This window comes from Saccopteryx leptura, chromosome 1 (assembly GCF_036850995.1).
Source record: "Saccopteryx leptura isolate mSacLep1 chromosome 1, mSacLep1_pri_phased_curated, whole genome shotgun sequence".
Taxonomy (NCBI): Eukaryota; Metazoa; Chordata; class Mammalia; order Chiroptera; family Emballonuridae; genus Saccopteryx; species Saccopteryx leptura.
In genome coordinates, this window is record NC_089503.1 from 383,739,715 (window position 1) to 383,984,232 (window position 244,518).

At 47.9% G+C, this 244,518-nt stretch overlaps 3 protein-coding genes, 1 long non-coding RNA gene and 1 pseudogene across 7 annotated transcripts; 2 read left to right on the forward strand and 3 right to left on the reverse strand.

Annotated features, from left to right (window-relative positions):
* The first annotated feature begins 33,938 nt into the window (after positions 1-33,938).
* LOC136387651 (uncharacterized) lies at positions 33,939-34,941 on the forward strand. Its single transcript, XR_010748136.1, has 2 exons — positions 33,939-33,970; positions 34,161-34,941. It is a non-coding gene; the product is annotated as an uncharacterized lncRNA (long non-coding RNA).
* Positions 34,942-34,969: 28 nt separating this feature from the next.
* Positions 34,970-46,003, reverse strand: MAPK13 (mitogen-activated protein kinase 13). Its single transcript, XM_066359542.1, has 12 exons — positions 45,770-46,003; positions 44,803-44,932; positions 43,525-43,583; positions 37,815-37,923; positions 37,631-37,660; positions 37,186-37,233; positions 36,948-37,062; positions 36,740-36,811; positions 36,133-36,212; positions 35,821-35,899; positions 35,558-35,731; positions 34,970-35,303 (listed from the first exon to the last, which is right to left on the reverse strand). The coding sequence occupies exons 1-12, from the start codon at positions 45,886-45,888 to the stop codon at positions 35,224-35,226; spliced, it is 1,095 nt and encodes a 364-aa protein (XP_066215639.1). The 5' UTR covers positions 45,889-46,003; the 3' UTR covers positions 34,970-35,223.
* A 19,010-nt stretch (positions 46,004-65,013) lies between these two features.
* MAPK14 (mitogen-activated protein kinase 14) lies at positions 65,014-143,984 on the reverse strand. Of its 4 annotated transcripts, none has more exons than XM_066359545.1 (12): positions 143,911-143,984; positions 115,445-115,574; positions 108,332-108,390; positions 98,344-98,455; positions 97,553-97,582; positions 97,201-97,248; positions 94,983-95,097; positions 93,994-94,065; positions 79,481-79,560; positions 72,224-72,302; positions 68,058-68,231; positions 65,014-67,252 (listed from the first exon to the last, which is right to left on the reverse strand). In XM_066359545.1, exons 1-12 carry the CDS (start codon positions 143,967-143,969, stop codon positions 67,185-67,187), a joined length of 1,026 nt encoding a protein of 341 aa, XP_066215642.1. In that variant the 5' UTR covers positions 143,970-143,984; the 3' UTR covers positions 65,014-67,184. The 4 variants fall into 4 exon arrangements, with proteins under 4 accessions (XP_066215642.1, XP_066215641.1, XP_066215640.1 ...); XM_066359544.1 differs by lacking the exons at positions 79,481-79,560; positions 143,911-143,984 and adding exons at positions 75,183-75,262; positions 142,954-143,517; XM_066359543.1 differs by lacking the exon at positions 143,911-143,984 and adding an exon at positions 142,954-143,513.
* A 2,045-nt stretch (positions 143,985-146,029) lies between these two features.
* Positions 146,030-221,594, forward strand: SLC26A8 (solute carrier family 26 member 8). The gene is made up of 20 exons (XM_066361438.1): positions 146,030-146,157; positions 151,260-151,446; positions 159,126-159,265; positions 165,769-165,885; positions 167,971-168,152; positions 179,609-179,773; positions 180,448-180,597; positions 185,445-185,527; positions 197,552-197,699; positions 198,543-198,656; positions 202,305-202,382; positions 207,030-207,125; positions 208,374-208,480; positions 208,561-208,630; positions 209,213-209,305; positions 209,833-209,961; positions 214,614-214,973; positions 216,767-216,821; positions 216,964-217,148; positions 220,801-221,594. Exons 2-20 carry the CDS (start codon positions 151,262-151,264, stop codon positions 221,236-221,238), a joined length of 2,895 nt encoding a protein of 964 aa, XP_066217535.1. The 5' UTR covers positions 146,030-146,157; positions 151,260-151,261; the 3' UTR covers positions 221,239-221,594.
* Positions 168,387-168,746, reverse strand: LOC136388072 (large ribosomal subunit protein eL34-like; annotated as a pseudogene).
* Positions 221,595-244,518: the final 22,924 nt, after the last annotated feature.

Genomic DNA, 244,518 nt, shown 5'->3' on the forward strand with positions numbered 1-244,518 from the left:
GGAGAGAGAGACAGACAGACAGGAAGGGAGAGAGATGAGAAACATCAGTTCTTTATTGTGGCTCCTTAGTTGTTCATTGATTGCTTTCTCATATGTGCCTTGACTAGGGGCTACAGCAGAGCGAGGGACCCCTTGCTCAAGCCAGCAACCTTGGGCTCAAGACAGCAACCTTTGGGCTCAAGCCAGCAACCATGGGGTCATGTCTATGATCCCACGCTCAAGCTGGATGAGCCCGCACTGAAGCCGGTGACCTCGGGGTTTCGAACCTGGGTCCTCTGCATCCCAGTCGGATGCTCTATCCACTGCGCCACCGCCTGGTCAGGCCATCCCCACCCTTTAGTCATTGTCTGTGCAGTCATCTTTTAATTGGCTAAAGTTCATCAGTTAGATGTTTTCTCAGGGAAAGCTCATGGGACAATATTCTCTGAGTTTGTGTTGTGTCTGTCGTCTTTCAGCCTGAAAGACAGCTTGGCTGGGTGGTAAACCCTTGGCTTACCCTTTCTTTTCTTGAGTGTCTCTCAGGTACTTTTGCCCCTACCTTCTCCTGGAATCGAGTATGTCTGTTAAGAAATCTGAAGGCAGTGTGACTTTCTTTTTTCTTTCATAAATAACTTTATTTTGGGGGTGAAATACCAGGTGGCCCAACCAATTCTTTATTTTTATGATCCAACAATGTTACTATGATGTGTTTGAATTGGCTTTCCCTGGCTCACGCTACATCCTTTGACTTGCAAAGAAGATTTAAGTCTTCTTTTATTTATGGAAAGATTTTAAAATTTATCTCTTGAACTATATGCCGAACTACTTCATATGTACTTACGTGTTCCGTTGGTCAGGTTTTCTGCTCCAGGGATTTCTATTATGAGTGGGGTCTGATCTCCTCTGCCAATTCCAGGCACCTAGCACTGCCCTCTGATCCTGTGCTGTCCAGTACGGTAGCCCTCGCTGCATGTGGCCATTTAATTCATTAAAATTCAAACTGAGAGCGAAGTTCCTTAGTGGCACCAGGCACAGTTATGTGCTCAGCAGCCAGCCACACAGGGGAGAACATACATATTTATATATCATTTCCATCAGAGTGGAAAATCCTACTGCACAACTCCAGTTATGTGAACCTTTTGTATTTCCATTTCATTTTGTTTGCTTTTGTCATATCTGTCCTTCATGTTTCTTACTGTGACATTCAGAGGTGGTTCACTCTTCCTCTGTCGTTTCTCTCCCAGGCTGGGCCTCCTCGTGTTCCATCAGTCTTGCCCTCTCTTGTGTGATTGCTTGCAGTTCTGCTGCGTAGCCTTTCTTCACTGAGGCAGGTGCTTGTTTTATTTCGCTTATACAGGTAGTTCATTTTTGGTGAGAATTTTAATCTCTTCCTTGTCTGGTTCCTCATCTCTTAACTTTTACTATTCCTTCACACTTCTTTTCTTTTATTCTTTCTTCTTTTCGGTAAGAGAGAGGAGATAGAGGGACAGACTCCCGCACACACCCCTGACCAGGATCCATCCAGTAACCACCATCTGGGGCTAATGCTCTGTCCATCTGGGGCCATGCTTGCAACTGAGCTATTTTTAGCACCTGAGGTCGAGGCTCCATAGAGCCATCCTCAGCACCTGGGACAGATGCGCTTGAACCAGTTGAGCCATGACTGCGGAAGGGAAAGGAAGAGAGAGAGAGAGAAAGAGAGAAAGAAGGGGGAAGGGGAGGGGAGGAGAAGCAGATAGTTGCTTCTCCTGTGTGCCCTGACTGGGAATCAAACCTGGGACATCCACGTGCCGGGCTGACACTCTACCACTGAGCCGCCAACCGCCCAGGGCTCACACTTCTTTTTTTATAGTACAGGGTGTGGCAAAAATAGGTTTACAGTTGTGAACACGTGAAACAGTTTATTCTTGTATTATTATTATTTTTAAATTTTAGTTTTTGGTTTTAGAGAGAGGGGAGAGAGAGAAAAAGATAGGAGCATTGATCTGTTTGTTCCTGTATGTGTCCTGACCAGGAATCAACTGGCAACCTCTGTGTTCCGGCTGACGCTGGAACCAACTGAGCTCTCTGGCCTGGGCTATATTATTATTTCTTAAATATTGTATTTGCATGTGGACAGCTGTAAACCTACATTAGCCCCATGCTGTGTCTTTGTAATGCCAGTCCGTTTTTCTTACTCTTTATTGCAATGAGTTGGGTTTTCCTGACTCATCTCTTTGTTGGAAGTTCCTTCAACGAGTGTGTTCTGTGGGCATTTTCTGAGATCGGCCACTCCTGGCTCGTTTTTCTAGCCTCCCTCCCTTCTGTACTGAACCTCCGCCCACACAGCTCTGGCCGGTCGCCTTCGCCTGGTGCTCCTCCCCCCACCTCGGCTCCGTGGGGTGCTGTGTAGAGGATGTAGGCTGCCCGCTTCAGGGTGAGCCCCTTACCCACAGGAAGTGTAGTTTTACTAACATTTTCTGAGAGCTGCCAGCGCTGGCCTCCTTCTGTTTACTTAACCCCCTGTGGTGTCTACTGTACCCGATGCCCCAGGCAGTTCCTGGGACATTTTCCGCAGCACTTACGCATTTTTTACTCAAATGCATCATTTGAGTAAAATACAGATTACATCTGTCATTCATTCCAAAATGGGGTTGACTTGTTTTTGTCCCCTGTATATCTTTTTTTTTTTTTTTTTTTTTTTTTTTTTGTATTTTTCTGAAGCTGGAAACGAGGAGAGACAGACAGACTCCCGCATGCGCCCAACTGGGATCCACCCGGCACGCCCACCAGGGGGCGATGCTCTGCCCCTCCGGGGCGTCGCTCTGCCGCAACCAGAGCCACTCTAGCACCTGGGGCAGAGGCCAAGGAGCCATCCCCAGCGCCCAGGCCATCTTTGCTCCAATGGAGCCTTGGCTGCTGGAGGGGAAGAGAGAGACAGAGAGGAAGGAGGGGGGGTGGGGGTGGAGAAGCAAATGGGCGCTTCTCCTATGTGCCCTGCCCGGGAATCGAACCCTGGTCCCCCGCACGCCAGGCCAACGCTCTACCGCTGAGCCAACCGGCCAGGGCCTGTCCCCTGTATATCTTGCAGTTTTTGCAAGACCTCTTCACGAAGAGAACAATCACTCTTAGTAATCCCTTTTTTACCACAAGCCTTGACCTTTTATTAACCTATATAGTATACATTTTCATTACTATCATTTTATAAAATGTTAGTTCGCACCTGCTTATATGTTTGCAACTCCTTTTCCTCCTTGCATCTCAGACCTCTTCCCGAGGTCATTTTCCCTCTTCCTGAATGACAACCTTCAGAAATTTCTTCAGAGAAGGCTTGTTGTTGTTTTTTTGTTTATCTGAAAATATCCTTAGTTCATAATTTTTCCTCGAAAGGTCATTTTCTGGCCTATCACTTTAGGTTGATAGCTCTTTCCTGTCTGCGCTTTGGGCATCATTTCAGCGGTCTAGAATGTAGTGTTGCCGTGGAGAGGTCTGCTATGAGTCAGCTTGTTGTTCCTGTCGGGCGGTCTGCCTTTTTTCTTTATCTGCTTTTAAAGCCTTCTCTTTGTCTTTGATGTTCTGGGTTTTACTCTATGGCGTTTATTTTCTTTAAGTGTTTATTTTATTGATTTCAGAGATAGAGGAAGGAGAGAGAGAGAAAGAGAGAGACAGGAGCATCAACCCGTTCCTGTCTGAGCCCGGGGATTGAACCAGCCATCTCTGCGCTTTCCGGACGATGCTCCAACCATCTGACTTATCTGGCCGGGGCAACTATATGGTGTTTTGATATGGTTCTTTTAAAATTTATCTTGCTTTGTATACGTTCTGCATCTTGGATCTGAGGATTCGTGTCTTTTCTTCTGGTCTGGAAAGTTCTCAGTAGCTGCTTTCCCAAACGGTGTTCCTCTCCAGTCTCTTTACTCCCTTCTCCTGTGACTAACTAGATTATGTTAGACCTTTGCATTCTCTCCTCCTTCATCTCTCTCTGAGAGTTTTTCAACTTATTTCTCTGTGCTCCTTTTTAGGTCTCTTGTTCAATCACAGTGTAATTCCTGTTTTTTGTTTTTGTTTTTTTTTTAAGTGAGGGAGAGAGACAGACAGACAGAAATGGAGAGAGGTGAGAAGAATCAATTCATAGTTGTGGTACTTTTAGTCATTGATTGATTGCTTCTCATACAGGCCAGGACCAGGGGGCTCTAGCAGAGCCAGTGACCCCTTGCTCAAGCCAGCGGACCTTGGGATCATGTCAATGATCCCACACTCAAGCTGGTGACCCCATGCTCAAGCTGGATAAGCCCACACTCAAGTTGGCAACCTCAGGGTTTCAAATCTGGGACCTCAGTGTCCCAGGCTAATGCTCTATCCACTGTACCACCGCTGGTCAGGCTGTAATTGCATATTTTTTTTTTTTTTTTTTTTTTTTTATGAAGCTGGAAATGGGGAGAGACAGTCAGACAGACTCCCGCATGCGCCCGACCGGGATCCACCCGGACGCCCACCATGGGGCGACGCTCTGCCCACCAGGGGGCGATGCTCTGCCCATCCTGGGCGTCGCCATATTGCGACCAGAGCCACTCTAGCGCCTGAGGCAGAGGCCACAGAGCCATCCCCAGCGCCCGGGCCATCTTTGCTCCAATGGAGCCTTGGCTGCGGGAGGGGAAGAGAGAGACAGAGAGGAAAGTGCGGCGGAGGGGTGGAGAAGCAAATGGGCGCTTCTCCTGTGTGCCCTGGCCGGGAATCGAACCCGGGTCCTCCGCACGCTAGGCCGACGCTCTTGTAATTGCATATTTTATTTTTAAAGCATTTCATATATTTAAAAATAGTCTATGCCAAGTGAAAGATGACAGACATGAAGGTGTACACAATGTACAAGTCCATAGATGTGACATTCTGTAACAGGCAGAAGTACAGTAGAGCAGTGGTCCCCAACCCCTGGGCTGCGGACCGGTACCGGTCCGTGGGCCATTTGGTACTGGTCCTCAGAGAAAGAATAAATAACTTACATTATTTCCGTTTTATTTATATTTAAGTCTGAACAATGTTTTATTTTTTAAAAATGACCAGATTCCCTCTGTTACATCCGTCTAAGACTCACTCTTGACGCTTGTCTTGGTCACGTGATACATTTATCCGTCCCACCCTAAAGGCCGGTCTGTGAAAACATTTTCTGACATTAAACTGGTCCATGGCCCCAAAAAGGTTGGGGACCACTGCAGTAGAGGGTCAAAATTCAGACCTGTGGCTGCCAAGGACTGGGAGGTGGGAAGAAAATTGACCTCGTAGGGGCATGAAGGAATGTGGGAGGCAAGGGAAATACTTGCTATCTTGACTGTGGTTCCATGATGGTTCATTTGTCAACATTCTACCTAAAGAGGTGTCTACCTAAAAGAGAGTGAAGCTTTACTGTACTAAATTATACCTGATATATATATCGGGTTTATTGTATAGTGAATCACTATTCACATTTCATATATAAAAATAGAAATGAGGAGGAGGAAGAAAAAATTTGTTAGAATGTATGACTGTATACACAACCAAGAAAGCTATGTGGGTAGAGGTGACAGTCTTTATTCTCTAAGTGCTTCTGTGATGAGGCAGCCGGTCTGTATGAACTCCCCCTCTGTACATTGTGTCCTGTCCCCTTTGCTGTCACATAGGCACTCAGTGAGTTGGGGTTTCTTTTTTTTTTTTTTTAAGTTTATTCATTTTAGAGAGAGAGACAGAGAGAGAGAAGGGGGGAGGAGCTGGAAGCATCAACTCCCATATGTGCCTTGACCAGGCAAGCCCAGGGTTTTGAACCGGCAACCTCAGCATTTCCAGGTCGACGCTTTATCCACTGCGCCACCACGGGTCAGGCAAAGTTGGGGTTTCTTACCCAACTTACCGTCACAGGGATCTGCGCCCTGGATCATTCTGTCCTTATACTAGGAGTGCGGTGGTCTTCTCTTAACCCTTTCCACTGGGTGTGGTAGTGTGGGACCTGCTCCAGGACAGCAGGTGCGTTAAAGTTCCTCCGTGCCCACCCGGGAGCTGTACCATCTCCCTCCTGGGTCGTCAAGACTACTGAGAATCAGTCACCCCGGTTAACACCATGCCCCCCTCTTTGCCTAATCATTTGTGGTATAAAAGCCCCAAGCTACCAGCATTGGAAACACTGTTTGGCCTGACCTGTGGGGTTTTTATTTCCCCCTTGTCGAAGCAATTATCTCTTATTTCCCCCAAGTCCCAAGTCAGCAGAGCGAATGACTTATTTACCAAGTCATGTGACTTAATCATGACAGGCACTCCACTTCCGCCTCATAGTTCCCAGGCCGAAGGGGGGCAGTGGGTATGAGAAGAAACACATACGGATACATTGGTTCGTGATTCCAAACACGCCCTACATCCCGCGGGCCAGCAGCCACCCGCAGGAGGTGTTGTCCTAGCTGGACAATCATCTGGATCTTCAGTAGGTCTCTGCCATTCTGTGGGGCAGGCTGCTGGTCCAGGCATGGAGAGACTAGGAGTAACACATTCAGACCACTGACTGTGTCTTTAGAAACGGCTGGAAGCCAGTCCTGTGTGTCATGCCTCTCCCACCGAGTGATAAAGTGCCGTTTGGAATGCCCTCCTTTATAGCTAAGTGTCTCAGAGGACTCACAGTGGGCAGCTTCCGTAAGTCCAGCGGCCTTTGGGCTCCCCAAAAACCGAGGAGCAAGGCGAGAGCAGCTTCTCTAAATGAAAATAACCACTTGTCTGAGAGGCCACAGCTTTGCTCAGACTCCTGCTGAGACCAGCCACAGACTGCCGGTGGCACTCGTGCCCACCCATCCATGGCAGGCTGCTGGACCCACTGGGTCTCAGAGGCCGAGGAAAAGAATCCCCTGCCTCTTCGCGGGGGGTTTATCTGTTATATACATCAAGTCGGTCTTGAGTATATCGCTGACCTTCCTTCATCCCAGGGACTTACCAGGATGCTTTTGACGACAAGAAGAACCCTAACTCAAACTACCTTAAACGATCAGTCTTGCAGAGATTGGAAGTCTAGCAGTAGGGTGAGCTGTGATTGATCACAGGTTGTAATTTATTCGGGTTCACTGTGATCAACACTCAGTAATGTCATTACAGAGATCCTTCCTGTTGCTCTACTGCCATCCCTCTGGGTGGCGGCCTTGCTCAGAGCTGGCTCCCCTCAGAGTCACAAAGTGGCTTCCGCGATTCTGTGTGTCAACACATCCAGACATAAAGTCCACGGGAAGAAGAGAGGTTCCCTCCCTGCCCTTCCCAGTAGGGGTGCAGATGTCTTGCTTCAGAATGGAGGAGATAGTTTCTAGAAGCTTTCAGGAGAACTCCCTTCCCATCTCTTGGGCCAGAATGGATGACGTGTTCAGTCCTGGACCAATCACTGGCGAAGGGAATCAGAGTACCGTACTTGACATAGAGACTAATCATGTGGGCTAGAAAGGATGTTGGATAATAAAACACTGGGATGAACACAGACTCAGACTAACTCCCTCTGAGGTCTCCAGCGCCTGCCTTGGTAACCACGCCCGCTTTGCAGCTGGTAGTGAAGTGTCGCTCCATGGGTCTGCCAGCCTGGGAGACCCCAGCCCATTACACTGAGGCGTTTCATCTCGTCTTCACGTTCCGGCAACATCAGTGGCCTCCAAAGAACAGACATGAAAATGCTTTTCAAAGATGCTGGCCTCCCTTTCCCAAGCCTTTGGTGAAGGGACCATCTTCTGAGCTCGCCCAGGGCCCATGACTGTATGAACACACAGTGCTGTTGGTGGTGTTCACATAGGACAGTTGTTCTAACTTATCTGTCTTCCTAAGTCTTGAAGTTTCTTTTACTGTATTATTATTTCAAAAAATTTCTGTCTCCTCAACTTGCTGTGACCCATTGTCAAACAAAGACCAGAGTGGACCTGGGTTTCGGGTAACCAACTGAGCAGATTGTCAGCACTGCTTTCTGGGCTAGCGCAGCGGGTCCAAAATCTGGAGTGAGGACACCCCCGTCAGTGAGGGTCATTCCAACCTAAAATTACATGCCTCCTAACTTGGTGGGTAGATACAGAATACAGTCCTGCTATAAATTAGCAAAATCCCTATAATTATATACATATATTTGTGTGTATGTGTGTGAGCTTGCTTCTCCAAGGTTTGATTTGAACTTCTCCCTCCCAGAACATGCCCAGATCTGACTCTAGTTACAGAGGGGGTTGCCTTTCTCCTGCAAGAGGAGGGATAGATGAATTTTTCAAGCGAGGAGGGAAGAGCATCATCAGATCGGGAGGAGAGAGTGTGTTAATGGGCAATAAAAGTGGAAGTACACATTGAAGTTAAAAGCAGGAGGGTAACTGCCAATCCCTTTCACTCGGGTCCTACCACAAAGCAGAGGGTAATTCTCTAAAAAGAACCGAACACAAAGTCCAGAGGGATGTAGGACAGCTCGGCTCTGGCACCCCAAGTAAAGGCTTCCTCATTCTGGAATTTGAGAACGTCACTGCCAAAGGGGACCCCTGCACCTTACCCACAGCAACACAGGCCTCCTGTATACCTGGCCCTCATTGAATGCCCTCTTTTCCACTTTTATGATATGAACCGCAAGCCAAAGATCACCCGACACTGAGAAAGCCCTGTAGTCTGCAAGTAGGAAACCGAGATTTAAAAAAAGCAAAAAAAGAAAAAACAATGACAACAGAGACAATTGAAGAAATAGAATAGAAACAATAACCACAAATAATTAATATTCTCAAATATAGCTTTTTAAACAAAAACAACAAGTTCATAATACTATAAAGAAAGTAGCAAAGAGCCCTGGCCGGTTGGCTAAGTGGTAGAGTGTCGGCCCAGTGTGTGGAAGTCCCAGGTTCGATTCCCAGCCAAGGCACACAGGAGAAGCGCCCATCTGCTTCTCCACTCTTCCCCCTCTCCTTCCTCTCTGTCTCTCTCTTCCCCTCCCGCAGCCAAGGCTCCATTGGAGCAAAGTTGGCTCGGGTGCTGAGGATGGCTCTGTGGCCTCTGCCTCAGGCACTACAATGGCTCCAATTGCAGCAGAGTAACGCCCCCTGGTGGACATGCTGGGTCGATCCCAGTGGGCGCATTCAGGAGTTTGTCTGCCTCCCCACTTCAAACTTCGGAAAAAAAAAAAAAAAGTATACAATTCAATGATTTTTAGAATATTCGCAGAGTTGCGCGACCATCACCACTATCTAGTATTAGAATATTTTCATTACCCTCCCGCCCACCCAAAGAGCCTCGTATCCATTAGCAGTCACTTCCCGGGATTGGCGGACTTCCCTATAGAGCGGGATACCTGCACTCTCCTCTCCATTCTAGGCAACTACTGGCCTGCTCTCTGTCTCTAGGTCTGCCCATTCCGGACACCTTGTTTAAACTGAATCGTGCAATATGTGGTGTTTCGGGACCGGCTTCTTTTCGTTATCATGTTTTTAAGGTCCAGCATGTATCAACACTTCAGTCCCCTTTAAAATTTTTTTTCAGTTCTGCAATGATTATGGATTCACAGGAAGTCGCATTGATAGTACAGAGAGGAAGACCTGGTGTGCTCTTCCCTGTTTCTCCAAGTAGTTCCTTCTTACCGAACTCAGTACAGTATCAAAACCAGAACTTGACATCGGTACACAGCGTGTGCACCGTTCTGTCACCTACGCAGTCACCTAACTGTCACAACGCCCCAGATACCACAAAGACCTCTCTTGTTCCTCCTTCCATCGTCCCTAACCGGTGGCAACCACCTCATTTCCATCTCTAGAATTTTGTCATTTCAAGAATGTCCTATAAATGGAATTACAGATTATGTGGCCTCTTGAGAGTATCATAATGAATTTCCCCTCATGTTAAAAGAAGAAACATACCCAAGTATAACTAGATAGATAGTGAAACCAAAATCTCACGGACGGTACTTACAACAAAACTGGGTGACAAACCCCAAAGTAACAGAAAGCGGGACTAACACAACAGCCCCCCACCTGCACAGGATCTGCATATGCGTGAGAGGAAGCAGAGAAAAGACTGATGTGTCTGGGGGACCTGAGGAAAGTAGAACCCCAAAATAACCTCCCCCCCAAAAAATGATCACTGAAAAGTGAAGGGGGCACTCAGAGAACCCCAGCAGAGATCGGGAGGGAGTCTGCTCACTCCGGTGGCCGGTCAGTGCAAGGCCACCCCTGAGGAAGGACAAGTACTGTTTATTTATGGGGCTGACTTCCTAGGACCTCCACACTGAGACGCTGGGCAGTGGAATCAAAATTGAGCAAAACAGGGCCAATATAAGGGGCAAAGGAAACAGAAGGGCAACATAAAACTGAGAGGTGGGAGATGGAGCCAGAAACATCCCAGAGAGTACAATGCCAGTGATATGAACACTACACAAAAAGCAGAAAAGAGAACTCTGTGACATTAGAAAAAGCTCTTCTGTACAACATAATCAACAGTTCAAACAGCTATAGAAACATTCACCTGAAACCTCTGTCCTCTTAGGGATCAATGTCACCCTGTGAAATGTATTTTTCTAAGTAAAATATTTTTAAAAAGAAAAGAAAAGTTCTTCTGATCACATGTCTTTCTAAAAGTTTGAAGAAACTTAGTTTCATATAAAAAATGAGCAACAGAGCCTGACTGGGGGGGGGAGGGTGGCACAGTGGCTAGAGCTTCGGACTGGGACACAGAGGAGGACCCAGGTTTGAAACCCCGAGGTCGCTGACTTGAGCTTGGACTCACCAGCTTGAGCGTGGGGTCACTGGTTTGAGCGTGGGATCATAGACATGACCCCATGGTTGCTGGCTTGAGCCCAAGGTCTCTGGCCTGAGCTCAAGATCGCTGGCTTTAGCAAAGGGTCACTGACATGGCTGGAGCCCAGGATCCAATCCCTGGTCAAGACACGCATGAGAAGCAATCAATGCACAACTAAGTGGAACAATGAGTTTATGCTTCTCATCTCTCTCTCTCTCTCCCTCCCTCTCTTTATCCCTTCCTGTCTTTCTCTCCCTTCCTCTCTCTCTCAAAAATGTTGTGTAATAAATATGAAAGTCCCCATGATGGTGAAGGGAAAAGTATACATAGACCAAAAGAATATTTTTAAAAATGTATTTGGCTTTGCTGTTTCATCAAAGGCCTCCACCCTCTGTGCTGGGGCCTCTACTCGCCGATGTTTACAGAGGGGCTGGTCAGGTAAGCCAGAGATAGCATGGATGACCCTCTCTTCCTGTTAGTCAGGGACAGTCCATATTTTAAATGGCTGAAAGACTCTCGTGTCTCATGTCCTCTTATCTTGAGTGTTTTTGTTCTATGCCCTTTAACAAAGAGGGAGCTGTATATTGACATTGGCAGTCAGCTAAGTCTTAACCAGGCAATAGGGCAGGCAGGTCCATTCTGTGGTTGTTTCCATGAGAAATGCCAGCTGGGGCACACACAGGAGTCTGGGGAACCTGGGCAGACTTATTTGTATTCTAGGCTGGAGGGCTTACATTTATTTGGCAAGAATTCGTGTTTATTGCCTCTGGGGGTGGGGGAACGATGGACGCTCAGCAAGGTGGAAATCAGTTAAAAGAATAAAAATAAAGTTATATTTCTTTGTACCGCTGAGTCATGGCCATAAATTCCAAACGTGCTCCGGTAAGATGATATTTACTTTTGTCTCGTATTCTTCCTGCTCATGCACAATAATTCACTTCTCACTAAAGCAGTTTCTTAAGAGAATAGCCGCTTCGGGCCGAGAGCTATTTTCTCATTATCAGTAATGGCTGAGAGTCCACCACCCTCCCACTTCATTTCCCCTCGTCTCCGCTCTATTACAGTTCATTGGCTAATGTTCTCAACAGTTTGATCGCTTCCTGACACCTTCCTGCACTAGGTTCCGTCTTGCTTGGCACTTCATCTAATGTCATCTCTAAATTCGCTTAACTTTGCACTCATTTTTCAAGATTAAAAAAGATAATAATAACATCTGATCGCATCTGCATTAATTCCTAAGAAACCACAATGAAACTTCTCCATCTGAAGGGATATCCGTTTGCCCCTGCCCACTCTCTGCCTACGTTTGCTCTCCCACATTATGAGTCAGCATACCTCTCAGATTCGACTCTTAACAGATTGGTATTGATTGCCTCCTAAAGTGAAACGGAGTATTACCACATGACCTAACAAATTCTAACAAATTCTCCTCTGGACCGTACACCCAAAAGAATTGAAAACAGGCACTCAAACAAATCTTTGTACACCAAGGTTCGTAGCAGCACACTGTTCACAGTGATCAAAAGGTGGAAATAACCCGAATGTCCACCCATGCATAAATAAGCAAATTATGATATATGCATATAATGAAATAATATTTGGTCATAAAAAAATGAGGTACTGATACATGCTACAACATGGATAGAACCTTAAAATCATTATGGGAAGTAAATGAAGCCAGATGCCAAAGGTCATATATTGTATGATTCTATTTGTATGAAATGTCCAGAACAGGTAAGTCCACAGAAAGCCTGGGGCTGCCAAGGGCTAGAGGTGGGGAGGGGGGATGAGGAGGAGCTGGTCAATAGCTGTGGGTTTATTTGGGGTGATGAAAACATTCTGGATGTAGATAGATGTGGTAGTCACACAACACGGTGAATACTAAATGCCGCTGAGTTGTTTGCTTTGAAGTGGCTTGTCTTATGTTATGTGAATTTCCCCATAAAAACATTCTCTGCACAGTTCAATGGTGTCTCAAGGATGTTCTTTACAACTCTAACAAAGACTATTCATTGTCAAGGTAATCATGAGGGCAAGTCCAAAACAGAAAGGCTATTCAGCACTTCAGGGAGAGTGATGACCAAGACTTTCACGAGAACGTGGATTACATTTCTCATGGAATGATTCTCCCACCGCACCTGTCAAATAACAACAGTGGGAGAACTAAGGAATAGGAGTAATTGGAAAGGAGAAGGGAAAATTGTCATTTGTAAGTGATACAACTACTCAACTAGAAAACCGAAGGGGAATGATTTAAAAACTACTCTGTATAACAAGTCTTTAGTCAGCTGACTGAATATAAAATAAATGTCTAGGAATCAGTAGATGAATGGAAGAAGTTTCATTTAAAATAGTAACTAAAGCCTTACCAGGTAGTGGTGCAGTGGATAGAGCATTGGCCTGGGACACTGAGGACCTAGGTTCGAAACCCTGAGGCCGCCGGCTTGAGTGTGGGGTTGCCAACTTGAACCTGGGGTCATAGACATGACCCCAAGGTTGCTGGCTGGAGCACCCCCCCCCCAGTCAAGGCACATATGAGAAAGCAATCAATGAACAACTAAGGTACTGCAACTATGAGTTGATGCTTCTCATCTCTCTCCCTTCCTATTTGTCTGTCTCTCTCTCTCTCAAAAAAGTAAATATAAATAAATAAAAATAAAAAAACAAAATAGCAACTAAAAAGATATTTCTAAGAATAAGTTTAGGTCCTGGCCAGTTGGCTCAGCGGTAGAGCATTGGCCCAGAGTGTGGAGGTCCCGGGTTCAATTCCCAGTCAGGGCACACAGGAGAAGAGCCCATTTGCTTCTCCACCCTCCCCCCTCTCCTTCTTCTCTATCTCTCTCTTCCCCTCCCTCAGCCAAGGCTCCATAGGAGCAAAGTTGGCTTGGGTGCTGAGGACGGCTCCATGGCCTCTGCCTCAGGCACTAGAATGGCTCCAATTGCAACGGAGCAACACCCTGGATGGACAGAGCATCGCCCCCTGGTGGGTGTGCTGGGTGGATCCCGGTCAGGTGCATGCGGGAGTCTGTTTGACTGCCTCCCTGCTTCTCATTTCAGAAAAATAAAGAAAAAAAAAAGGAATAAGTTTAACAAGAAATGTGTTGAGTAATAGCAAAAAAACAACTTGAACAAATGGAAAAGCATACCTATCGTGTCTCCTAAATTTGATTTTTTTAAAAATTCAATATATAGGTGAGGATTTGAAGGAAAAGACACTTGGCAAAGCATTCTAAAATGTGATTTGATATGCATGTTTCTAAATTCAGATTAGCATTATGTGTCAGTGGGTAAACTATACATTTTGTGTAACAAAGAGAATTAGAATATGTAATACTTTTATGGGGGGGCACTAAGGAGCTTAGAAAATCTTCATAGTATAATGGTAGGTAAGGAGTGGAGAAACAAAACCCTACTAGAACTAAAGCTCTGTCAAGTCAAGAGATTTTTTAAAAAACTTTTTATTGATTTGAGAGAGAAACAGAGAGAAAGAAAGAGAGAGACAGGAAGGGAGAGAGATAAGAGGCATCAGCTCCTAGTTGTGGCACCTTAGTTGTTCATTGATTGTTTCTCATATGTACCTTGATGGGGGGGAGTAGGGGGAGTGAGGGAGGACTCCAGCAGGGCCAGTGACCAGTGACCCCTTGCTCAAGCCAGCTACCCCACCAGCGACCTTGGGGTTTTGAACCAGGGACCTCAGCATTTGGGTAGATGCTCTACCCATTGTGCCACCCTTGGTCAGGCCAAGAGATATTTTGTTGACATCGTAATTACTCACTAGCTTTGATATTTCAAACCACCCACTGTAATCTCCAACAATGTAAGAGTGTTGAGACGCCACAAGACCAGCAGATTTCAGCGTGGGCTTGTCAGTCACACTCAGAAGGCGCCGCACTCTGGTGCTCTGCGCGGGCCCAGGATTCCCAGCTGCGACAGGACACAGAACAGAGAAGGCAGCTCTGTGCGCAGCGAGGGGTTCACAGACGCCGCCGGGAGCAGGCTCCGACAGGGCAACTGCTGCACAGCACGTGTTCCGGGGAGGACTGACGGGAGCTGGTGCGCGGAGGAGCCGTGGGGACGAGGGTCCCTCTGCCTGCACCCCCGCCCCCCGCCCCCGGCGCCCAGCACCTGGAGAGGTGCGCAAGGTTCCCGTTCTTCAGTGCAGCGCAGCTGCCCCCCTCACATGCCAGTGAGATACCAAGCGACCCCCAGAGCAGGGACAGCGTGCCGGGGCACTCACGGATAGTAGTCAGCACAAAGCGACTTACCCCCACACAAAAATCCGCACACAGATTTATAGCAGTTTTATTCATAATTGCCCAAAACAGGAAGCAACCAAGATGTCCTTCACTGGGTGAATGGATAAACAAACTGGCGCCTCCAGACGATGGAATATTATTCAGTGTGAAAAAGAAATGCTCTATCAAGCCACACACACACACACACACACACACACACACACACACACACACACACACACGGTGGAACTTGGAATACATACTGCTAAACGGGAAAACTGGTGTGGAAAGGCTACCTACCGTTTCAGGTCCCCTCTGGGAACCGCAAGGCTGCAGAGACGGTAAGATCAGTGACCACCAGGTGCAGTGGGGGGAGGGGAGCAGGGAGAGATGGAGCACAGAGAGCAGGGAAAGTATTCTGTACACTGCACTGTGGACACATGGCATTGTGTGCCTATCAAAATGCATGGACACGTGCAACACAAAGCGTGAGCCCTAATGTCAACTATGGGCTTTATGGTAAGAGTTCTCGCCTGACCGGTGGTGGTGCAGTGGATGAAGCATCGACCTAGCATGTCGTCCTGGAACGCATGTCGTCCTGGAACGCTGACGTTGTGGGTTCGAAATCCTGGGCTTGCCTGTTCAAAGCACATATGGGAGTTGATGTTTCCTGCTCCTTCTCATTCTCTCTCTCCCTCCTCTCTCTCTAAAAATGAATAAATAAAATATTTTTTAAAAGAATTATCAGGCCCTGGCCGGTTGGCTCAGCGGTAGAGCATCGGCCTGGCGTGCGGGGGACCCGGGTTCGATTCCTGGCCAGGGCACATAGGAGAAGCTCCCATTTGCTTCACCACCCCCCCCTTCCTCTTTATCTCTCTCTTCCCCTCCCGCAGCCAAGGCTCCATTGGAGCAAAGATGGCCCGGGCGCTGGGGATGGCTCCTTGGCCTCTGCCCCAGGCGCTAGAGTGGCTCTGGTCGCGGCAGAGCATCGCCCCCTGGTGGGCAGAGCATCGCCCTGGTGGGCGTGCCAGGTGGATCCCGGTCGGGCGCATGTGGGAGTCTGTCTGACTGTCTCTCCCCGTTTCCAGCTTCAGAAAAAAAAAAAAAAAGAATTATCAGCCTGACCTGTGGTGGCGCAGTGGATAAAGCGTCAACCTGGAAATGCTGAGGTTGCTGGTTCAAAACCTTGGGCTTGCCTGGTCAAGGCACATATGGGAGTTGATGCTTCCTGCTCCTCCCCCTTCTCTCTCTCTCTCTCTCTCTCTCGCTCCTTTCTCTCTAAAAATCAATAAATAAAATATTTTTTTAAAAAACTTTAAAAAAAGGAATTATCAATGTTGGCTCAATAATTATAACGCAGCACCACAAGGTGTGAATAATGGGGGAAACTTTGTGGGGAGGAAGAGAGGGAGTGATGGGAACCCTGTATTGAATATCTACTCAATTTTTCTGTGAACCTAAAACTGCTCTTAAAAAGGTATATTTATAAAAAAATCACCACCATCCATAGCATATTCTCTGACACAATGGGATTGAATTAGAAGTGAATAACAAAAAGGCACCTTTAAATCTCATGTTTTAATTGTAAAAAGTGGTTATAAATACAGCTGGCTCTAGGACAACATGAATTTGAAATCTGTGGGTCCACTTATATGCTGATTTTTTTACAATAAATATATTAGGAAAATATTATAGATATGCAACAATTTGAAAAAATTTGCAGATAAACTGCATAGCCTTTACATATATATATGTAAAGAGAAAAAGTTAGGTATGTCATAAATACATAAAATATATGTGGATATTAGTTTATTTTATCATTTACTACCATAAAGCATACACAAATCTATTACAAAAATTTAAAATTTATAAAAACTTATGCACACATAGACTATACATGGTGCCATTTGCAGTTAAGATAAATGTAAATAAATGTAAAGGTGCAGTGCTAAGCCTGACCAGATGATGGTCTAGTGCAGTGGTCCCCAACCTTTTTTGGGCCATGGACCGGTTTAATGTCAGAAAATATTTTCACGGACCGGCCTTTAGGGTGGGACGGATAAATGTATCATGTGACCGAGACAAGCGTCAAGAGTGAGTCTTAGACGGATGTAGCAGAGGGAATCTGGTCATTTTTTAAAAATAAAACATCATTCAGACTTAAATATAAATAAAACAGAAATAATGGAAGTTATTTATTCTTTCTCTGCGGACCGGTACCAAATGGCCCACGGATCGGTACCGGTCCGCGGCCCCGGGGGTTGGGGATCACTGGTCTAGTGGATAGAGTGCTGGCCTGGGACATTAAGGGCCCAGGTTTGACACTGGAGGTTGCTGGCTTCACATGGGCTCATCAGGCTTGAGCATGGGGTAGCCAGATAGGGGGTGGGATCACAGACATGACCCCATGGTTGCTGGCTTGAAGCCCAAGGTCTCTAGCTTGAACCGAAAGTCATTGGCTTGAGCAAGAGATCACTGGGTCTGCTGTAGCCCCCGTCAAGGCACATATAAGAAAGCAATCAATGAACAACTAAGGTGCTGCAAAGAAGACTTGATGCTTGTCATCTCTCTCCCTTCCTGTTTGTTCCTCCCTCCCTTCCTCCCTCTTCCCTCTCTCCCTCCCTCCCCCTCTCGCTCTAAAAGGAAAACAAAAGCTCTGTTAAATGATAACAGCGGAAAGGTAACAGTAGTACATACTGATTACAGTGCTAATTTTGTGGCCGCCTCCAGCTGCGATTGCTCTGAGCTCCAGTGTTGTATCCCCCCTCAAAACGCCCTGTGAGGCTAATCGTCTCCATGTGAGCCGTTCATCGTTCCTGTAAACTGCACGTGGCAGTAAAAGGTGAGCTCTTGCGTTTATCATATTTAGTGCAATACCGTAAGCCTTGCATAACACCAGGGGACCCGTACAAGGTGCCATTAGTGATGCTGGAAGGGCTCCCAAGAAGCAGAGAAACGTCGTGACTTTGCGAGAAGTTGAATGGCCTGATCCTACGGGAGCTTGAGGAGGGCCGGCAGCTGTGGCTGACCTCCGTTTCCAGAGAGATCAATCCGGCGTGAGGGCCGCTGTCAGAAAAAGAAGAGGAAATTCATGAAGTCGCCGCCGCAGCTATGACAGCAGGTGTGAAGAGCTTGCACTTTTTGAGGAACAACTTTATCTCCCGTTGAAAGGGCAGCTTTGATGTGGGTGCAGGATCGCTACAAAAGGCACACCCAGGGACGCTATCCTGATTCAAGAGAAAAGCAAAGGGAACGGGAAGGCTCCAAAGCTGGAAAGTTTAATGTCAGCAAAGAAAGCTTTGATCATTTCAGAAGGAGATTTGGCTTAAAAAAAAAAGTCAAGATGACAGGAGAAGCAGCTTCCGCCAGCCAAGAGGCAGCAGAGGGGTTGCAGACGCCAGTAAGACAACCTGGACTGGTTCCACCAGGGCTGTGTCCCTGACATCAGCAGGCACCTTGCCCGTAAGGGACTGCCTTTTACAGCTCTTCTACTACTGGATGATGCCCCTGGCCACCCAGAACCCCAGGAGTTCAGCGCCAGAGATGTCGAAGTGGTCTACTTGCTTCCAAACATGACGTCTCTAAGTCAGCCTCTAGATCAGCGGGATTATAAGGAACCTTTAAAGTTCACTACACGGCCCTGGCCGGTTGGCTCAGCGGTAGAGCATCGGCCTGGCGTGCGGGGGACCCGGGTTCGATTCCCGGCCAGGGCACATAGGAGAGGCGCCCGTTTGCTTCTCCACCCCGCCCCCCTGAGCATCGCCCCCTGGTGGGCAGAGCGTCCGCCCCTGGTGGGCGTGCCGGGTGGATCCCGGTCGGGCACATGCGGGAGTCTGTCTGACTGTCTCTTCCCGTTTCCAGCTTCGGGGGAAAAAAAAAAAAAAGGCTTAAAGTTCACTACACACAGTACTCTATGGGAAAGACTGTCGACCCGATGGAAGCAGAAGCCTAGTAAAGAGAGTATCATGAAAGTCTGGAAGGATCACCCCCATTGAAGAAGCCATCGCTATTATAGAGAAAACCATAAAGTAGAGAAAACCATAAAAGCCATCAAGCTCAAACCAATACAAACAGTGTCTAAATGCTGTGCACGCCTTCACAAGATTGACAAGAGAACCAATCAAGGGAGCCATGAAAGAAATTGTGGATGTGGCAAAAAAGAAAAAAAGAAAGAAAAGAAAGGTGTGTGTGTGTGGGGGGGGGGGGGTGAGTGAAGGGTTTCAACATCTGGATCTCGGAGAAATTCAAGAGCTAATAGACACCGTCCCTGAGGAATTAACAGAGACCACTTGATGGGGTGAGTCCTCCCGACCCAGTGCCAGGCGATGAGCAGGAAGACGTAGAGGACACGGAGCCAGAGAGCAAATGGGCACCAGACGTGTAAGGCAGTTAGGACTGCTTTCGACTGCTTTTACAATGTGGCTCCTTCCACAATGGAGACGCTGACACTGAAGCAGACGGTGGAATGGTTGCTACTGTGTAGAAACATTGCTAGAGGAATGAAAGAGAAAAGGACGTCAGACAAAAATTACGATGTAATTTCCATACAGTTACATTGGAGCACGGGTGTCTCTCCTGCCTTCCCCTCCCCCTCCCCGCTGCTGCCTCTGCACCCCTGAGACGGCAAGGCCAACCCCCCTCCTCCTCCTCCTCCTCCTTCTCCTCCTCCTCAGCCTACTCTATGTGAAGACAGTGAGGATGAACATCTGTAAAATGACCCACTTCCCCTAGCGTGCGGAGGACCCAGGTTCGATTCCGGCCAGGGCACACAGGAGAAGCGCCCATTTGCTTCTCCACCCCTCCGCCGCGCCTTCCTCTCTGTCTCTCTCTTCCCCTCCCGCAGCCAAGGCTCCATTGGAGCAAAGATGGCCCGGGCACTGGGGTTGCCTCTGTGGCCTCTGCCTCAGGCGCTAGAGTGGCTCTGGTCGCAACATGGCGACGCCCAGGATGGGCCGAGCATCGCCCCCTGGTGGGCAGAGCGTTGCCCCATGGTGGGCGTGCCGGGTGGATCCCGGTCGGGCGCATGCGGGAGTCTGTCTGACTGTCTCTCCCTGTTTCCAACTTCAGAAAAATGCAAAAAAAAAAAGACCCACTTCCGCTTAATGAATAATAAATAATCATCATGCTGTACAGTCAATAAACTGATTAACTGTATGTGTGAACGTCTCCGTGTGAAAATCTAATGACCGTACTGCGAATTGTACGCGACGTCTTCGTGTCATCGGCATTGCTGAAATAGTCACCGTGTCGAACGAACATCGTCTGAAGGCTTGTACGGGAGGGGACAGCCCGTTCTCACACAGGCATCAGGTGAGAGACATTTCACATAAAATGAATGTGTTAGTTTTCTTACTGTTTTATAACTTTGCTTTCAAAGAATTATGTTACCTACCAGATACCTCTCACGTAATTGGAGAAACTGCATATCAAGTCTATCATCACAGGAAATGTTTATTTTTTTTTAATGTGATAATGTTTCCAATACTGTATTCTGAATATGACTGTGATACTGCTGTACGCCATAAAGATTTTACAATTCAGCCATGAATGTATGGGCTAGGCTACCATAAAGCAATCAGATTGCTGCTGCTTCTTTCCCAATGCATGAAGTGTTACACATGTAAATATACATATAAGTCTTTTTTAACATCTTTTCTTTTTTTGATATCTAGTATTGGAATATATATAACATCCACAGTGTTTTGTACCATGTAAGACACCACTGATATAGACACTGACAGACAAATCTTGTAAACAGGTGATGTAAACTTATGGTATCAATAATACGGTACAGGACTGTTCATGTATTTTCTCTTCCTTATGATTTCCTTAATAACATTTTCTCTCTTTCTTTTTTTTCTTTTCCAAATGAAAGGAGGGGAGATAGAAAGACAGAATCCTGCATATGCCCCAACCAGGATCAACCTGGCGACTCCCACCTAGGGCCAATGCTCTGCCCATCTGGGACCATGATCCCAACTGAGCTATTTTTAGCACCTGAGGTGGAAGCTCCATGGAGCCATCCTCAGTGCCCAGGGCCAAGGCATTTGAACCAATCAAGCCAGGCTGCAAAATTAATTTTATGGAAAAAAAAAGGAGTATTTGTGTTTTGTGTGTATGTGTGTTATGACCCAGGGCCAACGCTGGAACCAAATGAGTCACTGGCTGCAGGAGGGGAAGAGGGAGAGCAGGGGAGAGGGGGAGGGGGAGAGGAGCAGGTAGTCACTTCTCCTGTGTGTCCTGATTGGGAATCAAACCCGGGATGTCTGCTCTCCGAGCTGACACCCACTGAGCAAACTGGCCAGAGCTCAGGTTGATGTACACTATAAAAAATTTTAATTGAAGTTCACTTTTCTTTTCTATCTAATGTTCTATTCAGACTATATAGTTAATTTTTCCTGAAGATATTGTTTAATTCTAGAATTGCCATTTGGTTCTTTTGTATAGTGTCTAGGTCTCTGCTGAATTCGCCCATCTGTTCATTCATTATGGGTGTATTTATTTGAAGTCCGCAAACATGTTTATCATAGGCCCTTTGAAATCTTCATCTATGAATTAAATCTAAGTTATTTCAGAATTGGTTTCTATCAACTGCCTTTCTTTTTGTTATGGGTCACATTTCCCTATCGAGTGAGGTTTTTTCTTTGTAATATTTTAATACTGGGCATTGTAGATGATAAACTGTAGACAATCTAGATTGTTTTATTTTCCTCTAAAGAGTATTTATTTTGAGCAGGCAGGCATAAAACTCCAAATTCTGTGATGGGCACACAATGCAATCACCTATGTTCTTTTATTGATCAATGTCACCCCACTAGATTTAATTTTTTTAAGAAAATTCCAAATTGTGTGTCACTCAGATTGGGAACAGCTAACATTCCCGCTTGGTTCTTCCAGCTCCCAGTGGTGTTTCTCCCGTCTGTTTGGTGCTGGGGTCCTCGGAGCACCGCCTGCATGTGTACTGATCAGGACTCAGCCAGGGGTTTGCTCAAATTTTATATGTACTTTTAAAAAGCCTCTGTGGTTTCTTCCTTTCTTGGATGTCCTTTCTCAACCCCATTCTCTGACTTGTCAAACCAGTCAGGTTAGCAGCTTTCTGCCTGAAATCTGGCCATCCTCTGCCAGATGTACTGGGTAGTGCCTTCGGCAAAATGCTCACGATCGCTGATCTTCCCCGCCGCGCCTCTCTCTGCCAGTGGCTGCCTGCCTTTAGCTTTCTGCCCACTTGTGTTCACTCCGGTCCCTGTAAGCAGTGGTGCTTTTAACATTTTGTCCACAGTCCATACCTAGTAGAATACAATACAGGCTCCTTGACCACTACAGGGAGGAGAGCCTCTAATGTGGTTTAAAACCATTCAGGTGAGGATGTTGACTTGTCTGAATTGTAGCAGAAAAAAGTCCAAGGTGGAGATAAACATTTGGCATTCCTTGGCACAGAGGAGACATTTTAAGCCAGGAGAGCAGACGTGGTCATTAGAAGTGAGCGTGAGTAGGAGAGAGAACTTTATGGAGGTAACAGTAATGACAGGTGCCACGTATTGAACTCCATGGGGAAGACTCTCCGTGCATCTCATTGAACTCATCCAGCAGCGTGGCCAGAGCAGACACTGAGGCTGTTTCCGTCTATGTAAAACAGGAATAATAATCACCTTGTCATTAGTGTGAGGATTAGAAATAATGTAAAGTACCCAAGACAGCGCACCAAGAAAACGTGCAATAAAAGGGTAGCTCTTGCGTTAGGGAATGTTATTTATTGGATTTAGCTGTATTATTTCACGCAAATAGAACGAAGGTCCCCGAGTTCCATACCAAGGGTGGGTGGGCGTAGGGATGGGAAAGGCCGAGAGGGTCGACAAGGAAGAGGGCAGACAATAGGGAGGGGCCTTCAGGATGCCCACCCCAAGGAGGCTTTGGGATTGACCAGCCTCCAAATGGGGGAAGTGCAAAGTATTTCCCCCCAACCCCGAGAGTCCCGTGTGTCACCATGATTGATGAGCAGGCTCTTCTGTCCGGAAACTGCATCTCCGGGTCCCTGCAGGGACACGGGCTCAATTCACACAAAAGGAAGAAAGCCTACACATCAAGTCGAAAGGTAAAGCTTTTGTTAGTGATCATTTATTATTTCTATTTTGTTATTTATTCGAGGATAACCCAGAGCATGAAATAACTATCCAAGATCCCATTCTGATAGAAATTGCTGAATAAATCTCCCATACAGAAGAACTTCCAATACTTTATTGTAGATTCTCTGTCCTCAAGGAGTGGAACTGCCCCTCCTTAAGTATGGGCGGTGCTTACTCACCGGTTTCCAAAAAGTCTAGCATGAGAAGGGGGGAGAAATCAACTCCAGAGGGGAGCAATCCGGCCGAGCCTACTGCACCTAGGTGATAGATCATACTGATAGTGTTTACTCTTGATATAATGTGAGGAGAATGACCTTTACCCCCGTGGTCTTCACCCCCAGAGCACATTAGCCCCCTCTAATCGTGAAAAAAACACCAGACAAGTCCCAACTGAGAGACATTTTACAAAATACCTGACCAGGACCCTTGAAAACTGTTTAAGGCACCAGAAGAATAGGGAAAAGTCTGAGAAACTGTCACGGCCTGAAGAGACATGTGCATCCTGGATGGGAGCCCAGACAGCAAAGAACACTCAGTAAACAGGAAGGACATCTGAATGAAGTGCGCGTGTGGGTTTGTAATAATCAGTCCGTACTGGTTTGCTGCTTGTGACGGATGCACTGGGCAGGGGAGGCCGTGGATCACGGGGAAGCTGGGTGAGGGGAAACTGGACTCTCTTTGCAGCTTTTCTATAAATCTAAAACTCTTCTAAGATAAAAAGTTTATTTAAAAATATATATGCATGTATATAAAAAGATACATCTGGTGGCACAGTGGATAGAGTGTCATCCCACAGCTCCAAGGTCATGGGCTCGATCCAGAGTTCAGCTCAATTCCAAGGTCGCCCGCTTGATCCTGAGGTCGCCGGTTCAAGCCCTGGTCAGGGTATGTATGAGAAGCAATCAGTGGGTGCACCATTAAGTGGAAAAATGAATTGATGCTTCTCTTTCTCTTTCCCTTTCCCTTCCCCCCTCCTTTTCTCTCTCTCTCCCTCTCTCTCTCAAATCAGTGGGAAAAAATAAAGGTACAGCTTGATGCTGGATTCAGAGAAGGTTTTTTGGAATCATTTTATCCCCAATTCTGAAAGAGGTGGCTGAAACGATTTCCCTGTAAAAAAGGACAGGAAACAGGAGGGACAGAAAGGCGAGTAGACTCCTGGACAGATAGAGAAGGGTGCCGATGAATTGGAACAATGAATGGGAAGTTCTCAGAGGGAGGCAGAGAGACTCTGATCTTATTCCACCTGCTTTTTAAAAACTCATGCCTAGGCTGGTTGCATTAGAAAAAATAGTCACACAGTGGGCAGCACTGGCTGAAGGAAGGAAGGAAGGAAGGAAGGAAGGAAGGAAGGAAGGAAGGAAGGAAGGAAGGAAGGAAGGAGGGAGGGAGGGAGAAGGACAAAGAGGGGGGAGTGTGGGGCTGTGTTAGGCTTGCTCGCAGGGTTACCAGCTGCGAGCACTTTGCCTGATTAGCGCAAGAGCACTTGGCAGAGGCATGTTGTGCAGAGCCTCTAAGCCTTAGAGCAGGGGTCCCCAAACTACGGCCCACGGGACGCATGCGGCCCCCTGAGGCCATTTATCCGGCCCCCGCCACACTTCCAGAAGGGGCACCTCTTTCATTGGTGGTCAGCGAGAGGAGCATAGTTCCCATTGAAATACGGGTCAGTTTGTTGATTTAAATTTACTTGTTCTTTATTTTAAATATTGTATTTGTTCCCGTTTTGTATTTTTACTTTAAAATAAGATATGTGCAGTGTGCATAGGGATTTGTTCATAGTTTTTTTTATAGTCTGGCCCTCCAACGGTCTGAGGGACAGTGAACTGGCCCCCTGTGTAAAAAGTTTAGGGACCCCTGCCTTAGAGTCTAAGGCTATGGGTAGAGGCAGATTAAAGTCAGTTGAGGCCTCTTAAAAAAAAGACAGGGAAAATAAAAACACATGTTAACCATATTTTTAAGTAAATAAAGAAAAATATTATGTACGACGACTGTTAAAACTGTACATATGAAAACAAACTTGGTGTCCTTAGAAAAAAGTGTAAAGTTGGGGTTTGTGGGGCCCTTCAGAAGTCGGGGCCCAGGGCGCTTGCCTGGTGCGCCGGCCGTTGAACCACCTCTGGCTGTGGGTGCTTGTGCTGGAGAGAGGAGATGGGGGCTTGCAGATGGCGGTTGCCTGCCCGCCACCGTGAGAGGTGGTTTCCCCTGCCTGTGGGCTTATCGCCCTTGTGAGACTTTATTAAATGGAACAGCCCAACGCTTTCCGCTCTGCAATTCCTCTACCGTCTGCTCGGATCCAATGCGGACCTGCCTGGCCCTGGCCAGCGGTGTCACAGGGAGAGAGAGAAAGAAAGAATTTCCCTTTTGAAAGATTACTCCTACTTAAAACAAGGTTCCAGAATGTTAGTGTTTCACCATGCAGACATTTCAGTCTGGCAGCTTGATTGATTTTCCGATTTCCAAGAAAACGGGGAGTTGTCATCTGGTTCCGACTTGCTGTTTACCATCATGAGCATGCAGTTCACACAAAACGTGAAGTGGCTGCTGGAGAAAGGGAAAGAAATTCTTTCCACACCCCGCGCCCTCTCTAAGGTGAATGTGGGGGAGCAGCTGTGTTCGGGTTGCTCGCTGTTGTACCGGCTGCGAGCACTCTGCCTGCCTGGGCGTGAGCACGTGGCTGCCCCACGTGTGTATGCCCCGTCTAAGGCGATGGGCACCTGGGCGCAGAGGGATTGCGGATGGTGGATTGCCTGCCTGCCCACCACTGTGAGGGGCCGTTCTTGCTGTGTGTTTGCCTGAGAGGCGGTTTCCCTGCCTGTGGGCTCGTTGGCCATTGGGAGACTTTATTAAGCAGAATGCCCAACCCCTTCCCGCTCCGCAGTTCCTCTACGGTCTGCCAGGATCCGATGTGGACCTGCCTGGCCCCGGTCACCGGCCTCTCAGTGAGGAAACCCAGTGGAGGGCCTTTTCTCCTCTCCCCGTGAGGAAGGCGGTGAAGAGTTCCTAATGACTTTTCTCTGGGGGTTTCCACGGGACCTGACGGCTCGGGGCCAGTCTGTTGGGGCCAGACGGGAATAAGGACAGGACCCCTCCACGGCGCTGTGCGCCACCCACACACCTCGGCCAGATGTGCGGGCGCAGCGGCAGCGGCGCGGCGTGTGTTCCCTGGCGCTTCCTGGTGTTCCTGCGAGTGGTCATTGCCCGCACGTTGTTTTGAGCACCTCCTGGTACAGCCACGGCGACAGCACCAACAGGTAACATTTACTGCGCGCTCTATGCATTTAGCCCTCATCAGTCCTACGAGTCCTCTTTGATTCCATTGTAGGTGAAAAAAATAATAAGTGAGCCCCAGAGGGTGAAAATGCCCTGCCCTTCAATGCATGGTGAGAAAGCTCATTTTATGTGTCGGCGTGGCTAGGCTCCGTTCCCAGTTGTTCGGTTAAACACCGGTTCTAGATGAGGCGGTGAAGAATTTGTAGATGGAATTAACACTGACGATCACCTGACTTGCAGTCAAGCAGGTTGCCCTCCGTGATGTGGGTGGGCCTTACCCAAGGCCCTAGGAGCGAAGGCTGAAGTTTCCCAGGGAAGAAGGAGCTCTTCCTCAAACCGTGACACAAATCCTGCAGACATTTCTGGCCTGCCAGCGTGCCCTACACATTTCAGACTTACCCCACCTCCCACCCCGTGCCCCGGTCACATAAGTCGGGTCCCCAACTCCCTCTTCCTCTTAACCCCGGGTCCTTTTTGTAGGCAAAGCGCACGTTGTCCGCTCTCTGCTGCCTCCCAGACGCTGCATCGAGGTTGCACAAACCAGAGTCGTCACAGACACCTAGCGCGACTGGAACCAGACCCTGTGAAGACCCCTGAGAGAGGGTTTATAACAAGAAGGAGGCGGCCCTGGCCGGTTGGCTCAGCGGTAGAGCGTCGGCCTGGTGTGTGGGGGACCCGGGTTCGATTCCTGGCCAGGGCACATAGGAGAGGCGCCCATTTGCTTCTCCACCCCCTCCTCCTTCCTCTCTCTTCCCCTCCTGCAGCCAAGGCTCCATTGGAGCAAAGATGGCCCGGGCGCTGGGGATGGCTCCTTGGCCTCTGCCCCAGGCGCTAGAGTGGCTCTGGTTGCGGCAGAGCGACGCCCCGGAGGGGCAGAGCATCGCCCCCTGGTGGGCAGAGTGTCGCCCCTGGTGGGCATGCCGGGTGGATCCCGGTTGGGCACATGCGGGAGTCTGACTGACTGTCTCTCCCCGTTTCCAGCTTCAGAAAAATACAAAAAAAAAAAAAAAAGAAGAAGGAGGCCGGGTGAGCAGAGAGAGCCTCTGCTGCGGGAGGAAGTGAAGGAGTCAGGAAGCAGTGTAATCGCGGAGGGAAGCGGGTGTAGCAGAGAGAAGGATGGAGTTCCCGCTCAGCGAGGGCTTCCTCCGGGCCGGGCGCTGCTGAGTGCATTCCTTATACTACCTTTTTGGGTATGATTATCCTCATTTTTTTTTTTTTTTTTTTTTTCATTTTTCTGAAGCTGGAAATGGGGAGAGACAGTCAGACAGACTCCCGCATGCGCCCGACCGGGATCCACCCGGCACGCCCACCATGGGGCGACGCTCTGCCCATCAGGGGGCGATGCTCTGCCCATCCTGGGCGTCGCCATATTGCGACCAGAGCCACTCTAGCGCCTGGGGCAGAGGCCACAGAGCCATCCCCAGCGCCCGGGCCATCTTTGCTCCAATGGAGCCTTGGCTGCGGGAGGGGAAGAGAGAGACAGAGAGGAAAGTGCGGCGGAGGGGTGGAGAAGCAAATGGGCGCTTCTCCTGTGTGCCCTGGCCGGGAATCGAACCCGGGTCCTCCGCTGATTGTCCTCATTTTACAGATGGAGAGACTGAGGCCCAAGGTCACACGTCCGGTTAAGGGCGGAGCAGCCGGCAGTGTGCCTCAAGAGCCCAGCACTTGAACTTCTGAGTCCGGCACAGAGGGAGGAACGGGCTCAGCTAGGGGAGTTCCTCTCTGGTGGAGGGGAACGAGGAGAACCAGGACCGAGCCCGAGTTTCTGAAGCCAAGGCCCTATCCGGCTGGGCGGCAGGCACTCCCAGCTCCTGCCCTCCTTGGGTCTCCTCCTTGGGATTCCACACAGTTCTAGGGTGTTATGGACCTCACAACACGAGCAAAGGCCCTCTGGTCATCAGCCCATACTTAAAATCACTGAGAGGTGGGGTCAGTTAAGAATGTATGGACTTCACGTAGGAGAAACCCTGTGTGATAGTGGCTTCACCTGCAAAGGCTTTTAGCTATTTCACATAAGAAGCCTGGAGGCAGGCAGTCCCAGAAATGGTTTTAAAGCTTCCCGATGTCTCCAAGGATTCCGCCTATGTCCATCCTTATTTCTATCATCTTCAATGTGTGGGGTTTTTTTATCCTTACACTTGTTGCCTCATGGCCCCTGAGTGGCTGCCAGAGCTCCAGAGCTCATGAAACCTTCTCGGGGCAGGTTTCAGATGCAGACCACCTGGGTCTCCTTCCCAGACAACTCCTAGGTCCTTGTGGTCAGAACTGAGCCCTAAACTGATGACTAGCAAAGGAAACATTAGGTTTAGAACAATCATGGGTCCCCACCTAAGGCTGGGAGAGAGGTCAGCATCTTGCATAACTTGCGGCCTGAATAAAACTTGGGTTTTTTAAGGGAGAAGATGGGTAGGAAGCCAAGTGTCTGTCACAGAAAACCTCTGTCCCCATCCACAGGGCTCTTTTGGGCCCAGGGTCCTGCTGCCTCAGGCCACCCCTGGGACACAGGATTTCAGCCAAGACGAGGAGCCCTGTGCTTGGGGTCTAGCCCCCCTGTGGGTACCCAGCAGCCCCTCCTGAGTTTTGCCCACAGTGTTGACAGGGAGCTGGGCACAGCCCCTAGAGAATGTGGACACTAACAGTCCTCTGTCCCTTTCTGGTCAGGAGGAATGTCCTCATTAAGCCATATGGCTTCTCACATGAACCCCCGCTCCCAACTTTTCCACATCCAGAGTCTTAGTACAATATTCTCAGGGTGAGACCTTTGGGCAGAGAGAGAGAGAGAGAGAAACACGTATATTTCTAGTGGCTCCTTCTGTTGGTCACTCAGTTACTAACACGGATCTGTCACCAGGCCTGGCTCTCTTCATGGTTTGGGGGGCAGGGGACCAGGGACAGTAATGCAGGGAGAGAAAACCGCACCTTTATCTCAGTAAGGGATGGGGCCGTGTGGCAACGGAGAGGACAGTGCAGCCAGTGGTGAGCAGCTCCTCTCTGGGCCCCAACACCCTCCTCAGCAGGATTGTTACCGGGCATGCTCTGCCGCGGGCCGGGAGAATCCTACCCAAATAGAATTTGAATTTGCAAAGTAGACCTAGAGGCTGGCATATTCCCTACGGAGTTCCCCCGTGAGACCCATTCCCACCCGGATAGCGAGGCTGAGCGACCCTGGGTTCTAGGTGACACCTGGCTGCAAGAGCAAACAAGGTGGGGTGGCGGAGGACACCGAGGGTCACATTTCCGTTTCTAGAGCCAGGGTTCTTCACTGGGGTCCATAGACCATAGACCGCGCATTAACTCGGAGCCCCGTGAGCTTGCCTTGGGACGCGTGACGGCTTTGCTTCCGCTCACCCGCCCTCGCGTCCAGGCGGCCAGCTGCGGCGGAGCGGCTGGAGGGCGGCAGGAGACACCGGCCCTCCCTCTGTTCCCTTCCGGTGGGGACGCATCACCGCCTCACGTTTATAGAGGATCATTAGGCTCACCCCTAGGACTTGTTAAATGTGCTAATAGAGATGCCCGAGTCTAGAGCATCACACATATAAACGAGAATTGTCACAACTGTATTCCAACAGAAGCAGCTTGCTTTGCAAGCCTGTGTATCTTATTGTCTGCATATGAAAGTATTTTAAGAAGGGATCCGTGCCCCCCCCCCAAAATGGTGAAGAGCTGGCAGCCCAGAGGTGCTGAGGGAGGGCAGTGGCTGAGCCAGCAGAGGCCCGAGATCTTCAGTCTATGGCCCCGGACCTCGGCCGCCCATTGCGAATGAGATCAGCGGCCGTTCGCTGAGCTCGCAGGGGCTTTCGGGAGAATGAGGGTAGAGCCCCAGTTCACTGGGATAAAGGGAGGAAGCACCCCAGCATGAGTTCTTAGGGGACTGTTTCAACTGAAGCTGCCAAGAGTGGGGAGTGCAGGGGTCCCCCTCCTCAGCTGTGACTGTAGCACTGCTGGGGGGTGTGTGTGTGTGAAAGGTCCCCCCAGTCCAGTGGGCCAGGTGAACACCCAGGCTTCTGCACACCTGGCTCTCCGCTGGGGGGCAGGGCCTCCCTCTCTGCCTCTCCACGTGGGGTCCCTCACTGGGAGCAGTGCCACCCAAGCACCCACTGGGCGAGCCCTGCCCTGGGTGGCACAGATGGGCAGGCCCCAGGGCATTGAGAGAGTACACCCTTCATTTCACTAAGGTGGGGGTCTGAAGCCACCACTGCTGTTGCCCTACTGTCCCTGAAGCTGGCTTTTTTTTTTTTTTTTGTATTTTTCTGAAGCTGGCAACGGGGAGGCAGTCAGACTCCCGCATGCGCCCGACCGGGATCCACCTGGCACGCCCACCAGGGGGCGATGCTCTGCCCACCAGGGCGTGGCTTCTGTTGCAACCAGAGCCACTCTAGCGCCTGAGGCAGAGGCCACGGAGCCATCCCCAGCGTCCGGGCCATCCTTGCTCCAATGGAGCCTTGGCTGCGGGAGGGAAGAGAGAGAGAGGAAGGAGAGGGGAGGGGTGGAGAAGCAGATGGGCGCTTCTCCTCTGTGCCCTGGCCGGGAATCGAACCCAGGACTTCTGCACGCCCGGCTGACGCTCTACCACTGAGCCAACCGGCCAGGGCCGAAGCTGGCTTTCTTAATCTCAGTGAAGACCTTTCAAGCTCCCCCACTGGGCCAAGCCAGACCTTGTCCATCCAGGACTGGAGGCATAAGACCTGCCCAGGTCCAGCAGGCCAACTGTGAGCTTACCCATACCCAGAGCGCCCCGGCCCAGCCCTCTGCCCCCACCCAGCCCGAGCATGGACTCGCTTCCTGTCACTCTGGCCATGTGCCCGTTGGGTGGCCTTTCCACAGACCCTCCTGCTGCTCAGCGCCCTCATCTCCCTTTGGAGAAACGTCCCAGGGTTGAGGTAATTATAGGGGAGGGGCTGAAGTAACATGTAGAGAGGGTCCTGGCAGCCCGAGAGCCCGGGGAGTCTCAGGGGAGCGACCCTACAGGCGGGCCAGGCTGCCGCTTCTGCGTCCGGCTAGGTTCTCAGCAGCTGTGGGTCCCACGCTGCGCTGGTCGGGGCAGAGAGATGACCGACAGGACCGGACACTTACAGATATGTGTTCCCAGTAGGGGCCCCCCGGCTAGCCAGGGGTTGAGGACACAGGACAGTGTGCCCTGTAGAGGCCCGCACAGAGGGCCTGGGCTGGAGGGAGGAGGCTGAATCTGGGACAATAGGGAGGGTTTTCCGCAGAGAGAAGGATGAAGGGCCTGAGAGACAGACACCGGGGTGCGGGGCTGTGTGCGGGGCTGCCCGGGGGCAACGAGGGCTCTGTGTGTGATGGCCGTCAGGAGAAAGCGGGCCCGTTGTGAAATCCACGTAGGAAGCTCTGGATTAAACAACGTCGAACAGGTATTGGTGGACTCGTCAGAGCATTTAACCGGTCAGTGGGCAGGGTGAGCCCCACAGTGTGTCCCAGGACCCGTGTTCCGTGGCTGGCTTCGCCGGCATAAAGAACACAGGAGGCAGGAGGACCAGATAGGTCAGAGGGGCCCTGACTGCCCCGTCAGGAAGGCTAGACTTTTCCCCGGGGGACCAGTGAGGCATCTCAGAAGGCAGTGAACTCGGGGATTTTTTTTTTTCTTTCTGTATTTTTCTGAAGCCGGAAACGGGGAGAGACAGTCAGACAGACTCCCGCATGCGCCCGACCGGGATCCACCTGGCATGCCCCACCAGGGGGCGACGCTCTGCCCACCAGGGGGTGATGCTCTGCCCCTCCGGGGCGTCGCTCTGTTGCAACCAGAGCCACTCTAGCGCCTGAGGCAGAGGCCGAGGAGCCATCCCCAGCGCCCGGGCCATCTTTGCTCCAGTGGAGCCTCGGCTGCGGGAGGGGAAGAGAGAGACAGAGAGGAAGGAGAGGGGGAGGGGTGGAGAAGCAGATGGGCGCTTCTCCTGTGTGCCCTGGCCGGGAATCGAACCCGGGACTTCTGCATGCCAGGCCGATGCTCTACCACTGAGCCAACCGGCCAGGGCCGAACTCGGGGATTTAGACTCAGGGGACCTGGGGCTGTTTAGTAACCAGCAAGGTCAGGGCGATGGCAGGACACCGCCAGCCCTTCCCACCATCTACTCCTCCCTCGTTGACAGGGACACTGGGAGAGAAAGCAAAATCCATGGGCCCAGGCAGCAGTGAGGAGCTCAGAGACGGGCTCCACGGGAGGGAGGGCTGGGCGATCCTGGAATCCTGGTGTGGGTTAAGAGCCTTTCGCACAGTGGTCAAGGCTGCTCCATGTCAAATCCTGAGTCCAGGCCCTGGCCGGTTGACTCAGTGGATAGCGTCAGCCCAGTGTGTAGATGTCCCTGATTTGATTCCCAGTCAGGGCACACATGAGAAGCGACCATCTGCTTCTCTTCCCCTCCCTCTCCCCCTTCTCTCCCTCTTCCTTTCCCAGTGGCTCAATTGGTTTGAGTGTCAGTGCCGGGTGCTGAGGATAGCTCGGTTGGTCCGAGCATCAGCCTCAGGTGCTAAGGATAGCTCTGTTGATTGAGCATTGTCCCCAGACAGGGGTTGCTGGGTGGATCCCGGTTGGGGTACATGCCAGAGCCTATCTCCCCTCCTCTCAAAAATAATGTTTTAAATCCTGAGTCTTCCTAGCTGTGGGCCTTAGAATCTCTCGGGGAGGAGGTGGTGTGGCCTCAAGCTTTTTTTAATAGACATTATTTGAGGCTTTAAAAAAACAACCAGACACTATTTTTTTAGAGCAGTTTTAGGTTTATGGAAAAATTATGCCCTGAATACAGAAGGTCCCATATACTTCCCCACCCTCACAGCTCCCCCATTAACATCTTGCATTCGTGTGGGACATTTGTTACAACTGATACAAACTAGTTCCTGTACATTATCAACTGAAGTCCACCGTTCACATTCTGGCTCACTCTTTGGTTGAACATTCTATAGATCGCGACAAATGCACCATGCCAGGTGCCCAAGTGTCTTACAAAATAGTTTCACCACCCTAGAGATGCCCTGTCTGAGCCTCAGTTCTAGTATCTGTCAAATGGGCGTGTAAAGCTCATCCACACCGCTCAGTCTCCACTGTAGGTTCCTATTTCAGGCCTCTTGACAAATTAAGTGGTACAGAAATCAGCTACATGTTTCCCGAAATGTGGCCCGATATCTATCAGAATCGCGGGCTCGGGTTGAGCAGGTGGTGGTCCTCATTCACACATTCTAGGGTCTCAAGCCCAGGCCTGCTAAACTAGAATCCCTGAGTGAGGCCCAGGAATGTGCATTTTAACCAGGTCCCCGGTGCATGGGGAAGTTTGAGACCCACGGGATCCAGGGCAAGAACAACGCGACCAGGCTCCCGACTCTTGATGTGTGGAAATCTGTCCTACCTGGTTTCCAAACCTAAACAGAAGGATCAGAGCCGCTGTCCGGTTAAAGCTCAGTGGTGATGGATCGTTGCAGGGGAGGGGAGGGGAGAAGAGGGGAGGGGAGAGGAGGGGAGAAGAGGGGAGAGAAGAGGAGAGGAGGGGAAGGGAGAAAAGGGGAAGGGAGGGGAGAGGAGAGGGAAAAGGGGGGGAGAAAAGGGGAGGGGAAGGGAGAAGAGGGGAGAGAAGAGGAGAGGAGGGGGGGAGAAGAGGAGAGGGGAAGGGAGGGGAGAAGAGGGGAGGGGAGGGGAGAAGAGGGGTGAGAAGAGGAGAGGAGGGGGGAGAAAAGGGGAGGGGAGGGGAGGGGAGAAGAGGGGAGAAAGGGGGGGAGAAGAGGAGGGGAGGGGAAGGGAGAAAAGGGGAGGGGAAGGGAGAGGAGGGGAGAAGGGGGGAGAAAGGGAGAAAAGGGGAGGGGAGGGGAAGGGAGAGGAAGGGAGAAGAGGAGAGAGAAGAGGAAGGTAGGGAAGGAGAAGGGAGAAAAGGGGAGAGGAGGGGAAGGGAGGGGAGAGGAAGGCGCAGGACAGTGTTCTGTGGAGCCTGGAGAACCCGGCTCTGCTTGCTGCAGCGCCCCGCCAACCAGCCCGCTGCCGTTTCCTATCTTGATCGCTTATCGCTCGCCGAAAATAGCCTGCACACAGTCCCCCCAGCTGCGCTCCCTCTACAACTGTCTCAGTTCAGCAGCCAAGCACGCTTGGCTCTGTGACAGCTCCAGGCCCGGAAAAGGGCCCTCCCCCGTGGCTATCTGGAGGGTGCCCCACGGGAATAGTGCTCTCCAAAAAGTCGTGTCCATGCAGAACCTCACGAAGTGACCTTATCCTGAAACAGGGTCCTTGCAGGCATAATGAGTAAGGACTGAGATGAAATCATGTTGGACTAGGGTGAACCCCACCTTTCATAGCTGGTGGTCTTGTAAGAAAAGCGGGGCGCAGACAGACACGGCCAGGGGAGAGGGCCCTGTGAAGACAGAGGCAGAGAGTGGGCTGAAGCAGATCCAAGCTAAGGACACCACACAGACCTCCCGGGAGCCCCGGCAGACCAGAGAGGCACGGGAAGAGGCGCGGCCCTGGCAACGCCTTGATTCAGACTGCCAGCCTTCAAACCTGCGCGCGTTCATTTCTGTGGGGTTAAGCTATCCCGGGTGCAGTCATTTCTCACGACAGCCCTGGCGGACTAACGCCATCGCCGATGTAGACCCCTCCGCCGGCTCCGCCCGCCCCTCTTCCACTACCGCCGAGCAGGAAAAGACCCCGCATACAGGTGAGTCTCCAGACGCATTTAATATGGCCGGTCGCGACCAGAGCTATTTCCTCCCAACCAGCATCTTTGAGATCTGCATCGACCAGGCCCGCTTCATTCACAGGGACAAGTGCCCTCTGTCCTCTGCTTGGAAGGCTATGCACTCCAAGAAGGGTGTACACGGTAGTGACAAGTACTGGTCCTGGGGGCAGTGTCTGGCAGGAAGGGGGCACGTGGTGGTCCCCGGGCTCAGCCAGGGGTCGGCTGGACAGGTCACTACAGCTTCATGCCGCTCCGGCGTCGTGAGTCCTTCCGGGCAATGGGGCTGAAGTTCACAATCTCCTTGAAGATGTGCTCTGAGAAAGGCAGGGGCCCGAGGTGGGTGGGGGTGCTGAGGGCCCAGCCCCCCGCCCCACAGACAGAGCACGGAGTGGCAAGTCAGCCCAGGAGGAAGACAGAGGCACAAGGAGACTGTCCCCAGGAGGGCAGAGCGGCCAGCTGAGGCCAGGCTGGAAAACGAGGGAGGCAGAGGAGAGAGGCCGCAGAGGAGAGAGGCCGCAGAGGAGAGAGGCCGCGGGCGGGGAGGGCAGGGCCGAGCCCAGGCTCTTACGCTTCCATTCGTCCACTGTGAGTTTCTCGTGTTCTAAGGAATCGTCAAACTTCGGGGCCTCTGTCTCCTCCTCGGGGTCCCGGAAGGGCTCAAAGAAGGGGTGGGCGAGGGCCTGCGAGGCTGTCAGGCGCTGGTCCACATCCAGCTCCAGCATCTTCTCCAGCAGGTCCGTGGCTGCCACGGAGAGCAATGCGCAGAGCCTCACACCCAGGCCTGGGGCGGCCCCCCGGACCCCGAGCACAGAGCCCCCGCCCCGGACTCACCCTGCGGGCTGGCGCGCGGGAACAGCTGGGAGAAGTCCTTCTTGGGGCTCTGTGGCAGGGACTGGATATAGGATTTGGCCTGGAAGACAGAAGAGCACCGAGTGATGCCCAGCGGTCAGCCCCTCGGGGTGCCGGCCTTGGGACGTAGAGCAGGGGTTCCAGAGAAGCCCAAAGACTGAAGGCTCCAGTCAGAGGCCAAAGCGGGCTGAGGGCAGAAGCACCTGCCACAGCAGAGGGCGGCCCGGGGAAGCCCTCCCTCCCAAAGGCCTGCACCGCCTACCCCCGGGGCGGCCTAGGCACACTGCCACTCACCGCTCTGTCCTTCAGCTTCTGCACAAACTCTGCCCCCGGGACCCCAGTCACTTTCAGGATCTGGGTCAGCTGGTCCAGGTCTTGGCAGCAGGTTAAGGCTCGGCCTGGCTCTCTGCGGGCGGCCCTGGCGCTGCCTTTGCCCCCACCCTCCATCACTCCCCCCCAGGCCTCTGAGCGCCCTCTCTGCTTTGGGAGGGGAGGGCCATCCCTCCGGACTCAGGTCTCCAGGAGGCTTCCCTGGCCAGCCCAGGTTAAGGGTCCCGCCAATGAATGCTTGCGGACACGCGTGTGGCCCCAGCCCTCCTCCCACTCAGTCCCGCTGGCTGATTCCTGGCCCGTCCCCACGGGGATTGGCAGGGCAGCCCGCCCCTGCGCCTCCACGCCTGCACCACACACCGGATACCCCGCCCGTGGTGCCAAATGGGAGGCGCTTCCTCCGGGGGTCGGGTGACGGGGTTGCTTTTCATCGTTTAGCTTATCTGCACTTTAAAACTGTTCTACCTTGAGCATGTATCACTCTGCATTAAGAGAAAGACTTAAGTAAGATCAAGTGTCTTTTGAAGGAACGACTCCCTGGTTGGGGTTTGTCTTTTCCAGTCAAGGATACAATCCTTCCCCTTGAACAGCGTTTTCCCGGTCAGCATCTCTGCCATGATACAGCCCACGGACCAGATGTCCACTGCCGGGGACGGGAGAAAGAGTCACCCGGACTGCTGACCACGACCCGGCGGCCAGTCAGCCCAGCGTAACCGAGACAGCCTTGGGGAAGCTGCTAGGGAAGACCCCCAGCCCCCCCTCGGGATCTGACCACTGACCAGTCTGGTTATAGTGCATCCAGCTGAGGATGACCTCGGGGGCCCGGTACCAGCGGGTCACCACGTAGCCCGTCATCTCGGCGTCTGCGTGCCGTGCCAGCCCGAAGTCCAAGATCTATGACTCGGGGACACAGGGGAAGGGTTCGCTGAGGACAGCAAGCTCTTGGAGCTGCCTCGGGGGGCTGCTGCAGGAGAGGAGCCCACCCCGAGCCCCGCAGACCCTGCCCGGGCCGCTCACCTTCAGCTCACAGTCCTCGTTCACAGCGAGGTTGCCCGGCTTCAGATCCTAGATGAGAGGCGAGAACCAGCGCCTGGCTGAGGGGCCGAGACGGGAGGCAGTCCCCACTGGGCCACCGCCCAGTGCGCGGCCTCACAAGCCACTTCTCCTCCCTGGGCGCCAGCCTCCTGTGTGAACTGAGGGGTGGACTAGGTGCCCTGCGGCTCCCAATGCTCAGAGCCTAGAACACCAGCCGCAGGGCTCACTGTTTGCAGCGTTTCCGCCCCCCACCCCCGGGGTCCCCAGACAGAGCGGCTCCTTTGAGGCACGCCTTCCTAGGCCAAGACTGGCTCTGAGAAAGCCACATCCCAGGTCCCCAAGCCCTGTGCCCTCCCTCCACCCTCCCCTTCCCGGGCTGTGCAGAACCCCTCCAGGGTGGGCGGGGCCGTGGCGAGAAAGCACTCACTCTGTGGATGACCCCAGCGGAGTGGATGTACTGTGTGGGGACAGAGAGAGAGAACGGTGGGTTCCTTTCGCGCCCAGCCTCACGCCAGGCCCTTCACACCTGGCTCCGAACCCCCCGCCCCGCCCCGGTGGAGTGCTCTCCCGACCCAAGGCCGGGCCTCCCACAAACCTCCGCTCCCACCTACCTTAAGGCCCTTGAGCATCTGATACACCAGGTACTGGATCTTGTCTTCACTGAACTCCATGCCCATGATCTTCTGCAGGTCTGTCTGCATGAAGGGCATCACCAGATAGCTGCAAAGCACGGGGGCTTCATGTACAGTCCCAAGTCCCACCCAGCCTGCGTCATAGCTCCGAGGAGGGGCGAGGGGCCGGGGCAACATGGAGGTCTTAGAGGTGACCCCCTTGTGTGTGCACAGAACTAGCCCAACCGCAGCCAGCCAGACCCCCACACGGCCTCCTGGCTCCGGTGCCCAGTCCCCAGCCTGGCCGTGGTGTCTGCCTAGCAGGCGGGGAGGGGGGTGGGGGACACAGCTCAGCTGGAGCGTGCCCAGGAAAGCCAAACAGAGCTGCGTTCCTCTCTTCAAACGTGCCCCCTCCTTGCCCTCCTCTACGCCCCACAGAAAGCCAGAGCTGTGACTCGGGAACATCTCAATATTTCCTCCTGCTTCGGCCCAAACCTTCTCTCCCAGGGGGTCACCATGCCTGGCTGACATGGCTCCAGGAACAACCCACAAAGTCTGCCCTTCCAAGAAGGAAACAGTAAAGCAGTTTCCAGGAGGGTGGAAGGAGGGAGGAAGAGGCAGCTAAACCACTGCACCCGCTTAAGCGATTGCAGAATGGGCCCAGCAGCAAAATGTAACTTACTCGAGGTAGTGAGAGCAAAGTCTAGAAATGATGAAGACTGAAAAATGAGTCATGGCCGGCTGGCTCAGTGGATAGAGCACCAGCCCAGCATATGGATGTCCCAGGTTTGATTCCTAGTCAGGGCACACAGGAGAAGCACCCACCTGCTTCTCCATCCCTTCCTCTCCCTCCCTCTCTCTCTCTCTCTTCCTCTCTCTTCCCCTCCTACAGTCATGGCTCAATTGGAGTGAGTTGGCCCTGGGTGCTGAGGATGGATCCATGGCCTCTGCCTCAGGCACTAAGAAGAGCTTGGCTGCTGAGTAATGGAGCAACGCCCCAGCTAGGCAGAGCACTGCCCCCTAGTGGGCATGCCAGGTGGATCCCAGTCAGGGCACATGCGGGAGTCTGTCTCTGCCTCCCTCCTCTCACTGAATAATAATAAAAGACTAAAAAGGAACATTAAAAGGAAAACAAAACCAGATATAGTAGAGGCCATCTCTGTGACACTGTGACATTTTGGAGCCTTCTGCCTGACTGCACCCAGCTCCTAATGAACCCTGCTCCATGCACAGGCCCCGTCCGCCTCTGTCTTTCACCTCTACGCGGACCCCAGTTCTTTCTTCCTGGCCCACAAACTAGCCGAAGTTTCACTGTGCTAGAACTCCCCTCCCCATGACCTTGTTTCTTAACGAACTGCTCTTTCTCCCTCTTTCTGTCCCCACCAAACTTCTACGAAGGGTGGTCCTCACCTCTTGACCCCACTGCCTTAACTCCCAGGCCTCCAACAACCTGGTGTCTGCTCCCCACCCCACCGCCACCACCAAAACTGCCCTGATCAAGATCACCGATAATGGCCCAACACACGCCGGCCCCCTCTCTTCCTCTCTGACCTTCGGCACAGTCCGACACGCCCTCAGGAGTCTCCGCCGAGGCCCCGAGGCCTCTGAGCAGGTGCTCGCGGCTCCTGGTCTCACCCTCCTGGACCTGCTCTTTGATGCTGACATTTTTATCAACAGTATCGTGCCATGCTTTGTACCAGCCTGTTCCTGGGCTTCGGCTCTCACCCGTGGGTGATTATTCCAACCCAAATCCACGTTCCCAGCCCGCACCTTCCTCTCCTGAGCTCCAGGTTTATTCCCAACTTCTGAATGAACACTTGAATGTTCATAGGCTCCTCAAAAGTGAAGCATCCAAAATGGAGATCGTTATCTTTCTCCCTAGATCTGTTCTTCCTCCGCCTTGTATCCAAGCAGGAACCCGGCACCCCTGACGCATGCCACCTGCCCCAGTCACTGCACCCCACAGGTCTCCGGTCTGCCCTCAGCACCCCGCCACCTCTACTCTGTTTTGATCGAGGCCTCCAAGACTCCCCTCCTGGTTCCCGCCCCCCAGAGCTGCTCCCTGTTCCTTTATCGCTGCCACGAGAGGACACGCCCCAAATCCACACTGACCGCATCACCTCCCTGCTCCGTGGACTGGCGGGATCAAGTCCACATGCTTAGCTTGGCCAAACCAGCCACACTAAACTTCTCAACACTGTCCACATAGTCCAGCCACTTCCACACACCATGGCCTCTGCCCCCATCGCTCCCGCTACCCCGATGCCTTCAGCCCCTTCTACCTAAGGCAAACCTCTACTCTTCCTTCGGGATTCAGTTCAAACGCTGCCTCCTCTGTGAAATCCCCCGAGAAAGCATGCAGTCCTCGACACTCTCCCCATACCTAGAACATTGACCACACTACCATTAGCCTTCATTTAGAAACTGCACCCTCACCCCACCCAGACTCCTACCCCACCAGAGGGGCTAGTCACATTAAATTCCAAATGCTAAAGCCAGCAACTGGCATTATAAGAAAAACTCCACTTGATGCATATTTCAATGTAATGAAGCCCATATATAACAAATCCACAGCCATGATCATACCCAACAACAAAAAGCTAAAAGTGTTTTCCTTAAGATCAGGAACAAGACAAGGATGTGCACTTTCACCTTTATTCAACATAATACTAGAAGTCCTAGCCACAGCCATCAGACAAGAAAAAGAAATAAAAAGCATCCAAATTGGACAGGAAAAAAGTAAAACTGTTTCTTTTTTGCAGACAACATCATACTATATATAGACATCTTAAAGATGACCCCCAAAAAACTACTTGTTCAGTCAAGTAGCAGGATACAAAATTAATATTCAGATATCTGTTGCATTTTATATACAAGTTATCAAAAAATGATATTAAGAAAACAATCCCACTTGCAACTGCATAAAAATATATCAAGAAATAAATTTAGGCTCTGGCCGGTTGGCTCAATGGGTAGAGGGTTGGCCCAGTATGTGGACATCCCAAGTTTGGTTCTTGGTCAGGGCACACAGAGAAGTGACTATCTGCTTCCCTCCCCCATCCTCTCCCCCTTCTCTCCCTCTTCCACTCCTTCAGCCAGTGGCTCAACTGGTTTGAGTGTTAGGCCTGGGCACTAAGAATAGCTTGGTTGGTGTGAGCACATCAGCCTCAGGTACTAAAAATAGTTCTGTTGATTCCAGCATTGGCCCGAAACGGGGGTTGCCAGATGGATCCTGGTTGGGGTGCATGTGGGAGTCTGTCTCACTATCTCCCCTCCTCTTACATTAAAAAAAGAAAGAAAGAAATTTTACCAAGGAGGTAAAGACCTATACTTGGAAAATTATAAGATACTGAAGAAAGAAATTAAAGAAGATAAAAATAAGTGGAAGCACATATTATGTTCATGGATAGGAAAAATTAACATCATTAAAATGCCCATATTACCAAAAGCCATCTGCAGGTTAAATGCAATGGCATTTTTCATGGGACTAAAACAAGTAATTCTAAAATTTATATGGAACAATAAAAGACCCTGAATAGCCTAAGTAATCTTGAGAAAGTAGAACAAAGTTGGAGTATCACGCTACCTGATATCAAACTGTACTATAAGGCTACTGTAATCAAAACATCATGATACTGGCATAAAAACAGACACATAATCAATGGAACAGAATAGAAAGCCCAGAAATAAACCCACACCTATAGTCAATTAATCTTTGACAAAGGAGGCAAGAACATACAGTGGGGTAAAGACAGTCTAGTCAATAAATGGTGCTGAGAAAACTAGACAGATATATGAAGAAAAAGAAAGAAATCAGACCACATTCTTACACCATATACAAGAATAAACTCAAAATGGTTAAAATCTTAAATGTAAGACCCGTAACCATAAAACTCTTAGAAGAAAACACAGGAAGTAAACTCTCTGACATTGTTCTTAGTAGTGTGTGTGTGTTGTGTGTGTGTGTGTGTGTGTGTGTGTGTGTGTGTATCTCCTAGAGAAACCAAAGAAAAATAAACAAATGGAACTACATCAAACTAAAAAGTTTTTGCACAGCAAAGAAACCATCAACAAAATGAAAGACAGCCTACTGAAGGGAAAAATATATTCACCAATGATACATGCAATAAGGGGTTAATATCCAAAATTTATAACGAACTCATACAACTTAACAACAGAAAACACAAAAAATCCAATTAAAAAATGGGCACAGGACCTGAATAAACATTTCTCCAAAGAGGACACAGAAATCGGCCAACAGACACATCGTCACTCATCATTAGAGAAATGCAAATTAAAACCACAGTGAGCCATCACCTCACACCTGTCAGAACAGCTCCCATCAATAAATCAACAAACAGCAAGTGCTGGCGGGGGTGTGAAGGGAACCCTCACGCTCAGGCGTTGTGGGGTGGTGCACTGCAGACTGCCACAGTCATTGTGGAAAACAGTATGGGGATGCCTCAAGAGATTAAAAACAGAACTACCTTAGGACCCAGCAATTCCACTTCTGGGTTTTTATTTGAAGAAACCCAAAACACTAATTCAAAAAGATATATACATCCCTATGATCACTGCAGCATTATTTACAGGAGTCAAGACATGGAAACAACCTAAGTAGCCATCAACAGAGGACTGCATAAAGAAGATGTGGTACATATATACAGACAATGAAATATTACTCTGACATTAAAAAAAAGAATGAAATTTTATCATTTGCAACAACATGGATGGACGTAGAGAGTATTTCGCTAAATGAAATAAGTCAAGCAGAGAAAGACAGATACCATATGATATCACTAAAGAACAAATGAACAAACAAAACCGAAACAGACTCAGAGACACAGAGAACAAACGGATACAGCCAGAGATGAGAGAGGTTGAGGGGCTGGGTTTAAAAGGCCAGGGGACTAAGGAGGACAGATTGGCAGTTACAGAACAGTCACGGGATGTCAAATAGTCAGTAATGTTGCAGTAAGTCTGCACGGTGCCAGGCGGGTCCTGGAAATATCGAGGAAGACCCGTTCTGACGTTTCTGATTGGCTGACCATGATGCCGTACCACTGAAACTAATAAAAAATAATACTGAATGTAAATTGTAATTGACAAATAAAATTTTTTAAAGATAAAATGTTACCCCCCCTAAAAAAACAAAACATTCCATTCAAAATTACTGCATTGCATTTAAAATGAAAGCATGCTAACAAAGAGGCTTTCAGAGCATTTGAAATAGGACTGGAAAAAAAAAAAATCCACCTTCCGAAAGGTCTCTAAACTTGAGACCAGCCCCTGCGCTAGCCGAGCCACTTTTTGGTTCTGTCTGACTGTCAAACACTCCGCTAGCCAGAGGCGGCCAAGGCGTTCCTGATCCTTGTTTCATGCAAGGAAGAGGCTCAAGTTCAAGGTCCAGACCCACACCTGGGCCCCAGGGAATGTCCAGGTGAGCCGGTGCCCTCCCAGTGAGGACTGGCAGTGGTTATCTTGCCGGTGTGAGAGCTGGGTAACCTCCACTTCATCCTGCCCGCCTCTCCCCACCCTTGGCTGAAAGGAGCCGTAAGAAGAGAATCGCACCTCAACAACCCGAAGGCACGGGGACTGCAGGCAGGCAGACCCCAACCCAGATCAGAGAATCTTCCCCCCCACTCCCAACCTGCTCCCCCGTGGCCAGTAAGGACCGCAATGCCCGGGCCCCCAGCGCCGCCAGACTCACAAGTCCTGGAAGCTGCGCAGGCAGGAGGCCGGGGTGAAGACATCCAGGAGCCCGATAACCTGGGGAGAAGGCGGCCAGTGAGGGCTGGGCAGCTGCTGAGCGCTGTCCCCACCTCCCCGGGGACCCAGGCAGGCGCACGCAGGACCACCCACCCTTCCCTAACACTGAACCAGCAGGGGGCAGGTCCCCAGCCTTCCTGGAAGCAGTTAAGGGGTAGAGGTGGAAGGGAGTGCCCCTAACTGGGAGGGAGCTTGTGGTGCACAGCGGTGAGGCAAGTCCAGCTGGGGAGAAGGGGAGCTGGACGTTCCTGTGCTCACTGCCCCCGAGTCGGGTGTTCCAGGCGAGCAGCACACACCCAGGCTCAGCTCAAGCAGGGACTCAGGCGAAGGGAATGGAGAAGGGAACAGGGAAGGGGCCTTCCTGCCAGCAGGCTCCCTGCCTGTCACCTTTGGCCTCCTGCCACATAGATTCCTGCCTGCCAAAGGGCTGGTTCAGAGCCAGGGGCAAGATCACCCTGGCTGGAGGCCAGAGGGAGGAGTGCTGAAGTGGAATGGGGCTTAACATGGGCACAAAAATTTGAAATCATTATTTTACACATTTGCTTTCCAATCTAGGTACACTGGAGCAAAAAGCCTGGTGGCCAGGCCCGATGCGGGGTCACTAGTTTTTCCAGCTGCTTCTCTCAGATTGACCGGTCTTGTAGGTTATGCACTGAGGCCTGGAGCCTGGTGGCCTAAACTCAAATCCCAGCATGGCCATTAACTAACCATACAATCGGGGTGGGGTGGGGGGGTTGTGCCTCAGTTTCCCCATTTGTACAGGGGATAGTGCTTATCTCATGTGATACTTCGAGGATGAAACCAGTTGTTTTACACTAAGCTCTCAGAACACAGTGCCTGGCACTCAATACTGTATGTATGTATCTATTATTATTATTACTATTATTATTACTATTACTATTATCAGGATCACATGTGCAAACAGCATTAACCCAGATTCTGGGCAGCAGCTCTTAGATCTAGAACACATAACAAAGTTTCGCCCTTAACAGTGAGATACAGTAAGTTTGCAGCTCATAGAGCTCATTCTGACCCGCTGCTAGGAGACACTTTGCACCCTTCCTGGAAGTAGGCAGGGCAGGTCCTGTACCCCATCTTCACAACGAGGGGACCAGAGGGGCAGGGAGGCGGTCTGCCTTCCCCTGGCCCTGTCCTGAGCTCTCCGCACCCCTGGGGCCCCTTCCCCCCTGCCTTCCCAGCAGCCCCAGGCCCAGCCTACGTTCTCATGCTGCATGTGTTTCAGCAACAGCAGCTCTCGATAGGCCCGCTTGGCAAAGATCTCAGACTGGAAGGGCCGGCTTAGCTTCTTGATGGCCACCTTTTCCCCTGACCGCTTGTCGATGGCGGAGCTGTAGGGGCACAGGCAGGTCAGCGGGCAGCGCATCTACTACTCTATGGGCAGTGCCACTCCGGATCCTGGGTGGTACCTCCCAGGCCATCCTCACCCCAGTCCCTCTTGGTCTGCAGGCTGGCGAAGGGGGGGGGGGATGCCCAGGGTGCCTAGGATGTGCGGGAGCTAGCTGATGCAGCGCGGGTGGGGGTGGGGTGGGGGAACAGGGGGCTGGGGGCTGCCGGAGGCGACAGGCGCACACCGGGAGAGGTCAGTGCACCAGGGTCAGACACAGTTAACACCAGGAATCCAGAGCCGCAGGGAGCCTCACTCTATGCAACTTGGCAAGTCACTTCTCAGTGTTTGGGTCTCGGCGTACCCATTTGGAAGAGTGGGGATTCACCTCGAGGGACTCTGAGGTCCCTCGTAAGGTTCAATTCTTGAGGAACCAGACCCAGTCCCAATTCAACCCACAGAGACCCCACAAAGCCAGTGAGAAGAGGGGGTGGCACCTGCGTGGTCCCAGGCCAGCCTCTGCCCCAGCCTTTTTGCCCACACTCGGTCTCCTTAGCCTCCCGCTCGCCCGGTTTAGCCCAGAAAAAGCCCCCGGCAGGGTCTTCCATGCCTGCGGGGCGCTGTGGTCCTGGGTCAAGGTGGTGGGCACGTGGGCCCGGGGCCCAGCCGGAGAGGGGACACGCAAGGCGGGTCTGGGAGAGCAGAAGAGGTGCACGGCCCGGCGCCGGCCGGCCGGGAGGGTCCCCCTGAACCCTGGGGCCTGAGTCCCGCGGTCTGTCCGCGCCGACGCCCCGGGCGCCCCCTGCACCTCCCGGCGGGCGCGCAGGCCCAGGGACCTCACCACACGGCGCCATAAGCCCCGCTGCCGACGTGCGTCGGGGACAAGTAGGTCTTGGGCAGCTCCCAGGCGGTCTTGTTGACGTCCTGCTTGTAGAAGCCCTTTTTCCGGGTGAGGCTCATCCCGCGCACCCAATCTCGGCGGCTCCGGCACGGCGGCTGCTCGCTGCCCGCGGGGCTCCCGGCACCCGGCCCGTCCGCCGTCCGCCGCACCCGCCCCGCGCCGCCCGCTCCTCCCCCGCGGGGGCGGGGCCGGCCCACGGCGCGTCCCACCTGCCGGCTCGCCCAGGTACACGACCAGCCGCCCTCCTGCCCCGCCCCGCCGCCAGGCCCCGCCTCTCCCCTCCAGGCCCCGCCTCTCCCCTCCAGGCCCCGCCTCTCCCCTCCAGGCCCCGCCTCTCCCCCGGGCCCCGCCCCTCCGGGCCGGCTCCGACAGCCGCGCCGCGAGCCCTGCGTTTGCGCCTGGGCGGCAGGTGCGCTGCCCTGCAGGGAGGGCTGCTCCGGGCGGATGCGGGTGCGGGCGCGGGACCGGAGCTCGACGTACCGAGGGGACCAGGCAGGGCCTTCCAGCTCTCCCTGCACCCCCAGGACTCTGCAGAAAGATCTCCCGGGGGTATTGACGACCGTTTGGGTAAAACAAAACACAACCCCACAACCTTTTGATTATGGAAAGTTTCCAACGTATACAAAAAACAGACAAAATAGCCCAGTGCTTCTCACACTTGCCTGTGAACACGAATTCCCTGCGGATTTTGTTTTATTAAAACGCAGCCTCTGATTCAGTCGGTCTGGGGTTTGAGCCAACATCGTACATTTCTCACCAGCCCGCCTCCCTCCACTCCCCACGCCGGGCTCAGAGGGTCTCCGGACCACGCTCTGATGGTGAGGTTCTAGCGATCCTCCGTGACCCAGGCCCTCAGCTCCAGCAAATTACATCACTTCAGTCACTTTTACTCTATCTAATCCCTCCGCCCCCCGTTATGAAATAAACCAGGCATCGTATAATTTCATCCATAAATATTTTTTTGTGTCTCTAAAAGTTACGGACTATTTTTAAAACATACCCCAAGATCATGTTTAGGGGACCTAAAATTAACAACAGTAATTTTATAATAAACATCTGGTGCAGGTTTGAATTTTCAGTGTTAAACTCAGTTTCTGCGAGCTTCCCAGGGGCCGGGAGAACAATGACAAGCCAGGAACGTCTGCAGCCTGTATCTGGTGGCCTGTGCAGCCTGAAAAAAGTTCTGTGCTCAAATTAAATCATAGAGTGGCCTGACCTGTGGTGGCACAGTGGATAAAGCGTTGACCTGGAAATGCTGAGGTCACCGGTTCAAAATCCTGGGTTTGCCTGGTCAAGGCATATATGGGAGTTGATGCTTCCTGCTCCTCCCTCATTCTCTCTCTCTCTCTCTTTCTCCTCTTTCTCTAAAAATTAATAAATAAATAAAAATAAAAAAGACAAATTAAATCACAGAGGCCTCCCAGGAACAGGACAGGGGGCAGAGAACGGCCATGAGAAGCCCGGATGCCCAACCTGACTCTCACTGGCCTGGGCACGGGCTCGTAGAAGAGGTAGGGACTGCTTGGTTCACTTTGTCAAACACAGAGAAGGTAGCTTGAAGGAAAGGAACTTGCCAGTGGCCCACAACGAGCTGGGGAGTGTCCCTAGGGTGTCTGCAGGCCTCACACCTGGTGCCATAGCCCCACGCCCCACCCAGAAGTCCTGCATTATCTGGCACAGTCTGGACGACCATTTGTGGGGGAGGGGCGCGGTCCCGCAGAAATACCTAACAGGCAGTGCAGGCAGGGAGTCAGTCTTACTCATACACCGTAGGATATCAAAAACGTGTGGAGAATGAATGAAAGAGTCAGCCCATTAGAAGTGAAAAAAATATTTATTTAATGAACGACTAGTGTTTGCCATTTGCCAGTCATTATTCTGAGCGTTCTACATACACAACTCCCTTCATCCTGGTGAGAGGCCTATGAGTCAATAGTGTTATTATCCTCATTTTAGAGATGAGGAACCCGAAGTACAGAGAGGTTAAGTAACTCGCTGAAGGTCACACAGCTGGGAAGGGGAGCTAGTTTGAAGGAACGAGCACATCCTGGCTTTAGAGTCCAGGCCCTCGGCCCCAGGCTGTGCGGTGTCTCTGGGTTTGAGAGGCCTGGCTCCTTGAAGGAAACGGCCTGTGTTTGAAATCATCTGCCTCGCTCACATCGTGAGGACATGTCTACTGCTTACAGCACGCATGCCTCCCTCAGGACATTGCCCGGGGTTATCTGACATATTCCTCACCCTGCTCCTCGCCCCACCCCTGAGCGCGGGGGTGGGGGGGTGGTCTCTGGCCCTGAGACCCTGTGGAGGAAAAGGGAAGGGTCGAGGTGCCTGGGAGGACTGTGGCAGTGTCAGACCTTTGGCATGGAAGGCACCCTAATTCTGAAGTTGGAACAGGGTCCCGGCAGCCAGAGTTCAGGACTGGGCGCAGACAAGAGAGAATTGTCCAGGGGACTCAGGTCTCCTCCTGGGTTGAGGATCCAGTTCTCCAGGGTAGGGACGGGGCTTGAACCTCTCTGTTGTGTCTTGAAAACCTGAGTGTGGCAGAGGTGAGCCCAGAAAGATGAGGAACACCAGGGAAGTGAGCATTGCCCAAGAGGGTGCAATCCTTCGAGGGCACACGCTGACCGTTCTGGATGTGGCTCGGGGCACCTCTTAGGCAATGGTCAGGAAGTGACTCAGGCCTCAGGCTCTGCTGACACTCACCCCCCACCTCGGGCCTCTACGGGGCCTGTGCCTACTCAGCAGCCAGGCAGCTTGGAGAGAAGGATCCAACCAGGGAAGTCATGAAGGATGTCCCGGGTGCTCCCACCCCTCCCGCAGCCCCTGGGGCTCTTTCCTGTGTGAGCTGCCCCTCCTAGACACTGGCCTAATGCAGTGTTGGTTTCTGCCCTATTAATGCAGAGGCAGGGGGTTGGAAAAGCCACTTTGGAATGAGACCTGAATTTCCATCCTGGCTTGGTACTGTCAGCTGTGTGACCCGGGTGAAGTCCCTTCCCCTCCCTGAGTTTCAGTGTCTCCCTTGCAAAATGGAATGTTATTAAAGCATGTATGACAAGGATATTTAAAGAGTCCTGGGGATGTATCATTTCCAGTGCAGTATGACAGCAAGCCAGTGAGATGGGGACCATCAATGCCTGAAGCCAAAGGTCACCAGAAACCTGTGGGTGGATAAGCTGAGTTTATGACTCCGTTGCAGCAACGGGATCCATTGCACCGTGGGGACCGTGGGGCGTCTCCGTAAGAAGGTGTTAGAAAGGACTTCCTATAAGGTTTGGGCTGGTGTTAGGCATCTGGTGGAGGGTTGAAGGAAGAAGGAAAGGTGACCAACTTTTTTACAATGAAAAGGAGGACAAAAATAAATGGAAGAAAACCATATCATAAATAAAAGAAACATTTTATTCATTGCAACAATAATACACTATAATATGATAAATGCATAATAAAAACATTTGTAATATTTTATGTTGTAATTATGCTTCATTTTTAATAATAATTGTAAGAAAGAATACTCATTTAGATACAAATATGTCACATCACACGCAACGGATCGACTCTGCATCAATCGCATACGAACGTTTACAGATTAGTCTTCCAATATCAAAAAGGAGGACGTGTAGGAGGACACTTTTTGAAGGAGGACGGAACTTACAAAAGAAGGACTGTCCTCCCTAAAGGAGGACGATTGGTCACCTAAACCAGGACTTTGTTCTGGGTTAGATGCTGTCAGGAAGAGGAGGTGATTCTCTGATGGGCGTTCTAATAGGTCTTACCTAGAAGGAGGAACAACTAGAATGAATAGAGCAGCCTTCACTCAGATCAGCTAGAGCAGGGATGTTGGGCCATTTCTGTGTAGACGATATTCATGGTCAGACATGATTAAAGAGTGGTCTGGTTCTCATTTTGATCCGTTGTGGTCACAGATGGCCTTGTCTATGTTCAGCGGAGGCACTCCCACACCGACCTGGACCGGGTCAGCGCCGAGGCACACCAGAGCCTGGTGTGTCATTTACCTAGAGTCGCACATGACCAAGAAGGTGGTGGACGTGGTCTTCAAACCCGCCCCAGAGCCTGCACATGTAACCGCCAACTCGACTGCCTGGCATCCGTCAAGTGTCTGAGCAATGGCTGTCGCTGTGGCGTTGTCTTCCTAGTGGGGCTGTGAGCCTCTGGAGGGCGAGGACGTGGTGTTGGGGATTGATGACTGGCTTCTTGGAACGTGAAGCAAAAGCCACACATGATTATGAGGCTGGCTGCCCATGTCCCCATCCTGACCACAAAGACTCCATCTTGCCCTGGGAATATGGCAGCTCCTCCAACATGACAGCCCTCTCTGTCCAGAACGGCAGGGCCAGCACCTCAGATCTCACGGGGATGGACCACGGGACCTGGACAAACAGAGAGGGCATGACACGCCTGGGACCCGCGGGAATGAAATAGCAAGGGAGCCCAGAGCCCTGGCCCCCACTCAGAGACCCAGGTACTCCTCCGCGCCTTTCAGAGCGCCACGAAACAGAACCTCAAGGAAGTCGGGAGATGCAGAGGTAAGCCCTGCACGTGGAGGCTGCTCTGTAGTTTATTTACTAAGTGAGTTTGCTGGCCTGTCAGCCTCAGTTTCCTCCTCACGGGCCGTCAGAGGGACTAAAAGAGGTGACATGAGCCGTGTCTAATTTCTGCCTGGCACATAGTAGGTGCCATCCAGCCCGGGTGTGTGTCGGGGAAGGTCTATCTGAGGAGGTGACATTTGAGCAAACGCCTGAATGGGCAAGCAGGGAGCCCTTCGGAGCTCTGGGGCGATGGGGGCGGGGGGGGGGGGAAGCAGCTGTCTGCCTTCCAAACTTTTCCACATCTGCTGCCAACCTCCAGCTCCTGCCTCCTGAGCACCCCACCCCCGGCAGTCTCTGCTCAGTCCCCACCGGGACCCAGCTCAGAGCTCCTGCGGGCAGCTTGCTGGCCTCTGGCTTACTGGGCCATTCTTCCACAGGACCACTTCCCTTCTAGGGGACCGGGGCTGCTCAGGGCCTGAGCAGAGAACATCCATCCCAAGAACAAAATGTCTGGCTCCTTCTTCTCCCAGGCACTCACCTGTCTGAGCTTTTCTCTCCACCTCCCAAGCCCCTTGCTTTGACCAGGTCCCCTCTCCCTGCCCTCAGCTTTAGCACCCCCTGGTGGAGGACAGGGGTTAGGGACAGCTCTGCTCCGTGGCCCCTTCCAGCCTGCCTTCTTGGGCCCCAGAAGATAAATTTCCCCCTTCACATGTACCCACCCCGCCCTGGTCCTCACCTCCCCACACTGTACCCCAAGAGCCATGTCCCTTCACTCAGCCTGTGACGATGTGTCCTGGGGTTGGTCTGGTGGGACACTCTGGCGAGGCCTCTGCTCCATTGTTCTCTGCGTTACTCTGTGGTAATCAGCTCAGTTTTCATCAATCTGCTTGGTCCTCTGGGAGATGGCCGCCTCCGTCACTGGAAAAATGACCCTGTGAGGTTGAGGACGGCTTCTTGGTCACTGCTGAGCCCCGGCACTGTGGTGGCCGCAGTTGGTGCTCGGGAAATACTTAGCAAACGGATGAACCAAAGACTTTTGCTTTTTGTGTCTCTGGTGGGTTACGAGGCTGTGAGGAGATGCAGTCTGAAGACCCCAGTAGTGGGGCGGAGGGGCAGAAGCAGGGGACATGCCTGGAATCACGTCGGTGCAGAGCGTCTGGGACGGGTCGTCGCTCTCTGGCCGGGCACAGGCTGCCCTGGAAGTTTCTGGCTCCTCTCTGTCCTCTCCTGGCTCCCCGAGGCGAGGCTCAGCGGCGGTGGGCTTGCGTGGCCCTCCGGATCCCAGCACAAGGCCAGGCCTCGGTGTGGTGGCAACGGTTTATGATAAAGAAACAGGCACACAACCTGAATTGGGAGACTTTCTCTGTCACCAGAGTGCAGTAAACTGAATTCCAAGGCTGGCCCATCCCTGCCTTGCTGTTCCTGCTGAGGTCCCGGACAAGCCTGACCCTCCTCTGCCCTTCGGGATTCTCCTTCCTTCTTGGTCTTGAGAGTTCAGCTCTGAATTCACCTCTTCAAGGATGGGCTCACCCGAATACCCTGCCCACACCCCCCGACCTCACAACTCTGGCGACCCCCTGCCACACACCCTGGGCTTTGCAATGTGAACGTGCATCAGTGAACTTGAGTGCCTGCAAAGCAGTACAGGAGGGCAGCGCTGGGCTTGGCTCTTGTGCCAACACTTACAGCTGTGTGACCTTGGGCCAATGAGTGCCAGTCTCTGAGCTTCTCTTCAGTAAAACGGGAGCACATCACCCGCCTGGCAGGATTTATGAGACTGTGAATTGGCAAGGTGGCAAGCATTGTGCATGGTGCTCCCTGCTGTCCTTCAGGACTGCTCATTGGTCACCTCTTCCGGGAGTCCTCCCTGACTCCACTTCAGCCATATCCCACCTGCCTTACCTGGTCTCTTGTTCCTTCAGGCCCTTATATAACTTACCATTTACTTGTTTATTATCTGTCAGGCCCTGGCCAGTTGGCTCACTGGTAGAGCATCGACCCAGCATGTGGAAAACACGGGTTTGATTCCTGGTCAGGGCTCACAGGAGAAGTGACCATGTGCTTATCCATCCTTTCCTCTCCCCCTTCTCTTTCTCTTTCTCTCACTTCTCCTCCCACAGCCATGGCTCTATTGATTTGACCATGTTGGCCCTAGGCACTGAGAATGGCTCCGTGGAGCCTCCACCTCAGATGCTAAAAATAGCTCAGTTGTGAGCATGGTCCTAGATGAGCAGAGCATTGGCCCCAGACGGGGGTCGCTGGGTGGATCCTGGTCAGGACACATGTGGGAGTCTGTCTCTCTATCTCCCCTCCTCTCACGTAAAATTAAAAAACAAAACAAAACAAAAATATCTGTCTATCCTCCAATAGAATGTCCTGTCTATGAGGGTAGGGGTTTGATTTTCTATGTCCATTGCTGAATCACAAACCCTGCACATGGTGACTGACTGAACAGCAGGTACGCAGTAGGAGCTTAATAAAGGGAAGCTACCGTTATTACTGTGCAAAGGTTAGCTGGACTCACCTCCGTGCCTGGGGCAGTCCCAGAACAGTGACCTGCCAAACAGTGTAACAGGGTCACTGCCCAGCCCGGACTCCTGTGTGCCCTGCCCCGGACAGGAGAGGCAGTGTACCCTGGAGGCCACCTCAACAGCCTGCCCTTCCAGGGCAGAGGTCACTGGGTCTGCCTGTCCACTCCTTCTATGTGAACAGTCAACACCAGGACACACAAGTTGTACTCAGGGGCCCCACAACCTTTGTCAGGGTCAGAGAAACCCAGACAAGACCGGTAGGGCGACTGGCCGTGGCAGAGGCTTGGGCTCTGAATCCAGCTCTGCCCCGAATTTGCTGTGTGACCTTATGTAACACTCTACCTCTCTGGGTGCTTCAGTTTTCTATTTTACATAGTTAACAAATATTGACAGAGTGCTGATTACTTGCCCAAAATTGTCCTCAGAGATTTATATATATATATTTCTTTCTTTCTTTTTTTTTTTAAGTGAGAGGAGGGGAGATAGACTCCTGCATGCACCCCCACCGGATCCACCTGGCAATCCCTGTCTGGGACTAATGCTTGAATCAACGAGTTATTTTTAGCACCTGAGGCTGATGCTTGGGACAACGAGCCATCCTCAGCACCAGAGGCTAATGCTGGAACCAACTGAGCCATTGGCTATGAGAGAGGAAGAGAGAGAGAAGGGAAGAGAAACAGATAGTCACCTCTCCTGTGTGCTCTGACCGAGAATCGAACCTAGGACTTACCTCCACACACCAGGCCAATGCTCTATCCACTGAGCCAATGAGCCAGGGCCCATTTACTCCTCTTAAGAGCCCTCTGAGATAGGTTAATAATATCCTCCATTTTACACATGGCGAGCACGAGGCACAGAGAGGTGGAGTGACTTGCCCAGGGCCACACAGCTGGTAAATGGCAGAGCCAGGATTCGAGCTCAGGCAGCCTCCCTGCAGCGTCAGCGCTGGAGACCACCGCTCAGGTGCGCCTGACGGTGCCTGTGAAGGCGCAGCCCTTGCCTGTTAGGAATCAGAATTGGCTTCTGGTGGTGCCTCCTTTCTCTGGCCACACGCTCACGCCCCTAACGGTTCCGTTTGGCCTCCCTGGCCAAGAATCTCCCTTCCTGCCCTTTTCCAAATCTAATAACTGCGCCTCCCTCACTTCCAGAAGGACACAGTGGGGTGCTGGACCGGCCATGGGGGATGGGGAGTCCTCATGCAGAGTGTTCCTCCGTTTCTGTGGTCTAAAAACCCCCCACCACGGCCACGTTCAAGCTACGAGCCTGACGTCACTGACATGCAGCAGCGAAGAAAATCAGCTCTCAGGAGCCGCAAGGAAGGGGCGCCAGCACACCTGCCAGCCCAGGCAGAGGTGCGGCCACAGGGATGCGTGAGGGATTGATTGCTCGGGATGAACCACCAGCTGGTCCTCTGCGCTCCTCCAGCCTCACACTTCCTGCGCCCGCCCTTCCTCGCCCGGGGGCGGCGTCTGGCTTTGCTCACCTGGAGCGGGCGCACCCGCGGCCGGCCGGGCAGCTGGCGAGCAGTACAGCTCAGCGGGACGGGCAGCCCAGCGGGGATGACTCCGCCTGGTTAGGGCAGTCTTTCCTCCTCGACACTCCCCACCCGGCGGCTCCCGGCTGTCTCCAGGATCACGTTTAAACCCCTGGGCCTGTTGGACCGGGCTGGTCGCCGCCGTCGGGGCCCCGCCTTTCCTGATCATCAGCTCCGCCATGGCGGCCGTGCGCCATCGCACAGACTTGCCTCACTCAGCCGGGTCACCACACCTTCGCTGGAGCTGTTGCCTGTCCGGAATGCCGCGCCTCTGCTTTGCCACCGATGGGAGGACCCTCGGGCCTCCAGGCCTGGCCCAGCAGCAGGCTTCTGCCAGGCCACTTCTCCCAAGTGCCCTCCCCTTCCTCTGACTCCTGTAAGACTTAGGGCACAGCAGGTCCTTAGACCTGAATTGCCAGTTGTTGTTTTTTTGTTTTTAAGTGAGAGGAGGGGAGATAGTGAAACAGATTTCCGCATGCTCCTGGACCAGGCTGCACCCTGACAACCCCCCTCTGGGGCCGATGCTCAACCAACCGAGCTATCCTCCAACGCCTGGGGCCAGGCTCCAACCATTCAAGCCACTGGCTGCAGACAGAGGAAGAAGGAGAGAAGGGGGAGAGGGAGAGGGAGAGGGAGGGGAAGAGGAGCAGGTGGTCGCTTCTCTTACGTGCCCTGACTGGGGATTGAACCTGGGACGTCTGTACACCGGACCAAACCTCTAACCACTGAGCAAACTAGCCAGGGCCGCCAGTTACTTTTCTTTTCTTTTTAAAATTTTTATTTATTTATTCATTTTAGAGAGGAGAGAGAAAGGGAGAGAGGGGGGGGGGGAGAGAGAGACAGAGAGAGAAGGTGGGGAGGAGCTGGAAGCATCAACTCCCATATGTGCCTTGACCAGGCAAGCCCAGGGTTTCGAACCGGCAACCTCAGCATTTCCAGGTTGACGCTTTATCCACTGCACCACCACAGGTCAGGCGCCAGTTACTTTTCGAACAAAACTAAACTGTAAGTTTCTTGAGGGCACGACTGTCTCACAGATCTCTCTGTCCCCTGTGCCTACTTAGCAATGCACTGTAAAGTCTTCATCCATGCAACCCGGCTTTGCTGAGCCCTTGGGGAGGCATGGACCAATGTCACAGTCCCTGTGTTCAAAAAGCTCATCCCCCAGTGAGGGAGGAGAGCAAGACAGGAAAACAGCCACTGTCACCCACAGGTGGGAGTGCGCATGGCCCCGGTTTTAGAGCCGTTCACTGGCCAGTGGCAGAGCGTGCACCTCATTTATCCTGGGGACGCCAGGGGGTGCCGACTTAGTCCACGGAACACAGGCAAGGGGCCCTCTCATCACTGTGTCACCGTTAATAAAGAGACGTTTCCAGCATCACAGGGGAAAACGTAAAAGAAGAGGGCTGCTCCGGACGTGGAGAGTTGGTGTGTGTTAGCCCAATGGTGCTGTGTGTCGGCGGCTGTCCGGTACCAGACAGGATCATTCTGCAACTTCCTTCTTCACCCAGGACTCTCGGGGACATCCGCCCGCCCGTGTTTATTCCATCTAGCTCAGCGGCGTTTCTCAACCCTGGCACATGTGGGGCCCAGTAATTCTTTCCTTGGAGGCGGGGGAGGGGGGGGGGAGGTCAGGAGGAGGGGGTGTCCTGGGCTGCGGCGGCATCCCTGGTCTCTGCCCACTAGGTGTCAGTAGCTCACTCCCCACCCCATGCTTTTTGTGACAACCAAAAATGTCTCTGGGGGCATTGCCAGTTGTCCCCGGGGCGCAGACGAGACGTGGGGTTAGGCAAAGGCCTTCTGGTCCATTTGTTCTCGCCGCTGCTGAAAACTCCGTCCCAGAGGGCACGTTTCTCTCCCCAGTCTCCTGACGAGCTGCCAAGATGTGTTTGCAGGCTTTTTTTTTTTTCCTTTCCAGCTACTGCAAATAACGCTTGAGTGGAAAGTCCCCATCTTCATTTCCTTGAGCCCAAATGGGAAAGTTTCTCTTGAATAATCACCCCGAAGTAGAACGCGGGGTCAGGAGGTGCCGGGGCAGCGGGTGGCGGCCTCACCCTCGCTGAATCTTGCCTGACAGCTTCCGAAGTGAGACGTCTCACCTGGGCTTTGCGGAGTCACATTCATTAGCCCCTTCTCAAGCCCTGCCTCCGGCCACACTGTGGACTTGTCTGGAAGCGGTTTGTGGCTAGAGGAGGACAGCCATTTGAACACCACTCATGGACCCACAGCCGACTGAACAGTAATATACGTTCGTTTTTTTTGTTTTTTGTTTTTACAAAAGTTACGTGTTTTCACAGATTTGGGAAAACTTCTAGGACTCATTAACCAACCTGTCCACAGCTATTATTTCTGAGCAGTGGGATAATGGATGTTAGTTACCCAGCTAGATTTAATTTTTTTTTCCAACAATACACAGGTTTTATTTCTGTCAGGAAGGAATAAATAATCATTAGAAAAAGGAATGCTTTGACATGGGGGAGCTCTGGGGAGGGCACCCCACTCCACAGGAGGTGGGGAGAGGCTCGGTGGGGCCTGGCAAGGGGCTTTCTTGACCCAGGAGCAGGGTGGGGCTTGTTGGGGGCAGAAGAGCCTCCAAGTGGGGCCTCTCCCCACCACATACACTTTGTCAGCCACCATGATGGGGGCACCAGTCACTGGCCCCGTCAGTCAGTCACCGGGCAGAGCCCCGGCCATCAGCTGTGTCATCGCCTGAGCAACGGCCCGGCGCCGAGGGGAAATGGGCCGAGATGCAGGGGTGGCGGGTGACTTCACACCTCACTACAGGGGACACATGGTGAGGCTTGCAGCAACCCTGCAGGTGGAGCCAGCTGATGAAGTCACGGTCACACCCAGGTCATCCACAGGTCCATGAAAAAAACCCTCCCTGTCAGGTGAGTGCCAGGGGCGTGGATCAAGGTGCACCTGGCCCGGAAATGACCAGCAGCAGCAGGTGCTCACAGGTTTCGTTCCAGGGGAGCCAGAAAAGTGGTGCCAGTTACTGTTTATAACTACCCCCCCCACTCCCCAGGAGAATGTGGACCCTAAGAGAGCAAGACTCATTTTTCCCCCATGACCTCAGTGCCTGACACAGAGGAATGGCCTGGTAGATACGTGTGGAATGGTTGAACGAGGGTGCAGTGCACCAGACCAGCTTCCAGTTCTCTTTCCCCGGTGGTTTCATTTCAAAGGGGCGGGTGAATGGGGAAACGGCAGCACTGATGGGGACCGTGGCCACCAGCCACCATCAATCATCTTGATTCCTGTCCCAGCTCGTGAAGTTGTGGCGCGCCCAACTTGAGTTCCACGGCAAGATGCAGGCGGGGGAGTCAGAACCCCGCTCTCCTGACCCTGGTCTCTTCTTCAACCGGGAACTTGCACCTGTTTCTTAGACAGGGCAGATGATCTGAACGCATTTGATGTCTTTTTCTAGATCAGGTGTCCCCAAACTACAGTCCCCTGAGGCCATTTATCTGGCCCCCTGCCACACTTCCGGAAGGGGCACCTCTCTCACTGGTGGTCAGTGAGAGGAGCACTGTATGTGGCGGCCCTCCAACGGTCTGAGGGACAGTGAACTGGCCCCCTGTGTAAAAACTTTGGGGACCCCTGCTCTAGATAATCTTTGTTCCTAAAGATGGTTGATGGTAAAAACAGGAAGGGGAGGACAGATGATTTGCAAGGATTAAAAGGTGACACTCATTCTCTGACTCAGTGCATTGAGATCGAGCGCCTACTGTGTCAGGTGCCATGCTAGGCTGTGGGGACACCTTAGTGGACCGGACGGTCTGTGCCCTTGACGTGTACTGAGCATTTAATGTACACCGAGGGCTCTCCGTGTTTTTAACTCACTCAGTCCTCACAACTCTGTGAGGCAGGTTCAGAGGGAGTAAGTCCTTTGCCCAAGACCGCACCCCCTGAGGGACGGAGGGGTTGGGATCTGAGCTCAACCACACTGGTTCCAGAGCCTATGTCCCGATTCTTCATGTATTTTCTCTTGAGCAGGTGATACCAACACCAGGCCGTGACAAAGCAGCGTCATGTGGGCGAGTACAAGAAGCACACACAAGGAACAGCTGATCCCAGCATGGGGGCGGTCAGGATTTAGAGTGAGAGCGAAGGTCAGCCCGGAGGAGTGGGGAAGAAGGCTGGGGCTCTCGCCTGAAGGACTACCCCTCCCCCTACTGTCCATATAGAGTACCAGAGAGAGAGAGAGAGAAGTGAGGGGAGCCGCGGAGAGATGAGCCGCTGCACCCCTCCCCCTACTGTCCATATAGAGTACCAGAGAGAGAGAGAGAGAAGTGAGGGGAGCCGCGGAGAGATGAGCCGCTGCACCCCCCCCTTCTCCCCAGAGGTCTGGAGGTGCGTTCCTACCCGGAGTAAGGAAGCAAAGGAGCCCCACTGGGACCTGGGAGAGAGGCAATCAAGTCCCAGCCGTGGCTGCCCTGGACAGGGACAGGACTGCCCTCTGACACCTCTATTTGGCCAGCAAGTCCTTTGGGAAGTTATGCAGAATGCATACACTTTTCTTGATTTTCTTTCAGAAACCGAAGAGAGGCAACGCTATCTGGAGCTCTGGCCGAGGAGTCCTCGTTGATACCAGGACGGGCTGTTGCTTCCAGCCTCGGCTGTCTCGTGGCTCTGGAGGAGAATTTGAGACATTACCTGTACAGAATACACAAGTGAAAATATCAACAGCCTAATATACAGCAGGGATTGACTAAAACTACTTTTAGTAAGGAAGGGGGAGGAGAGGAAATAGCAAGCCACCTCTGCCCTCAAATCTGGAGGTTTCAGGAGTCAGGACGTCACATGCCTTGAGTCACTTCCCCTGTCAGCACCTCCCCGAGGGTGAACTGTGGGTGGACTGTGGGAACCCGTAGGGCCACTTTCCGCGGCTGTAGCAACGAGCAGGGCTTTCCGCAGGTGTGGCACGCAGGAGCCCTCGTGTCGCGGGGTCCCCCCCTCTGCCCCGGACAGGTGCTTCCAAGCCCGTACATACACCCCGCGGCCTCGCGGAGGGCACACAACCTGGCTACCCGAGCCTAGACTGCGACTTGGTTTTACGTATAAAAAAGCACAAAGTTTCTCACGTAATAACATACTTAAAATCTCCAGGATCACAACTGCGTAGATTTTTTAAAAAATTGTTTTGTATGAAATTTTACCAAGAGCTGCTCACCAGTTTCAGAAAGTCACGTGACTGACAGCAGCTCGAGCCGGGTCGGTACGGAGAAGACAGTGGTCGCCCCGTTCCAGGGGTTCTGTCTGGGCTCAGGCATCGAACCGCGCCGCCTTCCACGCAGGTACACTTGAGCATTTACACATTGCAGTGGGCTTACATTTTTCCTTTACCCATCATTTATACAGATCATGCTTTCTTTGCAATGGTGAGTGTATATGTATGTATGCTACCTGTGAATTTCACTTCAGGATCATGAAAGGGATGTTACAAAATATTGTATGGTGTTGGCGCTGGTAAGAGTTGAGAACCACCGGTCTTTGTCAAGGGGCCAGGGCTGGTCATGTAGTTTTACATACATGTTTCCCCCTCAAATGACACTCAAATGTGGTGGCATATATATTGTATATATCTGTTTTATTGCAAAGTTGGATTTAAGGTTACTTACTCACTCAACTATGTAGTGTCGTCTGAACAGAGCACATTATTCTTTACACTGAGTCAAACAGGTTTGCAGTACAACAGTATCCCACTGGCTATGGGTACCCACTCAGCCCACAGCCGCCGGCTTCAGTAACGGCGTGTCTCCCAGAAACTGCGCTGTGCCTGGCCCCTGGGCCACCTCGTCTTGGAGGACTCTCCCTTCAAACTGGTTTTAGGAACTCGCACTGTCCCCAGAGGGAGAACAGGACAGCCTCAACGCCCAAGTTCAACTCAAGGAAGATGCAAACCAGTATCTTCTGTCCACAACATATCAGGAACAGTGAAGTTTGTTATTTCATTTAATCTTTTTTTTTTTTCTTTTTTTTCCAAGTGAGAGGAGGGGAGATAGACTCCCACATGCAGCAGGATCCACCTGGCAACTCCCATCTGGGGCCAATGCTCTGCCCATCTGGGGCCATGCTTGCAACCGAGCTATTTTTAGTGCCTGAGGCAAAGTTTCCATGGAGCCCCATCCTCAGCACCCAGGGCTGATGCACTTGAACCAAGCAGAAGGGGAGAAGAGAGAGAGAGAGAAAGAAAGAGAGAGACAGAGAGAAGGGGGGGGGGGAGGCATGGAGAAATTGATGGTTGCTTCTCTTGCATGCCCTGACCAGGAATCAAACCTGGGACTTTCACATGCTGGGCTGACACTGAGCCAACCAGCCAGGGCTTATTTCATTTAGTCTTTACAATCACTTGAAAGTTAGAAAATATTATCCTAGAATTTGAACCCAGGTCTGCGTGGCTTCAAAACCCTGTATTCTTTCCCCTGTAACCCATCACCTGCCTGTCTAAGGAAATCCTGCAGTCACACCCATTTAATCACTCCTTTTTCTGTTTGTGGATAATGGACAAAGAGCTTCTGAACAAAGGATACCTTTACCACATCGTTGTATTCTTGTTGCTGTTGTTTTAAGAAATAGAATAGTCTTAATCCAGCACTGAATATACTTTCTTCTGAACTGCTTCATATCTCTCCCTTTCCCCCCAAATATAGTCAGGTCTTTTTTATTTTTGAAAGGCTTTTCATACTTGTACTTCCCCTTGAGATATCAAGCCACTTCTTTAAGTGATAACAAGCTAGTAGGTATTTGCCTTCAATCATTTCAAGAAAAGAGGCTGGCATATTCTGCAAGACTGGAGATGTCTCAAGCTTTATACCAGTGGTTCTGAACCAGGAATGACTTTGCTCCCCAGGGAATGTCTAGCAATGTCTGGAGACTGTTTGGCAATCTTAACTGGGATGCATGGGTGGTGGTGGTGGGGATATGTGTGCTCTTGTCACCTATGAGAAGACTGGGATGGTGCTTAACATCCTACAATGTAAGGACAGACCCCACAACAAAGAATTATCTAGCCCAAGATGTCAATAGTGTCCAAGTTGAAAAATTCTGCTTAAGATCCTTAAAACACACTCTTCTAGTGGGGAGGAGACTACCGCCCCCGCCTCAGAAGGGGACAGTCCTGCTACAAAGTTGCCACGGCGCTCTGTTTGCCAAGCCGGGGGCAACCTCTCCCCTCCAGCAGGGTGTTCTGCCGGAAAAAGCCAGACTCTGGCCTTGGCAAAAACCGAAATTGGTGAATGGTTCCCCCGAGTCCCATGACTCTAAAAGTCTTCCTCATCAAAACAATTTTTTCTCATTAAAAAATAAATTGAAATTACTCTATGGTAATTCCTCTTATATGGGTGCCAGGTGGGCACTGGAAATATCGGGGAAACTTTTTATAAAAGTACGTGATTTTCTTACCACGACGCAGCACACTTGAAAATACAGAATAATATCGAGTGTAAACTATAGTTGAAAAAAATTGGCTCTGGCCCGTTGGCTCGGTGGTGGAGCGTCGGCCTGGCGTGCGGGAGTCCCGGGTTCAATTCCTGGCCAGGGCACACAGGAGAGGCGCCCGTCTGCTTCTCCACGCCTCCCCCTCTCCTTTCTCTCTCTCTCTTCCCCTCCCGCAGCCAAGGCTCCACTGGAGCAAAGTTTGCCCGGGCGCTGAGGATGGCTCTGTGGCCTCTGCCTCGGGCGCTAGAATGGCTCTGATTGCGGCAGAGCAACGCCCCAAGATGGGCAGAGCAGAGCATCGCCCCCTGGTGGGCGTGCCAGGTGGATCCCGGTCGGTGCATGCAGGAGTCTGTGTGACTGCCTCCCCGTTTCCAACTTCAGAAAAAAAAAAAAAAAAGGAAAAGTTAGTTAAAAAAGAAAAGCAAATATAACAGAGAGTGTACAATAGGTTAGAGCCACCTCTGTAATCCCTCTCTATACCCCAGAGGTGACTGTGGAGAGTTGGCTCCGTGTCCCTCTGGGTTTCCTAGCCAAATACTATTAATCGATCAGTACAAGGGGAGGGCGAGCTGTAGTTTGCCACTTCCTGTTTCTTGCCCATCAGCCGTCCTGCACATGTCGCCATGCCCAGCTGTCTGGTACCCCACTGTACTAGTGACCAACTTTTCCAGTCCTTACTGACAGACATGTGGGTTCCTTCCAATGGTTCACCATTACCAAGCACATAACCCTGAATAACCTTCCACTTTCTCCTTTGTACACTTAGGAGGCCTTTAAGTTCTGAGAACTATAAATTGGCGAAGTTCAAAGGGCAAGCATATTGAAACATCTGTATCATAAATAAAAAGCATCAACCACATATCCGTTAGCCAAGTCCTTGTGAACATCATCACGTGAAAACACGCCTGAGCGGGCTCCTTATCAAATCAGTCCCTTCTCGCTTCCTAAGTACCTGAACCCAGAGGGTCCCTCCTTAGCCACTCTGGCCTGGTCTCTCCTGTTAGTTTCTGATGTACACTGTCAGCCTATGGCCGATGACACAAATATGATATAATGGGGATTAATTGCAATAATTGCAAATCTTGTAAAAAAAGACAGTGGATTTGGTGAACTTTATATATATAAACAATGCTAGGAAACGGCTCCAATCTCAAGCAAAGCCACTGAAAACTGTGGACCTGGCGGACAGTCCAGTTCATAAGGGGACCTGTGGTCACCAACAGGTACACGCAGAAAAGAATGGTGTGGACAGCAGAAGACTGAGATCCTTAGGGAAACTCAGGAAGACTCAAATATTTTTGCAAAATTTACCTAAGATTATGCTGCAAAAAGCAAGTGGGGGACCTGGCCGGTGGTTCAGTGGAGAGAGCATTGGCCCAGTGTGGACATCCCATGTTCGATCCCCGGTCAGGGAATACAGGAGAAGATACCATCTGCTTCTCACACCCCTTCTCTTCCCCCATCTCTCCCTCTTCCCCTCCCACAGCATGGCTCAATTGGTTCAAGCATGGCCCCAGATGCTGAGTATAGCTCAGACGGAATGGTTGGTCCGAGAGCATCAGCCTCAGGCACTAAAAATAGCTTGGTACTCAAGCATTGGCCCCAGATGAGACTGCTAGCTGGATCCTGGTCAGGGGTGCATGCAAGAGTCTGTCTCACTATCTCCCCTGCCCTCACTTAAAAAAAAATTCAAATGGGAAGGATATTATACCACACTACATGCGGTTTCACTTTAAAACCATTTGGTTGATTCTTTGTTCCTTTTAAGACTATATTTGAAATTGTGAATGTGATTTCATAATTTTGTTGTTTTCATGATAAAAGTCCCAGCCAGACTTCCTCTCTCCCCCAATCCCCACCACATACTGTGAAATTCTGGTCCCCATCTTACGTGGATGCACTCCGTGAACTTTTCCCAGTGTCAACTCTCTCCCTGAGCTAAACACGCCTCTGCTCTCAGTAGCCTAGAAGGAAGGTTGTGTCGTCATGGCAAAATATTTCCTCCCACGTTCTGATCCTTCCCGGGGCTGATGGATCACATGTGACAACTGCGTGCCTTTTCTGCTGGCCCTTTAAGAAGTCACCGAGAACAGAAAGAAGGGAAAAGCCTGAGCTTGGTCTGCCTTTTGTCACTGCTGTCATTCCCATGGCCAGCCAGGGACCAGATGGCACGGGGCTAGTACACTGCTGCACAGTCCACTGTCCACCCTGGGACACCAGTCAGCATTCTCAGCCACTGAGAAAAGAAAGCCACGCCCACAGGCCCTAAAAGCAGCTGCTGGTCCTTTAAATCCTGTGATGCAAGTCAGTCGATTTGGAGAATATTGTCAAGGGCCGTAGACAAGAGTCACGCAACATGTAAAATGCTTAAAAGCCTATAAACAATGACACATAACTGTACACCTACAATCTTCCCTCTGGAAATTTAAAAATAAAAATATACTTTCGACAGAGAGTCTTAGGATGTCAAAGATGAACTGAATCTAAACACCCACTTCAACAAACAAACAAACAAAAATACCACTTCATTTCACAAAGGAGGAAATGGAAAGCCAAGGCCGGGGGTTGGCAAACATTTTCTGTGGAAGAGTCAATAGTTCAGCTTTGCAGGGCACACGGTCTCTGTCGCAATGATTCACCTCGGTCACTGCAGCCACAGACAACAGGTAAACAAGTGGGTAACTGCGTCCTAGTAAGACTTTATTCGTGGGCACTGATGTTTGAACTGGACATTATTATTTTACATATGCTACAAAAATACTGTTCTTATTTTAATCATGTAAAAATCATTTCTGAGCGGCTACGCACAAACACTGGTAGACTGGAGCTGGTGGCCCTCGGACCCTGGTTGGCGGACCGCCGGCCCCAGGCCACCCCGACACCCGGGCAGCTTGTTCTTCAGCCTTGTTCTTCAGCTCTCTGCGTGACCCACTGCTTCCAAGACTCGGATCTGCTCCGCCGTGAAGGGCACGACAGAGGAGCTCTGTAAAGGTTTGCTAAAGTTGAGGAGTGACATTAAGATCTGTCGGAAACACACGCCAGGCCACGGTGGAAAGGGCACTGATATAAAGCCACATTCAGCACCAAATAAAAATGGCCGAGAGAAAAACAGAATAAAATGAAAAAACTCACTACATTTGAAAAATAGGCTTTATTTTGACCAGTGGTATTGGAGGACATCCTATATGGCAATAAAACTGATTACAGCCAAGTTCATGAATACAAATAAAATAGCAGTTTCCCTCTGTCTTCTGCTTTCTGTTCAGAGAAATCAGGAGGGGGGGGCAGTGTTCTCAGAAACCCGGGGAGCACTTCCACAGGCACCAGCGGAGGCCCGGCCCTGGGGGCGCTCGGCGCCTACTGTGCAGGTGGCCACGATGGCCGGGACCCCGACGGAAACACGGAAACGCTTCCGTGGGCGATCACACTTAGCACGCACAATCCCCAAATGGCCGACAAAACCCATCTGGCTGTGACTCTGAGGATCTGAACCGCGTTATCAGGAGATGAGGCCTGGGCATTCGTCTTCCTTTAAAGCAGGGAGACCCCCCAGGTGTGCTGTGATCACCACCAGCCTGCCTGCCTTCCTTTCGGCCCCAGCTGGCTGACCCCGGGGGCCCACCCTGTCTCTCTGGAGTGCATGCGCCACCGCATGGTGACAGAGACATGGAGACACCTTGGCCTGATGACAAGCTCCTGTCACAGGGGCCAACACTGAAGTGGCTTTTTACACTCTCTTATTTCACACAAGGTTTAAATAAACGGGCCCCTGATGTCACACAGGATGCAAAGCTATGAGAACAACGCTTCTCCACCCCTGAGGATATTTCATCTGTATAAAGTTTGAAAATACAAAACATTAGAATAATTTGCCCTTTCTCCCCATCGACAAGAGTCACATTCTCTCAAAGGGTTCCTGCGATATACAAAATTCACTTCTCCCTGAAACCAAGACCCAGAAGTCACCGTGGAGCTGCCAAGAAGACCCTTTTCCAAAGAAGGGTGGAAAAGACACCTCATTCCTTTTTTTTTTTTTTTTTTTAAATAACCATATTTAGACAAAAATAGCAATAGAGAGTTTCTGGCCTCGTGCGCGTTTTCACTTTTCACTTTGATTTTCGGCATTTCTTAGCATTGGTTATCGGGAGTGAAGAGAACAGCTCATCTTCCGACGTCTGAGAGACTCCTGGGGACAGCCCTATCTTTCCGGTGATGGCTCCCCCAAAAATAGTTTTGTTGAAAACCAGATGGCAAGAAAGAAAATGCTAGACATCCATCTGTTCCATTTCTTCATCATAGTCACATCAAAAAAGCACCTGGAGTATCAGTTGTGTTCAACACAAAATCGCGCCGGGGGTGGAGGGGGGGCTGGCGAGAAGGTGACGTCACCTGCCCAGCGCAGAGGCCAAGGTGACACGGGTTCTGAACTACCCGCGAAGTCTTCCCTGGCAAACTCTCCCGGTGCCAGGGCCTCCCGAAAGGAAACAGGACAAGCAGCTGCGCATGCTTCAAACAGCGAGGCGTGCAACAAACGCGGCGTCCCTCTGGGGGCGCAGGGCACAGGGAGCACTCGGACCGCGGGCACCGAGGGCGGGGCACGCGGAGGGAGGGCGGCAGTGCCCGGGGTGAGGGAGAAAGAGAAGCACATAGACGCATGCTCACACATGCACACGCGGTGCCCCCCCCCCCCCAGCTCTGAACGTCCTCTGCGGCCCTCTGACCACCCACACTCTCGTCTCCCCTTTTAAGGCACAAACGCATTTAGTTTCAGATACATCTGCTGAGTTCTGAGAATCACGCAGAGCGGGTTCACCTTGGACTAGAGCACAGAAGCCGGCTGGTCCTTGGTGGCCGTCACGCATCGCTGAGGGACAGCTTCAGGTCTGAGGCAGCCAGGTGTGAGCCGTCAAGGTGGGGCCACGGGAGAGGCCAAACTGGTGAAAAGCGTGACTGGGATCTGGGACACTGAATCTGTTTTACTTTGCACTAAACACACCAGACCGCGCGGGGCTGCTCTCGCCGGCCCGAGCTGACTGACGGTCGCAAAGCTGGGGTGGCGGGGGCTGCCACGGAGCAGCTGTCACTCCGCGAAGTCACCGTGATCGTGGTTTGCTCGTCATTCTTACCCTCCCAAAGACAGACACGGACACAACACACACGCGCGCACGCGCACACACCCCCCTCTCCCACCGTGGAGGGGGGTCTTTGCAACAAGAGGCACTTGGATGAGATTTGGAAGAGTTTCCCGTGAAAAGGCCGTCCCCTCACAGTGAAGTGGGGTCAACAGAACAGACGCCAGGCGCTCAGGATTCCATCTCTTCTTGGTCAAGGGGTGGAGGCACAAAGCTGACGACTTCATCGTAGGTCAGGCCTAGAAAACGGGAAGGAGAAGCGGGATGTGAGAGTTCAGACTGCCCGTGGTGCCCGCGAGCGCCGGGACTTCTGAGCCGCAGACCCGCCCCCCGCCCGGGCCGAGCTCGGACGGCTGCTTGCGGTAACTGCCGTGTGTGAGATCCCAACGGGCCGTGTGATCACACAGAAGTTCAGGGCTACGTATGAAGAAAGCATTTTTTTCTCATTTCCCTCATCACTCAGGGCCTCCTCTTTAGAGCTCAGGCGTGACCGAGCGCTCCCCCACGAGCTCCGGCCACACACCGTCCTGGCTTCCGGATCCCCCCGTTGTCATGAACTTATGTTCTATGGAAAGGCTGTGAGCAGGGACCTAGGGAGTCACCGGTTCCACTCCGCTGTGCCCCTAGCCAGGTTCTAAGGTAATGGGGAAGATACAAACTCTCTTTGCCCCTGTCCTGTCTACGGCAAAACTGTGAAAACACCCCTCCCCCTCCCTATCAGCCATCTCACAGCGACGCGGTAGGGAAAGAGGTTCCGAGAACCTCAGAGGCGGAGGCGGACGTGAGGGCGGAGCGCAAGACCAGAACCCAGCACCAGCGTGTCCGAGCTCCGGAGCCGTCACCCGCAGGCTCCCGCGGAAGAGCAGCCGCTCCCTCCGCACGCCAGACACCCCGAGGACGGGCTTAGGCTGAGAGGCAGAGAGCCAGAAATTTACTTTGCCCGCGGCCTTCGGCGAGCGGCTCGCCTAGCAAACACCGTTCAAAATCTACGCTCCCGAGCCGGACGGGAAGCTGGAGGCCGGGAAGCTGGAGGCCGGGACTTACTTTTCCACTCGTCTATGAGGAGGTCCCTGCTCTCGAAGGACTGATCGTAAGGGTCCGCCACCGGCTCGTCGTCGGGGTCGTGGTACTGGGAGAAGTAGGCGTGTGCCAGGGCCTGGGCCGCGGTGATCCTCTTGTCGGAGTCCAGCACAAGCATCTTCTCCAGCAGGTCCACAGCTGCTCGCGCCCCGGGCGGGGAGGAGAGAGGAGAGTTTTTATTTCTAACGGGGTTACCAAGCAGGGGTGCCTTAGGAAGCAAACACACAGTCTTGACCCTTCAAACCTAAACAAAGACTTCTCCTCTCAAACTGTCGGCTCCCGGACATATGATCACATGTCTCGCACCTGCGTGCGCACGTGTGCGCGAGTATGGATGTGTTTTGCATCATTTTTAAAAAAAGAATATTTTTAAAAATAACTGAGCTTCTGTTTGCACTGGACTTTGGGGAGTGTCCTTGTCCACCTGTCCCCACGACAGCCACATTGTGTCAAAATAAAAGCGTGCAACCGAGGAATCTAGAAGAGGTGGGTGGGGCTCGTTTTTAACTTTTCAGCTCCTGGGCCCCCCTTCACTGTTTAATTACTAAGATAAGGCAAATGAATATTCATTACACGGGTCTTCAAACAGAGGACAAATGGAGGTGTTTACCTGGGCGTTGGGGGTGAAAAACATGGTACGTGGGGAAAGGGGTATTATATTTTTAAGATTTTCACTGAGAAAAATGTCAATTCACAAAACAATACAGTAAATACTCACATGTACATCACCCACATCCAACAATTGGCACTTTGTATTTCTTTATATATATAGACTGCTCACAAAAATTAGGGGATGCCTGACCTGTGGTGGCGCAGTAGATGAAGCGTTGACCTGGAACACTGAGGTCGCCAGTTCGAAACCCTGGGCTTGCCTGGTCAAGGCACATATGGGAGTTGATGCTCCCTGCTCCTCCCCCCCTTCTCTCTCTCTCTCTCTCTCTCTCCTTTCTAAAATGAATAAATAAAATAAAATAAAAAATTAGGGGATATTTCAAAGTAAATATGAAGCTATAAAATTTCCCCTAGTTTTTGTGAGCAGTATATTTTTGCTGAACTGTTTCAAAGTGAAGTTACAGACACGATCTTTACCCCTACGTATTTCAGCATAAAGACATCTTCCTACACAATCATAAACCCGTCATTTCAGCTGACAATCCCCAAATATCATCTAAACTCCAGTTAGAGTTGAAATGCCTCCACTTATCCCCAAGGTGTCTTTCACACCTGCTCTGTTCACACCAGGAGCCAATGCAGGGCCAGACACCGCACAGGACTGGGTTTCCGTCCCCCTGAACCGAGGATAACCCCGTTTTCCCAGCCTGCCCTGAAAAGACAGTCAGTCATTTTAAGACTATCCATCATGTCCACACCCTGTTTTCCTCTATCCCTTGTCTTTCCTGAAAACCATGTTGGGCCAAAAAGTTTGGTGAGAAGTGGCCGAAACACTTTTGGCAAGAATATTTCACAGGCGACCGACTCTGCGTCTGCAACGGAGCGCTGAGGCCACGCATCCCACGCAGAATGAGGCCGAGTCTGGGTGCTCAGGGCCGGTTCCTTTTCACCCTCACCCCCCAGCAGGCAACCTGCAGGACGCCCCGGGACCATGTGACCACCACCAGGTCCTCTCGCTTAAGGCTTTGCGTACCCACTGACTTTTCTTCACGGCAGTTACGTCATCAGGGGCCACAAAATGGTGATTTCCCCCCTAATTCTTTCAAATGAGGATGTTGCAAGTTTCAGAACGGTGCCGGATAAATAGAGCCATGACCACAGATAGCACTTCAGTGAATAAAGGCTTTGCAAACTACAGCTGGTTTCTTAAATGAGGAAGGGGCAGGGATGGGAGGGAAGAGGACCCGTTCCTGAAGAAATCTATTCCCGTGCGCATGGGGGGGGGGGCCTGTAAACCCTCCCCCCCCATCCCACAGCCTGCCTTCCAGAGCCACCCACGGAGGAAACACGAATATTTACGTGTCGATTCAAGTTCCTATGTTTACACTTCAAAGCCCTGGTAGGAACGGCGAGATACAGATCCTCCTCCTTGTCTTAGCGAATAGAAACTTTATCAGCTACAGTTGAATCCTACGGTTTCTGCCACCGCGGGGTAAAAAGGACCACGTCCTTATAAGTAATACCTTGACAGGGAACAAGGTCAGGGGTAAGAAAAGGATTCTTCCATGGTCCTGACAGATACAAATACACACAATAACATATCCAAGGGCAATTTAATCCTATTTTGAGAGTTCTGGTGAAGCGTGAGGTCAGTGACTGGCAAAACCGAGGTCAATATTTACATTACTGGTGTATTCCTGCTCAGTAATATTCTGGCACAAGTTCATGGTAACACCGTGTGCTCAGAAGTCTGCAAGAAGAGGCTCTTCCCATCACATCACCACTGTCTGGCAGAGGCTGCCAGGCGTGTGTAAGCTCCGAGGACAGCAGTGCTGGGCACCGCACGGCTCAAAGCCTCCGCCCAGCTCGGGGCAGTCTGTATTACTAAGTGGTGTCTGCTTTTCAGAATGTTTAGATATCATGATTCCAGAGAAGGGAACACCTCTCAGGGTGGAAGTGACCTAAATAAGCTGCTGGAAACACACACACACACACACAGACACACACACACACACACACACCACCTCCCCTGGAAAAATAAATCTACAAATGTGAGTAAGCTAACAGGAAGTCAAACAGTAAGCACTGTCACGTCTAAAACATGAGCTGACAGGATGGGAAAAATATTCTGAACGGAATGACAGACGAGAAAGCTGCCAGCACACAACAGCATCTCCAAAATTCTTGGGAGTGCTCACGACTCAAAGAGAGCTTCTCACAGGCCCCCGGACGAGATAACACAGCTCAACTCAACCATGCAAAGCCCACGAGAGCACAGCAGGGAGACACACACCCAGCCCAATCCAGGGGGAGTCTGTCCTCCCCTGCTGACCCTGTGGAGCAGGGGTCCCCAAACTATGGCCCGCGGGCCGCATGCGGCCCCCTGAGGCCATTTATCCGGCCCCGCAGCACTTCCTGAAGGGGCACCTCTTTCATTGGTGGTCAGTGAGAGGAGCATAGTTCCCATTGAAATACTGGTCAGTTGTTGATTTAAATTTACTTGTTCTTTATTTTAAATATTGTATTTGTTCCCGTTTTGTTTTTTTACTTTAAAATAAGATATGTGCAGTGTGCATAGGGATTTGTTCATAGTTTTTGTTATAGTCCGGTCCTCCAACGGTCTGAGGGACAGTGAACTGGCCCCCTGTGTAAAAAGTTTGGGGACCCCTGCTGTGGAGTCACCACAGGCTCTGCATCTCTGAGGCGGCCATGGACTCATCCACTGTCACCTGGCACCTCACAGGGCGTGTGCACCTGAGCTGTTACAGGAGTTATCACAGTGACCGCGAAACCACTGGCTGCGGTCACGGCGGAGGACGCACTCCCTGGGGTGGGGCCGCTCAGCACTCCAGCTCCAAAGAGGCCCTCGCGGCTGTCAGCCCTCGAAAGCTCAACCAGCAGCCAGGACACTTCAGCAAGGGGCTGAGCCACTGCACAACCTTCCGGAAAGGAGGAAGATGGCTCGCGCTGTTGTCCCAGCCTCTCAGGGCCCCGTCTGGCACAGGGAGGTCCTGGTTGGAGTTCTCTGCATCTGCCACCGTCTGCTGCACTCTCTCCGAGTCAGGGTGTCAGAGCCTCAGGCAATGCCACATTCGGCGGCCAGCCAAGGCACATGCCAGCCCCCCACCTTAAGAACTAAAGCACCCCCTTCTTCAGCCAAGGCAGTGTATGTCCTGTAGCCTGAGGTGGCAAATTAGCCCCCCCAGCGAGAGTGGTTAGGTCTGGGGTGGGGCGGAGGACGTGGAGGGAAGGGGACAGCCCAGGAGGGTGCGGGCCCTGCAGCCCGGGACGCTGCAGGCAGGGCAGGCCCACTGCGGGGAGCTCCCGGAGGCCCCCAAACGGCCAGCCCGGGACGCTGCAGGCAGGGCAGGCCCACTGCGGGGAGCTCCCGGAGGCCCCCAAACGGCCGGCCGTGCCTCGGTCCTGCTCACCCTCGGCAGGTGACAAATGGCAGCAGTGGTGAGCAAGTCACCGGCCCTGATGTATGTCAGATTCCATTTATGACCTAGTCAACTTACCCAAGGGATTGGCACCAATAAATACATTCGCAAAGTTCATCTTCGGCATCTGGGTCAGGGACTGAATGTAGTTTCTCGCCTGCAAAAACAGAGGGTTTCAACGTGACTTTTTTGTTCAAGGATGTCACCGTCCTCAGAGAAGTCTTGGCGCCGTCAGAGAACGAGGGTGCGCTGACAAGGTCGGCTTGCTCCAGCCTCTCCATACTCACTGAAGACTGCAGTCCTCACTGGTGGTCACCACCTTTGCTATGTCCCTGCTGCATCTCACGGTCCTACTTCCAGTGGACATGGGTGCCAACCAATCAAGTTCCTTTCTGTTTGCTCTCTGATCCCAGGGTCAGAAGTTAAAAAAAAAATGGGGCTAAGATATCTAAGACGCAGCCCTTCCTGAGACAGCCTTCCTGAAACTAAAACTGGTGTAGGAGTTGGTAGTCCTACGTATAGATCACCTAAAGGCAGTCAGTTGGTGGTGCTGACCTTAGTCGGTGCTCTCTGCACATCGGGAAAATATCAACATTAAACCTGGCTAACAGAGTAATCTCAATAATGAGAAAGCACAGGTAAGCTTTGTATATTACTCTCAGAGACTCAAAAACCTTTTAAATAGACTAATGCAATAAGAGTGACAAAGAATAGTGGATTATAAGTAACATGGCCTAAGCAGAAATCCTTCCCCTACCATTTACAAGCTACATCTTCTCGGGCGAGTAACGTAACAATGATCTCATCTGCAAAATATCAGTATCAGAGGTTAGCGTTTGGCTGCCTATGATATCATACGGTTACTGTGCCACTCAGGCGAGATAAAACTCATGAAAGAGCTCCAAACTAAATTCCCGATTTATACAAACAACATTTATATCACCGAGACAATTTGTTCTAAGTTTGGTGTCTGTGGTGGGACAGGCTTGGATTTGAATCTTGACTTGAACACTTTGGGCAAGTTACTGACTATCTGTAAGTCTTGAGTTCCTCACCTGTAAAAAGGGGTCCCTAGCAGTGCCTCCCCCACAGTGCCAGGTGAGGACTAGCGACAGCGAACCTCATCAGCACAGTGTGAGGTTCGGAGCGAGAGCCCCACAAACCCCAGCCGCTCTCACTGTCGCCTTTGGGGGGGGGGGGTCTGCCTTCATTTCCTGAGGACGTCCCAGGTTCCTGACTCCAGAGCTTCACTCTAAGGAACGTTAAGGTGACAAATTCTTTCAAGGACTGAACAGTTCTAATCAAGGCAAAGCCAAAAACGGGTCTTGAGAATCTTCACATAAATACTGACGTAACTCATAAGTTGCGTGCTTCAGATAAAAGGTATTAAACGACATCGGTGACCTTCCTTGTTTCGAGGAAGAAATCCCACGGTCAGTCCATCTGAGGAGTTGAGAGCAAACTCTGAATCTATCTTCACCACCTCCTTACAATTAATTCCTCAGCAGTGAAGGTACGTACATGTGCACACACATCCACACACGCATGCACATGCACACACCCACACACAAGGTGAGAGAAAGTTCTGGTTGCTAGGGCAACTTCCCCTTCTTCTCCTACATGCAGCAGGCAGGAGAGACCCACCTGGATACAGCATTTGAGAATCTTTCTGACTCGAAAAAAACGTTGTAGGAATTGACTGTCTGAACGGCTACACCCCTTCCGCCTCGAGCACACAGAGAAGAGGCCGAAGGGGAAACAGAGGTAAAGAGGGGCCTGTCCGTCTCATGCAGAGGACAGTCGTCCCTCCAACGAGAAACAGGTAGAGAAAGGGCCATCTCAGTCCAGCCGGAGGGGAAACAAAGCTTCAGGTCAGGGACGGGCCTCTGTGATGCCAACCTGGCTCCCAGAAAGATGGAGGGCACCTTACAAACAGTGCCCCAACTGCCTCTGAGAAAACAACAGTTTAGTGAAGAATCAGTAAAAAGCACCCCAGCCAGTTGGTTCAGCGGTAGAGCGTCGGCCTGGCATGTGGAAATCCGGGGTTCGATTCCCGGTCAGGGCACACAGGAGAAGCGCCCATCTGCTTCTCCACCCCTCCCTCTCTCCTTCCTCTCTGTCTCTCTCTTCCCCTCCCAGAGCCAAGGCTCCATTGGAGCAAAGTTGGCCCAGGCGCTGAGGATGGCTCCATGGCCTCCGCCTCAGGTGCTAGAATGGCTTCAGCTGCAATGGAGCAACGGCCCAGATGGGCAGAGCATCGCCCCCTGGTGAGCATGCCGGGTAGATCCCATTTGGGCGCATGCAGGAGTCTGTCTGACTGCCTCCCCGCTTCTAATTGCGGAAAAATACAAAAAAGGAATTGGTAAAAAGCCTGACCAGTGGTGACACACTGGATAAAGTATCCACCCGGAACACTGAGGTCACCGGTTGGAAGCCCCGAGGCTCTGAGCACGGCTGGTCAGCACAGGGGTCACTGGCTTGGCCCCGGTCAAGTCACGTAGGAGAAGCAATCAATGCACAACTACAGTGAAAGCAACTGCAAGTTGATGCTTCTCACCTTCTACCTTCCTCTTTCACTCTCTTGAAAAAAAAAATGAAAAAAGGGCACCTAGCTCTACATATGTATTTGCATTTATTTATTTATTTTTGCACGCTCTTTTAAATCTAGCGTTTTGTCAGTGGTTGGGTATTTCAGTTTGTTTTCTTTATCGAAGAAGCCTCCTGAGGTCATTATAAAACACTGTCGAGCAGGAGAGCATGCTGACGCCTGCCCCCCGCAGGCCCGGGACACAGGGAAACACAACACAGCCTCTGAGCACTAATGTCACGACACCCAAATATAAAGGTAACAGTGTTTCTATGCACAAGTCTGCACACTGTCCCTTCAACCTAGAGGGCTGGGGGACACGGTCCCCAAACGTCCACCTCCCGCGGCGGCAGACGCACCTCCGCAGCCCTCTGGGGTAAGTGCCAGCGGTCAGTGACGTCAACACTGAGAGCGAGGCCTTACGTGCCCGTCTGTCTACATTGTTCTCACCTCATGGCTTGGCATCCTGTTAATGAGGTAAGCAGGGGGCGTCCCCGTCAGACGCATAATCTGCTGAAGCTGGTTAATATCTTAGATGCCTAGTCAAGGGCATTGTTAAACAATACAGTGCAAAAAATAATAATAATAACTTCCAACTCAAGTTTTAAAAGCCAAAAGCCACCCCCAAAACAGAAACCCTGTGCCCACTCATCCCCCCTAACCCGCCCCAGGCCAGAGCCCAGGGCTGCAGATTGGAGCGTGCTTCTGTGAATGGCATGAGAGTTATCAGGCCTGGAGCCAGTGACCGCAGTGCAGATAAGAAACATTTCCTGTCCTTTCATCATCATCCTTAACATGACATAGTTTAGGCTCCCCGGGAAGAGAGCTCTCCTTGATCCAGGATGCCAGCCAGAGAACTCTTTTCAAGTATAGATGGTCAGAGTTGGTTTGCCTGGGAGGTAAATAGAGGGGACTCAGAAATCAGTTGACTCAACTTAGAACAAAAAAATATATATATATCTAAGTGTCTCCATTTAAGGAGGAGGTCACGTCTTTGTGGCCCGGGTTCTGGTGATTCTCCAAGGCACCACGCTCCAAATGTGAGATACGGGTGGGCGTACGTGTTGATGAGCCATGTCAAATTTCAAAGACGTTAGTCGTGGTACATTTAAAATACATGCCACAAACACCCAGGGAAGTGAAGAGAGGGAATAGAGGGCGGGGTGGGGAGGGGGCAGTTAGAAGCTAGCGGAGAAGGCAAAACAGAAGCCACAGGCTGCATGCCACAGCGGTCTCTCCCACAGTATCTTGACTAGGTGAGCGGACTGACCTCACCTAACAAACAGCTGGGACCAAGTTTGCAGAAACACACTCGGCAGTTACTGGACAGAAAGCAGTGCTCTGAGGTCTGCCACACGAACAAACGAAAGCCGTGCTCTCAACTCCCCCCCCCCCCCCCCGGGGCTGTGCCATCGATTTTAACGCGACTCCCTCCAGAATATATGGGAGTGGTTAACTCACCCTGTGCTCCTATTAAAGCAGAAGTGACGGGGTTTTAAAGATCCTCCGCACGACCCCATAGAAACCTTGTCCTATCCCCTTCTTAGGTAACTACAAAGGCCTGCCTGCGTTATCTTCCTCGTAAGCACCCTGGTCAAGTGACTTCACGGCCTTGTGGCTCCCTCAGTAATCTTTCCACTTTGCTTATTCCCTGAACTTCAAGTGCCTAGTGGTCAGATCACTACAAACACGTTTAGGGGCTGGCCGTCGGACAGGAGCTGGGTTCTACCCCTGGCCTTTTCGGCTCCCGACACCCAGACAGGGGGACCAGCAAATTCGGCAGGAGGTTCTCAAGTTCTCACAGTGAAGTTTAGATCGGCCTCTAAACAAATTATGTAACGTTTGCATGCCGAGAGAAGTGACAAGAGGGTCAGCAAGCAAAGAGGCAATAGTGGAGCACCAGGTGGGCTTTAAAATGTTGGAATCTTCCCGGCCTCTCTCCTTTCTTGGGAATAACACAGGGGGGCCAAAAGGAGGCTGACACTGTTCGCATGGAAAATACTACAGCGCTGAATAAATAACAACACAAGAATACACCGTGCTTCCTGCACGCACCGCTGCAGGCCTGCTTCTGCCCCACTCCGGACGGGGCCTGCATAGTTTCTGCACTTGTCCGTTAGTCAGGTTATTCTAGCCCTTTCTTGTCAGGAGTTAGAAAAAATGAATTTCTAGAGAAAAACGTGAGAGTCAGTAAAAGGGCTTTTTGTTTTGTTTTGTTTTCTTAATATGATTTTTTGTTCTTTCACTAATCACTACAGGTCCTGGGTCACCAACTGGAAAAATCCTACCTCCTTGGCCACCCGTCACAACCCCCACGCACCCCCTGCCCTGGGCCCGTGCACAGCTGCGTTCTCTGAGTCAGCACATCCCACTCCTTACTGACCGAGTTCCCGCACTATTGCATTCCTCTCCAGGAGTATCGAAAACAGCTACTGCCTTTCTGTTTACTACCTTCCTTCCATAACGAATGTTTCTTTTAATTTTTTAAATCTTTAAACAATAGCATTCACCTGGCTTTGTTAGCTACCTAGCATGTATTCCACACATCACGTGCTCTTAAAATAAATGGGGACGTGGGGGGTGTCACTGACATGAACTTACTCTGGCCCACCCTTCTGACTGTGTAGACTCCTTTATCCACTCACCGTAACAACACAGGGGCGGGGGGAATAACCTCTCTTCGTCCAATACTCAGTACAGTATTATCTGAATAAGTTCTGTACTCTGGTTATCAATTTTATTATGCCCCACTCTACTTCAGTTATGTAATATATAACATGCCCTATTTCACAAACGAGAAAGACAGCTCGATGTTAGGCAACTGACGTTGTTCCTTTCTTAAAAATAAATGGGGGATGCCCTGACTGGTGGTGGCGCAGTGAACAGAGCGTCAACCTGGAATGTTGAGGACCCAGGTTCAAAACCCGGAGGCCGCCGACATGAGCCAGGTTCATGTGGCTTGAATGCAGGATCATCGACATGATCCCAAGGTCGCTGGCTTGAGCAAGGGGTCACTGGCTCAGATGGAGCCCTGGGTCAAGGCATGCATGAGAAACAATCAGTGAACGACTAAAGTGACACAACTATGAGTTGATGTTTCTCAACTCTCTCCCTGTCTGTTCCTTTCCCGCACGCTCTCTTTCTCTCCCAAATAAATAAGTAAATGGTGGATTAATGGCAGGTGAATACTATTCTACCTGAACCTTTTCTCTTAGAAATTCCTGTGGCTGACGCCCCCATCAGTAAGGCAGATAGCTGGGAGTGGGCAGGGCACCGAGGGGCAGCTGCTGGCAGCCACCCCCAGACAGTGCATTTGCTATCTGGTCTCACTGGCACTGTTGGTGATTAGCCCAACTTCCCCTGGTTCCCCTGCCCTCAGGTCCTCTCTATCTACCAGCCAGTCTCTCTAAGCCTCGCCGTCCTCTCTAAGCTTCTTCTCCTAGCTTCCTTGATTTGCTCCAGCATCTTATAAAGCAAAAGAAAACATTCTTGCAGACAAACACTGACTTTCAGAAGCGTACGGCCACGTGGAGACTACACTATCAGAACACCTGGGGTCTGCGCTCTACTCCGCCAGGTGACTGGGCACGTGACTCCTGCAAGCCTCCGCCCCCTCCGCCCCCTCGGCCTCAGAAAGTAGATGAGGCAAAGGGAAATGGGGCGCTGCGTTCTCCGACACCGTGGTGGTGTGGGGGGCCGTTCATAAACTCCCGGGCTTCGTGGTCCTTCTCAGGAACGTACCAGACACGTATCAGAGGACAGAGGGAGAGGACGGCCTGCTCAGGCCCCCCTGCTGAACCTCCCAGCAGTCTTCCCGGCTGGGGGCGGGGCCCCTCCGGTCAGGAGGAGGACCCAGGACGGACCACAGAAGCCTGGCTCCCGGCTCTTTGTCCTTTTACCCAACTGCCTGGCAGCGGGGAGGGGGGGCGGGGAGAAAGGCTGGCCTTTCAGGACTTTCTCTCCCGTCTCCTGCCCCAGAACATGACCAGTGGCAGGAAATCCCAGGCAGAGGAAGCCGCGGCTTCTCTGCACATGCCTGCGCGGAGACAGGAAGTCGCCAGCGCCAAGGCTTTTCCTCGGCGGGTGGGGATGTGTAATGACAAAGGCAGGTTGTGGCAGGAAGGGTTACAGGGGATGCTACCTCTGTGGGTCTGCAGACAGGGTAGGGAGGAACCCGTGGGGCACAGACACTTCACACAGGACGTGCGGGTCGTCTACTCTGACACGGGGAAGGGGCGAGGGCGAGCAAGCAGACAATGCACGCTCCGTTCTTTCGGTGATGGCGCTGGACCCCTACGTGGTGCACCCCACGCTCTGAGGACAAGGGCGAGCCTGAGAGCGGAGGAGCCCCAGGGTGTGCTGGACTTGTGAGGAAGAGGGAGTCAGGGCCGGAGAGCAGAGACCCACGTTCCCCATTTACCTCTGGGCATGAATTCGAATCTCAAATCTCATTCACCACATGCGGTGCTACTGCCCGATGCGGGCTCCCGTGACCGAAGTGCACACCCAGACAGAGGGAAAGCAAAACACACTCATGCATGTGACCGGGCAGGTGTGTGTGCGTGCGTGCTAGTACACCCCTGTGCACTTGCACGCACACACACACACTCACACCTCATCCTGGGAGTCAGCACACACAGGGCACATGTGCTCAGAAACACAGCTGGGTCAAAGTGACAGGCTGATGGAAAAGCAAGTGACAGAGGCGCCCCACGGGGCAGGTAATGACAATCAAAGCATCAACTCACAGACTCTGAGGAGATTTTCTTCAATAGCTCAGCCCCTGGGGTTCCAACGAGTCTTAAAATGAGCTTCAACTGATCAATATCTAATGGTGGACTATAAAGGAAAATGTTGGGACAAAATAAAAATGAAAAAGCAAAAACAAAAAACAAACAACAAACAAAAAACAAAACAAAACAAAAATGAACAAACAAAATACCCCATGACAAAAATTAACCCAAACCAAAGCAAAACAACGGTGACGTCTTCTAGATAAGGCTTCTGCAGGACGGTCCCTTCAGGTACAACGTGCTCCTCCTGTACAAAGATGCAGAATGCTGCCGCCCACCTAGCCAGCGTCCGCCCACCCCGTGCCCCCTGCAGAAGCTCCTACGAGGACAGCGAAGCCACTCCCGCCAGGCTTCCGGCTGACAGCGCGGCGGAAACACGGGAGCGGCACAGTCCGCGTGCTCAGCCACGGCCGAGACCCCTCACCTTCCACCAGAGCGTCACCAAGTAGCCAGGGCAGCCGCCAGTCGCGGTAAGCAGAGCGCTACAGATTAGGAAAATGCAGCAGGGCCCAGGAGCCCGGGGTACACGAGCCCACCTGCACATGTCCCCCCTGCGAGGAGCTAGTGGTACCAGAGGGCCCGGGCAGACCCCGGAGCCTGAGCGCTGGGCATCCACCCTCCGGAAGGCGGCGCCCTCTGCACCAGCTACAGCAGCCAGAGGACGGGGAGTGACAGCCAGCAGAGGGCGCCACTCCCCCCCGCGGCACCGGCCGGGTCTTCAAGAGTGCGGACACGGAGCAGGACGCAGCGGGTTTCAACCTTGTCCACGCATCCACGCACCTCACACACCCTGACGGTTCTACATGATGGGCCCTGCACCCAAACCTTCATCCCGGGAGCCAGGTCTCCCACGCACACTCGGGGTGTACGTGCACGTGTGAACGAGAAGACCAAAATTCCCACTTGTTCTTACTGCTCTTAGCCTTGCCTAAAAAGAAAGTAAAAAGGGGGGGGGGGGAATCACATAAAATAACTTTTAATGATCTCTGTGAAGATCTGGACAGTTGACCCGCGGGGACAGCGGCATTTGCGGGAAAAGGAGGGGTGGGGGACAACCTCCTGATCCCTGTCAGGGTTTTTTGCATGATTAGATCTTCTCAACTTCCGGCTCAGCTAAACTTCACCCCCAGAGAGCGCCCCCCTCTATATAAAGAAGCCCCACTCCCATCATTCTCTGTTGTCTCAGCACAATACCTGAACACATCAGTGCTTATCACAATCTCGAACTCCTCTGTTTGCCTGTACTGCCTGTCACCTCCACTGAGCGGCGCTCTCGGAGGGAAGAGCACTCTGCCCGTTCACACTTATCTCCAGTGCTCAGCCTAACACACCTGCTACCCGGTGGGCACTCAGAATAGGTGTGGACAAGGTAGGGCAGGGTGGAGAGGAAGACGGGAGAAACGTCTCTCCATTACACACAGAACAGAAAGGCAGGGCGGTGCAGCCTCACAGTGAGGGCCTCCGCGAGCCCCAGGTGCCTACGGGACAGGAAGTCCTTGTGCAATAATACCACTGGCATCATGCCCTGTTCTTTCCTTTTTTCTTCCCCAGATAAGAAACTGGCTTCAGTGGGTGAAAATCCTAGGCCGGAGTCAGCAAAACCCAAGCTGCGGCCTCTTCCCAGAGGAACGTCTTACCGGAACAGAGCCACGCCTGTCATTTGTGTTACGGTCTGGGACTGCTTCCGCCCAACACAGCAAGACCAAGCAGTCCCACAGAAACCAGATGGTCCCCACAGCCTGAAATACTATTCAGCCCTTTAAGGGAAAGAGGTTTGCAGAACCCCATCCTAGACCCAAACAACTTGTGTGCTTTTCTAGAGATTATAAGCAAGTCACTCACACCAGAGATTTCTGAATGAAGAACAGAGAATTTGGTCATCTGCAACGGGCAAAAATCAATGTGTCCTGGAGGTTCAAAGTTCAATACCTAACTTCTCGGCTGAAGGTGTTAATGAGAAAAACAGTTTAAAGCATACAATAACGGGGACAGAGCAGAGAAGAGAGGGGGACACCAACTTGCCCAGATCACCAAATTACACTATAACAGAATTCAATACAGAATCCTTTTTTGAGCACTTAAAGTAATTCCGTTTCCAGACATTTAGTTTGCTGACACTCTTCAGAAATAAATTTAACTAGGCAACTACCCTCCCCCCTCCCCCCAGATAAAGCATATCATGTATGGAAAAATAACCAGACTACCTCAACTCTCAAACAGGTAGTTTTATAATCAATTCATCAAAACTAATCTCTAGAAATAATGGGATCAGCAGTCTTGTTTATAAGAGACCTCTCACTACTGAAAATGAGGGTCCGGTGTTGCCTCCCTGAGAGAGGCGGAGGCTCTGGGCTGTGTTTCACAACTGCCCGCACTTCACCCCAACATCCCTGAAGGGCAGACCACTCCTGCCGGTCAGCGGCAGCTCACTACAGCGACGAGTTGGGAGACCCTGTGCCTTTCTCCCACTCCTGCCTGGAGAATGGACCCCGGTTCCTCAGCCTCATGTCCACAGCCCTCCCTGACTTGGCTTCAGGTGTCTCTTCTGACCCTGCCTCAAACTATTATTCCTCCACGTACTCAATGCTTAAATTCACAATTATTCCAGGCACGTCTAAGCTTCTAATTTCTTCTTCTTCTTCTTTTTTTGGTATTTTTCCAAAGTGAGAAGCGGGGAGGCAGAGAAACAGACTCCTGCATGTGCCCGACCGGGATCCACCCGGCATGCCCACTAGGGGGCGATACTCTGCCCATCTGGAAGTGTTGCTCCATTGCGGCCGGAGCCATTCTAGCACCTGAAGGGGAGGCCATGGAGCCATCATAAGTGCCCGGGGCCAACTTTGCTCCCATGGAGCCTTGGCTGCAGAAGGGGAAGAGAGACAAGAGAGAAAGGAGAAGGGGAAGGGTGGAGAAGCAGATGGGTGCTTCTCCTGTGTGTCCTGGTTGGGAATCAAACCCGGGATTTCCACACACAAGGCTGATGCTCTACCACTGAGCAAACCAGCCAGGGCTCCAATTTTCTTATTTATCTAAGTCATAAACAGGAATATCCTCCATCTTCCCCCCTTACAAAGCCTTTTCTCTTATTTACCCTTCCCAGTCTGACTCAAATAAGAACACTGCCATGAAATCTTCTTGGTTGTCCTGAGTTTGAATTAATCACTGCTTCTGTGCAGTAACTTACTTATAGCTCTATTATAGTATTTAATCACTCTGTCTTGTTTGACAACCAGAGGGTGAAAATTTGTTCAGGTAACTGCTGTGACTCACCTGCCACTAAGATCACTCTGGTTTGGGGGACAGGAACCGTCTTACCCCGAGCGGCTTCCACAGAGGGGCTCAGCACATTAACTTGGAAGAACTTTCTCTAATATACTTTTCAACTCAGCTCCACCCCCCTGCCTTGCCCTCAAAATCTAGAAGAACCAGACTCTGTGGAAAGTCTATATACAAGAAAGCAGTCAAGAAAAATTGCATCATTTAATGTCGGGCCCAACAAGTTCTCCAACACTCCCTCCGAAGAGTCTGCACCATAAAGCGTGTGACACACACAGTGCCGTGAGTGGCAGGGCTGTGGACAGAGAGAGCTGGCGGAGCGTGACAGCCGGGCTTCTGGAGATCAGTCACCACACAAATGCCAAATGGAAACCTACTCCGCAGCTCGAAGCACTCGCACGAAGGAAGGTTCGCACGAAGGAAGGTTCGCACGAAGCACGCAGACCTCGGAAGACATCACCGTGGGTTCTCCGAGAGCAGGCGGACCCCCTGAAACACAGGTCAGTCTTCCAACAGCCAGATGCCGTAAAGCCACACACTCTGTCCAGGCAGGGAAGGGCGGAAAGGAGCATCACACAGCTATTTAGATAAGCAAAGCAAAGCAAGCAATACAAGAGTGCCCGCATTATGACAATTGGTTATTTCCACAGCAAGCCATCATAGGTTGAGCCCTTTCCTCCACTCCTAGATTGGTGTTATTTTTGCAGTTAGTTAAAAATGTTTTAAATATAATGATCCCAGTGTCAAAATTTAAATCATAAATCTGATACTTCCTGAAACAACGAGTTTGGCCAACAAGGAATCTTTAGACGAGGTCCTCTGTAACAAAAGTAAAAAAGGAAGCTAGAAGGAACAGGTGAGGGAAAAGCCTAAGGGTAAAGGGGGAAGTAAAGGGAAAGGAAGGATGTTCTAGCCACTTCTAAGTGTTCCAGGAATTTTCTAGAAAACCTTCACTGGTGGGAGAGTTGAAGATGAATGAGAGGTCAAGTTGCAGGGCCCACCTGCAACTACTACAGCTTGTAAGCAGCAGTTTTCAATTTTAAAAAATCCATTATGGGGAACCTCGCTGGTTTGCTCAGTGGCAGAGCATCGGCCCAGCAGGTGGATGTCCTGAGTTCAATTCCCAGTCATGGCACACGGGAGAAGCACCCATCTGCTTCTCCTCCTTCTCTACATCTCTTTTCCCCTCCTGCAGCCATGGCTCAATTGGATCCAGTGCATCGGCCCCAGGCACTGAGGATGGCTCAGGGGAGCCTCTGCCTCAGGCACTAAAAATAGCTTGATTGCAAGCATCGGCCTCAGATGGGGTTGCTGGGTAGATCCTGGTCGGGGCACATGCGGGGAGTCTGTCCGTCTGCCCTCCTCTCACTTGGAAAAAAAGAAAGAAAAAAAATGGAAGAAATACCTATATGGGCAAAGCCAGAACACTGGTCTTTGGAGGGCAGGAAGTCCTCCTTGGCCCAGAAAGAGCCTCCATAGTCTCCTTGCTTCTCTTCCCGGTCACCAGAATAGTTGTGTTCACTGTCACACAAACGGAATTTCTTAAGGTACTCTAGGTCTGTGAACAAACCTGAGAATTCTAGTTTTGTTGTTGTTTTTTTCCTGGAAAAATACACTCTTAAAGAAGGAAAGGCAATGTACAATCTAATAAAATACTATTCTTCTTCTTCAATATTGATTGGGACAGTTGGCTTTTTGTGTCTAAAGTGCAACTGCTGCTTTTTAAGAACGAGAGGCTATTTGAAAATGTCTGGGAGCAAGGGGGTGGGTGCGACAGGAAGGGGCACGCCTGAAGTTTTAGGGTCACTGGCCACGTTCCAGCTCATCCTCTGGGTCCTATGAACATAGGTGTTCATTTACTATTCCCTGTCTTTTTTATGTCTGAAGTATTTCATTAAATGTTTGGGAAAAAAAGCAAAAGGTGAAATAACTAAAGTAGAATTAAGGAGGGAGCTGAATGTATCAGGACAGTCCACACCGAGCAGGGCAGGCGGCAAGCTGATGGCCCCTGGATGACAGCTCAACAGCCCCACCCACCCGCAGCGAGTGTCTTAGGAACTACTTCCATTGAAAGCAGGAAGGAGGAAAGGTTTTACACACGAAGGAAACTCATGTGATGACCTAGGGGGAAACAGTGACAGTGAGCCCAGGCTGTGCCCCCTGAAAGGGAAACAGTATCACTGTGAGATGTGGCTAAGGAACTCACGTTCTCTCCTCAGGCTGCAGACTGTGCAGCATCAGCAATGGCGTTTTCTAACGGATTCACTCTTTTCACAACCAGTGGTGGTGGTGGTTTTTTACAGTAAGTTAGCACTACATTGGAAGAGACATTGTCGATCCTCACTCTCTTCTAAATAGAAAGTCTGTCTTGGCTGTGTCCATTGGCTATGGCCAATCAACTAAAAATACTACAATTGCAAGTGAGAATAATTTCTAACCTAACAATATATAATTAACTTTAAGACAAAAACTGATATTCCTTATATCTTTAACAGAATTCCAGGGATTATTAACAACTAGTACCAAAGAACTCATTCAAGAAAAAAACTAATCACACACAGGAAAAGAAACGGTAAGTTAATCACACACAAAGAAGAAAAAGCTAAAACAGACTTCCAGAGATCGAAAGTGCAGTCCGTGATGCAATACTAGTAATATCATGTGATTAAATTTAAATGTAATCCAAATAAAGTCTAATGAAATTGTGACATGACCCTTCCTATAGCCAGTACCAAAGCATCCACAAGAAAGCTACTAGAGCTAATAAACAAATAGAGTGAAGTTGCAGGGTCCAAGCGCAGCAGACGAAAATCAGTTGTGTCCCTACACACCAACAATGAACCAAGCAAAAAGGAAATACAAAAAACATGTCATGTACAACAGCATCTAAAAGAATAAAATACCTAAGAATAAATCTAACCAAGGAGGTAAAAGACTTGGCCACTGAAAATCACAAAACATCACTGAAAGAAATTAAAGAAGACCTAAATAAATGAAAAGACATCTCCTGTCCCTAGATAAGAAGACTTAACATGGTTAAGATGTCAGTATCACCCAAAGTGGTGTAAAAATTCAATGCCGTTATCTATTCAAGCTGCAGTAGCTTTTTTGCAGAAATGGAAAAGCGCATCCTCAAATTCATTGTGGAATTACAAGGGAGGCCAAAAACAAACAAACAAAAAAAGCAAAAAACTTGAAAATAAGAACAAGGTGGAAGGACTCATACTTCCTGGTTTCAAAACTTAACCACAGAACTACAGTAATCGAACAGGGTGGTACTTAGTTATATAGACCAATGGGACAAACAGAACAGATCGCTGATTGGCAGGAGCACCACGCCCACTCCATGGGGAAAGAGCAGTCTCCTCAACAAATGGTGCTAGGACACCTGGATTTCCACACAGCAGAAGATTAAATTGGCCCTAACCTCACAACCCATAAAAAATGAATTCAAAATGGATCAAAGACCTAAGTTTAACAGATAAACCCATAAAACTCTTAGTACACCGCAGTAAAGCTCCATGACCTTCAATCTGGAAACACACTCTTACACGACACCAAAAGCATGAGCAACAAAAGAAAAATAAATAGATAAATTGAAACTTCATCCAAATTAAAGCTTCTTAAGCATCAAAGGACAATGTCAAGAAAGGGAAGAGAATGGGCCCTGGCTGGATAGCTCGGCTGGTTAGAGCATCGGCCCGAAGCACAGAGGTTGCCGTTTCGATCCCCAGTCGGGGCACACACAGGAACAGACCAATGTTCCTTTCTCTTTCTCTCTCTCTCTCCTTTACTCTCTTGCTAAAATCAATCAATAAATAAAAATTTTTAAAAGAAAGTGAATAGAATGGGAGAAAATATTTGCAAATCGTGTATCTAATGAATGAAAGTTTAATATGCAGTAAATATAAAGAACTAAAATCCAACAAAAAGACAACCCAATGAAAAGATGGGTAAAAGACTTGATATATATTTCTTGAAACACACACACACACACACACACACACACACATACACACGACCAGTAAACACAGGAGATGTTCAAAATTATTAGTCATTAGGAAAATGAAAATCAAAACCACACAGAGATACCATACCTCCTGAGATGACTACAAGAGAAAAGAAGACAGGAAGAAAGACATGGAGGGGTGGAGAGTGAGAAAAGAGAGGAAAGGAAAAAGAAACCAAGTCCTGGTGAAGATGTGGAGAAACTTCACACATCACTGGCTGGAACGGAACACGGTGCAGCGGCTGTGGAACAATTTGGTGGCCCCTAGGAAAACTAAACACAGAATTACTGCATGACCCAACCATGCCGTCCCTAAGTGTGTACCCAGAAGGGCGCACAGCGGGGACTCAGACACCCGCACGCCAGTGTTCACTGCAGCACTATTCACAATAGCCAGAAGGTGGAAGCCTCCTGTGTCTGCGGACAGGTAAATGGACAAACAAAATGTGGAAGCACATAGAACAGAACAGTGTTTCATCCATAAAAAAAGGAATGGATTCTGATAACAGGCTAGAACAGGGGTCGGGAACCTATGGCTCACGAGCCAGATGTGGCTCTTTTGATGGCTGCATCTGGCTCGCAAACAAATCTTTAATAAAAAAATAATAACGTTAAAAATATAAAACATTCTCATGTATTACAATCCATTCATTTCCTACCGCTCATGTTCATGGTTGCGGGTGGCTGGAGCCAATCATAGCTGTCCTCCGGGACAACACCAAATTTCTATTGGATAATGTGTAATGTACATGGGTCGTTGTGAGGTCAGGAAGTAAACTTCCCTCCTTTTAATCAAGTAGTCAGCTAGCTAATTGCAGAAACCCTTTTGACAAAGAAGATGGCTAAAAGAAAGAAAGATGGGGAGTATCGCACTTTTCAGCAGGAATGGACAGAGGAATTCGCCTTTGTGGAGAGAGCAGGTTCTGTAGTGTGTCTAATATGCAATGATAAAATTGCATCGATGAAACGGTCAAATATAAAGCGGCACTTCAACACACGCCATACTACATTTGCATTGAAATATCCAGCGGGGGACAGCAGGAAGAAAGCATGTCAAGAGCTACTGTGCAGAGTGCAAGCTAGTCAGCAGCAACTCTGTGTTTGGACCCAACAAGGTGACTGGAATTTGGCTAGCTTTGCTGGTGCTTTAGCAATTGTGAGAAACGAAAAGCCATTCACAGATGGGGAGTGTGCCAAAACATTCATGCTTGATGTTGCCAATGAACTTTTTGACGACTTTTCGGATAAAGACAAGATAATCAAATGAATAACTCTGTCGGCAAGAACTGTTCATGATTGTACCATCATGGCAAATCAAATTGAGGCAACACAAGTGAAGGACATAAATGCAGCACCATTCTTTTCTCTTGCTTTGGATGAGTCAACAGATGTAAGCCATTTATCCCAGTTCAGCGTGATTGCAAGGTATGCTGTCGGTGACACACTACGTAAGGAAAGTCTTGCTGTTTTGCCTATGAAAGAGACAACAAGAGGGGAGGATTTATTCAAGTCTTTCAATGAGTTTGCTAAAGAAAAAAAATCTACTGATGGATAAACTGATTTCGGTGTGTACTGATGGTGCTCCGTGCATGGTGGGGAAAAACAGGATTCGTCGTAGCGCTTCTTCGTTAACATGAAAAGAGACCCATCCTAAGTTTTCACTGCAACCTACATCAGGAGGCGCTTTGTGCTCAGATGTGTGGTGAGCAGCTTGGTGAGGTGATGTCGCCGGTCATTCAGGTGGTCAACTTGATTGTTGCCTGAACTTTAAATGATTTCCAGTTTAAAACACTGCTGGATGAAGTTGGGAATAATTATCCTGGTCGGCTTCTGCACAGCAATGTGCGTTGGTTATCAAGAGGGAAGGTGCTCAGCTGTTTCGCGGCTTGTCTGAGCAAAATCCGGACTTTTCTTGAAATGAAAAACGTCGAGCATCCTGAGTTAGCTAACACTGAGTGGCTCCTGAAGTTCTACTATCTCATGGACATGACTGAACATCTGAACCAGCTCAATGTGAAAATGCAAGGTGTTGGAAATATAGTCTTATCCCTTCAACAAGCAGTGTTTGCATTTGAAAACAAGCTGGAACTCTTCATCACCGACATTGAAACAGGTTGTTTACTACACTTTGAAAAACTGGGAGAGTTTAAAGATGCATGCACAGCAAGTGACCCTGCTCAACATCTTGATCTTCAGCAGCTAGCAGGCTTCACATCTAATCTCCTGCAGTCATTCAAAGTGTGCTTTGGAGAATTTCATGAGTGCACTCGTCTTTTTAAGTTCATCACCCATCCACACGAGTGTACAGTGGACAGAGCCGACCTGAGTTACATCCCCGGTGTCTCCATCAGAGATTTTGAGCTACAAGCCTCAGACATGTGGGTGAATAAGTTCAAGTCACTGAATGAAGATTTGGAAAGACTTGCACGACAGCAAGCAGAGTTGGCAAGCAAACACAAGTGGGGCGAAATGAAAAAACTTCAACACGTGGACCAGCTGATTGTCAAAACTTGGAACGAGCTTCCTGTCACATACCACACACTGCAGAGTGTGAGTATTGCTGTACTGACAATGTTTGGCTCTACGTATGCATGTGAGCAGTCTTTCTCACATCTAATGACCAACCTACGATCACGTTTAATGGATGGAAGTCTCAACACCTGCATGAAGTTTAACCTCACCACGTATCAACCAGACTACAAAGCCATCAGCAAAACCATGCAGCACCAGAAGTCACATTAATGGTAAGAAGTACTTTATTCATCATTGGTTAGCAACAGCATAACAACGTTATTAAAAAGAATTCAGAGACTTATTGTACTTTAAAAGTGTTGGTCTTACATAAAATGCACACATTTACTTGTATTTAGTGTTAAAGATATTGTATGGCTCTCACAGAATTACATTTTAAAATATGTGGTGTTCATGGCTCTCTCAGCCAAAAAGGTTCCCGACCCCTGGGCTAGAACATGGACGGACCCTGAACACATGCTATGTGAAATCATCCGGACACAAAAAGGGCCGATGTTGTGTGGTTCCACGTCTATGAACTATCTAGACTGAGCCAATTCGTAGAGATGGAAAGTCAAGGAGAGGCAACAGGAGGCTGTGGGAGGGAAGAACAGGAACAGAGTGTCTCTGGCTGGGGTGGTGAAAGGCTTCGGAAATAGCTAGCGGTGACAGTTGCACAACTTTGTGAATGCAATTAGTACAACTGCCTTGTCTACTTAAAAAAACATGGTGAAAATGGGAAATTTTCCATTAATACATTTTACCACAAAAATATTTTTCATTCAGTTCCTAAGTTTCACTAGCCACATGTGGTTGGGGTGGCTTACCAATCACCATATCGGACATCACAGACAGCACGGACACAGACAGCGCGGACACAGTCAGTGCGGACACAGCACAGACACGGACAGCACGGACACACACAGCATGGACACACACAGCACGGACACAGCACGGACACGGACAGCACGGACACGGACAGCATGGACACACACAGCACGGACACAGTCAGCACGGACACACACAGCACAGACACAGAATGGACACAGTCAGCACGGACACAGAACGGACACAGTCAGCACGGACACACACAGCACAGACACAGAACGGACACAGTCAGCACGGACACGGGCAGCACGGACACACACAGCATGGACACAGAACGGACACAGTCAGCACGGACACAGACAGCACGGACACACACAGCACGGACACAGGCAGCACGGACACGGACAGCACAGTCACGGACAGCACGGACACGGACAGCACGGACACAGTCAGCACGGACACGGACAGCACGGACACGGACAGCACGGACACGGGCAGCACGGACACAGTCAGCACGGACACGGACAGCACGGTCACGGACAGCACGGACACAGTCAGCACGGACACAGACAGCACGGACACAGAACGGACACAGATAGCACGGACACAGAACACCTATCTGCAGCACTGTAGGAAATGCTATCACAGAGTTCTCGTTTAGAAGCTATAACCACCAGTGCCAAACACAAGATGATTAATAGTGAGGAAGACAGAACTGTGCACTCCAATAAAGAACGTGCCGGGAGCAGTGGCCTTTCAGCCGCTGGTCCACAGACCACCCGATGATCAGAGACTCTGTAATCCTCATACAACATCAGGGGGGTTAACTTTGAGGGCTGGCACCAGTTCACGGACCAATGGTTAAGAACCACCGCTCTAGAGATCATAACAGGCAGTAGCCGTGTGCCTTTCTGGGCAACAGAAGAAGAGTATGGGGCCAGCCCATTCTGCAGAGGTTTTAAAAAGAGGGTTACAGAAATTAGGAGTCTGCACAACGAACAGAGTATTAGAAAGAAACTGAGACCCGATTCAGAGGGAATAGGTTTGGATCTATGTTCTCTGGGTCTTGGTTTCCTCAGCTATAAAAACAGGGGTTCAACTAGAACTTTACTAACATCTTTCTATGCCCTCAAGAAGATAATTCTAAATTCTTAACTTTCTGATCTCATTGGTACTTTAGGGAAAAAAAAAATGATGAGAGACGTCCCTAAAGGATCAGCCAGGAAGGTTAAAACGAAAAGTCAACTGCGTTACACTCTCACCCTTCTCAACACTGGCCGCACGCAGTCCCAAGAGGGAGCGTAAGCATCCGAAGGACTGCGCGCTGATCCGCGCCACTGAGGCCGAGTCCCTGCAGCGGTGCCCGGCATTTGGAGTTTTGAAAAGAGCCCCAAAATATGCAGATGCACAATGTGAGTTAAGAACCATACGGTGTTAGCATGTAAGTGATTGCACATTTCAGGGAAGAAATACACACACACTTTTTTCTCTCCTTACAGGCAACCAAAGCTACATCTACAGAGATAGCAACTGACAAGAAGGGGAGTTTTATGCATGTTACAAATTCGCTGCTCACAAAAATGAGGAGATCGGGGACCGTGCAGATGCTCCAGTACGTCCAGCCTTCGGTATAGTGCATTTCCACCAATGAGATAGAAGTTGATCTTGCATCTCATTTGCATAATCAAACAATTTTGACTTGCTTTTCTGATGTTCTTGTTTAATTAAAAGAAATCACATGCTTCCTTTTTTAAATCACTTCATATTCACTTTGAAATATCCCCTCATTTTTGTGAGCAGTATATATAGGTCCTTTCAATCTGATTTATGATCCAGGAGAATATCTGCCTCAAAAAGATGACTGAAGTAAGAATTCTGAAATGAATCCACATATATTAAAAAGCAGAATCCCCTAGTAAAAAAAATTTAAGTGCAAGGAAAGAGAAGATGTCCTACAGGCTGCAAGTTAGCCTTCCAAGGGGTCAAGCCACCAGGGACAGGCAGCTAGCTGTTTCTCAACCGGGCCCATGGGGCACAAACACTTTGAAACCTTTGTACCAGAGCCTGCCAAGGAGATCCATGCTTTCCTACCTGTCACAAAATACAAATGAAACAAACAGTTATGCTTTCCTGAGTCACGGGTAGGCGGTAGGGAGCAAAGACAAAGGGAGGAACTGTTTCCCAAGGACCCTTCAGGGAGAAGCTGGCTAACCTTTCCTGGCTGGCTGCGTTCTGCACGGCTCCCAGGTTCTTTTCTCACTGAATTCTTACAGCCACCTTGTGAGTGATGCAGCACTGTCAGCGTTTTATAGTTCAGGACGCCGAGAGACGGAGGTCAGAAAACCTGCTCAGCGTCCCACAGCTGAGAGGGAAAGAGCGACCAGACCTACAGCCCAGGGAGCCCATTTTCAGGGCTCGGCCCACCGTGAGGTGCGTCTGCGCAGGGGTGAGCGGCCGTGGCCAGGGCCAGCTGACGGCAGATGGAGGGACAGGTGTAAAGAAGGGGGGAGAGAATGGACGAAGCGGTAGAGGAGCGTGCTCGGGAGGGCAGACTCGGGGATGGGACTCACGCAGGCCCTCAAGGGAAAGGAGGAACACGAACTCCCCCCAATTCTCTGAGCCCGGACTGTCAGGGGCACACACACATTTCTAAGAAACAGACACACGGTGAAGGAAGCAAAAGGCCAAGGGGAAACACACAAAGTATGAAACTGACTTCAAATCTGGAGGTGAGGAGCAGTAAGGACCGCTAACTACAGGAGACTGGACTCGTCCACCCAGTAACACCCAGAGGAAAACAGACAGCTGTGCCTGAGGAAGAGGCTGTGCCCGCTCATCGGAAAATGACTTTTTCTCTGGAAGAGGACGGTCAGAACACCTGGACAGGTACGAACAGGAGCAGCACAGTCACACAGCGGCGTACCCCAAACTATCCGCAAGTGAGCCGACAGTCGGGTGTACAAAGGCAGCGTCTGCTTAGGCGAGGGCTGAGACTATGTCTGGGTCTCTGAGCCTGACGGAGCCCTGGTGACCGCAGCCCCTCGAGAAGCCCACCCCAAACCCCTGGAAGGCTAGTCAAATGAACTTTACCCAAATCCTCAAGCCCAATTCCAGAAATACCATTTCAACATCCTTCCCTTCACTAAGCGCCTATCGGTGAGATTCGTCCTGAACCGTGAAACAGGCACGCAGCCGACAGGAAAAGGGCTACAGCATAAAGGGGCCGTGAGAAACCATCAACCACACAACAAATCGGGAAGTGAATTAGGTCTGGCTACAATCTGGAATAGAAATAAAGTGGTGCTAAAAAAAAAAAAAAAAAAGGCACACGACAGAGTGACCTCGTCACTTCTTGCTTTCATGATTTGTTGTTAAGCACACCTAAACGAGGGTCAGCGGGCATGTACCATTACGGAGACCTAATACAGCCTTCTGGATATGTCAACTGAACATTATAAAAGGGTATCCATGCTCCTGACGGGTCTGCACAAGCAGATTGAACCAGTCCGGAGACCCAGCCCCTCCCGGGCATACGCTCAGGACACAGAATGCTCCTATGGTCAGAAGCTCGCTGCACAAGAAGATGACGGGTGAGAGCTTTCCACGGGGTCTTCCAGCTGCTGAGGAATCTTTCCGACTCACAAAAGTAGACGGGAGCCTCCTCCTCGCCAAGACAAGGCGCCCGGCCGGAGGGCAGGTCTCGCTGGGCACGTGTGCGTGGAGTACAGAGGCAAGCGGCTGAGAGCCTTCCCTAGGACAGGCGAAAGCGATACACTTGCACAGACACCGGGATACAGGTTAAAATAAAAACAAAAAACAAGGACCCAGCACTTTGAAAGGATACGGTCTGTACCAGGAAACAATGTTCTTCCGGTCAACAGCTCGGCCATTATGCATCCCACTGACCAAATATCAACTGGCAAAATTAAAGAGAGATAAAAGGGAAAAAAAGTACGTATGGTGTCACTCTTGTCATACTCGGCCACAAATGAAACGATCATGAGGGCAAAACACTCAAATGAATATTTAAGACATCCGAGGTTCAACAATCATATTCATCTTCACAGAAATACGTCGGTTTATTAAGACCTTCGCCCCACCGAAGGGCTTCACAGGTAAGATGAGTCAAAACATAATTCAGGCGAGAGATATAAGCTGCTCACAAAGGGGCTAAAGTGTCTTCTCGAGGGAAATGGTGGATTCTCCCAACTAACGTTGAGAGGTGAAGGTTATGATTCCGTTGTCTTCAGGTAGAAATACTTTGAGAGTAAGTTGAACATCTAAATACGTAAATAAAAACCCCACTGCTAAATCACATAGTTTGAAAGCTGCGCATTAAAAGTTTACTTCTGGCCCTGGCCAGTGGGGCTCAGTGCATAGAGCATTGGCCCAGCATGTGGAAGTCCCGGGTTTGATTCCCAGTCAGGGCACACGGGAGAAGCACCCATCTGGCTTCTCCCTCCCTCTTCCTTTCTCTTCCTTTTCCCCTCCTGCAGCAGGGTGGCTCAACTGGTTTGAGTATTGCTCTGGGTGCTGAGAGCCTCAGGTGCTAAAAATAGCTCAGTACTTGAGCATTAGCCCCAGACAGGGTAGCTAGGTAGATCCCTGCAGGGGCACATGCAGGAGTCTCCCTCACTATCTCCCTTCCTCTCAACTTAAAAAAAAAAAGTTTACTTTCTCTGAGCAATTGAAATATTTTTTATTTGTGAACTTTAAAAGGGTCAGTGAGAGAAGAAAAGAATTTCCTCCCATTCCCACCATCTCTACTTCTGAGAATCCCAAATACACCCAGGAGGGCACTTACAGACCCTACAGAACCAGCGTCAGCAATACCTGTCTGGTTGTAATGCATCCAGTTCAGCATGATCTCAGGGGCCCTGTACCACCTAGTGGCCACGTAGCCGGTCATTTCATCATCGGTGTGTCGGGCCAGTCCGAAATCCAAGATCTAAGTAAGAGAAAGAGGAGAAATCAGGCACTGACTGACTTAGAGTCAAACTCCTGAGACCTGTAGAGCACGAGGGAAAAAATCCCAGTGCCTACACTGAGGCACAGTACAGTACAGCACCGGCACAGACCCGTTTCCTCGTCTGTGCTCAGGACGCCTGGGGAACACGGCGAGCACTTTGAAAAATGAAATGACAAAAAGCAGAACAAGAACACCACTCCTGGGTACCTACCCAAGAGCAATGACAGGGAACGTTCACACGAAAGGCTCGCACGTGAACATTCAGAGACTTTACAAAGCCCAGCCGCAAACTAGAACCAAAGCAAGTGCCAATCAACAGATGGGTGGATAAACAGATGGGGGCACAGTCATAAAATGGATACTTCTCGGCAATGAAAAAGGAATGAACTATTGAAACAGTAAAAACAGGTGAGTCTCAAAAACATTATTCTAAGCAAAAATCAGACACACATACACACACAAAAATATTGTATAATTGCATTTGCATGACACTCCAGAAAAGACAATTCTCTCTAGTGTCAGGAAGCAGATGGGTGCTGCCGGTCGCCAGCGTCAGGGGGAGAGAAGGGCGAGGGGCTGGCTAGGAAGGGGCCCAGGGAGCTCTGGGTGACAGAAATGTTCTTTATCATAACTCAGTCGGTGGTTACATGGAGATACAAATGTATCAAATGTACACTTTAAATGATTCATTTTACTGTAGGTCAGTTATGTTTCAAAAACATTGAGTAAAAAAATGAAATGAAACTAATATAGTATTGCATGTCAACTGTAACTGAAAAATATAGTTGTTTTTTTTTAATCAAGTGAGAAGCAGGGCGGCAGAGTAACAAACTCCCACATACGCCCAACTGACCAGGATCCACCCAGCAAGCCCCCTACGGGGTACTGCTCTGCCCACCTAGGGCCGCTGCTCCATTACTCAGCAATTGAGCTATTTTAGTGCCTGAGGCAAGGCCACGGAGCCATCCTTGGCACCTGGGACCAACTTGCTCAAACCATTTGAGCCATGGCTGTGGGAAGAGAAGAAAGAAAGAGAGAAAGAGAGAGAGAGAGAGAGAGAGAGAGAGAGAGAGAGAGAGAGAGAGAGAAGGGAATAGGTGAGGGGTAGAGAAGCAGATGGGAACTTTTCCTGTGTGCCCTGACTGGGAATTGAACCTGGGACAATCATATGCCAGGCTGATGCTCTACCACTGAGCCAACCGGCCAGGACCATATAAAGTTATTAGAAAAAGAAATGAAACAAACAAAAAACAATTCCAGAGCTGCTTGCTATTTATAGATGTTTTATTTATCTCCTATTTGAATTATTTTGAATGAGTAGGTTTCTGCCATTTTTCCTATTTAACCTAATAATTATTTCTTCAGAATTGCTTTACTCGAAATGGAGAATATACTTTCCCTTTATTACAACTAATACAGTAAATTTCAAATTTTACTTTTAGTGTGAAAACAAGATACCTGATGCTACCTTTTCATTTTTTTAAATTTTATTTTAGTGAGAGGAGGGGAGACAGAGAGACAGACTCCCACATGCGCCCCGACCAGGATCCACCCAGCAAGCCCACTAGGGGGTGATGCTCTGCTCATCTGAGGCCCTTGCTCCTTGCACAGGAGCCTTTTTTTTTTTAAGCACCTGAGGTGAGGCCATGGAGCCATCCTCAGCACCTGAGGCCAACTTGCTCTAATTGAGCCTTGGCTGCAAGAAGGAAGGAGGAGGAGGAAGAGAAGGAGAGAGAGAGAGAGAGAGAGAGAGAGAGAAGCAAGAGGGGGAGGGGTAGAGAAGCAGATGGGCACTTCTCCTGTGTGCCCTGACAGAGAATTGAACCTGGAACATCCAGGCGCCAGGCTGATGCTCTACCACTGAGCCAACCAGCCAGGGCCTGATGCCACCTTTAATGTCACTTAAAACTAAAGCTTTACTAAGTCTATGGTTTAAATCACAAAGTCTGATATTCTAAACGACATGAATCTGCAGATAAAAAAGTCATGGCTTATAAACCATTCCCTACATAAATTTGCCAGGATAATCCAACATACTAATTACTACGTGAGACAAATACTGCCCCTGGTCTGTCCCCTTACCTTCAGCTCGCAGTCCTCATTCACAGCTAGGTTGCTGGGTTTCAGGTCCTGGGGAGCAAGCACAGAGAGAGGACAGGGTCAGGGTCAGGGTGCATTCTCTCCTCAGAGGTAATGACGGTCCAACAGAAAAGTAACACTTCACCCAGCTCTACACAGGAATCTCCATCCTGTAGTTCCTGTCTAGTCCTAATTAGCCCTAAATAGGTAAAAACTATAGATCCTCTTTCTTTCATCAGTTTAAAGTAAAGCGGCAATGAACCAACATTTCAATGCTAAATTCAAGCCTCCCTCCACCACCACACACACCAACCCCAGTGCCCCCAAATATTTTACTAAAAAACAGAAGACATACCCTGTGAATGATGTCGGCCGAATGGATATACTGTGGAAGAGGAAAGAGTCAGTTAAACTCCTTTAACTTAACGTCATCGCCCACCTCCTACCACCACCTTCTATGACCTATTGGAGGTGCATTTTCATGAATCAGTAACAACTGCTAAGCGTTAACAATGGGATTAGAAATCGGAACAGGTAATTATTCGTGGTCTATACATTTATCATTAACTACGATTTCCACACCGTCAACTCTACTCAGAGCTGACACAGGAAGGAAACGGAGCTTTCGCTCTAGTTTCTGGTTGGTTCTCTGGAGCTCAGGAAGGACTCCAAGCTGCTAAATCTAAAAGTGGCTTGATTTTACAACACGGCTTACCTGCCCCACCCCACAGATAAATGAGCTTCCCTGAGGATGCTTTTAAAGTTTCAACACGACACTGACCAGAGACTAGATTGTGTCGAGAAATTATTATTACTGTTTAGATGCAATAACAAAGAGTCCTTAGTGCTCAGACATGCATGCTGAAGTACCTATGCATGGAATGATATGATGTCTAAACCTGCCTGAAAATAATCCCGGGCTTGGGGAATACAAAGGACAAACAGATTGTCCATATGCTGGTAATTATGGTTACTGAGTAAACACAGGGGTTCATTATACTGTGATTGTACCGGCGATTTTGTGTTCATATTTTCCCATAAGAAAGGTTTACTTTTTTTGTTTTTTTTCTCTTAAGTCCTACATAGAAGAGAGAGGAGGAGAGAAAGGGTTTCACATCTCAAAATTATTGCTAATGCTGTCTGTACCTTGAGACCTCGGAGAATTTGGTAGATAAGGAACTGAACATGGTCATCTGTGAGCTTCTGACATTTCACAATGTTGTTCAGATCTGCCCCCATGAGATGGGTCACCAGATACCTGGAAATTAATGGAGAGTTACACAATACTACAGAAACCTTCAAGTTCTTATCTTTAAAAGAAAAGACAGCCAACCCAGTAAGCACCACTGTGACACCAAAAAGTTTAGTAACCTCTCACGGCGGGGGCGGAGGGGAGCCTCATTTTCAACACCACTCTTTCAAACTGTCATCAATGTCTCTAAAAATTCTGAACTCACCCCTATTTGGCATAGCTTCTCCTAGGATCCCCCCCAAATAGAAAAGAGCATAAATGGATATTAGAATATGTGTTACTATCATATTCCTTTAAAAAATGTTATTTCTGCATGAGAAATATGCAGGGCCCTTAAATGCACGGCCATGATAAAGTAGCTTGTATGTTAAATCCACCATTACATTAAAAAAAATTTTTTTTTTCCTGAAGTGAGAAGCGGGGAGGCAGAGAGACAGACTCCCACATGCGCCTGACCGGGATCCACTCGGCATGTCCACTAGGGGGCGATGCTCTGCCCATCTGGGGCGTTGCTTTATTGCAATCAGAGCCATTCTAGCACCTGATGTGGAGGCCATGGAGCCATCCTCAGCGCCTGGGCCAACTTTGCTCCAATGGAGTCTTGGCTGCTGGAGGGGAAGAGAGATACAGAGAGAAAGAAGAGGGGAGTGGGTGGAGAAGCAGATAAGTGCTTCTCCTGTGTGCCCTGGCCAGGAATCAAACCCAGGACTTCTATACGCCGGGCTGATGCTCTACCACTGAGCTAACCAGCCAGGGCTCCACCATTACATTTTTAACCTCATGATAAACCCTCCAAGTTACTGAATCTCCAAGGTTTCTAAAATACAGGAGTATCTTTACATTTGCAAATTATAATTCTTCTTTTTTCCAGGAATGCATGGTAAAAGGCTACTGTGCACTAACAATATTCCTGCACTTACTTCAAAGAAAGAAGGAACACATTTTTATCTGTACGCAAATGAGGCATTCCCGACCTTCTCCTCCCGGGTGTGGTGCTGGCAGTTAATCCTATCTTTACAGGGTAAGGTTAGGGAATGATCACATTCCGGTCCAACAGGTTCACCACAGACAGTCTAGGTGCAGTGCCTTACCCACTCATTACTGGATGACTCGGGTGGGACCATAAAGCCACATCAGTGCCAAGGAGGCTGAATTTTTAAAAATTAGGTTAGTAGCCCTGGCCGGTTGGCTCAGCGGTAGAGCGTCGGCCTGGTGTGCAGAAGTCCCGGGTTCGATCCCCGGCCAGGGCACACAGGAGAGGCACCCATCTGCTTCTCCACCCCTCCCCCTCTCCTTCCTCTCTGTCTCTCTTCCCCTCCCACAGCCAAGGCTCCATTGGAGCAAAGATGGCCCGGGTGCTGGGGATGGCTCCATAGCCTCTGCCTCAGGCGCTGGAATGGCTCTGTTTGCAACAGAGCAACGCCCCGGATGGGCAGAGCATCGCCCCCTGGTGGGTGTGTCGGGTGGATCCCGGTCGGGCGCATGCGGGAGTCTGTCTGACTGCCTCCCCGTTTCCAGCTTCAGAAAAATACAAAAGAAAAAAAAAATTAGGTTACGTTTTGTCTACTGTGTAAGAATCACTACCCATTCCTGAAGCTGAATAATAATGTCTACTAATCCCGTTTTAAACACTGACTTTGCCAGGCCTGTGGTGGTGCAGTGGATAAAGTGTTGACCTGCAGTGCTGAGGCTGCCGGTTCGAACCTGGGCTTGCCCGGTCAGGCCACATAGGACAACCAACCAACGAACAACTAGAGTGAAGCAACTTTGAGTTGATACTTCCCGCTCAGCAACCCCCCCCCCCCCATTTCCTCCTTCTATAAAATCAATAACTAAAATCTTAAAAAAAGAAGTGCTGATTTCATTTCATTTGTTTCTTCTTAAAAAAAAAATTGGAGGGACAAAAACCAGGCCAGTAAATTTAAATCTACTATAATGATATGTTATATGGATAAGTACGTGTATGACCTCTCTTTACACACTTACACACACACACACACACACACACACACACACACACACACACACACTGAATTTTTTTCCTGTTTCCTAATTTCCCTATTGGGCTGCTATGCTCAGTTCCCAATTCCACTAACACCAAAAAATGTTTGCCTAGATGTGACTTTAAGATTTTCAGCATTTCGGCCCTGGCCGGTTGGCTCAGTGGTAGAGTGTCGGCCTGGCGTGCAGAAGTCCCGGGTTCGATTCCCGGCCAGGGCACACAGGAGAAGCGCCCATCTGCTTCTCCACCCCCTCCTTCCTCTCTGTCTCTCTCTTCCCCTCCCGCAGCCAAGGCTTCATTGGAGCAAAGATGGCCCGGGCGCTGGGGATGGCTCCTTGGCCTCTGCCCCAGGCACTAGAGTGGCTCTGGTCGCGGCAGAGCATCGCCCCCTGGTGGGCAGAGCATCGCCCCTGGTGGGCATGCCGGGTGGATGGGAGTCTGTCTGACTGTCTCTCCCCGTTTCCAGCTTCAGAAAAATACAAAAAAAAAAATAAAAATAAAAAATTTCAGCATTTCATATTTTTCAAACTTGCATGTTTATATTGCCTTGAGGAGATGATGAACTCTAAATGTAATATGAAGTACAAACTGGAGTTTTCCCATGTTTTCATAAAGGTAGTTCTTATTTAAGGGATGCTCCAAGCTCCAAGTAGCTCAAAGTAGTAGATTAAACAGATAGAGCTCACTCCGTGCCAAGCACTGTCTACTACGCCCAGGTCTCATGTGCTCTCTTGACAACTCTGGGAGGTAAGTCTCGTAAGTATTCCTATTTCATTGACAAGGAGACAGAGACAGACCAAGAACATGGGAGTCGCTCCAGGTTGAGAGGGGTGGCATCCAAAATGGTTTGAGCTCAGAGACCATGATGTTAATTGCATCACATACTGCCTCCCAGTTCTTCCAGCTGACATAAAATGTCAGTCAAGAAAACAATCCTTTTAAAAAATGTTTTATAAATGATGCAACAACCAGGCAAGCAGTGTCTTCTGCTAATTTTCTTACCGAGTCTCAATAGCTACTATCAAAGTTAGCCTTTAATGTAAAAGAAAGCTGGCAAAAACAGCAATCAATAGTCCATCCTAATCAGTCACTCTAGTTTGTAACCCCAAATGGACCTATCATCTGACAAATATGAGAAAACTGTGACTAACTGGTTAATATTTTGAAATCAGGACTTCCCCAGAACACCTGGGCTGATGACGGCTGGTGTATCCCTGACACCACCTATGACACACTGCAGGACTCGGGCTCGGGAAGAGAGAGTTCAATTTCTGCCGTGTGAGACTACTGTGCAAGTGATTATATAACACCGAGGAATAGAAGGATCATTCCCTGAACCTATAAAAATAATTTTAAAAAGGAAAGGTCCATAGTGGAAACACTGTTTTTGGATGATTCTACCTAGAATCTGTCTTTATTGATTTTTTTTTTTTCATTTTAGAGAGGAGAGGGAGAGACAGAGGGAGAGAGAGAGAGAGGAGAGACAGAGAGAGAGAAGGGGGGAGGAGCTGGAAGCATCAACTCCCATATGTGCCTTGACCAGGCAAGCCCAGGGTTTCGAACCGGCGACCTCAGCATTTCCAGATCGACGCTTTATCCACTGCGCCACCACAGGTCAGGCTAGAATCTGTCTTAGTATGTCTTGAAATAAAACCTAAAAAATCTTCACCCTCTCACATGTCTGTGCTAGTTCACAAGAGTATTAAGCGGTATTACCCATGCAACCACAGTAATTCCAAGTGACAAGAAATCCTACACAGCCAGACTGCTGACTGCACAGCCGGAGAAAGAGGATACTTCTATAGTTAGAATATCCTACCCTGTGTGATTTCCCTGAAGCCCCCTCCCCATCAGAGACCGCATCCATTTTATCACTGAAATTTCCAGACAGAGGGTGAGACCGTCAAAACATTACGTAAGTAGAGAAGATTAATCAGTCTATACAGTCTGAACTAGCAAGCACTGCTGCTAGGCCCCAATTAAATCAACCGAAAAGGATTTTTTTCCTGGCAGAAGTGTCTTAAAGGAAATAACAAAGTCACTGTATGCTGTTTCCATGAGGCTCAAAGACCAACCCATGACAACCAACTGTCAAATTCCAACTCATCACAATAGAGATGTTTCCAAAGTAAATCCTGCAACAGTGGGCAAAGCAAGCCTCCTGCAAGATTACTTGAATGCTTATGGGAAACACACCAACTTTTCAAAGGAGTTTAAAACACACCAACTTTGAACAAGGGAGTGGGAGGAACAGGTAGATGAGCACATTGTAAATAAGTCAATGCCAAGAGGAGCATTACTAGACAGCCACACTGTTTCCATTGTCTTTGTCTCCGGAAAGTAACTTTAATAACAGTTTTGTGAACACATGTCTTGCTGCTGTCAGTGTTCACAACATCTCAAATAAATTAATGAAGGTTTGACTTAAGAACAGTTGGGCAGCTGTCTGTCGCTGGTTCTCCCATCCTTAAAATGGAGTTTAATAAGCAGGACTTTATTAGGCTCAAGGTGGAAAAGAGGATGTCATGGGCTGATACAGTCTTTGTTTTGCAAGAAGGTGGTCTCCTTTACATTTAAACAATCTATAAAGAGCATAAACCATGACGACTCAAAGTGACTCATAACTAAAATGTCCTGTGCCAGCAAAAAAGGCAGAAGTCCGCAACCGGTGGTTGTTCAGCACTGCAGACAGCACCCTGGTCTAGAGCTTCATTTATTAAGCACTTTTTGGGTAACACCCAATTGTCAAGACTCCTACTCCATACCACCTTTATTTTCAACACATAATACACTCAGAAAGAAGCTATCTAGAAAAAAATCTTTTCTATCCATAGACTGGCATCTCTACTACTGTTGGCCCTATTTGATAAAGCAATTATCAAAAGGCAATTTCCGTATTTAAAATAATCACAGGGATTGACAGCTTATAACCACAAGCCTCTGAATATATACATTCAGTGAACCTTGGGATGTGCTATCGTCTATTCTCAACACAGCAGACAGTGATTCTTAAAGAAATAAATAATAATTACATCATGTCATTCGTCTATTTAATCCAGTACCCTGTCCCCAATGAACACTCCCATGTCACCTCCACTTGTCTGCCCTGCTCTCACTTAGCTCCACACTCGCCCTCCTTCGGCCACAGAGGACCCCTTGCTGCAATCCCAACACGTCCATGCAGTGTTCCACTGCAGGACTTAGCACTGGCTGTTCCCCCTGCCTGGAACGCTCCCCCACCAGACACGCACGAGCCTCATTCTGCTATTCCTTCAAATCTCTGTTTCAAAATTTACCTTCTCGCTTGGCCAGGCGGTGGTGCAGTGGATAGAGCATTGGACTGGGAAGCGGAGGACCCAGGTTCAAGACTCCGAGGTCGCCAGCTTGAGCGCGGGCTCATCTGGTTTGAGCAAAGCTCACCAGCTTGGACCCAAGGTTCCTGGCTCGAGCAAGGGGTTACTCGGTCTGCTGTGGCCCCCCGGACAAGGCACATATGAGAAAGCAATCAATGAACAACTAAGGTGTCGCAATGAAAAAAATTACCTTCTCAAGGAGGCATATCCTTATCGCCTCCTTTAAAACCCACCATCCTCCCCCTCGACCTACATGCCTACTCTCCCTTCTCTGCTCTTCTTCCTCTTCTGTCCACGGCATTGCTGCCTGCTACTCCAGGACCTCATTTCTTGTTTTATTTGCTCATTGTGTGCTGTTATCCATCTGTACAACGTTCAGGGAGGTTCTTTTCTGTTCCGTGTAGAATCTAAAGTATCCAGAACCGAGTCTGGCAGGTAGTGGGCACTCAGCACCGAATCGGGTTGAATGACCCAGGACAACTCAGACAGCATTACTAGTGAGACCAGGCAAGAACGTATGTCATGGCAATACCGGTGCCAGAGATCTTATCTGGTAAGCGGCCCAGACCGTTCTACCACACGTGGTAAAAGCACCGTTCTGTAGCCAGGCAGGCAGCGGGTGTATTTCACAACAAACTATTCTCACTCGAAGCAAAGATTAAACACAGCAGACAGTAATTCTTACAAAAAAAAAAAAAGATCACGTCATATCATTCTTCTACATAATCCAGTACCTTGTCCTCAGTTACCACGGTCACAGCACCATCTCCTTCTCGCCCCTGCTCTAACTTAGCAACTTACCTGCGTCACCAAACCAGACTCAGCATTCTACCAGACATTCTACAAACAGGGTAAAAACAAAAGAGCTAGTGAAAAGAACACCCTGGGCACGCTATCGGCAACCAGTTACAGACAAGACAGCACGAGGTTATCCGTTCCTTCCATCGCTCCGCCCACAACTGTTGAGCACAGGGGATGCCACGGTGGAAAAGACAGTCACAGAATTTAAATGAGAGAAAGGCATATGTAAATAGATAATCCTAAGAGGACATGATCAGAGCTGAAAACGGAACGTCGAGTCGCTGGAGAACACCCAGGACACAGCCCCACCCAGACCTCGCACGGAGCTCATGAGGGAAAGATTTCCTGAAAGACCCTGCCGCTCCGTTACCTTTTTATTACATCAGCGGACCTGAGAAAAAGGGGGTATCTTATTGCTGAGCTGAGACTGAAAACTAAATGGTATCTTTTAAAAGAATTTTTTTTTTATTTTTCCAATTTTAGAAGCAGGGAGGAAGTCAGGCTCCCACATGCACCCAACCGGGATCCACCCGGCATGCCCACCAGGGGGCGATGCTCTGCCCCTCTGGGGCGCTGCTCCATTGGGGCCGGAGCCATTCTAGCGCCTGAGGTGGAGGCCATGGAGCCATCCTCAGCGCCCAGGCCAACTTTGCTCCAGTGGAGCCTGGGCTGCGGGAGGGGAAGAGAGAGACAGAGAGGAAGGAGAGGAGGAAAGGTGGAGAAGCAGATAGGTGCTTCTCCTGTGTGCCGACCAGGAATTTTACCTGGGACTTCCACACTCCACGCTGACACTCTCCGCTGAGCCAACTGGCCAGGGCCTAAATAGTATCTTCTTAAAGGATGTGTGATTTATTTAGGTTTCAAATGTGAGTTGGTGAAGGCATCTTACAGAGAGCGTCACTGTGTCTCTACCTGCATTTTGGCAGACCTTTCTGATAAGGAAATAATTTGCAAATATTCAATATAACTGTTAATAGTTTACTTACTCATCTTTCTCCCAGATTGCTCCTATTCCTGTATTACCTATCTTGAACACTCAGTCTACTTTCAGAGAATAAAAGGACTATAGTCACTCAATTAAGAAGAGTTAGAAGACTTTCAAATAATAATCATAGCTCTAGATCAAGATAAATGTGATTAGGAATATATTTAGAGCAAAAAACAAACAAAAAACTGGGCCGTGTGCAATTTTTGTATGTGGTATTACAGAGTTCAGTTCATCTCTCACATTCAGGTATATTAAATTTGCAAGCCCTGCACTGGGAGATGATGATTGGTCTCTCAAGCAAATTCTAATGACTGAAAAAAACACTGAAATAGCCATAATCCTGGACAAGCTCTAATTTCTTTGTTTTCAGTAATACCAACACATCATAAAGAGTAAGCAATGAGTCATTTTCCTAAAGGCAACCTTGGCTTCATCATTCTCTTTTCAGAGGTTCTCTGGGAGTGAAAACACTTCAGGAAGCCAAGCACCCCAATTTTCACCATTTTACAGGGAAGTTACTGGGGGGGCCCAGAGAGGCAAAGTGACTTGTCCGAGGTCACACAGGCAACTGGTAACATACCAAAGCGTTCTAAATGTATTTCCCCTAACAAGATTTTGATTCCATCAGCACTAGTGTTTCTGACTATTCTAGGCGCGTTCCAACACCCCACTCAGCAAGTATCCAGCAAGCAGCACTGAGATTTGCTTCCAAGAGACGATCAGTTCCTGTTCATAGTAATCAGAACAATGCTGAATGTCGACTGCATCTGAGGAAAGCGGGAATGTGAGTAAGGGCCACTGCAGTTAAGAAGCACAGACTCCTCCTGCCCAGCAGCCAGGTTATGTGCAGAACGAAGGAAAGAATAAGCACACCTTTAGTTCAGTGGTTACACGCGAAGTAGGCAGGCTTCAAATGGATAAAGGAGCCAAAGGCAGTAACAGCGGCTAAAACTTAACCTTTCAAATAGCGCCAGACTTCAAGAAAGTCTTTTCACATCGGAAAAAGGGGGTCATCATCCAGTTCCTTAATGCCTGAGAAAGCCAAAACACAGCATTCGCCCACGTCAGCCAATCATCAACTTCTTAGTTAAATAAATCTCCCTGTAGCTAAAGTTTAGGGATATAGCTCAAACTTGCTTCAAAGGTTCTTCCAAAGAAATTCACAAACACGTTACTTCAGCATTTCTTCCACACGCAGGCAGAATATCAAAACCCGTCTTCCCGAGGACAGTGACAACACGTTGTAGGTATCGTGACGACACACGGTCCTGCGTTTGTACACATCCAGAGAACACACCACACGAGAGTGGACCCTAAGGTCGACTTCTGGCTCCGGGTGGCTGCGATGTGTCCCTGCACATCCCACCTCAGTTAAAAGGGGGAAAGCGGCCCTCTGGGAGGGGCCGTGCTAATTCCACACTGGAAGAGCTACAGCGGTGTGCTCGGACACGTGCAAACACGCCTGATGGAAACTACCTTGCCCTCACACGAGGGCACGCACGGGTCTTGCACTCACACATGTGTAACCTGGGCACGTCAGGGTATGAATGCCCCATGGAATAACCCTTGCCAACGGGCTCAGGAGCCGGTGGGTAATGCTCCCCACCTGAGGTGCGCTCTGTCCAGCCTCCTGGAGGCAGGCTTCAGCCAGCAGCCCACCGTGGTGACCCCTCAACAACCCCTTGCAGCGCTCCCTCTCCTTCCCCGTGTCCTCGTCCCCAGCCCCCCATCCCTGGCTCCTGAGACGCCGGCTCCGCCTTCCCAGGGGTGCCCAGGCTACAGAGACAGCAGCGGCCCCCAGCTAGGGGGAACTAGCACTGTCCGCCAGCCTTCTCGGCAAGGAAGGCCCGTCCCCGGTGCCTGGTGCAGAGCAGAAACCCAACGCCTCCAGGCTCAGCACGCAGCAGCTCTAGCTCCGTTTCCAGGCCACGGCGGGATGACCCAGAGGAAGAAGCTATCTGGAACCAGGGCTCTATGAACATTTCTCGATGTAACTACAATAATGTGAAGCTGTTCCTTTAGCAGCTGGGGCAGGCAAGCTGAGAATAGCAATCATAGCCCAAACTCCCTACACTCTTCCCCACTGAACTCTGTCTGTGTGACAGAGAGGACAGATAGGAACAGAGGGACAGGAAGGGAGAGAAATGAGAAGCATCAATTCTTTGTTGCGGTGGTACCTTAGTTGTTCATTGATTGTTTTCTCATCTGTGCCTTGACCATGGGGCTACAGCTGATTGAGTGACCCCTTGCTCTAGTGACCTTGGGCTAAAGCTGGTGAGCCTTGCTCAAACCAGATGAGCCTGTGCTCAAGCCTGCTACCTCGGGGTTTTGAACCTGGGTCCTCCGCATCCCAGTCCAACACTCTATCCACTGCACCACCGCCTGGTCAGGATCTTCTCCACTGCCCTCTCGCAAGGACTCACCACGGGCTCTCCAAATACAGAACCACGTCTGAAATGATGAAAACACACTCCCCACTCATAATAGACATCTTCCGTATTCATCCCACCCCCCAGGAGAACTGGATGATAGAAGTAAAGATTTCTTTTTTAATTTTAATTTTTAATGTATTATATTGACATGGTTTCAAGTGTCCCACTTAATATAACACCCTCTCCCCCCCACAGAGAACTCAAGAACATTCTGAGGTCTGTATGCTGCTCAATGGCTCAGGAACAGAAATGGGCTGCTCCTCTTCCCCTGCCCACTGAGGAGGACAACGCAGAAGCTTTACTCACACATCATTGAATTCCTCCAGAGACCTTGCAGGTGTAAAAACATCCAACAGACCAATCACCTGTAAAGAAACACAAAAACCAAACAGGAAATAAATACTGAACGAACTTCTAGTACCCATCAGGTCTCTGTGAACTAATTCCAAACCCCACTACCCAAGTTCAGTAATATCACAAAACCACATACATACTTTGTAACATTATTTTCTACCCCAATTACGCTTTTTTTTTTGTTGTTGTTTTTTTGTTTTTGTATTTTTCTGAAGCTGGAAACGGGGAGAGACAGTCAGACAGACTCCCGCATGCGCCCATGCGCCCCACCAGGATCCACCCGGCACACCCACCAGGGGCGATGCTCTGCCCCTCCGGGGTGTTGCTCTGCCGCGACCAGAGCCACTCTAGCGCCTGGGGCAGAGGCCAAGGAGCCATCCCCAGCGCCCGGGCCATCCTTGCTCCAATGGAGCCTCGGCTGCGGGAGGGGAAGAGAGAGACAGAGAGGAAGGAGGGGGTGGGGGTGGAGAAGCAAATGGGCGCTTCTCCTATGTGCCCTGGCCGGGAATCGAACCCGGGTCCCCTGCACGCCAGGCCGACGCTCTACCGCTGAGCCAACCAGCCAGGGCCGCTTTTGTTTATACTCGTTAAACATGACCGCTCATAAAAATCAAGATTACTACTGAAAACATTCAACTCCTTAGGATTTGGTCACACAGAGCTTTTTATTTATCAGGAAGTAAAAAAGTTTAGGGCTCTTGACTTAACATATGCACTAACAGTCTGGTTAAAAAACAGAAAAAAAAGTCACATTTCTACGATTGTTATTATAGTATCATTTTTCTTTTTTTAAATGCGTATTATTTCATGAACAGTTTTTGTTATTATATAGTCTTTAAAACTGACATTTTTAAAAATCCCCAAACATTTTCTCAGTATACTCTTGGTATTATTCTTGTAATACTCTTAATATTAAGATAATTTTCTTAATCATTATCAAGTATTTATACAAGACTATTTAAAAATGACAAAAGCTATCTTCATACAAGGATAAAGCAAAGAGCTACTTAATACTCAGTAAGCCATGGTCTTTGAGCAAGTTTTCTGGTCAAGCATTTATATTGATTAATCCACACATACTCCCCTCCCTTTCTTCTAAAACCCAAGACAACTAATTTTTACATAGTTAGGCACTGAGAAGGCCAACAAAAACTAGAATTCATTTGTGTCTGGAAATGAAACAAACAAAAGCCAAATAGTCTTTGTTAAGCGGGCCCAAAACTGTGGACTCATTAGCATGCTTCTCCAACCAACCAGGTTAAAACAGACAGCGCTAACAGTAAAATACCAACGCTCAAAACATTACCATGAAAAGCACTTCTAACTAGAATATTATTCCACTGATTCAAATACCAGAAAAAAACAACTTTTTTTAAGTGAGAGGAGGGGAGATAGAGAGACAGAACACCTGCATAAGCCCTGACCCGGGATCCACCCTGCAACCTCCATCTGGGGTGGATGCTCAAATCAACAGCGCTATCCTCAGCACCTGAGGCCGATGCTCGGACTAACCAAGCCACTGGCTGAGAGAGAAAGGGGAGAGAAGGGGGAGAGGGAGGGGAAGAGAAGCAGATGGTCGCTTCTCATGTGTGCTCTGACTGGGGATTGAACCCGGGACATGCTCTATCCACTAAGCAAACCAGCCAGAACCCAAATGCCAGACTTTGAAAAGCAATTTCAATTTTATAGCCTGAATCCAAAAGAAAAACAAAGCAAAACAAAACAAAAGACCTTGGGATTCAAAGAGAATCGTTTCTCAAGTCTTTGCATCTTATTCCAAAGGAAAGCAAGACCCAGATAAGCTCAGCGCCAGACTCCTACCCAGGTACCTGCACACAGGAAAACCAGAATGGCCCATAACTGCACTTCCCACTCCAACTCACATTTTGAGGTGTTTCCTTTGATTTTTCCAATGTATATAAACGTTAAACTGGGGTTATACTGTGCATACATACACTGTTATATCCTGCCTCATCTCTCAACATATGACTTTTCTCGTGTCCTTCAATGTTTTTCAGTCATAGGCTCGATCATTTGTATATATGTACTATAATTTAACCGATTTCCTATCTTTGGACATTTAAGGAACACTGCAAGTGTGTGTGTGTGTGTGTGTGTGTGTGTGTGTGTGTATTTTGCATATTTTGTATTTTCTTCCACAGAACAAATTTCAAAGAAATGGAATTAGAGAATCAAAGGCAACAAGACACGTAAGCCTCTTAACCTTATCAAACTGTCCTCCATAAAGGTGAGGCCAGCTTACATTCCCACCAACAGTGTACCCATGACCTTATTAATATTAACATCCTTACATAGCGCTTTAAATTTCAGTCAGATCATTGTCTTTGTCCTTCTCCACCTAAACCACAATTGTGTTCCTTCAGTTTGATACATTCCTGCCTTAAAACTTCTGGTCTTTTTAGTACTCTCTCCCCTAGGTCCACTTGTATTTTATGCAGCTAAGATCTAGAAGTCACTTTTATTTACCAGTGCCAACATTTTCTAATCACTGATTATTTTTATCTGAGATGTCCCATTGCCCCAATAAAAGAAAAGTTTAAAATAATTTACACCAGTTTATACTCTTGCTGTTGTGATTGTGGGAAATCATCCTCAAGTCACAATAAAATAAATCACTAGAGATCAGGTTTGCTCAGGGTTATTCACACAATGGTTAACTGAAGGATAGAAAAACAAAGCAAGTCCAAAACATTTTCAAGTAAAAGCTCCAATTTCGGCCCTGGCCGGTTGGCTCAGTGGTAGAGCATCGGCCTGGCATGCAGGAGTCCCGGGTTCAATTCCCGGCCAGGGCACACAGGAAAAGCGCCCATATGCTTCTCCACCCCCCTCCTTCCTCTCTGTCTCTCTCTTCCCCTCTCGCAGCCGAGGCTCCATTGGAGCAAAAAGATGGCCCGAGTGCTGGGGATGGCTCCTTGGCCTCTGTGCTAGAGTGGCTCTGGTCGCGACAGAGCGACGCCCCGGATGGGCAGAGCATCGCCCCCTGGTGAGCGTGCCAGGTGGATCCCGGTCGGTGCATGCGGGAGTCTGTCTGATTGCCTCCCCGTTTCCAGCTTCAGAAAAAAAAAAAAAAAAAAAAAGCTCCAATTTCAATTTAAAAACACAGCAGGCATTCTGGAATCAAACAGCTGTAACTCTGAACCCCACAGAATATGGGAGTTCGTGGCCTTTTTTTTTTTTTTTTTGGAGAGACAGAAAGGGAGAGAGATGAAAGTGTCAACTCATAGTTGTGGCACCTTAGTTGTTCATTGATTACTTCTCATACATGCCTTGACCAGAGGGCTCCAACTGAGCCAGTGACCCCTTGTTCAAGCCAGCAACCTGGGCTCAAGCCAGCGACCATGAGCTCACGTCTATGATCTATCCCATGCGCAAGCTGGCAACCCCACGGCTCAAGCCCACAACTTCGGGGTTTCGAACCTGTGTCCTCAGGGTCTCAGGTCAATGCTCTATCCACTGCACCACCACTGGTGAGGTCGAATGGACCCTTTATCATTTTAAATGTCAAACATACAGCTCTCCTGGTCCTTACCTGGGCGGTCTGGTGGCACGTACCCAGACAGCCAAAGGGTGAAGAGGACAGGTTGCTTTCAAAATCTTTGATTAAGCTTCCTTGTAAGTCTTGGTTCTTTACTGGGTAAAGCCACTTTTACATTGTAAGCACCTAAGACTTGTCTGCAGACTAGAAAAAATCAGGAGTTTTTCTACATTGAGTCAAAGTCTTTGGGTCCCTTTTCCACTCCCACCTCAAACATCTGCCAACACAATGGGGGGTTATGAAATACTCGGCCACGTGCCTTCCCTGTTCCGACAACAAGTCACCCATATCGAGGTACAGGTGACCCTCCACACTGAGACTGCTGGAATCTAAACATCTTCATTTAAAAACAACAGACTGTTATTAAGCAAGTTGCTTATGAAACAATTTACGTAAGTTAAAACCCTGTTTTTCTAATACCGTCAGCCCTCTTTTAAAAATGTTTTTATTCATTTTCATTTACTGTGTTAACATGGATTCAAGTGTCCCACTCAATATAACACCCTCCCCTTCCACCCCCCTGTCCCCAATATACCCCCTTTGCCCCCTCCCCCTAACTCCCTCCCCCCCTTCCCTCTGGGATTTGCTATCCCGTTATCTGTATCTATGTGTTATGTATATATAATTTCACTAATCCCTTCACCTTCTCTGATCCCACCCCCTCATCCCCCTTCCCTGACAGCTGTCCCTCTGGTCCCCATGACCCTGCCTCTGCCGTCAGCCCTCTTTTTAAAAGGAGTCTTGTAACCTTTCCTAAATTAGAAAAATTGTATCTATCACTGTCGCCTCTCATTTCTACAAATACAAAATGGTCTAAGTGTAACCAGCCTGATATCATATAAGATACATTTTAAATGATCTTATTACAAAAAAACAAGGTTGTTGCTTTATGACCACTAGGAAAGCCAAGACATGGATTCAGAGAAGCCCAAATAATCTGTGCCTTACACAATGGCTTAATTTATCTGTAAAGAAAGCAAAACAGGCCCTGGACGGTTTGCTCAGTGGTAGAGCCTCGGCCTGGCGTGCGGAAGTCCTGGGTTCGATTCCGGGCCAGGGCACACAGGAGAAGCACCCATCTGCTTCTCCACCCCTCCCCCTCTCCTTCCTCTCTGTCTCTCTCTTCCCCTCCCGCAGCCAAGGCTCCATTGGAGCAAAAGATGGCCCGGGTGCTGGGGATGGCTCCTTGGCCTCTGCCCCAGGCGACAGAGCGACGCCCCGGATGGGCAGAGCATCGACCCCTGGTGGGCGTGCCGGGTGGATCCTGGTCGGGCACATGCGGGAGTCTGTCTGACTGCCTCCCCGTTTCCAGCTTCAGAAAAATACAAAAAATACAAACAAACAAAAAAAAGAAAGCAAAACAATAAAATTTAGTGCTGTTAAACCAGATGTTTTTAAATTCGTGTAGGCAGCATCAGTGGGATCCCAGGGACTCCTGGAGGTCCTTTGGGGACCCATCCATGTTTGGCTACATCAAAGGATTCTTTACATTTAAAGAGCTATGGCAATATCTCTGTCACATTTACTAACGTGTAATGAAAAACAGCATACATGCTCTGTGTTAAAATCCAAATGTAAACACATCAGTTAAGCTGCCAGGCCACGTTGACTTTATGCAGACCCTGGAATAAAGCCTCTCCTGCCAGCTTTCCCACAATCCCAGCTTCTTATAAACATGTCACAGATTGGAAAGGCTGCAGCGCTGCCCTGACATTTTCTGGAACTCAGGTTTGCACATGCTGCTCATATAAAATTATGCCTAGAAATAAAGGTGCCTATAGAAAACAGGATTTTCTCAACAGTCTGCAGGTGAAAAAAAGCCCGGAAATAAATAAAAAGCTGCAGCTGTGATTATAATGGCACCGGTAATCCTATTCCAAACTTAAGTCTCAGTGCTCTGAATGTGGAAGAAATTCATACTTTGTGAAAGAAATATATATTGATATGGTATCACTCCCTTATCTGTGATATTTTTCTCAGTATGGACAAAAAAAAAAAAAAAGTTCAACCATTAAAACAGAAAACGTCTGAAAAGCCAAGTAATAAATTTAGATTTTGAATTTTTCTCCGCACCGTAACCATTAATCAATAGGGTGAGTTGACTTGGAAATCTCCACGGCCGCTGTTCCTGCAATGCTACAAGGCTGACAGTTCCTTCCACAGAGCAACCACATAAATGCTTTGATAACTGATTTTGAAATATAGGAAAGCACCTTATTTCCCGATGTGTAAGACGCACACTTTCCTGAAAAATTTGGGGTCTAAACACTGGGTGCGTCTTCTGCAGCGGTTGTAGATATCTTTCCTTGCATTGCCCACTATTTCACACTTGTTTTTGCACTCATTGTTGAAGACAGTGATCTGTCATCAGACACAGACGAGGACAAGCTATGGGAGTTCTGACAGTGATGAGGAGTTGTATGGATTTTATGATGAATAATACTTGATTTCAATAACTTTATGTAATACATTACTTTGCAAATTTCGGGCCCCAAATTAAGGTGTGTCTTATACATGGGAGTGTCTTACACATGGGGAAATGCGGTAAGTGTCCCCAAGTCAATTGTTCCTTCACTGCCAGTTTTCCAAGGTGTCCACTCACTAGAACACTGTATCAGAACTCTTACACACACCTTCGCAGGATGGCATGATCCTCCAATTGCCACATGGATAGAAAAGATTTATTTAATTTAGACAGTGTCTTTGTCGCATTTATTAGACTACCCAAATCTGGTAGAACTGTTTTTGCAGATGAAAAAGAAATATTACAATAATAAATTGTACATAAAATAATAGCCATCTTTGACTGAACTTTCAGTGAGCCTAAGGCACTCTTGCTCAAAGTTCTCCACTGAAATAAGCCATGACCGCAAAAAAGGCCATGGACGCCTACCCAACTGGTAGTGACACAGTGGATGGAGTGTTGATCTCAGACACCAATATCCCAGGTTCAAAACCCTGAGGTCACCGGCTTGAGCAAGGGGTCACTGGCTCAGCTGCCCCCCCCCCAGTCAAGGCACATATGAGAAGCAATCAATGAACTACGGTGCTGCAACGAAGAACTGATGCTCCTCATCTCTCTCCCTTCCTGTCTGTCTCCAATAAATAAATAAATAAATAAATAAATAAAGCCCATGGACGTCCATATTCTGATAAAATAGCCGTAAGTAAACCAGGTAAAGAACACAAAAAACTTGAAATATTTTCTCTTAAAAATCCCTATGAATTTTTATACCTCATAAGAGTTCCCTTTTTATTAAAAACCTTTCTTAATGCTTCTCCTCTAAAATTCTGTGAGTAAAACTCCAACTCCAAGAAACCGCACCAATCCATGTCACTCCAAGGCTCTGCGCAGACACCCGACATTGCGCAGTGGCCACGAACACCCAGAGTAAGAAGTGTGGTCCCAAGTTTGATTTCCATTTGCAGTAATTAAAACCGTTGTTGTTGTTTTTTTCTAGTGTACTTAAGAGCAGAGTTTATTGTTCCTTGAATGCAGAAGAACTTACATTCTCATGTTTCATGTGTTTAAGTAACCGCAGTTCCCGGTAGGTCCTTTTGGCATGAATAATGGACTGAAACGGTCTAGACAGCTTCTTCACTGCCACACGTAACCCCGTTTTTGTGTCATAAGCAGCACTAAGGAAATAAAGAACAAAAAGCCCATCATTAAAAGTGCTCTAAATACTCCAAAATTAGCATTTACATGGCTATTTCATTTCCAAATTAAACAAATCTAGTAAAAAAAAGAAAAAGCACAAAAGAGGAGGAAGATAAAAACTAAAATGGCCATTACCCAAACAAATCCGTTCTTATTTTTCCTCGAGTCTTTTTTTTTCTTTTTTTCTAAGCATCTAAATCAGAGCTCAGCAACCTTTTCTGGGGAGGGCCAGGCAGTAAATACGTTAGACTCTGTGAGGCTCAAGGTCTCTGCCCACAACTACGTCAACTCCGTGGTTGTAGCTGAGAAGTAGCCAGACAGTAAATTTAAAAATAGGTGTGGCTGTGTCCCAATAACACACAACAAAAGAGGCCACCTGATCTAGATGAGCCAACAGACTGACATACAGATGGCGGGGTCCCTCTGTCTCCACTGCCCCAGTCCCTCTGTCACTCTGCCACCGTATGCTGCCTGATCAGTGCAGAGGCCTTGGAAACCACCCTGTTCTCAAGACAAGTCAGTACAAAAATGTCCTGAGCACCTACAGAGTATCTGACCCTCTCATAAACTGAGATGCAGTAGGGGACAAATCAACAAATCCCTGCCCTCAGGGGAGGGGAAGAGCAGAATAATAAAATAATTTCAAATAGTGATAAACACTATGACTAAATAAAACAGGAGAATGGGATCAAGACTTATAGAGCATACCAGGAACTGTTCTAAAGCGTCTGAACATTCATTTTTAAGGTGGAACGCTTTTACTCCCCGACACCCCTCTGAAGTTAGTAGTATTATCCTCCCTACCCTACCCCCACTTTACAAATGAGGAAACGGAAGCCCAGCGGGGTTCAGCAACGTGCCCACCACCACAAAGCCAGCAAGTGGCAGCGCAGAAGTCTGGGAGCAGGGCTCACGCTGTTCACCCTCTGCTGGGCTGCCTCTCCGAAGGGCAGGTGCAAACACGGGAAAGGACCAGGTACAAAAGCCCGGGCGTACTGGAGCGGCAGGAAGACACCGAGGGCGTGTGAGCACGGGGAGCCAGCGGAGCAGGGGACGAGGTCAGGGGCGAGCAGAGGCTGGTCACGCAGGACACTGCGCAAACTTAACGTGCATGTTCATTATTTTTAGCGACTTGGCTAATTCCAGCCTGCCTCATCCTCCTGTTTACGTCAGCCTCTCCCGGGCATACCAGACTCAGATCACGTTATCACCAAACTCTCTTTCCCGTCTGACTCGGGGCTTGCTCCAGAAGTTCCCTACCTCCACTCCCACATCCGTACGCCATGTCCTTGTGCTCTTCCACTCGCAATCTGCGACAGACTTCCGGACACCTTCAACCCCTTTCCAGAACCTTCCCTCACCTCTTGGCTTTAATGGAAACTAAGGCGGACCGTGAAGACACTGCTTCTCTTACGGCCTGGCATGTAGAGGGCACTCTCTCCCTCATGTCCCAGGTACAAGGCCAGCGCATAGGGGAGGTGTCTGCCTTGACGAGCATGACCATTTGCAGACTGTAGCTCTCCCTTTGTTTTATAAAAGTCCCTGCCCACAACCATCTCTCCCTCTCTGCTGCTCTCACCAACTGACCTGGAATTTTCCACCATTCATTGAAAGGTTAGCTCCTATCTGAAAGGCTCTCTCTCCACTCCCAGCTTCTGTCATCACTCTTGGCAGCCTCAACATCCCGGTGGGGGGCACATCTAACATCCTGACCTCTCCAGGAAACTCCACCTCAGCCCGCCACCGCTGTGACCACAGCCTGGACCTCTACCACCACCAAGAACTGCCCTGCCTACAAAAGTCTGAACACCGGCCCTGCCCCGGTCCCATCCCAACCTATGCCTTTTAGCTTTAGTTTACTTGGACTTTGACTCCGATTATTCACTGACCTCCTCATCGTTGTTTATTTCTACCCTGTAGCCCTCTCCCGTCTTCATTACCCCTCACACCCGCTTAGACTGTGGATTAAGCTCCCTTGTACCCCCCACCCCCGATTTATTCACCTAGACAAAGTCTAACTCTAGGAGATCTCAACGATTTAATTCTCCATGTCTGAATCTAAGAGCTAACTGGTTGAAGAAGGAATGCACAATCCTACAGATGGGTTTCCCACTTAAACTTCTCACCTTTAACTCAGACAAGGCTTGCAATTCTGTTTGTTTGTTTTTTTCCTTCTCCTTACAGCTGATTTTCCTACTCAACGTCAGCATTTGCCACCGGCTCTCTCCTCAGATCTCCAGTGCACCCTCCTTGCACAGGAGCAGCCCACGCCCTCACGGAGAACACAGACCGCGTCAAACAGGAGCTCCGCCGGCCTGTCACTAATGCCACAAGCCCATCGGCACCGGACCCATCTTCCTGCTTTCTCTCTTGCTGCAACCAAGGACGCATACCCTTTCTTATAAGAACCCAAGACTTCACCCTGGCCGGGGAGCTTGGGTGGTCAGAGCACTGTCCCGAAGCGCAGGGGTGGCTGGTTTAATCCCCGCTCAGGGCACATTCAGGAGCAGATCCATGTCCGACCCCTTCTAAAATCAATCAATAAAGGAAATAAAAACAAGACTTCAATACCTGCTTCAGAGCATCCTCCTCCCTCACCCTTTCAAGGACTTAGCTCCCCGGTCCCCTTCTCTCGTACATCCTCAATCCTCAGCTTCTCCCTACCTAAGGGATCAGTCCCATCGGCATAAATACGCTCTAGTTACTGCCCACCCTCACCAGACAAACGAGAAACTGCCCTGACGGCTCCCATCAGTTCAAGGTCTCCGGTGGTTCTGCAGGTGTGGTCCCTAGACCAGCAGGCTGGTTCTCACCTAGGAACTTACAGAAATGCACACGCTCAGGGGCCACCCCTGACCTCCCCACTCAGAAAGCCTGACGTGGGTGCAGGAAGCCTGTACTTGATCAAGCCCTCCACATAATTGTCAGCCCACGCTGGAGTGGGAGGGCCGCTGCTCCGTGGACTGGCGGTGCTGGTGTTATCTGGGTGCCCTCAGAAGTGACATCTCCCTAAAAATACTTAAGCACCTTAGACTAGTTCTCCCCGCCTCCTTTACCCCAACAACGGGCTTTCCATCGGCTGCTTCCAGAGGACATTTGCATACCACCCTTGATTGGTCCCTTCCTCTAGTCTTCTGCCCCCCCACCCCCACGCAATTGGTCAGAGTCTGATGGTTTCCACTTCCAAAACACACCTCTGACCCCGTGTCCCTTGTCTCCCTGGTCCCGCACCATCCGCGTCACCAGCTCCTCTTCACACTGCTCTCCCTGCCTCCTGTGCCGTCCTAATATACTCCCCGCAAGCATCCAGTACAACCTTCCATAAGTATAACCGAGAGGACACCACTCCCCTGCTGCAGATCCTCCAAGAAAGAATTTCCTTGGCATATAAAATAAAATGCAAATTTCCGACCAGCCTAGGAGGCTTAGATGACCTGACCACCAGTGATCACCCCACCGTGGTCAGTGCTAGTCCTCCCTGCCCCTCGGACACTGCGTGATCTGGGCACGCCAGCTCCTGGTTCCTGAAGGGCTCTTCTCCCCACACCCTGACACCAGCAGAATCCTTCTCCTTGAAGCGGCGGCCTGGTCAACCCCTCAAAGATGAGATGTAGCTAAGAGGTCCCAAGCAGTTGTTCTGTCCCGACACCCTCCCTGCCTCCTACCCCATCCCACAGAGAGGGAGGCGGCCTCTCTTCTGGCCCACTCCCCACGTTCCTGCAAACCCACGAAACAGTACTTCTCCCTTCTGGGAAGTACCAAGTCAACTGGCACTCTTCTCAAAGCCCTCCCTGGCGCTGGGCAGACAGGAGAAACGGTCACTGCCCCCGGTGACCCATTCTCTTCACCTCTCCCTCAGAGTTTGCCTGGCTCAGCACTTTCTCCTCCCTGCTGCGGGCAAGCCTGCGGGGGGCGCCCCAGAGCAAGGGATACAGATCCTCGGATGGCCAGCTCACCTGCCCGGGACTCGGAGCGCTTGCTCAGTCCTGCGGGGAAAGGTAAGAAGCTCACCCGAGCTGCAGGGCCAACATCAGAAGGCATTCTCCGTGCCGGCTTTACGGTAATCAACTACATATTTCAGTCCCTATTTGACTCCTGTATCTATTCATCAAAGGCAGGCTAGGATTAATCAGTACCCGATAGGTAGGTACTATTACCATTTATTGCTACACATTGATTTTCAAATCAGCACAGCGGTTAAATAAGGGCAGGAGCTTAAAGTATTAGGCTGCTGGGATTTTATTTTAATTTGTGCTGCCACTTAGTAGCTAGATAGCCTTGAGGAAGTTAATTAAAGTCTCTCGGCCTCACGCAGGAAACCCGGGTTGTGTTTACACCTAACCTGTAGGATGTTCCTTAGGACAGAATGTGGTGACTTGTGCAGTAGGTTTTAGCAAAGGGCCCAGCCCAGGGGAAGGCCTGGTATTAGACCTTACTAATGCCCACCTTCCCCGTCCCCATCCTGAGGGCAGCAAGTGCCACCCGTTTTATTCACTACTGCACATGTTACATAGGACTCCGCATAAAGCCCGGCACAGGGTACGGTCTCAATAAATGCTTGATGGAAGTATGCTTGAAACTGATATTAATGTTAAAGTTTACACTTATTGACACCTTCGTTTGGTAGTCGCTGTTGTTAGATCTCTATGTGGTGGGCGTGCCGGGTGGATCCCGGTCGGGCGCATGCGGGAGTCTGTCTGACTGCCTCTCCCCGTTTCCAGCTTCAGAAAAAAAAAAAACAAAAACAAAAAAATATATATATATAAAACATTCTCATGTATTACAATCCGTTCATTTCCTACAGCTCATGTTCATGGTTGTGGGTGGCTGGAGCCAATCACAGCTGTCCTCTGGGACAATGCCAAATTTTTATTGGATAATGCATAACGTAGTATGGCTCTCATGGAATTACATTTTAAAATATGTGGCGTTCATGGCTCTCTCTGCCAAAAAGGTTCCCGACCCCTGCTATATACATTACTTTAGTTAGGAATTTTCAATCCCTGATGTTCAGCTACTCCATGTGAAAGTAAAATCTGAAAGGAGTCAATAATGGGGTCTCTGACAAGTACCAAAATGTCCCTAAGTCTTGACCGATCTATCTCCTTCGTGAGATTCCTTGCGGAACACAAGAAACATCAAACACAGCGGCTGATGTCAGGGAACTCACCCTCTAATGCAGGGGTCCCCAAACTACGGCCTGTGGGCCACATGCGGCCCCCTGAGGCCATTTATCCGGCCCCCGCTGCACTTCCGGAAGGGGCACCTCTTTCATTGGTGGTCAATGAAAGGAGCACATTGACCATCTCATTAGCCAAAAGCAGGCCCATAGTTCCCATTGAAATACTGGTCAGTTTCTTGATTTAAATTTACTTATTTTTTATTTTAAATATTGTATTTGTTCCCATTTTGTTTTTTTACTTTAAAATAAGATATGTGCAGTGTGCATAGGGATTTGTTCATAGTTTTTTTTATAGTCCAGCCCTCCAACGGTCTGAGGGACAGTGAACTGACCCCCTGTGTAAAAAGTTTGGGGACCCCTGCTCTAATGGGGACAACAAAACGCATTTGCAAGCAGAGACTGCCCAAAATGTACTACACACAGAGAGCCCGCCAATTTCAAATATATTTATGTAAATTGGGTTTAAAATTTTATACATAAAATATAAAAATCGGGTTAAAAAATATATAAATATTCCTTGCAGCCTGTTCACAAGAACAAAACCATCAATTGCCTGCCGGCCAACAGGGGACAGCTGAAATGATGGCACATTCTCATGCACCACAGGTTACAGCCATCGACAAGAACCTCCGCATATGAATACACACGTTATATTACGGCCGGGAAAGAAAGCAAGATTCAGAAGAGCAGTCCTTACTGTGTGTGGGGGAGGAATGTCTACCCATACACGTGCATGCACAGATGCAGGGGGGAAAATGTATAACAGACTCAGACTGTTCACATTTTTGCTCTTTATATTTTTTCATCTTTTGATTTTTTTTTTTTAAAATGAGCTTTTATCTTTTAATAAGGGGATTATTAAAGTTAGAAGCATAAGTCATCTGCTTTGTTACCCTAAAACAAAAGAGACACTCAAACTTTAATAAAACCACTATTAACAATTATATTCTCTTTAAATGATACTTGCATGGTTATACTCGTAATGCAGTCTAAATTAATGTGTATCCTTCATCTCTAAGCTACAGCATTTTCCACTTTAGTAAATGATCATTAACAGTAACTTCATTAAATATCTGTATCAAAGTCTATTCAGTCATTCTCTTATTGGTAGGCATTATAGCCATTCCATTCACATTCACACACACACACACACTCACACACACACACACACACACACACACACTCCTAATACTACTATAATGGACTTAATTCACACTGCTTCTTCCATAATTGCACCATTTCCTCAGAACAGACTAAAATTTTTATTTCAAAGGACACACACTCCCTTTTTAAAGCATAGTTCTTACAAGAGAGAACAAGCGGGAACTGTCCAGAGAAGCTGCCCTCTGCCGATTCCTTACAATCCCCTTAGCCAAAGCCGCTGAAGTGAGGACTAGCCAACCCGCCCCGCCCCGCCTTCTTTCAGCAGCTCACTGCTCCACCCGGCCTCCTGTTTCTATCACCGATCAAAGCAGGGTTAGGAGAGAGGAGAAATCACATGTCTCGTCCTAAACTGAACATTGTAATTACCAAAAGCAGAAATTCCTAATAATTAAAAACAAATCATCTGATAAAATCAATTGAAGGAAAAAAAAAGAAGGAAAAAAATCAATTGAAGGAGAAGAAACCAACTGAGAAGAAATTCAAATTTATTGAATTCCCGAGTATGCCACATTATTTTGGAAATGTTTAACATTTACACTAATAACTTTATGAGATAAAGTTATATTGACTTTCCAAAATAAGAAACAAATGGTCAGAAACATTAACAACTCGCCCAAGGTCACGCAACTCACATGCAGTGGGACTCAAACCCACACCTGTCTAATTTCAACGCTCACTCTTTCTCCAGGACGTCAAGCTGCCAGGAACAAGGGGAACCCTGGGACCAGCTTTCGGCTTTGCTTTTATCATGATTCACTTACTAGTATTACCAGTTGGGAAGATTCCTCTTCAATTACATTTGAAACACTACAACTACAAATAAAACCTTGTTTTCATAAACATCGTAAAATGGAATTACTTTTATGGATCAGGTTGTCCCACCTAAAATTCAGGATACACTGCTTAGTAAATTTACCCCCTGAATGTAAATTCACACGCGGTCTTCCAAAGTTATACAGTTAATTCACATTTTATAAAATCATTGATGTGGTTTAACAAAATCAAGGAATAAACATAAAATTCATTAAAAGCAGTTCTTATAATTATTAGGAGGTCACTGTCACTCATCTACTGCTGTTCATGGATGTAGTGCCTAGGACATAACAACATTCATTAAGGAAACTGAATGCTTTGTTACACATTCATACTTGCCTCCCCCCAACTGCCCCTCCACTCCTCAAAAAGGCTTACTATGTTCTTTTTTTTTTTTAAGTGAGAGGCAGGGAGGCAGAGACAGACTTCTGCATGCACCCTGACAGGGATCCACCCGGCAAGCCCCCTATAGAGCAGTGCTCTGTCCATCTGGAGCCACTGCTCCGTTGCTCGGAAACTGAGTTATTTCAGCGCCTGAGGTGAGGCCATAGAGCCTTATTCAGCACCGGGAGCCAACTTGCTCAAATAAGCCATGGCTGCTGGGTGGGGAGGAATGGGGAGGGATAGAGAGAGGATGTAAGGGGGGGGGAGAAGTAGATGGTCGTTTCTCCTGTGTGCCCTGACCAGGAATCAAACCCAGGACATCCACGTACCCAGCAGACACTCTACTGCTGAGCCAACCGGCCAGGGCTTACCAGGTTCTCAATACATCCTAAAGTCATTCTGTTAAACTTCTAAGATTATTTACATACACCACCCTGCTTTATTCCACAATGGATTCAAAGCAGCCTGGAAACAGACCATCACAACTTGACCTAACAGTTAAAGTGATGAAGGAAAAAACAAGATAAGTAAGAAACTCAATATGGGTAAGGTTAGCATAAAACGTTTATCAGGAGAAACTTTCTAACTACGGTTAGAGGTGGGCCTCAAATTTGGCTCCGAGTCCACTAAAGCCATCACCAAAAAAACACAACCAGTTAATACATGCGTCACAGGAACCATACAATAAAAACAAACCAGGTACTCAGGAGAACCAAAGTGAGGCATAATTATTCCTGTAATCAAACCAGAGAAACGGTCCTCCTGCGTATATTTATGAAGGAAACACTGATAATGTGGCAAAAAAAAAAAAAAAGTCCTATCAAAATAATCCTTATACAAATACAATATAGTGTGTTTCAGGTGGCTCTCAGAGCATCCATCAGCAGAGAACTTCATAAAGCAAAATACAGGTCATTATTAGCAAAGGAGGAAGGAGACTAGAAAACAGCGTGGCACACAGCTCCCACAGGGTTAATCCAAGGGGAAATCTCAAGTGTGTTTGGAAAAATTGACAATAAGCTCCATATTCCTTAGATAATCCTCCAAAGATGATTTCCAGCGATCGAGCTTGTGATCGGTACAGAGACGTAGGGACAGGGTTTATGTTCCATGACTGACACATGGCTCTGTTGCCAAGACAAAGGCTGGTCAATACGCTTCGACAGTCAGCTGAGTTGGTGGGTAGAGGAAGGGAGACAACCTCTTATAAAGGCGATGTATTGCCCAACCTGGACAAGTGTCCACGCCCAGCGCGAGGATACTAATGACCGCACGAGGATTTTTCTCAAAACACCATTTGGATTTTCCCCAAGAGAATGAAGAATAAGCAATCATCTGGCAAGTCTCTGAGTACTTTGTGGGGATTGTAAGTAATGTTACAATGTCTTTCAATGGTCATAGATGACGTCTCTAATCCCCAAATGATGTTAATAAGGAAGAATGAGCCCTTGATAATGGTTAACAAGATAAACACGATTTTATTTACTTTTGGAAGTTAATGGAAATATTTACTCTTTTATGGATCGTACAATTTGAGGCTTTTTTCCAACTGAATTCAAGTTAATAACAGCCTTCAAAATAACTACATAACTCAGACTACTAACTTGGTACTTTCTCTTTACTTATAATACTTGATACAAACTAAAACGCCGTACTGGGAATATTTTCGGTACCTATGCCCCTCTGCTACAGAAACCTCCCTTTTCCTCTTTTCTGAATTCAGACACATTATATGCAAGAATCCCTGTAGTTTTGATGCTTATGTTCTGCCCCTCCATTTTGGAAATAACATGAAAATAAAGGCAACTTTATGCAAAAACTGAAGCTGACATTTTGATTTAGGAATCTCAAAAAATATTCTTCAGAGTAGAAAGAAATTTAAAATTGACTTCAGAAACTCATAACGTTTGAACACTGTGGGCTTTCTTTTAATGTCACCACTAGTTCTCAAATATCTTAATGTTTCTATAACACTTTGAATTTTTTAAATAAAAATTCCACTCTTCGCACTATCATAGTGTTTTTAAACGGAGTCTCTGACAATAACCCTTCCATATTGATGGGAAGACAATCAGATGGTATAAATACAACTGTTACAAGTATGTGCAATGCAACCAATCCCCAGCTTTTTGGTTTTTTAAAAATTCTTCTCAAAGAGACTTAAGCCCTGGCCAGATAGCTCGGTTGGTTAGCATCATCTGGGAAGCACAGAGGTCGCCGGCTTGATCCCGGGTCGGGCACAGACAGGAACAGACTGGTGTTTCTTCTCTCACTCTCTCCCTTCCTCTCTTTAAAGTCAATAAAAAATTAAAACACACACACACACACACCCCAAAAAAGTCATTGAATTGATCACTGGCCTTGCTGAACTTGCAGTTCGGGAACTTTTTTTGCAAGTTTAGAACTTTCATGAAAATCTTATTCAGATAGGAAAATATACTTGATAGAATTTACTAGGGACAGTAGCTGTGGGGCAGGGACCCAGAGAGTAGCAACACACATGCTAGATACTTGCCATTCCTAATCCGGTTCAGTTCCTGCTGCAAAGGCTTCTAAACCATTGGAGCAAAAATGTGTGCCACAACGGCCTCAACTTTTACTGCGCTGAGGAAAACTAGCCCTCAGACAAAGCAGACAATCTCTCAGACACACGACCTAAAAACCTAAACCCATTTGAGATTAAAATGTATAATGCAATCAATCGTTTGCTGCAAGTTCCATCTGAAAAATACAATCATTTTCTATTTCTTCATGAATCTTTAAAGATTATTTATTTATTTATTCATTTTTAGAGAGGGGAGGGGGGGAGGAGGAGGAAGGGAAAGAGGAGAGAGGAGGAGGAAGGGAAAGAGGAGGGAGAAGGAGGAGGAGGAGGAGGAGGAGAAAGGAGGAGGAAGGAGGAGGAGGAGGAAGAAGGAGGAGGAGGAGGAAGAAGGAAGAATAAGGAGGAGGAGGAGGAGGAGGAGGAGGAGGAGAAAGGAGGAGGAAGGAGGAGGAAGGAGGAGGAGGAGGAAGAAGGAGGAGGAGGAGAAAGGAGGAGGAAGAAGGAGGAGGAGGAGGAATAAGGAGGAGGAGGAGGAACGAGGAGGAGGAGAAAGAAGGAGGAAGAAGGAGGAGAAGGAGGAGGACGAGGAGGAGGAGAAATGAGGAAGAAGGAGGAGGAGGAGGAGGAGGAGGAAGAAGGAAGAAGAAAGAAGAAAGAAGAAAGAAGAAGAAAGGAGCAGGAATTATCAACTCCCAGGCGAGCCCAGTGTTTTGAAACAGGGACCTCAGCGTTCCTGGTTGACACTTTATCCACTGTGCCACCACAGCCAGGCTCTTCATGAAGCTTGAAAAGCTACAGTGGAACCCAGGGTCAATTAGCACATTCTCTGATTGCAAATGTGAAGTGATCCATCTGCATCATGAGCAGTGGTCATTCCACAACATCAATTGCAAAGATACCATGTGTGGACTATTCTTTTAAAAGGGATTACTCTCCAAATCCTCATTAGAATGCTGTCACCATCAGTACACCCTCCTCTTCTGTGTGTTTGAAAATTTTAGTAACAAATGTTTTTGAAGTTATCAATTTAACTCCTTTCAAGCAAGTCTGAACTATTAAACTCATATTACATTGTAACTATCCTTGCCGCTACAATGGAACAGTTTTCACAGCGTTTATATAAGATTCACGTCCAGAAAAAGCCTCCTGCAAATACATTCTCTGAACATGAGTACAGAAGTACATAGCAGGCACAGACGTGTCTCCACAACTTTCGGGTTTTCCTGTGATTCTCCACTGTATAGGACAGGGCACATTTGACAGCAATACTTAGTGTATTAGTTATCTAATGCAGGATAATACATTACCACCAAATCTCGTGTCTTTAACTAAGATTTATTATCTCACAGTGTTTGTGCGTCAGGAACTTGGGAACAGCTTAGCTGGGTGTTTCTGGCTGAGAGACTACTGTCTCTCTCATGAGGTCGCAGACAAGATGCTGGCCAGCTATGGTTCTGGGGAGGCCGGAGTGAGTTTGGGGGCCCACTTCCAGGAAGGCCCCCGCACAGGGGCCAGCAGGCCTCAGTTCTCCACAGGGCCGCCTCCGCGCCTTCTCAACAGAGGTTCTCCACAGAGGGCCACTGTACCTGTAGCCCCCAGGGGACATGTGACAATGTCAGGCATTTTTAGCTGTGTGTGGAGGGCAGGGGAGGTCTATGCTGCTGACAGCTAGTGAGTCAAGGCCAGGGATAGTGCTAAACATCCTTCACTTCAAAGAGTTAATTAGGCCCAAAATGTCAATAGTACCAAGGTTGAGAAACTGCCCTAGAGCAACTGATCTCAGAGAAAAAGAGCAAGACAGGGGCCACAATGTCTTTTATGACCTATCCCCAGAGTCACATGCCATTGTTTCTGCCAAACCTATGCATTAGAGATACGAGTTACTAAGTATAGTCTTCACTCCAGGGGAGGAGAATGAAGCCACAGCTCTTGAAGGGAGGCCTATCAAATAATGTATGCCATATTTTAAAACCATTACACTTACCAACTGGATTTTTAAATTCAATTTATTGGGATGGCACCGGTTAATAAAATTATATAGGTTTCAGGCAGGCAGTTCCATAATACAACACCTGTCTACTGTATTGTGCTCACCACCCCAAAGCAACTTGATTTCTTGAAGTCAAAACACTGAAAATTTCAAGATAGCTCATTTACTCATGGGAACACTAGATACCATCTTTTTAGTGCTCTAGAAAAATCACTGACACGCCATTGAACAAAGCTACCTTTGCATCCTACTGAATGGTCTGTCTGCAGTATTTTGGTGACCTGAGCTCAAAAACTTCTACTCTGCACAAGCACACGCAGCTACGAAGAAAGCGGAACGCGGAGTGAGACCAGAGCTCCAGTTCTGGTTCTGGTGCTCCCTAGCACAAGCTCCTGGCCCAAGCTGCTAGGAGCCTGTTCCCAAATCACTGAAATGGTGGTGTCACCAGCCCTGCTTCCCTCACCATGCTGTTTTGAGGCTCAAGACAATTATGTGAACGTACTACTCTATGAACTCTACATGGCAGGTAACTTTAAACGTTCCGAGTTGAAATGAACATGCATGGGGGCTTATCGCATAGTAACATTTCAGCATCTGTTATTAGATCTCTTATTCTCAAATGTGAGGTTGAGTCAATCTCTGAATTGACGGTTAAATAAGGCTGATCATTAAACTGTAATTGATTAAGGCCCAAATCCTCGATCATTTGTTGTCAATGCTATGGATAACTAAATATAATGTCTACAAGTTAATATGCATACTCATTTAGCAATTTTTTTTTTCCAGAGACAGAGAGAGAGTCAGAGAGAGGGATAGATAGGGACAGACAGACAGGAGCGGAAAGAGATGAGGAGCATCAATCATCAGTTTTTTGTTGCGATACCTTAGTTGTTCATTGGTTGCTTTCTCATATGTGCCTTGACCGCGGGCCTTCAGCAGACCAAGTAACCACTTGCTCGAGCCAGCGACCTTGGGTCCAAGCTGGTGAGCTTTTGCTCAAACCAGATGAGCCTGCGCTCAAGCTGGCGACCTCGGGGTCTCAAACCTGGGTCCTCCGCATCCCAGTCCAATGCTCTATCCACTGCGCCACCACCTGGTCAGGCTCATTTAGCAATTTTTAAGATCTAGGAACTACTGGCCCTGGCCGGTTGGCTCAGCGGTAGAGCGTCGGCCTAGTGTGCGGAGGACCCGGGTTCGATTCCCGGCCAGGGCACACAGGAGAAGCACCCATTTGCTTCTCCACCCTTCCGCCGCGCCTTCCTCTCTGTCTCTCTCTTCCCCTCCCGCAGCCAAGGCTCCATTGGAGCAAAGATGGCCCGGGCGCTGGGGATGGCTCTGTGGCCTCTGCCCCAGGCACTAGAGTGGCTCTGGTCGCAACATGGCGACGCCCAGGATGGGCAGAGCATCGCCCCCTGGTGGGCAGAGCGTCGCCCCATGGTGGGCGTGCCGGGTGGATCCCGGTCGGGTGCATGCGGGAGTCTGTCTGACTGTCTCTCCCTGTTTCCAGCTTCAGAAAAATGCAAAAAAAAAAAAAAAAAAAGATCTAGGAACTACTAAGATCAGCAATATAATGTAGCCAATACTTAATAACACTGAGCTGCATAAGGCTATTCTTTTATATATTTATTTCCCAATTTAGACTGTGAGGGTGAGCAGAAGCTACAATTTATCCTCAAAACCTACCTAGCCCAGCCTGACCAGGCGGTGGCGCAGTGGATAGAACGTCAGACTGGGATGCGGAGGACCCAGGTTCAAGACCCCAAGTGTAGGCTCATCTGGCTTGAGCAAAAAAAAAAAAAGTTCACCAGCTTGGACCCAAGGTCGCTGGCTCAAGCAAGGGGTTACTCGGTCTGCTGAAGGCCCACGGTCAAGGCACATATAAGAAAGCAATCAATGAACAACGAAAAACTGATGATTGATGCTTCTCATCTCTCTCCGTTCCTGTCTGTCTGTCCCTCTCTCTGACTCTCTCTCTGTCCTTGTAAAAACAAACAAACAAAAACAAACAAACAAAAAACCTACTTAGCCCAGCGCCTGGAACACACGGCAAGATCAGTAAACACACACACCTATGCAGGGATTTCCCGCCCTAGGGGAACTCAGAAATCTAGCTGGGGAATCCGAATGAACAGACACAGAAATTACTGAAGACTTTTTATAAAGCAGCACATTTGCTTCCTCCAAGCTATTCTATACATCCAGTGAGACCAATTTAAAAACACTTTTCTGGCCCTGGCCGGTTAATTCAGTGGATAGAGCATTGGCCCAGCATACAGGTTTATTTCCCAGTCAGGGCCCACAACAGAGGTGACCATCTCTCCTTTCCCCCTCCTTCTCCCACTTCTCTCCCGCTCCCTCTCCTGCAGCCAGTGGCTCAGTTGGTCCAAGCATCGGCCTCAGGCACCGAGGATAGGTTGGTTGATTCGAGCAATGGCCCCAGACAGGCGTTGCCAGGTGGACCCTGGTTGGGCACATGTGGGAGTCTGTCTCACTATCTCCCCTCCTCTCACTGAAAAAAAATAAATTAATTAAAAATTTAAAAAATAAAAACACTTTTCCTCACTACTTTACAACTTAAGAAACTGTAACAGCTCTCTATTATCTAGAAAAATGCAGTTGTCTCAGCCCTATTCCAGACCTAATTCTTAATTTCTGGGGGTAGGACCCATGCACCTCCATGTGAAAAAGTTCACAAGTGATTCTGAAGCACAACCAGCATAAGAACAATGGGTTCACCCTATTAAGATATTCCGCCAGCAGGACAGTCCATCTCATATCTAATTCTCTACTAGACCCCACAGTGCCCCCATATCTCTATACATATCAATACCTTTTGATATACAGTTCATCAACATATTATGTCTATTTCCTTTATACACTGGTGAGCACTTAACACCATATGATCAACAGATTTCCTTTCCTACCGTAAGTCTAAAACATAAATATACACACAAACACAAAGAGACACTTCAAACTTTCAAAATTATGTTGCCCTGAGTACCTACAGTAATAGAAATCTTCAGGTTATTAGCTCATTCCCTGGTTGTAATTTCCATGGCCAATGTCATTCATCTAATAATAAGCTTCCATCAAATATCAGCTCCGGTCCTGACCAGTTGGCTTAGTGGTAGAGCATCGACTCAGTGTGTGGATGTCCCAGGTTCAATTCCAGGTCAGGGCACATAGGAGAAGCTCCCATCTGCTTCTCCACCCCTCCCCACTCTCACACCTTTTTCTCTCTCTTCCCCTCCTGTAGCTATGACTTGATTGGAGTGAGTTGGCCCCAGGCACTGAGGATGACTCCATGGCCTCCCCTTCAGGCATTAAGAAGAGCTGGTTGCTGAGCAAAGAGCAACGCCCCAGATGGGCAGAGCATCGTCCCCTAGTGGGCATGTTGGGTGGATCCCAGTCAGGGCACACGAGGGAGTCTGTCTCAGCCTCCCCTCCTCACTGAATAAAAAACAAAACAAGAACAATTATCAGCTCCACATATCTAAGGTTGAACCATATAATTTTACAACATGAATCTATCACTAGTGTAGTCAGTGCTATGTCACTCAGTCCTTTGTCCTCAATAATGTGTAGAAAAATGGTCAAGGGAAAGCATGAAACATTACATTTCAACAGACTTGAAATCCAAAGGGTGAGACATTCTTGAGACTAAGTTTGGAAACACAAACTTAAGACACATAGTATATAAACAAGGCCACTGTGGAGTCTGTATCAGGTAATGAGTTCAAAAGGAATATGCACAGAAAATACATTGTTTCTATCTTTTCTGCAGGTGGAAGTTTCAGGTTATCGAATCTCATTTTTTTTTTATTCACCACCAATCAATCCAAATGCACAAGGTTATATATAAACAGTTCTCAACCGAGGGTGATTTTGCCTCCAGGGGACATGGATCAATGTCTAGTATCCTGGGTTGGACCAACTGAGGGTTGCTACTGGCATCTAGTGCGTAGGATACAGGGATGCTTCTCAACATCCTACAATGTACAAGACAGCCTCCCACAACAACAAAAGAGTTATCCCACCCAAAATGTCAACAGATTGAGTAACCCTAGGTGATACTATGTACAGTAGGAAAGGTAAACACAGCTTGATAGATGCTCATAATAATTTCCTATTTTACCCCTTTGCTCCCTTTAGCAATCATATGACTTAATTTATTGAGATTGTTCATTTCAAAGCAGATCATTCAAAGTAAAAAAGGAACTTAGGACACCAAACTGGGAATCAGAAAATGAAGCAAGCTCAACTTATAATAGCAGATGAGAAAATTATTAGAAATATACAAATATAAGATAACAACATCAATATTTCATTCTGTTATACTCAAGTAAGGAGATAACTAAGATTTTCACCAGCATTTGGCAGCCTGGAGAAGAAAATATAAAAAAGCAACTAGGCCCTGGCCGGTTGGCTCAGTGGTAGAGCGTAGGCCTGGCATGCGGAAGTCCATTCCCAGCCAGGGCACACAGGAGAGGCGCCCATCTGCTTCTCCACCCCTCCCCCTCCTCTCTCTCTCTTCCCCTCCCGCAGCAAAGGCTCCATTGGAGCAAAAGATGGCCCAGGCGCTGGGGATGGCTCCTTGTCCTCTGCCCCAGGCGCTAGAGTGGCTCTGGTCGCGACAGAGTGACGCCCCCGATGGGCGGAGCATCGCCCCTTGGTGGGCGTGCCGGGTGGATCCCTGTCAGGCGCATGCGGGAGTCTGTCTGACTGCCTCCCCGTTTCAGGCTTCAGAAAAATACAATAAAAAAAAAAAGCAACTATTATTCAAAAGTTTAAGTAATAGAAGGTTCAAGTCAGCAAAAGCCCTAGATGAAGGCTTTGACAGAAGGGGAAATACAGAATAGCTATTGGGGATATTAAAAATATAGCAATTAGCCTAACCTGCAGGAGCACAGTGGATAAAATTTCAACCTGGGATGCTGAGGTCACGGGTTCAAAACCCTGGCTTGCCCAGTCACGGCACATACAAGAAGCAACTACTACAAGTTGATGCTTCCCACTCCTACCCTCTTCTCTTCTCCCTTTCTTCTCTCTCTAAAATCAATTTTAAAAAAAGAATATAGCAATTATTTCTGGGAATAAAAGCATATCTACCACAAGAATGAGGAAATACAGAGTTCAATACACAATTGACATCTCAGGCTGAGGGTCACAGGACAGACTAAAGGCACAATGAGGGGCAGATTAATTAGTAGGTGAGAGACTATCCCAGCAGAGACACCACCCCGAGCAGAAGTAGAGGGCTGGGTTTAGGATGTAGAAGACCTTGACCCTCACAGTCCCTTCCTTCCCCTAAAACACAGCCTCCGGAGTCCTTGGCAGATCAAAAGAAGAAGTTCTGACCTCTTGTGGGCCCATGCTGATGTCATCACTTTCTAGATCTAAATCATCAGATGGAAAGGCTTCTCTAACAGAGAATTCCAACACACGTCCTTGCATAAGGTCGCCCTAGACGTAAAAAGTGACCAGTATGTCACTAGGTTGAAGAGAGACACTGAAGACTCTAAAACAGGGGTCGGGAACCTATGGCTCACGAGCCAGATGTGGCTCTTTTGATGGCTGCATCTGGCTCGCAGACAAATCTTTAATTAAAAAAATGTTAAAAATATAAAACATTCTCATGTATTACAATCCATTCATTTCCTACCGCTCATGTTCATGGGTGTGGGTGGCTGCAGCCAATCACAGCTGTCCCCCGGGACACCACCAAATTTTTATTGGATAATGCATAATATACATGGGTTGTTGTATGGCTCTCACAGAATTACATTTTAAAATATGTGGTGTTCATGGCTCTCTCAGCCAAAAAGGTTCCCAACTCCTGCTCTAAAAGATTTCAAGGGAAGCATTAGAAATATAATTGATTTGAGATGGCAATTTAAATTAAAAAAATAATAATTTTTTTAAAGTGAGAGGCGGGGAAGCAGAGAGACAGACTCCCACATACACCCCAACCGGGATCCACCCAGCAAGCCCCCTACTGCGGTGATGCTCTGGCCGTCTGGGGCCACTGCTGCACTGCACGGCTACTGAGCTATTTCAGCACCTGAAGCGAGGCTATGGAGCCATGCTCAGCACCTACGGGGCCGAATTTGCTCTAACCATTTGAGCCATGGCTGCAGGAGAAGGAGACAGAGAGAGAGAGAGAAAGAGAGAGAGAGAGAGAGAGAAGGGATGGAGAAGTAGATGGTCACTTTTCCTGTGTGCCCTGACCGGGAATCGAACCTGGGTCTTCCACACACTGGGCTGACGCTCTACTGCTGAGCCAATCGGCCAGGGCTGCAATTCAAATTTTTAAAGGACGCAGACAAGGAAAGCTACTTCCAAAAGAGAACCTCCAAAGTAATCTGAGGAAGCAACATAAATAGGTCCCTTGTGAAATGACACTTTCAAAAGCAGGGACCCTTGCTGCCTTTTTTTCTTTTTTTTTTTAATGTTTATAAATGCAACACCTAGTGCAGTGCCCAGCGTTGGCAATACCAAATCCATGAATTTAAGAAAACAAGGGTGACAGCTGGACGCTTTCTTTTTCCTTCTGCACGATCATGTGTTCCGTGATGCCGACGCTCTGGATCATAAGCTTGGGAAAACAAGCAAGCAAAGCATACTTGTGGGTGGGCCGACAGCAAGACGCACATCCTCACATACCTTCATTCATGTCACAGGCACTGTGACAATACCACCAAGGCCTCAGGGAGACGGTTTGGAGGAAAACAAGGAAATCTGTCACAACATCATTCCAAGTAACAGGAGCTAACACGTACAGGGTCTCACATTACTCAGACTGCAGACCTAAACAAAATAAGCGTTTGTTCTAAAACCCTTTTTGTCACGTTGCCATGGGAATCTGTGCTTCGGAACACTTATTTTCTGCAACGAGATGTCAGAGCAGCAAAAGGGCGGGGGAGCTTTCATGAAAGAGGAGAGACACTTATATCTGTCAAGGCGAGGAAGACAGAGACGTTTTGGGAGCCTCATAGTCAGAATACTAGTAACGGGTAACGACAAGCCCACCTCTACAAAATTATTGTCCTGGGGGGAAAGGTGGAGGTATATAAAGCAGACACAGGGCCAAATAAAAGAGAAAATCAATTAGATCTTAAATGTTGAAGGAAAGTAACGACTCCTAAAATATGACCTGATAGTAAGAAAAACACCTGGAAGCCTGGAGAAATGAGAAAACATTCAGCCTGCCAGCAGGCTAACCCTTTGTCAGCAGGAGTCTAGAGATCATCTCTTTGCTCCCTTCCTTTTGGTGACAAAATCCTGAAAAAGTGAGGTAAGCCCATGTTACTGACAGAGCCCGAGTCCCCTGACTCTGGGGCCCGCCCAAAGTATTGGCTCGGGTGTCCTGAGCCTTTGGGAATGAGAGATGTGAGCACTGGTCAGGGCTGTGCACCAATGCATGTGACTCCCCCTCTCCCCTAAACTACACCAGCACCTCTAATGGATAAACAACAGAAAGGAAAAAACAGGGATCCCAGAGCAGAGTGCGCCGTGAAAACATGTTGTCAGACCCTGTCTCTTCTCGTGGCTTCCCCTTTCCCTCAGAGCGAAAGGCATGGTTCTTACAAAAGCAAGTAAGACCCTTGGGGATCCCCGCACAGCTGCAGGCCCTCTACTTACTCCTCCTCCTCCTATTTGGCCCCTGGTTCATTCAGCTCTAGCCATACTGCTCTCCTAGCTATCCCTAGAGAACAAGAGGCCTTTGCCTCAGGGCCTTTGCACCTGCTGTCCCCTTAGCCTGAAATGTTCTTCCCTCCCCAACACGTCCAACAGGTGTTCTCCATCACCTCCTTCAGGTCTCTGCTCAGCTGTCATTTTCTCATTGAGGCCGACCCATCTGCCCACTTAAACGGGCAGCAGGCCTTCCCAATGTTCCCTCTCCTTTCCTTGCTTCACCCCCCCCCCAGGACAAGAGCGGACATACTATCAATTCTACTGTGGATCATCTATTTCTACCTCCACCACCACCCTCCTTACAATACACTCAATACAGGTCCTTTTTTTTTTTTTTTTTTTTTTTTTGGTGGGAGAGACAGAGAGAGAGGGACAGATAGGGACAGACAGGAAGGGAGAGAGATGAGAAACATCAATTCTTCGTTGAGGTTCCTTAGTTGTTCATTGATTGGTTTCTCATATGTGCCTTGACCACGGGCCTTCAGCAGACCGAGTAACCCCTTGCTTGAGCCAGCGACCTTGGGTCCAAGCTGGTGAGCTTTGCTCAAACCAGATGAGCCTGTGCTCAAGCTGGCGACCTCGGGGTCTCGAACCTGGGTCCTCCGCATCCCAGTCTGACGCTCTATCAACTGAGCCACCACCTGGTCAGGAAGAATACAGGTCCTTCTGGGCAGAAATGTTTGTCTGTTTGGCTCCTACCTCGTTTCCAGCACCTAAAGAAGAGCACAGCAGCGCTCCAAGTATCGATCTAATGCAGAGCCCTGGCCTCAAAGAGATTAGCCTGAGCCCACCTTCCTCGCCCTGTGCCTCCAAATCCTAAGCCAGAACTCAGGGGTCATCCTAGACTCCTCTCTCTTCCGAACCTCTTTCTCTTTCACACCCCACGTTCAGCCTGGGAGTCGAGCATGTCAGAACCCAGGACCTACTTCTCAAATGTGAAGAATTTTCAGAACACCATTTTCTTCCTTAGCGTAACATTTAAAAAGTTTTTTTTCCAGTGAGTTGAGAGAGAGAGAGAGAAAGATGTAAGGAAGGAGGAAGAAAGGGGGTAGAGAGAGGGGGGAGGAGGGGGAGAGAGGCAGAGAGAGGCAGAGAGAGAGAGAGAGAGAGAGGGAGAGAGGGAGAGAGGGAGAGGAGGGAGAGAGAGAAGAGAAGAGAAGCATCAATCCACCTTTCCATTTAGTTGTGTACTCACTGAATGCGTCTCCTCGGTGCCCTAAGCAGCGGAGATGCCTGCGACCTTGGGGCACTGAGACAATGCTTTAGCCACTGAGCAACCCAGCCAGGGCTAGCATAGAATTTTTAAAGGAATGAAATGCTGAAAAGCCAGTTAATTTTATAAATCCTTAACATATATGCACTTAATTTACACAAGCACTATGCAAAGACAAATTACTTCTATTACTGAAAGCATTAGAAAATAAAATTTCATTATAAAATTTTTTTTCAAGTTTAAAGAGACCTTTTCATTGTTGTTCTGAAGAAATATACGCATGATGACCTCCAAGTACATGGCAACCATGGGATGAAATCCCTAGATACCGAATCAGGCAACCCACTTTGTCATAAGGTTTTTTTGTTCGTTTGTTTTGCTTTGTTTTTTTTATAAAAGCACTACAGTAATTATACCTCTTGGATAGGAACAAATCAATACCAAATTTCACAGTAAAGAGCAAAAATTCTACTGTATTTTCAAAGGTCTGGAGAGGCAATTATTTCTATTTATACTCTAAACTTACCAGCACAAACATACACAGGAGTCCCAGCTTTACAAAACACACATGAAGAATTTCAAACCAACAAGATGGATAAATTCAGGAACTATTTGAACTGTCTAATAATTCTCTGGAAAAAACTTTAATTTGGACAATAATTTCATTTTTGGTTCACCAGTGCTGAGGAAGAGATGTGACTTTAATAAATTAAGACTTCATCCTTCAGACCGGCTGGACGATGACCCCGGTGGGACTGGTTTCATATAAATCACAGCTCTACCGCAAGTGACCCGGCAGCCCCTTCTTTACAGAAGCAGGGACAGGGGAGGAAACAGCACAAGAGAAGGTGCCACCATACAACCTCAGCAGGTACAGGAAAGGGGACTTCTATTTTTCTTTTTCTTTTTTATTAGTTGAATTTATTGGGATGACAGTGGTTTGCAAAACCACACAGGTTTCAAGTGTACAACTCAATAAAACACCATTGTGCATCCTGTGTCCTCAGCCCCAAGAAAGTCCCTTTCCTTCCCCATTGTCCTCCACGTTGCCCACCTCCACCTAACCCCCCCCCCCCCCCGTCCCTCTGGCTGTGGCCACACTGTTGTCTATGTCTGTGTGTTATGTGTATACAGGCTCGTCCCTCCACCTTCTTCCATCCAGGCCCCCCCCCCCCGTCCCTCTGGCTGTGGCCACACTGTTGTCTGTGTCTGTGTGTTATGTGTATACAGGCTCGTCCCTCCACCTTCTTCCATCCAGGCCCCCCCCCCGTCCCTCTGGCTGTGGCCACACTGTTGTCTGTGTCTGTGTGTTATGTGTATACAGGCTCGTCCCTCCACCTTCTTCCATCCAGGCCCCCAACCCCCTCCCCTCTGACAGCTGTCAGTCTGTCCCACGTGTCCATGCCTCTGTTTCTGTCTTGTTCATCAGTTTATTTTGACCATTAGATTCCGTGTATAAGTGACATCATATGGCACTTGCCTTTCTCTGACTGGCTTAGTTCACTTAGCATAATGCTCTCCAGGTCCATCCATGCTGTTGCAAAAGGTAAGATGTCCTTTTTTTTTTTTTTACAGCCACATAGTATTCCATAAATAAAGATAACATCATCACTGAGTACGCAAAGATAACTTTCTCGACTTCTGATCAATGAGAGAGGCTTGCCCTTTGCTTTTCTAGTGGTGGTAATAGGGTCAAGCTAATCTTCCTGTTTGCTTTTCTTTTTAACCACAGCTTTTCTACCCACTCATCCAATGATCAGCACTTGGGCTGTTTCCAGATGTTGGCTATTATAAGAAGAAAGGGAACTTTTCAAGTGTTGAAACCCTAGGACCCAATGCAAAGCAGCATTGAGAAGTGTGCCGTTCCCTCCATGAAGAACCCAGCTCCTAGGTATACAGCTCTGGGCTCAGGATACCAGCCTTCACCCGCCAGCGAAGAACGAGTGATCACACTGAATGAAAGTACTTTAGAAAGTCCCACAAAAATGTCAGTCGGTTCTAAAGGGCAAGTGATCTAGCCCATTAAACTCTTCTGCCTTTGAGTCCTAAGCCCCCAGGGCTCAGCGCCCCCTGCACTGCTGCTCAGGAAAGGCACAGTCAATACTCAGATCATCTCTGAGGCTGAGTTAGAAGGAAATCGAAAGCTGAGTACTCCTCAGTATCAAGAAATTAAACTGGCAGAAATGAAAAGCTAGAGGCCCAGGATATCCTTATTTTAAAATGGGAACTAGTGGGTCCCAGCCCATTAGCTCAGTTGGTTAGAGCATCATTCCAACGTGCCAAGGTTGCAGGTTCGATCCCCATTCAGGGTACATACAAGAGTCACCCAATAAACGCATAAATAAATGGAACAACAAATCGATGTTCCTCTCTCTCAAAATTAATAAAAAATAAAAAGTAAAATAAAATGGAAACTGGTGGGAAAATGGGAATCAGTGAAAAAATAGGATATAATAAATGACTCGATCGCCAACTTAACTCCTTCCTAAGTCTTTCCTTTATATCAATATGAGTGTGTACTTGCCATTGTGTTTAAATGTTTATTGGTTAGCACTGACAACATGCAGCCAATCACATTACTCTGGTTTACAAAGAAAAGCAAACAGGAAGATCAGCGTGGGTCTATTGTCACCCCCAGAAAAGAAAAGAGCAAGCTCCTCGTTGATCAGGAGTCAAGAAAGTCACCTTTGCATACTCAATGATGATGTATTTTTATTTATTTGTACCCTGGCTCATCCTTAAAAAAATTAATTAAAAATAAAAGAGTTAGCCCTGGCTTGGTGGTTCAGTGGATAAAGCGTCATTCCAGCAGACCAAGGACCCGGGCTCCATCCTGGGCCAGGGCACATACAAGAAGCAATCAATGAGTGCATACCAACGGAACAACTAAGTGGAACCACGAGTTGATGCTTCTCTCCCTCTCAAATTAATGGGGGAAAAAATTAAAAGTAAAAAGAAAAGATTTAAAATGGTGAATGGCCACAAACACTGAAAAAATTTCACTTCATTTATTCTTATTATGTTTATTAATATACAGTCTTGTTCCACAAAGCATTCAGGGAGCTTGATTTCTTAGTCAATTCTGCCAACCTCTTACTAAAAGTCTTGTTATATACTGATGACAAATATACACACGGCATGGCACACTGCCTGGAACAGAGTAAGCAGTCCATGAAGTGTGGTTACTATTAACACAGGCTATAAGCTCTGTGGCGGGAATGTATTATCTTGTTCTGTCTTGTTTCAGCATTCGACCTCCAGAAACCCAGTTCACTAGCAGGTCCATAGTTAGTATTTGATTAAATACTGTTGAATGAACAACTGAATATGATTTAAGAGTACTTTAAACTCTCACCTATTTCATGGTTACCAGTGTCCACAGCTCCTCTAACAGCAAGGGTCTGGAAAAACGGTGCCCCAGAGAAAAGGCATTTAAGTTCCTGTTTATGTTTCCTTAAACTAACCACAAAGATTCCCTCCCTCCCCCCTCTGTTCCTAAACCACAAAATCAATGCTTTGCAACAACGTATTCTTAAACAATTTTGCTTCATTTCCCCCTCACAGACAAGGCACCAAGTTCCTTAAAACTGCAAGATCAGTTTAGTTCCCTTTACCCCTTAAAAAGGAAAGGCATATTTGTAAAACCCTATCAACTCTCAAATGTCTAGTCTGAGTCCTTGATCTCTGGTTCGTGGTTGGTCACCACACCGGCTCTACTAGCTTTTTAAAAATTGTATACTTAGTACAAATTAAAATAATGAAAATAGCCTTAATATAAAAAGTTTTTAAGTTATACATCAAAGTATACCACACTTCAGAACAATCAAATTAAGAAACTGACACACTTCTCAGTGATGTGTCCTTAAAATACTTTCGGAAATTCTTTTTGGGATCAGACTTCAGATCCAGTTCTACAAGTCACACAAGAAATTCTGTGTCATTACTTTTTCAGCTGAGACTCCCTATTAGACATAAAACCGTATCATCAACTTGACTGCTTAAGCTTCCTCCACCAGACCTTGGTACAAATTCTCTAAATTATTTGCATTCAATTTGAATTGGTGTATTCCCTAAAATCATATTTGTGTTCAAAGGATGAAGATGGTGAAAAATAACACAGGTTCCAAAAGGAATTCGAAAAGAGGTTAAAATAAATTTTTTTTCTGCCACATCTGAAAAGTTGCTGATTGAAAGAACAACTTCAAATAGCTACTCTAAATGATGTAACACCTGTAAGTCTAAATTCTGATATTTTCAATCCAAAATCAGATGTATTTGCTTGCAGTCAATTGTGACATACATCAGTTTTATTTCCCTCCACCAAGGTGCTATAGATTGCACCTTACGGCCCCTTCACAGAACCACTACTGCTGACAAACAGCTCTGCTTCCCTGGAAAGACACACAAGAAACTTAACAGTGATCGTCTCCCCTGAGGAAAGGACTAGCACCTTCGGAGAACAGAAGAAAAAGATTTTTTAGTGACTATCCTTTGATACATTTTGAATTTTATACAATGGGAATGTATTATCTATTTTTAAAAACTTGCTTAACATAATTACTTCCAAGTGTCAGATATTTCTGGCTTCTAAGGCAGAAAGGCATTCTAGCGCTAAAGAAACGTGGAGTTCGTGTTCGTGGCTCTGCGACGTAAATCTGGTTTCAGTGCAAGTTTATTCACACCACCGGCGGGGAAACCCTGCAAGCAGTCCTTTTCAAGTTCACCAAACTGTCCACAGTTGAACTATTCTGCTGCATCACTCCATTAAAGCCTAAACGTCAGTAGAAACAGAAACCTGGTACTACAAAAATGTGTCAACTCAAGAATGAAAAACAAAGTAAACTCATGAGCTATTAAAAGGAGCAACCATCCAAACACATCTCTGAAAAGTAGCAAGTGAATAGAATAACACACATATATAGTAATATGTTGCAAATTCCCTTAAAATGTAGATTGCCATACTGTAAAAATGTGGAAAAGATGTCAGGCAAGGTGCCAATCAGCAACACAATTCAAGCAGCTTGAACTAGATAATGCAATATGATCTGTTGCTGGACACAATTGCACAATCTCAGTTACCCAGAAGATTCTACCAAACAGGAAATTCATGATGTGACTTTAAGAAATACAGGAATTACATCTAAAGATTAACAGGTTCAAAAGCCTGGCATTTGTTCCAAACAAGAAATAATTGTATAGACCACTTTCCCAATGTTGAATGGGCATGAATTATACGCATCAATTTCAGATCAAGAACTCTCAAACTACAGTATATCTAAAATATAGTGTATAATATAGTGTATAAAACCTTGGAAGTTACAGAGGTTAGTGAAGTTAGTGAGGTATTTCAGGTCTACGGTATTAATTTAAAACACTCACAGTGTGAATTAAAGCTGATACATTCCACATCCTTATGAAAACCACTGTGTACCTCGGGCTACACACGTAGATACGTACCCCCCCCCCCCGCCCCTGCAAACTCTTTCAGGGACTTTAAACACACAGTACTATTCGCAAAAATGATCGCAATGAAAAAAAAAATTTTTTTTTTACAGTATCTCCCAGCATTGTTAAGTGCTTTTTGATCTGAAGGCGTCCAACGGATCTGAATCTCACTTGCTCCCTCTGAGAAAATTGTTTTGTCAAACAATACTTAAATGAGCAGTGGAATGTGACTAATCAGGGAGGCCGCCAGTTTCTCAGGCTGCAATGCTCTCGCAGGGACAATCGCCCCCCACCCGCCAGTCTGCGAAAAGGAAATACGCTTTCAACCGAATCGGAAACACACCAGTCAAGCTGGCACGGTGCTTGCCGAGATAAAGTCGGTATTTTAAGCTCTTTGGGTCGCTGCTAATTCAACGGCGAATTCAAAAAGCACGCTTCTCGAAAGAGGATTTCGACAGAGGTTTTGCAAAAAAAAAAAAAAAAGCCCGGAGAGAACGTTCTCCGTGGTCAGTTTTGCTCGGATGACCGCAGTCTCCCGGCCGGGCTTTGCCCTTCTCCCTGCAGCTCCTCGGGGTGGTGGGCTCAGAGGGCATGCTCCCGCGACCGGGGTGGGTGCAGCCCTGGGGGCTTGGGGGTCCTTCTGGTGGTCGCCAGCAGACCCCAAGGAGGGAATGCGCGGGGTCCAGCACCACCGCCAGCCGCGGAAGGACCTGCGTCTCGCACACAGCTGACCACCCACCGAGGCGAGCGGGGCAAGGGGCGCAGGGGGCCCGGGGAGGGCGGGACGGGCGTGAAAGGAGCAGCGATGCTCTCTCCCGGGGAAGATTCCAGCCGCTGGGTGCATCGCTGAGCCGCGGGGACAGGCCTGGCTCTGGGGGCACGAAGGGCCAGCTGGTCACTACGGCCCCGGGCCCGGTGACACTCACCACACGGAGCCATAGGCGCCGGAGCCCACCGGGGACAGGTTCTGGTAACGGTCGGGCACCTCCCAGATCGTCTTGTTCAGCTCCTGCCGGTAGAACGTGGGCCTTTCCTGAGACATCTTCCAGCGGCGGCCGCGGGGGGAGGAGGCGGCCCTCCGGGGCCCCGCCTGCACCCGCACCCGCTCCCCGGCCCTCGTTACCCACGCGGTCGGGCGGGGACCCCGCACTGGCCGCCCGCGCAGGTGCGGCTGCCGAGACCCCGCAGGCTCCCGCGCGCGCGCGCGCGCAGGCGGCCCCTGTCAGTCGCAGCGGTTGGACTTGCTTCTGCGACGGGGACAAGCCCTGCTAAGGGCAAGGACGCGCTGCGGGCTCAAGCCTGCGCCCGCCACGCTCCCGCTGCACCCGCTCCCGGATCCGGCCGATCTGAGCTGCACCACCCGCCTAGCGCTGCAGCAGCCGCGCCTGCTGAGGTTCCAGTGGTCGCCGTTCCAGAGCCAGCGAACAGGAGCCTCCCGCCGTACTCTCGCGAGAAGAACTCCCGGGACTCTCCGCGAATCGAGATTTTACCCAATATGGAACCTGCCCATGGGAGGGGATTGATGGGGAAAGAGAACGGGAGGAGCAATTCTCGCGAGAAGAGAGCAACAGCAGGAGACCGGAGGAAGGAACTCGCCTTCTGGTTCTTATTTAGGGCGCGAAGGCGGACCTGAGAAGGAGAAGATCAGCAGGCAGTACGTGCCGCGTGCGCCCCACCGTGGTCGGCGGGGCAAATGCCTGGTGGGAAGCGACAATGACAAATAGGGTGTCGGGAAGAGTCAAAAGGTCTTTGAACCGCGGTTAGTCACCACCAGCTGCAGCAGAGCACCTGATCAGCGGAACCCCCAATTTCCAAGACATATCTGCATTAAAAAAAAGGAGAGAACACCTGACTGATGATGGAGCAGTGGATCAAGAGTAGACCTGGGATGCTGAGGTCCCAGGTTTGGAACCGAGGTTGCTCCGCTTGAGAGCAGGCTCATCCGGCTTGAATGCAGACTCCCCAGCTTGAGCGCGGGGTTGATGGCTTGAGCGTGGGATCATGCCCAGGACCCCATGGTCTCTGGCTTGAAGCCCAAGGTCGCTGGCTGGGCTGGAGCCTCCCTCGTCCCCACCTGCCCCGCCCCAGAGCAGAGTAGTAGTCAATGAACAACTGGGAGTTGACTCTTCTTATCTTTCCCTCTCAAAAAAAGGTGGAGCGAAAGGTTCTGGCCAGAAGGCAGTTGCCGTCCCATCTGCTCAAGGGCATATGGCTTACTCTTTGGAATTCTGATGCAATCTGTTCCAAAAGCAAATATTAGCCCTGCATTAAGGCAGACGTTTTGCACTCAAACTCTCCTAGCAATTTTCAAACTTTTTTGTGCATAAGAATCACCTTAGGAGTTTAAACGTGCAAATTCCCAGGGGCCACAGGGAGTCTAATTGGATAGATCCTTGATGGGCACCAAGAATGTGCATTTTTACAGTACGCCTCAGGCAGCTCTGATTCAGGGAAATCTCTGGTATCTTCCTTTGTGAAGAATTTTTTTTTTTTTTTTTACAAAAGTGAGGGCATTTTGTGCTAAGCAGTGTGGCCTTGGTGCTTTTTTATTTTCCAGAGGGGTGGTGGGGGACATCAATCTGTTCCTGTATGTGCCCTGACTGGGATCTAAACGGCAACCTCTGCACTTTGGGATGGTGCTCTAACCAGCCAGGGTGAAGAGAGGATGATCTTGTAAACCACTACCTTGAGGGTTTGGAATTGACTTCTGCCCTGAAGAGCTTCCCCTGAAGAAGATGTTAAGCATTTGATTCGTGCCTCTCAATAAGACAAACAGAGCAGAAGAAAGTGGTTTTATTAGGCAAGTCAATTGACCTTTCTTAGAGCTTAGTTTCCATTCCCGCAAAAGAGACATCCTTTTTTACATTCCCAGCTACTAGGGTCACTTGTAAAGCTGAGCAAAAATAATAAATATGAATGGGCAAGGTATCATAACCCATGGTTACCAACCTAGTCTTATGCTAAACTTTGTTACAATAAGCAGAAGAATGGGACTCTGAAATTGAAATAGGTCCAAGCCAGGACATTTCTCATCACTTGCCATGATTAGTCTCTTTGGTGTTATGCATCTCTTGAAGTGCTCAGCCTTTGCCTATCTTGTCCCAGCATCTAGCATAGTGCCTGGAACATTAAAACAAATCCATAAGCCTGACCAGGCAGTGGCGCAGTGGATAGAGTGTTGGACTGGGATGCGGAAGACCCAGGTTTGAGACTCGGAGGTCGCCAGCTTGAGCGTGAGCTCATCTGGTTTGAGCAAAGCTCACCAGCTTGGACCCAAGGTCGCTGGCTCAAGCAAGGGGTTACTCAGTCTGCTGAGGGCCTGCGGTCAAGGCACGTATGAGAAAGCAATCAATGAACAACTAAGGTGTCGCAATGCGCAACAAAAAACTAATGATTGATGCTTCTCATCTCTCCGTTCCCGTCTGTCTGTCTCTGTCTATCCCTCACTCTGACTCTGTCTCTGTAAAAAAATTTAAAAAATAAAAATAAAAAAATATCCATAAATATTTGTTGAACAAATTATGAACAATGGCCATGGCCATAATCTCACTTTAGAAGGTGGTGCAGGATCCTTAGTTCTCCTCAAGGAAAATATAAAGAAAACCTAAAGCCTGGGTCACAGGTGAATCGTGCAAAGCTTATTTTGGATTCAGTGTGACTTAGCCCGAATTTTCTTGGCAAGCCCTGATGCCTGAAAATGTTCCAAGCCAATCCGCAGGTTTGGGAACTTTCAAAGATGTAATGAAGGTTGAAGGAAGAAGTGAGAACAAAAATGTGACTGGAAAAAAAGAATGAGGGCTAGGAGCAGGGAATAGAGTGGATGAGTGAACGGACACACAGGAACCTTAGAACATCATAAATTTATCCAACCAATGAGGACAAGGAGGTGAGAGTGACCTAAAGGGTCAAGGTGAAGTGCCCGTGACATTCACTTCCTCGTTCAACTACTAATATATACTGCATGCCTCCTAGGTGCCAGGCACTTCAGATGGAAGGGTGACGATTTTAAGAGACAGTTTCTGCTTACGTGGAGCTTACAGTTAATTTCAGGACAATCATTCCATCATTCAGCCACAACTGTATGGAGCACTTACTCGATCTGCCACACGGTTGTAGGTTATGAGGATTCAGTAAGTCCATGAAAGATGAAAAATCCCAGCCCTTAGAGGGGTGAGACAGTTTACAAAAAGGAATGAGTACAGTGGCTAAGATGTTAGACATTAATTCAGCAATCCAGCAGGTGTAAAAACTGCAGCCGCGCGCGGATCAGGAACCCGGCCTGGGCTTCGGAAGGGAGAGTTGAGAGCGGGTGGATAAATGGAGAGGAAGCAGAGAGGGGGAGGCCTGGGCAGCAGGGTATCCTTCAGTGGGTGCGGCCAGGCTCGTGGGGCCGAGCGCTAGGATGCCCTGGGTGGCCCGCGAGCCGCCGGTGTCCCCATGCCTCTTCCGCCTCCTGTGCTGCGGGAAGACTTGCTCCAGTGAATTACTGTGTGGATGAGACAGACTCCCCGATGGAGAGGAGACGAGCCGGGAAGCCGGAGGAGGCCTGGGCGGGCTTCCACGGCCCAGGGAGAGGGAGGGCGGCCCGTGTCCCCCGCTTCCCGCCCGCGCTGCCCAGGCTCCCCTTCCTCGCCCCCTCTCCTGTCGCCCGCCCGCCCGCCCGCCGGAACGCCCTCGGGCTCGGCCGCAACGGCTCGGGAACCGCCGGCGTCCTTGCGGGCAGCGCCGCCAGCCGGGCCGGAGCTGCGTGGCACTCGGGCGTCCGCACTCCCGCCCCCGCCGAGGAGCCCGGTGAGCGACCGACCGACCCGGAGACGCCCGTTTGCGAGGCTGCGGCGGGTCCCGGGCGCCCGCAGCCCCGGACGAGAGGACGAGCCCCGTGGTTGCGTTTCGAAGTCCCCGGGCGGGGTCCGCGTCCGACACGGACAGGGAGGGACACATCGCGGGAGCTCAGTCAAAATGTGTGGAATGAATGAATGACGTCGCCCCTGGGAGCTTACCTCTCGGAGGCACTGTCTCTACTTTGGAAAGGCCTCGTGGAGTGGCAGGGACAGTTGCGTGCGTTTTGCAGGGTGAATCGTTTCAAACTCGTTGGTCTCAGTGGTCAGGAGCCCCAGAACTTGTCCCCATCACCCATCCATCTGATCCTGAGGCCTGACTGCCCAGACGTGCCTCCTCCGTTCACACCTCACTGCTGTTGTTCACTCTGTTCTCTCTGACCAAGCCCCCATTTCCACACACCCCTGAGCCCCCTTGCACTTCTAATCAAACCTACCTATGGATCAGTTGTCCCCCTATGAAGCTTTCTCCAGCACCCCCACCCCGTGCTGAGTTCTCTCCAACACACCCTCCTTGTCATAGTCTCATCACATGGCGGTAAGACAGCTGTTTTTGTGCCCAGTGGTCGGCTCCATGGGAGATGTCATCTTACTGTTCCTCCCCTGCCACTAGGCAGAGTGGCTGAAGGACACTAAAGGCGATGCTCTCTGCGTGTGCCTCTTCTGTATTCCACATACACTCCCCATGGGAAGGTAGGCGGTAGCGGGCAAAGAGCTGTCTCTGATGGAATTCCAAATGCTTGTTTTGACATTGTGGAAGTGAATTTTACCTTTCCTACGATTGCAGAGAACATGAAAGATGACACTATCTAGTGAAAGATATTTGCAGCCAAACTAAGGTTGCATCTAAAATTTTTATTTATGTAGTTAGTTAGTTGAGAGAGAGAGCAAGAGGAAGGGAGAGAGATGCATCACTTATAGTTGCATCACTTTAGTTGTTCATTGATTGCTTCTCATAAGTGCCTTGGGGGGGGGGGGCTCCAGCCAAGCCAGTGACCCCTTCAAACCAGTGACCTTGAGCTCAAGCCAGCAACCTTAGGATCATGTCCACGGTCCAGTGCTCAAGCCAGCGACCCCACACTCAAGCTGGATGAGCCTGTACTCAGGCCAGCGATCTCGGGGTTTCGAACCTGGGACCTCAGCGTCCCAGGACTACTCTCTATGCACTGCACCACTACCAGTGAGGCTAAAAATTTTATTCTTGAGTTTTAAAGTATTTCCAACACAGTATGTGAATGAATCAGTGGGTAGCTCGGTAGATAGGGGGTTTTTAGCAGATGAAGGAACTAGGTCAAAAGTGCCTGTGTTTTAACAGTGCCTCCAAAATTTAGCATTGAATAAAGATAATTGGTACCATTTACAGAGGGTCACTACTTTATTGTGTTTTAGAATCACCTGGAGGCCTTCTTAAACCAGACTGCTGGCCCATCCCTAGGGTTTCTCATTAATTAGGTCTTGCTAGGTGAGGCCTGAGAACTTGCATTTCTAACCTAGTTCCCAGGTGAGGATGAAAATACAGTATGTAACTGTGGCCCAGTTACTTAACTTTTCTAAAACTTCAGTTTTATCACCTATAAAATAGGGACAACAGTAATACTAGGATTTTTTTGTAGGATTGAGTGAGAAAACTCATGAAAAAAATCTAGTGCAATGCTTGTTACAGAGTAAGTGCTCTATAAATGTTGGCGGTGACGATGGTACATGATCATTCTGCAGGAAAACGGAATTGGTGACACATTCAGCTTGTTTTCAGCCTCACCTATTAAAGAATTATTTGTATAATCTACATACTTGTGTTCATATATATATATATATATATATATATATATATATATTTGTATTTTTCTGAAGCTGGAAACGGGGAGAGACAGACAGACTCCCGCATGCGCCCAACCGGGATCCACCCGGCACGCCCACCAGGGGCGACGCTCTGCCCACCAGGGGGCGATGCTCTGCCCCTCCGGGGCGTCGCTCTGCCGCGACCAGAGCCACTCTAGCGCCTGGGGCAGAGGCCAAGGAGCCATCCCCAGCGCCCGGGCCATCTTTGCTCCAATGGAGCCTTGGCTGTGGGAGGGGAAGAGAGAGACAGAGAGGAAAGGGGGCAGGGTGGAGAAGCAAATGGGTGCTTCTCCTATGTGCCCTGGCCGGGAATCGAACCCGGGTCCCCCGCACGCCAGGTCGACACTCTACCGCTGAGCCAACCCGCCAGGGCCCACCTATATATTTTTAACTTTTCTACATTTATGTGGACAAATTTTAGAGTTTATGCCTTTTTTATTATCCAAAAACACAGTGATCAAAAATGGTTATATGGATACTTTCTCACAGAGATCGACAGCCATCCTCATTAACACTTCCTTCTGGTTTCTTAAAAGAGCAAGACCATACAGTGTTAAAGGTTAAGGTGGCCCTTAGAGATCGTGTGATCCAGCCATGTCATTTTACAGACAAGGACACTGAAACTTACTTTCTAAGAAACTTGCCCCCAGTCAGACAGCTAGTTAGAAAAACAGCTGAGACTAGAACCCCAACTTGCTGCAACCTTGTGCACTGCCCTTTCTCCTGCACGGTCACTTAAGAAATATTTGTTGAAGGTTGTTAAGTATCAGGCACTATTCTGGGCCCTAGGAATACAGCCACAAACAGTCAAAGTCCAGCCTCTGAGACTTGCATTTTAGTAAGGGCCAACGAAACAAGTACTGAACCAGGTGTTGGCAATTGCTATGAAGAACAGGAAAGGGTCAAGGGACAATGACAGGTGCACTATTTTGATGGGGGAAGAGTTAGGTGACACTGAATTGACTGACCGATTAACTAACCCAGGCATGGCCAACATCCGGCCCGTGTAATGAGTTTATGCAGCCTGCGATTACATTTTTAATATTCTCCGCTACTTTAAAATCTCAGCTACTCAGAAGCAGAAGCGTCTTTTATTATTGGAAATTGAGATATTTAAGAAGATAGTGATATGCGGAAAAGAATTCCGCGTGTGACTAATCTAGGGTTAACTTCCAATAATTGGTTGAATGGATTCACAATACTTCTTTATTTTTTTTTTTAAAAATTCCATTATAAAGATTTACAACTTTTGTACTCGTCTGTACTCGATATGAACTGTTTGACGTTTAGCGGCGATGTAAAACCCACATTCTTTTAGGCAGAGTTTGCCAGTGAGCACCTAAGGTCAAATAATTCATTATTTTTGTGGTCGAGGGTGCCGAATCAAGTGGCACTGTAGCATAGACAATAGCTGCAGTTGATAACTGAAAACGTGTCCAGGCTGTTTGTAAAACGAAATAATTGTTTTATTTGTGATATAACCCCTTCAAGCTCATTCTATTAATTAAATAGATTGTTTCGATTGATTGCAATACAGTTTGGATATCTATATGGTATGTAATTATATTTTTATTAAAATAATATTGTATATGAAAATTTTTTTCACTCACTTACATTTATTTATAAACAAATTACATAATAAAATTTTGTTTACTTAAACAAATCATTTTTGTATTTAACATTTTTTAATTTTAATATTTCGTCTGGCCCGTGAACAAAGGTTTTTTTCTAATCTGGACCAGGGGCAAAAACTGTTGGCCATGCCTGAACTAATCCCTAGCATATTCAGTGAAAATTGGTGTTTATCCTGGCTTTTACCTCTTAATCATTTCCCTACAATGTAATTGAATATAAAGAAAACTAGGCTTGCCTGACCAGGCGGTGGCGCAGTGGATAGAGCATCAGACTGGGATGCGGAGGACCCAGGTTCGAGACCCCGAGGTCGCCAGCTTGAGCGCGGGCTCATCTGGTTTGAGCAAAGCTCACTAGCTTGGACCCAAGGTCGTTGGCTTGAGCAAGGGGTTACTCGGTCTGCTGTAGCCCCACGGTCAAGGCACATATGAAAAAGCAATCAATGAACAACTAAAGTGTTGCAACGAAAAACTAATGATTGATGCTTCTCATCTCTCTCCGTTCCTGTCTGTCCCTATCTATCCCTCTCTCTGACTCTCTCTCTGTCTCTGTAAAAAAAAAAAAATAATAAATAATAATAATAATAATAGAAAACTAATCCCATCCTCATCACCAAAAAAGAAAAAAAAAAAAGAAAACTAGGCTTCCTAGAAGGACACTTGGGTTCTCGTCCTGACCCTAATTCTTTACCAGCCAACCCTGTTTAAACTTCTGGGCTTTGGTTTCTCCAAGATGAGAATAATTCTCACCTTGGATATCTTTATTGGGTGGTTTTGAGTAGAAAATTGTAAAACACATGAGAACATTGTATCATACTGCCACGTGTTATGCAAATGTAAGGTATCATTATATGAAAATTTTACTTGAAAGGGTCTAGATTTTTTTTTTAATTGTTTTTTGTTTGATCTGTTTCCGCCACCCAGGAATGATGCAACCAGCGAGGAGTGTTCACGGTTTTGACTCCAATTATGGGGAAAGTTCTTTTTCGTATGACATTAAGCGAGATGTGTACAATGAGGAGAATTTTCAACAGGAACACAGAAGAAAGAGCACTTCCTCTGGGAACATGGACATCAACATCACCACCTTCAGCCACCGTGTCCAGTGCCGGTGCGTGTGTGTGGTCATCTGCCGGCCACCAAGCTGGCAGCACCCTAGCCCTGTTTGACTCCTTTTGGAGACTACATCTGTCTTCCTCCTCTGAATGCCTGCTATCAGAACTCTTAGTTTACTATGTGATTTCTCTTCAGTTGTGTGTGTGTGTGTGTGTGTGTGCATGCACTTTGTCTTTGTAGCACCTTTTTGATTGTAAATATTTTGAGCATGGAGATCTTGGGTGTCCCCTACCGCATCTAGGGGTGATATTTAATAAATACACTGTTTGATTGACCACCGTTACCAGTTTCCTAACAACAATAACAAGCAACCATGGTGGTGGGTTGATTAATGGTAGCAAAATGACATCCTTCTAATCTCATATCCAGCTGTCACCATCGTGGGACGCACCTCCTCTGATACTGTGACTCCAGAGGTTGTACGGTTGGGGGCTCCGAACTGTCTCTGCGCTGCGGAACTGTTAGCAGTCTGGGAGAAGCTTATGAACCTTGTCACAGAATTATTTTATTTTTGCTTTTTTAAAAAATTGTGGTAAAAAATGTAACACTAAATTAGCTGTTTTAACTATTTTTAATTGCACGAATCAGCATTAACAACACCCACAGTGCTGTGTAACCATCACCGCTGTTTCCGAAACTTTTCATCCACTTAAACAGAAACGCTGTACCCATTAAGCAATAACTCCCCACTTGCCCCTCCCCCAAACTCCCGGTGACCTCTCTTCTACTCTCTGTCTCTACGAATTGCCTGTTCTCGATATTTCATGTAAGTGGGATCACACAGGATTTGTCTTTCATGTCTGTCTTGTTTCCCTTAATATAGAGTTTTCAAGGTTTGTCCACGTTGTAGTATGAATCAGAACTTCATTTGATGGCTGATGATACTCTATTGGATGTAGGAAGCGCATTTTGTTTATCCATTCATCTGTTGGAGGACAGTTGGGTGGTTTCTACTTTTTAGTTATCGTGAATAAGGCTGCCATGAATATTGACATAGCAGTATCTGTGGAGTCCCCTGTGTTCTGCTCTTTTAGGTGTATATACCTAGAAGTAGAATTGTTGGATCATGTGATAATTCGATGTTTAACTTTTTGAGGAACTGTCAAACGTTTTTACGGTGGCTACACCACTTCCCATTCCCACCAGCAATGTACAAGCGCTCCAATTGCTCCGTGTCCTCTCCAACATGCGTTCTTTTACCTTTTTTTATTATTATTATAGACATCCTAGTAGGTATGAAGTGGCAGCTCCCTGTGGGTTTTGTTTGTCTGCTTGTTTGTTCCATTTCCTAATAACTAACCAGGATGAACATCTTTTTATGTGTCTATTGGTCATTTGCATACCTTCTTTGGAGAAATGTCCATTTACCTCCTTTGTCCTTTTTAAAATTAGCTTGTTTTCCTTGTTGAGTTGTAGGAGTTCTTTCTATGTTCTGGATCTTAAACCCTTATCAGATATATAATTTGCAAATATCTTCTCCCGTTCTGCAGGTTGTCATTTCACTCTGTTGACAGTGCCCTTGGTGTACAGCAGTTTTTTAAGTTCAATGAAATCCAACTTATCTGAGTTTTCTTCTGTTTCCTGTGACTTTGGTGTCCTATTTAAGGAACTATTGTGAAACCCAAGACCATGAAGATTTCTCCCTGTGTTTTCTTCTAAGAGTTTAATAGTTTTAGCTTTTAAAGTTAGATCCTGATACATTTTGAGTTAATTTCTCATAATATAAAGTAAGGATCCAACTTCATTCTTTGCTAGGTGGGTATGCCATTTTCCCAGCACCGTTTGTTAAAAGAGACTGTTCTTCCCTCATTGAATAGTCTTAGCCAGAATTTTTTTTTCAATGCATAAAATACATTAGCTATAAAGGAAACCAGTTTTATTGAAATACAGTTTATCAAAATATGAAAAATCCCCAAATATTGTTATTTAATAATGTGGGTCTAATCACTACCGTAATTTCAAAGTCGTGATGATGATAAATGATATTTTAAAGATAGCTGCAGAAATTTTATTGTGAGATGAAAACATTTGTGATTTCTTTTTTTTTTTTTTTCCTTTTTTTTTTTTCTGAAGCTGGAAACAGGGAGAGACAGTCAGACAGACTCCCGCATGCGCCCGACCGGGATCCACCCGGCACGCCCACCATGGGGCGGCGCTCTGCCCACCAGGGGGCGATGCTCTGCCCATCCTGGGCGTCGCCATATTGCGACCAGAGCCACTCTAGCGCCTGGGGCAGAGGCCAAGAAGCCATCCTCAGCGCCTGGGCCATCTTTGCTCCAATGGAGCCCTGGCTGCGGGAGGGGAAGAGAGAGACAGAGAGGAAAGCGCGGCGGAGGGGTGGAGAAGCAAATGGGCGCTTCTCCTGTGTGCCCTGGCCGGGAATCAAACCCGGGTCCTCCGCACGCTAGGCCGACGCTCTACCGCTGAGCCAACCGGCCAGGGCTCATTTGTGATTTCTACTAGTGACAAACTCGAGTTTTGCTGATACTACTCCATTGTGTTGTTAACATTCACAGCGGAAAGAAATGCTCAATGTCAGTTAGGAGGTTAGTGAAAATAAAGCTACCCTTTTTCCTAAGTGCACATAACCCCATGATTTCTATCTGTAGACCGATGGTGAAGAACCCTTTGTGACCCACAGCATGATATTAACCCTAATTTCTCAGGCTGGCTGTCCTCACTCACACTGGACCGAGCACCCACAGCTGGTGTGAGTTGGGTGACAAGGGAGGAAGTCCTCCACGCAGCCCCACCGCAGACAACCTCCTCCTCCGTTCATTTTCCGCCTGTCACAGGTCGTGGCCTTGGAAGCCCCTCCCCATCTTCCGTCACTACTCGCATTTTCTCTGCTCCGGGGTGGGCCAGACATCAGGCATTAAAGAGGGCATTTGGGGGCTACTTTGGCTTTGTCTCCTTAACAGGATAGTTTTTTCCTGATTTATTCCCTCATTGTAAACAGGTACTGACTCTCCTCACCCTGCCCCGGCGTTAGACATGTGGTCTGACCTGCTCTGCCTCCCATGGGTTTAAAAAAAATTTTTTTTAAATTAATTGTTTTGAGAGAGAGAGAAACAATGGTATCTCACCCATTTGTGCATTCCTTGGTTGATTCTTATACACGCCCTAACCAGGGATCATACCAACCTTGGCCTATTGGGACGATGCTCCAACCAACTGAGCTCCCAGGCCAAGGCTCCCGTGGGCTTTGATAGCATTTCTTATTCCTTACTTCTAAAACATACTGTTATATCCATTTCTGAATTGTAACCTGAAAGGCACTGTGGTTAGAGCAAGCCTCGCCCTGGCCGGTTGGCTCAGTGGTAAGGTAGAGCGTTGGCCTGGCATGTGGAAATCCCGGGTTTGATTCCCGGCCAGGGCACACAGGAGAAGCGCCCATCTGCTTCTCCACCCCTCCCCCTCTCTGTCTCTCTCTTCCCCTCCCACAGCCAAGGCTCCACTGGAGCAAAGTTGGCCCGGGCACTGAGGACGGCTCCATGGCCTCTGCCTCAGGCACTAGAATGGCTCTGGCTGCAGCAGAGCAATGCCCCAGATGGACAGAGCATCACCCCTGGTGGGCATGCCGGATGGATCCCAGTTGGGCGCATGCAGGAGTCTGTCTGACTGCCTCCCCACTTCTCACTTCAGAAAAATACAAAAAAAAAAAAAAAAAAAAAAAAGAGCAAGACTCATAAACCAGATTGCCTGGTTTTGAATCCAAGTCTTGCTGCTTCCCAACTGTGTGACCTTAAGTAAGCCACCCAACCCTACTGGGCCTCAGTTTCCTCACTTGTAAAACGGGAATGGTAATAGCACCCACTTCATAAGGTGATTGTGAGTATTTATTTTTCTTATTACAGTATAGTTCATATACAATATTATATTAGTTTCAGCTGTACGACATAGTGATTTGACATTTTAAGTACCTTACCATGTGATCACCACAATAAGTCTGGTCACTGCGCAAAGTTACCACAGTGTTATTCTTTTTTTTTTTTCTTTTTTCTTTTTTGTATTTTTCTGAAGCTGGAAACGGGGATAGACAGTCAGACAGACTCCTGCATGCGCCCAACCGGGATCCACCTGGCACGCCCACCAGGGGGCGACGCTCTGCCCACCAGGGGGCGATGCTCTGCCCATCCGGGGCGTCGCTCTGTCGCGACCAGAGCCACTCTAGCGCCTGGGGCAGAGGCCAAGGAGCCATCCCCAGCGCCCGGGCCATCTTTGCTCCAATGGAGCCTCGCTGCTGAAGGGGAAGAGAGAGACAGAGAGGAAGGAGAGGGGGAGGGGTGGAGAAGCAGATGGGCGCCTCTCCTGTGTGCCCTGGCCGGGAATCGAACCCGGGACTTCTGCACGCCAGGCCGACGCTCTACCACTGAGCCAACCGGCCAGGGCCACCACAGTGTTATTGACTATGTCCCCCTTCACCTTTTTCACCCACCCTTCCAGCAACCTCCCCTCTGCCGACCATCGGTTTGTCTGTTTCTGTGAGAGTCTGTTTTTGTTTTGCTTTGCTTGTTCATTTCTTTTGTTGTTGTTTTTTAGATTCTGTTTTTATTTTATTTTTTATTTATTGATTTGAGAGAGAGAGAGACATCGATTTGTTCCACTTATTTATGTATTCATTCATTGATTCCTGTAATGTGTCTGGACTGGAGATCAAACTCGTAAACTTGGTGTGTTGGGATGATGCTCTGACCAACTGAGCTACGCGGCCCAGGTATACATATACGTGAAATCTTTTGGAATTTGCACTTCTCTGTCTGACTCGTTTTACTTGGCATATGACCATGTTGTCATCCATGTTGTTACAATGGCAGGATTTCATTCTTTTTAATAGCTGAGTAATATTCCATTATATAACATGGTCTTTATCCATTCATCTATCAGTGGATACCTAGGTTAAGTCCATATCTTGGTTATTGTAAAGAATGCTGCAATGAACATACGGGTCCATACAGCTTTTTCAAATCAGTGTTTTTGTTTTCTTTAGATAAACACCCACAAGTGGAACTGCTGAGTCATATGGTAGTTGTATTTATAGATTTTTGAGGAATCTCCATACTGTTTTTCATACTGGTTGTACCAATTTATAGTCCCACTAACAGTGCCCAAGGGTTACCTTTTCTCCACATCTCCACAAACCCTTGTTATTTGCTGACTTTTTGATAATATCCATACTGACTGGTTGAGGTGATATCTCACTGTGGTTTTGATTTATATTTCCCAGATGATGAGAGATGTTGAGCATCTTTTCATATGTCTTTTGGCCATCTGTATGTCCTCTTTGGAGAAGAATCTTTTCATGTCCTCTGTACACTTTTTTGACCAGTTGTTCATTTTTTTGTTATTGAGTTGTATGAGTTCCTCATATATTTTAAACATTAACCTCTTACTGGATATGTCATTTGTGATTATTTGATTATATAAATGAGGGTTTATTTCTCAACTCTCTATTCTGTTCTATTGATTTGTGTGTCTGTTTTTGTACCAGTACCATACTGTTTTGAAAATTATAGACTTGTTAGTTTGTATTTTGTAGTTTTATATAAATTTTAGTATTACACTGCTCACAAAAATTAGGGGATCAGGGAATGTACATATACCCCAGTACTTTAAGCCTTTTGTATAGTGCATTTTCACCAATGAAATAAAAGTTGGTTTTGCATCTCATTTGCATAAGCAAACAACTTTCTTTGACTTGTTCTTTGCTTTTCTGATGTTCTTGTTTAATAAAAAAATCAAATGCTTTTGTTGATGTGATGTATCACATTAGTTGTCTCCAGATACTGAACCATCCTTCCATCCCTGAGATAAATCTGACTTGATCATGGTATATAACCTTTTTAATGTATTGTAGAATTCAGTTTGCTGGTATTTTGTTGAGAGTTTTTACATCTATGTTTATTAGGGATATTGGCCAGTATTTATTTATTTATTTATTTATTTATTTATTTCTTCCTCTCATTCTCTCTTTCCTTCTTTCTTCTAGTGTCTTTGTTTGGTTTGGGTGTCAGGGTAAGGCTAGCCTTATAGAATGAATTTGGAAGTGTTTCTTCCTCTTTGATTTTTTGTAACAGTTTGAGAAGGATAGGTATTAGTTCTTTAAATATTTGGTAGAATTTATCAGTGAAGCTAGCTGGTCCTGAACTTTTGTTTCTTGGGAGTTTTTTGATTACTGCTTCATTTTTATTGTTAGTGAGTGGTTCGTTCAGATTTTCTGTTTCTTCCTGGTTCGTTCTTGGAAGGTTATATGTTTCTAGACATTTATCCATTTCTTTTACATTGCTCACTTTGTTGGCATATAATTGTTTTTATAGTATTCTTTTATCCTTTTGTATTTCTGTGGTGTTGGTTGTCACCTCTTTTTTCATTTCTGTTTTTATTTATTTGAGCTCTCTTTCTCATTTTCTTGATGAATCTGGCTAAAGGTTTGTCAAGTGTAAGGATTTAAAGAGTATTTGTAAACTACCAAGCAAATAACAAGCACTAGATGAGTAGAGTTTTTTAGTTAAAATAAAAATTCTTTAACTTTATCTCCCCCTTTCTGCAGAAAATCTAATTTATTTTCTCATTTTCTCTTTCTTAGTTAGCAACTGCAAACTCACCCCTCCTAGTCAAAAGCTCCCATTTGCTGTCACATTGACTTGCGTCCCTTACTTTTAAGATGCCTTAACTAAAATCCAGAGTCACGTCAATTAGTTTATGCTATGCCCCACCAGCTTCCACGTCTGTGCTTCTAACACTCTCCTTGATTACTTTCAGTTTCAGACCCTCATTATTCATGTTCATGGTGGTTTTTTTTGCCATGCTAAAGAGCTTGATGACTCTGTCTCAGGTGGCTGGTCTTTTCCCAAGTGGCACATAGAGAGAAGGAGAGGAAGGGAGACTAGACCAGGTGAAGGAATAAATTGCCTCAGTGCCATGCTCCCCTCTCCTCCGTAGAAGACCATAATTTGAGGCAACATCCCCAGCCTCTACCAACCTGGCACCCATCATGATAATCAAAAATGTCTCCAGACATTGCAAAATGTCCCCTGGGGAACAGACTTGCTTCTGGTTGATATCTACTGGGTTAGAGGATAATAACAAAGTCTTACTGCTTTTTATTTACACGATTAACTCCTTAATTATGGTAACTGCATATTCTATATTTTCTATAAATTTCTACATATTACAGGTGAGCGCCACATAGAGTTAACATTTAGTAAAACTTTTAGTGTAAGGGAATGATGCGAATGTGTTAATTGCCCCCACCACTCACCAATATCGCATAGCAAAAGACTGTCCTTATCGAGAGAAGGCAATAATAGCCCGCTTTCTACTGGAAAGTTGGTACGTTTACATCTTTCTCAACAGCCTATAAAAAGACGGACTTGATTTGTACACTGGACATTATAAAGCTTAAATTGTGTTATCTACATGACAATGGCTCTCGACTGGAGGTGAGTTTGTCTCCCAGGAAACATTTGCCAATGTCTGAAAACATTTTTGGATGTCACCACTGGGAGAGGGGGTGTCTCGTGGGATGCTGCTACCGTCCTCCAAGGCAGAGGACAGACAGCCCACAACAAGTCGTTAGCCAGCCCAGTGGGGAGAATCCGGCCCGGAGCCTTTTCTTGACTATGTGGGCTTTTTCTCTGGAGAACCCAATCAAGTCTCTGTTCTTTCTCACAGCTGCTCCTGGCACAAGTTCAGAAGGTGCATGTGTACAATCTTTCCCTTCCTGGAGTGGATGTGTTTGTATCGATTCAAGGATTGGCTTCTCGGAGACTTACTTGCCGGTATAAGTGTTGGCCTTGTGCAAATTCCACAAGGTAAGGAAGAGAAAAAGCCTTTTTGCCCACAGACAATACCTCAGGCCTTGACCCCTTTGCCCAGAGGAAACAGTTAACTTCTGTTAGGTGAATAGGGGGGAAAAATGAATTCCATTCACATCATTACTAATTATTTGTTTCCTTACCTGCCTGATTTTTAACTCAGGATGGTGCCCAAAGTAGTTTGACCCCTCAATACTTCCAAGGGGGTACCTGCAATGCCCATTTATGGTCACTTTTGCCTACGTGGTTATTTCACACCCACATGACTACAGTAGACGTTACTGGCACTGGTTGTACTTGGGAAGGTGAAGGACGGGAAACATCACCTGCTGGCGTCTCTTGGGCGAGTCACGCCCACAGCCGAATCACGCCCACAGCCGAGTCACGCCCACAGCGGTCCAGGGCTGCTCTTTGATCTTACAAGTGGCAACAATAGATGTAAGACAGCAAGTTCACGCAGATCGGTAAGGAGCTAGCTAGGCTTTGGAACCCTCGGTTCCCAAACAGGAACCAGTCTCTCTAATTTTCACTAGCTCTTGTTTCCAGGGTCCCACAGGTGAGATGCCCGGTTGCAAGACCATGTGCTCAGAGAAGCCAAAGCTAGGACTTCCCACTGGGTATTTTCTTTCATTCCGTCTTGGTCCAGACAGTGTATCCTAATCAGGCTCATCTTTACTATAACCAGTGTTGGCTGACATGCCACTGTCACCAGGTTTCCAAGAAACAGCTAGAAAGGTCAAATTTACCCACAGAGAAAGAGAAAGGATGTTGTTAACCTTTTGCTCACAGTAGTCACCGTTCCCTACATAGTCTTTATTTTATTTATTTATTTACTTATTAAGTGAGAGGAGGGGAGATTGTGAGACAGATTCTTGCACGTACTCCAACCGGGATCTACCAGGCAACCCTCGTCTGGGGCCGGTGCTCTGACCAACTGAGTTATCCTCAGCACCCTGGGTGTTGCTTAAACCAACCGAGCCACTGGCTCTGGAAGGGGAAGAGGAAGAAAACGGGGAGAGGGAGGGAGAGAGAAGTAGATGGTCACTTCTCATGGGTGCCTTGACTAAGGATCAAACTTAGAACATCTGCTTGCCTGGCCAATGCTCTATCCACTGAGCCAACTGGCCAGATCCCAAACACCTCTATTTCTCTATTTTTCTTATGGGCCAACCAGGCAGGATTGAAGCTTGTATGTGTACAGGTTTTGCATAACACAAAAGAGGCCAACCATGGCCTGACCTGTAGTGGCGCAGTGGATAAAGCATCGACTTGGAAATGCTGAGGTCGCCGGTTCGAAACCCTGGGCTCGCCTGGTCAAGGCACATATGGGAGTTGATGCTTCCAGCTCCTCCCCCCTTCTCTCTCTCTGTCTCTCCTCTCTCCCTCTGTCTCTCCCTCTCCTCTCTAAAATGAATAAATAAATAAAATTTTTTTAAAAAGAGGCCAACCAAAGGGGCAATGGTAGCTTTCTGACACAGAGCTGTTAGTTGGACGAAAGGGATCCCCTTTTTTAAAAAAATTATCATACAGTAAAATTGACTTTTTTCCTGTTGGTGTACAGTTCCATGAATTTAAACATGCATATAGATTGATTTATGTAACCACTGCCACAATCAAGATACATAACAGTTCCATTGGCACCAAAACTCTCGTGTGCCATCCCTTTTAGTCACACCCTTCCCTAACCTTTAACCCCTGGCAGCCATTGATTTGTTCTCCATCACCATTGTTCTGTCTTTTTGAGGATAACATATAAATGGACTCATCCAGTGTGTAACTTTTGAAGGCTAGCTTCTTCAGTTCAGCATTAGGTCTTTGAAAGGAATGCAAACGGTTATATGCATCCATAGCCTGTTCCTTTTTATTGCTGAGTAATATTCGATTGTATGGCTGTACCACCCAACGTGTTTATCCATCCACTTGTTAATGGATATTTTGTTTCCGGTCTGGGGCTGTGGCAGATAAAGTTGCTATGAACATTCACATACAGATTTTTGAGTGAACATATTTTCATGTCCTTAAGGTACATATCCAGGAGTACCTTATGACCATAAAGTTGGTCATACGGTAAAGTGTATATTTAACTTTTTTTTATAAAAAACTGCCACACTGTTTTCCAAAGTGGCCATCCCTACCGTTCTATACCTCCCCCAGCAACGCCTGAGAATCCTAGTTCCTCCTCACCCTTGTCAGCCCTTGATAGTGTTAGCATTTTTTAATTTTTTTATTAATTTTAATTTATTGGGTTAAGATGGATTCAAGTGGATATTGTTAATTCTTTTGTTTTTTTGTTGTTGTTTTTTTGTACAATGACAGAGAGAGTCAGAGAGAGTGATAGATAGGGACAGACAGACAGGAACGGAGAAAGATGAGAAGCATCAATCATTAGTTTTTCAACACCTTAGTTGCTTTCTCACATGTGCCTTGACCGCGGGCCTTCAGCAGACTGAGTAACCCCTTGCTCGAGCCAGCGACCTTGGGTCCAAGCTGGTGAGCTCTTTGCTCAAGCCAGATGAGCCCGCGCTCAAGCTGGCGACCTCGGGGTCTCGAACCTGGGTCCTCCTCATCCCAGTCCGACGCTCTATCTACTGCGCCACAGCCTGGTCAGGCTTCTTAGTATTTTAAATGAAAACCTTGACTCTAAGGTAAGTACTGATTCACCTGCATTTGTAAGAAACCACGGAGCAGCCCCTTGTACTCTTCACCCACTTTCTCCGACGGTAACATCTTGCAGAGCTCCAGCTCCATCTCACATGAAGTCATACAGTGAAGACACAGAACGTTTTCACCCCTGCGGGGATCCCTCCCGTGGCCCTCTGATGACCACCCCTACTTGCCTCCTGCCCCCATTCTTTCCTTAATCTCTGGCCACCACTCATCTGTTCTTCATTTCGATAACCTTATCGTGTGAAGAAAGTTATATGAAGAGTCATACCTATGTAAACCTTTGGAATTGGCTTTTGAAAAATTCTCTGGAGACTCATTCAAGCTGTTGTGTGTTTCCATAGTTTATTCCTGTTCATTGCCAAGTAGTATTCCATGGGAGTGGATGTACCACAGTTTGTTCAAACATTCACCCACCTGGGACATTGGAATTGTTTGCAGCTTTGGGCTATTACAAATAGAGCTGCTGTTGATGAACAGTCTTCATTTCTCTGGGATAAATATTCAGGAGTGTGATTGTTGGATTGTATGGTCACTCCATGTTTAGTTTTTTTAAGAAAATGCCAACCTCTTCTCCCAAGTGGCTGTGTCACTTTACATTCCTGCGAGCAGTCGCTGAGTGGTCCAGTAGCTCTGCATCCTCGCTAGCACTTGGTGTCAATACTTCTTATGTTAGCCCTTCTGAGAGATAAAGCAATAAACACTTTTTGGAGTGTTATAGGAGAATGTCTTCATGATCTAGAGGTTGGAAATGATTTCTTAAACAAGACACGAAAAGCACGAGCCTAAAAGGAAAAGAAAAATTGAATTAAGTAAAAGTTAAGGCTGTTTATTCAAGACACCATCAAGATTGAAAAGCAAACCACAGAATAGAACAGATATTGGTTAACAATATGCCCAACAAGTGGTTTAATCTATAATATATATACTCCTACAGATTTGTAAGGAAACAATAAGATTGATCAACATTATTGGTAATCAATGAAGTGAAGATTGAAGTACAAACGAGTGACACACTAACTCATACACAGTAGAGTTAAAAAATCCGACAGTATCGTGTACTATACAGAGGTAGATAGTGGGGGTTGTCACACAACGCTGGTGGCTGTCACACAACGCTGGTGGCTGTCACACAACGCTGGGGGCTGTCACACAACGCTGGTGGGAGTGTAATGCACAACCACTTGAAAAACAGTTTGGTATTTTCTGGTAAATTCCCCAGCAGTTATGCCTCAGGGTATATTATCTCAAGAAACTTACATATCTAAGCAGCAGAAGAGCTGGGTATAAAAATGTTCACAGCAGTATTATTCATAAACCACCACCCCCCCCAAGCTGGAAACAAAGACAGGAGACCATGCAAGCCTGGAGACAGAGAGAATGGGGAAGTAGCTGTCTTGGATCCTGATTGGTGTTAGTTCTGGTTCCAGTCTCCAAGGAGGCCCAACTGCCCTTTGCACTCTTTTAATGCATTTCCTATTTTGCCTGAGCTCATTTGAGCAGGTTTTCTGTTTCTTGCAGTCAATAGAGCCTAGCTTAGAAAGAAAGGTAGAAGGGGGACCTATAAATGACAAGAGACTTCAGAAACCCATCAATCAATGTAAAGACCCTATTTGAACCCTAACATAAACACAAAGATTGTAAAAGAAAGCACAATATATAATAGCAAATGATTCTTTTTCAAAGATCACCCCAAAACCCACTTTACTTCTGGCTCAAGGTCTCTTGTGAGGTTCCAGTCAAGGCGTCAGTCATCTCAGGGCTCTGCCGAGGCTGGAGGATCTGTTCCTAGGCTCACCCATGTGTTTGCCGGCAGGCCTGGTTTTCTTGCCATGTGGGCCTCTCCAAGGGCTGCTTGGGTGTCCTCACCACATGGCAGCTGGCAGGACCAACTACCCGTGTGGGACCCAGTGCAAAATGAACATGCAGGGCCCCTAGTTGAAAAGTTATTCAGAATTTCAAGATGGTTAGAGTAGAGCATGAAGCCAAGTGTGGAGGTGTCTAAGCCCAGGTCTCTATGTGATTGCATCAGTCACACAGCCCTGAAGCCAACTCTGGTGGCTGGTGACCTGAATGAAGGAGAGAGGGCACCGGCCCAGTGTATGGACGTCCTGGGTCCGGTTCCCAGTCAGGGCACACAAAAGAAGCTACCGCCTACTTCTCTCTCCCTTCCTCTCCCCCTTTCCTCCCTCTTCTCCTCCCACAGCCAGTGGCTTGATTGGGTGGAACGTTGGCCCCGGTTGAGGACAGTTTGGTTGCTCGAGAGCATCAACCTCAAGTAATAAAACCAGCTCGGTCAATTGGAGCATTGGCCCTAGACAGGGGTTGCCAGGTGGATCCTGGTCGGGGTGTATGCAGGATCTCTGTCTCTCTATCTCCCTTCCTCTCACTTAAAAAAAAAAGTGAGAGAAAGAGAGAGAGAGCAACCAAGACAGAAGCCACAGTCTTCTTGCAACTTAATCTCAAAAGTTGTACCTATCATTTTTACTGTAGTCTATTTATTAGAAGCAACTTATAAGGTCCATCCCACACTTAAAGGGGTGAGGATCATATAAGGGCATGAACACCAATTAGCCCCTGCAGATCGACTCCGAGGCCCCCCTCCGGCAACAACCGTTTGCGAGATAAGCAGGGGAATGTGAACACTGACTGGGGATTTGATCATGTTGAAGAACCATCGTTTCTTAGGTATGATGATGATTAAAAGAGGGTTGTCTTTAAAGATACACACTGAAATGTCTACAGGTGAAATGATGCCATGTCTTTGGATTTGCTTGAAAAGAATATAGAGTGGGAGGAGAGTGGGGGCAGAGGTGAAGCAAGACTGGCCACGAACTCACCACTGTCGACGCAGGTGATGGACACACGAAGTTCACGATACTCTCTTTCTGTATATGTTCGGACGTCTCCATTAAAAAAAAAGGAGACTTGCTTGTTCAAGACAGTAAGTCGGCTCAGTGGGCTCAGAACTGACTTCAGATGGGCACACTGGTCTCAGGTCCTCAAGGCAGGAGCCATGGGCTTGAGACCTCAAAGGGTGACACCACACATGGTAATCCATTTGCTTCCAAACTTCCTGATTCTCTTCCCTGACCTGCGGTGGCGCAGTGGATAAAGCATTAACCTGGAATGCTGAGGTCGCAGGTTCAAAAGCCTGGGCTTGCCTGGTCAAGGCACAGATGGGAAGCAACTACTAGGAGTTGATGATGCTTCCTGCTCCTCCCCTGCCCCTTTCTCTCTCTCTCTAAAATGAATAAATAAGATCTTTAAAAACAAAACAAAACAAAACAGCTTTCCTGATTCTCATGGTGCTTTTTAGAAAAGTACGTAATAGCGTATGGCTGGGAGGCAACGCATACCAACTTGGAATCCAGTCGGTTAAGTGTCCTTCTTGTCCTGCTGCCCAGCTCCATCTTCATTCAGTCCTGGAGAATGACCAGGGCCTTGTCATACTGGGCTGGGCCTGGGGGCGGGGCTGGGGCTGGGGGCGGGGCTGCTTCTGAGCTCTGGGAAGCTCGGGTCTGATTGCTGTGAGGTTGGCTTTCATGATTTGCATGAAGACCTAACACACCGAGAAAGGTGTTAGATAGAGCCTGTGATTTAGAACTCAGGTGCTAAGCCGTGTGGTACAACAGCAAGAGAAGCTAGGAATCAACGGAGATCGTAAAAGGTACTCATGAAAGGCCATATGCCAAGGGATCCTAGTACCACACTGGGTCAGCTGTTATGTGTACGTAGACCATTTTTACTTTAAATATGCTTTATGGTTTTAAATTCAAGGTGACTTTTAAAAAAGCCAGGCTACCGTTTCTTACTGAAATCATTTTGCTTTTCAGTCCTGACGTTTAATTTGCTGGCAAGGCAACTGATTCCTCCCTTCAATATCTCATATGCAGCTTTCTGCTCTTCAGTCATTTACGTAATTTTTGGATCATGTCATCAACTGTCCATTGGTGAGTTCAGTGCTGTAACCACAAGGTGGGTGACGTCCCCATCTCAATTATATACTTGTCGCTAAGGAACCCAAGTTAAAGCTATGTTTGTTTAAGGTAGAAAGAAAGGAGACAGGAGATGGACATTCTATCTGTAGGATAAGTGTTTAAATTTTAGAAACTGTGCACTTGTAGTGTGTCATTATTAACACTACCACCAGATAAACAGATTTCCCAAAGGATTTAAGGAAATGCTTCCCGAGGTTACCACCCACTGGAGTCTGACTGCCCTCAACCAGGAAGATACAGAAAGGATTTTGCCAGTACTTTTAGAGTGGACCCATCTTTCGGCTGGCCCCATGATAACCGGACGCCATGGGCCTGATTTATACTGATCATGTCAGTTCATTAATTTACAATGTAAGAATGTGGTCATAGTACTCAAAGCACACAAATCAACAGGGTGAGTGTTTTCTCAGAATTAAAAGTTCATCGACTATTTTAAATTCGACGTGACTGTTACAGGAACCAAACTAGTTAGAGGTCACGTCATCAGCACGTTTACTTCACATTTACTAGGTGAACCTGCATAGACATCAAATCATAAGATGCCCCAACAGTCTTGGAAGGGCATTGCCAACATCCGCTCAGTGAAGAAGTACCTTTTCCTGGGCTTCCCCACGCAACCAACGTTGATCATTCTGACTGACGTACCCTTTCTCCAGAGGTTTGTTTAATCTGGGACTATCCCATTCCTCGAGATGTGGAGTGCTACTCTGCCTTTTTAAAGGGCAATATCGCATATATTTTTAAAATTTTTTCCCATTAATTTGGGAGAGAAAGAGAGGAAGTGAGAGGAGAGAAAAGGACACACACACACACACACACAGAGACAAAGGGAGAGAAGCATCAACTCACTGTTCTGCTTAGTTGTTCCATTTAGTTGTACACTCATTGATTGCTTCTTGTACGTGCCCTGACCGGGAATCAAACCCGCAACCTCGGTGTGCCAGGACGATGCCTTATCCTCCAGGCCACCTGGCCAGGGACAATATCACATACTTTTATTAAAATCCATTATGTGTCAATTTTACATTTCAACATGAGTGAACAATTTCATTCCCATATTCCCAAGGCACATCACAGTTATTTCTGAATACTGATAGTAAAGGCTATTAGAATTTTGTTTCTGACAGGTCATTTAAAAGTAAGGTTTGCCTTTGCTCTTATATGTGAGTATGTCGATGTAAAGACTAAATGAGGTTATGCTTGAAACAGGTTTAGCTCAGTGTCATTGAACACCTAGTAAATCCTTAGTAAATGTTAGATATTATTTTTCTTTTCATCATTATTGTTTAGCTTTCTATCGGATACTTTCTCCACCACCTCACTTTTCACCACCTCTACGAGCAGGCACAGCAACGGAACCTGATATCTATTTTCAGTCAATTTTCTTTGCATCCCACTCAATATGCCCATAATGAGAGAGGTTAACACCCGAACCACCAAGAACTAAATTCTGTGACTTGGTCACAGTTTGTGAAGCCAGAGTTCTTTCCCTGCTCTTTCTAACTTCTCAATGGACGCTTTAAAATAAAATAAAATAAAAATTAGGCCCTGGCCAGTTGGCTCAATGTTAAAGCATCGCCTGGCATGTGGAAGTTCTGGGTTAGATTCCCAGCCAGGGCACACAGGAGAAGCGCCCATCTGCTTCTCCACCCTTCCACCTCTCCTATATCTCTCTTCCCCTCCTGCAGCCAAAGCTCCATTGGAGCAAAGTTGGCCCCGGCACTGAGGACGGCTACATGGCCTCTGCCTCAGGCACTAGAATGGCTCCAGCTGCAACAGAGCAACGCCCCAGATGGGCAAAGCATCGCCCCCTAGTGGTCATGCCGGGTGGATCCTGGTAGAGTACATGTGGGTGGGAGTCTCTCTGCCTCCCCGCTTCTCACTTCAGAAAAATACAAAAAAAAATTAAAATTAAATGAAATAAAAAGTTCCTCAGATCAGGGACAAAACAGCATAAGATCACGCCTTGATTTTGTCAGTACCTCTGGTGTACCTGGACTTGAAACCTCACCTCTGCCTCCACATCATCTTCCATAGGTTCCTTCTTCCTTGTGAGCGCTCTGATGATTAATGTCCTGAAGTTGAACCCATTCAACAGTGGCCACATGATCCTGGGAACTTTCATCAAAGAGGACTTTTCTAAGCCCTTCTTCTTTACAGCCTATAACAGATCCTTGAGTGTGGTGGCATCTACAACATTTCTGACTGGGATCATTCAGGTAGGATCTGAGTCTCCAACCCTCTGAAGAATAAATAAATAAGTTAATTAATTAATAAAGGGGATACACATAGACACCTCCCCTTCCTTTAGTTACTCCCGTAATCTACTAGGATGCATCTGGGACTTCAGTGAGTAGTTTTGGAGAATCTGGAGGACGGGTGGATAGACTGTGACAAAACTTCTCCCTTGTCGGGAAACATCCACCGTTGACTTGAAGTTTTGTTGTTATTACTCAAAACAGCTTCATTTTTTTAAATTCAGCTTTCTGACTGTGTGCTCATGCCATCATGCCTTTCACGATGACTTTCTTCTCCTCGGTAAGGAAAGCACACTTGATCCTGACATGGGCACGTTTAGCACAGGTGGATCCAGTACAGGCCCTGTGATGTGTGTTTTTATTTTAAACAAGCTCATCAGAACTTTAAGTCTCACCACACCCACGCTGCGAAGCCGGCCTCGGCAACCCACCGCGTGCAGATTTGGGTGCTTTCCCAAGCTTCTTGGTGTAAAGGCAAATAATCTGATTAGCAGGGGTTCGGGACAGCCTGGTTTTGTTAGAGGCTGTGTTGTAGGCCAGCCTCTGCCGGTTCATTAAACTCTGGACCCTTGTGAACGCCTGAAGACACTGTCTCCAAAAGAGGACAAAGCCACCCACCATTGATTTTGGATGAGCTACGAAACATTCTTACCAGTCTCTTCTCTAAGATGAAACGAAGGTCCTAGGGACAAAGGGTTAGATTCTACTCATGATCTCATGTTTTTACAAATTCCTTTATATTCTTTCAACAAGAATAACACTGATAGGCTCAGATACTGTGTTTTGGGTTGGTAAGCACTGGAGTCCAACCTGGAATCCTTTCTCTGCAAGGACAGGACCGCAGCTAAAGAAGAACAATATCAACGACTTATTAAAGTATCAAAGTTTATTTTTGACGATGCCTTCATTTTTCTCTGAGAGTCTACCATCTAAAGCTCAATCAATTTAGCTGAAAATACATGTTCCAGATTTATTTCTTTTTCTCAATTAACCCACTCGAGAGCTAATCTTCATTAATCTACTCTGGGACTATCTTTGGTTCAGTAAGGATTTATCACGAGCCTACAAAAGCAAGCTATTATGGTGGGCCACCCCACCCAAGCACTGACATTTGCCAGTTGAATAAACATACCTAAATTACCTTACCTTTGTGGGCCTTCATTTCCTCATGCATAAAATGGAAATAATAATATCAGTTTTGTGGGGTTCTTGTGAGGATTAACTGAGAAGATGCACGCAAAACACTTGGCGCAGAGTGTTAGTAAACATCAGTAAATTATAGTTGCTGGATGTAGAGACATAAACGTAGTACTTCAACAGAGACCAAAATTTTTAAAGAAGATATCATTCCTGCAGTAAAAAAAGAAAAAAAAAATCCAATGTTGTAGGAAAAGACAAAATAACAGGTAATAAGTCAGCAACCTATTAATTATCTAAGTGGCCCAGGATAGGCCTCTGTCTTCTCCTTTGAGGCTCAGGTTTCTTTTATTTAATCAAAGAGGAGACATTTCCTTTTCAGGAAGATGGAATAGATACACTCTCCCCTGTTCCTCCAGCTTAGTACAACTAGCCACCTTGGAAGAGTACGTAGAAAACTAATGTGAGAGGACTGTGAGGCGGAACAAAGAAGGCAAGGGGGCTCAGAACCTCAGGACACAAAGAACAACACATTAGTGAGTCCCCTTGGTGTTCTTTTTGACTCCTAGGCCTTAATCTTGGTGCTGAGGAGGCCAGAAACCCAAACTACCAATGGGAGCAGACAAAAAACAAACAAACACTCCAGCAAAAGTCAGAAGTCTGCCACAGGACCAGGAAAAGCTAGCAAGACTGAAAACATTTATACAATAACTGATCTACTACAGACTAACACCAAGAAAGAACAGAATTATTATGATATCACCACCATTCCTGCCAGTAAAGGGCATGTGGGGAGCGTAGACTTCCATCCTCGCTCAGCTGTAATGAGGTGCCCATCCACCCCTAAGTGGGGTACTGTCAGAGAAGGCCAGATAGAGTCAGAACTTTCATCCCTGCTGGGCAATAATGAGACACCCCTCCTAGTCCCTGCTGGGGTGATGCCAGAGGGGGCCTAGTGAAGAGTCGGTCTGTTACCTCCACACAGCAGCTATGAGGACAACCGCCTCTGTCGTGATGTCCATTTGGGGAGAAGTACAGGCATTCCAGCCGGACAGTATCGGTGGGGGCCTAGTGTGGAGCCCAAACTCCCACTTCTCCCAGCAGTATTAGAGTCCCTCATGCTTCAGGTGTCAGTGGAGGCTGAGATGAGAACCCAGACTTCTACTTCTACATGGCAATAACAAGGCAGAAGCCTCTATCTTCCCTGCCAACACTTCGTCAAAATAAGCTATCTAAAACTGAAGGTTTAAATATGATCTAGAATCTTATAACACAGTACCCAAATGTACAACTGAATTGAAAATCACTTGTCATACCATCAACAAGGAAAATCTTAACTTGAATGAAAAAAAAAAGGGCAATAAAAATATTCTAACCCTGAGATGACAGAGATATCAGAATTGTCTGGAAAGATTTTAAAGCAGCCATCCTAAAAAAAAAAATGGTTCAGCAAACCATTATAAATATGCTAGATACAAACAAAAAAAGTACTCTATCCTCAGAAAATAAATGGAAAATATAAAGAAGAACCAAAATAGAGATTTCAAACTAAAATAATGCAATAAGCAACATTAAAAATGTAAAGGATGAGCTCAACAGCAGAATGGAAAAGACAGAGGAAAGGATCAATGAACTTGAGGAAAGAACAATAAAAATTAATCTGAACAGAGAGAAAATAGACTGAAAAAAAGAAACAGAACCTCAAGAACGATGGGATTATAACAAAAGATCTGGCCCTGGCCAGTTGGCTCAGTGGTAGAGTGTCGGCCTGGCGTGCAGGAGTCCCGGGTTCGATTCCCGGCCAGGGCACACAGGAGAGACACCCATCTGCTTCTCCACCCCTCCCCCTCTCCTTCCTCTCAGTTTCTCTCTTCCCCTCCCGCAGCCGAGGCTCCATTGGAGCAAAGATGGCCCGGGCACTGGGGATGGCTCTGTGGCCTCTGCCTCAGGCACTGGAATGGCTCTGGTTGCAACAGAGCGACGCCCCAGAGGGGCAGAACATCGCCCCCTGGTGGGCGTGCTGGGTGGATCCCGGTCGGGCGCATGCGGGAGTCTGTCTGACTGCCTCCCTGTTTCCAGCTTCGGAAAAATGAAAAAAAAAAACAAAAAAAAAAAAGATCTAGCACTTATGTCATAAGAGTCCAGAATGAGCCTGGCCTGTGGTGGTGCAGTGGATAAAGCACCAACCTGGAATGCTGTGGTGACTGGTTTGAAACCCTGGGCTTGTCTAGTCAAGGCACATACAAGAAGTAACTACTGTGAGTTGATGCTTCCAGCTCCTCCCCCACCCTCTTTCTCTCTCTCTCTCCTCTCTCAAATCAAAAAAGAAAGAAAAAAGAAAAGAGTCTTGAATAAGAGGAGAAAAAAGATGGGGTTGAATTACTTAAAGAAAAAATAAGTGAAAACTCCCCAAATTTGGCAAAATATCTAATCTTACAGATTTCAGAAGCTGAGAAATTCCGTAGAAATCATACCACGACAAATTATAGTCAAACTTCTGAAAACAATGGAAAAAAAGTCTTGAAGGCAGTGAGAGGAAACACTTTACGTACAGGGGAAAACAATTCAAATGACAGCAGATTCCTTATCAGAAACCATGCAGACCAGAAGGAAGTGGCACAATATTTTTGGTCCACTGAAATACTATCCATCCAAAAACATATACCCAGTGAAAATATCATTCAAGAATGAAGAAGAATTCAAAACATTCTCAGATGAAGGAAGCCTAAGAGAATTTGTCACAGGCAGACCTACCCTAACAGTGTTTGGCAAACTGTGGCTCGCAAGCCACACGAGGCTCTTTGGCCCCTTGAGTGTGGCTCTTCCACAAAATACCATGTGTGGGCGCTACCTCGATAAGGAATGTATCTACCTATATTGTTTAAGTTTAAAAAAATTGGCTCTCAAAAGAAATTTCAATCGTTGTACTGTTGATATTTGGCTCTGTTGACTAATGAGTTTGACCACTGTCCTAGAAGAATGGCTAAAGGAAGTTCCCTAAAAAGGAAGGAAATGGCACCTGACCAGGCTGTGGTGCAGTGGATAGAGTGTCAGGTTGAGACACAGAGGACCCAGGTTCGAAACCCCAAGGTCACAGTTTGAGCACAGGCTCATCCGGCTTGAGCACATGTTCACCAGCTTGAGCATGGTGTTGCTGGCTTGAGTGTGGGATCATAGACATGAGCCCATGGTCGCTGGCTCAAGCCCAAAGGTTGCTGGCTTGAATCCCAAGGTTGCTGGCTTGAGCAAGGGGTCACTTGCTCTGCTGCCTGCTCCCGGTCAAGGCACGTCATGAGAAAGCAATCACTGAACAACTGAGGTGCCGCAATGAAGACTTGGTGCTTCTCATCTCTCTCTCTTCCTGTCTGTCCCTATCTGCGCCTTTCTCTGTCTCTGTCACACACACAAAAAAAGAAAGGAAATGGCAAAAGAAGGAATCTTGAAACATCTGGAAGAAAGAACAATGGAAAGAGTAAAAATATGAAAAATATAATAGTAAATTTTTTGTCCTCTTGGGTTTTCTAAATTATGTTTAATGGTTGAAACAAAATTATAACATTATCTGATGTAGTTCAAATGTATATAAAAGAACTATTTTTAAATGTATATAGAAGAAATATTTAAAACAATTCTTTTATATACAAAAAAGATGTTTGAACAAGTGGTAATGCAGTGGAGAGAGCATTAACCTGGGACACTGAGGTCTCAGGTTTAATAACCCAAGGTTGCCAGCTTGAGCACAGGCTCACTAGCTTGAGCATGGGTTTGTTGGCTTGAGTGTGGGATCATAGACATGACCACATGGTCACTGGCTTGACCAAAGGTTGCTGGCTTGAAGCCCAAGGCCACTAGCTCAAGTCCAAGGTCACTGGCTTGAGAAAGGGGTCACTGGCTCAGCTGGGGCCCCTCACACAAGGCACATATGAAAAACAATCGGCCCTGGCCGGTTGGCTCAGCGGTAGAGCGTCGGCCTAGCGTGCGGAGGACCCGGGTTCGATTCCCGGCCAGGGCACACAGGAGAAGCGCCCATTTGCTTCTCCACCCCTCCGCCGCACTTTCCTCTCTGTCTCTCTCTTCCCCTCCCGCAGCCAAGGCTCCATTGGAGCAAAGATGGCCCGGGCGCTGGGGATGGCTCTGTGGCCTCTGCCCCAGGCGCTAGAGTGGCTCTGGTCGCAATATGGCGACGCCCAGGATGGGCAGAGCATCGCCCCCTGGTGGGCAGAGCGTGGCCCCATGGTGGACGTGCCGGGTGGATCCCGGTCGGGCGCATGCGGGAGTCTGTCTGACTGTCTCTCCCCGTTTCCAGCTTCAGAAAAAAATGAAAACAAAACAAAACAAAAAAAAAAAACCAATCAATGAACAATTAAGGTGCTGCAGGCCCTGGCCGGTTGGCTCAGTGGTAGAGTGTCAGCCTGGCGTGCAAAGGTCCCGGGTTCGATTCCCGGCCAGGGCACACAGGAGAGACATCCATCTGCTTCTCCACCCCTCCCCCTCTCCTTCCTCTCTGTCTCTCTCTTCCCCTCCCGCAGCCAAGGCTCCATTGGAGCAAAGATGGCCCGGGCGCTGGGGATGGCTCCTTGGCCTCTGCCCCAGGCGCTAGAGTGGCTCTGGTCGCAACAGAGCTACGCCCTAGAGGGGCAGAGCATCGCCCCCTGGTGGGCAGAGAGTCACCCCTGGTGGGCATGCCGGGTAGATCCCGGTCGGGCGCATGCGGGAGACTGTCTGACTGTCTCTCCCGGTTTCCAGCTTCAGAAAAATACAAAAATAAATAAATAAATAAATAAATAAACAATTAAGGTGCTGCAACTATGAATTGATGCTTCTCATCTCTTTCCCTTTCTGCCTGTCTGTCCCCGTCTGTCTCTCTCTCAAAACAAACAAACAAACAAAACAAAGGGAGGTAAGGTTTCTATACTTTGCTGGAACTGGTAAAATGTCAACACCAGTAGACTATAATAGGTTATTATATTGCTCATAAAAATTAAGGGATATTTCAAAGTGAATATGAAGTGATAAAAAAAGAAGCATTTGATTATTTTTTATTAAACAAGAACATCAGAAAAGCAAATGATCGTTCAAAGAAAGGTATTCTATTATGCAAATGAGATGCAAAACCAACTTTTATTTCATTAGTGAAAATGCACTATACAAAAGGCCAAAAGTACTGGAGTATCTGCATGTTCCCTGATCTTGAAAGTGCATTTTGAAATATCACCTAATTTTTGTGAGTAATATATAATGTAATGCCTAAGGCAAGCACTAAATAAGCTACTCAAAGAGATACACCCAAAAACAATATAGATAAATAAAAATGAAATTCTAGAAATGTTCAAGTAACCTGCAGAAGTCAGGAAAAAGAGGAAGAGAAATGAAAACAGAACAAACTGAAATATGCAAGCGTAAGTCCTAACATAGTGATATTTACACTAAAAATAGAGATGGATATATTTTAAAATATGCTGTCTACAAGAAAAAAACCAAATAGAATGATATAGAAATGTTGCAAGTGAAACGATGGAAAGATATGGCATATAAATATAAATCAAAGGAAAGCAAAATTGACTATATTAGTAAGTAGACTTCAGAGCTAAAAAAATTACCAGAGGAAGAGAGGAATATTATATAAAGATAAAAGGATAACTCTACCAAGAAGACATAGCAACTCAAAGTATGTATGCACCAAACAACAGAGCTACAAAATGTGCAACAAAACTAAAGAACTGAAAGGAGAAATAAACAACACAGTTATAGTTGATGACTTCAACATACCTCTCTCAATAATTGATGAAACAACTAGATAGAAAATCAGCAAGGAAATAAAACTCAATAATGCTATTAACTCACAGGATTTGAGATATTTATGGAATGGTCCATCTAAAAACAGAAGAACACACATTCTTTTCCAATGACTCACAAACATATACCACGATGAACCACATTCTGAGCCGTAAAACTAACCTGAATAAATTTAAATGAATTCATATCAGTGTATTAAAGGAACCCTCAACAGAGGATTGGATAAAGAAGATGAGGTGTGTATATACAATAGAATATTACTCAGCCATAAGAAATGATGACATAGTGACATTTATGACAACAAGGATGGACCTTGAGAACATTCTACTGAGTGAAGTAAGTAAATCAGAAAAAGCTAAGAACTGTATGATTTCACACATAGGTGGGATATAAAACTAAGACTCATGAACATAGACAAAAGTGAAGTGGTTACCAGGGGCAAGGAGGTGTGGGGGAGGGGAAGGGGAAGGGTGGGGAGATGGGTATAAAGAGGGACAAATATAAGGTGATGGAAAGTGAAAAAAATATCTATATCAGAGTGTCCTCTAACCACAGTGGAATCAAACTAGAACTCAATAATAGAAAGTCAACAGGAAAATCTCCAAATATGTGAATACTAAACAACACATTTCTAAATAATTCCATAGGTCAAAGAGGAAGCCTCAAGGGAAAGTTTTTTTAAAGATACATCAGGGTAATGAAAAGAAAACATACCAAAATTTGCAGGACACAGCCAAAGCAGTGTCAAGAGTGAAATTTTTAGCACCAAAATGCATACAATAGAAGAGAGAGAGGATCTCAAATTAATAGTCTAAGCTCCTGCCTCAAGAATCTAGGTAAACAAGAGCAAATTAGATCCAAGATAAGCAGAAGGAAGGAAATCATGAAGAACAAAAATAAATTAAATTGGAAAAGGAAAGTTTACATATTTGTGATTCCTATGTAAAATTCCTGAAGTGACAAAATTATAGAAATGGAGAACAGATTGTGGCCAGGGGTTAAAGATGAAGGTAGAGGTAATAGGATGAAGGGAGTAGGGGTGGGAGGTAAGAGGCGAGAGGGGGCTGGCTTTAAAAGGACAGGAGGGATTCTTGTGGTGACGGAATTATTTTGTATCTTGACTGTTTTGACATCAGTGTCCATATATATATATATATATATATATATTTTTTTTTTTTTTTTTTTACAGAGACAGAGAGAGTGAGTCAGAGAGAGGGATAGATAGGGACAGACAAGACAGGAACAGAGAGAGATGAGAAGCATCAATCATTAGTTTTTCGTTGTGACACCTTAGTTGTTCATTGATTGCTTTCTCATATGTGCCTTGACCGCGGGCCTTCAGCAGACCGAGTAACCCCTTGCTCGAGCCAGTGGCCTTGGGTCCAAGCTAGTGAGCTTTGCTCAAACCAGATGAGCCCGCGCTCAAGCTGGCGACCTCGGGGTCTGGAACCTAGGTCCTTCGCATCCCAGTCTGATGCTCCATCCACTGCGCCACCACCTGGTCAGGCGACATCAGTGTCTTAATTGTGGTATTGTACTATAGTTTTTCCAAGACGTTACTATTGGTAAAAACCAGATAAAGAGTACACCAGATCTCTCTGTTATTTTTCTGACAACTGTTTATCAATCTACAATTATTGAAAATAAAAAGTATAAATTTAAAGAACTCTGAACTAGAAGATAATATCTAATGCGTTTCTATGTGGTAGTCACTGTTCAAAGCACTTTATATATATCATCTCTTTTGATCTTCACAATACCTCCTTTTTGAGGGTGGATATTACTGTGGTTCTGATTTTAAGGGAACAAAGGTATAATGAGGTTAAGTGAATTGCCCAAGGTCACATAGCTAATAAGATCCCAAACGGGGATTCAGGCTCAGGATGCTCTACCTCCAGAATCTGTGCTCTAGATAATCTTAAAAGTGCAAACTAATATTAATAAAAGTGAAGCATTTAGTGTCAAAAGAATGTAGAATAAAGGAATAACCTTTAGTTGAGTTGGAGTTGTCTGGGAAGGAAACAACCATTTATTGTGCCTTTCTATCATTGATTGAACATTTAGCACTTGCTTTCTATAAGAATAGCAGATAGACCGTGCCCAGTTGGCTCAGTGGTAGAGCGTCGGCAAGGTGTATGGACATTCTGGGTTTGATTCCCGGCCAGGGCACATAGGAGAAGCGACCATCTACTACTTCTCTACCCTTCCCCCTCTGCCTTCTCTCTCTTTGTCTCTCTCTTCCCCTCCTGCAGCCATGGCTCTATTGCAGCAAGTTGGCTCTGAGCTCTGAGGATGGCTCCCTGGCCTCACCTCAGGTGCTAAAATAGCTCAGTTGCCGAGCAATGGAGCAACGACTCCAGATGGGCAGAGCATCACCCAGTAGGGGGCTTGCCGGGTGAATTCCGGTGGGGAGCATGAAGGAATCTGTCTCTCTGCCTCCCCACTTCTCACTTAAAGAAAAAGAAGAAGAAAAAAAAAAAGAATAGCAGATAGGTTTCATGTCACAGGACAACTCTGTCAGACTGAAAATGGTTCCCTAGAAAACTATTTTAACACAGATTCTGATACCATGTAACAGTTGGACAGGTGTTGTATCTCGTAATCTATACAAAACACCCTGTTGTTGAGTATTAGTCACAATTTATACATTAGGAAACTGAGGCTCAAGGAGTTTAGTTAACTTGTCCAAACTCACACAGCCGATGAGTGGCAGAGCCAGGACGGAAGAGTTCTCCATCTGCAGGAATCTTGCTCTTTTCATCACACCTCCTAAAGAAGGGAAGTTTCATTAAGCTCTTGAAGGAGGTGATGGACGTGGGTGGGCAGAGACTGCAAAAACAGAGGGGTTCATGCATAAGCACAGAAGTAGAAATCAGCCAATCACACAAAAGACAGACAGGGGACTGGCTTGACTGGAGCAGAAGCGAGCATTTTAATGACAGGAAATTAAGGGGAGGACAGCACCCAGCTGAAGGACGGGAAGCTTAGAAACAAAAAGCTTTTTTGTTTGTTTTTTTAACAAATTGATTTTAGAGAGACAGATGGAGGAAAGGAGGGAGAGAGAGGGAAAGGAAAGAAAGAAAGGAAGGAAGGAAGGAAGGAAGGAAGGAAGGAAGGAAGGAAGGAAGGAAGGAAGGAAGGAAGAAAGAAAGAAAGAAAGAAAGAAAGAAAGAAAGAAAGAAAGAAAGAAAGAAAGAAAGAAAGAAAAGAAGAAAGGAAGGAAGGAAGGAAGGAAGGGAGGGAGGGAGGGAGGGAGGGAGGGAGGGAGGGAGGGAGGGAGGGAGGAAGGAAGGAAGGAAGGAAGGAAGGAAGGAAGGAAGGAAGGAAGGAAGGAAGGAAGGAAGAAAGAAAGAGGCACTCACTTGTTGTTCCACTTTAGTTGTGCATCCACTGGTTGCTCCCCGTATGTGCCCTGACCGGGGATCGAACCCACAACCTGGTCCTTGTGGGATGACACTCTAAGTGACTTACCTAACCAGCCAGGGCTAAAACGAAAAGCTTTGAGCGCTGAAAGATGTACTCTTCCAAGTCTGTTTTCTGAGAGCTTCTAGTCCAGTGCAAGATGAGGTGGTGACAGTAGAAGGCGTCCTGACTTCTGTTTTTCTTTCCCCCATGTCTTCATTGGGCCGTGCCAGCTTTCTTCACCTCCTCTCTTAAGGGGATTGAAGCCCACTCTCTATCCATCACTTTCCAATGGTTTCTTATTAGAAAAAATGAATATGTCGATTGCAAAAAAAAAAAATCTCAAGGAATAAAGTACACTGTATAAATTATAAAGTATTGCCACTGACTTTTAATCCCATCCCCCAAAGGTAACTTCTATTAATAGTTTGATGTCTATTCTTTAGATCCTTTGTATTTTTAGAAATATGTATAATTTATTTTGTCTATATTACAGAACATTTTAAAAGTATATATTATATATGCATATGTGCATGCAAAATACTATATTTTATACCTATATATGATTATGTAATGCTGAAGACATAAATTTGGTTTAATCGTTCTTGATAAAGAGTCAAAGGCCAGGTTTGAGCTGGAGCTCGGGTTTGTTCAACCGTCTTTTCTCTTGTGGAAAGCTGCTTTCCTCAGGGGAATGTTAACATCTCCTGGAGAGAGTTCTCAGCACCCCTAATGAGAGGGTGAAATTTAAAAAGGCAAAGGCTTGTTCTGTTCCCTCTGTTCCTGTTAACCTTAAATCAAGAAGTTAGTAGATTAAGCAAGAAATTAAGTTTAAGTGCTTGGGAAGAAAGAAGTGTGGCCTGGAGTCTGTAGGCAGCTTCCAAACGAACACCAAGGACCTACTGTATCTCATTAATTTCAATCGATTGGAGAAGGAGAAACAGAAGTTATCAAAGCGGCCTCAACTAACTTTTTTGTTGGAGCACCCCCCCCCCCCCCAGAGAATTTACCTGGTGCCATTTCTGGTTTGATGACATTCTGCCTCTGTTTTTCTTTTTTTTTTCCATCGGAACCCCCTGCAGCTATCAATGGGCTTGTTAGGTTTTGGCTTCGTAAGCACTTACCTTCCGGAGGCGGCTATCAATGCTTACCTGACTGCCACAGCGCTACACATTATATTGTCCCAGCTGACTTGTATCTTCGGATTTATGATAAGTTTCCACGCTGGTCCTCTCTCCTTCTTCTATGTGAGTAATTTCTACTCTCAACCAAATCACAGATGTCCCTCCCCTTGCTCCCCTAAAAGAAGTGGACCCAAGTGGAGACACTCCCGCATGGGCGGCTGGGTCCAGAGGGTCCTGGAAATCATACTCTCTCTCCTAGATCCACCGTCTTGATCCACTGCAGACACCAGTAGGGCCGCTTCCCAGTGGCACTAACCATGTTTCCCAGCGTTTTAAACTCACACGATTTACATTAAAATTTTGATCTTTAAGATACGACAGCTAGCACAGTTCTTCCCATTGCGTGCCTCATAACAGACACGTATCCTAAAGACATCTACAGAATATCAATGGCAAAGTAACCCCTGAATGCAAGGGAATGGCACAGGAGTTTAAAGTACAAACGTGGTCCAGGGAAATGAAATCAAGACCAGGCTAACAAACAGAGCTCCAGGGGTCCTCGGTGTCACACGGAAATATATCAAGTGTGTCCTTTCCTCATTGGACATTGCTGTCTTTTCATATCACTTTTTCAACATAATAAAAGATACTTATCTACCCAGTTGGTCAAGGCTCTTGTCCCCAGCCACACACTGCCTAGGGACTTCTTTTTGAACTGATCTAGAAAGGGTGTCATTTTCTAGATTTAGGCAATTATATGTTCCTTTCTAAGCCTCTGTAATTTTGTTTTCTTTCAGAACATAGTTAACTACTGTATGTCTCTCCCAAAAGCTAATTCCACCAGTATCCTACTGTTTCTAACTGCCATTGTCGCTCTGAGAATCAACAAATGTATCAGGATGGCCTTCAATCAGTACCCCATTGAGTTTCCCATGGAAGCTTTTCTGGTAGGTGTTTTGATGTCTCAAATTCATGATTCAGATTATTTGAAATACTTATCTTTCATTATTTATTTATTTATTTATTTATTTATTTATTATTTTTTCTTCTTTTCCAAGTGAGAGGAGAGGAGATAGAGAGACAGACTCCCACATGCACCCCAACTGGGATCTACCATGTAACCCCATCTGGGGCCGATGCTCTGCCCATCCAGGTCCATGCTCGCAACCTAGCTATTTTTATCACCTGAGGCAGAGGCTCCATGGAGCCTCTGGGGTCCTGGGGCTGATGAGTTGGAACCAATCTAGCCATGGCTGCAGGACATGAAGAGAGAGGGAGAGAGAGAGAGAGAGAGAGAGAGAGAGAGAAGGGGGAGGAGGAGGGAGAGGGGTGGAGAAGCAACCATCTGCTTCTCCAGTGTGCCCTGACCAGGAATTGAACCCAGGACATCCACATTCCAGGCTGACACTCTACCACTGAGCCAACTGACCAGGGCCTAAAATACCTATTTTTAAAAAATTAAATAAGAAGAAACTAAGGAAGGGAAAAACTGTAAAAATAATGATTTAAAAAAAACATGTTGAATTATGACAAAGCTAAATACATTTCGTTTTAAATGCTACCTTGTATTTGAAAAAGGTATCTTCAAAGGACTTTCATCTATTGCCTCTTTTTCATACTATTTAAAAAATAAAGTACAGATAATGTCCTATAGAAGTTCACCCCTAAAACCTATTATTTCATTAACCAATGTCATCCCAATAAATTCAATAAAAAATAAAATCCCCCCCCCTTATAGAAGTAATACAGGCTCATCATAACAATTTTGCAAAACATAAATAAGGAAAAAAAGAAGAAGAAATTCCTATAGCTGCTCCACTCAAAGTCAACAACAATACTTTCAGTCAACTACAATCTTCCAAACATGTATTAATATATAACAGGACTATGCTCAGTGATGGGCATTTCCATCTTCTTCTACGTAGAAATATTGTTTCTATTTTAGTATAGTTGCAATCATACTGTGGTACAGCCTCCTTCTATTCTCACTGTGCTACAGTAACAAAACTGAGGGAGGCCCGAGGTGAAACACATTACCTGATCCCGGTCACTAGCAAGTGGAGGGCTGTGGCTCCCTACTGTCTCACAATAACACTCCTTGTTTCCTTTTTTAAAATCAACTGATAGAATTGATCTTTTGCCGTTAACAATGAAAACTTTATCATGATAAAGACGTTTTCATAAATAAAGCTCAGGTTTCTTTCAGTCAGTATTTTTCAGATTAGGGTTGCTGAATCTTTGGGTGTCTTTGAGAATTATTTTTCCCCTTAAAAAGTGTTCTGTTGGCCCTGGCCAGTCGGCTCAGTGGTAGAGTGTTGGCCCAGTGTGTGGATGTCCTGGGTTCAATTCCTGGTCAGGGCACACAGGAGAAGCACCTATCTGCTTCTCCACTCTTCCCGCCTCACTTGTCACTCTCTTCAACTCCTGCAGCCATAGCTCAATCTGAGTGAGCTAGCCCCGCACACTGAGGAAGGCTCCATGGCTTCTGCCTCAGGCACTAAGAAGAGCTAGGTTGCTGAGCAATTGAGCAACACCCCAGATTGGCAGAACCTCGCCACCTAGTGGGCTTGCCATGTAGATCCCAGTCTGGGTGCATGTGGGAGTCTGTCTCTGCCTCCCTTCTTCTCACTGACTTTAAAAAAAATCAAAGAAAAATAAGTGTTGTGTTGCAGAGACAGTTAAAGTGGACCAAATGTCTATGTACTCCCCTGTCTCCCAGCCACCCTTGTAGTTAGGCAAGACCATGTGGCTTTGGAGCCAAAGCACAGGAGACAGGGTGTGAGTCCTCATATACTTTCTCCCCCTGCTGTGGCCAGCGCAGGGGCTGTATGTGGAGATGACAGAGCTTGCAGACAGAATTAGCTTGGACCCACAAGACACCTTTTGCTAAGAAACCACCCTGAAGGGTCACTGACCCATAACAGAGTTTGGGCGGTTAAAAAATAACTGTCATGCATTAGGACCTCATGGGTTGCATGTGGCTGCGGCATTATCTATCCTATCCTAACTAACCCAGGTCGGTACAGTTCATGATTGAAACAGCATGGGAACTGCTTGGGAAATTGATACCCAACTCTATCCCATTGCTGTTGACAACCTCTTATAGAGGTGCCTGATTCTTTCTTCCTTGGAGTAGCTGAGAAGCTATTAATTGATACAGGACATATAAGCTGAGAGGCTGCTTTTACAAAAGACTCTTCAAACCACTGTACACAAGCCATGGTGCCCTGGCGGCCAGGAGGCAGCGTTTGCAGACCTGTGCCAGGAGATGTGTGACATTGAGGGGTGGAGTCAGGGCAAGTTCTTGCCACGGAACCCAGCCCCGTTCTGGCTCCTTAGGAAACTGAGGCTTTGGAGTCACCAGCAGATGGCATCTGTGACACAGACATCAGTTCTCTCTTTCTCTCTCTCTCTCTTTCTCTCTCTCTCTCTCTCCCCCCCCTTTCAGCTTTATCAAGATATAAGTGACATACATAGACAATTGTAATATATTTAAAGTGTGCATCATGGTGACTTGACATATATATGTATGTATATGTTCATTAACACACCCATCAATCACCTCACACATCTCTTTTCTCAGGGGCTGGGGGGTGAGAACATTTTAAGCTTTATTTGCTTATCAAATTTCAATTATACAACCCAGAGTTATCAACGACAATCACCACATTATATATTTCGTTCCTCAGACCTTCTTCATTCTATGGCTGAAAGTTTGTACCCCTTTATCAACCTTTTCCTATTTCCCGCACCGCATGGCCCCTGGCGACCACTTTTCTACTCTGTTTCCACGAGTGTGACTGCTTTTGTTTTTAGGTTCCACATGTAAGTGACACCATACAGTATTTGTTTTTCTCCATATGGCATATTTCACTTACCGTAATGCCCTCGAAACCCATCCGTGTCATCAGAAATCAACCCTCTCTCAAGAGACACTAGCAACAGGGATCGTAGTCCTATTCCTTCAAACAACCTCGCGGGCGGCGGACGTTAGCTGTTAGGGTTGTTAGGAGCGGAGGGAAGTACGTGCCCCGAGGGTGCTGCCGTTTACCGTGGCTGACAGGTGGGTTTGTGTGCCACCGTTGAGACAATCCTTTGGAGAATTCGGTAAATAATTAGGATGCATCATGAAGTGAGGCCAGGGAGGAAGCTGAGGCCCCGCTATCCAAGTAGTTGAAGACTTAGAATGATTGTAATTTAGGTATTAAACTTTTTGTGTGTGACTTAATTTAAACTCAAAGGTTATGGAAGCCTGCAGTATACTACTTATACACGTGTCAAGGGATTGGGAACACTTTCTGCCACATAACAGGGATTAGAGACGTAGTTTGGGGCCTGCCCTGTGGTGACGCAGTGGATAAAGCATGGACCTGGAACGCTGAGGTCGCCAGTTCGAAACCCTAGGCTTGCCCGGTCAAGGCACATACGACAAGCAATCAATGAATCACTAAAGTAAAGCAACCATGAGTTGATGCTTCTCATTCCTCCCCCTTCTCTCTTTCTCCTCTCTCTGTAAAATCAATAAATAGAATCTTTTAAAAAAGAAGCAGCAGCTACTGGTTCGATGCGCTGCAGGGACCTGGTGGCAGTCTGGGCCGTCCTGAAGGTGGGAGTCTCAAATAGGAGAAAGATTTCAAGGCTGCCTCTGGGACCCAGGTAGCATATTCTGATAAATAATTCAAGGATCCCATAGCTATAAAAAAAAAAAAAGATACATGCCATATGTTCATAATTTATTTCTGTGTCTGTAGTCAAGCTGTACAGCAAACATCAAAAAAAAATTGTTGATAGTAGTTGCCTTTGGGTGATTTATTTCTGCTTTCTAATTTTTCATATGTTCTTTCTTTTCCTTTATGAGCAAGTATTATCTATCTACATACTGGAAAGTATTATCTTTATACTTGGCCACTTGCCACCCTTCTTGTCCCTTAATTATATAAAAACAAAAACTTGTCTTCTCTGACTCTAGCTGTGACCCGCTTTGGCCACCTCCATGCTGATCTGTAGGCTTCCTTGGGGTCCTCATCTGGTCGTAGCATCCCGAGCAGGCCAGCTGCTACCCTGCTCAGTGTCCGGCTGGGCTCGGAGAGTCGATGCTGGGGAAAGATGTCTGAGTTAGTTGGGAGAATGGGGTAGAGCAACTCTAAAATTACTATTTTAAAACCTAGGCATTGAGTGCTTGTCGTCTCTGGTTTAATTCACTCTGGTGTGAAGTTTTCACAAGTATAATAGCAGCTAGGTTATCTATTTTCCTCGTTGCTGAAATGGAAGGGAGGGAGACTTACTATTTTAGAAATCAATGAATGGAGAGGAAAAAAAGACAAGTAATTGCTCTGCTGAAGGCCTTTTTCTTTGTGTTATCAAGTGCTGTTCCATATTATTAGGGTGAGTCAGCGATAATGATTCTCAATAGACCTCAACAATCTCCCTTACACTTATTTACACGGGCACAATGGACCTAGATCTAAAAACCTTTAAAACCGAGGCCTTGGATACAGCTACTACCTGGAGACATGTTCGTATTTGCTCTAGATGTTTCAAGTTGTGAGGAAAGTGAAGTCCGGGGCACCGATTGTCCCTGTTCTGTGTCGAAGGCCATGGCTGAGGCCGCTTTTTATTCTGGCTACGGTGCTGAACGCGGCTTCGGGAGCTGAGAGGTGGGGAGGGAGGACACATGTTCCATTCCCTGTCCTGCCAGAGGCTGAGGGTACCTCCACTCCCGGGAGCAATACAGAAAATAATATTTAGATGATGGTGTGCCTTTTTTTTTTTTTTTTTTTTTGAACCCCTACAGATTCTTGGCTTCAGTGTATTTGCAAACAAGATAAGCATGGCCACAGAAACCAGCCAGGCGATCATTGATATGATTCCTTACAGGTTGGTGCCTTCACTTTTCAAGACTACTTTTCCCGTTCTGTTGCCTTCTCTCAGCCTACGACCACACATGCCGGATCGATCGTCTCCACTACTGGTCCTGGGCCGTAGCCACATTCGGGTCACTGAGTTTACATTCATCTTAGAATACAGAGGGCCATGAAAGGAGCAGGCCTAGGACAATCCCTGGTCTCTTCTCTGGTCAGCCTCACCCAGGTGAATTGTTGGATGCCAGAAATACCACAGAGACTCATCCATTTTTCCCCCTAATACATAATGGACCTTTGCAACCTCCATACCCATCTGATGAACTCTCAAGGGTGGGACGAGAGGTGCCTCTTGTGTTCTTCGCCTCTCTCCTGGGGCTCAGTGTTCATGCGATGAGCGTTCCTTCTGGCTTTAGCCACTTGGACCGAATCAGTATCCCTAAGCAATATTACAGTATTACGCTGAATAGAATGCTATCCTCAAACAGCCTGGCATATAGAATTCTTATGGGCTCACAATTAATTTACCTTATAATTCCTACCAGTAACTAGGGGGCCTCACTCTTCTGTTAGGAAATGATCATTTCTTTCACCTTGATCAGCTGAATCCCTTTAGCTAAGAAAGGCAATATACTGCCGTGTTTTGACTCATAGGCAGGCTTTTGAAGAACATTGTTCCTTTCCTCACACTGTTCAATAGGGAAGACTGCAGAGATTCTGCCTAGCACCCCCCCACCCCCCCAGGATAAGGAAGCAGGCTATTTTGACACAACCAGATTGAATTAAGCTCATGTCCTACCAGTTCTCATTGAAATCTGATGATGGCTCCATTCATTTGAAATTCTGTTCAATTGGAAAAGCCAAAAAAAAAAGCGAGGAGACCACCAGGGAATGTGACCGTAAACAAGGTTTGATCTCTGCCCTCAGAAAAAAGTAACATAAATGATGGGATCGATACTTTATATAATTAATTTCCTTTGCTCCTCCCACTAATATGAGATAGATTTAAACTAAGGCATACCAAGTTTAAGTCACTTATCCACGTAGCTGGTTAGTGGCAGTAATTAAGAAATAATTACACAAGAATAAACTCTGTGTTTCATGTACTCACAGCTGTAAGCCTACTTGCGTCCACCCCACCCCTGTGTGGTAAGATAGGAGCCTAACTTTGTTCTTTTACATTTGCATAGTCAGCTGTCCCAGCTCCTTTGGGGAAGAGACCTCTTTTCCAACCGAATGGTCTTGGCATGCTCGCTGAGAATCAATTGACCAAAAACGTTTGGGTTTATTTTTATTTTTGGGGTTTTTTAAATTTTTTAATTGAATTTATTGGGGTGACATTGGTTAATGAAATTATATAGGTTCCCATTGTACAAGTCTATAATATATACATCATCTGCAGGGTTTACTCTTGAACTCTTCATTCTATTCCCTTGATTTCTATGTCTAACCCTCTGGCACTCTGAGTTACTGTAGCTTTGAAGCAAGGTTGGAAATGGACAAGTTTGAGCCGCCCAACTTTACTCTTCATTTTCAAGGTTGTTTTGGGGCATTCAGAGGTTTTTTTGTTTGTTTTTGGTTTTGCAATTCCAGATGAATTTTAGAATCAGCTCTTCCATTTCTGCAAAAGTGGTCACTGGGATTTTGATAGGAATTGTATTGCCTCTACATATTGTTCTGAGGCTCTTCCTGGCCAAATACATAAACTATGCTTAAGATCAAACTTATTTTTTTTACCCTTGGAACATGCTGTGGAACCAACCTGTTGTTTTGGAAATTGTTAAATAAGGGGAACAAATCAAGTATTTCTCATGCCTTCCCTGTAAGAACTGCTCTTTGGGGATGTATGAATAGCTGATAAGACGTTTCACTTTATAGAAGAATTATATCCAAGAAAGGGAGAAGGAATTAGAGAATTAGACTATCACTACTCAGGGATACTAGCGTATCATCTGCTGACATCAAAAAAGTAGACAATTGGTAACCAACTCTCAGAAATTAAGAAAATTAAGAAATTAAGAAATTAAGAAAACAATTCCATTTACAATTGCATCAAAAAAGAATAAAATACCTAAGAGTAATTTTTTTTTTTGTATTTTTCTGAAGCTGGAAATGGGGAGGCAGTCAGACAGACTCCCGCATGCGCCCGACCAGAATCCACCCGGCACGCCCACCAGGGGGCGATGCTCTGCCCATCCGGGGCGTCACTCTGTTGTGACCAGAGCCACTCTAGCGCAGAGGCCATGGAGCCATCCCCAGCGCCCAGGCCATATTTTGCTCCAATGGAGCCTCGGCTGCGGGAGGGGAAGAGAGAGACAGAGAGGAAGGAGAGGGGGAGGGGTGGAGAAGCAGATTGGCGCATCTCCTGTGTGCCCTGGCCAGGAATCGAACCCGGGACTTCTGCATGCCAGGCCAATGCTCTACCACTGAACCAACCAGCCAGGGCCCCTAAGAGTAAATTTTTTTTTTTTTTTTTTTTTGTATTTTTCTGAAGCTGGAAACGGGGAGAGACAGTCAGACAGACTCCCGCATGCGCCCGACCGGGATCCACCTGGCATGCCCACCAGGGGGCGACGCTCTGCCCACCAGGGGGCGATGCTCTGCCCCTCTGGGGCGTCGCTCTGCCGCAACCAGAGCCACTCTAGCACCTGGGGCAGAGGCCAAGGAGCCATCCCCAGCGCCCGGGCCATCTTTGCTCCAATGGAGCCTTGGCTGCGGGAGGGGAAGAGAGAGACAGAGAGGAAGGAGGGGGGTGGAGAAGCAAATGGGCGCTTCTCCTATGTGCCCTGGCCGGGAATTGAACCTGGGTCCCCCGCATGCCAGGCCGACACTCTACCGCTGAGCCAACCGGCCAGGGCCCCTAAGAGTAAATTTAACAAAAGAGGTGAAAGACCTGTACACTGACAACTATAAGACATGGATGAAAAGAAACTGGAGAAGACACAAATAAATAAAAAGATATCCCATGCTCATGGATTGGGAAAATTAGTATTGTTAAAACCTCCATGTATCCAAAACAAGCTACACAGTCAGTGCAATTCCTATCCAAATTCCAATGTCCTATTTCACAGAAATAGAACAGACAACCCTAAAATCTGTATGAAATCTCAAAAGATCCTATATAGCCAAAGAAATCTTGAAAAAGATGAACAGTACATAAAACTTGATAATGATAAAACAACTGTTACTGGTTTATGTCTTTTTTTTACTGTTTTTTCCCCCCCTTCTTTTCCAAGTGAGAGGAGGGAAGATAGAGAGACAGACTCTCGTGTACACCCTGACCAGGATCCACCCGGCAACCCCCGTCTGGGACTGATGCTCTGCCCATATTGGGCCATGTTTGCAACTGAGCTATTTTTAGCACCTGAGGCGGAGGCTCCATGGAGCCATTCATCCTTCAGCACCCGGGGCTGATGCACTTGAACCAGTTGAGCCATGGCTGTGGGAGGTGGAGAAAGAGAGAAGGTGGAGGTGGAGGGGTGGAGAAGCAGATGGTATCTTCTCCTGTGTGCCCTGACCAGGAATCAAACCCAGGACATCTACATGCTGAGCCAATGCTCTACCACTGAGCCAACTGGCCAGGGTCTTTTTATTGTTATTTTAGAATTGACTCTTTCTACTTATGAAAAAAACAAGTGTGCTATAAAACAGTCTGCCGTGTTATGCCAGCAGCAGCCTCGTACATCTTGTTTACCACGTCTCTGATTGCATCATTTTCTTTTGTGCTTGATGTAATCTCGTGTTGTTTCCATTCACTGTGGCCACTAAGCATACCAAATCGACTGTTAAGGTTATTAGTAAGAGGTCATGTTGAAGGGTGGACCTGGAAATAAAATGAACAGCGATTAAGGACTATGAGCTGGAAAATCAGTGACGGCTATTGCTCACAAGTGAGACATATTCCGTGCCACTGTAGCACTGATTGTGAAAAGCAAGAATGAATTGATGGAAACTGTTAAAAGGATCTACTTCATCGAAAGCAACAAGACTAACAAAAACGTGAGAAGGGCCGTGTCAGACATGGAGAAACTTCCAATGACCTGGATTGAAGACTAGATACAGTAGCATGTCCCTCTCAGCACCATGACTATCGCAGCCACAGCAAAAATTTTTTTGTTTGTGATCTTGAAAAAAAAGGCTAGACTCAACTACAGTGTTGTATTTACTGCTAGAGCTGGGTGGTTTAAATGATTAAAGATTCACTACATACCATGAAAGTGAGGGGTGAGTCTGTGAGCGCTGATGAACTTTTGGAAACTCTGGGTAAGCTGGTTGTGGAGGAAAATTCCTTGCCGGAATACATATTCAATAGGGATAAAACCTCCCTACTCTGCCAGTGGATGCCAAAAAGAACTTCTATCCATAGGCAGGCTGCTGCGGACCAGCACAGCTCCTAATTCTCGGTTTTGAGTGAGAACAGTGCGGAATTAAGGAAACAGACTTATTAAGAAAAAAGGATGGGACCAGGAGGACTCTTGAATGCTGATGGCAATATGGGAGTGCCCCATAGCCCCAGTTTGCTTTATTATATAACCATATGCAAATCAAGGAACTCCTTGATACAAAGTTACACATCCGAGGCCAAAACAGGAACTCTCCCAAGGCATAAATAGGAATCCCCCTACCATGCATAAGTGAGATCAACCAACATCTGAACAAACAAAGAGTAAGAAGAAGGGCATGTAAAATGCTTCCAGCAACTTAAGGAAGCAAGTGAGGTGGGTGCAAATATTCAGTATCACAGCCAATATGGAGGTGGTGGGGGGAGAACTTAGCCTTTTGCTAAGCCTCAAGTCTACAATGGCATTTTGCCATTTATGGTCCACAACAGCAGGCCAAGCAATTCCGGGTCTCAAGGCTTTTAAGACAGGATAACAGTCTTGCTTGGGGACAATGTTGCAGGCTACAAATTGAAATCCTTTGTGATCTGGCACACTGAGAACCCCAGCGTCTTCAGCCATACCAATAAGCACACGCCACCTGTGTACTGCAGAAGCAGTGCACCATGGATAACCCAGCTCATCTTCCAACACGCCCTCCTGCATTGCTATGCCAGCACAATGGAGAAGTACTTTTTGGAGAAGAACATACCTGTCAAGATTTTGCTTATTGCTGATAATATCCCCTAATGTCCTCCTTTTATTGGTGATCTCATCCCAATAGCAAAGCATTGTTTCTCCCTCCAAATATCACCTCTTTTTTTTTTTTTTTTTTTTTTGTATTTTTCTGAAGTTGGAAACGGGGAGGCAGTCAGACAGACTCCCTCATGCACCCGACCGGGATCCACCCGGTATGCCCACCAGGGGGCAATGCTCTGCCCATCTGGGGCGTCGCTCTGTTGCAACCAGAGCCATTCTAGCGCCTGAGGCAGAGGCCACAGAGCCATCATCAGCGCCTGGGCCAACTTTGCTCCAGTGGAGCCTTGGCTGCAGGAGGGGAAGGAGAGGGGGAGGGGTGGAGAAGCAGATGGGCGCTTCTCCTGTGTGCCCTGCCGGGAATCGAACCCAGGACTCCTGCACACCAGGCCGACGCTCTACCACTGAGCCAACCAGCCAAGGCCTCACCTCTTTTTTTTTTTTTAAGTGAGAAGAGGGGAGATAGTGAGGCAGACTCCCACATGTGCCCTGACGAGGATCCACCCAGAAACCCTTATCTTGGGTCAATGCTTGAATCAACCAAGCTATTTTTAGCACCTGAGATGGATGCTTGGACCAAGAGCTATCCTCAACACCCAGGCCAATGCTGGAACCAATCGAACCACTGGCTGTGGGAGAGGAAGAGAGAGAGAAGGGGTAGAGAGAGGGGGAGAGAAGCAGGTGGTCGCTTCTCCTGTGTGCCCTGACCAGGAATTAAACCTGGAACATCCATACACTGGACTGACATTCTATCCACTGAGTCAGCCGCCAGGGCCAAACATCTGGGATCAAACCTCTTCGATCCAACCAATAGACCAAGGAATTATAACAGCTTTTAAGCTTACTACCTAAGGAGGACCTTTGGTCAGGTTATTGCTGCAACTAACAGACACTGAGAAGACATTGATGCAGTTCTGGAAGGATTACAACAATCTATAACTGCATCAGGAATCTCACTTGGGCCTGACCATGAGGTGGCACAGTGGACAGAGTTTCGGACTGGGATGCAGAGGACCCACGTTCAAGATCCTGAGGTCGCCAGCTTGACAGCGTGCTCATCTGGTTTGAGCAAAGCTCACCAGCTTAAGCCCAAGGTCTCTGGCTCGAGCAAGGGGTCACTCGTTCTGCTGTAGCCCCTCAGTCAAGGCACATATGAGAAAGCAATCAATGAACAATTAAAGTGCCACAACAAAGAATTGATGTTTCTCATCTCTCTCCTTTCCTGTCTGTCTGTCCCTATCTGTCCCTCTCTCTGTCTCTGTCACACACACACACACACACAAAAGAATCTTGTTTGGGCCCTGGTCGGATAGCTCAGTTGGTTAGAGCATTGTCCTGAAGTGCAGAGGTTGCCGGTTCGATCCCTGTTCAGGGCACATACAGGAACAGATCAATGTTCTTGTCTCTCTCTCTCTCTCTCTCCCTCCCTCTCTGGCTAAATAAATTTTTAAAAAAATAAGTAAAATAAGAATCTTGCTTGGGCTTGAGGTAATGTCACCAAGGAGTGTATGAATGGCATCAGAAAGAAGACACTCAACAGTTTTCCCATGACTTCAAAGTATTTGCCGGCCTGACTATGATGGCACAGTGGATAAGTGTCAACCTGGAATGCTGAGGTCACTGGTTCAAAACCCCGGGCTTGCTTGGTCAAGGCACATGTGGGAGTTGATGCTTCCTGCTCCTGCCTCTCCCTTCTCTCTCTCTAAAATGAATAAAGTCATTTAAAAAATTTAAAAAACAACAACAAAAACCAAAGTATTTGCCAAGGGTGAGGAGGTTGCAAAAACCAACAAGCTGTGGTTGAGACGGCAAACCACTCTAACCTGGGTGTGGGTGAGGCTGACATTGAGGAACCTGCAGAGGCGGTTCCTGAGAAACTGACTAATGAGGAGCTGTTGCAACTGGAACAGGAACACACAGCTGAAGAAGGAGAAAAGGAAACTGCGGGAGAAAAACTGAGGACAATCCCCAACTAAATTAACAGTGAGAGGGTTAACAGGAGCTTTTTCAGACCTCAACTGCTCCTTAAAAAGTTTGAAAACCTAGGCCCTGGCCGGTTGGCTCAGTAGTAGAGTGTCGGCCTGGCGTGCAGGAGTCCCGGGTTCGATTCCTGGCCAGGGCACACAGGAGAGACACCCATCTGCTTCTCCACCCCTCCCCCTCTCCTTCCTCTCTGTCTCTCTCTTCCCCTCCTGCAGCCGAGGCTCCATTGGAGCAAAGTTGGCCCGGGTGCTGAGGATGGCTCTGTGGCCTCTGCCTCAGGCGCTAGAATGGCTCTGATTGCAACAGAGCGACGCCCCAGATGGGCAGAGCATCGCCCCCTGGTGGGCATGCCGGGTGGATCCCGGTTGGGCACATGTGGGAGTCTGTCTGACTGCCTCCCCGTTTCCAGCTTCAGAAAAAAAAAAAAGTTTGAAAACCTAGACCCACCACCAAAAGGTTTTTATTAATAGAAAAAAACAAATGTTCACGGTGCATTCTCTGCTTACAACCCAACTATGGATTGTAAAAACCAGAAACAAACCAAGCACACCACCAGGGACGTGTTTCTGGAGAGAGCGAGACCTCCGGAAGAGCCCCAGTCAGGCCCTTCAGATGTGTTCCAGAAGAAGGTGTCATTAACCTAGGGGACGACAGCGCTGTCCTTGTTATTGCCCCTGACGATTGTCCAGGGCGACAAGGTGGGAAGACAGTGATACTGACGACCCTCATCCTATGTAGGACTATGCTCATGTTCGTGTGTGTTTTAGTTTTTAACCAAAAAAAAATTTTTTTTAAAGAAAAAGATTTTAAAAAACCTTTTTTTAAATTTAAATTTTAAAAAAGAGAAAAGTAATAGAATAAGGATATGAAAAAAGAAAACATTTTTGTACAGCTGTACAATGTGTTCGTAATTTAAGGTGTTATTACAAAAGAGTTGAAAAGTTAAAAAAGAATTTTTAAGTTTATGAAGTAAAATGGTTACAGTAAGCTAAGGTTACTTTATTATTGAAGAAATAAAATTACTTTAAAAAATAAATTTAATGTAGCCCAGCCAAAGTGTACAGGATTTATAAAATATGCAGTGTGCAGTAACGTCCTAGGTCTCTGAATTCGCTCACCACTCACTCACAAACTCACCCAGAGCAACATCCAAACCTGCAAGGTCCATTCATGGTAAGTGCCTTATATACAGGATACCATATTTTATCTTTTATATCATATTCTTACAGTGCCTTTTCTATGTTTAGATATCTTTAAATATACAAACACTTACCATTGTTTACAATTGCCTACAGTATTCAGTACAGTGACATGCTGTACAGGTTTGTAGCCTAGGAGCAATAGGCTATATACCATATAGCGTAGGAGTGTAATAGGCTCTACCATCTAGGTTTGTGCAAGTGCACTCTGTGATGTTTGCACAATGATGAAATCACCTAATGACACATTTCTCAGAATGCATCCCCATGTGTTAAGCAATACATGGCTGTAGAGGTATCCACAGGCAGATTTGAGCAGTCAAGAATCAGTGAACTTGAAGATAGGACAGTGGAAATGATTGAGTCTGAGAAAGAGGAAAGAAAAAAAAATGGAAGAAAAGTGAAAAGAGCCTAAGGGGTGTCTGGAACACCATCAGGAAGACTAACCTATGCATCATGGAAGTCTTAGAAGCAAAAGAAAAAGAGAAAAAGGATGGAGAGAACAGTTGAAGAAATAATGGCTGAAAACACTCCAAATTTGATGAAAGACATGAATGTAAACATCTAAGAAGCTCAACAAATTCCTAGTAAGATGAACTCAAAGAGACGCACACCCAGACACATTATAATCAAACTTTCATGCGGCAAAGAGATCATCTTGAAAGCAGCAGAAGAGAAGTGACTCATTACACACAAGTACTCCTCAATAAAATAAGAGCAGATTTCTTGTCTAAAACTTTAGAGGCCAGAATGCAGTGGGTCAATATATTCAAAGTTCTAGAAGAAATATTAAAAAAAACAAAAACCACCTGTCAACTAAGAATCCTATGCCCAGCAAAACTCTCCTTCAAAAGTGAAGGAGAAATTAAGACATTCCCAGATAAACAAAAACGGAGGGAGTTTATTACCGCAAGAACTGCCCTGCCAACAAGGCACAAGGGAGTCCTGTCAGATAAAATGATACAAGTAAATATTGGGCAATCATGAAAGTTACTATTATTGTTACAATGGTTTGTAACTCCACATTATGATTTCTACATCATTTAAGAGACTAATGAATTTTAGCCCTGGCCGGTTGGCTCAGTGGTAGAGTGTCGGCCTGGCGTGCAGGAGTCCCAGGTTCAATTCCCGGCCAGGGCACACAGGAGAGGCACTCATCTGCTTCTCCACCCCTCCCCTTTTCCTTCCTCTCTGCCTCTCTCTTCCCTTCTCGCAGCCGAAGCTCCATTGGAGCAAAGTTTGCCAGGGCGCTGGGGATGGCTCTCTGGCTTCTGCCTCAGGTGATAGAATGGCTCTAGTCGCGGCAGAGCAAAGCCCCAGATGGGCAGAGCAGCGCCCCCTGGTGGGCGTGCCGGGTGGATCCCGGTCGGGCGCATGTGTGAGTCTGTCTGACTGCCTCCCGGTTGCCAGCTTCAGAAAAATATAAAAATACAAAAAAAAAAAAAAAAAAAAAAAAGAGAGAGAGAGAGAGAGACTAATGAATTTTTAAAAATTATTTGTGTTTAGGAGTAGACAATGTATGAGATGCAATTTTGCAACATCAGTAACCAAAAGAGTTGGGGATGGAGCTATAAAAGAACAGAATTTTTTTTATGTTATTGAAGTTAAGCTGGTATAAATTCAAGTTAGAGTGTTCTAACTTTAGTATGTTAAACATAATCCCTATGGTTACCACAAAGGAAGTAACTATAAAATGTACACAGAAGGAAAACAGAAAGGAATTTAAACACATTATTACAAAAAATGAACTAAGTATCAATGATCACATTGTACACTTCTTACCATTTTATTTGTCAAATGTACCTCAATAAAGAGAACAAAAAGAACAAACATATGTTAAGAAAATAGGCCCTGGCCGGTTGGCTCAGTGGTAGAGCATCGGCCTGGCATGCGGAAGTCCCGGGTTCGATTCCCGGCCAGGGCACACAGGAGAGGCGCCCATCTGCTTCTCCACCCCTCCCCTTCTCCTTCCTCTCTGTCTCTCTCTTCCCCTCCTGCAGCCAAGGCTCCATTGGAGCAAAAGATGGCCCGGGCGCTTGGAATAGCTCCTTGGCCTCTGCCCCAGGCGCTAGAGTGGCTCTGGTCGCGGCAGAGTGACGCCCCGGAGGGGCAGAGCGTCGCCCCCTGGTGTGCGTGCCGGGTGGATCCCGGTCGGGCGCATGTGGGAGTCTGTCTGACTGCCTCCCCATTTCCAGCTTCAGAAAAATACAAAAAAGAAAAAAGAAAATAAATAAGTCAGCTAAACACAAAAGAAAACAGTACTGCCCAAAATAAAGGACAAATAAAGTTATAAAGCATGTAGAAAACAAATGGCAAGATTAAAGAAGTTCCTCCTTATCAGTAATTACTTTAAATGTAAATGGATTAAACTCTCCAGCCAAAAGACAAGAGATTTGCAGAATGGATAAAAACACAGGAACCAACTGTATGCTTTCTGCAAAAGGCATATATTATATCCAAAGAGACAAACATTTGAAAGTGACAGGATGGGAAAGAGATATTCCATGTAAATAGTACCCAAAAGAGAGCAGGAGTGGGTATACTAATATATGACAAAATAGACTTTAAGTTTAAGAAGCCATATGTGAAAAATCTAGAGCAAATATCACCCTGTTTATAGACTGAAAGCTTTTTCTCTAAGATCAAGAACAAGACAAGGATGCCCACTCTCACCAGTTCTATTCAACACAGTTACTGTGAATGAGCACAGAGTTTCAGTTTTACAGGATGGAAAGAGTTACGGGGTCGGTGATGGCGGTGGTTGCACATTATGAATGTATTTCATACTCCAAAACTGTACGCTTAAAAATGCATAAGACGGTAAATTTCATGTCATGCGTATTTTACCACAATAACCAAAACTTGAAGGAAAAAAAAAAAGCTACAGGAAGGAAGAGGTGGCTGGACCTGGAAATAATGTGGATAAAGGGCAATGACTAAAATTATATCCCCGTAAGATTTGCCTGTGAATAGAAGAGAATTAATTCACTGAGCTTTTTAGCTCTAAACCAGGGGTCCCCAAACTTTTTACACAGGGGGCCAGTTCACTGTCCCTCAGACCGTTGGAGGGCCGGACTATAAAAAAAAACTATGAACAAATCCCTATGCACACTGCACCTATCTTATTTTAAAGTAAAAAAACAAAACGGGAACAAATACAATATTTAAAATAAAGAACAAGTAAATTTAAATCAACAAACTGACCAGTATTTCAATGGGAACTATGCTCCTGTCACTGACCACCAATGAAAGAGGTGCCCCTTCCGGAAGTGCGGCGGGCCAGATAAATGGCCTCAGGGGGCCGCATGCGTCCCGCCGGCCGTAGTTTGGAGACCCCTGCTCTAAACCATCTTAGATATGCTATCTACCAATCGTTTACCCACTGGTGTGGTCTTGAACAGTGTAAATAAACCAATTCTCCTCGGTCTTTGGGGGGCATTTATTATTATTTTTTTTTCCTGTTCTGTTTTTTTTCTCATCTCTACACAGCAGAAACCTCGTACTAGAAGATAGCATTTCATGTTCTTTTAACGGATTTTGTAATTTGGCTTAGTTTGCGGGCAGTGTTGGCAGGCTGCTGCCTCAATTGTTCTTATCTCTTACTGTTACTTTTTTTTTTTTTTTTTAACGCATCCGGTCTGCCCTGTATAATAAGGATGGAGGGGGGGAGGGGCCAATACATGATTCCTGCTCTCCAGGAATAATTCCCCCATTTTATTCCAGCTTCCTGTTTCCGGAAGCACCAGACTTCCAACTTCTTCCGAAAGTCCTTTTAGAAGCCTTCTCCCTAGCTTTCGTGAGCACCGCACTGCTAATATTTGTGGGCAGGAAGACTGCCAGTGCCCATAACTACAAAGTCAATTCCAACCAGGTGAGAAGGAGAGGCCTTTCTACGACTGTCCCTGACCCTTCAGTCTTTGTTCTCCAAGCTGAGCCTCCTGCCAACGTGACAACTGGATTCTTCTGTAACCAGGGAACCACCTGGGCCATAATTTGAACTGTAATTACCAAAGGAGTTTTGAGAAGTGGGGCACACGTAACTCTGACCCCACCTGAGTGATAGCGAGCGTTCTTCCCCTAAAACAGATAGGGCGTAGGGGTGCAAGAGGTAGCCTATGTCATCATGTTGTTAGGCTAGGAGAGCTCCTCTCCTCTTCATTTTATCTTCCTTCCCACCCAGTCCTTAGAAATCAACCCCAGTCTGAGGTGCAATCAGAAATGACACAGAACAACAAAACCAGGCTGCTAATATAATTAAGTCGATCTTCCAGAAATAGTTGTCTTTTTTTTTTTTTAATTTTGAAAAATCTCCAATCATTCCGAGTTTGGCTTAATTTTCCCAAGGACTCAAAAAGGACATATGGAAGCATGAGGTGTCCCACTCTGACATTTAGGATCAAGAGAGGAAAATTGTACAATGTACTCTGTCATTCTAAGCCCTAGCGAGCGTGAGGAAGAGGATAATAAGGCAAAAGTCTCCTTTTCTCGCTTTGGAAAAGTGCTTTCCCCTTGGTGACTAGCTAACATCAGGTTTCAGCCTCCTCTGGACATCAGCCTTGCCGTCCTTACGTTCTTTGGAATTGATATATTGTGTTATTTGAATTGATATAAACAACCTATCCTCGTACACAGGAGATAGACAGTATACTTTGAGTTCAAATTCCAACCGGCATTTTTCAACAAACAGCCCGAACTGTTTGCCGTTTCGTTGTAGGATTTAATAGCCCTCGGCCTTGGCAATGTGGTCAGCTCCTTTTTTAGATCCTGCGTGTTTACTGGTGCTGTTGTCAGGACTGTGATCCAGGATAAATGTGGAGGGAGACAACAGGTATGTTGAAACAGAATTTGATCTCTAACCTACAGAGATATTATGTCTATTCATAAATATATTCATAGAAAAGCATTGCATTAGTTTAATCATGTTGTTGTTGTATTATTTTTTTTATTATTGAATTCATTGGGGTGGTTTTGAATTCACTATGTAGGTTTCAGGTGTACAATTCTAGAACACACCATCTGTCTACTGTATTGTGTGTTCACCACCCCAAGTCCTGTCTCCTTCCGTCACCATTTGTCCCCCTTCTACTCTCTTCTACCTTCCCCTACCCCCTTCTCCTCTGGTAATCACCATACTCTCGTCTGTGTCTGTGAGGTTGTTGTTGTTTTGCTTTAGCCTTCCACCTTCTTATACCCGCCCCCCCTTCTTTCTGATGCCTGCCAGTCTGTTCTCTGCCTATGAGTCTGCTTCTATTTTGTTAGTTAGTTTTGTTCTTTAGCATCCACACATGAGTGAAACCATAGAGTGTTTGTCTTTCTCTGACTGGCTGGTTTCACTTAGCATAATGCTGTCCATCATGTTGCTCTTTGAATGTTGTACCTGTTGGGAAAGAGCTGTTGGAAGAATTTGGATTTCACGCTTGCCTTAATTTTTACTTAGATCAGTTGTTCTCAACCTGTGGGTCGCGACCCCGGCGGGGGTCGAACAACCAAAACACAGGGGTCACCTAAAGCCATCGGAAAATACATATTTATTATACAATACATTTTTAAATAAAATATGTATTTCCGATTACTTTAGACCCCTGTGTTTTGGTCATTTCCGATGGCTTAGATTTTTGCCTTAAAACTATTTGTCAGTCTGGAACCTGAACGTCATTTTCTACAGACGTTTTATTCTATGTGAGAAGCTTCCCTATGTTAACCCACAAACAAACAAACAAGCAAAAAGCACATTTTTCATGTTACATATCTAACAAACTCTATTCAGGCAAACTAACCATCACCTATTAACATTTTTTTTTCTGTGGGAGATATATTCTCAGTCCTCGTCTGGGGAAAGTAATAATAAAACTCTCTCTCCATTCTCACAGTCAAACCAGAAACTTTCCTGGCTTCCCCAAAGGGCATGGCAAAGGCTTTCCAGGGTAGAGAGTAAGGTCTTTGTCTCGATGAGCCTAGGGCATTTATGACCATTCTACCTTTGCCTGAGAGAAAGGTACCCAGAGCAGACTCCCCTCAGGTATTCCGAATTCGTGAGCTACGTGCATGAGAGAGAAGGGCAAGCGAGAATGACGGTGAGGAAGGCTCGAGGCCAGCCTCCTTGCCGGATTGCAGGCATGAGTCCAGTGTTCATGAATTTTGAACTTACTAGATAAAAGTTACAATGTTAGCCCTTGTTGATGGCACAGTGGATAGAGCATCATTCCTGAGTGCCCAGGTTGCTGGTTTTAATCCTGGGGTCTCCCGCTCAATCCTATGGGTGCCTGTTGGACCCCGAGGTCACTGGCTCAAACCTGAGGTCACAGGTTCAAGTCCCGGTCAGGACACATATGAGAAGCCATCAGTGGATACAAAACTTAGTAGAACAACAAGTTGATGCCTCTCTCTGTCTCTCTGTCTCTGTCTCTCTCTTTCCCCCAGCCCAGAAAAAAAAAAAAGTTATAACATTACACCATGAGAGGTATTCCATTTCAGCTATGTAGCCTGATGAAATGTCAAAGAACTATCAGAATTGAAACCGGGGAATGGGTCCGGGTTCAGAAGGCAGAGGAACAGAGACAGAGGTCAAAGGCAGGTTTAGGTCAAAGAGAAGCTTAGGCCGCAGAAGCATGGTAGGAAGACAGAGCCACAGTTAGAAACTGGAGTGTCTGTAGAGAGGACACTAAATGTTCACGGGGAGAGATACAGTGTGACAGTGCTTCAATCCGGTGAAATGTAAGGCGAAAGCTAGTTGACAGATGACCAGGCAGGGGCAAGAGGGCGGCCATATTCTACGTGGACTGAGCTTTGTTTCAAGAGCTTCCTCCAGACACGCTGGCGCCAAGGGGGCGCCCTCTTCCACTTCTCTTTAACAGAGAAAAAGGAAGTTGGGTTATGCTAAGAAGGAGGATCTATGCAAGAGCAAAAAAACTTTGAAGTAAAAATGGGAGGGTTTTGTGATAAGAAATGGGCCAGGCAGTCGCAGACCTTAGTTCCCAGTCACTCTGAGGGGTCAGTACCTCAGCGTAGCAGAACTGGAGGAAGAACAGATGCACACAGTTGGGGAGACCGCTAGATCCCCGTGCAAGTCAAACGAAGTGCAGAACGAGTACAATGAATCAAAAGTGCCCCGAATAGCGGAAGACAGAGAATGGCGGAGGAGGTGGAGCCTGCCCGGGGTGCTGAAGGGGGGCTGGGTGGGTACAGAAGGAGGGAAGGAAGACGGTTCCGGTTCGGCCTGCGCCTGCCGGACCAAGGCCGTGCCTCGAAGGCAGCCGCCCACGGCTCTCGGCTTGTTTCCTGTCACGGCATCGTCCACCCCCGCCCCCACCAGTGACACCCCCCCCCCCCCCGCGGCGCAGTGACCCTTCCTGGGAGGCATGTCCCTGGGGACGCTGGTAAACCCTTCCCTGAGACGCTGATCTGCCCGGTGCCAATCACTGGCCCAAGCAGAGAAGGCTGCCGGCCCCTGGCCGCCCACGTTGCAGCGGCCCGGCCTCCACTCCGAGTCTCTGGACCCGCTAAGGCCTCCGAGCCCGGGCTCAGCCTCCTTCACCCCGCAGCAGCGGGAGTTCCCGCCGCCCCTTCTCTCCGGGGACTTACGGCTAACTCTGCCTGAGGACACCTCCCCTTCTTCAAATGCTCCCTAGGACGCCGAGAGGCTGGGGTCCGGCTCTGGGCCTCCCAGACACGAGCTGCCACCCGGGGCAGCAGTATTTTTTGCCTGGCGGACACACCGGCTGTGTACCTGTGTCTGGATCTCTCCTTCACTCTCCCCAGCCTAGACCCCCAGCTCCCTTGTCTTCACGGGCTGTGGTGAAACCTGCTGGCCGTCCCAGCCACGCGGGGCGGTGGCCTACTGGGCTGACCCTGGTCGGTCATCCTGCTTATTCACTTCTGCCCACTGTGCTTCCCTGTCCTCCCTGACGGGGTTCCTTTCCGATTCTCTGCTTTCCAAGGACTGGCCTCCTTGCCTTGTCCCCGCTCTGAGAGCGGGGGTGGGGGTGGGGGTGGGGGGGCGTGGGGGGGCGGGGGGGGCGGGGGGGCGTGGGGGGGTGGGGGGGGGCGTGGGGGGTTATTTACTGCTATGAGCAGTGGGATGGCTGGGATTTCAGGGCTGACCAGGATAACTCTACTAGGGCTTTTCGAAACTGCTCAAGGAGGGGGGTTAAGTTGGGGGGAGACGCAAGCTAGGTTTTAGGAAACCAGATAACGTAGCAAAAAAGCTGTGGAATAAAGATGCAAATACTCAAGACAATTTGGAACTTTCTAGAAAGCAGTCGTGCGTTTTACACAACAAGGTCGTATTGAGTACCTAGCACGTGTTTAGCACGCTGACAAGCCCTGATGCTGTCAGTTCAACAGAAATGCACTGAGGCAGGGGGGTTACAATCAAGACCTTTTTAAGAGAAACTGACAGGCTTCTCAGCAAGCTCAGCTGCAGGCAGGGACCAACGCGCTCCTGACAGTCTCTCTCCAACCAGTTCTTTCTCTTCAGTTTGCATCTCTGGTAGGAGCAGGTGTGATGCTTCTCCTCATGCTGAAGGTGGGACACTTTTTCTACGACCTGCCAAATGTAAGTGAAACTGATCAAATACCTAAGCCAAGAAAGCCCCGGTCTCCAGATTGCATCTTGGTGGGTATTCCAGGAGAAGCTCATTCAGCTTGTCCCTGGGTGGGGGAGGGGGCTGCCCCAGTCCCTCCCTCCCTCCCTCCCTCCCTCTCTCTCTCTCTCTCTCTCTCTCTCCCCTTTCCTTTAAAATATCATAGCATCTACCTCACAGGACGGGGAGTTAGCTTAAGATGCCGTAGATCGCCCTGGCCGGTTGGCTCAGCGGTAGAGCGTCGGCCTGGCGTGCAGGAGTCCCGGGTTTGATTCCCGGCCAGGGCACACAGGAGAAGCGCCCATCTGCTTCTCCACCCCTCCCCCTCTCCTTCCTCTCTGTCTCTCTCTTCCCCTCCCACAGCTGAGGCTCCATTGGAGCAGGGATGGCCCAGGCGCTGGGGATGGCTCCTTGGCCTCTGCCCCAGGCGCTAGAGTGGCTCTGGTCGCAACAGAGCGACACCCTGGAGGGGCAGAGCATCGCCCCCTGGTGGGCAAAGCGTCGCCCCCTGGTGGGCGTGCCGGGTGGATCCCGGTCGGGCGCATGCAGGAGTCTGTCTGACTGTCTCTCCCCGTTTCTAGCTTCAGAAAAATACAAAAAAAAAAAAAAAAAAAAAAGATGCCGTAGATCATAGAGAGAGAACAGTGTGAGGCTCATCATAAAGCACTCGAGGAACAGTAGCCATTATTGTTATTCTTCTCATTCTTCATTACCCTTCTTCTTGTTGCTCAAGCTGTAAAGTAAGCTTTACAAAGAGGGATTTGGTTAGAGATGACCAGAATAGACTTCAGGTGCCAGAGCGCCCGTTACCCAGCCCGGCCTCCGAAGCTCACTGTGCATTATTCATTCCCACCACCTGGTTCCCGAAACTGTTTCCAGAAGGCCTTGTTTTGCATTCGTTGAACTCAGTCCCTCTCTTGCTACCACACTGTCTCCTGGTTAGTTGACAGATACTAATCACAGGGCCCCAATGCTGAGTCGTGACTCAATGCGTTCAGCTAGGATGCTCCTATACGCTTACGTGCCAGTCGTTTAGTGAGACTGACTAATTAATCACTGGCTATCATCGAGTTGTTTAAGTTGCAATAGAGATCGATGCCCAGTGACCATCATTTCCTTTATAATTTCTTTAATGTTGCCGTCAGCCATTTAGTTAGTAGCACTAAGGGAGGTGGGAGGGGCTTCGTCCCTGGTGTCGCCATTTGGTGACACACTGAGGTGGCAGTCAGTTGTACATGTCACCCCCCTCCTCTTGAACAAGTCCATTCTGCCTGGTGACTGTCAGGCTGCAGCAGAGTAGGACCACCTCAAGGCCATTGTGCCTTCTGCTCTTACAATTCAGGGACCTTGGAGCCCGGCCATGGGCTCTGTGTGGGCAGAGGGGGATTAAGCTTGTGTTTATCGCACAAGCTGTCCTCTGATTCCCAGCAGAAGTAATTTCCACAATTTAGTTTGGATTAGCACATTTGGTGTGATAACTCTTGGAGTTTATTTTAGCAACGCCACTCACTAATTTACTTTTGAACTGTGATATTTTTTTTCTTAATAGCCAGAGGAATCAGAATTTTTAAAAATTCCAAACTAATAAAAACCTGTCAGAATTCACTGAAGGCTAGTGATATAAGTAGGTAGGACTCCTTTACGATAAATATGTTAGCAAAAGAACCCCCCCTGCTGCTGGCTGCCCATGTCATTCATGTCATGTTATTTTTACAGCATCTAGTGAGGCTGTGTCTGAGTGAGGTGACGTGAACACAGTCTGATCGGTGGAATACCTAAATTACGATATGGACGGGGCACCAGGAGGACCGAGGACTCCTTCCTCCCGTGAAAGACTAGAATGTTGCAAAATCTTTATCAGAAGAATTGTTTGTAGCATCCTGGCTAGGATATCAATTAGTTCACAAAGGGACCAACACAAAAAAATTTTAAAAATGTGATACAAAATAGCATATTCAATATTGTTGCAACTTGTATGGGAAAAAAAATGGAACATACAAAAATGTTAACAATGTTACCTCTTGGATGATGGAAGTGATATATATGTGTGTGTGTGTGTGTATGTGTGTGTGTGTGTGTATTTCTTCTCTACACATAAGCATGTCTAACCTTAGTATTCAGAAAGGTAAATTTTTATTGTATATTGTTTTATGAAAATATATGTTTCCTCTTCACACTCCTTCCCTCAAGCCAATAGTCTTTTTTTTTTTTTAAGCGAGACCGAGAGACAGAGAGGAAGGGAGAGAGATGAGAAGCATCAACTCGTAGTTGCGGCACTTTAGTTGTTCATTGATTGCTTTCTCATATCTGCCTTGACCAGGGGGTTCCAGCCAAGCCAGTGACCCCTTGCTCAAGCCAGCGACCTTGGGCCCAAGCCAGCAACCATGGGGTCTTATCCATGACCCCACGCACAACCCGGCAAGCCAATAGTCTTACAAAAACCCTAGGAAGTTGAGATTATTTTCCTACCCACCCCGTCTCCCTGCAAATGGCGGGAAGTTTGGAGATTCCTGACTGCAAAGAAGATGAGATGGGAAAGAAGTAGTAGTTCCTGCTAACTCCATCTCTGCTTCCCTCCTCCGCTGTCGAGTCCAGCGGGTCCCTGAGTGACCTCAGAAAGCCAGAGTAAGCTTGGAGCCAGCCATTCCTATTCCTGGTGGAGAGTACCCAGAGGGGAGGATGACTAGGAAAAGGCTGAGAGATGTTAAATACGGGGATGTCATGAATACAAGGAACTGTTTCTCAAAATAAGTTAGTCCTATTTTAAGACCCTGATGATTTTTACATCCTATGAGTATAGATTTTTATTTCCTCATCTTGAAGACACGTTCTTTCTATTAGAAAAGTAGACATGCTTATTTTTTAAAAACTTTGGCCTGACCAGGCGGTGGTGCAGTGGATAGAGCATCGGACTGGGATGCCGATGACCCAGGTTCAACACCCCAGGTTCTAGACTCCGAGGTCGCCAGCTTGAGTGCGGGCTCATCTAGTTTGAGCAAAAGCTCACCAGCTTGGACCCAAGGTCGCTGGCTCAAGCAAGGGGTTACTCGGTCTGCTGAAGGCCTGCGGTCAAGGCACATATGAGAAAGCAATCAATGAACAACTAAGGCATCACAATGCGCAACGAAAAACTAACGATGCTTCTCATCTCTGTTCCTGTCTGTCTGTCCCTTTCTATCTCTCTCTCTGTCTCTAAAAAAACAAACAAACAAAAACAACTTTGGAAAATTCATAAGAGAAAAATGTCATCCATAATTACAAGTAAACCACTATTAACATTTTGGCATGTATCTGATCAGGATTCTTTTTTATGGATGGATATTACATTGCATAGTTGTAACCAAACTGGATGTACAACTTTGTATTCTTGTTTGCATGTAATAGATAGCATGATACCTCATACTATGATTTATTTAATAAGCTATTTTCTTATTGGAAAATTAGGTTGCCTGAATTTTTGTTATTATAAATAAGGCAACAGTGAGTACTTTTGCCTTTTTTTTATATTTAAGGTAGATTTCTAAAAGTAAAACAATTTCTGTGTGAAAGCATATCAGCATGTCTTGATATATTGATGAATTATTTTCAACAAGGGCCACACTCTTTTATACTCAACGACCATATATATGGAGTGTTTTCAATTTGCTAATTTTATCTGATGGATAAAAAAGAAAGATATCTCATTGTTGAAATAATTATAATGTATCATAATTAAACTGAACAAAAGCCCAGTTGAAACTATTTTAGGTCCTGGCCGGTTGGTTCAGTGGTAGAGCGTCGGCCTGGCGTGCAGGAGTCCCGGGTTCGATTCCCAGCCAGGGCACACAGGAGAAGTGCCCATCTGTTTCTCCACCCCTCCCCCTCTCCTTCCTCTCTGTCTCTCTCTTCCCCTCCCGCAGCCAAGGCTCCACTGGAGCAAAATTGGCCCGGGTGCTGAGGATGGCTCTGTGGCCTCTGCCTCAGGCGCTAGAATGGCTCTGGTTGCAACAGAGCAACAGCCCAGATGGGCAGAGCATCGCCCCCTGGTGGGCATGCCGGGTGGATCCTGGTCAGGCGCATGCAGGAGTCTGTCTGCCTCCTTGTTTCCAACTTCAGGGAAAAAAAAAAAGAAGAAAGAAACTATTTTAGAGTTTCTGTGAATGGACGTTCCCTTAATTTGTCATTTCATCTGACGATATCGGCAATGTGGTAACATGATGTGTCAGGCAGACTAGACAAAGCAAGGCCAAGGAGCCAAAGATGCCAGCCCTCTGAGGGTTCCTGTCCTAACACCAGAAGTGTCAGCCCTGACACAGAGAAGACCACAGCCTCTGGCTACTGTTCCTCCCGCTGTCTGAATCCAAACGGGGCTTGTTGTAGCTCTCCTGGCTGAATCGGTCAGTCCCTGGCCTTGGCCTTGCTTTGTCCTGTGTGTGACAAGTAATAGCGGAGAGCAGAGAAAAAATGCGGAGAATACTTATTTGATTAGACAATGAGTTAAAACACAGACACGGTATATTTTTTATGCAGTATCAATGCCTACTGTCTCTGAGTGGCAAGGTTAACTTTTGGGGGGCTCCTCTGCAATGATGTGGGAGGAAAAGTGGAGCAGGGTTTACCTTCACCCCTCCTCCCCACAGGCTGTGCTGGCTGCTGTCGTTGTGAGCAACGTCCTACCCTACCTTGAAGACTTCTACTACCTACCGGACCTGTGGCGGCAGAACCAGTATGACTGTGTGAGTGTAGGTGCGCCAGCTGACGCAGGGGCGGGGGTGGGAGTGGGACAGAGGGAAAGAGAGCCACCAAAAGACACCAGCGGGAAGGATACTTGAGCTCTGATGCCCAGTACTCTGCTTTCGCTTTAACTAGGAAGTCAAGGATATCAGTGCATGGAAATAGTGAGCCCTCACTCCAACTAGGCAAATCAAATAAAAAGTGACCATAGGCACATACGAATTTAGTCAAAAGCGTTGTCAGGCCTGGCATATTTGAATGGCTTTTCTCCCAGAGACACAGATCCTAATAAGAGAAAGAGGGGTCTTGCCTGCATAGCTGATGGGGCACCCTCCCCCTCTCTGGAGCACAGAGCTGGGGGGCACACTCCTCCTCTCTGGGGCACAGAGCTGATGGGATGATGGGATACCCTCCTCCTCTCTGGGGCACAGAGCAGGGGGACCCCCTCCCCCTCTCTGGGGCACAGAGCTGATGGGATGATGGGACACCCTCCTCCTCTCTGGGGCACAGAGCAGCAGACAGACAGGAGAAACACAGCAAGAAGTAAAAGATGGTGGTGGTAGGGAATATGATGAGAGGAAAAGGACCCAGTCTGGAAAAGAGATGGGAAAGGGGATGATTTTGGGGTGGACGTCCCTGAGGAGCGAAGAGTAGGTGGTCCAGCGCAGAGACAGGGCCCCTGGTTCTCGGAGGCGCGAGGGCCCTGCCCACAGGACTGGGGGTGAGGAGTCTAGCTGAGAGCAGACAGCAGCTAACGAGTGGCAGGTGGAAGGGGAAGTAAACGTTTGAGGGAGTGTTAGCCTACCTCCTCTGGGAAGGCTCGAGTCAAGTCACCTGCAGGGCGGGGTGGCGAAGGCCTTGAAAAGGACTGTTCAAGACTCTCCGTGACTACTGTAGTTCTTCAAATAGCACCTGCTGTTTGGTGACTGAGCTGGGTTGCTTTCCAAACGGCATGTCTAATCCCAACATTGCCTCTAAGGTAGATATGGTTACCCCTGTTTTGCACGTGGGGAAACTAAAGTTCCAAGAGAGAATTGCGAGAAATGACCAAGGAGGCAGAGAAGAGTTGCCAGACAGACTTGGGGCCCCGCCTGCCTGAGGGCACCAGTTTCCACGGCTGTGGGACGTGCTGCCTGAATCCCAGGCGTCAGGAGGGAGAGGGTGAACCGTGAGCTGAGAAACAGGGCCGGGGATTTCCTCAGTTCTACTTGTTCCCACGGTCTTTTTCCCTTCTTCCCCTTCCCCACAAGATTATTTGGATGATGACATTCCTGTCGTCCATCTTCCTGGGACTGGATGTCGGACTCCTTATTTCGACAGCTTTTGCCTTCTTCATCATCACCGTGCGGTCGCACAGGTACGCAGGCTCGGGTAAGAGGAGGTCAGCCGTGGCAGGCGAGGCAACCACGACCTAAAGGCAAATGCATTCCCTTTCAGAACTAAGATCCTCCTCCTGGGCCAGATCCCTAACACCAACATCTACAGAGGCATCAAAGACTATCGGGAGGTAAGGATCCACGTCGGCCATGCATTCCCTTTCAGAACTAAGATCCTCCTACTGGGTCAGATCCCTAACACCAACATCTACAGAGGCAGCAAAGACTATCGGGAGGTAAGGGTCCAAGTCAGCTGCACTCTCTGTAAATGGGCAGAGGCATCAAAGACTATCGGGAGGTAAGGATCCACGTCGGCCGCACTCTCTGCCCAGCGGAGGGGGTGGACCTGTCTGCTGCTCCGCTTGTCTACAGAGCCCCTTGGCTGCTGTTCGCTGCACGGGAGACACGCTGGACAAAGGCAGGAGAGGGGTGCACAGTGGTGGAGGCGGGGAGCTCAGAGAGGTGGGCAAAGCCCAGAGTCCTGCTGCCAGTTAAGGACCATTTAAAAATGTCACCATCAGGGATGGAAGACCAAGAGACAAGAGAGGAGTGAGGAAATGGAGGAGAAAAGAAGAAAGAAGGAAAAGCGGGGGGGTGAGGGGAGATGTGAAAATGAGAGGAAGGAATCCAGAGTTTCCAGGAAGTTCTAAAGGATTTTCCTGACTCCGTGGGAGAGCTGAGAAGTTTCTCAGGACGTCACATTGGTCTTGCAGATCATAACCATTCCGGGGGTGAAAATCTTCCAGTGCTGCAACTCCATCACATTTGTAAATGTGCTCCACCTGAAGCACAGGCTGTTGCAAGAGGTAAGCCGTGGCCCTGGCCGGTTGGCTCAGTGGTAGAGTGTCAGGCTGGCGTGTGGATGTCCCAGGTTCAATTCCCTGTCAGGGAACATAGGAGAAGCGTCCATCTGTTTCTCCATCCCTCTTCTCTCTCTCTCTCTCTCTCTCTCTCTCTCTCTCTCTTTCTTCTTCTTCTTCTTCTTCTCCTTCTCCTTCTCCTTCTCCTTCTCCTTCTCCTCCTCCCACAGCCATGGCTCAAATGAGCAAGTTGGCCCTGGGCGCTGAGGATGGCTCCATGGCCTCTGCCTCAGGTGCTAAAAACAGCTCAGTTGCTGAGCAATGGAGCAATGCCCCGGATGGGCAGAACATCACCCCCTAGTGGGCTCCCGGGTGGATCCCAATCTGTCTCTGCCTCCTCTCCTCTCACTGAATTAAAAAAAAAAAATGAGTTAAGCTGTCCTTTCCCACTCCCCACTTACTTCCTCACCCTCCCAAGGGGACCTCTCTCCCACCACCTGCCACCTACAGGAGTACCCGCTTCTCCCTTTCAGCTTCAGATGGTCAGTGTGCCTATTAAAGAAGAAGTGTACCGCCTGCCCAGTGAAAATGAAGACGAATCCCAGGAAGGCAAGATCTGTCAGTGCCTCTGCAACTGTGATGAACCGGAGCCCCCGCCCAGGGTTAGGAACGGCTTCTTTTCTGCATCTTTCTCCCCCTTTCATAAAGAAGTGCATGAGCAGTTAGTGGCTGTTGTTTTCAGAAAAGAACATCAGCCTGACCAGGCAGTGGCACAGTGGACAGAGCATTGGACTGGGACGCAGAGGACCCAGGTTCAAAACCCTGAGGTTGCTGGCTTGAGCACAGGCTCGCCGGCTTGAGCCCAAAGGTTGCTGGCTTGAGCCCAAGTTTGCTGGCTTGAGCAAGGGGTCACTCAGTCTGCTGGAGCCCTCCAATCAAGGCACATATGAGAAAGTAATCAATGAACAACCAACGTGCCGCAATGAATAATTGATGTTTCTCATCTCTCTCCCTTTCTGTCTGTCCCTATCTGTCCCTCTCTCTGTGTGTCTGTCACACACAAGAAAAGAAAAATCCTCAGGGATTTTGACTCTTAGATGGACCATGGGTAATTGGAAGTTAGAAGAGATTTCTACTGAGAAATGAAGACATAGGTTTGCCTCTGAGGGTCAGATGTTTTATTTTTATTTTTTTGAGAGAGAGAGGGGTGGTGAGGGAGACAGACAGTGGCAGACAGACAGGAAAGGAGAGAGACGAGAAGCATCAACTCATAATTGCAGCACCTTAATTGTTCATTAATTGCTTTCTCATATGTACCTTCCCCGGGGGCTCCAGCAGAGCCAGTGACCCCTTGCTCAAGCCAGTGACCTTGGGCTTCAAGCCAGCGACCATGGAGTCGTGTCTATGATCCCATGCTCAAGCCAACAACCCCCTGCTCAAGCTGGAGAGCCTGTGCTCAAGCCGGCAACCTCAGAGTTCCAAACCTGGATCCTCAGCGTCCCAGGCTGACACTCTATCCCCTGCACCAGCGCCTGGTCAGGCAGGCGGTCAGATCTTGATCTGAAAGTAGGGAAAAGGCAATGGTGACTCTCGAGTCCCAGTTCAATGCTTAGAGGCTCATCCGAGCGCAGGGGGTGCCGCTGGCCTGCTGAGAGTGTCAGGGGCTCCTTGGTTGTGCTCATTACCCAGGCCTTCAGCCGCCTGCCTCTGCAGTTCTGAAAATAAGGGACATATAGATTGTGTTATAATTCCAACTTGGGCAGCGTCGAGTTAGCTGGGGTTCTCCAGGACTGGCCAGGGCCTCCTGCTGTCCGCCTGTGACCCAGGAAGAGACGAGGGAAGAGGGTGGATAAGCACAGATGGAGACTTGACAGAATCTGACGGTTATTTCAGCAGATGAAGAAAGTGTTCATTGTTTCCAACTCAAACCTGATCTAAATACTCCCTCTCCCCAGAGCAGGGCTGCTCATTTCTGGCTTTGGGGCCTTTTAGCCAGTCTACACGCACATTCGGGTGGGCATAGCTACACACACACACAGATTTATACCCACACACAAACACCTCCTGTCCCCTTTCTCACGCAGGTCACCCCTGCAAACACCAAGCACCCACTCTGGTTGCCTCACCCCCTAATGGAGCATAGGTTCTACTGAGCTCCCTGGAAATACCAACCCTCTTGCCAAGAGTACAGAATGCAGCCTGTATCTAGTTTTTGTGGTACAGCCACACCGCACCGCACTGACTGTGGTCGAGGGCCATCACGGGACAGCAGCAAATGCACTCGAGAGTAGACTAGGGTTAGCTGCTAGTTGCTGAGCTCCTACTGTGTGCCTACCCAGAACTAGGACACTGAAACAAAAGGAAAAATAATTTTTAAGGGTCTTTGTCTTCAGGCAGTCCTGTTTTCTTTTCTTTTCTTTTTTTTAATTTTTCTGAAGTGAGAAGCAGGGAGGTAGACAGACTCCCGCATGCACCTGACTGGGATCTACCCGACATGCCCACCTGGGGTGTTGCTCCATTGCAACTGGAGCCATTCTAGTGCCTGAGGCAGAGGCCACAGAGCCATCCTCAGTGCCCGGGCCAACTTTGCTCCAATGGAGCCTCGGCTGCGGGAGGGGAAGAGAGAGACAGAGAGGAAGGAGGGGGGGAGGGGTGGAGAAGCAGATGGGCGCTTCTCCTGTGTGCCCTGGCTGGGAATCGAACCCGGGACTCCTACACGCTGGTCTGATGCTCTTCTGCTGAGCCAAAAGGCCAGGGCCCTGTTTTCTGTTTTATTGTAGAAAAGACATAACACAAAATGTATCATCCTCTCCATTTTTAAGGGTACAGAAGTGTTGGGTACACTCTCAGGGCTGTGCACTCACTGCTGCCATCTGCCTCTGGAACCTCTTTGTCGTGGAAACCTGGAACTCAGTGCCCTACGAAATGACAATTCCCATTCACCCCCCCCCCCGCCTCGGGAACCACCCTTCGACTTTCTGTTTTCTATGAGTCTGACTAATGCAGGGACCTCCTATCTGTGGGATCGTACCATACTTGTCTGTGTGTGACTGGGGTGTTTCACTCAGCGTAATGTCTTCAAGGCTCCCCTGGAAAATTTGAACATATATAAAAGTGGAGACAAGTATAAGGAGCCTCGGCGTGCCCACCACGCACTTTGAGATTGATCAGCTCCTGGCCAGTCCTGTTTCATCCACACCTCCACCCACCTCTTCTTCCCCACGATCACAGGAGTGTGTTGAAGTAATTCATGGAGATGCCAATCAAACTAGGGAGGCAACTCTCTCAATGTGCCCTAAAAGGCTACTATCGTATTATTCAATCCTAAGACAGACATTTTTTTTCATTCCTCTGACATGTGGCTGCATTGTGTCATTGATGACATGTCCTAGTTTAATTTGCAGTTCTTTCTTGGAAATAGAAAAAGTAGTGATGCATCTTAAAACTGATGAAATAGAAGAGGAAGCCATACTATGCAATAGATTCATTGGTTTTGGTTTTTTTTTTTTAAGATTTTATTTATTGATTTTTAGAAGGTGAGGGGGACAGGAAGCATCAACTCATAGTAGTTGCTTCTCGTATGTGCCTGGACCAGGCAAAGCCCGGGGTTTTGAACCGGCGACCTCAGCGTTCCAGGTCGATGCTTTGCCCACGGCACCGCCGTAGGTCAGGCGGCAATATATTGTTATGTCTGAAATCGTTTTCAAGTTCTAACAAACTCTTAAGACTTCAAGTAAGGTCACATTAAACTCAAAAGTCAGGGAAACTTCACAGTGGCGATGAATTTGAGCTGGACAGGAGAGAGAAATGTGGACGTGTGACAGGCAGGAAGAAAGGACTTGCCCCCAGTGCACGGATAGGCTCACAGGAAGACACTGAGGCAGGCTCAGCACGGGGTCCTCGGGGTGACAGGCTCCGGCCCGGAAGGAAGTTCCCACGGGCAGAGGCAGCAGGACAGGGGTGTGACCTTCAAACCTTGGGGGACATCTCCCCCCTTTGAACTGTAATATTCTCTATCCACACCTTTTTTTTTTTTTGCTATACAATACATACTACTTTATATAGTTTTTTATCTTTTTTTTTTTTTTTTGTATTTTTCTGAAGCCGGAAACGGGGAGAGACAGTCAGACAGACTCCCGCATGCGCCCGACCGGGATCCACCCGGCACGCCCACCAGGGGCGACGCTCTGCCCACCAGGGGGCGATGCTCTGCCCACCAGGGGGCGACGCTCTGCCCACCAGGGGGCGACGCTCTGCCCCTCCGGGGCGTCGCTCTGCCACGACCAGAGCCACTCTAGCGCCTGGGGCAGAGGCCAAGGAGCCATCCCCAGCGCCCGGGCCATCTTTGCTCCAATGAAGCCTTGGCTGCGGGAGGGGAAGAGAGAGATAGAGAGGAAGGGGGGTGGGGGGTGGAGAAGCAAATGGGAGCTTCTCCTATGTGCCCTGGCCGGGAATCGAACCGGGTCCCCCGCATGCCAGGCCAAGGCTCTAACGCTGAGCCAACCGGCCAGGGCCTATAGTTTTTTATCTTTACAGTGTTTTATTTTTATCAGCAACCTTATTGGAACGCTATTTTTCAAAGAAACATCACCCCAGATTATACCACTCTAGCAAATGAGTTTGTTCATTTTTCCACGTACCTTATCATCCTTGTCCGTATGTGTTGTGATTGATCCTTCAAATGGACGCGTGCCTGCTGCCCAGGTAGAAACCGGTCCCTGTGGCTGCGGAGCTGGCAGTCACGTCCTGCACGCCATTGCATTCCTGGCGCCGGATGGATCGCCCCTGGGGCTGCAGCGGCATCCAGGCCCACCAGGGGGGTGAGAGGAGCGGAAGGGACAGGCAGGCGGCCCTGCTCGCACAATCTTTGTCTTCTGAGGACATCTGACCAGAGACCGCGACTCTGACGAGAAGGCGAGGAAAGGGACTGGCAGAAAGAAACACTTCAAAGCGTGGGAAGGCACCGGGGGGGCTGACTAGAACCTAGGGGTGTGGGAGAGGGATACATCCAGGACGAGTTTAAGTCCGGCCCACTGGGACCGTGACGACGGCCTCGATGCATGGAGACAAGTTGGGAGGGGCAGCTTGTGAGTGGTGAGGGAAAGAACAGAGGAAGGTGGGTTTTGCTGTGTTTTTTTCAGCCGTGAGCTGACGTGACAGTGAGACACCCAAGTACAAGCTGGAGGGCACCTGGTCAGGGGAGCGGTGCCCTGAGGGGGAGGGGAGGGGGCTAGCAGGTGGAATCGGCCTTGTCCCAAGCACCTCCGGCCCCTGTTTGAGCCTCATCACGGCCCTCCCCTCACTCCTGCTCCAGGTTGTTTACACAGAGCAGTTTGAAAGTAAACAGGACCAGGATGCATCCTCCACTAACCTGGTCCAATGCGTACGGTTGGACAGCGGGGTCATGAGCCAAAGTCCATACGAGGACGTAGCACCTTCCACGTTCCCGAGAGATCAAGGGCAAATCAACGAGAGTATGGACAAAGTTCAGCTTCCTAGTAACCCTTCTAGAAACAGGTCGATGTCACCTCCGGTTGCTGCTGAGAGTCAGGTCAGGAGTAGATCAGTCATCTCTCACTCAGAACCGTGTGCTGTACCCAGCGTCCACACCATCATCCTGGATTTCTCCATGGTCCAGTTTGTGGATTCACAGGCTTCAGTCACCTTAAGACAGGTGAGTACTGAGGTGACTTAAACAAGAGCTCTGATTGCCACTACCACACCATATCAACCCCAGCCCTGATTAAATCCTAGTATGTATATATATATGTAAAATATATATAGTCAGTGATCAGCTACTCTGTGACTCCTAGGCCACTAGAAACATAGACACTGCTGACCAGTGGTGGTACAGTGGACAGAGCATCGATCTGGGATGCTGAGGTCCCAAGTTCAAAACCCCAAGGTCACCAGCTTGAGTGTGGGCTCATCCGGCTTGAGCGCAGGGTCATTGGCTTGAACATCGGACCTTCAGTATGATCCCAGGGTTGATAGCTTGAGCCCAAAGGTCACTGGCTTGAGCCCAAAGGTTGTGGCTTGAGCAAGGGGCCACTGGCTCAGCCTGAGCACCCCCGGTTAAGGCACATATGAAAAGCAATCAATGAACAACTAAGGTGCCACAACTTAGTTGATGCTTCTCAGCTCTCTCTCTATCTGTCCATCCCTGTCTCTCTGTCTCTCTCTTACTTACTAAAAATACAAGCTTCTTCATTTCTTTTGTAATTGTTCTATAGTGCTGTATTGGAGGAAAGCCTTTCAAATATTATCATTGAAAACTCAATAAGAAAAATCCTAGCAGCCACTCTTACTAGAGACAACCACTCAATTTAAGCTTCTTCGTAATTCATGGGATTTCAGTCTCCCATTGCTTGTCATTCGGACGGAGGCCGTCCACTGTGGCTCTTTGCCAAATGACTTCATGATTTACCATGTGATCAAAGTGAGCTTTCTTGTTTCCTCTTGGTAGGTAGCAAAAGAAGTAGAATCTATCCATTTTAGTTGTATTGTGTTTGGGGCAGGGGTCTTTCTTCCACATTTTAATGTAATGCTCAAGGTTGATTTATTCAATCTTACAGTGTTGAATTTAATATGCACTTGCTTTGAATTGCACTTTATTCATTGCCCCAGAGCATAGACATTGGCTGAAGGAAACCTGAGGTCAATATCAGACACTTATTAATCTGACACAACCATACAGCTGATGTTTTACTAAAGTCAAAGGCAACTTGGCTGAGCAGAGCTGAATGTGGCCCTCGGGGTCCCTGGGTCCCATTCCCTACCATATCATTTGACCATTTCTGACCATTTCTGACCATGTGTAGCCTCCTCTTATCGAACTCCAGAGAGGAAGGGACCACATGCAGACACTGAGCACTGATACCAAGATATATTTGTTCTTTTTTTTAAAAAAATTTTATTTATTCATTTTAGAGAGGAGAGAGAAAGGGAGAGAGAGAGACAGAGAGAGAAGGTGGGGAGGAGCTGGAAGCATCAACTCCCATATGTGCCTTGACCAGGCAAGCCCAGGGTTTCGAACCGGCAACCTCAGCATTTCCAGGTCGACACTTTATCCACTACGCCACCACAGGTCAGGCAATATATTTGTTCTTGAGGCCTGTCCAGTGTTCCCACCACACCTGTGCCTGTCCCCACCCTGACACTGGACTCCCACGAACATTCTTTCTGTGAATCATTCCCCCCTCCCACACCCCTGTGGTACCGTGGCGACCCCCCTACCTCACTCCCCACCCCACATGAGACGGGCTGATTCTCTTTTGTACTCCTAGCACCTTAGACACTTCTAGCATACAGAAGTCCACCCAGCCAATGTTTACAGAGCTGAATTGGCTATAAAGGTACCTATACCCAGACAAGCGAACCACCGAAGGGGTTTTACAGCTCAGCTCCTGAGAAGGCCCTTTCTGAGTGAGTAAGGGTCCCTAACTCTGAATCGCTCCCTCCCTGCAGATGTGCAATGCCTTCCACAATGCCAACATTCTGGTGCTCATTGCCGGGAGTCACTGTGAGTACCCTTCCTCTTGCACGAGGGTGAGGGTGGTGCTTTGCCCCCCCCCCCCCGCCCTCCCCGCCGGCGCCCCCCCCCAACCCGGCGCCCTCCTCGCCCCGGGATCTGACCCTGTGTGTGATGCGGCTTGGGTTTGCAGCTTCTGTGGTCAGGGCCTTTGAGAAGAACGACTTCTTTGACGCTGGCATCACCAAGGCCCAACTGTTCCTCACCCTCCATGACGCTGTGCTGTTCGCCTCATCCAGGAAGTTTCCTGACCCCTCCGAGTTAAGCGTGGAGGACTCTGAGACCGTGATACAGGAAACCTACTCAGAAACAGATAAGGTGACATGATGGGAAGCTTCGGGGTGGGGGTTGGGTGGGGGGGGGGTGAAGCAGGGGGTGGGGCAGTGGGGGGGGGGGGTGACACCTGATCATAGAGACAAGCACCATCCAGGAACGGTGTTTGCATGCACGCTCGACTTTGAGGTGTTGAAATGCTCCCTTGTGCTGAGGACAGCTTGGCTGATTCGAGCATCGGCCCCAGAAGAGGTTGCCAGATAGACCCAGATCCGGGTTCATGCGAGAGTCTGTCTCACTATCTACCCTCCTCTCACTAGAAAGAAAGAGGGAGGGAGGGAGGGGAAGGAAGGAAGGACTTTAATGAGTAAAAGATAGCCAGGCTTGTAACATGCAGCCCCCTTTTTTTTTCTTTAAGTAATGTATTACCAAATATTTCCCTACCTTTGTTGAGCACTTTCACTGGTTATGTGTCTCTGTTTATCCTGATAATCTTTTCCCCAATAGCTAGATTTGAACATATTTTTTCTGTATGGGCAGCTTCTACATTTACTGTCTTTAAATGTTGTATTCATAATAAGGTTTTATGACTCTCTTCATAGAGACACATCCTAGATACTATATACTTTATCTTTTACATTTTTATTGCTTTTGAAACTGAGTCTTCTTTTTCATTATACCTTCTAACTGGCAGCTGCTGGTATATAGAAAACTTCCTGGTTGTAATTAAATTATTTAGCCACTTTGTGAATCCTTTTACTAGTCCAAAACAGTTAATTCTCTTGAGTTACTTCTCCTGTTAATTCTTTAGAGTTTTCTAGATAAAAAAATATTTATCTACAAATATACTGCTCACAAAAATTAGGGGATATTTCAAAATGAATATGAAGCAATAAAAAAAGAAGCATTTGATTTTTTTTATTAAACAAGAACATCAGAAAAGCAAATGACAAATCAAAGCAAGATGTTCAGTTATGCAAATGAGATGCAAAACCAACCTTTATTTCATTGGTGAAAATGCACTGTATAAAGGCTAAAAGTACAGGAGTGTCTGCACCTTTCTTGATCCCCTAATTTTTGTTAGTAGTGTAATATAAATCTCTTATTTTCCAATTGTTAGAATTCTTATTTCAATATCATATATTATGGCATTAGCTAGACCTCCCAGAACAATTTCAGTAATAATGATGAGTCTTGTCTTACTCTTTTTTTTTTTTAAGATTTTATTTATTCATTTTAGAGAAGGGGGGAGAAAGGGAGAGAGAGAAGGGGGAGAGAAGGGAGGAGGAGCAGGAAGCATCAACTCCCATATGTGCCTTGACTGGGCAAGCCCAGGGTTTTGAACCTGCAACCTCAGCTTTCCAGGTCGACGCTTTATCCACTGCGCCACCACAGGTCAGGCTTGTCTTACTCTTGAATTTAATGAGAAAAGCTTCTATGTCTCTATTAAAGATAGTGGTGATAGTTGGCTTAAGATGGACATTCTATTTAGTATGTTTTTTAAAGTATTTTTCTAGTTTACTAACATTCTCATCAGAACTTATGGCTTGGTATTGAATATATCAAATTTTCTTCTAGCATTTAAACTAAGGAAGATTAGGAGAGGAAAAAGTTCCATTTCAATGTATTAAATTTAAGATGCCTATTTAATATCCAAGTGGGAGATGTCAAGAATAGAGGTGGACATATGAACCAGCAGATGAGGGAAAGGGTTATAATACAAAATGTATTTTCCGATGGCTTTAGGCGACCCCTGTATTTTGGTTGTTAGACCCCCGCCGGGGTCGCGACCCACAGGTTGAGAACCGCTGGGTTAGAGCCAAAAAGTCATCAGCACATAGATAATGATGAAATTATGAGGCAAGCCTGACTAGGCAGTGGCACAGTGGATAGAGTGTTGGACTGGGACACAGAGGACCCAGGTTTGAAACCCTGAGGTCACTGTCTTGTGTGCGGGCACATCCAGCTTGAGTGTGGGCTCACCGGCTTGAGTGTGGGCTCACCAGCTTGAGCACGGGGTTGCTGGCTTGAGTGTGGGATCATAGACATGACCCCATGGTTGTTGGCTTAAAGCCCAGGGTCACTGGCTTAAGCCCAAGGCCTCTGGCTTGAGCAAGGGGTCACTTGCTCTGCTGTAGCCCCCCAGACAAGGCACATATGAGAAAGCAATCAATGAACAACTAAGGTGCCACAACAAAGAATTGATGCTTCTCATCTCTCTCCCTTCCTGTCTGTGTGTCCTTATCTGTCCCTCTCTCTCTGTCTCTGTCACACACACACACACACACACACACACACACACACACACACACACACACACAAGAGAGAGAGAGAAAGAAGGAAAAAAAGAAAGAAAGTAAGTAAGTATGGGGCTAAATAAAATTGCCTATGGAGATGGAGAAGGGTCCCACGATCAAGCTTTGGGGCATACCGACATTCAGAAGTGCAGAAGTAGAGGAGACAACAGAGAGACCAGGAAGAAGCCACAAGGAAGGAAGGAGGAAAAGTGGTGGAAGAGAAGGAAACATTTCAGGAAGGGTGACAGGTGTTAATTCTGTGGAATGCCGCTGCAGGGCTGGTTCACCAAGCCTGTGGGGCATCTGCTCTGTGCCAGGCTCAGTGCCTGGCCCTGGGGACATCAGGAACCAGTGGCCCTGCCCTACTGCAAGACATTTAGAGTCTAATGGGGGAGATAGATTTATAAACGAATCAGGCGGTCCATGACCGGCACTGGGATAGAGGTGTGAGTGAGGTTCAGCTGGGACACAAAGGAATCTGAGATCCCAGCTCGTGATCTCTGATACGAATGTGGCTGAGACGGGGAGGGGACAAGGCAGTGCTGGGAACAGCGTGAGCAAAAGCAAGCAGCAGTCAGGCACCTTTGGGTGACTTTACGGCTAGAGCAAAGGGAAGGGACTACAGAGGGAGACAAAGCAGAAGAAGATGGCGAGGGGCCAGGTCCCATAGGGCTTGCCATGCTCTGCTAAGGGTTAAGTTGGGGGTTGGAAAGACAAGATCAAGAAGATGAGATGCTTCAGAATGCTGCCAAGACCACTGCTGTTCAAATGGTTGACCATGAGATCCAGGGTTAGTTAGAAAACCCAGAGAAATCAGGAGTTACAGATTGAGTGTGCTTAAAGAATAGTGAGTGAGGGCCCTGGCCGGTTGGCTCAGTGGTAGAGCGTCGGCCCAGCATGTGGAAGTCCCAGGTTCGATTCCCGGCCAGGGCACATAGGAGAAGCACCCATCTGCTTCTCCACCCTTCCCCCTCTTTTTTCTCCCCCCCCCCACCTTACTCTCCTGCAGTCATGGCTCAATTGGAGCGAGTTGGCCCAGGCGCTGAGGATGGCTCCATGGCCTCCGCCTTAGGCGCTAAGAAGAGCTCTGTTGCTGAGTAACAGAGAAAAGGCCCTAGATGGGCAGAGCATGCTGGGTGGATCCCTTTTGGGCATGTGCGGGAGTCTGTCTGTCTGCCTCCCCACTTCTCACTTCAGAAAAATACAAAAACAAACAAAAAAAGAACAGTGAGTGAGCGGCCGAGGAGCCAGAGGGTGCAAAGACGAGGTACTGCAGATGTAGGCCAGGACTTCGTGATTTTTGGCACCTTCAACCCTGTTGTATTCTGAAATTCCTTGACTATTTGAAAGGTAAATACAATTGGAAGTGTTCATCTATCCGATTGTTGTGTGTATTTCAGGAGCCAGATTCAAGACAAAAGAAAAGCAGCAGTATTCTAGAAGTCCCCCGGAATGTAAGTCCCGGCTTCACCAGGATCCCAGAAACAGTCGTGGAGGAGGAGTCGGAGCTAGACATGGAGTTTGAGCCCGTTCTGGAGTTGGAGCAGGAGAGCAGCGGGCTGGATCTGGACCGTGAGATGGAACCCGAGTCAGAGCCGGAGCCCGAGCCGGAGCCCAGGGTCAAACTGGAGATGGACACGGAGCTGGAGCCGGAGCCGGAGCCGGAGCCGAGGCTCAAGTCCAGGTCGAGGTCGCAGGCTTACCCTCGGCAGCAGTACTGGCCTCCGAGCTCCCCGGGGCAGCCCAGGACAGAAGTGGTAGTGAACTGGAGGCGCCAACGTATGAACCCCCTCTTATTGAAGGACAGTGATGCCGAGGACTCCTTGGAAATGAACTGAGAGAGAAGGGTGCGAGTCCCTCGACAAGTCCTCCCCACCCACACGGGGTCAACTTGGTCAGGAGCCCTAGACTAGTTCCACGCGACAGGGCTTGCTTGGGGCCTCCTCCGCCTGCTGTGTCCTTCTGCCTTGCTCAGCCGTGGGACTTCACGCCCACATCACCGGTGTAAACACCAAGGCTACTTCCGAACGCCCGATCCAGGCTCGCTGCGTCTCCCCTCCAGCGGAGACTCTTCACGAAGGATTTCCTTCTCTACCCATGCGGCAGTGCCGGTGTTTCTAGCAGATCACCTCGAACTTCCTCCTCTCGGAGCTGTTCCCCCGTCTCCAAAGAGAGGAGGCTCAAATAAAATACATCACCCAAGTTACATTTGGACCCTCCCTGCTTTTTCTGTCTTCTCTCTTCTGTACGCCGGAGGAAGAGGGCAGGAGAAATATCGGAGGTGGGTGGTGGACACGGTGGAGAAGAGATGAGCAAAATAAAGGAAAACCGGGCCCTGGCCGGTTGGCTCAGCAGTAGAGCATCAGCCTGGCATGTGGAAATCCCGGGTTCAATTCCAATCAGGGCACACAGAAGTGCCCATCTGCTTCTCCACCCCTCCCCCTCTCCTTCCTCTCTGTCTCTCTCTTCCCCTCCCGCAGCCAAGGCTCCACTGGAGAAAAGTTGGCCCTGGGTGCTGAGGATGGCTCTGTGTCCTCTGCCTCAGGCACTAGAATGGCTCTGGTTGCAACAGAGCAATGCTCCAGATGGGCAGAGCATCGCCCCCTGGTGGGCATGCTGGGTAGATCACGGTCGGGCACATGCGGGAGTCTGTCTGACTGCCTCCCCACTTCTAACTTTGGAAAGATACAAAAAGAAAGAAAAAGGAGAACCGGGTAGCGTTTGTGTTTTCTACGCAAGGTATCTTGATCAAACTGAGTGTGGAAACAGGCCGGTTGAGCGAGGCTGGCCCCTGGGCACGTAGGACAAGGGACTGCATTTCTGCTATCTCCCCAAGGTCCGCTGTATCTGATCCTCTCTCCGTTTCAGAAGCACAAGCAGCTGCATCAGTCAGTGAGAACGCCGGTTCTGTAGACTCCGCCGGGGCCTCCAATTCACGTTCACCATTGCTCCTTCCTCACAGGTGCTTAAGGTGCACGCCATCCAGTGTCTGAACTCTTCCTGGTAGAGGAAACTTAGTTCAAATCTGTGACAGACACAAACCCTGTAGGAATTGGAAAAGGCAATCATTAAGAGTTCAGTCCAAATCCATTCCATAAACTCCTCTCTCCCCTATTAAAAAAAAAAAATCTAGTATTAAGTTACAACCAGAAGAGAAATACAGACCCCTGGGGAAAGGTATGTGGGATCCTGAATCTCATTTCCCATTCGATAAACAAGATTCCTCTTGCTTGGGTACTCAATTTCTCTCACCTGTTAGAAGAATGAAATCCTTGTTCAAATATAGGTGTCTCTTCTCACAGAGAGAGCATGTGCATTCTATAAACATTTACTAAGTACAAACACAGCACCCCAAACTGTAAGGTAGATAAAACATATCCCTACTTTATGCAGGCATAAACACAGGCTCGGGTAAGTACAGTGGTACCCTAAAAAGGTGGGGGCCCATGTCAACAAGCTTACTCAACACGTTTGTTGAACTCCAGCTGTGTGCTGTGCACTGTCCCAGGTGCTGAAGATTCAAGGTGAGCAGAATAAATGATAAAAAAAAAAATTACAAATCATGGCAAAAACCTTGAAGGTAAAAACACAGGAAATCCCAAGGGCATATATACATCAGGGGGACCTGAAACCACCTTGGGTGTCAATCCAGCTCATGGTAATGACATGTGACCCAGCGGCTGAAAGATAGGTAGGAGTCAGGTACATAGTAAAGCAAGTTCCGAAGACCGCCCAGAGGCCAGAGCCAACTGGTGGAGCCAGAGCGGTGACCGTGGCTGAGAACGAACGCGGGACACCCAGGGACACAGCCAGATGGAGCAGAAGGGTAATTAGCGTGGCACCAAGCACGAAACTGGAGCCAACCAGGAATGAATGTTCAGGGCAGCAAGGACAGACACAGAGACGTGTCAGGAGCAAGGAAACACTTCACGTTGAAAACAGCAGACGAGAAAGTGCAGGAAGAGCTCAGATGGGGGGGGGGGGCTGCCACCCTCATTCTGTCCGAGGGAGGTCTTCAATGCCTTCTGACACTTGGGCAGCAAGTGGTCGAGTTGAGAATTTGGTCCTTCCTGCTACAACCGCAGCGTAGCAAAATCTTGGCTGTGATGCTTGACCTCAGAAAGGCCGGGTGCTTGGACTACAGCCTATCTTTAAAGACTATTCCGCTACAAACCCACAGCACCCAGCCCCTTCCCGAGTATTAAGATAAAGAAAACTGGCTAATTGATTGTAAACAGTAACTCGTAAAGGGAGTACCAATGAAGAGGCCGAGTCTTCTTCCAAAATACAGATCACCCCAAATCCTCAGACATTCACACCTTACAAAAGGCTGTGATTAGGTTGGTGAGCTCACCTTCCCTCGCATTGTCATCACCGAAGCGTTTATTTCTCTAATGGGATATCAGAGGAAAAGTCTAAAAACTGAGAAACTAGTACAGACCGGATCTGAAAGTGTGAACATTTTAGCACAGGTTTTTCTCCTTTGCCGAATAAGAAAACCTCAAAGCAGCTTATGCTCCACAGTAAAGGAGGTTTGAGGTATGATTTTCATAGACAAAGAACTGAGTACAATCAATAGAACTGTGAAAAAAGTAGGCTTGGACAAAAGACAGGTCAAAATAGATTACCCTAGGTTGCCGTCTCTAACTATGTTAGACATCGTAAAGCCCAGTGACCATGCCATGAGTCTCACCCGTATCTGATTTAGATGATATTTAAAAGAGACCTTGGACTTCCACCTTTGAGCTGATGACACACGAGAAGGCCATGAATCGGCAGGAGGGGAGAAGTCAGGGATAGAATGCTAAGGTCGGAATGTTTGTTTCCTCCCGAAATCTGTGTGTTGAAATCCTAATGCCCAAGGTGATGGTATTAAGAGGTGGGGCATTTGGAAGGTGATTAGGTCACTCTTATCACTATTAATGAGATTACTGCCCTTGTAAAAGTGGACTCAAAGAGATCTCTCCACCCTTCTGCCATGTTGAGGACACAGCAAGAAAATGGACATCTCGGAACCCAAAAACGGCTTCTCACCAGACACCAAATCTGCCAGCTCCTTGGTCTTGGACTCCCAGAGTCCAGAACTGTGAGGAAGAAATTTCTGTTCTTTATAAGCCACACAGCGCATGGCGATTTGTTACAGCAGCCAGTGGACTGGGACACCCAAGGACTTACCTGCATGGCATCCAGATTCAACTCCCGGCTATCGGTAGAAGAGAGGAAACAACAGCCTCCAATGATCTGGGGATCCCAGAATCTCAGTGCTAGGGAGGACGGGGAGGGCCATCTAGTCTGATTACCTGTCTAATCTCTCACAATTAAACATAACCTAACAAACACTTACTGGAAGATTCACCATGTCCCAAATACTCTGAGTTTCTGTGCTCAATGGCCACATAACAATCTGCCCCAAAGCTAAGTGGTGACTTAAAACAGCAGTCCTGTATTTATTTGCTCGTAGTTCTGCGATCCAGGCTGGGTTTCGCGGGGCCCGTTCCTAAGGCTGCAGTCACCTAGAGATTCAGCCGGGGCTAGAAATCGATGGTGGCTTTACACACGCGTCTGCCACCTCAGCTGGGATGGCAGGAAGAGCTGGAGGCCGGCCAGGCTTCTCTTTCTCTCTCTCCATATGGTCTCTCCCGGAGGAGGCCCGGACCGCCCGTGGCCGCTCAAAGCAATGTGTCACCAACCACATTCTGGTGATGATTCCGCCTTGACTCAGTGTGAGGGCAAATACTCTCCACTTCTTGAAGGGAAAAGATCCTGACCTTGAGAGATTGAAACCAGAGGTGAACCAAGTCTAACTAAAGCCACAACTCAGCTCAATTTCAGCTCAATTTCTAATAGAATTGACATGATTAGTCCCTTCCCTTGTTTGCCTAATAAGTATGTTTCATACCTGGGGTGAAATAATATTGACTTCAGTCTTTTTTTTTTTTTTTTTTTTTTGCACAACATCCAACATACAGCAAAGAAAAGAAATGAGACATTACAAGAGGCAGGAAACATGTCTGACAATTAAGAAAAAAGTGTACAATAGGAGCAGTCCCACAGATGAGCGAGGGTTGGAATTAGCAGCCAAGAACTTCGAAATAACTATTTTAACTGTGTTCAAGAAAGTTGAGTAAAAGGTAGAGAAAATGAATGAAAAGATGAGTAATTTCAGAAGAGAATCACAAAAGAAGAAGAAGAATCAAATGGACAATTTAGAACCACACTGCTCACGAAACTGAGGGGGTCAGGGAACGTGCAGACACTCCGGCACTTTCAGCCTTTTGTGTGGTGCATTGTCACCAATGAAATAAATGTTGGGTTTGCGTCTCATTTGCATAATCAAACAACTTTCTTTGACTTGTCGTTTGCTTTTCTGATGTTCTCGTTTAATAAAAAAAAAAAAAAAAAAAAAATCAGCCTGACCAGGCGGTGGTGCAGTGGATAGAGTGTTGGACTGGGATGCAGAAGACCCAGGTTTGTGACCCTGAGGTTGCCAGCTTGAGTGCGGGCTCATCTGGTTTGAGCAAAAGCTCACCAGCTTGAGCCCAAGGTCGCTGGCTGGAGCAAGGGGTTACTCGGTCTGCTGAAGGCCCACAGTCAAGGCACATACGAGAAAGCAATCAATGAACAACTAAGGTGTTGCAACGCGCAACAAAAAACTAATGATTGATGCTTCTCATCTCTCCATTCCTGTCTGTCTGTCCCTGTCTATCCCTCTCTCTGAATCTCTCTCTCTGTCTCTCTAAAAAAAAAAACAACCCACAAATGTTTCTTTTTTAATCATTTCGTATTCATCTTGAAATATCCCTGGTCCTGGCCGGATGGCTCAGCGGTAGAGTGTCGGCCCAGCGTGTGGAAGTCCCAAGTTCGATTCCCAGTCAGGGCACACAGGAGAAGTGCCCATCTACTTCTCCACCCCTCCCCCTCTCCTTCTCTGTCTCTCTCTTCCCCTCCTGAAGCCAAGGCTCCATTAGAGCAAAGTTGGCCCGGGCGCTAAGGACGGCTCTATGGCCTCTGCCTCAGGCGCTAGAATGGCTCCAATTGTAACAGAGCAACACCACAGATGGCGGAGCATCGCCCCCTGGTGGGCATGCCAGGTGAATTCCGGTCAGGCGCATGCAGGAGTCTGTCTGCCTCTCCCCTGCTTCTAACTTCGGAAAATACAAAAACAAACAAACAAAAAATAAAATTAATTTGTATTTGTGTTGAAAAAAAAATTCCAATTTTTGTGAGCAGTATATATATGCACCAAGATTCCCCCCCCTTTTTTTTTCTTAAAGAATTACCAGAACTTTTCTTTGCTTAGTCTTATTAAGAATTGCTTTTTATTACTGGTTTTAAGTAAATTGATTACAATGTACTTAGGTTTTGTTTTCATATTTCTTCTGCTTGGGGTTCACTGGGGTTTGGGGGTCTTGTGGTTTATTGTTTTCATCAAACTTGTAAAGGTTTTTTGACCATTCTAGGCCCTGGCTGGTTTGCTCAGTGGTAGAGTATCAGCCAAGCATGTGGATGTCCTGGGTTCAATTCCTGATCAGGGCACACAGGAGAAGCAACTATCTGCTTCTCCAACCCTCCCCCTCTCCCTCTCCCTCTCTCTCTCTCTCTCTCTTCGCCTTCCACAGCCATGGCTTGGTTGGAACAAGTTGGCTCTGATCACTGAGGATGGCTCCATGGCCTCACTTCAGGTGCCAAAATAGCTTGGTTGTCGAGCAATGGAGCAATGGCCCCAGATGGGCAGAGCACTGCTTCCTAGGGGGCTTGCTGGGTGGATCCCCAGTCAGGGTGCATGCAGGAGTCTGTCCCTCTGCCTCCCTGCTTCTCACTTTAGAAAAATAAAATAAAATAAAATAAAATAAAGTTTTTGGTCATTCTTTGTCAAATGCTTATCTCCAAAGTCATAGAACTTTTTTAAGCTTCAGCAAATTAGGGGGTGCTTTGATTAAATCCAAGAGAAAACAACACATCCTAACATGTGTATCTTGTTCAAAGAGATTAAAATAAACAACTTGGTGAGCCTGACGGGCTGCCCATACCCAGTCCCCAGCCTTCTAGGCAGCTCCCAGGCCTCCAAGTTTGTTTCTAGCAACCTTTCTTCAGATTTAATAAACTTTAGGAACGGCCAGGGATTCCCTCACCTTCTCCAGTTTGTTTGGGAAGGCTTGGTTTATGGCAGTACTTCCAGTCTCAGGGCAGGCTTTTTCAGTTCAGGAACATTCAGGTGCTTGCCATGCACTGAGCCTTATGCTTGTGTGGGTTTTTACAGAATGACTCCCTGCGCTAGAGAAAGTCTCAGGCTGGAGGGGGAAGAGCATGTAGCCCAGGGACTGTAATGCTGAGTACACCCATCCCAACTTGTCTCAAGACCTTGTAGGACGTTGAGGGAGAGGAGTGAGGCAGAACTCTACCTCGCCCTCTGCTGGGGGCACCAGGAAAGGTTTTCGTTCTTTGTGTGTGTTTTGCTTGTTCCTTTGTTACAAGACCACCAAAGATACTTGATTAACAAGCAGCCACAACAAGACACAGCAAACAGAAACATACCTTAGCAGCCAGAGGGTTACAATATAGCTTTTCTCTTTTTTTGTAGCCTTGGCAATAACCATAGGGATATAAAGTAACATTTTGTAGCAGCAGAAACTAAGGAGCGCTTACCAGCTCAGAGCACACCAACACAAAGACACAAGAATGAATTCAATTACTTTGGTGCAAAACCTAGGAAAGAACTGTAAATTCAGTTTAATACTAAGTGGCAAATACTAGCTAAAACTTGCTGTTACTTCCAAAATAGCTCACTCACGTAGTAGTATACTTTTCTAAGTGACAAAAAAGGTGCTAAGAAAAGTTTTATACAGACACAATTGCTGTACTGTTAAATCTGTACGATTTAAATCTGCAATTTAGGTTTCAGATTTTCTACTAAAAATTAACTGCACTGATATTCTGTAATTTTGCTTACGCAATTGAGCTATGAGTTTACAACAAAGATAAACACTGCCATCCAAATTATTAATTACAGTCTAACAATAACCTCTACACCAGAGCCTGGGCTGTGGCGGCACAGTGGATAAAGCATCGACCTGGAATGCTGAGATTGCTGGTTCAAAACCCTGGGCTTGCCTGGTCAAGGCACATATGAGAAGCAATTACTACGAATTGATGTTTCCTGCTTTTCCCTCACCCCCCCCCCTCTCTCTAAAAATAATAATAATAATAATAATAATAAATGAAAATCTTTATAATTTCAACATCAGCAACCACTGTAGTTACTAGTATCTGACTTGTTTAGGCATCTAGTTTTGTTTTCTTTATGGTTCATAAATCCATCATGGACAGAGGAAAAGATCCAACTATAATAAATCAACAATTAGACTGTACCTGTCAACTTTAAAATTCACACACAGGACTACATTGCAGCAGCTATTCTGAATGCTTAAGTTAAAGTACTCAATTAAAAAAAAATACCTAAGACTTTTAGATATAATTCCACTACCAATTGTATAAATCTGAAGCTTTAAGAGCTACTATTTAGAAAACCTGGTTTACTTAACAGTACCTTTTACAGAAAAGACAAGGAGACTATGTATAAACTGTATCAATACTTAAGTGCACTGCAGTAAGTGGCTAGAAAGTTGCATTTTTTTCCCCTGAAAGGAAGACAGTCTTTATTTTTTGGACTTCCAAATTTTGTTTTATAGTAACTACAAACATTGCTACTTTGGGAAGTTTATAGAAAATTTCTAAGAAAAAATAATTTCAAACATTAGTCACACTGTTGAAATAATCATTTGGTATTGATAATTTGTTCTTAGGAAGAAATAGAATTCTTCATAGCAAATGCCCCAGAGTTGCTTCACTCAATTACTACTACAGCCATTAGAAACCAAAAAGCTAAGTAGGCAAAAGGTCGTCTCTAACTGTTGTCTCAATGGGCACCACATCTGTCTAACAGCACGTGGCGTCTGACGGATACTAATCCTAAACCTACGGACTGTACCGACAAACCTGACCTGGGTTCGTGTGCGCTTGCTACAGGTGTGCGGACTGACGCGCGGAGAGAGCGGGTCTCTTGCATGCCCTTTGGGGACAGGAGAGTTGACTTTGCCTTTACTGGTTCCCATTCTAACCTACAAACGCTAACTTACTGTTTATAATGATACTCTTTTTCGCCTGACCAGGCGGTGGTGCAGTGGATAGAGCATCCGACTGGGATGCGGAGGACCCAGGTTCGAGACCCCAAGGTCTCCAGCTTGAGCGCGGACCTTTCTGGTTTGAGCAAAGCTCACCAGCTTGGACCCAAGGTCCCTGGCTTGAGCAAGGGGTCACTCGGTCTGCTGTAGCCCCCCCCCCCACCCCGTCAAGGCACATATGAGAAAGCAATCAATAAACAACTAAGGTGTTGCAATGAAAAACTAGTGATTGATGCTTCTCATGTCTCCGTTCCTGTCTGTCTATCCCTCTCTCTGACTCTCTCTCTGCCTCTGAAAAAGAAAGAAAGAAAATGATACTTTTTTTTCCCCTGAAGTTGGAAACGGGGAGGCAGTCAGACAGACTCCCGCATGCGCCCCACCGGGATCCACCCGGCATGCCCACCAGGGGGCGACGCTCTGCCCACCAGGGGGCAACGCTCTGCCCATCCTGGGCGTTGCTCTGTTGCGACCAGAGCCACTCTAGCGCCTGGGGCAGAGGCCACAGAGCCATCCTCAGCGTTCCGGCCAACTTTGCTCCAATGGAGCCTCGGCTGCGGGAGGGGAAGAGAGAGACAGAGAGGAAGGAAGGGGAGGGGTGGAGAAGCAGATGGGCGCTTCTCCTGTGTGCCCGGCCGGGTATCGAACCCGGGACTCCCGCATGCCAGGCCGACACTCTACCACTGAGCAACCGGCCAGGGCTGATAGTCTTTTAAAAAAAAAAAAAAAAATCTTGGCTATAAAGGGAGCCCACCCATTCCATCCTATTCAGTGCATCTGCGGATCACTGCGCCGCAGGCGTCCCGCGGCGGAGAGGGGAAGTCCCATTTAGTGATACAGCAAGTAAAGGCTCAAAACCACGAACAACGGGCTCTGTCTGTTTTGGAAGTCCTGTTACAGCGGAGGACTGAAATACACAAAGGGTGACGAACGTCCACCCCGAAGCTGTGATTCTGCTGTCCGGTTCGGGTTGCAGGGCCCTGTCGTAGGGCGGGAACGCGCAGAGAGGACTCGGCAACAGTCCCTGAGCAGAAATGCGCCTTCGGGCGTCTCTCCAAGAAGGGCTTCTGCTCTCTAACGGCCGTCACCCTCCGGCAACGCAATTTACCACTTACCTGTAATTTGAAGCGAATCGGGCACGAGGCAGTGCGTGTTTCCACGCTCCCGTCTGCCGGCAGGAGCAGGCTCTCCCCGGGGCGTGGACGTGCTCTGCCTACGTGACTGCGAACACCACGTGGCTGTGCCCTCTTCTGAGTCACGGTCCGCTGTGGAATTGCGGAATCGTCCCCACGGATTCCAGGCTTCCCCGGGGCCAACCTTGGTCCCAGTTTCTTTCTTTTTTTTTTCTTTTCTTTTTTTTGGTATTTTTCCGAAGCTGGAAACGGGGAGGCAGTCAGACAGACTCCCGCATGCGCCCGACCGGGATCCACCTGGCACGCCCACCAGGGGCGACGCTCTGCCCACCAGGGGGCGATGCTCTGCCCCTCCGGGGCGTCGCTCTGCCGCGACCAGAGCCACTCTAGCGCCTGGGGCAGAGGCCAAGGAGCCATCCCCAGTGCCCGGGCCATCTTTGCTCCAATGGAGCCTTGGCTGCGGGAGGGGAAGAGAGAGACAGAGAGGAAGGAGAGGGGGAGGGGTGGAGAAGCAGGTGGGTGCTTCTCCTGTGTGCCCTGGCCGGGAATCGAACCCGGGACTTCTGCACGCCAGGCCGACGCTCTACCACTGAGCCAACCGGTCAGGGCGGTCCCAGTTTCTATCACAGACAAACCGGTGCCGTGGCTTCTGCCGCACATCTCTGTGCGGGAGGAGGGGGCCAACCAGCCCTCCTTCGGCGCCGAGCCGCCTTCCCACTCCGGGCGTGTCTTCCTCGCTGCTGTCGGCTGTGGAAGCCGAGAATGGATCAAATGGATCAAAAAACGTTGATTGTGGGCTCGCAGGGGCTGACGGCTGTTTCATCAGATGCCCTTTGGGGCCTAACTCTGAGCCAGCAGGCAAAGGACATTTCTCAAGCATGAATTCCGAAAGGTGTACTTTTCTTCTGTGTTTTAGGGAAAAGGAGTTTTGAATTCCCGTGGGAAACCGTGGGTCTCGGAGCGACTTCTACAGGGGTGTGCGGAGCTCCCACCGCACAGCCCCTCGCTTTGCCGTCCACTTCGCGTCCCACCAGCCTTCTCCGCAGCACCCAGTGAGCCCGCTGTCCTCTGCAGAACAGGGGTGTCCTTCGTTCCCACCCCGCGGAGCTGTCAAGAGCAGCAGTCTCTCCCCCTGCAAGGCTGGCTCCTGGGTTGGCACACGGATCACCAGCCGTTCCGACGCTGATGTCAACAATCTGAACCATGTCCGCGGCGTCGTTCTGGTTCCTCCTTGAAGAATTCTCTGCAAGGTCTAGTCCCAGTTGGAAAGCGACCTTGCCTGTAATGGGGCAGCTTTGTTGCTGAGGCTCCATGTCTCCTCTCCAGGTGTTTTTTTTTTATCTTTGACAAACATCTGTTAGAGTTCATGTCCACGTTTCACTACCCCTCTCCGGCCTCAAGTCATTCTGACACCTGCCTTTGAACTTATTCCGCACCCCCCCCCCTTTACCCATTCATTATAAGACTATGACCAATAGCAGGCCGGGCTCTGGAGGACTGGGATTCCTTTGAAAGGGTTTGGAAGGGATAGCAGCCTTGAAGGAAATGTGTGGTCCCTCCGCCCCCAGATGGCCGTGGTGCCCTTTACCTGCTACAGCCACGGAAACTTCCCCTCTGGTGTCCAGTCCTCGGGTAGAAGCTGACCCTCTGCGGCATCTCAGCCCATCTCATACGTGGTGCACGGGAGACAGGGCACTGGGGAAGACCACCCCTTCCCACTCCACTGTGACCCTGGGGCGCCCCTTCTCCTCCAGACAACACCCGTGTTTTTATCAGCAGCCTGCAAGCCGGCCAAAATACAAACACTCCCTTCACTGTGTGACGGGCTCTCTTCTACGGGCCCAGAAGAAGTTAGCAGGTTCTTCCGCAGCACCTCCCTGTGAGGCAGAGCTGCTACTACTCTCGTTCTCTAGATGAGGAAACTGTGGTTCAAGAGGTCTCCTCTGCAGCAGTGGGGTTTCAGGGTGAGTCTAACTTCTTTCTGGCCTAGTAACTGGGAAGGGTGGTGCCCCTGAAAGAAAAAGAAGCAGGGTTCAAATTAAGGGCAATTTATGTTTCCTGAGTGTATGTAATAATGCAGATATACTGCTCACAAAAATCAGAGAATATTTCAAAATGAATACGAAGTGATCAAGTATCCCTTCATTTATGTAAACAGTATACTTTAAAAGCTTTAGTATATTTCATTTTCACTTCCTCCAATGCCTTTTTAAAAAGATTTTTAAAATTGATTTTAGAAAGATGAGAGAGAGAAGAGGGGAGGACGAGAAGCATCAACTCATAATAGTTGCTTCTTCTCTGTGCCTTGACCTGGCAAGCCCAGGGTTTCAAACCAGTGACCTCAGCATTCCAGGTTGATGCTTCATCCACTGCACCACCAGAGGTCAGGTCCTCCAGTGCCTCTTTGTACCCTGAAATTATCCCTCTTATCCAGGGTAAGAATCTAAGACCATGAGTTTGCTCGAAGTCATGGCTATGCGTTATCAATGTCAGAATTCAAACTCAGGTTGGACGCCAAAGGTTAGGACTATCCTCTACTTAGTGCTGCTCTGATTTGGGGAACGGTGGCCTTTCGGTGCCTGTGACCTGGAAAACCCCAATCAGTGCGCTGGGTGCCTCGTGTCTCGGCCTCCTCTCCTTGCCCCCTGTACACGCTCCCTGACACCCGTGGCTTGTACATGCTTTCATAACATCCCACAGATACTCAGTTGAGCAACTACAATGTATCTGACACTTTTTTAGGGCCTGGAGGTACAGCAGTGAAAAGTCACTATTGGTGCAAGGATTAGCAGGGCACACAAGACAAACAAAAACAAAGGCCTCTCTTCCTCCCCAAAGAATCATTCTCAGAGGCACTGCCAAGGGATATGTAAACCTCATAGGTGTCCAAACAAAGGGATATACAGGGTGGGCAAAATCAGATTTACAGCTGTGAGTACATGAAACACAGTGTTTATTCTCTCTCTCTCTCTCTCTCTTTTGTTGTTGTTGTTGCATTTTTCTGAAGTGAGAAGTAGGGAAGCAGAGAGACAGACTCCTGTATGCACCCGACTGGGATCCACCCGGCATGCCCACCAGGGGGCAATGCTCTGGGGCATTGCTCCATTGCAACCAGAACCATTCTAGCGCCTGAGGTGGAGGCCATGGAGCCATCCTCAGCGCCCAGGCCAACTTTGCTCCAATGGAGCCTTGGCTGTGGGAGGGGAAGAGAGAGACAGAGAGAAAAAAGAGGGGGAAGGGTATAGAAGCAGATGGGCAATTCTCCTGTGTGCCCTGGCCAGAAATCGAACCTGGAACTTCCACACGCTGGGCTGATGCTCTACCACTGAGCCAACCAGCCAGGGTCCACAGCATTTATTCTTGTAATATTTATTAATTACTGTGTTATTCTTCCATGTGAACAACTGTAAGCCTACTTGTGCCCCACCCCATACTGAAACGCTGGTGTCTGCACTGGGCGAGAAGACATCTTTCATGACTGCCTAGCTGCTAGCACATCCTTTTGCAAGTCAGACGTTTTCCAATCATTTGCTTTTAACAAAATTGGGTAAGTACCTCCTGGAGTTGTCAGCTCATGGGTCATTAAAATAAGCTTTGATGATGATTACTACATGGTTTGGGGCACATTATTTGGAAGGAGTTCCAAAAAAAACCCACAAAAAACTCAAACTGAATGATAATGCTAAAGCTAAACCCTTTCCATTCCCATATATTTATTTTATGTGAACAAGTTTTCCAAAAAAAAAAAAAAAATAGGAATAGAATGATGGACTTGAGCAAAATCACCTACTACTGCACTGAAATACATCTGCAATAAAAATTCCCTTTATCAAAAAGTGATGCTATTCAATATTTTGATTAATCACGCAATGCTAATACTGGCAATGATAGGTTTAAAACGTTTTTAGGAGGATCGTGATTCCAGGAAATGTTCTTACCAATTAAATTTCAATGTGTGGAAGGGTGATAGATTTTCAAGCATAAAACTGCATTACCTGAGGATAAACTTCAGTGAGAGGAAAAGGGAATAGAAATACCAGTTCAAGGAGAACAGGGAGCAATATAAAATTTATCATTAACAAAGTGATATTACTTTTTTTTTCTTACATATGGAAATGGATGATGGTGGGTGTCGAATTGCTGTTATAGTTAAATTCCATTAAGTGGCATTCAAAACTATGATGTACCCATTTTATCTTCATTTTTTCTTTTTTTTTTTTTTTTTGCATTTTTCAGAAGCTGGAAACAGGGAGAGACAGTCAGACAGACTCCCGCATGCGCCCGACCGGGATCCACCCGGCACGCCCACCATGGGGGGATGCTCTGCCCACCAGGGGGCGATGCTCTGCCCATCCTGGGCGTCGCCATGTTGCGACCAGAGCCACTCTAGCGCCTGAGGCAGAGGCCACAGAGCCATCCCCAGCGCCCGGGCCATCTTTGCTCCAATGGAGCCTTGGCTGCGGGAGGGGAAGAGAGAGACAGAGAGGAAGGCGCGGCGGAGGGGTGGAGAAGCAAATGGGCGCTTCTCCTGTGTGCCCTGGCCGGAATCGAACCCGGGTCCTCCGCACGCTAGGCCGACGCTCTACCGCTGAGCCAACCGGCCAGGACCCCATTTTATCTTCAAATGTCCATTTTCTTTCCACCTGGGGTGCATCTTATATAACTTCCTTGACTAATGACCCGGTCTAGAACTTCTAGTCCAATACCGAGTAGAAGTAAGGAAGAGTGGACTTCCTGATCTTGTTCCCGACCTTCAGAGGGAAGACATTCGGTCTTTCATCACTGAAGAGGATGCTCGCTGTGGGTTTTCCATAGAGGCTTTTTATGAGGTTGAGCAAGTTCCCTTCTGCTCCCAGGTGGCTGCATCCTTTGCTGGGAGGTTGTTTCGAAAAGTCACATTAGTAAGGGAGCGCGGTATTTGATAGCTCACGTTCAAGTTCCTTAGACGCCGCAGCGCCAAGCACCATGCCTATGCATTGAAGGGCTCCCCTAAGCGGCTGTGGAGCAAACTGTCTCCCACCTCCCCCCTGATTTTTATTCTCCGGGGATGCCGGGCTGTTTCTGGTTCCCCCCACACACCAACCATGCGGTCCTCCCTGACCAGAGTTGCTTTCCTCCCTCTGTTCCCAGTTGATTCCTAGTCCTGCTTTCAAATGCTGCCCAGGTATCATCTCATACAGGCAATGCCTCTCTCCTCGCCCCTCCTCAAGTCCTGAGTTGAGTGGGTCCTTTTCTGTTTGTTTTCTTCATTCCTGTGGTATTCTATACACCTACCACTATACATTGTATTTATTTACTTAGGCATCCTTCTCCCCACGAAACTAAGCAGGTGACACAGCTTAAGAGTACAAACTCGAGGGCCCTGGCCGGTTGGCTCAGTGGTAGAGCGTCGGCCTGGCGTGCGGAGGACCGGGGTTCGATTCCCAGCCAGGGCACACAGGAGAAGCGCCCATTTGCTTCTCCACCCCCCCTCCTTCCTCTCTGTCTCTCTCTTCCCCTCCCACAGCCAAGGCTCCATTGGAGCAAAGATGGCCCGGGCGCTGGGGATGGCTCTGTGGCCTCTGCCTCAGGCGCTGGAGTGGCTCTGGTCGCAACATGGCGACGCCCAGGATGGGCAGAGCATCGCCCCCTGGTGGGCAGAGCGTCGCCCCTGGTGGGCGTGCCGGGTGGATCCCGGTCGGGCGCATGCGGGAGTCTGTCTGACTGTCTCTCCCTGTTTCCAGCTTCAGAAAAATGAAAAATGAAAAAAGAAAAAAAAAAAAAAAAAGAGTACAAACTCGAGAGCCTGGCTGCCCAGAGGCGGAACCTTGCCTCTTACTGGTATGTGTGGCTTTAGCTGTGCCTCCATTTCCTCGTCTTTCAAACAGATGATATCTCAGAGGGTTATTTCAGGGTTGAGACACAACAGTAATCCTGACGTAAGAGTTAGGTAGTAAGTCCTACAGGGCAAGGCCTAGTTGTTTTTCTTCTCTGCTAGTTAGAGCCCTTAGTCCAGTGATTTTCAAAGTGTGTGCCGGGGTGCACTGGTGCGTCCTAGAAGATTTCCAGGTGCGCCCTATGGTATTCCAGAGAAATATGTGCCTGTTGGGGACCAAAAAACCAACAGGGTTTTTGGAGTTTAGATTTTTGGGGGACAGAGATGTGGGGAATTGGCTATAAGCTGACAGTCTGCCCAACCCCCCACCTCATTTGCCTGATTAGGTTGCAAAAGGCTGTTAAGCTGTGGTGCTGAATTGTTTACACTACCCCCCATGTTCCCTGGAAAGACTGGAGGCAAGTTTCTTCTATCCTTTGTTTGGTGTAAAGTTAAGATGATAGGTATGGTGGGAGTTTTCTGCACTCAACATAATTAAGAGTAAAAAGAGAGGAATTCTTCAATGTATTCACAAGAAAATGAGAGTTTGTCTTTCAAATATATGCCCAAACATTGAAGAAATCACTAGGACACATCAGGCTCATGTTTCTCATAGACACAAGTATGAAAAAACTTAACACATTTGTGCCAGGACCTGACGAATTTACTAAATCTTACTAAGAATGTATCTATATATATAAAAAGATAACTTTTTGTCGTTTTTTTTATTTTTTAACCCCTCTTTTTTACGAATTCTAAAAAGTATAACTCAAAAAAATGTAACATAAAAATGTTTCTTTTAATGTCAGAATAAATTTAATTTTGTCATAATTGTTTTGTTTAATTACCATAAGAGCACAGTTGGACTTTATGTTTTTTCTTTAATATTTGACTTAATTATTATAACATATTTCTCAGAAATTTGTATATAGTGTGCCTACAATTATTCGTAGGATTTAAAATGTGCCCTGACTTCAAAAAGTTTGAGAACCACTGCCCTAGTCTAATGCCTGGCCTGCTGTTGGTCCTAAATGAATGTTTGCCGTGCGGGTGAGCATGGGACAAAGTATATTAAAAAAACAAATACATGGATGTTGCCCATTTCAATGTATTTCCTAATTTATCTTCACTCTGACCGTAAGATTGCCAAGCTGGAGAAAGGCAATCCCCTACCCGGTCCTATGGGCTCTTCTCTGTAGGGTCACCTCCGAGTCTGGGGGGAAGGGGTTATGCACTGCTCAGAAAACAGGGAAAGGACTTCTGATTTTCAGTCCATTATTCTTATTGTCCAAGTCTGCATGGCCTTTTGAACATGTTAAATATACTAGAGCATCTTTCCTGGTCTGGCGGCCTCCCAGGACACCGCATCTGGTGATGTTTGTAATTTACCTTAAAATACGTTGGCATTTATCCTTGGAATCAAGGCAGCAATAGCAGCCTATTCTGGGAGATGTTTAAGAAAGCTCTTCTGGGACTTCCAGACCTTAGATCGGCTCCGACATGTCCCTGTTTTGGCAACTCACATAGACATGGTGTAAAACTTTCTTAACCATTCCCCCCTAGTGTCAGACTCCCAGATTGCTTCTTTCATTTTTTTTTTAATTGGCATTTGCAAAAAAAAAAAATCTCCTTTTTCAAAATACTTGGGCATATTACAACTTCTGGCAAAGGCAAGATGGCATCTGTAGCTGTCAATTACTTGAAGTCACACCCAGGTGCAGCTTGTGCTCTTGTATCAGCGACTCTGGCCAGGAGTGGCTAGCGACCATTCTAATCAGAAGGTGGCTTTGACTAAGTGCTTTGGAGTAACTGGGTACCACAAATTTTGCCAACAATCGCGCCTTTATAACACTCAGGACACAAATGAACAGGCACCTCACTTCAGCAGTCAAACCCTGTCTCAGAACCACCTCTGGCATTATGGATCAGGATTGGAACAGCCTAGCCAAGTATAAAGGCGTCTCCCTCTCTGGCGGCCTGATGACAGCTTTGCAGGTGGCAGAGCCCTGGCCCTGGGATACTGTTGTCCCTCTGCCTTGAATAAACCTTTCATTCATGCTGTGGCCAGAGCACCCAAAACGACAGAGAAACCCAGAAGAACTTAGACATCACAGGAGCTCTTTGGTGTCTGCCTGATAATGAACGTTTAACAAATGTCATGTGCGAGACAGATTTTAGTCTGAAACTTGTTTTCCTTACATCCCAAGAGTGACGGTGTGGGGGAGGCAAATCCTCATCACTTCGACCTTCTCTGGCAGGTATCGTTATCAGTGAGAAAGAACTAAGCGTTGGACATAGCTTAGGTCAGTTTGCAACGCCTTGCTGCCTCTCCAGAGCACGCACTTCCAGGGAGCAGAGCGAGGGCCCTACCTGCCTTGGGAACCACCGATCTCTGTAATCTCCTCACTGCTGGAGAACGTCCTCCCCTCCCTCAACCTTCATGCAACCAGAGCATCCAAAGGGATGGAGCCGGGCCGGACCGGTGGTGGCACAGTGGATACAGCGTCGGCACGGAGTGCTGAGGTCGCCTGTTCGAAACCCTGAGGTCTCTGGCTCTGAGAGCGGGCGCCTCGGCTTGAGCCCAAAGGTCGCTGGCTTGAGCAAGGGGTGACACACATAAGAGAAGCAATCAATGCACAACTGAAGTGAAAGCAACTACGAATTGATGCTTCTCACCCTCTCTCTCCCTTCCTCTCTCTCTCCTCAGACAGATACACAAAAGGGCAGAGATGAGACCTCAAAGAACTTCCATGTTTCCCACCCCACCAAGCCAAAGCGTTCACTCTTTTATCTCCTCCATCTCCGCCCCCAACCCCTCACTCCAGCCGTCTCCTTGTGACGCTTACGCTTTTACAGAACCAAGCCAGCAAGCCGGCTATCTCTAAGTAGCTCCTGTTCCGAAGCTTCTCCGGGGACCAGAGAGCTCAAGACGCTGACTTGCTTGCTCGGAAAATGCGAGCTGCCCTGGGTGGATCCTGCAGACTGCCCAGACAGGCTGTGCTGGATGCTGTTTGCCCCTCCGCAGTCACCCTCCACCCTCCCCACGCCCTCAGAGGCTGGCTGCAAGGACTGCCCCACCCTTCCGAGTTCCAGCTGGCTTTGTCCCCGGAGGCATCAGCCCGAGAGGAGGAGAGGAGAGAGAAGGTGGCTGTTCATTTCCCTGCTGCGCCATGGACGTATCCCTTCATCAAAGGGCACAGCTGTTGTCTGGCAGCCCTTTCTTACCACCACACCTCTTTTGGGTTGAATTGTGTGTCCCTAACCCTCAAAAAAGATACACTGGAGCCCGACACCCCGAATCTCAGAATGTGACCTTATTTGAAGATACGGTCTTTTTTTTTTTTTTTTTTTTTTGTATTTTTCTGAAGCTGGAAACAGGGAGAGACAGTCAGACAGACACCCGCATGCGCCCGACCGGGATCCACCCGGCACGCCCACCAGGGGCGATGCTTTGCCCACCAGGGGGCCATGCTCTGCCCACCAGGGGGCGATGCTCTGCCCCTCCGGGGCGTCGCTCTGCCGCGACCAGAGCCACTCTAGCGCCTAGGGCAGAGGCCAAGGAGCCATCCCCAGCACCCGGGCCATCTTTGCTCCAATGGAGCCCTGGCTGCAGGAGGGGAAGAGAGAGACGGAGAGGAAGGAGGGGGGGGTGGAGAAGCAAATGGGCGCTTCTCCTATGTGCCCTGGCCGGGAATCGAACCCGGGTCCCCCCGCATGCCAGGCCGACGCTCTACCGCTGAGCCAACCGGCCAGGGCCTGAAGATACGGTCTTAAAGAGGTAATCAGGTTAAAATGAGGTTACTGGGATGAACCCTAATCCAATATGACTGATGTCGTTATGAAAAGGAGAAATTAGGACACATTTTGGGACACACAGAGAAGGAAGACAACGTGAAGACACAGGGAGAAGATGGTCGTCTACTAGCCAAGGAAAGAGGACAGGTCCTTCCCTCATAGTCCTCGGAAGGAGCTAGCCCTGCTGACATCTTCCTTTCAGACTTCAAGTCTCCAGAACTGTGAGACAATACATTTCTGTCGTTTAAGCACCCGGGTCTGTGGGATGGCGCGATGACAGCCCTGGCAGACTCACACACGCTCGTGTTCTGCTAAGACCTCTGCTCCTTGCCCCTGCAAGCCTAGAGGTGGTGGTAGGGACTCCTGCTGTCAGTCGCTGGAGGACTCTACACCCCTGCAGGCTTCCCCACCCTACCCACACCTCAACCCCTGCTTTCAAGTGTCTCTAATTATTCTATTGAATGTGCTATGCGTTTCCTGATACTCAGGTCTAGAATAGAATTATTTCCCAATATACTTCACAAAACTATCACAAGGGCAAGATAGAGTTCTACTGGGGTTCTCCGATTATGTAGACATCTACGGTAAATCTTATATCATTCAAAATAAAGTAAGTATCTGGCCCTGGCCGGGTAGTTCAGTTGACTAGTGCATCATCCCAACACAACAAGGTTATGGGTTCAATCCCCAGCCAGGGCACATACAAGAATCAACCGGTGAATGCATAAATAAATGGAACAACAAATCTTTCTCCCTCCCTCTCTAAAATCAATCAATAAAAAAGAATTTAAAAATAATAAAGTATCTGATGTATTTTCGCTTTCTTCTGTTGTCTATTTCATCTCACGGGACACTAGGGAAGCCATAAGGGAAAGCAACACTTTGGATTTAATGCAAATCAAAACTTTGGACCAAATGTAAGAGTCCGTAGTAACCAAGGCAGAGAATACTGGGTGTAATGAAGTATGTGTCCCGTACTTTAGGGGCTCAGATTTCTAAAATTTCAAAGAGGCATTAGGGAGGATCCCAGGACAGTCTTAAAAAGTAAGTTAGCTCAGGGAGAATGAGATCTTTTCAGTAACTACGTTCTCTGACACTGCCCATGAACAGCAAAAGCACGATGCCCTGTGTTTTCTGAATAATTCCATTTTTAGAAGGACCTGCAGAAAATAGTTGTGGGAGAGGGGTATGCATGTAGCTGAGAATGAAGATCAAAAAATGGCTACTACTTTTAAAAATAAGTTCTGGGCCCTGGCTGGATAGCTCGGATGGTTAGAGCCTCGTCTGGAAGAGCAGAGGTCGCCGGTCCAGTCCCCAATCATGGGGCACACAGGAACACATCTACGGTCCTCTCTCTTTCTCCCCCTTCCTCTTTCTCTAAAATAAAATAATTAGTTAATTTTAAAAAACTATCTTAAAAAAAAACTTCTGTAAGGGTAAAGTTCAGAATAGTACAAGCCCTGTGAAGTTGGCGGAGGGGGAAGAGAAAGTGATTTTTAAAGTTACCGTTAGGCCTGACTGGCGGTGGCTCAGTGGACAGAACATCAACCTGAGACACTGAGGACCCAGGTTCGAAACCCTAAGGTTGCTGGCTTGAGTGCAGGGTTGACAGCTTGAGTGCAGGATCATCAACATGACTCCCAGGTCACTGGCTTGAAGCCCAAGGTCGCTGGCTTGAGCCCAAGGTCACTAGCTTGAGCAAGAGGTCATTGGCTCTGCTTGCACCTCCCCCACCCCCCATCAAAGCATATTTGAGAAGCCATCAGTGAACAACTAAAATGACGTAGCTACGAGTTGATACTTCTCTCTCTCTCAAGAAAGAAAGAAAAGAGCAAAAAGCACAAAACAAAGTATAGGCTTTTAATCTGGGGGAAAATACAAACTAGCTTACATAAACAATGAGGGATTTTAGAACAGGTGTGGAGAACTGAAGCATGCTGGGAGAATGAGGGGGGGAAATGGTTAAAAAAGAAAAGGAGAAATGGCCAATTCTAGGAATTTTGATCAGTGAACTTGACATTGACTCGGAAAAAAGTCTCCTATGAGTTCTTAAGCAGACGGCTAGGAAGTTCTCAGAGAGAGAAGCAACAGTCACTCGGAGTCGAGACAGGTGTGACTGGCCCATGCCAGGATAAACTTATTTCCTGTTTGATGGAGCTGCACTAACCCATCTGGGTTGTAGTACAGCTCTCCGTTGTCCCTCCCAGTGTTGTCTCTCTTGTCTAGACTTCCTCATACACTGCACATCACTTATCCTAAGTGTCTGACACTGTGCTAGTCACAAAGATGACATCAGAGAAAACCAAAACACGGTCCCTGCCCTCCCAGAGTTTGCTTCCCGGTGGGGAATCATTTCCTGATTCTGGGATTTTTTTTCTTAGCCACCAGCTTTCTCCTGTTTTTCCCAAACCACATGTGCTTTTCCTGAGCTAGCAGCATCCTCAGACTCCAGGGCTTCAGCCTACCCTGCCCTTCCTTTCACGCTCCAGTATAGAGTGGAGAGGAACCTGGGTGGCATTTTTCCTTGGCCAGTAGGTATTGTCCTCTTTTGCAACAGGCCCAGAAATGCTATCATTCAGGTTCCATGCAATAAATATTAATTAGCTAAATTTCAAATCTGGCAGACCTATGTTTACACCTCGTCCCTTCGGTCTTTACCAGCCCTAGCCCCTGCCCGTAAGTTTGCAAGGCTGTGTCTTTTTGCTCCCTTGATTTTTCTCATTCAGGGATACCTGACATCTCCTTCTCCACCTATAGAAATCTTACACATTTCCCAAGGCTCAGCTCAAGAGCTGCCTCCCCTGGACTGCATTTACTTACTTTGTCCAATAAAATCCCGCCCAAGCCCCCACACCTGGCTTGTGCCATACTATTTATTGCACTGTCTTCTTCCTTTCTTGGTCAGTTGATTACCTGTGTCGTTCCCACTAGAGTCTTAATTTCTTTTCGGGCAAGGGTCGTCAGCATTCCCATCCTGTCCAGATACAACTGGAGTTGGTAAACTAAGGCCTGAGCCAAAAAGTGTTAAAATTATTGAAAAAAGGTTCAACAGACGAATAATGCTTTGTTAAAAATACATGAAATTAAAAGTACAGAGGCCATACATTTTTACTGGAATACACAGCCTCTACTTTCTTCTTATTATTCTTTTTTTTTTTTTTTTGTATTTTTCTGAAGCTGGAAACCGCGAGAGACAGTCAGACAGACTCCCGCATGCGCTCGACCGGGATCCACCCGGCACGCCCACCAGGGGCGATGCTCTGCCCGCCAGGGGGCGATGCTCTGCCCCTCCGGGGCGTCACTCTGCCGCGACCAGAGCCACTCTAGCGCCTGGGGCAGAGGCCAAGGAGCCATCCCCAGCGCCCGAGCCATCCCCAGCGCCCGGGCCATCTTTGCTCCAATGGAGCCTTGGCTGCAGGAGGGGAAGAGAGAGACAGAGAGGAAGGAGGGGTGGGGGTGGAGAAGCAAATGGGCGCGTCTCCTGTGTGCCCTGGCCGGGAATCGAACCCGGGTCCCCCGCACGCCAGGCCGACGCTCTACCGCTGAGCCAACCGGCCAGGGCCTACTTTCTATGACTGCTTTTGAGTTCCAGTAGCAGAACTGAGTAGAGTAATGCCTCGGTTTTCCTTGACCGGTTATCGTCTGTTTCGGATTTCACCTATTGTTTTCGAACTGATTATCGATGAAAACCAAGGCATCACTGTAGTTGGGAAAGAGATCTTATGGCCCCCATGCCTTAATATTTACTATATGGCCCTTCACAGAAAAACTCTACTAACCCTGCTTTACAATAAGGGTTTGACGACTTAATCATTGGGTCCAGACATCAAGATTCTAAGTACATATTCCCTCCAAGTTTTCCTTTCTTTGTCCTTTTTCCTAACTATCTTGCCTTTAGTCGCCATAACATCAAATGAGAAACGCACTTAAAAAGTATAAAAGCATCCAATAAAAGCAACTGTGCTTATCACGTACTAAAAAGAGTATAACATGGTAAAATGAAAAGCACTATCTTCATTCTCCACCTGCCTTCCCTTTACAGCCTTCATTTAAACTTGAAATGTTAAGAAAAAAAATGCAGTTAAGAAAATTCTTTTTACATTCAATGTTATTTTGTGTTAATTTCAGGTTTAGTACTAGTGATAGCATAGGAGTTAG

Bases quoted from the DNA above. Each gene is read 5' to 3' on its own strand.
- MAPK14 (XM_066359544.1), bottom strand. From the start codon at position 143,069: ATGTCTCAGGAAAGGCCCACGTTCTACCGGCAGGAGCTGAACAAGACG. The intron at 95,098-97,200 runs GTAAGGGGACAG...TCTCTTACTTAG, and splicing joins ATGAGGACTGCGAGCTGAAG to ATCTTGGATTTCGGACTGGC. The intron at 68,232-72,223 runs GTAAGTTGACTA...GGGCGCGAGCAG, and splicing joins TATTGGTGCCAATCCCTTGG to CTGTGGACCTGCTGGAGAAG.
- MAPK13 (XM_066359542.1), bottom strand. From the start codon at position 45,888: ATGAGCCTCACCCGGAAAAAGGGCTTCTACAAGCAGGACGTCAACAAG. The intron at 43,584-44,802 runs GTAGGCTGGGCC...CCTTCTCCCCAG, and splicing joins AACACATGCAGCATGAGAAC to GTTATCGGGCTCCTGGATGT. The intron at 36,213-36,739 runs GTATCCTTGACT...CCTGCTGCCAAG, and splicing joins GCTGTTCAAGGGGAAGGATT to ACCTGGACCAGCTGACCCAG.
- SLC26A8 (XM_066361438.1), top strand. From the start codon at position 151,262: ATGATGCAACCAGCGAGGAGTGTTCACGGTTTTGACTCCAATTATGGG. The intron at 159,266-165,768 runs GTAAGGAAGAGA...TTTGCTTTTCAG, and splicing joins CCTTGTGCAAATTCCACAAG to TCCTGACGTTTAATTTGCTG. The intron at 217,149-220,800 runs GTGACATGATGG...TGTGTATTTCAG, and splicing joins CCTACTCAGAAACAGATAAG to GAGCCAGATTCAAGACAAAA.